Source organism: Macaca thibetana, chromosome 13 (assembly GCF_024542745.1).
Source record: "Macaca thibetana thibetana isolate TM-01 chromosome 13, ASM2454274v1, whole genome shotgun sequence".
Classification (NCBI taxonomy): Eukaryota; Metazoa; Chordata; class Mammalia; order Primates; family Cercopithecidae; genus Macaca; species Macaca thibetana.
This window is the reverse complement of record NC_065590.1, coordinates 76,553,577-76,841,934: the sequence shown is the minus strand read 5'-3', so window position 1 is coordinate 76,841,934 and position 288,358 is coordinate 76,553,577. Positions and strand designations below refer to the sequence as shown.

The 288,358-nt window shown below is 39.5% G+C and overlaps 1 protein-coding gene across 12 annotated transcripts; it reads left to right on the top strand.

Moving 5' to 3' along the window:
• The first annotated feature begins 67,511 nt into the window (after positions 1 to 67,511).
• On the top strand, positions 67,512 to 284,343 carry LCLAT1 (lysocardiolipin acyltransferase 1). Of its 12 annotated transcripts, XM_050754715.1 has the most exons (12): positions 67,512 to 67,659; positions 83,566 to 83,736; positions 90,193 to 90,277; positions 99,455 to 99,513; positions 102,610 to 102,747; positions 109,877 to 110,005; positions 112,172 to 112,252; positions 158,730 to 158,898; positions 166,285 to 166,483; positions 194,630 to 194,776; positions 200,508 to 200,624; positions 280,277 to 284,343. In XM_050754715.1, exons 8-12 carry the CDS (start codon positions 158,734 to 158,736, stop codon positions 280,777 to 280,779), a joined length of 1,131 nt encoding a protein of 376 aa, XP_050610672.1. In that variant the 5' UTR covers positions 67,512 to 67,659; positions 83,566 to 83,736; positions 90,193 to 90,277; positions 99,455 to 99,513; positions 102,610 to 102,747; positions 109,877 to 110,005; positions 112,172 to 112,252; positions 158,730 to 158,733; the 3' UTR covers positions 280,780 to 284,343. The 12 variants fall into 12 exon arrangements, with proteins under 12 accessions (XP_050610672.1, XP_050610674.1, XP_050610671.1 ...); XM_050754717.1 differs by lacking the exon at positions 90,193 to 90,277; XM_050754714.1 differs by lacking the exons at positions 102,610 to 102,747; positions 109,877 to 110,005 and having other exon boundaries at positions 99,271 to 99,513.
• The last annotated feature ends 4,015 nt before the right edge of the window (positions 284,344 to 288,358 follow it).

Here is a 288,358-nt window from a genome sequence, read left to right as displayed (position 1 = left end):
GGCCAACTCGGGAGGATCACTTGAGGCCATGCATTTGAGACCAGCCTGGGTAACAAAGCAGGACCTTATCTCTATGCAAAATTTTAAAATGTTTAAAAATTACCTTGGCACGGTGGTGAGCATCTGTAGTTACAGCTACTTAGGAGGCTGAAATTAGAGGATCACTTGAGGCCAGGAGGTCAAGGCTGCAATGGGCTGTGATCATACCACTGCACTCCAGCCTGAGTGAAAGAGCAAGACCCTGTTTCCAAAAATAAATAAATAATTTTTAAAAGGCATAGGCCTCACATTCTGTTTCCTAGAGAGAGAAAGAGAGAGATCTCACATTTATTTAGCATTTACCTATGGCAGTTACTTTGAGTTAAGTGCTTTATATGAATTATATCATTCAATCCTCCTAACAGCCCAATGAGTTAGATATTATAGTTTCTATTTTAGAGATGAAAAACTAAGGCTATGCTCCATAACCATTAAATGGTGGAGATGAGCTTGAATCCAGGAGATCTGACTCTAGAGCTTGAGCTCCTATTGTTTTAAAATGTAGTTGTTATTATTACCGATGCTCCTCAACTTACAATGGCTTGACTTAACTTTTTTACTTTACAATGGTACAAAAGCGACTCACTTTCAGCAGAAACTGTACTTCAAGTACCCATCCAACCATTCTGGTTTTCCCTTTCAATACAGTATTCAATAAATTACATGAGATATTCACCACTTTATTATAAAATAGGTTCGGTGTTAGATAATTTTGCCCTACTGTAGGCTGATGTAAGTGTTCTGAGCATGTTTCAGGTAGGCTAGGCTAGGCTATGAGGTTCAGTAAGTTATGTGCATTAAACGCTTTTTCTATTTATGATATTTTCAACCTACAATGGGTCTACTGGGACATAACTACATCGTAAGTTGAGAAGCATCTGTATTATTATTATTATTAGGCCAACAGATCAGAAGATGACTGCTATTGAAAAGATATGTTGTTACTCACAGTTCCCAAGTGGAAGGTGCATGCCAGGCCATGTAGAGCCACATGAGGAAGCAGCAGCCTTGGTCAGAAGGCAAAGAAAGTGAGGGGAAAGCATGGACAAGAGCTTTATTGTAGTTTTTTTTGTTTTGTTTTGTTTTGTTTTGTTTTGAGACAATCTTGCTTGCTATTGACCAGGCTGGAGTGCAGTGGTGCGATCTTGGCTCACTGCAACCTCCATCCCCTGGGTTCAAGTGATTCTCCTGACTCAGCCTCCTGAGTAGCTGGGATTACAGGTGCACACCACCATGCTTGGCTAATTTTTTTTTTTAGTAGAGACAGGGTTTCACCATGTTGGTTAGGCTGGTCTCGAACTCCTGACCTTGTGATCTGCCCCCCTCGGCCTCCCAAAGTGCTGGGATTACAGGTGTGAGCCACCGCACTCAGCCCGCTTTATTGTAGTTTTGCATGAAGGAATGGGTGAGACAGGGTAAGCAAGCTAGACAAGTCTAGCATTGGCTAGATAAAATAGTTTCCGTGGGGTCTCAGGGTGGAGGGACTGCCTCTAGTTGCGTGGTTCCTAAGACTGGGGCGATTATCGCAGGGGGATAGTAGCTCAAACTGAGAACTGCATAAAGGAGGCATTGGCAGGTATGGGGTCTGGATTGGTTGGTTTGCATATAAAAGGTGTGCTACATCTAGAAATTAGCTAGCTCTGGAGGAACAGTCTCTCCAGGATCAGCAAGGCTCTACACACCAGAGCATCAGGAATACAGAAAATAAAGAATCAAGAATATAGAAAATAGTTAATACACTTATGCACTAACCAGAACTGCCTGTGCTATAGCTGGGATGGTTATCATCATCACCATCATCAAGAACCATTATAACAATAAAAATTTCCTATTCTTTTTTTTTTTTTTTTTTTTTTTTTGAGACGGAGCCTGGCTCTGTCGCCCAGGCTGGACTGCAGTGGCCAGATCTCAGCTCACTGCAAGCTCCGCCTCCCGGGTTCCCACCATTCTCCTGCCTCAGCCTCCTGAGTAGCTGGGACTACAGGCGCCCATCACCTCGCCCGGCTAGTTTTTTGTATTTTTTAGTAGAGAAGGGGTTTCACCGTGTTAGCCAGGATGGTCTCGATCTCCTGACCTCATGATCCGCCCGTCTCGGCCTCCCAAAGTGCTGGGATTACAGGCTTGAGCCACCACGCCCGGCCAAAAATTTCCTATTCTTATCCAAAAGTAAGGTCCATGGGACAGAGACTATGTAGCACCCAGCACAATTCCTGGCACACAGTAGCCCTCAGGACAGATTTGTTGAATGAATGAATGAATGAGTGACCAAATGGTCCCATGCACCCGCTAAGCCTAGGACTTCATGCACCATGAAGGACACATGTGTATAGGTGCTTAATAAATAGATTATCTTCTTCATCAGGTAAGCAAGAAAAAATGAGGAGAATACCATGGAAATAACCAAGATCTAGAGCTATGTGCTTAAGAAGAGCTCTTCCTAAAGAAACCCAGATAGTGTTCAGATTTCATCTACTGAAGATCTCAAGAATGCCCAAGAAATCTTGACTTTGTCTTTAGAAAGTCTAGCTGACCCCTCTTTGGATGAGAAGTCTGCTCTCAGTCTTCTTTCTCCAGTGGCCAGATGTCTTCCTTATTAAACTTTATGGAGGACACACTCAGAAGATTCTGGCTTTTCCTTAATCCTCACATAACTGCCCTCATCACCAACTTCATCACAAGCATGTTTATTCATTTACATTTATTCATACACTGAAGAGAGCTTATTGTGCACATTAATTCAGAGTCATCTCATTCATAGATTACAAATGTCTTCAAGGACAACACAACTACTTAACACATTTCAACCACTTTTCAAAACTGGGGACTCCAGGATTTGACAGGTGGGAGGCTAAATACAGCTTTTGGGTAGGCATTCCGAGCCCTAAGAAGATTTCATAGTGCAGTGTCATGCAAGCAACACTATGACAGATTGGAGGAGTTTCTCAGTGCTATGGGGAAAACCAGGAAGAGGACTACCTGCCCTCGAGGAGTTTACAAACTCCTTAAAAGCAATTAAAACAAAACCAAACAAAAAACCCAGACATACAGGATTTAATATTGCAACATGAAGTGACAAACACATTTTAAGAGGATCATTGACAAGGAAAACATGAGAACAGCAAAATAATACAGCACACACCAACCCCTTCTTCAGAAGTTCCCATCCTCCCCCATCCCCTCAAGTAGCCTGGCCTCCCATCCCATCTCTGTAGTGCCAGTGGGATGTCCGATCCTACCTCCCGTCTCCTCTCCCTGTCCAGCCCATTAAATAGGCACTAACCAACTCTATAAACTGCTTCTTTGAAGAAAACAAGAACCAATGACTGTAGAAAATTAGAAGGCCTGGGACATGGGAAAGTAAGATGAAGCTTCAGCCAGGAAGGGAGCAGAAGGGCTCACCCCTTCTGCGGAGACTGTCATAGCCACTTCCTTTCCCAGCCCTATTCCAAAAACATCTCTCTACATTTGTTCAGGGATGGCTGTTGCCATGGCTACTGGTGACAGATGCTTTTTGAATCTGGTATGTGAAGAGCTCTTCAATTTGGGATCTGACCTGGAACAGGTGGCTATTTTTAGCCACACACTGCTTACTATATCCTTTAGAAAAGTTAGTTCTTTGCTTGGTATTTAAATGTTGTCTTACTCCACACTCCCCCATTTCTTTAAAGTGGCTTAAAGCATTTATGGGAATTTGTATTCACTGTTATCACAATGTGAAAGATACGACAAAGACCTCAAGATGCAGCTGTAAACACTATATTTCAGGTGTAGAACACTCAGGGGAAGCCAATACAAGCCCTGAGTAGCAGATGTCAGCTTTATGAGATAAAGGATTGTCCCCTCCTGAGCAACTCTGAGGGTTGGTTCCCCATTTGATGTTCAGAAGTGCTGTCACCACGCTGCTCTGGAGTTCTTGTGCTGGTCTTGTCATTTTGGTGCATTCTCCATTGTGCCTGAATTTGTGCCATTATTTATAAAGTGATACTTAGGATTCTGCATTTATCCCATGCATGTGTGAAGGCAATAGTGTGAATGATAAGAGTTTTAGACATCACCCACCTCCGTTAGCTTGACATTAAAGTCTTTGTATGATGCAGCCCCAAGTTACCTTCCTAAACCTACTTATTTTCAAATATCTCAGCCCTGAAGCCTGAAATCCCTAGGGTATTCTCCAAACATGCAGTGTATTTCCACTGGAAATTTTACACATTTTCTGATGCCCATCTCAAACTTCACATGCCCAGTAATTCATCTTTGTGCCATCTCTCCCTACCCCTTAGTTAAAAGCATTCAGGTATTCCCTCCTTCCTCTTGGATCTCATTATATTTCATGTGTAAATGTATTAGAGCTTGAAGTACTGAACACAGCACCTGGTACTGTGTCATTTGGGCATCTCTTAACTTCCTAATGACTCCTGGAAGCTTCATAAAACCAGAGAGGGAAGTTTTTCTCCATATTGCTTCTCTAGTGCCTGATTCAGTGCCTTGCATAGAGAAGAAACTCAAGAAGTATTTGTGGAATTAAATTGCTATATAAAAGTCTTCAGACCAGGATTCTAGTACCACCTCTGTCAGTGATCTTGAACTTTAAGTTTTCCAGATCTCAGTTTCCTTATCTGTAAAAAGAAATTATGATACATATTTTACTTTCCCCACAATTTTATCATAAGAGCTAGACCAGCTTTACCTTATAAATGGCACTTCCTGAGATGAAAGCACATGTTTCCCCAAAAAAATGAGAAAAAAGAGAAGAGTAAGAAAATACTATAGGACTACCAGGGATATTCAAGCTAGATACTAGAGCTATAGGAAACACTAGAGAAATTCAAGCAGGCTATCCAAAAAGAGAAATAAAGAAAAAGCAGGGTTGAGGTGGAAGATGAAGAGGAGGGAAGGAGGAGCTGGAGGGCCTACATACAAGAGCATACGACAGTCACAAACCACACGCAGTCCAGTGGGAAGCAGAGGGCTGTGAAGCAGGAACAGACGCTGATAGCGATGGTAATGTGAGGGTTTGGAGAGGCACAGCTCAGATCCACTTTCTCATGTGCTGGCCAATGCTTCATTGGAACCGGAGTCTCCAAGTCCGTAAGAAGGGAAATCAGATGGAAAAGGACCCCAGTTAAAGCAGAAGAACTGCTCAGAGATGGAATCCAGAAATTTAAATGCCATGGGGGATTTTGATTCGTATATACTCTGAGACATTCTTTGAGAAACCCTGAGCCAGAGAAACTAAGACAAATCAAAGCTAAGGAACATATTTGTTAACTATTGTTGGAATTAAAAACCTCAGAAATAGGTAAGTGGCAATAGAAATAATGTATTGCATACAGCCCAAGAAACAGGAAAGAGACAAAGAAGGCAAAGGTAAGAGGGGGAAAAAAAGACTTGAAGGGAAAAAGATGTTAACAAAGTATTGGTAAAGCAGGACTTAAGCCAGATACACAGGAAACAAGTGCATAAGTATGCAGATGGCTAGAAAGAAAAACTGGACATAGGTTGATTTTCACTTTTCAAAGCTGGGGATGAATAGAGACAGTCACTATTTCTCAAGGAACTGAGTTTACTGTTTGCTTTAAGGATGGCAATCATGCAGGGTAAAGTTTTTATAGAGCATACATAAAACTTTGGACCAAGAGACACCACTGATCCTGAAACCCACTGAAATAATAACCAAGAAAAAAAGAGAAGTCACATGAGACAGAACAGTCAGTGAGATTCAAAAGACTAAGTTATGCAGTAGTGGACAAGTAAAGAGCAAGTCAGATGGGCGGTGGCTGCAGTGGTCAGCACGGGCTCAGGGCAGGCGATCTCAGGACCATGGATAGCTCTGTGCCTGCTCCACGTCTGGGAAAAGGCTGGCCTTCTAACCCAATGCTACCTTGATTGGTTTCACTGCCTGGGTCCTATTTTGGATATTAAAAGGATCTGCCCACCTATTTAAGATAGAAGTCTTTGGGTCTGGGGAATAGTTGTCCTCTATCTGGTGGCCTTTGATAACTGTTCAGAGGTGGTATGAGAGAATGGAAGGAAGGACTACTGGACTTGGAATGCAGAGGTCTGGGATTTGCTCTCAGCCTTGCACTTGCTAGCTGTGTAGCCTTGGTGAAGGGAAACTTAGTAAAGCTGTTTTCTCCTCTGTAAAATGGGGTTAATAAGATTATCCCTGCTTCCTGTAAAGGAAAATATGGGGAAATCAAATAAGAGTATGCATGTGAAAGCACTTTTAAACTGTAAAGCCCTAGCTAAATATGTCAAGTTGTTAAAATTACCTTCCTAACAAGTGAACAAAAGGGTTCCATAGAACTCTGCAGGGTCAGGAGACAGGGCTGATAGTCCAAAGGTATATCAGAGCCCAACAGCTCATAAATGGCAATACAGTACGGAAAGGAATGTGAATTTTCAAAAGCAGTGGGAGGTTGGTGGGAAGATGAACAAAGGTGAAAGAGAAACAGGAAAAAGCAGGAGAATGAATTCGCAAATATTCATGACTTTCCCCCCAAAAGCTGATTATTTTATGTAAATTTACAGATAAAATCTGAAACAAGCTAAAATATCAAATATGTAGAATAAATTTTGGAAGAATTCAAAACAATTTCTTTTTTTTTTTTTTTTTTTTTTGAGACGGAGTCTCGCTCTGTCACCCAGGCTGGAGTGTGGTGGCCGGATCTCAGCTCACTGCAAGCTCCGCCTCCCGGGTTCATGCCATTCTCCTGCCTCAGCCTCCCGAGTAGCTGGGACTACAGGCGCCCCCCACCTCGCCCGGCTAGTTTTTTTTTTTTTATTTTTTAGTAGAGATGGGGTTTCACCGTGTTAGCCAGGATGGTCTCGATCTCGTGACCTCGTGATCCACCCGTCTCGGCCTCCCAAAGTGCTGGGATTACAGGCTTGAGCCACTGCACCCGGCCTCAAAACAATTTCAATAATCAAATGTCTTTCTGCAATATGTAAACAAACTCTGGTCAAACTGGATCTCATTATTTTTCAAGCCTTTGCTTTAATTTATTATTAAAAAGTAACATGTTATCATTATAGAAAAAAATCAGAAGAAATAAACAAGCCAAAAAGATAATTAAAAATATTCTCAAACCTGTGAACCTAAAGGCAATCTTCCAAATGCTCTCCTAACTCTTCCATGCACGTAGAAGGAACTGGGTTCACTTACATATATATATATATATATATATCACTTACATATATATATATATATATATATATATATATATATATATGGAGTTAGTGCAGTGGCTAAACCTGTGTGTTCTGCTGCCAAACTATCTCAGTTCAGTCCCCAGGTTTCCTCTTTATTGACTGTATATCTCCAGGAAAGTTAATCTCTTTAAGCCTTTTTCCTAATCCATGGCATTGGGTTTTACTAATAGTACTTACACCAAAACCTATCGTTAGAATTAAGTAAAATAATGTATTTAAAACACTTTATACAATGCCTGGAATATAATAGGTACATAGTAATAAGGACAACATTGTCAAGTAATAATGTACTTGTAGATTTACATGGTGTCATCATAATACTATGATATTTAATAATAGTAATGTTACTACTGCTTATATTGTTTTATTATTAATAATAAATATAGCTAATCTTTGTAGTTATCCTTAATTATATCTATAAGATAAATTTCCAGAAATAGAATTTCCGCATCAAAGTAAGAATGTAAATATTTTAGAGCAATGTCATATTTTAAAGGAAGAGAGAGAAATTCAGTCATCATGGGGAAGAGGGACAGATGTTAAAAATGAAAAGTAACATATGGATGAAAGGATTTAGGATTCATTGCTATTAAACTATGAGTGAGCAAATCCTAGAAGCCAGCAATACTACCTCTGGGAATATGCTACAGAAATAATTGCATGAATATATATATGTGCAAGAACGTTCATTGTGGTACCATTTATAAGAAAAAAGTGAAAGCAACTTAATTATCTCATTGATAGGAGAACGATTATATCTATACAGGAGAATGATTTTGTAGATATGTAGATAGGAGAACAAATCATCAATGAATGAATCAAGCTATGCTTCCTGTCTGGCACTCCACTTTCTCCCATAACATTGTATCAGGAACCCATTGCAAAGTTAACACATGTAGCTTTACTTTTTCTTTTTAATGGCTATATAATATTCTCCTTTGTGTATATATGTAAAGTTGAATATACATATATCTGTAAATACACATATATCCGTAAAGCTGAGTATACATATATGTATATATACACACATATCCACAAAGTTGAGTATACATATATGAATATATACATACATATTCGTAAAGTTGAATATTATATAGCCATTAAAAAGAAAAAGATAAATGTACATATGTTAATTTTGCAATGATCAGAAAAGGGATGGTTTTTGTTTTGTAACAACCTCTAGTTCGTACATATCCTGTGCCTCTTATTAGCCCATTTCTCTCTCTTCTTTTGGTAAGTTTATGTCACATTATTGGGATTAAAACAAAAAAACCTGTGCAGCACTTTACAATTTCAAATACCTTTCATATGCATTATCTAGATTGGTTCCATTGCTCACACATGTAACTACTGAGCCTTGACCCTCCTGCATCCTTAAAATTTGCCACATAAAATAAAATCATATATTAAAGCAGTAGAGATGCTTGAGAAATTATCTTATCCAGCACTTTGCCTTTAGGGAAAGTATGTTTTTGCTGTAAGTGGAAAAACTGAGGTACACAGAGCTAAGTGACCCAAAGACACATGGTTCATGGGAGTGGGGTGATGACCAAGATTCTCTTTCCCGATCGAAATGGAATTCTCAAAATCTCGGAAACTTGGCAAGATCAAATAGGGAATATGCAAATTCCTACTGAAACAGGAAGAAATTAAAACGATAAATAGGAATCATTAAGGGGAAAAGAGACTCCCTTTTCAAAATGCCGTGAAGAACTAGGACATGTTAAAACTACATTAAAAATATTCAAAAGGAGGCACCAAGCCAAGGACTTTAAATAACAAAAATAGCTCTCCCCTTTTGCAGGAGTGACCAATGCAGAGCACCTTTTCCCCTATACAGGTGAAGAAAATGGAACAGACATAGTAAAAATCAAAGAACAAATGAGGAAAGTCTCCATAAACCTTCACTCATGGAGATGAGTAAAGAAAGAAAAGGTTAATCAAGAAAAACAATAATAACTATTAATAACATAGAAGACAAAAAGAAAGACAGAGTATGGGACATAGCAGAGAGAGATCCAAAGAGAGCCACGCAACAGGCAGCTCTGCAGGTGGTCACAACAGACATCACTGCTCAAGACAGCAGCACCACAAGGCTGATGAAAGGGGCCATTCTCTTGAGTCCTGTAACTTTACTGCTGAGACCTCACAGTGGACCTCCAGACCCCAGTGGACCACTTGATTTCTTACAAATGTAGCAAAGTATGAAAAAAAAAAAAAAGGTTCAATGATCAACTGGTACGGTGAAGTAGTGTTAATTTAAACCAAGGTAGGGATGCTGGGAAGAAAATCAATTGCTCAAGGAGGGAGAGCTTGTGAAATCTTAGGTGGAGGCAGAATCTCTGCAGCTTTCCCATCTTTTGAGTTTTCCCTTCTCTGCTCCAGCTCAGTGAAACTCTCCGTACTTCCTCACCTGGGAGGGTCATTAGCAGCACCCTGCCCCTCCTCAGAGCGTGAGTCTTCCTATTTATGCAGACAAAAACAATAGACCCTTTTCAATTAGAACCGAAAACAAAGATTAGCAATAACTGGGAAAAATAAACCCAACCCCATTCTCAAACACTCAAAATGCAATAATTATCAAAATATGAGTATAATTTTCCTATTTGTGCAGAGAAAGACAGTTGACCCTTTTCAAATAGAACCTAAAATAAAGACAGAGAGAGTTTGCGAAACTCTTCAAGTTTAAACGGGTAGCTAAAGCTTAAATGGGTGTGACTGTCAGAGCCTAGTGAGAAGGCAGTATGCTGGTATTATGTACATTTCAACCCCACCTTGTTAAATTTGCCTGAAGTACATTCAGGAGTTGGTTCAGTCTCAGTGCTGCTCTGCTGATCCATTGTTCTACACTCATGTCTTGGGCTGAGTCTCCAAAGAGTCCCATCAACCATCTTCCAAGGAGTGGCTTGTCTTCAAATGAACTCTTGCACAAGAAACAAACTTCTCAGCCTCTTCTAAACCTCACAGCCCCAGGTTCAAAAGATTGCACTCTATTTCAGTCCCAGAATCACCTAAGTTCTTCACTCCTCAAGTAGCCAACGCCTCTCGCACACCCACCTAAGTGCTTTTGGGAGACCCCACTCTCAAGGGATAGTTGCTAATTTTTAAAATTTTAATATGCCTGCTCTTGTACAACCTAGGATTGCAATCAACCACAAAATAAAAGAAAGCCCAACTATGGCTTAAACTAACAGGAGGTTCACATTTCAGGAGGAGAAGTAGCCAGTCATTGGGGGCCATGGCTCAGTCTTCCCACTGGGGACTCAGCACTTCCTTTCCCTCCCTGGAGGTGTGGCCTGCTAGCTTTCATCTTCTTACTTGTTGTCTCGAGGTTGCAAGGTGGCCACTCTACTTCTAGCTTTCATCCATGTTCAATGCAGAAGAAGGGAAAGGTGAAGAGGTGAAGGACTATCTCCTTACAAGGCTTTGGGCTTTTACTCAGGAAGCTAAGACTCCCCAGGGTACTTGCACCTGCATTTCATTGGTCAGAACTGCATGACAGTCACACCCAGCAGCCAGGAAGCTGGGAGATCTAGAACTGTACTTTCACAGGCCGAGCATGGTGGCTCACGCCTGTAATCCCAGCACTTCGGGAGGCCAAGGTGGCTGGATCACCTGAGGTCAGGAGTTCGAGACCAGCCTGGCTAACATGGTGAAACCCCATCTCTAGTACAAATAAAAAAATTAGCCAGGCATGGTGGTGCCCGCCTGTAATCCCAGCTACACAAGAAGCTGAGGCAGAAGAATCACTTGAACCCGGGAGGCAGAGGTTGCAGTGAGCCGAGATCGTGCCTTTGCACTCCAGCTTGGACAACAAGAGCAAAATTCCATCTCAAAACAAAATAAAACAAAACAAAACTGTCCTTTCACATCTGCATTGGAAAGGCACAACAGGAGAATGGATATTGATGGGTTATTGAATGGCATCTGCCTCAGTTGTTCTTCTGACTCCTAGGCATCCATGGACATTCCTATTCCTGTGTGTATTCTCATGCCGTCATCACCGATGAAGAAAACCAAAGTCTTGTCCTGTCCAAAGTCCAGGATCACTGGCTACTGTGCAAGCTCCCTGTCAGGTCTGCATGTGCTTCTCATGACCATGGTCCATAAGTTGAAAAGACAGCTTCTCTGCCCTAATGCCTCAGATACACAAAGGTGAGAGAGAAACCAGAAAACCACATAAAAACAACTCAACTCAAAAAAAGAAAAAAATGGGAAATGCACATTGGACCATAGACCTATCAAATCCTACTGGTGACAAAAAAAGAGAAGTTTCTGCGCTGGCAGTAAAGTAAAATTCCTAGCCAACCAATCTGGCAGGCAGGCTCTAGATCTGCTTTCTGGGAGGAAATTCCTTGCCCATTATTCTTTGTTGTTATATCCTCACAAAAATTCTCAGTGGCAAAAAAGGTTGATATTCTTATACCTGTTCTAAAGATTAGAAAATTGAGGCCCAGAGAGTAACTTTACCCAAAGTTATACAGCTCAGATCATTCGGTTCAGAGCAGCTCAGATCATTCGGCTGCTCAGCATCTGCCTTTACTATCCTGTGATAAAGTTTCTCTAACAGAACAGGAGTTCTCTTCTAAGAGCCCAGGAGTTCACTTTGAAAAAGAGGCAGAAAGAAGTAAAAAGCTAAAAAGAAGGGAAATGTTTTTAAAGGATCATTTAGAATTAATCCGAGAAAACAAGACATTTGAAGCAACATTTGCTGGCAGAGGTTTTCTTTTATAGAATATAGTCAAGGTCCTTCTAGTGGAGCTATGGCCCCAAAGAGAAGGATGAGCTCGGCCTGAGAGAGAGGCTGTTCCCCAGGAGGATGCCCTTTTTCCTGTTAAAGAAGGAACAGGAAGGGGGCCAGCTTGAGCCATTTAAGCCATCTTAGGGTCGTGATGACTTGCTAATACAGTGGAAAGAAAAGTAGGTACCACTGGAAGCCAAATTCTGATTCTACCATTGCAAAGATATAGGAAGGGAGAGTTTCACTGAGGAAAAAACAGGTTCCAGATGGCACAGGGGCAACCCATGGGCCCATCTCCAGGATTTAACTTTAAAATATTCCTGGACTGGCTGCCTCAGTAGAGGCTCAATGACCCACCTTTGCCTCAGAGGGCTTAAGAAGGAAATCTCAAAAGGGAAATACCGTGAAGCCTTACACAGTAGATGCCGGTAGTCTAGAGAGAAGGATGTTTTTAAATCCTCTTAAGTTTTTCAAGATGAAAAAAGTTCCGAAGATTGCACAACAATGTGGATGTACGTAACACTACTGAACGGTACAATTACAAGGTTAAGATAATACATTTTATAATATGTTTATTGTAATGTTACCAAAAATCTTAAAAGGCTCCTTAGGAAGCGATAGGAAAATAAAAAGGAAGTGGGTCAACCCAGTACTGTCCCAGAGAATGTCTTATCACTAAGAATTGTGTCGGAATGTCACCTTTGAATTTCAGAGGCATTTTTACACACTTTCCATTTGATCCTTACAACCATCTTGGTGGGTGAATACAGGAGATGTTTATTGTCACCATTTTAGGCATGTGCTACTTGAGACTAGAATGAAGGTCTAGTCCAAAGAGGCAAAAGCTGGAATTAAACATAGGTCTAGTGATTCCACAGTCAAGTGGTTTTCCAATAATGCTGTGTTCCTAATTAGTCAGAAAGATGTGAAAGTGCAATGAAGAGATTAGGAACTGACATTGATAGACCCCCACCCCCTACCAGGCAGGAGGTTCTGTGCATCATTATCTCTTTAAGTCTTACCACAAGCCTACTTTCAGTTCTACTAGTACGCTGATTTTACTGAGAATCAGGGAAGTGAAGCTCAAGGAGATTAAATAACTTCCCCAAGGTTTCTCAGCTAATAATTAAAGAGCTGAATTCAAAACAACATAATATTGAGCTGGACATGATAGCTCACACCTGTAATTCTAGCACTTTGGGAGGCCGAGGCAGGTGGATGACTTGAGGTCAGAAGTTTGAGACCATCCTGGCCAACATGGTGAAACTCCGTCTCTACTAAAAATACAAAAGAATTAGCTGGGCGGGCGTGGTGGTGCATGCCTGTAATTCCAGCTACTCGGGAGGCTGAGGTGGGAGAATCGCTTGAACCCAGGAGACAGAGGTCACAGTGAGCTGAGACCATGCCACTGCACTCCAGCCTGGGTGACAGAGCGAGACTCCATCTCAAATAATAATAATAATAATAGGCTGGGCGCGGTGGCTGATGCCTATAATCCCAGCACTTTGGGAGGCTCAAAGACGGATCACCTGAGGTCAGGAGCTCAAGACCAATCTGGCCAACATGGTGAAACCCAGTCTCTACTAAAAATACAAAAATTAGCCAAGTGTGGTGGTGCGTGCCTGTAATCCCAGCTACTGGGGAGGCTGAGGCAGGAGAATCACTCGAACCCGGGAGGTGGAGGTTGCAGTGAGCTGAAGTCATGCCATCGCACTCCAGCCTGGGCAACAGAGACTCTTTCTCCAAAATAATTATAATCACGATAATAATATCGAGGAGCAGAAAAGCAGCTGCAGTGAGTGAGACACAAGGCAGAGGTGATTAGCCAACACTTTATCTAATTGTGCCTCTAATTGTCCTCTGGTCCTGAAAGAACCTGGTGAGAGTTGGCTAAGCTAACGTGGAAGGAGGAGGTAAAGAGTCAAGCCACAGGTGCAAAGATCAAACCTTTTGTCAGAGGTAAGTGGAAAAGGGAACAAAAGATTACAATCCTGGAGATGTAGACAGGAAAGCAAAATTGCAAAAACCTGCAATTACAGTGTCATGAGAACTGGCCAGAGGAGGAAAAGCCTGCTTTAGAAAAGACGTAGAAAAAAGGTGAAAAGATGTGTTGTTGTTGTTGTTGCATGTGTTGCGGGTATAGGGAAGTGATAGACCAGTAATGTTTGTGGAAAATATGTGGGTCGAGTGAGGAAAATTATAAAAACATTGAACATTTAGCTAATTTTAAAACAATTTTAAGTGCGAAGGGATCAAATGAGAGAATGCACGGGAAATGCTTAAATTATAAAGTTGTATACAAAAGTGGAGTGGTACTTATTTTTATATGAGTATATTTATAATAAAACCAGAAAGACAAAGAAAAGCCAGTGCAAGAGGCTGGGTTGAAGCTGTGCTGCGCTTTGCTGCCGCTCTCGTTGCCTGGGAGGCTCCTCCTTATCTTGAATCATAGCTCCACTCCACCTCTGGCACTGAGTGCTTGTGCATAGCCGTTCAGCCGCTGGCCTGTGTTTACCCCAGGTGGTGCTATGTCAGGAATCACTTGAGCAATTGTCCCACTATGTTGTTTTGGCTTTGCAAGATCCCATCACCATCCTGAAAGACCCATTACCTCGTAGGACTCCCCAGATTAGGTGGCAGAAACTAACAGCATATGTTGGTGAAGTGGGTTTTGAGAAGGAAGGGATGCTGTGCTAGGGCTCGGGGAGGAGGGTGGGACACCTGGGCTAAGGAGGAGTCTTCATTACATTTGTGGGAAAAGTACCTGTTTTTTGTTTTTTGTTTTTTGTTTTCCTGAAGGTTTCTAAAATACACCATTCGTACTGTGGCCATATCTCATCACAGACTGTCGTTTTTCAGGACCACTACTCACACTTTCTCCCTTTTGCCATCCAACCCGCTCTTCTTCCATCTTTCTCTTTCCTCCCTTCACTTTTCTTACTTGCTTTTCACTGTCACTCTTTCCTTACTCCTCTTTTACTCTTTGCCCTCCTCCTTTTCTTCTCTTGCTCTTTCCTTCTGGCCGGTTAGCATTTTCTGAGAATAGATCATGTGGAGCTGAGAGATGGGCTAAGATGTGGGATTTTTCAAAACGATCAACTACTCTTAAACCACATGCCGGCTTCTCCTCCCACCTCCTGGTACAGGCTGTGCAATCAGAGGCCAGGGGCTGCAGAAAGAGGTTGTGCAGGAGTCACTAAATAATCACTTCTTCTTCTGTTTGTTGTTGGGTTTTTTTTTTTTTTTTTTTTTTTTTTTTTTTTGAGACAGAGTTTCGCTCTTGTTGCCCAGGCTGGAGTGCAATGGCACAATCTTGGCTCACTGCAACCTCCACCTCCCAGGTTCAAGCGATTCTCCTGCCTCAGCCTCCCAAGTAGCTGGGATTACAGGCGCACGCCACTACGCCCGGCTAATTTTGTATTTTTAGTAGAGATGGGTGGGGGGCAGGGTTTCACCCTGTTGGTCAGGCTAGTCTTGAACTCCCGACCTCAGGTGATCCGCCCGCCTTGGCCTCCCAAAGTGCTGGGATTACAGGCGTGAGCCACCGCACCCAGCCAATGATCACTTCTTAAATGAAAACCATTCGTCTCCCTCCAAGAGAGGCTCCCAGGAGCCCTGAAGGGGGGCGGGGGCTGGGGCGGGAGACAGAGCTGCTGTGAGTGGACATGTTTTCTACTCAATCTCATCTCATGTGCTCAGAGCCACTCCCTTGTGGCCTTGGGATCTGCTCTGCTTTTGGAGAGGCTAATCAGTCTACAGAGCAAAGATTTACAGGAGGAATTCCCAATATTTTTATTTCTAAGGGCCCCTACATTTGCTTTTGAAAGAGTTGGTCTCTAAGCAATTAAATGACTTATTTTTAACGACCCTATTAAGATGACATTGTTGCTCCATGTTCTAATTAATCACAGATGAATGCATTTGCCAATCAGGCTTCTGATGAGCTCGAAGCGCCTAGTGTTCCCACATGAGAAGTTTCAGTTGCAGCCTCGCACAACACCAGTCGATATTTCAGTTGACCCTTGAGGTCTGATAACAGATAAATATGCTGCTTCTCCTGGGCTTCCCAAAATATTTCAACACCATAGAGACCCAAGACACCCAAGCTATCTTCCTGGGGAACACTGATTTGCATTGTTTAATGTAATTGATTTGCAATTGATTCGCATTGAAGTGCAAGTGATGACAATTAAGGTGATTGATGACAGGGATGCTCAGAACACTGACATGTGACATTTAAGGGGACATTTAAGGAAAGATCACCTTAGGAAAAAAGGAGGGAGAAGTGTCTGGGATAGAAAAGTTCTGGACAGGGCAGCAACACAGGTTTTGTGGAGTTTGAACCTTATGCCACCTGTGGGAGAGCCCTCTCTTTTTTTTATTTTTCATTTTTTGAGATAGGGTCTCTGTCACCCAGGCTGGAGTGCAGTAGTGCAATCACAGCTTACTGGAGCCTTGACCTCCCAGACTTAGGTGATCCTCCCACCTCAGCCTCCCAAGTAGTTGGGACTATAGGTACACACCACCACACCCGGCTATTTTCGAATTTTTTGTAGAGACAGAGTTTTGCCATGTTGCCCAATCTGGTCTCAAACTCCTGGGCTCAAGTGATCCACCTGCCTCGGCCTCCCAAAGTGCTGAGATTATAGGAATGAGCCACCATATCAGGCCTAGGGGAACCCTCTCTCACAGAAAGGTTGCAAAATTACAAATGCAAAATTAATACAGGACCTTCACGGGTCCTAAAGCTTTAGGTTCACTAGCTTCCCAGTCTATCTGCTCTGGCCCTGTGGAAGGCTTCCTTCTGGAGCTCAGAACTCTGCTCCAGTGATCCTAAGAGCAACTGAGATTAGCTCCCTGATCTGCCCACCAGGCCCTTTCCCCAGAATAGCAGCAGTGGCCATCTGCCCTGATATCGTGACCTTGAACCTGACCCCCTGACCTTTGGCTCAATGAGTATTAAACTCCTTTAGGATTTCAATGAGTGTTCTGAGGCCATCTATCTATTTTGTGCCAGGCACTGGGGTTATAAAACCAAATAAGCCAGACCTAGCTGGTGAGGACAGAGCGTAATAATAGTGGTGGCAAACATGTAAGCTGATGTTTAAGATAGAGGTTGGTGAGGGGTATTTGGGATATTCACAGCGGCTCTGGAAGCACCCAAGAGGGGGTGACTGACTCTGCCTGAAATGGAAAGAGAGAAAGTAAACACCCAAGGAGTCTAGGAGGATAAATGGCAGTTCTCCAAGCAAATTTTTGTTTTCTTAACACTTGTGCTAACATCCATGCATATTATCATATTGTCTACAAAAATGTGATTACACTGGAAAGCTTAGGAGCGAGACAGATCCATGTTCTCATATTGGCTTGGCTACTAATTAACTGTGCAGCATTGGGACAAGATCTGTAAATTTTTTTGTAAAGCCTTGTCTGAAAATGGGAACAATAATAATATTCGTATGTTTGCTTTGATAATTGAATAAGACAATAAGTGAAAGTACAAATGCCTGATGCATAGTAAGTAGATAATAAATATTAACTATCATAATGTGCATACTGTTCTCAACCACTTATGTATAAATAACTTTGGCTGACTCTATGAAAATATACAGAGCACTACCATTTTAATGACTGCAAAGTATCTTTATATCAACATACCAGTTTACATAACTAGTTCCTTACTGTGGATGTTTAGATGGTTTCCGATTTACAAAGCTCGCTCTAACAGGCTGGGTGCGACGGCTCCTGCCTGTAATCTCAGCGCTTTGGAAGGCGGAGGTGGGAGGACCGCTTGAGGCTGAGGCAGTAGAATCACTTGAGGCCAGGATTGTTTGAGACCAGTCTGGGCAATACAGTGAGACCTCATCTCTACAAAAAATGAAAAATTAACCAGGAATGATGGCACACACCTGTATTCTCAGCCTCTCGGGAGGCTGACATGGGAGGATTGCTTGAGCCCAGGAGGTTGAGGCTGCAGCGTGTCGTGGTTGCATCACTGAGCTCCAGTCTAGGCAACAGATGAGACCCTGTCTCAAAAAAAGTTCTTTGTGCATATACCTTTGTGCAAGTATTTCTATAGTATTACTTTCATGAACTGAAACTGCTGAGTCCAAAAGCTTTTCACAGATACTACTAATTGCCTTCCAAGTAGGGTGCACCATTTTAAATTCCCACCAATGGTAAACGAGACTGTTTTCCCATCCACTTACCAACACTAGGTATTGTCATTCACTTAAATCTTTGCTGTGAGGGTTTTATTGGAACAGAAAAAAACAAAAAACAAAAACAAAAACAAGAGCAAGTCCAAATAAGGAGCTAGGAAGACATAAGAAAATACATAAAAGGGTTCAAGAAGTCAAAAGAAGAAGAGAGGTCAAAGGCAGAGGGTTAACTGGGGGGCAGGCCTGTCTCCGCCTGGCTCTGGTCCATGCAGGATGAGGATGTCCCAGGGTCAAAGCCTGGGAGACTGCCCTTCTGCCCAGGTTACTGGGTCACCAGGACTGAGGCAGTACCAGGATGGTTCTAGAGGCATTCATTCTCCAGGGTCTCATGATCTGGGCTCAAGACACAAGGCCATGTCATCTGCTCCTTTCGGAGAAGGCCCATGACAAAAGCCTTCTCCATGTCTCTGGAGTCTCAGCCGATGGCCATCTCAGACAAACCAGTCATTTCAAACCACATTTTGAAAACACCCAGCTGGCATAGATTTCCATTGCAGGGCTCTCAGAATAGTAGAGAAGTTCAAGCCCGTGAAAGCAGAGAAACTTTTCTAGAACACTCCCATGCTATCCTTTGTCCTCAGAGGCAGTCTAAGGCAGGAGAAAGAGCTTTGGATGAAATGGCCTCGGATTCACACAGACTTGCACTAAAATCTCCAACTCTGCCACTTACTAGCTGGGTGACTTTTAATCACCCCAGTTACCTCGTCTGAAAAATAAGAATCATATTCTCCCCTGTAGGGTGAATCGTCTTAGAAAGATTACATAATGCAATGTGTGTCGAGGGCTGGGCTCACTGATGAACGGAAGCTCCCTCCACCCTAAGCAAGGTGGATAGGTGGTGCTGGTGCCCTGGAAACACTCTGGTGCTAGATTTTACATTGGGCAGTTTAGCATGTGTGAATTGGACTTTTTGTAGAATTCAAAACAAAAACAAAAACAAAATCCATCACTATTGCTCCAGTGTCTACTTTCCAAAAGAACCACCTGTATGGACAGATTGTGGCAATTCTGTGAATAGGATAAAAACCACTGTTTCATACACTTTAAACAAGTGAATTGTGTGGTATATAAAAAAATCTCAATCACATTATTATATAATATACAAATATATAATATAATATATAAATTATATTGTACATATTATTTATATAACAATATAATAAATTGACTTTTTTCTCTTTGAAGTACCCTTTGAACAATTTTTAAATTTTGCATAAGTAAAATAACTTGTGGGGGTACAGTGCGGTTTAGAGACATGGAGATGTTGTGTAGTGGTGATATAATTTATATATAATTTATATTTATAAATGTATTTTATAAATACAATTTATATATAATTATTTATATAATATATAAATAATATGTATAAAAATATATTTTAAAAAGATTATTTGTAGATATCGGTTTTCTGCTCCCAAATTATTTGGCCACACAAAGAACCAATGAGAATAAAATAGAATCACATATTGAAATACCAGTGTTTGTGCTTTTCTTTTTTACAATTCCTCAGTCTTAATTATTGTCTTCAAAACATCTGCGTCATTTGCAGGGGTGGGGGAATTAAGATTGTTCAAACAATAGACACTGGACACTCAGAAGGGTGGGAGGGTGAGAGCGGGGTGAGGGGTGAGAAGTTACGTACAGGTAATTTGGGTGACGGCTATCCTAAAAGCCGAGGTTTCACGACTACGCAACATCTCCACGTCTCAAAACCGCCCTGTACCCCACAAGTTATTTTACTTATACGAAATTTAAAAATTGTTCAAAGTGTACTTCAAAGGGAAAAAAAGTCCATTTTTTTGTTCATTTAACTTCCAAATTCAAAAATTTTAAAAACCAATTTTTTTTTTTTTTAATTTATGCAAAGAGAGTTTTGCTGGAAGAAGAAAAGGCTCTTGACAATCCAAAGGAGACTCCCTGAAGAAAACAAGACAGAGAGTTTATGCTCAAGATTGACTGGGAGGAGCGCGGGGGAAGCACCAGGCCACCCCACTTTAGCCCCCACCCCCAGAGAAACCAGATAATGGTCCCCCAGGTTTAAAACTGTCTGGGAGTAGAATAAGGCAGGATCCCGGAGAAGATCGGTGGACTGAAGGGGTGTTAGGTGGGGGTAGAGGGGCAAGACCTGGAGGATTAATGAAGAAAAATGGAGTCAACAGTGACCCAGTGAGCCTTCTCCATTGACAGGAGGCTGCCTGCTCCCGAAGGCATACCTGCAGGCTGCCATCATCAGCCTGCATGCACAGCCTGCCGAAGGTGCTAAAGAACAGCGTGGTACAACTCACTGTCCTACGAGCGCCTTTTCCCCATGGCTGCGTGCTTGTCACCTGTGGATGTGATAAGTGACATTTGTTCATCCTCCCAAGATTTTGCTGAGCCTATCCTAACTTCTCCAATTGCCCAACCTGATTACTCCTTGTCAATGGCCCTGGACAGGAATAGGTCCTAGGAACAGAGAGGGAATCCTGTAAGTATCAAGCGAGCACATGCTGTGGGCAGAGTCCAGCTCTACCTGGCCTCCGGCAGCAACCTGAGATCTACAGCCATGCATGGGCCCCCACGGAGTGCTCTTTGTAAATACTTTTTGTAGGATTCCTTAGCTACAGCCGATTTCTTTTTCTTTTTCTTTTTTTAAGCTCAACTCCTGCTCCGTTCAATTCTTGCATCAGCCACTGCTCTGCTCCCTGGCACCAAATGTGAAGCATGAAGAACCCATTCAGCTCATTCTGAATCATTTGACGGTTTCCAGACTCCTTAGCCTAGGGGTAGCCAAGAGGAGGAGACCTAGGAATGTGACCCAAATATGATTTGTCACCTCCATCTTTACTTTGTCAGGAAAATTTCCAGCTCAAAGAGTGGAAGAGTTGAAAGGGAGGACAGGGAAGGACAGATTCCTCTTGTCCAAACAGAAGAAAGAAGAACGCCCCAGGAAAAAATGGAGTCACTCTAGTTCTCCAAGAAGCCCCTACTCAGAGAAGTGTCCCTCTCCCACAAAGTCTTCACAAGAGAGTGCTGAGATTAAGATGAGGGGAATAACAACTCAGTGCGGATCCACGGCTGAGCTGAGTTTGGGGATGACATTTGTGTCCGAGTCAAACACAGGCTTACCAAACTGAGCCAAACCTTTAATTTTAGAATATGATGAGGCTTTGTTATGATTACTTCCAGAGGAAGATCAAGAAGAGGAGAAGCAAGACTGCTTTACATGTTCTTTTTTCACCCCACAAAATGTACCTGGTGTTGAAAAGGGACAGAGCTAAAGCAAGTTCCTGAGTGTAGTACACACCCCCAGGAGGAGCGTTGAGAATGCAGAGGGGCATCTACAATCCACACTTGGGCTTTCCTTAAAGGACAGGGCCTGCAATGTGGAGATGAGGTCCCTTTGTGCCCCTTGCTGCTTGGACCATGTCTGAAGTGCTAAGATAAATGTTGACAAAAAAGAGGCCTTCCAATTGGCAGACACCCTCAGCTCATGGCAACTGCCAGCTCTTTCCACTGCCCCAGCCTGAAACTGAGTACCCCAGCTCCAGAGCTAATCTGGAGTGAGGCATCGTGTAGACATCTATCATCTGTGCTTCACCAGGATCCAGTCCCATTTTCCTTGGGGAAATTCCTTCTCCATCATTCTCTGCATTACAAGGTTAGACTTCCACCTCCAAGCTCCAGAAATGTGCACGTGATCCAATTCCAATTCTGGGACTTTATTTTAGAATTTTTAGGAAACAGAGGCTCATTTTCAGTTGAGTTTGAGGCTGAGAATAAGTGAACAAAAGCTGCAGAATCTACCACTAAGAAACACCTCTCTGAAAGAACATCAATTTGGAGTTGGCAGATAGAGAATCACCTGAGTCCAACAGTTCCTGAAGCAGGACCTACCCTCAGTACCAGTACCTTGGGGTTGTATGAACAAATAGATTTCCTTTGTGCATAAGACAGTATGAGTTGGATGTCTGCACTTTCATGCAAAGGAATCGTGATAATACAACAAGGAGTAGGTCAGCAGCTTTGGCTTCACCTTCTATTACACCTTAGGGTTAAACAACAATTCTTCACCTAGACTGCTCCTCCAGCTTCCTCTGAGCCTCCCACATGTCATTCAGACCCAGGACTCTGTATCCCCTAGGCGTGAGACTTAGGCACTTGGGTTACATCTAGTTGTAGGTAGCTTCCTTCTCTTTCTACATTATCCCAGCCTGTATCTCTGTATTATTTCCTCTACTCTGACTCTGCAGCCTACACCCCTAAATTGCTGTGGATTCTCTGATCAAGGCACTCTATCTGCCTGTTTGGACTTTCCAGAGCTGTTCTTTAATTGACCAGGGTCTGAACTTGCTGTGAACTTCGGGCACTGGCTGACATCTTCTGAAGTGCTCTGCACAGCCAGGTTCATTCTTCACCCTGGGAATGAGGATCTTCAGCCAGGCAGACTGAGATCCATCCCTACAGACTCTTCTTGACTCCAGTGTGATTCAGACACATGCTCTAATGGGAGCCCCAGAGGGTACCAACCAGGACAGGAAAGAGTCTGGAAACCAGGGTCTTAAAGCAGATTCAATGGAGTGGTGAGATTATTATTTGGCCTGGAAAAGAGAAAGTTAAAGGAGAAACATGATGCCTTTCAGCAAATATTTGTAGGATCATCATATAGGATTAGGGCCAGTGGGCAAATGTTCCTGGGAGATGAGTTTGGGGTCAATAGAAGAAATTAATTTGAATTGTTTTTATGCACTTGAGACTTTCGCTTGACTATGGCAGGAACATCTTTAACATCCTTGTAATGTCTCAGATACCTCTGACTGTGGAGGTCAACAAATATTCGTGGATGGATTCCTGGGAATGGCATCTGGGAGGAGTCTGGGAGGCTGGAGTGAGTTGGAGTGACTTTTATGGACCATATCAATTGCCCAGAGCTGGAGCAAACTCCTGAACCTCAGGAGCCTGGGAATAAGAATCATTGCCCACTGGCTGAGCTCGTTTCCGGGGAGCTGAAATATTTCCTCACGGGGGAGCAGAGAGGATTGCCCACTGCACTAAATGAGGAGGCAGCCATCTTCACAAGGCTGGTGGGAAGTAGGAGTCCATGTTTAATAATGGTAAATCTATCAAAACCAAACGGACGCAGCTCACATCCTGTGGGCAATAAATATTCACAGGTGAAATTTTATGAGGTTTTAAAGGGAACTTTATGAGCTTTGAGGGAGCCTTAGTATAAACTGAAACCAGCCATGGAAAAACAATATAATGTGAACTGTGGAAAGCAATCTCTGAAAATTCCTGTCACCTTTACCAAACCAAAGAAATTGTTCTGGGGGAGAAGAAAGATATGCTAGACTTTCTGCCTCTGTCTCATGATTTCTGGTGAGGTGGACTGTCTCGCCGGCAACATTTTCAGCTCCGTGAGAGTAAAGGCTATTAAAGCCTGCCTGTTTCCCACACAGCTCCTAGCACAGTGCAGGTGCACACATGTGCACACACAAACACACACGCACAATTTCTAAGAGATGAGGAATAACAGTTGTGAGTACTTCCACAGGAAGGCTTCACTGCTCTGGGGACTTTTGTATCATAGGTAGGAAACTTGAACTCTGAAGGTTAAGAAATGTTCCCAAGGCAGATAATTAATAAAGGACTGACCCTAGATCTGAACCCATCTCTCTCTATCCCTAGAGCCTAGGTCCTTTCAACCACATCTGTAGTTGCCAGACTTTTGGATTTCATCAACCAATATAGTTTCAAAAACACTCAGGAGAGTTGCCAACACTTTATTCAGAGGATACTGTTAAAAATTGAGAAGGTTATATTAATAACACCCCAAAAAGATAGAAAATGATCTAGGAATAAAGAAAGTGAATTGGGCTTTATAAAATACTTCGTTCCTTGACACACATGCATGTGTATGTGTATGTGTATGTGTATGTGTATGTGTATGTGTGTGTGCCTCTAAAAACATTGCTATTGACAGGCACCAGACTGGCTCTTGGAACAATATTCTCTGCCCACACTTTCTCCTCTATCCCCAATAGCACCTAGCACAATAGTACAATATCTTACCCCAAGTAGGTGCTTAAGTCTTGCTATTGAATGGCTACTATTATTTGCTCTTTTCTGTTTGGTCCTCCAAAAGGATTCCAGGGATACAAGTTTACTTGTGTTACAGACCCAGGCAACTTGCTTCATGTTGTTTAACTTTGTATTTATGGCTTCATAAAAGCTGGACTTTGCCACCACCTCCTCCTCATTTTCCCTCTAAAACAGCAAGATTTCTTCTCCTGGCAGACTTGGGAGACTCAGGATCCTCCTGACAATACAGCTTTGTTTCTTTTCACTAAAGCGATTCCATCACTTTTCCTCTGGCCAAGAACCGCATTCCCCAGGCTTCTCTGAGAATGGGGTCAGGGAGGGCCATGCAACCCCAAGAGGCGAGTGGGTACCTTGGCCTGGGGTCCTGTGATTCAAGAGTCCCACCCTCTTGACTCAGCTCTTCCACTGGGTTACCTTGGGAAATTCTCACCTTTTCTTTGGATCTCAGTTTTTTCACATACAAAATGAGAGGGATGGGACCAAAACATTCGAAGGGTGCTCCCAGCCTTGGCAATCTGCACTTCTCTTCCATCTGGCTGACTCCAGCTCCTCCCACATCAGGGCTCCTTTTGTTTGAGAAAAGCTGGAATTTGGGGATGAATTCAATGACAAACTGGCTGTTGAGGAAGATTCTGTAATATGATCGTGCAGCTGTTCGGTGATTCTACATGAGTGTAGGATCGCCTCAGGGTGGAATGTCAAGGCTTACCAGACATTATCTTGGACCAATTCTCCTTTTTCCATGAAACCAAGTCATTATCCTCAAAAGTATTACAAATTGTGCACATCCACCAGATGCTGGGAGGTGCTGACTGGGAAGCAGTGGACCCACGCTGGGGGTCGTCCACTTCAGGTTTCTCTTTGGCTGAGATTACACTGGAGGTTAGCGAGAAGCCAGGCTATGCCCTGGAATAAATGACTTGTCAAGTCCCCAGCCATGGCCCCAGGAGGTGCGCGCACCCCCACTTAGCCTCCCATTTATCTTTACAGCAGTGAAACCAGCCACCCTGGAAGCCTACCTCACTGAGGGAAAGGCTAAGTTGCAGAGCCCAAGTTTTTTTAAAAAATGTTTTTTTGAAAAGACATTCTTGCCCTTTAATTTTAGAATAGTTACTCTCTGGCACTCATCAGAACAGGGCTATTTGGATGTCATCTAGAGACAGAGAAGAAAAGGAGAGAGCTAGCAAACTGGGCTGCCTGCTGGATTGACTTTGGTTGCTTTTTCACATGCAGATCAAAAGCTTCCTGAGCAGTTAACCCTCAGCAAGGGAGTGTCATCCTCTGCAAGGAGGAGGCTCCTACAAACAGAATTTAGCAGAAGTAAGCACTTCATGCAAAGGCCTGGCATCAGCCAGCACTGGAGATTTCTGGTCGCCATATAAATATCCTGAAGATGAGCTTTGGCTCCACTCTGGAAACATCCAGAATAGTCCCCTGAAATCTAGCAGCCATAAAGTTCCCCAGACTCTTAGAGATTGCCTGGTAGCCATTTCTCAATAGAGATAACTGGGGGTGGGGGTAGAGGTAGGGCATTTCCAGTCTGCAAGATCTCTTTCCCTTCAGTGGCATCTTTCTAGGCTTAGCCCTGGCGATCACTCTGAGAGCTAGAGTAAAAACAGAAAATGAAAGTCTTGGAGAAGGGGCAAGACCAAGAAAGCAGAGATGCAGAGTTGTGTGTCCAAACAACAAATATTGGGAAGGACAAAATGAGCATGAGCTGATTCAGGACAGGCCTTCAGGGAGTGGCCACAAAAGAAATTTGGGGAGCAGGCAAGAGCACAGAGATCTTCGGGAGAGCTGCCTTGGGAGAAGGAATACCCAAAACTAGGGACACACCTCTGAAGAAATATCTGCGAGTGGGAGAATGGGAAAGGACACTGCTCAGGTGGTCGACCGGCTGAAGTCAAGTCCAATCTGACCTCTGTTGAAGCCTGGGGAACCCAGAGAGAAGGGTTCCACTTGCTCAGCAGTCAGAGACATCAGGAGGGAAAAAGCCACACCTAAGGGCAACTAGGAGGGGACGAGAGGGAAGGAGAGAGAGCTGACAGGCTGTGCAGCAGAAATTAAAGCAGGTGCTAACCACCAAGATGGAGTCCAGGCCTTCTAAGAAAGAGCATTTTGATTTGTTACAAGGGATTATGGAGAAAGATTCAAGAAATTGAAAGGACAGAGGGAAGCCTTCTCTTTAGGAACCATTTGGCCATCTCACCACAGAGGCTGTTCTCTTCCTCCTATTGCCTGATTCCTCCAATTTTAAGTACAAAATATGACAGCATCACAGATTCAGAGATCAACCCTGTCTCCTGATTTTACCAATGAAGATACCTAAGGTCACAACAAGATCTGGTGGAGCCAATGTCCCTGTCTCCTGAATTCCAATGAAGATACATCAAGGTGACCACAACACAGATCTGGTGGAGCCATATTGGTGTGAGGCCAATAGGGGAGAAGTACTACCCAATGCTAGTCTCCATGGTCAATTTTAGTTAAGGTCTCCTTCAGAGTCCTCGCATCTCCTTCCCAAATTCCTTCCTCTTCTTCATCAATGACCAGCACTTACAGGGTGTGAGTCACTGGGCTGATACATTTCTGTGCCCCCATTTTTGGAATCTGAGTCTCCTATGGTATCTTCCTGAGTTTCTGCCCTTAGAGATTCCCCAATCTCAGCTTCTTATTTACGTGAACCTGTGTCTTCTCCAGTCATAGCATATCTGTGTCCCATAGGTTCATGAGTATGCATCAGCCTCTGCCAGTCATAGTGGGCCTGTCTGCTGCCATCACTCACTGACAGCTTGGAAGCCTGTCCTGGCCACCTTGAGGGGGTAGGCTTTTGTTCTCAGGCCCACATGCTCCCCATCTCCTCTCAGGGTAGGCGTGTGTGTGATTGGGTGCCAAAGGAGTGGGGAGACATGTTGGAGAGCTGGATAACATAGCATGCAAGCAGCCACTAAGACCTGCCCCGGGGTCCCTACACATTTAAAGACACACAGATGGGAGTGATGACCATGCATGGGTGCTGGTTATATTCTGCCCCAGTCCAACAACATAGCATGAAAGAAACTGTGAAACATGCCCTAGATTTCTGGAGTTTTCTTTTAATATCTGGTGTTGCCTGGGATCCCTTTCGGGGTTAAATGGGGCCGGGTCAAAGGGAGAAAGCCGCATTAATGAGTTCAAAGACACACAGATGGGAGTGATGACCATGCATGGGTGCTGGTTATATTCTGCCCCAGTCCAACAATGAAACTCTCTTGAAACTGTGAAACATGGATTCCCTAGATTTCGGATTTATTATGGGTTTACTACTGAAGCCAAAAGTTTCTGTCACTTTGAGAATAGGTTAAAGGCTAAGAGGATCGATAGGGGGCCCAAGAGGATGTTTAAAACAAGTTCCGTTAAACCAAGATCCCATACAAAAGCAAGACAAAAACCAGAAATGAGTCTTAGGGCCGAGAAGCGAGGCTTCGCAGGAGGAGCTGGTTTCTGTCTGAGGGTGATAAGCTGCCAAATCCTTGCTCCAGAGAGGAGAGTCATGGGTTCCCAAGTGGCCTGTGAGTTGGGATAGAGTCAAGGGCAGAGGAAGAGCTTTAAGAAATGATCTGACAGCCGGATGTGGTGGTTCACACCTGTAATTCCAGCACTTTGAGGGTTTGTGGCAGGAGGATCGCTTGAGCCCAGGAGTTTGAAACTAGCCCGGCCAACATGGTGAGACCCTGTCTCTAAAAAACAAAAAGGAAATAAAATAAATAAATAAGTAAATAAATAAATAAATAATCTTTCTCCAGGCCCAGCATGAGGGCTTTGCCTAAATCTCTAGATTCCAGAGACTCCATCCTTTGTTCTTTAAAAAGCTGAGTGACTCTAGTTCTCCCTCCAAGACTCTCTAGATGCTATTTATTTCTGTTCGAACGAAAAAGCACCTATTAAGATCTTCTTCCGAGCCAGGCACGATGACTGGGACCTAGGGGTATGGAAAGGTAAGTAGGTTTGATGCCTGGTTTCACAGAACTTAGAACAAAGTCCAGAGAAGCCCAGCTGCTTCTCTGGAAGGAGAAGCCTCAAAATACGTTGCCCAAAATGCTGAGGCCCACTCCCCCACAAGCCTGATTCCATGTGGCATCAGAGCCACTCACAGATGGAAGCAGGGAGTCATTATCGGGCTGGGACCCTCCCATTTCCCACTCTGCAGTCATTCGTCGAGTAGCTGCCCAGAGCCGAGTGCCGAGCTGAGGCTGGTTCCTGACCTCGAGAGACATTCCTGGTCTGGACGTCTGGTCAGCTCAGCTTTTCCTGGTGAAGTAGGGATGGGGTCGTATCTGTGCCACCTGTGCCTCCTCACGTCCTTAGCATGCCCCCAGGGAGGCACAGGATGCTTCTCTCCGTTTCTCTTTGTCTAAAGCTTTCCTTAATGTCAGGGGATGGGGGTATGGATGGACCCCCAGGGAGGCTTTAAAAATTGAAAGCCAGTCCAGGCCAGGGCCCCCACCGGATGGCAAGAGAGCACAGGAGGAAACAAAAGTGCTTGTGTTAACAGAATGTCATTTCCCAACATGATTCAGGCCCCAGCGCTGAGGCAGGAAAAGGAGAGCAAATGCCTTCCCATTCATCACATCGGACACAGTTATTTTTAGAGCAGCACCAGCTCAGCGCTGGGCTCCAAGGGCCCTGCCGTGGAAGGAAATGAGGCTGGGCTGATAGAGTCAGTGAAGAGTGAAACTCTTGCAGGCATGTGTGTGTGTGTGTGTTTGTGTGTAGGATAAAGAGGAGGGGTGAGCAGGCAGCTTTCCTCCCAAACTGCAGACCCTGAGGCTGGCTCTTTATGTGAGCATGAAGGAAATTGGGTGTGAAGTAATCATCTGAGGAATTGCTGGGGGAGAAGAAAGGGAGACCCTCTTTGCCTGGAACTGAAGTGGGCCTTTGGCTTAGAAAGGGTCCCCTCGCATCCCCACTCTGATCTGACCTGCCTTTTCCCTTGTGCACGGGCACTCCCCAGGCTGAGGGCAAAGCAGACTCGTCCTAGACTCGGTAGGACATTGGTTGTCTGCAGGGGTTCTTGGCTTCACTACCACAGCCTTACAAACATCTGGCCAGCATGAACGCCTCCCTCCACCCAGATGCTGATGGTGAGCTGGCATCTGAGAAAAGGATTCTGCCCTAATCGGCACCTCCATGCCCATTTTCTGGAAGGAGAGTCTTAACAGGACATGGTAAGAGAGTCCTTTTTTTGTAAGGGACAGATGGAAGGCTTCCCTTCTTTTTCACCCATTTCTGGTCTTCTCTCCTCTCTCAACCAACTGAAGGAAAAGGAAGACCTGGAGGTTGAACCCAGCCCTGAGACGAGATTGGGGTCAGGATATCATCCCAGGCTGCTTTTCTTCCTAGGCTGGATTATTCCTTCTCCTTTCATCCCAAATACCCTGCTCTCCTGTTTTCTACCTCTGGAAAGTTCTTGGCTCTATAAAAGATGAATTAACTATCTTGCCTGATCCTTACTAACATAAGCAGTCACAGCCTAGGATGAAGCTAAGGCCCTCTTTCTTTCCAGAAGGCTTTCTAGATGTGCTTTCAGGTCTATGGAAATGCAGTTTATACCACATGGGTCTTTAAGGGCCTCAGATTTGATTTACTTTCCATTAATAGCTGAACTGTCCCTGAGGTTCTGGCCGGTTTTAAACATTCTTACTGGCAAAGAGGGTTTAGATAGATGACTTCCTGCACAGTCATTGGATGGATTCCCATAAGCCAAGGCTAGTGGACAGAGCATCCCAAAGCAGCAAGTCACTGCTACTGCTTCCACCAGGAAAGCAAAAAAAAAAAAAAAAAAAAAAAAAGCTCATGTGAAGGTTTGATAGGGCTGCCAACACATTGGTAAGAAATCTCCCTGATGCCCGTGTTAGCACCCACAAGATGGAGAGCTTATCTGTTTTGCACAACAACCCAGGTGTGTAAAGGGATCAAAGTAATGAAAGGGGAGGCCTCTGGTTCATTTATTTTTACCAATATTTTTTCTTCTGAAGACTTATTACAAAGATGTTCCAGTCATCATTTTTGCAGAAGCAGACAGGTAAGGAGGAAGCAGTATTGTCTGGGAAGCCAGGTGTGCCAACCCAGCTTTGCCACTGATCTACCTCCCAGCTGTGATGTTGAATCAGCCACCCACCTTTCTGGACCACAAAAGGAATGACTTGAACCAAATGAACTTGAAGCTCCTTTCCAAAGTACCATAAAACAACAATTACTAGGGAGGTGGAGGTGTTGCCTGGAGAAGTTAGTCCTCACACTGCTGCTAGAAGCTAACAGAGAGTAGAATAATCCTGGCTGACAGTCACTGATCTCCTAACCAATGCCAGGCACTGTACGCATCTCATCGTCAGCCCTCACAAGATCCCTGAATGGTAGGAATTATCTTCCCACTGTACAAATGAAAAAACTGAGGATCAAAGAGGTTAAACCAACTGCTCAAGGTCAGTAAGTGGCAAAAGCAGGCTTAGGCCTACGTCTTTCTGATGTTCAAGCACATGTGTTGTCTGTCCTACCGTATTACCTCTCAAGGGATCAAGGAAAACAATGTCTGTTTGTCCGCGTGTGTGTGTGTGTGTGTGTGTGTGTGTGTGTGTGTGTTTCTTATTATTGTGTGTGTGTGTGTTTGCATTTCTTGATATTTAGTATCCTTTTTAAAGTCTGTCCCTTCTCTATCCCTTCTCTATACTTCATTTTTCCTTTCCATAACATTACTTATTATTATAAAAGAGCTGCAATTCTACCCACCTTTTGCCGTGCTGGGAAGAGTAAGGAAAAATGTTGATAAAGTACCTAGCCCCATATGCCACCAAATCAGAGTCTTTTGCAAGTCACGACCAGATGATCTCATCTGAAAGCTTCTGTGTGTGCTAGGTGCTTTCAGTTGAATAGGATGAGTCAGATGTCAGCCTACTTCTTTTCCAAGCACCTGAAACCCACCAACTTCCTGCTCTTCTTTCCTTTGAAGCTCTGTGTTTGGTTGTGCTTGGGAGTCCCTGGCAGGGCCAGACTGTTTTTCCAGGTTCAACACAAGGCTTGGGGTACAGTAGGTGGAGGTACCAGTATATGTTCCAGTCTCTCTGCTAAATCATTTGTCCCTTTCTCTTTGGCTCACCCTGTTATTTTCAAAACCCATTACCCACTTTGCATTATGAGTTTCTCAGTCATTTTTTCTTCCTTCCTGTCACTCTCATTGTATCTCTTTGTCCTTCTCCCTCTGATCTCTATGCCCTCCCATTCTTTCTTCTGCTTAATGACTGAGTGGCTGACAACTGGGAGTCACACAGCATTATACACACAGCAGATTGTAGTCACCTTCCCACAGACTATGACAATCGTCGTGATGCCACAAGTACCAGGTGTGGGGGTCCTGGAGGACTGATAAACAAGACATTCCACTTGACACCCAGCATGGTATGGAGCAGAAAAAAAACACATCATCAAGAAATTGACTCACAAATAGCAGTTCCTAGACAGAGACCTTGGCCTGCAGTAAGTGACTATGAGAGTTCGTGTTTCTACTTTTTCCTCCTCACTGGTACCTGAGTTAATCATGAGGCTCTTTGGGCATAAGGACAACAACAGAATCTTAGAGACACAGGATATTGAAAGCATTCCAGAATAATCTGGCACTCTTCTCTTGCTTCCATTCATTACAAGTTCTACTTCAGAGGAACGTTGCAAACAAGGTCCCCAAATGTACCAGTCTCAAAGACTCTAATCGGTTTCCTATAGGCCCAAGAAACTCCAGGTTGGAAAATGAAGTTGGCATGCTTTACTGCACCCTCAGCACAAATGACTTCATATTCTTGGTAGATGGGTGAATAGCGATTGAAAAGGATTGTTGCAGTAAGTAGAGGTGATATCTAGACACATTTATCTGTGGGTTAAAAGGAGCCTGTCTTATTCTCAGTTCCCTTTCTGACTCTCTACCTGACCTTTAACATTGTTTTTCTTTCCCTGTGTCTTGGTTTCCACATTTATAAGCTAGGCTTGCACCAAGAAGAAACCAATACATAATTGGAAAAAGAAAATGCTATGTAAATAATATTAGAGGTTCTCCTGCTGTTTGCTTGACAGCAGTTCACTCGGAAGTTTCAAGATCCTTTTGATCTTAGATGAGAGGGACCAGCTGCTGAGAGAGATGAAGTCTGATTTAATCCAGAGTTAACCTTCCAGAATATCTTTGTCAATAATTTGTGATGCTTCTTTGTAGTCTAAATTCAGGATAAAGGAGGAGAATATGATTTGTGGAATTGGTAATCACTATAAACTGTAATTTCTGATCAAACCATTTTCTTTTGTGTTGTTCATGTTTCCCATATATGCCCTTCTGTGCAGACTCAAGAAACCAGTATCTGGACAGGTACTTAGGAACTCACAAAGGCCTTTTATCCTGACTATTTAAGTAAAAATAAACAATAGCTCAAGATATCAGAAGCTACATAAAATTCAGAATGGAAAGTATGTCCAGCACTTTTGACTCCTGACTCTGAGAGGCTTTAAGATAATGTGGCTCCACAGAGCCAAAATGGAGAAAGGCTCATTTTGTTTGGGCGGGATGGGGGGGGTCACAAAACGTACTTACTGGACTACATACAACTGTCTCCCTGCAATCCTCCCTCACGTCTCCATAGCCAGATTGGAGCAGCCTGTGGAAAAAATTCCTGTCTATTTTCAGAAACAGATAAAAGCATTCAGATTATGCAGTACAAATCTCAGCCTGAAAGCAGCTGGAAAAATCTGTTTCTTGCCACTGTCACTGACCCCCCTGACCCTTGCAAGTAATGACATTCAGGCCTGCTTCTCCCTCCTCCCTTCTCCCTCCTCCTCCCTCCCAGTACCGACTGACCCATCCGCTGCACATCTGGTCCTTGTCTACATTTCAGAGCATTTATCCCTCAGAGAACTAGAGACCGTGGAACAGGAATTAAATTTTCTTGGGATTGAAAAAAAATTATCAAGTGGTTCAAGGAGAAGATAGTGTTAAATCCCACATCTCCTATTTGGATTTGGGAGGAGCATATTTACAACACTGCCTAGTCCTCTGCTCTATACTCAGGGGTCACAGGGCAGGAGGCTCATTCCCAGGCAGGCACACAGGCTTCATTTGCCAAGATCATTTCCTGGGTAGGACAATATTCTACCCCGGGTAGAGCTGCTTGAGACCAGATGTCTCCCTGTCCTGATCTCTCATAAGCACATGAGGTCTGGGAACACTGAAGAGTTCATCACACTGGATCTCTGGTGCAGGATTAGCTCTGGCTTTAGAGAAAAGACTGGACATCTCCACTGTCTAGGACATTCATGTTTGCAATAAATCAGTTACGGTCTGAAGATATAAAATTGTAAACACAATAAAACAGGCTTATGCTTAGTGCATTGGGGAGCAAATGTCAGTCATGCACACTTGGGAGGATAACTCTGTTAGTTTTTCGTCTAGGAGGCATTAGGAGCCTCAGGGCTCAATACTGAAAATATGTCTTTCCTTCCAGAATGCTTTCTGCTTAGCATTCCTCACTGAACAATTCATTAGGTACCAAACTCCTCTTATAGAAGCACTTGTCTCCCCAAGCTCCTCAAGGCAATGGGTTCACCATCCAAATAGAAGCCAAATAAAGCCAGCTGCCAATGGAGACAGTCAGGATGACTTTTCTCAGGAGAATAAGATGTGTCTCTTTCCCTCCTCCCTGGTTTCCTCCTCCATCAAGCAAAAGCCTTTTCAAGACGGAAGAAAAACTTGTCTGTCTGGCAGGTGGATGGAGCCAGTCACTGCAGCAAAGAGGGCTTCTCAGAATGGAGAGACATGCAGGAGCAGAGCCATGGGCTGAAAATGTCCCAGCGTGCAGACAACCCTAAGAAGGATATGGAGGCCTAGCACAGTGGCTCATGCCTGTAATCCCAGCACTTTGGAGGCCAAAGGGGGCGGATTACCTGAGGTCAGGAGCTCGAGACCAGCTGGCCAACATGGCAAAACCCCATCTCTACTAAAAATACAAAAATTAGCCAGGCATGGTGGTGGGTGCTTGTAATCCCAGCTACACGGGAGGCTGAGGCAGGGAGAATCATTTGAACCCAGGAGGCAGAGGTTGCAGTGAACCGAGATCGCACCATTGCACTCTGGCCTGGGCAACAGAGCGAGACACTGTCTCACAAAAAAAAAGGATGTGGACACAGCAAGAGAACTTAAGAAATGTTGCCGAGCCTTACCAAGGCTCAACAACATTTCTGTTTCTCTACTTTTACATCGGAGGCTCATATTCTGTGAGACGAGAGCCAAGGATCAATGTGGATAATGGTTATGATGTTTAATAAAAAGCAATGACTGAGTGCTAGCTAGAAGAAGAGAGAAACCATAGCTTTAATCATACCATCCACTTAATGTGAATATCTTTGAATGCCTTATATACCTCCAGACCTCTGCTCAAGTTGGCCCCACTGCCTAGATGGCTCTTCCCCCACCTTCTCCACCTGTTAAACTCCTACTCATCCTTAGAAGCCCAATTCCAATGTCTCCTTTTCTGTAAGGCCTTCCCGTCTTCCTTCAGTGAGAATATACCACTCCTGCCCTTGCATCCCAGCAGAACCACCTCTCTCCACGGTGGCATTTACTGTCTTCTGGCTTGCGTTCTAGTTAGTGCAATGGGCCTGTGTCTTCCAACAGGGAATGAGCACCTTGAGGATAGAGCCAATGTCTTACTGGTGTTTTCCCACCATTCCCAGCTGAAACCTTAGCATAAAGTGCTTCTCAAATTGTAACATCTCACTTATGGTCACAGCGGAGTCCCAAGTGCCAGCTTAGGTTCAGTGTAGTAAAGTTTAAAGTCTCTCTGCATTCATTTAAAAAAAATTTTTTGAGATAATATTCACATAACATCTGACTATTTTAAAGTGTACAGTTCCGTGGTTTTTAGTATATTCACAAACTTGTGCAGCCATCATTACTATCTATTTCCAGAAGATTTTCATCACATCAAAATGAAAGTTCTTCATCCCTCTTCCCTTCATTAGCTCCTCATCCCTTTCTCCCCGGCCCCCACACCTAAGGAATCACTAACTTACTTTCTGTCTCTACAGATTTGCCTATTCTTGATATTTCGTATAAATGTAATTACACAATATGTGGCCTTTTGCATCTTGCTTCTTCACTTAGTGTAATGTTTTTAAGTATCATTTATGTTGCAGCATGTATCGGTACTTTAATTCTTTTTATGATCAAATAATATCCCATTGTATGGCTAGACTGCATTTTGCATATCCCTTCATCAGTTGATGAACTTTTAGATTGTTTCCACTTGTTGGCTGTTATGAATCATGCTGCTGTGAACACTCGTGTACAGGTTTATGTGCAGACATATGTTTTCAATTCTCCTTTGTATATACTTAGGAGTGGAAGTGTTGGGTTATTGGTAATTCTATGTTTAGCTTTTTGAGGAACTGCCAAACTATTTTCCATAGCAGCTGTGCCATTTTACATTCCACTAGCAGTATATGAGGGTTTTAATTTCTTCACATCGTCACCAATTCTTGTGACTTTCTGTTTATTTTTTATTTTTATTATAGCTATCGTAATGGGTGTAAAGTAGTATCTTATTTTGATTTTTTATTGCATTTTTCACTAATGACTAATGATGTTAAGAATATTTTCATGAGTATTGGCCATTTGTATATTGGCCATTTGTATATCTTCTTGGAGAAATGCCTATTCAAGTCATTTGCCCATATCTAAATTGTGTTGTGTGTCTTATTGTTGTTGAGTTATAAAAGTTATTTATATATTCTAGACTCTTATCAGATTTTAAGTATTTTCTCCCATTCAGTGGGTTGCCTTTTCACCTTTTTGGTAGTGGCCTTTGATTCACAAAAGTCTTTAATTTTGATAAAGTCCAATTTCTCTACTTTCTCTGTTCCTTTTTTTATTTTTTAATTTTTTTGCATGTGCTCTAGTGCCATATCTAAGAAACCGTTGCCTAATACAAGGTCATGAAGATGTATAACTGTTTCCTTCTAACAGCTTTATAGTTTTAGCTCTGCTATTTGAGTCTTCAATTTATTTTGAATTAATTATCATATATGAAGTGAGACTTAGGGTTCAAATTTATTCTACTGTATGTGGATATCCAGTGGTCTCAGCACCATTTGGTGAAGAGACCCATCTTTTTCTATTGAATGATCATGGCACTCTTGTTAAAAATCAATTATTTATTATTTTTTAACTGCTACCTTCTTGTATATAGCACTTGAAATAAACTCATTGGTTCATTCCTCAGATACAGAAAACTTGATAATACCAAGTGTTTTTTTTTTTTAATATAGCAATTACATTAACCTGAGTTCTTCATACACACCTCAGAATTCATCCAGGAAAAGTTAACAACATCTAAGCATTTTTACAAATAGAAATTGCCTGGAGCTGGACGTGGTGGCTCAGACCTATAATCCCTGTGCTTTAGGAGAAGAAGTGGGAGTTTGGCTTGAGGCCAGGAGTTTGAGACCAACCTGGGCAAAAAAGCAAGACTCAGTCTCTACAAATAAATAAATAATAAATAAATAAAAATACAGGCATTTGCCTGTAGTTTCAGCTACTCAGGAGGCTGAGGCAAGAGGATTGCTTGAGCTCAGGAGTTCAAGGTTATAGTGAGCTATGATCGCTCCGCTGCATTCTACTCCAACTGTGCTGTCAGAGAGAGAGGCTTCTCCAGCAGAGCTGGATAATTAAAAGGACTGACAGGATAGCGATGGTGGTGTGCACCCATCATCCTAGCTACTCAAAAGACTGAGGTGGAAGGATCCCTCAAGCTCAGAAATTCCAGGCTACAGTGAGCTATGATGGTACCATTGCACTCCATCTGGGTGACAGAGCAAGCCACTGTCCTCATAAATAAATAAATAAATAGACGGAAAGGAGTCGATCCTGGTCTCAGCCACTAAAATAGCTTTCATTTTTAAAAGCATCAGGGAGCTGAAAGATAGTTTTCCTTAAACTCATTCTGCTTGTTTCCTTTCAGGCTGGTCTTGGCTAATACTGTTTCCTCTGTCTCAAGCATCCTTTATCCCATCTCATCGCACCCCATTCTCTCCAACCCCACTTTGCTCCCCACCTCATGCCATCTCCAAATGTCCAGGTTGGGCCAGAACCTTCTTGATGTTTCCCAGAGTGCGATGCCAGATTTCAGTCTTGGGACTTAGCACATTTCTATAGGGAAGAATTTTGGTTTAATGTCTATTTTCCTGCTGCAGAGCAAGCTCCTTGAAATCAGGGACTGTATCTTGTACATCTTTGTAAGCTGTGGGCATGGAATGGAGTGGGGCACTACAAGGCTGCTGAACAGATGTGTAGGTGCACATAGGGTCAACTTACAGAAAAGAATAGTGACTCAAGAATTGGCCCTAAGAAAGAAACTAGAAAATAGAAAGAAAGAGGAATAAGAGATAACTCTTAATTCCTTCAGGAATTCTTTTTCAACCTTCTCCATACTACTTGCCTATGCTGAGATTGTGTACTTGTAAACAGCTAGCCTGATCTTTCCTCTCACTATTGTGACACAGCTGAGCACGTGACCAGGGCTGGCTGCATGCGCCCTTCTCAAGCAGGCCCTGTGGGGCCAAGAGGGATGCTGCTATAGGATGGAGAAAGGGAAGCTGGGAATCCTGAAGTGATCAGAATAAAGCATTTCCTTTCTTGTTTGCTTCCACGGCCATGGTAACACAAAGAACTCTATCAGGAAGCCAGTGGCAGCCAGATCATTGGAATTTGCCCTGTGGTGGAGCTGGGGATGAGGATGGGAGGATCTGTCTACAAACAACAGGTCAAAATAGAAGTAGCAAGAACTAAAATTAAAATATACCCAGAATTTAAGTTCAGGCCAATATGAAGAGGATTTTTTTCTCTTCTTCTTAATATTTTTTTCCGATCCAAAATGTGTAAGAAACTCAAATAACTCAATACTAAAACAACAAACAAACAACTTGATTAAAAAATGAGCCAAGGGCCAGGTGCTGTGACTCATGCTTGTAATCCTAGCACATTGGGAAGTTGAGGCGGGGCAGGAAGATTGCTTCAGGCCAGGGGTTTGAGGTCAGACTGGGCAACATAGTGAGACCCTATCTTTACAAGAAAAATTTTAAAAAGTAATTATATAAAATTTAAGAGAAAAAAATTTTAATAAAAAAAGAGGAAGACATACAAATGGCAAACAGGTTGCTCAACATCACTCACTAATCATCAGGGAAATGCACATTAGAACCGCAACAAAATGTCACCTACAACTGTTAGCATGGCTATCACCCAAAAAGTGATAGATAAGTGTTGGCGACGATATGGGGAAAAGGGAGCCCTGTACTCTGTTAGTGGGAATGTAGGTTAGTATAGCCATTATGAGAAACCGTATGGAGGTTCCTTAAAAAATTAAAAATAGACTTGCCATATCGTCCAGCAATCCCACTACTGGATATTTATTCAAAGGCAAGAAATTAGTATGTCAGGCCAGGCATGGTGGCTCACGCCTGTAGTCCCAGTACTTTAGGAGGCTGAGGTGGGCGGATCACCTGAGGTCAGGAGTTTGAGACCAGCCTGGCCAACATGGCGAAACCCAGTCTCTACTAAAAAAAATACAAAAATTAGCCCAGCGTGGTGGCGGGTGCCTGTAATCCCAGCTACTTGGGAGGCTGAGACAGGAGAATCTCTTGAACTCAGGAGGCAGAGGTTGCAGTGAGTCAAGATCATGCCACTGTGCTCCAACCTGGGTGACAGAGCAAGACTCCATTTCAAAAAAAAAAAAAGAAAGAAAGAAATTAGTATATCAAAGAGCTCTCTGCACTCCCATATTCACTGCAGCACTATTCACAGTAGCCAAGATATGGAATCAATCTAAGTATCCATCAGCAGAGGAATAAAGAAAATGCATTGTACATTGAAAATGAAATACTAAACCACTTTGAAAAAGAAGAAAATCCTGTCACTTGTGGCAACATGGATGAACCCGGAGGACATTATGTCAAGTGAAATAAGCCAGGCACAGGGCAACAAATATCACATCATCCCACTTTTACATGGAGTATTAAAAAAGTCAAACTTACAGAAATAGAGAGTAAAATGGTGATTATCAGATACTGGGGGTGGGGTGGGGGAAATGGGGGGATGTTGACCAAAGGACACAAAATTTCAGTTAGGAGGAATAAATTCAATAGATCTATTGTATATCATGGTGACTACAGTTAATGACAATATATCGTATCCTTCAAAGTCGCCAAGAGTGTAGATTTTAAGTGTTTTCACCACAAAAAAAAAAAAGCATGTGAAGTAATGCACGTTAAACAGCTTGATTTAGCCATTCTACAATGTATACATATATTAAAGTGTCATGTTGTACATCATAAATATGTACAATTTTTACTTGTTAATTAAAAAAATTATTATTATTTTTTTTGCCAAATCAAGTCAACATAGCACAATTAAGGAATCTTTCTTTTTAATTAAAAAACAATCATAATTGCATAATGTAATACAACTATTTTTATACTTTTGCATACTTTCTTTTGGTTCTGTTAAAATGTATAACTCATTCTACATAATTATAATTATTATACTGTATTTATATAATATTAAATTTTATACTTTATCTTTTATCTTTTTTTTTTAGAGACAGAGTCTCCCTCTGTTGTTCAGGCTGGAATGCAGTGGCACAGTCATAGCCCATTGCAGCTTCAAAGTCCTTGGTTCAAGTGATCCTCTGGCCTCAGCCTCCCAAGTAGCTGGGACCACAGGCTCACACCACCATGCCCAGCTAATTTTTAAAAAATAATTTTGTAGAGATGAGGTCCTACTATGTTGCTCAGGCTGGTCTCAAACTGCTGACCTCAGGCAGCGCTCCTGCCCTGGTCTCCAAAAGTGCTGGGATTACAGGTGTGATCCATGGACCACCATGTCCAGCCTCATTTTAATTATTTTATCATAAACATTTCTGTATTTTAACCTTTTTATTATCATTATTTTAATACCTACATAGTGTTCTTTTTTTTTTTTTTTTTTTTTTTTTTTTTGAGACGGAGTCTCGCTCTGTCGCCCAGGCTGGAGTGCAGTGGCCGGATCTCAGCTCACTGCAAGCCCCGCCTCCCGGGTTCACGCCATTCTCCTGCCTCAGCCTCCCGAGTAGCTGGGAGTACAGGCGCCCGCCACCTCGCCCGGCTAATTTTTTTTGTATTTTAGTAGAGACGGGGTTTCACCGTGTTAGCCAGGATGGTCTCGATCTCCTGAACTCGTGATCCGCCCGTCTCGGCCTCCCAAAGTGCTGGGATTACAGGCTTGAGCCACCGCGCCCGGCCTACATAGTGTTCTTAAGGCTCATAGTCATCATACTTTTCCTTGCTGTGCCCCTTTTGTTCAGCATTTAATTTATCATCAATTTTGACTCTTAAACAAAATTTAAACAATGTCCATCATGAAGCTTTTCAGTTTTTTATTTCTTCCTTAGTATAAACCCTTTGGAGACCGACATTAAGCTCAAAGGGTGTGAATATTTTTATGGGTTTTGATATGCATTATCATTTTATTTTTCAGACAGGTTATAAGAATTCACATTGGCATCGGTAATGTATGGCTCTCCAGTGTCACTCACAACCAGACCATCATTGACCATCACATTTTAACTTCCTTTAATTTAACAATGTAAATTGATGTTTCGACGTTGCTGTAGTCTACACTTATTTAATTATAACAACAAACTTTTTCTGGGGTTTATGGGCAATCTATAGTTTCTTGTTTGTAAATTTGTAAATTATTTGTTCTTTTTTTTATTCATCTATTGAAATCTCGATGTTTTATTTTATATTTTTTAATGAATAATTTTTAAAGTATCAGTACATACCCTTTACCATGATTGATAAAAATATTTCTGCAGTCTCTGTTGGTATTTTATATTAGAGTTACCAGTTTTCACTACTTGAAAGCTCTTAAAATATTTATTTGGGCCTGTCAATCTTCATGATTTCTTCTATTGCTCCAAAATTGAGAACCTATTTCTCTATTGATCTGGCTGTTTCTATGCTGAATTTTTGTAGTTTCGTCACATAATTTGTCTATTTATATATGATTCTTAGCCCATTGCCATTTTCTGTATGATATGATATAAAGAATTGATCTAAACAAAATATTTTCCAAATTTATGACCAGCGATACACATAGTTCTTATTAAATAATCTTTTCTTACTCTCATATTTATCACCTTTTAAATTTATATAGTGAGATTGAGTTCTGGATCCTCTTTGTGGTTGTTTTGATATAATTCCCCTTTTTGTGATAAGAATCACAAAAACATTTTGTTTGAATTATTTCTGTGTGTTCTTCTTGATATCTCTGGTGTTGACTACCTTGACTGGAATGCAGTATGTGTTCAACTGGTTTTTATTGACCTGTGTTAAATTTACAATATATACACATACCTTCTAAGTTTCAATCTTAAGTATTTTTCAATTAAAAAAAAATCCATTACTGGCGGATGGAGTCAAACCTAGCAATCTTTTTCTCTGTGATCTCCAGAGCATCTCAATTGCTCCCCACCTTCATTTGTTGCCACATTCTTTTGGGAAGTCTGAGAAGTTGAGCTAGCAGAATGTGCAAGTAGGGGGGCTTCCAGGTTACTTTCTCATCCTAGTCCTCGCAGCATCCCCACCCCTGCGAAGCAGGCAATCTCTTTGCAAGCAGGATGGGGAAGCTCAGAGAGTGTCACCGACTTGCTCAGAGTCACATAGTTTGGAATTATGGTTCAAACCTGGATCACCTAGCTCTGAGTTTGGTATTCATACGCATCCCTGACTTTTAGATCCTAAAGTTTTTTGTCTTAGTTATCTAGGCAGTACAGCTAGTAAGTTAGTGAATATTTTTAGGCCAAAGGCTGACATAATGAGATTTGTTTGGAAGGGACACTCTGGCAGGTCACCCACAATAAGTAAGAGATACAGCACAACTCCCACCTAGAACTAATTCTCACCACAACACAGACTGCAGGTGGAGATGCAGGGCAGCATTGAGGGAACCCTGACGCCCGATCTGATGCATGGCATACAAGGAGGTGGGGAGGGGACCTGCAGAGCCCTTTCACTGAGTTTTGGCACACAGATTGCTAAAGGAAAGCCTCCGTGGTGGGCTTGAACATGAGCATAGAAGAGCTCTTTTTAAACACAGGCCTTGAGCTGACTACAGGGGTCACAGGCAGAATAGCAAACAGAGACAGGACTATAAATAGCAGCTGCAGCTGGAAAGCAAAAGACAGGCCTGACCTGTGCATAGTATAGAAAGGACCTCAGGCAAGCCATCAGTCTCACCCTATTGCTCCCTCCCCTTGCAGAGGCCCCTCCCCACAACAGGCATCCTCAGCTCCAGCAGAGAAAGACTGTGCATTATCACTGGAAGAGCTGCGAACCTGAACAGATTTCTTCCTCCCCAATCTAAGAAGTTAAGACTTAAAACACAGCGAGTCAACCTCAGACCTGGGGACAAGGCTCCTCCGAGTCCACCCTGCAGGGCTGCGAGCCGATCCTTTATTTCTGCTGGGTTGTCATTGTTCAGTTCTGTCTGCTTAGCCAGATTGGAAATGGTTTGCTGGAAAAAATTATGGTGCTGTCTAACATGATGTAACAAGATGTCATCTTCTAGCTCCAACGCATAAAATGGATTTACAGGAAGGAGAAGAGGAAAAAAAAAAAAAAAAAAAAAAAAAAAAGCAAAGCCCCAGGGAACACTTGACTCAGTAAAAACCACTGGGTTTTGTTTGTGAATGTCTAAAAGCTGCATGTTATTTTACTTAGAAGAACATGAGAACAGACTGGCATTTCAGGGGAAACAAAAGATGCGGGCTACACAGCCCAGAGAAAAGTATGCTGAGAAAACTAAAACTAACATTCATTTCATATTGCACACATATACAAACACACCACAAACCCTATCTACCAATCACACAGACACACAAAACATGTGCAACAAATACCACCCCCCGCCACACACACACACAGGGATACGCACAGGAACACATACCACACCCCTTCTAAGCCTCGCCCAGGCATGACATGCACTCACCACCCACACACATTGTCGCATATCCTCCAGTATCGCCCCAACACCCTTGCCACAAAGACAAATACACTCATTCCTTTTACTCAAGAATCCTTTAATTCCCATATCACTGAGCCATGCGGGCGAGCATATATTCTGGGTCTAAGCTTTTCTAATGAACATTTACAAGACTGTCGTGGGCTTTTCAGAGCTCCCTTTTAGGAAGACACATACTGGAAAAGACATAGTGGAAAGAAGGTCAAAGGTTTTGTGGTTCTTTTTAAATATACAGTGGTTCTACAAAGGCACATTCTAAGCCAATCCTAATACAGTACAGGGAAGTAACATGAGTAAGAAAAGATATGATAGGGGCTGGGAGCGGTAGCTCATGCCTGTAATCCTAGCACTTTGGGAGGCCGAGGTGGGTGGATTGTCAGAGCTCAGGAGTTCGAGACCATCCTGGGTAACATGGCAAAACTCTGTCCCTACTAAAAATACAAAAAGGTAACCAGGCGTGGTGGCACATCCCTGTAGTCCTAGCTACTCCAGAGGCCGAGGCACAAGCATTGCTTGAATCTTGGAGATGGAGGTTGCAGTGAGCCAAGATCACACCACTGCACTCCAGCCCAGGGCACAGAGCAAGACTCCGTCTCAAAAAAAAAAAAAAAAAAAAAAAGAAGATATGATAAGGTTCTGTGGTCATTTGTGTTTATTGGAACTCCATTGCTTGCTTTCTACATTTGAAGCAAGTTCTCATTTTGCCTCAGGGGACTGTCAGTGCCTCAATTACACACATACACAGAAAATAATGGCATAGAAGGAAAGGGAAAGATTGGGCAACCCATAGTCTTTTTAGACCTTCTTCACTCATCAGCATGCCAAAGGCGGTCGGTGTTGGTAGGATGTCATAGATTAGGAAATGACATAAAAATAATTGAATTAGTTTTATGCAGTTTTCACTGTTCTGCTAAAAAACGAAGTCCACACACATGTATGAGCTATAAAATATGAATTTTGTAATTTCATTACATACTCTCATGCTTATATTTAAAACTGGCTTTATACAACATAAACATAAATGATAAAATTTATGGTGATAATTTTTAAATGATCATTTTTCTTAAAAGGATCTTATATAGCAAATTTTAAAATGCCATGACAAGTTGAGAGGGAAACTGCAGAAAACAAAGAAAAAAAACTTTATATTTTAATACCTTTAACAACACCACTCTTCTCCTGCTATTTGAACAAAAGACCCTAAATTTCCATTTTGCATAGAGCCTCACTAATTCTCCAGCAGGCCTGAGTATCTATCCTTTTTTTTTTTTTTTTTTTTTTTTTTTGAGACAGAGTCTCCCTCTGTTGCCCAGGCTGGAGTGCAGTGGCGCTATCGATCTTGGTTCACTGCAAGCTGCGCCTCCCAGGTTCACATCATTCTCCTGCCTCAGCCTCCTGAGTAGCTGGAACTACAGGCTCCTGCCACTACGCCCGGTTAATTTTTTTGTAGTTTTAGTAGAGACAGGGTTTCACCTTGTTAGCCAGGATGGTCTCGATCTCCTGACCTCGTGATCCACCTGCCTCGGCCTCCCAAAGTGCTGGGATTATAGGCGTGAGCCACCGTGCCTGGCCTATCTATCCTTCTTATAAGAATGTCAGCTCCACCTGAATAAGAGTTTATCTGTTTTACCACTGTTGATAAAACGGCTTCTATATTAGTGCTGAGAACATAGTAGGCCTTCAACACACAATTTTTGAGTACATAAATGATTGAATAAATTACTATAAGCCCAAAATGCCACCCCTGTTCATCTGAAGGCAGAATGAGTCAGAATGCCTGGCACAAACAGCATGTTTCATTCTAGAGCCAGTCTATTCATTCAATTCCCCTCCAATGAAGTGTTTATTCATTCATTTATTCAACACACATTTATGGATCGTGTTTTCTGTGCCAGGCAAAGACAAATAAGCCACGGTCCTCAGCTTCAAGCAGATTACTGTCTAAAAATGGGGAACACAGTTATAAAGGGCTAAAGGTAATCAAGTGTTAAAAACAGCTTGAGAGAACTGTATGCAGGGGACAGTTGGAACATGGGCCAGTGATGCCGCGAAGGCTCTGGAAAAATGCTAGGAGAAGGAAACATGGGGTTCCCCACCATGAACCCTGGGCTCCATTATAGCAAGTCTTCTTACTTCCCAGACTGTACTGTAGAAAGCCTAGCCCTCCTCACACTTGGGATTCTCAGTGCCACCTCCACCACTCAGTACATGTTGTCCTTCCAAGAAGGTCCTCTTCATTTCTCTAAATTTCTTTTATCCTCCAAGGACTTTGTGGGTTTAACTGGTCTCTCCCTGTAGCTGCACAACTGCTAAGCAATTTAGCCCTTGAACACACATTATTTTGAATTGTTCCATTATTGCTTCTGTGTATAAATCTTATCTGTTGCCCTCCCCTCTCACATCACACAGACACACCAGACTAGGTTGGAAGAACCCGTGTTCTATCATTACATGCAGTGGGTGCTGGGTACATCATGGGTGAAGTCATCTGAACTATAGTGAGAGGCACATGTGGACCCCACTCTCAAAAACTATAGGCTATAAAGGCCTCCAACTCAGATGCTCACTCTTTCAAGAAAGAATAAGTCTGCCTAGACAAATGTAAGGTCTTTTTCTTCTTCAAGGAGCCAGCCAGACAGGATAGGACCTGGGCTGGGAGGTACAAGGACCTACTACTGCCACCCGGGAAATGTGAAAAGAGTAAATCCAGGCTCCCAGACCCTTGTGTTAAAGCCACTGCACTAAAACAGAATCATCTGATGCAGATGAAAAAGCAATTAATTAGCTAACCAAGAGCTGTTTCCTCTCTGACTAGCCTGGGCAGATGTTCATTCTGGATTCAGCTTTTCCGTGACAATCATAAAGAGTGCCAAGACATTGAGTCAGGCTGGCAGCCGCCTGTGCCTCGGAGTCTTGTATGTCCCCATCCGCTGTGGATAAAATACTGAGCTGCCAATAATGAGAATTTGCTCTGTTCTTTTCCCCACACTGGGTCACAGTGGCCCAGGGCTCGAGGCTTGAAAATGTGTTACTTCACATAGCTCAAAGCTGGCCAGCTGATTGGAGGACCTCAACTGATGAAAGAAGGGATCCACAGGCCCAGCTCAGTGGCTCGCGCCTAAAATCCCAGAACTATGGGAGGGCAAGGCGGGCAGATCATGAGGTCAAGAGATCGAGACCATCCTGGCCAACATGGTGAAACCCCATTTCTACTAAAAATATAAAAATTACCTGGGTGTAGTTGTGTGCGCCTGTAGTTCCAGCTACTCGGGAGGCTGAGGCAGGAGAATCACTTGAACCTGGGAGGTGGAGGTTGCAGTGAGCCGAGATCGTGCCACTGCACTACAGCCTGGCAACAGAGCGAGACTCCGTCTCAAAAAAAAGAAAAAGAAAAAAAAAGAAGGGATCCACACACCACTGCTGTCCAGCCTGGGCGACAGAGTGAGACTCTCTCTCAAAAAGAAAGAAAAGATGAAGTGATGAAGATAAAACCCTCCAAAGCAGGCTCCATAAGGCCAGTGGATTCATGATGCAGCTGTGAGTATCAGTGAGCCCATTTCAAATAAACTGAACAAATATTATTTATTGAACACCTGCTATGTACCTCAACTGAACCTGTAGGGGAACTCATGTTTGAGCTAGGAAAAATAAGACGATAAGGAGAAGTAGAAGATTTAAGCAAGAGCGTAGGCTAATAAGTAAGGTGGCAGGCTCTAGACTTGACTGCCGGGTGCGTCACTCCCCAGATGCTTAGCCTTGAGCAAACTAACCCACAGTTTCCTCATCTGTACGAAGGGGATGATAAATAGTGCTCTCTTTACAATATTGGGAGAAAGATTATATAACATATTACACATAAAGCTGTCAGCCTAGTCGAGCCACAAGTGGAATATCTATTTGTATCATGATGATGGTGATGATGATGATAAAAATGGTGGTGGTGGTGGTGACGAAGATAAAAGGAGAAAGTCATTGATTTTCTGTGGAGTATGAGACAAGTTATCTGTTTGTAAATGTATCCTTTCTCCAAACTGGTCTTTTCTCTTCCACCTTAGAGTGTACATGGGGAGTTATTGTACCTTGTGGTCACCCGATAAATACTCATTGGTGATGGAGATTCTTTATTTATTTTGAGACAGGATCTTGCTCTGTCACCCAGGCTGGAGTGCAGTGGCGGGATCTTGGCTCACTGCAGCATCAACTTCCTAGGCTCAAGAGATCCTCCTACCTCAGCCTCCTGAGTAGCTGGCCCCACAGGCACATGCCACCATGCCAGGCTAATTTTTTTTCTTATTTTTTGTAGAGACAGCCACCACATTGCCCAGGCTGGTCTCAAACTCCCGGACTCAAGTGATCTTGCCATGGCCTCCCAATGTGCTGGGATTATAAACATGATCCACTGCACCCAAATGTGATGGAGATTCTGAATTGATGATCCTGGGATAGGATGCCAATGGGTCAACTAAGAGTAAAATCTGGAAGGCAGGATTAGAAGCACTGGGTTTGGAGCCTAGGTAGGAAAGCCGTGGTTCACCATACACAGGGCTCCAGCAAAGACCTAGATACAGAGAAGGTGAGGGGCAGAGTCTGAAAAACACCAAGTCAGATCTATGCAGGCCTCAAGTCTGTGCGAAATCTCACATGTTCCATGTACAGGGATTAAAAAGGCCAATACCAAATCCTACACTGCGGTTTCTGTGTCTCCTCACTCAGGAACCACAAAGCTTGGGGATCTCAGAAGCTGGGGGTCTCTGTGGTATTTGGCAGAACTATTATTGGGTTCTCTCATTGTGGGGATGATCCCTTGACTTTAGAGACCCCCACATGTGTTCACTGACATAATAATATAGGACAATAGGATTCTTCTCTAAAAAAGGACCAAGATCCCTGAATGCTTCCAATTTTCCAATGTCTCACAAAATTTTCTCATTATTTGCCCAAACGATCCATTCTAACCCCTAGTTTTTCCTCATTCCTCTTTGGTTCTCACACGTTCCCTTCTCTTCCTGTCACACTGGACTTCGCCATTTATTTGCATTGTACCACCTGTGCCTTTGCCAACCCTAGTAACTAAATAAAATAAATCTTTTTTTTATTTCATTGCCTTGTCCTTTATTATTGCTTTGCCTTTGTTATTACTACACCATCAGGAAACTTGGATATGATACATTGGCTGTCAGCATCCAAAAGTAATAAAACGTTTTCCCAAATCTCTTTCCAGCAGTCCATCACCAACAATCTCCTCCTACCTTGAAACGTTTTGTTTTATTGTTCCCCCTTGTACTTTGCCCATAGGCCAGTCCACGTTCTGCTGGTGCCAGTTTTCCTCCTGCCACTCAGACCCGACCTTAGAGGCCACTTTCATCTCAAGCTCTGATACGTGACAGTCTCAAGGTTATTGCTTTACTGAGTTCCTAGCTGCTCTTGGGCAGAGACCCTTCATGAGCTGTAATATTTTGCTTGCAATTTCCCAGGGTATCCACCAGCCCTTATCTCGATGGCTGAGCCCAGGAAATAAGTATTCTGTCTTCTTTATCTAGCTCCAAAGCTGTCTGTCTTACATAGTAAACACTCCTGTGCATGCTATCTGAGTCTTCCATCTCTTCATCACTTGTAGAATTGCTTTTATTTATGTGCTGCGTCCTATCTCATGTTCAGATTCTCTCTGATAGGATTGTTAGGGTTTGTGTATGTGTGTGCTTCTAAGTCTGATGAATCAGGAAAGACCTGGTTATTTACTTCTCAACAGAGAAGACAAGAAATGATGAAGAAATTCCATAGCTCACTCTCACCCTCCTCTCTAAGTTGATTTTCAGAAGCAATGCGTGATGCTTTTGTTCTTTACCCCTGAAATATGCGACAGTTTCAACTTGTCTTTTGGTGTGTAGTCCTTTCAGTCCGAAGACACCTCTTGGGTCTCAAGAGCTAAGTACCAGACAGTATTTGTGGAGTAATTGTATTATATCAGAACCCAAAGTTCCCATTCTATCTTCCTGTTGTCCCCTTAGGGGTGTTCTGACGCAGACTGGAAATTTCCACCTCCCTAAATCAAAATTGAAGTAATATAAAATGTTGACAGCCCCCAAATACCCTCTCTTTTTCCTGAATCTCTGCGTGCTGGGCCTCAGGCTGCACTTCCTGTTTACCAGTAATCTTAAGGAACAATATTGTGCTCTCTAATTCAAATTTACTTTTTAGAGAAACCATGCTCAATGTGAAAAGTTTCTGTTTCTGAGACCCCCTAAAAGTCATTTTCCTCTTAGTTTCAACCTCCCTGTCTTGTTTGGAGGGGTGATCCTGCAGCACAAGGGGTGATTCATGGAGTTAAAGTCAAACTGGAAAGTGATTTTCAGGTTCAGATGTGATAAACCTCAAGGATAGTGTGAACCATAGAAGTTCACACAGACGTCATTAGCGAGGAAAGAGCATTGCTCTACAACTTCTTTTCTTTTTCCCAGAATCAAAAATAATGTTAACTCTGGTGTCTCTGAAGTACAAAAAAAAAAAAAGGAGAAAAAAAAAGAAAAAGAAAAAGAAACCAGCTTCCCACATTTCAGGTCCCATGTCCAGGCCAGGGGCCAACGCTGCAGGCAATGCCAGTCCAAGGACTGAGCTACAGTTCACTTGAAGCTGGTTTTTTTTTTTTCCTCTCAATTCCATGAACTTCTCTCCCACTGGTTATCTCATTTAATAAAAGCTGGAGCTAGCTGGAGGGACAGGTATAGTTGGTGGGATTTTGCTCAAATAAAGCTTAGCTTTGAGGGTTTAGATGAAGGCAATTTATAGAGTCTGGTCTTAAAACTATAAAAGTAATATAAAGTAAGTCTGGCTGCACCATTTACTAGCTATGTGTTCTGAAGCAGTCTGTTAATCTCTCTGATTCTCAGTTTCCTCATCTGTGACATAGAACTAATAATAGTATTAACTGGGTAGAATTTTGTAAGATTTAAACTAAATATTCCACAGTTCTTGGCACATGGCAAATTCTTAGAAAATACTATTTATTGATATAACTATATTATAAAAATATTAGAAAATAACAGAAAAGCAATTCTGTAACTGAGTATTTCCGCATTTCAGCTTCTTTTTTTCTTTTTTTTTCTTTTCTTTTTTCTTTTTTTAAATAGAGACAAGGTCTCTCTATGTTGCCCAGGCTAGTCTTGAACTCCTGGGCTACAGTGATCCTCCCGCCTCAGCCTCCCAAAGTGCTGGGATTACAGGCGTGATCCATGCTCGGGCATATTTCAGGTTTGATTTTCCAGGATCAGAAGACTTAATATTTTTTAATGTGTCAATTCTTCCCAAATTAATATAAAGATTCAATATAATCCCAATTAAAATCATAGCAGGAGTCTTTGTAGAAATTGATGTTGATTTTAATGAAAATGCAAAGGACTTAGAAGAGCCAAAACAACTTTGAAAAACAAAAAAGACAAAGTTAGAGAACTAATATTACCTGATTTGCAGACTTACTATAAAGCTACAGTAATGAAATATGTTTAGCATTGGTGCAATAATAGATGAATAGATCAATGAAACAGAATACAGAATTACAGAGTCCAGAAATAGTCCCACACATATAGGGACCATAGATTTTCAAGAAAGACACAAAGGCAATTTAGTATAGGAAAGACAGTTTGTTCAACAAATAGAGCTGGAACAACTTGATATCCACATGCAAAAACATATAATAACTGAGCCATATCTCACACCACGTATAAAAATGAATTCAAAATGTATTTCAGACCTAAATGTAAAAGCTAAAATTATAAAACTTCAAGAAAAAAACATAGAAGAAAAACTTCATGAAGTTGGATTAGGCAAACATTTTCTTAGGCAACACAAAAAGCACAAATTGATAAATTGTACTTTCTAAATTTTTAAGCTTCTGCTCTTCTAAAAACACTGTTAAGAGAATGAAAAGACAAGCCCCACAGAAGATCTTGGCAAACTACATAGCTGATAAAGGGCTTATATACAGAATGTATGACAAACTCTCCAAACGCAATAGTAAGAAAAAAGCACAGTTTTTTAAATTGGCAAAATATTTGAATAGACACTTCACCAAAGAAGATAGAAGAATAAGGAACTTCTGGATAGCTGAACATGTGGAGGCTCCCAGAGGATGGCCTGCCAAAAGAGGGTATGAAAGCTTCATGCCCCTTCCCCTATACCTCACCCTAGGCACCACCTCGTTTGCCTCCTGATCTGTGATTCCAGAATTCATTGAATTTCCCACCCACTGCTGCCTAAAAACTTCTGTCACCACGTTGTTCCCCGAACCTCTTGGATGCTAAGACTTACCCAGTCCAGGTAAGTCTAGAGCTAGATCTGGCCTTTCAACAGGGAAACATCTTGTCTTGGATACAATCCAATGTCACACTTCTTCAGCTTTCCTTTGTCTTTCTGGATATTGGCTTTTCTTGGAGAGCACAGGCTTGTTGTGTTTTAGAATTTCCCTTGTGGGTTTGTCTGATTTTGTCTTACGATGCGATTTAAATTATGCATTTTAGGCAAGGCTATTTCAACTGTAATGTATTATCTTTTTGAATGCATCACATCAGGCAGCATTTGATATCATTAACACTGATATCATTAAGCAATAATTAATATTTTTGGTTATGTTAATTTTGACCCCTTGGTTGAATAATAATATATATAGTCATAAAATGTAACAATATAATATAAATACAAACATGTAACAATATAATACAAAGGCAGAATAAGCTGGGCACCATGGCTCACACCTGTAATCCCAACACTTGGGAGGCCGAGGTGGGCAAACTGCTTGAGCCCAGGAGTTTGAGACCAGCCTGGGCAACATGGCGAAACCCCATCTCTACAAAAAAATTAAAAAGTAAAAAAAATTAGCTAGGTATGTTGGCACATTCCTGGAGTCCCAACTACTTGGGAGGCTGAGGTAGGAGGATCACTTGAACCCATGAGTCTGAGATTGCAGTGAGCCATGATCACACCACTGCACTCCAGCCCGGGCTACAGAGCGAGACCCTGTCTCTAAAAACAGTTAAAATAAATATAAATAAATAAAGTGTATGATTTGATACATTTGGTCTTAGGTACACCCACAAAACCATCACCACAATCAAAAACATGAACATATCTATCACCTCTAGAAGTATTCTCATCCCTTAGCCACCCCCTTCTCTGACTTCTTTCCTGCCACCATTCCCAGGCAACCCCTGATCTGTTCTTTGTCACTATTGGTTAGCTTGCATTTTCAAGAGTTTTATGTAATGGAATCACATGGTATGTACTCTTTTGGCCTGGCTTATTTCACTCAACATAATGACTTTGAGATTCATCCATGTTGTTGCATATATCAATAGTTCATTCCTTTATATTGTTAAGTAGTAGCCCACTGTATGAATATATTAGGTTGGTGCAAAAGCCATTCAATGGCAAAAACCTAATACTTTTGCACTAACCTAATACTACAGTTTGTATATCCATTCAGCTTTAATGGACATTTAGGCTGTTTCCAGTTTGGGGCTATTACAGATAAAGGTGTTACGAATATTCCTGTACAAGTCTTTGTATCGACATCTGCTGTCTTTTCTAGTGAGTAAATACCTAGGAGTGGAGTAGCTGAATCATACACTATCATATGGTAAGTGCACGTTTACCTTTTTAAGAAACTGCCAAGCTGTTTTCCAAAGTAGTTCTATCATTTTGTATTTCCACTAGCAGTGTGAGAGTTCTAGTTCCTCTATATCTTTGGCAACATTTGGTATGGTCAGGTTTCTAAATTTTAGTTAATCTAATGTGGTTTTAGTTTGCATTTCTCTAGTGCTAGTATCTTTTCATGTGCTTATTCATTATTCTTTTTTTTTTCTAGCACAAAATCTTTTTCTTAATCTTCTCCCTTTCTTAATCTTCTTCCTTTCTTTCGTCCTTTCTTCTTTCTTTCTTTTTTTCTGTCTTTCTTTCTTTTTTCTTTCTGACAGGGTCTCAAAATACCCAGTCAATTTTTTATTTTTTTGTAGAGATGGGGTCATGTTATGTTGCCCAGGCTGGTCTCGAACTCCTGGGCTCAAGTGATCCTCCCACCTCAGCCTCCAAAAGTGCTGGGATTACAGGTGCAAGACACCACTCCTGGCCAAACTGTACACTTTAAATACATGACTTTAAATACATGCAGTTTATTCTATGTCCCTTATACCTCAATAAAGCTGTTTATACACTTTTTAAAATCCTCATCTACATAAAAAGGAGGCAGTTTAAAGTTTAAAATTGAGGGGTCAGGAAATAACAATATAAGCATGATATTAAGGAATATGAAGCTAAGCACCAGAACTGCCACAAAAAAAAAAAAAAAAAAGAAAAAGTTTAGGAGTAGTCGCCTTTGGTAGCCAGAACTGGGGCAAGTCAGTAGGGAATGGGTGGGGAGCAGAGACAAGAGACTAACATTTTTCATTATGGATCTTTTGGTTGTGTTTGATTTTTAAACAATGTGCAGGTACTACTTGCTTTCCATAAATAGAAGAAAAGAACATTTTAAATAAGAATTATCTAATTAGAAGGTAATTGAAAATCACTCTAGGTGGCATTTTGGTTAATGGATGGTAAAGAAGGGCATCAAGAAACAAGGGGTCCCAGTTCAGAGACTTCTGCAATAATTTTGGTGGGAAGTATGAACCTAGAAGGGATCTGAATGTAATCTCTCCTTGCGTGACCTGTGATGCGTGTGACACCCACTCACTCTCTCTCAGTCCGAATCCCAACTCTCTCCCTGCAAGCCCCCACCTCCTCCCCTCAGCAGCCATCAAGCTTCCCATTCGGAGGCACAGCATCTGCAAGAATCTCGAGGTGGCCTGTGGTGTGGGCACGTGGGCACTTGGCCAAGGAGTATTGTAAGATTGGGGGACAAGCCCCCAGGGGAGGGCTGGGGGCTTCTGGGATGCTGTTAGCTAGTTCCATCACTGCCAGAACCCTAGCCTAGGTTTCTTCTTTACACAAACATATATTACAGGCTTACTACCTTACCTGCTTCAGGGAGGGCCAATGCCTGGACTCTCATTTCTGAACCCCGATGACAGAAGCCGGTGCCTTCTGGTCATTTTCACAGAATTGTTGCCAGTTACCCATAGTCTGTTCGTCAAATTCTTCCCTTCCTTTGAATGCCTGCATTCCTTTCTTGCCTGTTGACATTGGCTGTGGCAATGGAATTTTCCAGTTTCATAGAAACCATAGCAGTTTTAAGGGTATGGCTGCTCCGTAAACTTGTTGTTTCTGTTACAGCCTGAGCCCTGGAGCTCTTGATGAAACAAATATTTTATAACATGTAGGGTTTGTCACTGAGCAGACACCACTGGTGAAAGCACCCATTACCAGGCGCCAGTTAGCTAGAAAAGCCCTGCACACCGGATTGATTTGTCCTGTTCTAATTTATCTTGCTCAGTTTGTAAATAACCGTAAGCAACTCATGGCAGTAGAAGTGGACACATGGGGCTCGAGGTAAATAATAGGGCAAGATGACTCTTCCAGGCAGTGGAACATTATTAAGTGAAAAAGCAGGTTATAAATGGCTAAGTACAGGATGACCCAATTTTTCTAAACATGTATGTATACATGTGTGCGTATCTGGTGGATACACAAAAATAAGAACATTAAGCAGTGATTCTCTCAGATTGAGGGATTTGTGAAAGATTTGTACTTTCTTAATATTTGCTTGCCTGGTTTTTCCAAATTTTTTCAAACATGTGTTACTTTGTAATAATAAGAAAAACAAGTTATTTAAAAACATAAATGAAAACAGCAAGATCCTGGGCAAACACCATGTGTTTTGTCTGAATTCCACATTCCCCTTCATGAAGAGCCAAGACTGGTCTGACTAGTGGGGGGCCCAAATTGCTGGGGGCAGGAGAATGGGAACTTCTCACAGGTGGCAGTAGGGGGCATCCACACTGAGGAGTCAGCAGACTCATGCCCCTTACATGAAACCACTCCAAAGTTGTCAGATGGGTGGTCCAGAAAGTTGCCACAACAGAAAAGGCAGAGGCATGTATTAAAGCTGCACTCAGAAATCCAGGGACACTCATTCATGCATCCACTGATCACCTACTCCGAGCCAGAACTGTGCTGAGAAACAGGGAGATGGCAACAAGGCAGCCGGGGAGGGGCCTTAGTGGGACCTGAGGTGCAAGGCTTGTTGGCAGGGGTTGGGATGTTGGTCAGTCACCACGGCTTCATGATCCCTGTCTTGGTTCATTAGGGCTGCTACAATAGAATACCATAAACTAGGCCGGGTGTGGTGGCTCATGCCTGCAATCTCAGCATTTTGGGAGACCAAGGTGGGGGGATCACTTGAGCCCAGGAGTTGGAGACCAGCCTGGGCAACATGGTGAAATCTCCATCTCTAAAAAAGCATAAAAAATAGCCAGGCGTGGTGGCAGCTCCTGTGGTCCCAGCTACTTGGGAGGCTGAGGCTAGAGGATTGTTTGAGCACAGGACAGGGAGGTTGCAGTGAACTGAGATTGTAACACTGTACTGCAGCCTGGGTAACAAAGCAAGATCCCATCTCAAAAAAAAATTTTTAAAGGCCAGGCATGGTGGCTCACGCCTGTACTCCCAGCACTTTGGGAGGCCAAGGCAGGCAGATCACTTGAGGCCAGGAGTTCGAGACCAGCCTGGCCAGCATGGTGAAACCCTGTCTCTAGTGAAAATACAAAAAATTAGCCAGGGCTGGGCGCAGTGGCTCAAGCCTGTAATCCCAGCACTTTGGGAGGCCGAGACGGGCGGATCACGAGGTCAGGAGATCGAGCCCATCCTGGCTAACACGGTGAAACCCCGTCTCTACTAAAAAGTACAAAAAACTAGCCGGGCGAGGTGGTGGGTGCCTGTAGTCCCAGCTACTCGGGAGGCTGAGGCAGGAGAATGGCGTGAACCCAGGAGGCAGAGCTTGCAGTGAGCTGAGATCCGGCCACTGCACTCCAGCCTGGGCGACAGAGCGAGACTCCGTCTCAAAAAAAAAAAACAAAAAAACAAAAAAACAAAAAATTAGCCAGGTGTGGTGGTGCGTGCCTGTAATCCTAGCTACTCAGGAGGCTGAGGCAGGAGAATGGCTTGAACTTGGGAGGCAGAGTTGCAGTGAGCCGAGATCGTGCCATTGCACTCCAGCCTGGGCAACAGAGCAAGACCCCATTTCAAAACAAAACAAAACAAAACAAAAAAATAACTTAATAAAAAAGAAAGAAAAAGAAAAAAGAATATCATAAACTGGGTGGCTTACAAACAGCAAAAATGTATTGCTCATAGTTCTAGTGTCTGAGAAGTCCAAGATCGAGGTGCTGGCAGATTCCGTGTCTGATGACGACCTGCTTCCTGGTTCACAGATGATGCTTTCTGCTGTGTCCTCCTATGATGGAAGGGGAGAGGGAGCTCTTCTTTATAAGGGCATGAATACCCCCCACAATCTCCACCTCCAAATACCATTACATTGGGGATTAGGCTACCACATATGAATTTGGGCGTGGGGGCACAAACATCCTATAGCGATCTCCCAATACAGTAATCACACTGGGTTTAAACTAGGGGAACACGAACCACATGGCTGCAGTGTGGAGTCTGCTTCCCACTCTGACCCTACAGTCAATTTCTGCAGTAATTCGCAGTTCCAAGTTTTATTTTAAAAAAAACAGTTGGCTAGGATGGCTGTTGTGATTTATTTTTAACAATTTCTCAATATGATATACATATATGCAAAGCACTTTGACATGCACTATCTTCACATAAAGCAGATTTTATTATCCCCTTTTCACAAGAGAGCAAATGGAGGCTCAGGGAAAATAATTGCTGGTACAGTATTTACACAGTGATTGGGCCAGGGCTGGGAATATGGTTTTCTGGCCTTTAGTCCAACACTCTTGCCACTATACTATCTCACAGTTATTTGTTCATTCATCCATTGATTCACCCAACATCAGTCCTACTCAGAGCCTGTCAGGGTTATTGCAGGTGTGTCCAGAAACTCAGAGGTGGGCCCCAATAATTACACTCCAGTATCCGGCCTAAATCAATAATTCTCCATCTTGAATGCACTTACAATTGCCTGGAGAGCTTTTAAAAAATACCACTGCCTAGGCCCATCCTAAACCAAATACAATGATGATCTCTGCTATTTTGAAAGCTCCCCAGGTGACGCTAATGCATAGCTAAAGTTTAGAAGCATGGTTCTTGAGAGTAAGCACAAAGTGTGACCATTTCAGTGACTCTCTGAACCAACTTATTCTAGTGGAACTGTTTTGAATGCTGGTCTTGAACCCCTGAGCTCAGAAGTTCGTCTTGTCATCAGATACTCGCTGTGGGGTGGAGACTGAGTGTCACAGACACTGACTTTGTATTATAATAGGATGGTGCAGAATGGTGAGAGTTCTGGGCAGCAACCAGAGGCCCCAAACTGTGCCTGGATATCATACTGGAGAGAATCTGAGCTCTGTGTAAGGGATTTGCTTAGCTTTCCATAGTTGTTTCTATTTTCTGAGTTTTTGTATGTAAATGGGGGTATAGGAGCAGAAAAGAGAACTGAGAAGAATTAGACAGGGCTTAAAGAGGATCTCATCCAAGCTCATGTTACAACTAGCTAGGAAATTGAATCTCAGAGAGGGAAAATAACTTGAAACAATTAGTGAACAATGCTAAACAGGACATGATTCAGTGCCAAATTGTGGCTGCAGGCCACAACTGCCTACTCGCCCAGTGCTTTTGAGGACTAATGGTTCTCCATGGGTCATAGTGCATAAGCACTTGCTTTCTAGGTTGATTGACATTCACATTTTCATCTCCCCGAGGCATTTAACTGGAGCAAATTCATAAGCCAAATTAGATAGAGATGGATAGAAGGAAGAAGTAAAAAGAAGGCAACTCTCATTTGCTAAGCATATACTACATGTACTAGCACCTCATCACAGCTCCACAAGGCAGGAACTATTTATTATTCTCATTTTGCAAATGAGAAAACTGAGGCTCAGGGAAGTCAAACTACTTTGCCTCAAATACAGAGTTGGTATGTGGCAGTGGAACTGGATTGCATCTCGCTGTCTTTGCTATGCTTAGCATTTATGAAACCATGACTATAAATTTTAAATTCACTTCTTACTGGTAGTTTGCCTACAGGTCGATGAACTGGATGGTGTTTGCTAGTGACAAACCGAGGATTGAGACATCTACTATTCTCTCACCTCCTGTTGTTGATTTTTTTTTTTTCCTTGAGTTATTTATGCCTATTTCCCTAAGTCGATTGATGTAACCAACACAAGCTGATGTGATCATGAAACATGCATGACTTTGGTGGAAGAGACGAACACAGAGGTCAAGAAACAGGAAGTGAATCCAAGGTGAACTTGAATCAGAGCCTAGGGCAGCCCCATCCAAGATAGGGAAGCCATGGTATATAGTATCCTGGGAAGAATTCCAGGGTAAACTGGAAATGAGGACTCTTTTTTCAAGCTATTTTCAATTTATCCAGGAATAGAAGACGCTGTTTTCTAAACACATGAACACATTGATGACAAAGGATAAAAACACATAAATGACGTTGTCTTCTTTTGAAGAAATCCTGGAAACAGACGGGTTTCTTAACCAGCCAGGAGTACTGTTCTGTTTCATTTCACCACTATGACCCAAGCATGGCATATCAGTCAAAAGAGCTTTGTGACCTTGGATACAGCAATCATTTTTCATATCATTGTTTCTAACTATGGGGCAGCTTCCACATGCTTGCCTCCCCCTATTTGTTCCTGGAAACTGTCTCTCATCACGAGGCAACAAAATGAACCAGCCTAGATTTCTGCGAATAAAGCATGTATATCTGATCCTGGGTGTTGCTTTGCATTTTATAGCCTGGGACATTTATAGCTGAGAATACCTGAAGGTAAGGCCTATTTACTACTCTGTTGGCTTCATACCGTATTTTTCTTGGATGCCTTTCTCTCTTTTATGAAGAAAGTAATAATTTTCAGATTCTGTAAAACAGAATATGCTCCAGGATACTTAGAAACTGGCTAGTCGGTAGGTCTAAAAGGGAAAAGGGAAGGAAATTACCATATATTGGACATCTAGTATGTACCCCCATTCCTAAGGAGCAAGTATTACCATCTCAATTATACAGAAGAGAGAATAAAGAAGTGAGGCACCATCAGAGGCATGACCTTCGGCATGACATGGACTCACTTGAGTGTGCATTTTGGCTACACCACCATCTAATTCTGCAGACTTAGTCAAGATTTCTGAGCCTCAGCTTTTTTTGTGCTTGTTTTATTTTCTCATTTAGTTTTCTCTTAACAGCTTTATTGAGGTATAATTGACATGCAGCACACTGCACATATTTAAAGATCTGTGTTAGTTTGTTCTCACACTGCTAATAAAGGCATATCTGAAACTGGGTAACTTATTATTATTTTTTTTTAAGAAGGAGTCTCATTCTGTTGCCCAGGCTGGAGTGGAGTGCAGTGATATGATCTCGGTTCACTGCAAGCTCCGCCTCCTGGGTTCACGCCATTCTCCTGCCTCAGCCTCCCGAGTAGCTGGGACTACAGGCGCCCGCCACCTTGCCCAGCTAATTTTTTGTATTTTTAGTAGAGACAGGGTTTCACCGTATTAGGCAGGATGGTCTCAATCTCCTGACCTCGTTATCCACCCGCCTCGGCCTCCCAAAGAGCTGGGATTACAGGTGGGAGCCACTGCGTCCCGGCCGAGACTGGGTAATTTATAAAGGAAAGAGGTTTAATTGGCTCACAGTTCTCCATGGCTGGGGAGACCTCAGGAAATTTACAATCGTGGTGGAAAGGGAAGCAAAGGCATCTTTCTTCACACAGTGCCAGGAAGGAGAAGAATGAGAGCAGAGTGGGTGGCGGCGGGGGGAAGCCCCTTATAAAACCATCAGATCTTGTGAGAACTCACTCACTACCACAAGCATAGCATGAGGGTAACTGCCCCCATGATTAAATTACCTCCCACAGAGTCCCTCCCATGACACATGGGGATAATGGGAACTATTAATACAATTCAAGATGAGATTTGGGTGGGACACAGCCAAACCATATCAAGGTACAATTTAAGTTTTGACATATGCGTGTGTACACCCATGAAACCATCATCCAGTCAAGATAATCCTAACCTTCTCCCCAAAAGTGTTCTACTGCTCCTTTGTAGCCTTTCCCTTCTCCTCCTTCCCACCCTGTTCCCCAGCAACCACAGGGACTGCTTTTGGTCCATATGTAGTAGGCAGTAATAACGGCCCCCCAAAGATGTCCATGTCCTAATCCTCTAAATCTGTGAATATGTTACCTTGCATGGCAAAAGGGACTTTGCGGATGAGATTTTCCTAGATTATTCTAGGCCCAACCTTATAAAGGAAAGAGAGAGGCAGGAGAGTCAGAATTAGTGAAGGCTCAGTGATGATGGAAGCAGAGTTTTCAGTGTGAGATCTGAAGATGCGACACAGCTGACTTTGAAGGTGGAGGAAGGAGCCACAAGGCAAAGAACTCAGGTGGCCTCCAGAAGTTGAGAAAGGCAAGGAAATGGAATCACCCCTAGAATCTTCAGAGGCAATGCAGCCCTGCAGACACCTTGATTTTAGCCCCGTGAATCCCAGTGTGGGAGACTGAAGAATAGCTCTCAAAAATATCCAGGTCCTAATTCCTGGAGCCTAAGAATGTTACCATATATGGCAAAAGGAACTGTGTAATTGTGATTAAATTAAGGATTTTGAGATGAGGAGATAATCCTGGATTATCTGGTGGGCCGTAAATGTAATCACAAATGTCCTTCTAAGAGAGAGGCAGAGAGAGATTTTACTGTGGAAGAGGAGAAGGTGAAGTGATGTTGGAAACGGAGACTGGAGTGATGTGCCTTACAGATGGTGGCAAAGGCCACAGAACAAGTAGTACAGATACTAGAAGCTGAAAAAGGAAAGGAAATGGATTCTCCCTTTGAATCTCCAGAAGGGACCAATGCTGCCAACGCCTTGACATTACTCAATAAAACTGATTTTGGACTTCTGACCTCTAGACCTGGAAGATGATGAATTTCTGTTGTTTTGAGCCCCTAAATTTATGGTAATTTGTTACAGTAGCAACAGGAAAATAATACACTGAGCCTTGGTTTTACATGTGTAGAATGAGGATAATATATTATTTCTGGGGTCATAGTAAAATTAAATCACTTAGTTTATAGCATATGGAGTTATTTTCCTACAGTCCCACTTCTTTCTCCTCAACCCTGAAAGAATGTGGTCTTTGGCATAACTTAAGTTATACTTCCAGAGGTGGTGAATATTAGTAGGGCAAGATTTGTTTGTGCTGTAGAAGCTCTGGTGGGAAGACTCTGGGATATATGAGCCCACTCTAGGGAAGGATCGTATTATACAATGATTGTAGGCTAGGACCAAGATCTCCACAGAGCTGGTCCCTGGGTAGAGAGGGCAAATGGTTAGAAAACCACCAAGAAAAAGAAGGGGTTTGTTTTTAAAAGGTTTTCTTGTTATTCAGGTATGGCACAGCCAAAAGATGGGGATATAACTTCTATTGAAAAGATAATTTGTTACAGTCAAGATGACAGCACATGTCACTCCACGTGGGCCCACAGCGGGGAGCACAAAGGTTGGTCAGAATGCACAAGCAGGCCAACTGCAGTGGCTCACGCCTGTAATCCCACTGCTTCTGGAGGCCAAGGTGAGGAGGATCACTTCGGTCCAGGAGTTTGAGACAAGGCTTAGCAACATAGCGAGATCTCATAATCTAAAAATAAAAATTAAAAAAAAAATACACACAAAGCAGGAGGAAATCATGGGAAAGGCCTTTCTCGTGGTTTCTTTTTTTTTTTTTTTTTTTTTTTTTTTTTTTTTTTTTTTTTTTTGAGACGGAGTCTCGCTCTGTAGCCCAGGCTGGAGTGCAGTGGCCGGATCTCAGCTCACTGCAAGCTCCGCCTCCCGGGTTCACGCCATTCTCCGGCCTCAGCCTCCCGAGTAGCTGGGACTACAGGCGCTGCCACCTCGCCCGGCTATTTTTTGTATTTTCTTAGTAGAGACGGGGTTTCACCGTGTTAGCCAGGATGGTCTCGATCTCCTGACCTCGTGATCCGCCCATCTCGGCCTCCCAAAGTGCTGGGATTACAGGCTTGAGCCACCGCGCCCGGCCCTCGTGGTTTCTATGGTAAGGAATGGGCAAGGCAGGGCACGCAGGCTTAGGATAGGCTAGTTTGATCTCAGCAGGCTCTGGGGTGTAGAAGCTGTCCCAAGTTGTCTGCTGCATTGGTCCTGGGGTGATTAGGGCAGAGGAATATTGGCTTGGAGTGTAAGAACCAGTTAGAGAAGGTGGGGGTTTGTGTGTCCGGATTAGTTGGTTTGCTTATGAAAGGCACAGTCCTGGGAGAGTTATTTGCGATCTCAAGAACTTAGCTAACCCTGGGAGAGGTAGTTCTTTAGTGAGGCCTCAAATGACAAAGCATTGAGAACACAGAAAATAAGAAAATACAGTCAATATAGGTATCGGGATGGCCATCTCACAGTGATTATGTGGTCATCAGAGATGATTCAGTGGGGGTCGAAAATAGATGTTGAAGAGATTGGAAGGGGGTCTTAAGGGTCGTTACTATTTAGAGAAACAATAAATAAAAGGTAACAAACATTTCTTTTTTTTTTTTTTTGAGATGGAGTCTTGCTCTGTTGCCTAGGCTGCAGTGCAGTGGCACGATCTCAGATCACTGCAACCTCTGCCTCCCAGATTCAAGAGAGTCTCCTGCCTCAGCCTCCTGAGTAGCTGGGATTACAGGCATGCACCACCACATCCAGCTAAGTTTGGTATTTTTAGTAGAGACACAGTTTCACCATGTTGGCCAGACTGGTATCGAACTCCTGGTCTCAGGTGATATGCCCGTCTCAGCCTCCTAAAGTGTTGGGATTATAGGTGTGAGCCACTGCGCCTGACCCATTGTTTCTTGCCTTTGAATATGACTGTGACGTCTGGAGTTGTGACAACCATCTTGCGGCCCTGAGGCAATAAACATAAAAATGTAAGGCCAATATGCTAAGGAAGGCAGGGCAGAAGGAGAGAAAGAACCTGAGCTGGTTGGGTGCTGTGGTTCACGCCTGTAATCCCAAATACTCAGGAAGCTGAGGTGAGAGGACTGCCTGGGGCTGCGAGTTCAAGACCAGTCTGGGTAACATGGCAATACCCTGTCTCTAAGAAATTAAGAAAGCTTAGCCAGGAGGATCTCTGGGGCCCAGGCTACAGTGAGCTATGATGAAATCATGCCATTGTACTCTAGCCTGGTGTCAAAAACAAACAAACAAACAACAACAACAACAAAAAACAAAGAAAGAAAAAAAGAAAAAAAAAAAAAGAAATGAAAGAACCTGAGTCCTGGATGTCATCTTTAAGTTAGAGTTAATTCTGAGACCACAAAGGTACAATCAAGGTTAAGGGAAATTAACAGAGGGGAATGAAGCACCCTGAGGCTAGATACAGTAAGTTAGACCATCGCACACTGTGGGCCCTGCCTGAAGGGACAAGGCGGGGAGTGGGTCCCAGAACCCAGTGAGAGCTGGGCTCTAGAGTAGCTGAAGCGTGAAGCCACTGCCACCCTGCAGCCCCACAGGGAGGGAGCCAGGAGAATGCAGCCTTGAGCTCTTTCTCAGCCCACCCTGCAGAGTCCAGCCAGGGCCTCCCATTGGCTAAACCCTGCCAGAGGCAAAAGACCAGGGAGTCAGGAGAGGAAAGCAGGACAAGTCAGCATAAAGATGGGGGTGGGGCCGGGCGCGGTGGCTCATGCCTGTAATCTCACCACTTTGGGAAGCTGGGGGGGGGGTGGAACACCTGAGGTCAGGAGTTCGAGACCAGCCTGACTAACATGGAGACACCCCATCTCTACTAAAACTACAAAATTAGCCAGGTGTGATGGCACATGCCTGTAATCCCAGTTGCTCGGGAGGCTGAGGCAGGAGAATTGCTTGAACCCGGGAGGCGGAGATTGTGAGCCAGGATGGTGCCATTGCACTCCAGCCTGGGCAACAACAGCGAAACTCCATCTCAAAAAAAAAAAAAAAAAAAAAAAAAAGATGGGGGTGGGGAATGGGGAAGGCGAGAGATGGAGCAAAAAGAGAATAATCAGAACTATTAATAATTAGACTCCACAGCTGTTTTGTGTTAATGTAAATTTGTCACTACTTCCAAGCTGTACATTCTAGCACCAAACTCCTCAGCTACCAAAGACATGTCTTACTCTACGTCTCAAGAAATCAAAACATTTCATTTCAAATGCCTTTTGAATTTCAGAATCTCACTGGATGACTGATGATATTAGGTAATGCTAAGTCTCATTCATAGAAGTTTTTGCAAACAGGGAGACTATAGGCTATAATAAATGGGCCACTCTGGGCCTCCAGTTAAGTATCTGTGGCCTCCGCTGGCACTGGGCTGCATGTTCCTTGTATTCATTACCTTGGGAGAGACTTGCTCCGATTTTATTGGCAGCGATGTACCTGACTCTTTTCTGAGGTCTGTTATGGAGCACAGATTTTCCCTTATTACTCTCACATTTTGAAGAAGAGGGAGCAATTACATGGGCATAATAACAAAAGTACAATAAGAACTAGGACTTGAGATTTCCTGTGTGTCATAGCGTGTCCCTGAGCATTACAGAGAGTGCCCTATTAAATGTGACTATTAAGTCAATGGCTCATGAAGTTCAACAATTCATCAGCTGTGATGCTCTGTTATCGGGGTCAGGAAAGAGTCAGAAACTTGTCCCTTTGGGACAGCAGAGCACAGATTAACACCACTTTTTAAGTGCTATATACTACAATGTAATAATAATAGAAATGAAGTGCACAATAAATGTAATGTGGTTGAATCATCCCCAAATCACCCTCTTCACCCTTCACCCTGTTCATGGAAAAACTGTCTTCCATGAAAGCAGTCCCCGGTGCCAAAATGGTCAGGGACTACTTCTCCAGACGCCTTGAAGAAATACATACATTTCAAAGGTGGATAAACCCCACAAGAATTCAGGAGCTTGCTACATTGGTGATATTTTAAAATAATTATTTAAAAAACTGGGGAAATAGTTTTAGACTTAGGAGAGATGTAAAAAGAGTACAGGGATTTTTCCATATATTCTCTACCCAGTTTCCCCTTACGCCAACATCTTGTGTAAGCATAAAACATGTATCAAAACAAAGAATGATCCTGGTATAATAGTATTATGTAAACTACACATCGTTTTGGATGCTGAGGTTGTCCAATGATCTCGGGCATGTCAGGACATTTTTCCCAGAATGAAAAACATATTACTACACCTTGCACCTCTACCAAAAGGAAAGAAGCATGACATGACATTTAGTAGATCTCTTAGAGTTTAGAAATCAGCATATTTTCCCTTGGGAATTCTGTTCCTATCCATTTAGCAGTTGATGTGGAAGGTGGCTAGTGATGAGTAGCTCAGATCAAGAAAGGGCTCAGGGCCAGGTGCGGTGGCTCAAGCCTCTAATCCCAGCACTTTGAGAGGCCGAGGTGGGTGGATAGCTTGAGCTTGGGAGTTTGAGACCAGCCTGGCAACATGGTGAAATCCTGTCTCAACAAAAAACACAAAAATTAGCTGGGCATGGTGGCAGGTGCCTGTAGTTCCAGCTAGTCTGGAGGCTAAGGTGGGAGGATTGCTTGAGCCCGGGAGGCGGGGGTTGCAGTGGGCCACAATCACGCCACTGCACTCCTGCCTAGGTGACAGAGTGAGACCCTGTCTCAAAAAAAAAAAAAAAAAAAAAAAAAAGAAAGAAAAAGAAAAAAGAAAGGGCCCAGCTCTGTCCTCTGTAGTTAGTGCAGCCTTGCCTTTTGGGCTGTATCACCGGACACACCTCATGATGCTAGAACTCTCTGCAATGGAGTTGCAAAAGCTATGAAGAGCCTCTGGCAAGCCCCCAAAGAACCACAGCACAGCCCTTGAAGGTTCTGGAGCATAGCCAGGCCAACTCTTAACAACAACAAAAACGAATTTAGAGATCTTTTATTCCAGTAATCTTATTTTAAAGGTAAAAAGGAGGCCTAAGGTCATAGGCATAATTGGTAGAATTGACTTTTGTTCTGGTGTTTCTCTCTGTAGTCATTCTTCACTTTCTGATGCAATTTTAGCACATCTTAAATACTAAAATGTTCTGGAACAAACTTAGAGAAATTATGAAGCTGATTTAGGAAAATAGCACAGGAATCTTTGATTTACAGGGAATTTGGGGATATAATTTAGCTATGTTGAAGCTATGCAGCCAAAATGTAGACGGTCATTATTATTATACCATAAATTTTGTGAGGTCAGGAACTTTGTAATTTTAAAAATATTCACTCCTCTGTGCTTTGTTGAATAAACGGATGAAACGTATAGACACACATGAACTACTGATGAGTGGCTGTGTGTGATGTGTAGCTATGTTTATTATTTATAAGATTCTTATTGTATTTGTTGAAGGCCAAGTTGAGGAGGGCATTGCTTAAGGGAAATGAAAAGGGGTTTAATCACAGTCCCCACTGTTCAGGGGCTTGCAATCTAGTAGGTTAGGGGACAGACACACCATGGTAGGTGAAGGAGACCTTTGGAGCAGTGTGATGAAGTTGCTATGGGAACTGGGAGGAAACATTTTCTAGGACTGGGGAAACACTGAGCGTGCTGGAAAAACTTTGTGCTCCTGATGAGGGAACCTGGGTTCTAGAGCTGTTTCTATTACTGATTTGTCCTGTGTCTTCGCGCACCCAATTTAGGCTTGTAAATTAAACTCCCAGATTTCCGTTTTCCATTTGCAGCTCTAGGGGTTGAATGAAACATTAGGTTTCCTCGGACAAATGACCTCCGCTAATTTCCTATTTCGTTATTTTCTTATCCTTACACCCCACCGTTCCGTGGGTCCCTCCTCTCCAGGAGGACAGACGAGGAAATAAGCGCGGCCTCTTTAAAGGAGCTCTCAAAGAAAGGCACCCGGGGGTATCCCGGGCTGTGGAGCAGGCGCGGGGCGCCGCGGACCCAGGCTTCCCACGCAGCCGGGGACGCCGTTGCGACACGGCTCTTGCAGCCAATCAGGACGTAGCCTTCCGGGACGCATTACTAGGGCGACGGCCGGACGCCTCCGCGCTTCTGGATGAATTAACGGCGGGTTCCGCTCGGAGGTTGTGACCCTTACGGAGTCCCAGCTTGCCCACGCACCCCACTCGGCGTCGCGTGGCGTGCCCTGCTTGTCACAGGTGGGCGGCTGGAACTGTCAGGTGGGGTTACGGCGCAAGGAAAATGGCGGCGGCCGGGGGATCTTAGAGGTGCAGGAGCGGGAGCTGTAGCCCGGGCTTTTCCTCCTGAGACGTGGGCCTCCCCCGGGCCGCGACCTCGGGTAACGGCCCCTGGCTTGGGAGTTGGGGTCCGGTGCAGGTGGCGGTGGCGTCGCTGGCTCAGGTGGGAGGAGGCGCAGGGAAATGAATCCTGGAGGCTGGCGGAGGCGTCGGGTGCGGAGGGGCCGCGCGAGCAGCGAGGGCTAGGTAGCAGCGGGGCGAAGAGTGTCCCGTCGCTGTTTACGCTAGGAGCGTCAAAACCTTCCTACTGCAACCACAGCGGGTCTGGGAGCTGCGCCCTCCCGGAACGCAACCTGAGCTCAGCCACTGTCGAATCCCATCCACTAAAACGTCTCAAGTGGCCACCACGTGCAGGGCTTCGACGAGAGCTGTGGAGAGCAGGGGCTGGGGCTGCCTTCCCTGTGAGTCCTGCAGGCGCCAAAGGCCTGCCTGTAGGTGCCAGAGTGGCAGTGCCGCGTAAAGAAAGGTAGGCCCTAGCCAGGGCGGATGCCAAACCTGATTTTTAAGGTGTATTTTAGCTTCTAATTGCCCATTTGAAGAAAAGAAGTTGAAAGATAAGGCACTTAGACGTGGTGGTGGAGATGATTTGCTTGCTTGTACTTCTCTGGTTCAGATGACTTCCCTGGAAACATTGCATCTGCCTTTAAAGTTCATTAACTGTGTTTCTTGTGTACCTGGCAGTAGATGAGATTAGGGATTGAGAGTCACTTTAAGCCCAAGAAAAGTATTGAACAAATGTGTTGAAGGCATTACCAAGGTGAAATATTTAATCATATCGTTAACTTTTTTGTTCAAAGAAACATCATGTCGTGAAATATAACTACTTGGGTTAGTTTTCAAAAAACTGATGATGAAAGCCCTTTTTGTGAAACATGTTTTTTGAGATTAGTAAAAATAAATCTTACCACTTTTTTGTTTAGGATTCTGTTGCACATTGGACTTAGATATGCTTGATATGACAGATAAGCATAGTATTAAGTGACTTGTTTTTGGTAGTAGACTTGATTTTGTGGAGTAGTACTTTGTTCTGTAACTGAGAAAAATGTAATAGTGCTTGTAAGTTTCAGTCAATAGCTGCCATCTCTGGAGGGCCAACTATGTGTCAGTTTCTGTGAAAGCTAGGCTTCTACTTTTTAGTTTGAACACGTGGTCCTCTGCATTTGCCCCCATGAGGTCTTTAGGCTGGCTGTTGCTGACAACGAGGAGGAAGCAATGGGGAAAACCCAAAAGATTCTTCCTTCCAAACTGGATCCGTGGAGATTTGGTCAGTTTGGCCTGGGGTTAAGATTATGTGTGGATTCTAGTCCAAACTCTGCCACTTAAAAATGTCTTAGGGTGGCCGGGCCGGTGGCTCACGCCTGTAATCCCAGCACTTTGGGAGGCCGAGGCGGGTGGATCAGGAGGTCAGGAGATCGAGACCATCCTGGCTAACACGGTGAAACCCTGTCTCTACTAAAAATACAAAAAAAAAAAAAAAAAAAAAAATTAACTGGGCGTGGTGGTGGGTGCCTGTAGTCCCAGCTACTCGGGAGGCTGAGGCAGGAGAATGGCATGAACCCGGGAGGCAGAGCTCGCAGTGAGCCGAGACCGTGCCTCTGTACTCCAGCCTGGGCGACAGATGGAGACTCCGTCTCAAAAAAAAAAAAAAAAAGGGTAATCATACAACTTTACTATTGGTGTCTTATCTCTAAAGTTAGTATTTCGTGTTCAAACAATCTCAAACTGTTGGGAGGAAAAGAAAAGACAGTGTGTGTAAAAGGGCTTAAAAAAAGTTAAAAAACACAGTGAAAATATTTGAAATTTATTCCTCTGCATTCATGTACTATGCCAGGCTCTGAATCGGGGACTTACATGTGCCAACTCAGTCGTCTAGCATCACTGCGAGGTGGATACATTTATTATCTTTATTTTGCAGATGAGGAAACTGAAGCACGTTGACGTTTAAGTAATTTGTCCATGTCACACAATTAGCATTGTGTTTCCAGCCTGTGTTCTTACTGTCTTACTACCACTATGCATACTATCTTCCTGCGACATACAGATGTGTTACGTATTAAGGGGAAACATTAATATATGCACAAATTTTTCATTTTTTATGTATATATATATTTTTTCAAAGGCTCCAGCGATGTCCTAGAATGAACACATATTTCAAGCCAGTAGTTTTGTTTGTGATCTTTTAGTTGTGTAAATAATCATGTTTTATTACATTGGCATCCAGTTGTGTGGTAACAATTACATTTACCTTGGTTAAGTGGTATATTCATCTTACTTTTGTTGCCCATTAGTTAAAAATTTGTTTTGAAACAGAGGTATGATTGATTTCTTTTTTTTTTTTTTTTAAGAGGGAGTTTTGCTCTTGTTGCCCAGGCTGGAGTGCAATGGCACCATCTCAGCTCACCATAACCTCTGCCTCCCGGGTTCAAGTGATCCTCCTACCTCAGCCTCTCGAGTAGCTGGGATTGCAGACATGTGCCACTACGCCTGGCTAATTTTGTATTGTTAGTAGAGACGGGGTTTTTCCATGTTGGTCAGGCTGGTCTTGAACTCCCGACCTCAGGTGATCCGCCTGCCTTGGCCTCCCAAAGTGTTGGGATTACAGATGTGAGCCACCGTGCCTGGCCAGTTATGACTAATTTCTATCAGGAAGCACAAATCAGTAATTGAGATTTTTGTTTTTATTACATTTTTTTAAAAGAATAATTTGCTGGGGGACTTTTAAAAGAAAACTGATTTTAGTTAAGCTTGTTGTTTTGATATACTTGTGCTAATTTTTCCAGTCTTTATTTATTGAAAAAATAGGATGAGTAAAAGTGGCTAGGACATTTATTCTTTCATTGAACCTTTATGGAATAGCCCCACCAAGTCTTTAGGATGTAAACATTAACTCCTGACCCTACCCTTGAGGAATTCAGGGAGAAGTCCCAGGTCCAGAAGTTTGTAGACAGTTGAGACAAATAAATAAATGATTAACTAATAAAGTGTGATAAGAACTCAAATATAGTTGTGGGTGCAGAGAGCTGTGAGAGCACATAAAAGGGAACAGTTACTTCTTCTGGGGTGGGTCTGGCCAGAAGAGGAAGGGAGCTAACTGGAGGATAAAGGCATAGGGAGAAGCAGAGCAAAGCCAGGACAAGTGAGAGCTCATGGTGTCCAGGGGTCAGACCAGAGTATTGTAGGTGTTGCTGGGAGGGAAGCCAGGAAAGGTTAGAGCCAGGTTGTGAACTCTTAGCTAAGAGAGTGACTTTATCCTGCAGACAGTGGGAACTGTAGAAGGAGCTCGTTAGATGCATAACCTCAACTTTATGTTTTTGAAAGGTGACTTTGGTGACAGGGTGAAAGACAGACTGTAAAGAGGAGACCAGTTAAGGACAGTTTGCATAGTCCAGACAAGAGATGGTGAGGGAAGGAACCAGGCATTGGCTGTGGCAGAGCAGAGTCCACATTCCACACACATTTTGAAAGCATGTTGTGAGAGTGATTGGATGTGAAGATAACAGGGTTGTGGAAGGGAATACGTGCTTGCCGTAAGAGTAAGGTTTATTTCTTTGGAACTATATGGTTGGAAATTGGAGGTCTTCTTAACTAATTTAGGAAAAAGGATAGAGCAGGAAGTTATTTGTTTAAAAGGTGTAGAAAGAATCATCTTAAGGTATGTTTGGGGGAAAAATGCTAGGATAATGGGTATTAGAATTTTTTTTCTTTTTACATTAGGTTTTGAATATATTTGTACAGAAATCATTGTAATATGGAAGTAATCACTGATGATTTCTCTAGTTTTAAAGCTGATCTCCACTTGAACTTGTGTAACACTAAAGTTGTCCAGCACCTAACAACATAACATGAATGCAGTGCAAATCGACTACAAGGTAGGGGGTGCAACTCTTGCAAAAGAGGCAGGATTTCATGAAGTCAAAGCTAGGGGGAGAACTGCTGAAACCATAAGTGCAAATAAAGAACTAGTGCCTAGAATAGGCAGAGATTCTTAAAAAGGACTCAGAAAGCACTGATCATGAAAATGATTGATAAATTTGTCTTCAGAGTTCATTAAACTTGGGAACTACTCTTCATCTAAAGACACCACTAAGAAAATGAAGAGCAAAATATGGACTGGAAGAAGAAATTTGCAATTTATATATCTGACCAAGGACTCATGCTCTGTGTGTGTGTGTATGTGTAGCATAAAAAAATTAATGAGAAAAATCATTTTAAAAATGTGTAGGCGTCTTGAACAGGCACTTTCTATTAGAGGGTCTCAGAATGGCCAGTATGCATATAAAAAGGTACTTAACATTATTTGTCAGTGGGAAATATAAATTAAAACAATAATGAGATACTGCTATACACCTTCCAGAATAACTAAAATTAAAAAGATGGACAGTTCCAGTGTTGGCAAGAGTGTAGACCAGCTGGATCTCTTACATATTGTTGGTGGGGGTGTCAAATGGTACAGTCACTTTGGAAGACTGTGGCTTTGTCTACTCCTACCCATGATCAAATGCTTACATTTGTTCCTAGGTATACTCAAGAGAAACTAATGCTTGTGCCTACTAAAAAAACATGTTAAAGAATGTTTATAATGCCTTTATTCATAATCAAAAATTGGATATAACTCAGTTGTACATCAGCAGTAGAATGGATGAGTAAATTGTGATATATTTATAAGATGAAACACTGCAGCACCAATTGTACATCAGCAGTAGAATGGATGAGTAAATTGTGATACAGTTATAAGATGAAACACTGCAAAACCAATAAAAGACAATGAATTATGGATATATGTATCAACATGGATGTATCTTACAGACATAAGTCAGACAGAAGATTGTACACTGCATGATTCCATTTAAATGAAGTTCAGAAATAAGTACAGTACTTCTCTGGTGACAGAAGTCAGAATAGTGATTACTCTGGGTTGGTGGTGGTGGTGGTAATGACTGAGAAAGGGCATGAGGGAACCTTCTTGCAACATTTTATACATTGAGATGTGTGGTGGTTACATGGGTATATGTATATGTAAAAATTCAGAATGTATAAAAATATGAAGATTTGTGCTCTTTATGTACATACTTTAATAATAAAAAAGAGGCTCTAGTGAGAGTATGGCAATGCAAGAACACTTTAAATGAGAAAAAACAGCAGGGATAATTATGAAAGAGGTACTTTAAAAGAATTTAAAAGGGGTGTGAGAGGCTCCAGGAGACAAATGAAGAAAAGTATAATTTTTTTTTTGGCTAAAATGACTTTTATATAATTGTTTTGCAAAAGGCAAATGTGAAATTAAGGCTGTCACATCATGCTGTTTTACAATTTGGTCACAAAATTGTGCCCCAAGCACTCCATCTATTCATTAGTTTTTTGTCCTAAGAATTAATGCATAATTGCAAAGTGTAATCTAAATTTTGATCAATATAATACATGATATTTTATGAACATAATAGATTTTTTTGTTTTATTTTTTGGGAAAATTCTAAGCAGATCTCTTTTTCTTCATTACAAAATATGGTCCTTGTTAAAGAGAAATGGCCGTGTGGTCCTCTCCCCATGAGACACTAATTGCTATTGGATAATGAGGACTGCTGTAATTCCTCTGGCTGCAAGGTTTTTAATGCAGTGAGCTAAGAAAAACCTTCAGTGTGTTCCCTGTGGCTGTGAGGTAATGTCCCAAGAAAGTCTTATGAGGTTTATTCACACCTTTACCTTGTCCTCTCCTTGTGGCAGTAGGGCCATAGGGATCCTACTGTAAAAACTCAGGAGGCAAATGGAAGAGACATATGAGGGGTTGCCATCAGTGAAAGCTGACAGTAGAGGATTAACCGCCTTTCACAGGTGGTTACAGAACCGTCTGCAGCCTTTCACAGCTGAGATTCCTGAAGACTTCAGTTGTTCACTTCCTCAGAGAAAGTGGATTACTGTTCTAGGGACAAAGATAAAGGAAAGAGTTATGGTACCCTTAGTTTTTAATCTCAAATAGGAGATCACATCTGTTTTATGTAAGTGTATATAGTTAATTCCCTTGGGGGAACTCATGGAGGAGGGGGATAGCATGTGGTGAGCTGGTATCTAGTGGTGGTGTCACAAAGAAGGGAAATGCTAGATGAAGATAAGAATAAATGATGAAGAAAGAGGAATGAGTGGTGGTGGCAGTTTTTCCAGCTCTTCCAGCTCCATGTGACTGGGAGCATGGACTGAGGGGATTGTTTTTAACTCTTAACAGGGACTCTTGCCCCACTGGAATGTTTAGGTATCTTGGGAAAGGCAGCCTTGGCTGTGGCTCTGACCATTTCTGCTTTCATAATATAAATACTGTCTTAGAATTATTTTTTTCTTTTTGTGTAGCCTTTAAATAAAAATTTACCTGTGTAGAGTTAGGGAGGAAAATGATTGAAAGTTGGGGTAGCTTAAACACCAAAATATTTCTTGACTAAACTTGATCATTTTTGGACACACACCATGGACTTGGTAATGGGGACAGAGTTTTAAATAAGACACGATTTATGTCTTTGAGCTTTACTGTGTAGAGAAGGAGATAAACACAAATCAATGCCTTCAGTACAGAGGTCACTGAGATTTCATCACCTCTAGGTTTTCTATGATGAAAAGTAAACATGGTAGCCATGAAACTGTTATGAAGACCATAGGTAGTAATAGCGACCCTCTCTTTTAATAATGTGTGAGTGCCAGGTGTATACTGAGTTCTGTTCTAAATGCTTTAAGTTTTTAACTCCTTTAACCCTCTCAGCTTCCACTGTGAAGTAAATACAAGTACTGTTATTATCTTCATTTTGCTTATGAGGAAACAGAAGCCCCAAGAAGGTACGGGGCATGGATTTGAACCTATGCAGTCTTGTTTCAGAGTCTGTGCTCTTAATTGCTATGCTATAATGCCTATTTTAATGTACTGTAAATTTAAAATATACTGTACTTGTGTGGCTTTAAGTGTAAGGGATTATTTCAGTGAGTGTGCCTTGTATTACAAGTTATGTCCAAAGTTTCTGAATATCCATGCTGAATGTAACTTACTGTAGCTACTTAGGGTGAGTCTGTCTATAATGTGGGAGATTTAAATGAGACATCCTTTTTGCCTTTTCCCCTTTCATGTGTTATAATGATTGTTTTGATAGTCTTGCATGTTCCATTGTATCATTTCGAAATTCAGTAAAATATATTACCAGGTTTATTGTTTGTGTTATAATCATACACATAATGAAATTTTATGATGTAGTGCTCAACCTGAAGAGTTTACTGGGTTAACATACTTCTTAATGAGAGTGACTGCAGATTTAAAGTTAGGTTTTTTCATTTTTTATTTTTGTAGAGACGGAGTCTTACTCTGTTGCCCAGACTGGATTGCAGTAGCCTGATCACAGCTCACTGTAACCTTGAATGCATGGACTCAAGTGATCCTCCCAGCTCAGCTTCCCAGAGTAGCTGGGACTACAGGCATGTGCCACCGCACCTGGCCAATTTTTCTATTTTTTTTTTTTTTTTAGGGATGAAGTCTCTCTGTGTTGCTTGGGCTGGTCCCGAACTCCTGAGCTCAACTGATTCTCCCTCTTCGGCCTTCCAAAGGGCTGGGATTACAGGCGTGAGCCACTGCACCTGGCCCTAGGTTGTTTATATTTTTAACGTGGTGGTTCATTAAGACCAATTGATTAAATTAAAGCAAGAATTATGTTTGCTTTGTTCACTAAGAATGGGAAGGCGGTGGAGAAGCAGGATGGAAATAATCTAGAGGACTCCAAGGAGTGCCAGAGTGACCTTATTTTGTTGAATTTCTTTATGGTAGTAATGAAACCTATACAATTTAGCTTCTCTTTCCTTCAGAGAAGAAATATACTAGAAGTCAGAGTTAATAAAGATTGAGTCTTCAATTTTGCTAGGCTACTTGATAAACAGTTCTTGTCTATTGAGTAGGCTAATCTTCAGGGAACTGAGTATACATTGGATATAATTGGATCCAGTGGATATAATTTCCAAAGCTGTATTTATTTCTCTTTTTATCTATACTTTATTAAAAAATTAGGAGTGTTATATTATCATTTTGAATGAGGAACTCTGAAATTGTATCTGATTTTCTCTTTTGCATTTGTACTTAAGGCTAGTCAAATATGTATGCCTTTTGCATACATATTTATTTGGAGATGGGGAGGTATTTATACCAGTTTCCTGTGGCTGCCATAACAAATTACTGCAAACACGGTGGCTTAAAACGTCAGGCATTTATTTCTCAACGTTCTGGAGGCCAGAATTCTGAAATCAGTATCAGTCAGCCAAGATCACAGTGTCAGAGGGTCATGCCACTTCTGGAAGATCTGGGGGAGAATCTGCTCCTTGCCTCTTCTAGCTTCTGGTGGCTGATGGCATTCCTTGGTTTATGGTTATATTATTAATCTCTCCTTCTATGGTCACATTATGGCCTTCTCCACTTCTGTCTGCAGTTAGATCTCCCTTTTAGGTTGAGTGTGGTGGCTCACGCCTGTAATCTGGGAGCCCGAAACCATCCTCTGGGAGGATTGCTTGAGCCCAGAAGTTGAAACCAGCCTGGGCAACACAGGGAGGCCCTGACTCTATAAACAAAAATTAAAAAGGTAGCCAGATGTGGTGGCATGCACCTATAGTCCTAGCTACTTGGGAGGCTGCAGCAGGAGGATCACTTGAGCCTACAGTGAGCCGTGATCATGCCACTGAACTCCAGCCTGGGTGACAGAGTGAGACCCTGCCTAAAAAAAAAAAAAAAAAAAAAATTGGAAGTGCTCCCTAAGCTTCTGTTTTCTGGAAGATATTGTGTAGAATTGATCTTATAAACGTTGGTAGAATTCTTTAATGAAATGATCTGGGCCAGATTTCTTTTTCGAAGGCTTCATTCAGTTTCTTTAACAGTTATTAGGGCTATTCAGATAATCCATTTAATTTTGGGTGAGTTGTGGTAGTTTGTGCTTTTGAGGAACTGATCCATTGACACACAAAGCGGGCGTCCTCATTACTGCTGGGCAGTTGTAGGAGTGTGAGCCCCTCTTTAGGACTCTACTAATACCACTGGGAGGGGATGGCCTTCTTACCCCTGGGCTGCGGTGAAACTGACTCTAGGCCTCCTCTGATAGATACCACGCCAGTAGGGATCAGGAGGGATGTCTCATTACTGCCAGGTGAGAGGAGAAACCCAGGCTCTCCAGGTGGTCTCCACAGATACTCCCTGGCAGGGGAAGGTGGTTTTATTACCACCTGGCAGGGAAGGAAGTCTAGAATTCTCCAGTATCTCCCCTGTAGGGATAAGGGGTAGACACACCTGAACAACATTACTGCCTCATAAGGGTGGAAACTTAGGCTCCCCACATGGCTTTTGCTTTTGTGGGTGGGGGTGGGCCAGTTTTTTTCTGTGGTATTGTCTGGAGGGCATGTTGTTGTTCAGTTCTTTGGCTTAGGAGAGCAGGGGTTTGTGTTTTGTTTTTTGTTTGTTTTTGTTTTTAAGCTCGTTGTCTGTGGTATATGTTGAGGCGAAAAGAAAACCCAGGGAACTCACCACCATGTTTTCCATGGGTCCCAAGGTGCCTATCTGGTTTGCCTTATCTGTAGCTTCAGAGTCCAGAGTCTTCCCGTATTTGTTTTACATATAGTGGCTAGGATTTTTAGTTGTACTTAGCTAGAGCAGTAGGAAAAACTACATCTATTTGATCTTGCTGGAAGCGAAAGTTGGACAGGGATTACTTTTTTATGGAGGAAAACTTAGGGTAGAAATTGAGATGCATGAATTGGCTAGTAAGACACTGAAGGAGCTAGTTTTATGTTGTCATATACCAGGCCAGATTTATTTAGGTAAAAACAACACTCTTATTTAACAATATACAAAGTCCCCCCCCCACCTTTTTTTTTTTTTTTTTTTTTTTTTTTTTTTTTAATAGTGAGTAAGTCAAGGCCTCTGCGATTTTGGAGGAAAGAGAAATGCAAAGCCAGCAAGTATTTGTTAAATAAGGATTAGAAACGGCTAGGAGAGAGTGAGTGAGATTGATAGTGTGGTGGAGATAGCTGGGGAGAGGTAGAGGGTGGCATAAGAACGGGAACGAGAATAAGAGTAAGTATAAAAGTAAAGAATAGGACTTCATCAGGGTGAAAGTATTGGAGTGTACTTTGTCACTGAAGATCTTCTGTCTACTTAAAGTGAGACTTAAGGGTGGCAGTTTGAGGTAAAACCAGGCGCCACTGAATACCAAGAGCCTGAGAAACTGCTTGGGTGATTTGGCTAGTAAAGGCCAGTCCGTTATTGGACTGTATAGAGGTAGGAAGGCCAAACCAAGGAATTATGTCTGATAGAAGGGAATAAATGACCGCGGTGGCCTTCTCAGACCCTATGGGAAAGGCCTCTACCCATCCTGTGAAAGTGTCTACCTAGACCAAGAGGTATTTTAGTTTCCTGACTCGAGGCATGTGAGTAAAGTCAGTTTGCCAGTCCTGGGCAGGGGCAAATCCCCGAGCTTGATGTGTAAGGAAGGGAGGGGGCCTGAACAATCCCTGAGGAGTAGTAGAATAGCAGATGGAACAACTGAGAAGTGATTTCCTTGAGGATAGATTTCCACGATGGAAAGGAAATGAGAGGTTCTAAGAGGCGGGCTAGCAGCTTGTAACCTACACGGAAGAGGCTATGAAATGATGACAGAATAGAATGGGCCTTTGAGGCTGGAAGAAGATATTTTCCTTGGTCCAAGAACCATTTGTCTTGTGTGGGAAGAGATTGATAGGTGGAAGTTTCAGTGGGGGAGTGGGTGGGAGTGACCAGATGAGAAGGAGAAAAACTGCTATGAAGGACAGAAGTTGGAACACAAGCTGCAATTTAGCTACCTTATCAGCATAAGCATTGTCCTGAGGGAAGGGATCTGATGCCTTTTGATGGCCCTTGCAGTGAATGACTCCAGCTTCTTTTGGAAGTAAAGCAGCCTTGAGAAGAATTTTTATTAAAGAGGCATTAATGATGGAGGACCCTTGTGTAGTGAGGAAACCTTTCAGCTCATGAAACAGCATGGTGGTGCAGGATATGGGGTCAGTATAAATATTGATGCGTAGTCCCTTTACAAGATTAAGGGCCCGAATTAAGGCAATGAGTTTGGCTTGCTGAGAGGTAGTGGATGGGGCCAGAGCAGTAGCCTCAATGTAGCCTGCCTTTGCTGATGTGTGGCGATTAGGCCTGGTGCAACTGCCATCAATTAACCAAGTGTGATCAGGGTGAGGAACAGGAAAGAAGGAAATATGGGGAAATGGGGTGAATGTCAGGTGTATCAGGGAGATACAGTCATGGGGGTCAGGTGTGGTATCAGGAATAATGTGGGAGGCCGGATTGAAGTCTGGGCCAGGAACAATAGTAATTGTGGGAGACTCAACAAAGAGTGAGTGTACCTGAAAGAGCTGGGGAGGGCAGAAAGTATATGTGTCAGGTGTGAGGAAGAAAAGAGATTTTGGAAGTTATGAGAACCGTAGAGGGTGAGTTGAGCATAATTTGTGATTTTGAGGGCCTCTAAAAGTATTAGGGTGGCTGCACGGAGGCATGATGGCTAGGCTAAAACAGTAAGGTCAAGTTGTTTGGATAAAAATGCTACAGGGCGCAGTCCCAGCTCTTGTGTAAGAATTCCGACCACACAGCCCTGCACTTTGGCTGTGTGTAATGAAAAAGGGTTGGGATGAGTTAGGGAGAGCTAGTGTTGGGGCAGCTTCTAGGGCTGTTTTTAAGGAACGGAAAGGAGTGGTGAAAGGATTTAGGGTCTGTGGGGTCAGCTAGGTTTGCTTTTGTGAGTTTATGTAATGGTTCAGTCAGGATGGTAAAACTAGGTATCCAAAGGCGGAAGTACCTAACCACGCCTAGGAAGGAAAGGAGTTGTTGTTTGTAGAAGGGATTGGGGTTTGGGAGATTAGCCAGACACGATCAGCAGGGAGAGCCCGTGTGTTTTCATGAGAATTATGCCGAGATAGGTAACAGATGAGGAAGAAATTTGGGCTTGACTGAAGTAATGGGGGCTTTCTGTGAAGCCTTGCGGCAGTACAGCCCAGGTAATTTGCTGAGCCTGATGGGTGTCAGGGTCAGTCCGAGTGAAAGCGAAAAGAGGCTGGGATGAAGGGTGCAAAGGAATAGTAAAGAAAGCATGTTTGAAATTCAGAACAGAATAATGGGTTGTGGAAGGAGGTATTGAGGATAGGAGAGTATATGGGTTTGGCACCACGGGGTGGATAGGCCAAACAATTTTGTTGATAAGGCACAGATCCTGAACTAACCTGTAAGACTTGTCCGGTTTTTGGACAGGTAAAATGGGGGAATCGTAAGAGAGTTTATAGGTTTTAAAAGGCCATGCTGTAACAGGTGAGTGATAACAGACTTTAATCGTTTTAAAGCGTGCGGACGGGATACTGGCGTTGAGTGGGGTAAGGGTGATTAGGTTTTAATGAGATGGTAAGTGGTGCATCATTTGTTGCCAAGGAGGGAGTAGAGGTATCCTATACTTGTGGATTAAGGTGGGGAGATACAAGGAGAGGATGCGAAGGAGGCTTTGAACTGGGGGAAAAGGCGGCAATGAGGTGTGGCTATAGCCCAGGAATAGTCAGCGAAGCAGATAATTTAGTTAAAATGTCTCGACCTAATAAGGAAGCTGGGCAGGTGGGGATAACTAAAAAGGATTGCTTAAAAGTATTGTGTAAGTTGGCACCAGAGTTGGGAAGTTTTAAGAGGTTTAGAAGCCTGGCCTTCAATACCCATAACAGTTATGGAGGCAAGGGAAACACGCCCTTGAAAAGAAGGTAATGTGGAGTGGGTAGCCTGCATATTGATTAAGAACAGGACTGACTTATCCTCTACCGTAAGAGTTACCTGATGGTCCAGGGGGCTTTCTGAGGTGATCGGGTAGCGTCAGTCTTCAGCTGCTAAGCCAAGGAGATCTGGGAAAGAATCGGCCAAGGAACGTTGGGTTTGGGCTCCAGGGGCTTTAGGAGCAGCGCTGATGTGAGTCAGACAGTCCGACCTCCAGTGGGGGCCCACATAGATAGGGCACAGCTTAGAAGGAATCCTGGGCTGCTGGCATTCTGAGGCCCAGTGGCCAGGCTTTTGGCATTTGAAGCAAGATCCATGAGGATGTTTTGAAGGAGCCCCTGGGAGCCTTGGCTTGGATGTTCTGAAGTTCTTGTATGCTGGAGACATGGTTGTGGGTTGTCTTACTGCAGAGGCAAGTAGCTGTAACTCAGAAATGCGTTGCTGTCTGGCTGCCTCCTCTCTACTATTGTACACCTTGAAGGCGAGGTTGATTAATTCCTGTTGTGGGGTTTGAGGGCCAGATTCCAATTTTTGGAGCTTTTTCTAATGTCAGGAGCTCACTGGGTGATAAAATGCATATTAAGAATAGGGCGGCCTTCTGGTCCCCCTGGGTCTAGGGTGGTAGAGCATCTAAGGGTTGCTGCTAAGCGAACCATGAACTGGGCTGGGTTTTCGTCTTTACCTTGGGTAGTTTCTTTAAGTTTGTCATAATTAACAGCTTTGTAAGATGCCTTGTTAAGCCCTTCAACTAGGCAGGAAACCATGTAATCTCGCCTAGCTATACGTGGGGAATCTGCTTGTAGTTCCACTGGGGATCTTCTCAGGGAACTGCTCTAATGCGTTCCTGGAGGTCTGGCTCGTGAAGCTGGTGGTTATCAGCGTGAAATTGGGCTAGAGAAAAAACTCTTTCCTGTTTATCTGGGGAGAGGGTAGAAGTTAGGATGACATTTAGGTCACTCCAGGTTAAATCGTAGGACAGAGTTAGATATTGGAATTCCTGTATATATTTAGTGGGGTCGGATGAGAAAGAGCCTAAACACTGGCTGATTTGGGAAAGGTCGGATAAAGAAAAAGGAGCATTAACCTTGACTATGCCTTTAGCTCCAGTCACCTCTTTAAGAGGAAATTGTTGGACAGGTTGGGGAGGGCTAGTCGTGGAACGAAACTGTAAGCCAGACTGGGTGTGAGGAGGGAAGGTGATAGAAGGATTATAGGGTCGGGGAGCAGAGGCTGAGGAAGAATTGGGACCTGGCTTGGCCTGGTGAGGAGCACCCTGGGGAGGCGGGGAGAGGTCAGATGAGTCCATAGAAAAGGATTCAAAGGACTCAGAGTTTGGGGTGGAGACTGAAGGAACAGACAGGAGAGAAAGAAGAAAGATTTGGATGAGTCTCATTGGGAGCAGAGACTAGGGAGGGACCAATGTGTAAAAGAATGCCTGGACGTCAGGCACTTCAGACCATTTGCCCATTTTTCGACAAAAATTATCTAGATCTTGTAGGATAGACAAATTGAAAGTGCCATTCTCTGGCCACTTGGAACTACTGTCAAGTTTGTATTGGGGCCAAGCGGTATTTGCAGAAGAAAATAAGACACTTAGATTTTAGGTTAGGCGAGAGTTGAAGAGGTTTTAAGTTCTTGAGAACACAGGCTAAGGGAGAAGAAGGAGGAATGGAGGGTGGAAGGTTGCCCATAGTGAAGGAGGCAAGTTTAAAGAGAAGTGTAGAGACACGGAGAAGGGGGTGGGGAGCAGCCCTGGGCTGCAACATGGGTGAGCAGCCAAAGCAGGCGTCCCCGCAATTGACTTGCCACCAAGGGAACGTGGGTGAATGACCAAGGCAGGCGTCCCCGTGGAGATCAGACACTAATGGAACGTGGGTGAATAATCAGAGAGGCGTCCCCGCAATGATTAAACACCAAGGGACGACTGCCTTCCCGAATCCATGACCGGCGCTGGAGTTTTGGGTCCACGGATAAAATGTGTTTCCTTTGTCTCTACCAGAAAATGAAAGGAATTGAAATTAAGAGAAGGGAGAGATTGAAGGGTGGCACCGAGATTGAAGGGTGGCACCAAGATTGAAAGGAGAAAGAGGTTGAGGGATATTGAGAGAGATTGGAGAAGACAGTAAAAAGAGGCCACTTACCTGATTTAAAATTGGTGAGATGTTCCTTGGGCTGGTTGGTCTGAGGACCCAAGGTCGTAGGTAGATCTCTTTATGGAGTGAGGATGAGGACAGCAGACTGGTCCCCTGAAGGAGTCCCGCTGACCTGGGTCTTTGGCACCAAATGTCTCACGCGTCCGTGTGAGGAGACCACCAAACAGGCTTTGTGTGAGCAACATGGCTGTTTATTTCACCTGGGTGCAGGCGGGCTAAGTCTGACAAAGGAGTCATCCAAGGGTGGTGGATTATCATTAGTTCTTACAGGTTTTGGGATAGGCGGTGGAGTTGAGAGCAATGTTTTGGGGAGAATTATAAAGAATCTTCTTAAGGGTGGGGGAGATTACAAAGTACATTGATCAGTTAGGGTGGGGCAGAAACAAATCACAATGATGGAATGTCATCAGTTAAGGCTATTTTCACTTCTATGGATCTTCAGTTGCTTCAGGCCATCTGGATGTATACACGCAGGTCACAGGGGATATGATGGCTTAGCTTGGGCTCAGAGGCCTGACAGTTGGGGTGGGATCTAGGCTGTGATTTTGCCCTTGCTGTTCAATTCTGGCTCAGGGAGAAGCGGAAGCTCCAAGGACCTGGCCAGTGTTAACATTTCAGCTGCCCTCTCTCTCTGAATCTTTACAGAGGTGGCATGCATATTGGGCTCTCACCTCAGTCTTTTGGCATTCTCTTCCTAAGCACTATGACCCAGCTTCCTGAGTTGCCCTGTGCGTTAATCCATTCAGTACTCAGATGTTTCAGGTCCCTGGGCCCATAACCTGTTTACTCCATGAACCATCTGATTACCCCAGTGCACTGTTCCCAAACTCTGCTTTCTCTTTTTTCTCCCATTTGTCATGTTCACAGGCTGAAATACAGAGTGGGTACTCTCTTCTGGGAAGCTGGCAACAAATGGATGATGTGATATGTGCATTCCAGGGGAAAGTAAATTGTGATACTTCTGAACCCATGGTCAGTTAACGAGACAGTTTCTAGCTACTGAACGTACTTTAAAAAGCAGGACTCTAAAAGCTTTGGGTAAGTCCTTGTAATGATTTAGATGCTTGAGGTTTTTGTCTTGCTTCATGTATCTGAACACAACGCTTTTTGAATTCTCATAGTTGTTCCTGTTTATGTTGTATTGTTGACATGTTCTATGCTTGTTCTATAACCTTTTCATTGAAAAATAAGTATTTCTGTTGGAGGGAGATAAATGTCCTTTTTTAGAAAATAAAGTAATACATTTCTGTGAAAGAACAAACTCAGCATTTCTGTTTGGCATTTGGTTGTGTGATTCTTTTTGGATCTTTATTTTAAATATTAGGTACCATTTTGTTTAGAGTCAAAAATACTAAATCTTTAGACGTTATCCCTTACACTCTCTGCTGCATGCAGTAACTTGCTTTTGTTTGACATAGCAGCTTAAGTGACACCATTAGCTGGTGGTATCCTCCTTTGTGAGGGTTTGGGGAGTCTGCTGGGGTGGGGGGCGTTCTGTCTATGTGGATAACTCTGACAACTGATTCTGACCATATCCTCTCTCATCTCTAGGCTCATGATCTCCATCTGCCCAGTGTTCATCTGCAATCTCTGGCTGTCACCTCAGTCTCAATTTGATTAAAACTAAATTCATTCTCAATCCCATATTCGGTTTCCTGCCAGGATATGTCTGTCTCTGTCTATTTAATTGTCCAGGCTTGAACTTTTGTAGATAATTTCGACACCCTCCCCCTCAGCCTTTTTCTATTGCTGCTGCTTTTGTAATGCTTTTGATGTTTTTTCTCCTGATCTTTATGCTTTGCATTACTTCAGTAGTCTACTAGTCAGTTTCTGAAATTATAGTCTCTATTTCTTGTGTATGTGATATGATGAAGAATCTATTATATCTGGCCTTTGTCTTTGGTTCCTGACAATGAGCTTCAAAAAATCTTGGAATTTCCTTATAGATGTATCTTTTGTTATTCATAACAAGAGTCTCTTTTGACCACACCTGAGTTTATCCTGATAAGGTGACTGTGGGTGGGCCCTTAGATAGTTCAGGAAAGGAGCTGTCCACATCAGAGAGACCTTGGTTTCTGGGGAGGGGACAGTGACTGGATAGCAAAGCCCAGTCATCTGGCTAGTGATTTAATCACTCATGCCTGGGTCATCAAGCCCCACATAAAAACCCTGGAATAGCAGTGAACGTACTGGTTTGCTAGGAGGATGACACCTGGATTTCTTCAGGAGAGAGCAGGGAAGCTTTGCGTCCCGCTGCCCTCTTTCCTAGACCTTGCCCATGTTCTGTGCACCTCTTCCATTGGGCTGTTCCTGAGTTGTAGCCTTTGTAATGAAACTGTGATTGTTTAAGTATAGTGCTTTCAGTGATTTCTGTGAGAATTGTTGAAACTGAAGGGAAGTTTTGGGAATCTCTCAATTCGTAGCCAAGTTGGACATTAGTGTGGATAGCCTGGGGGGGACATCTGAAGTGAGGGCAGTCTTGTTGGAAACCTTGCTCTTTAACTTGTGGGATCTGATAGTAACTCCAGGTAGTATCAGAATTGAATTGAATTGTAGAACACCTAGTTGGTGTCAGAGAATTGGTCTCAGAGTGCAGTGTGCTTACCCTTTGACAGGCATTGTGGCATGTGTGCTGTGTGCATTATTTCATGTAATGCCCACCATGGTTGGGTAAGACCTAGGATTTTAAAAATTTGTTTCTAGTTCTTGGTGTTTTTGTTGTTGTTGTTTTGTTTGTTTTTTGAAACGGAGTCTCATTATGTTGCCCCCACTTGTCTTGAACTCCTAGGCTCAAGCAGTCCTTCTGCCTCAGCCTCCTGAGTGGCTGAGACTACAGGTGTGTGCCACCAGGTGTGGCCCAGGTCTGGTTTTATCATCTTTGTTTTACTGGTAAGGAAAGGAAAGCCGTAACTTTCCCAGTGTCACAGAGCAAGGAAGTGTTGGCAAAGTCAGTGCTTTCTGACTTTAAAGCCCTTTACTTAACCCTTTATGTTAGGCCAACTATCTTCCTTGCTGTAGACATTATTACCCTCCTCTCATCTGGCTGCGGTGAACCACTTTTTCTAAATTGAACTTTTATCGCATCATTTTTGAACTCAGAACTTTACTCTCCATTACTGTAGGATAAAACCCATGATTTTCAGGCAGCCATTCAAGGCCCACTGGAGTACCATAGGCTCAAATTAATGCTGTCCCAGTCTTTATATACAACAAAAGGAAACAAACACCTATTGTGTTTCTTGGATGGGCCACTCAGTTTTTATCTCCAGCAAGTTGCACTGGAGATGAAACTGTGTCTTCTAGTTACTTGTAAAGTATAATTGGAAAGTTAGAGTATATGAAAAGAATGTCTGTGTAAAAATAACGCATGCTGACCAAGTCAGTAGTATAGGCGATAAGATGCTTCTGGAGTTCAAAAGAGGCACAGCTTCACTAAACAGGTGTATCTTGAGCTTAGCATTGAAGAGATGGTAGGATTTTGAGAATTGTGACTGAGGGTAGGCCGCTTCTGCTCAGGAAGACCATGAGTGAACTGGAAAGACAGTGCTGATGACAGTGAATACTTAAGTTTACCTGGGGGAAACTTCTGACACCAGGGTCTATTCCTTGTCCCCAGACAAGTTGAAAGTTGCAGCATAGTGTTTTAACTGACAGAGCTTGTGCTAATCTTTGTCTTTTGAAGCTAGAGTTGTTTAGAATGAACCAGAATCTATTTCAGGGCTAGCCTATGTGATGAGGTTGGATGATTATGTTAGTTAATACTAATTTTAAGAATTACCTTTCTGTTACCTGAGTTGATCAAAGGAAATTTTAAACTATAAAAGTTCAAAAATATTTTTGGTAGTGGAACATGAGAATAAACATATTCAAGGTAACCAGTCTGAATGAGGGATCATTCTTCAGCATAGATAAGATTTGGTAAATAGATAGTTTTAAAAAGTCTTCTTTGTACATGAACTCACATCATTATACCCAATCTCTTGGTATTTTTTAGGGTTAGAATCTCTCCTGACCATAGTGCTAGCTACTTGGGAGGCTGAGGCAGGAGGATTGCTTTAGTTGCTCAATAGTTCAACACCAGTTTGGGCAACATAGCAAGATCCTCTCTCTTAATAAAGAAAGTTAACTCGAATGCTATATAAGTAATATTTATACATTTTGGAAAATAAAAAAATGTATAAAGAACAGATCAGAATTACATTACTCAGAGATAGTTGATAACTTTATTTTATAGTGCTACTTTTATTTATGCTATTACCTATAAAATTTTGTAGCCTACTTTTCTCACTTTATATTATTAGGATTTTTCTATGTCATAAGATTTTTCGAAAACATGGTTTCTATTAATATATAAACATATTATTGTACATAGATTTCTTTTTGTTTTCTCCTTTAATTAAAAACAGAGTCATTTATTATTTTGTAAGTTGCTTTCTTCATTTCACATGTCATGTCTGCCTTTCTGAATGACTGCTTATGTTAATGTCTAGTCAGCCCTCTGTATCCACAGGTTTTACATTCGTAGATTCAACCAACCATGGATCAAAAATATTTGAAAAAGAATTGTCTCAACTGAACATGTACAGACTTTTTTCTTGTCATTGTTCTCTAAACAATATAACTATTTATATAGAAGTTATATTGTATTAGATATTATGAGTAATTTAGAGAAAAGTATGTTGGAGGATATGAGCAGGCTATATGCAAATATATCATTTTATATGAGGAACTTGTGCATTTGTTGATTTTGATGTCCTCAAGAGGCCCTGGAACAGATCCCCCATGGATGTTGAGACGATTGTGCTTCACTTTTTAAAAACTGGTTGCATAATATTCCAGTTATATGGCTATGCCATAATTTAACCATTTCTCTGTTGATGGACATTTATACTATTTCTAATTTTCACATACAAATAGTGCCTCCATGAGCATTTTTATCTTATATTTTCTTACTTTTATGAGTACTTTTGTAGGATAGAAGTTTAGAATGAAAATATTGGGTAAAAATGTACATGCATTTTATAATTTGCCAGCCATGCTGAATTTGTCTTTTAAAAGGGCTCTATCAGTTGATTCTCTTAGCAATTTATGTTTGAGGCCTTATTTTCCTATACCCTCGCTTTGCTGGATACTTTCATTGTCAAATATGAAAAAGTAATTGGAAACATGGTATCGTGTTACATTAGTCTGATTTCTTTGCCTATTTTTAGTGTTCCTTTTTGTATGTGACTCTTGATTCTTGGCTCATTTTCCTATTGTAATTCTATAATGTTTTCATATTTACATGTAACTCTTAATTCATCTGGAATTTATTTTGATTTTATGGAATGAAACTGCTTGATTCTGGAGGAGATTCAAGGGCTAGTGGGTCTTGAAATTGTGTGTCTGGAAAAATTTAGAGGATAAAAATAAATTTTGCTGCCTTTGGAAAGTAGTTTGTCTCAAATTTATTTAAAAACTTAGTTTATTATTACCCAACTCTATAAAGTATGTTGGAGCAATAAGAAAATCTTACCAACAAAAAGACCCCTTCTTACCAATATAGAAGAGAAAGAACGCTTTGTTTTTATTTGCATGTCAGATACATGCAGATAGGTAGTTTGAGACTACAAAATTTGAGCAGAATTTAACTCAAACAGTAAAACAGACAAAACTTCTCTTGTATTCTTGGAACAAATGGATATACCCTGTGATAGTTTCCTGTGCACCTGATGAAATTCCCGAGTTAATTTCAGTGGTGTTTGTTTGCAACGTCTAGGGTCAGAAGGCCTATGACTTTGGCATTGTGAATCTGGAAACTAAGATAGGATCTAATTCCTGACAAAAAAGCTTGGCCTATTAGGGTTTTTTTGTTTTTGTTCTTTTTAAATTTTTATTTACTTTTTGTTTTGTTTTTTACATAGAGATGGGGTTTTGCCATGCTTCCCAGGCTGGTTTCGAACTCCTGAGCTCAAGCAGTCAGCTCACTTTGGTCTCCCAAAGAGCTGGAATTACAGGCATGAGCCACCACACCTGGCCAGGCCTGTTAGGTTTTTAAAGAGACTGTCTGTGGTAGGCTGAAAATGGTTCTCTAAAATACTCAAGTCCTAATCCTGGAACCTGTGAAATGTTACCTTGTATGTTAGAAAATGGTTTTTGTAATTAAATTGAGGATGTTGATGTCTAGGGCACTTATCCTGGATTATCTGAGTGGTCCCTAAAAGCAATCCTGTGTATCTTTATCAAAGTGAGGCAGAGGGAGATTATATATACACAGAGGAGGTGGAGGCACTGTGACCAGGAGGCAGAGATTTGAGTGTTAGGGCCACAAGTCAAGGCATTCCCACAGCCATCAACAGCTGGAATAAACAAGGAACAGACTCTCCCGTGGGGCCTTTGGAGGGAGTGTGACCTTGCTTTTGTTCTTAATGATACTGCTTTCAGACTTTTTTGGCCTCTACTTTTTTGGTCTTTTTTTTTTTGAGAGGAGTGCTCTGTCGCCCAAGAGAATAACTGGGTTCTGTTTTGCCCCAGCCTCCCGAGTAGCTGGGACTACAGGCGCCCGCCACTGCGCCCGGCTCAGTGATTTAGTAGAGACGGGGTTTCACAGCAGCTCCTGATAGTGATCCGCCCGCCTCGGCCTCCCAAAGTGCTGGGATTACTGAACCACCGCGCCCGGCTAAAGACAAACCAAGGGCTGTCTCCCTTTTACTGAACACCCTAAAGACAAAAGGGCTATTTCCCTTTTATTAAACAAAGATTCATTATATGTACTATGTTAATTATTGTGAATGACTTAATTCTTATCTCCTCTTTGCTGATCACCGTTATTTACTGGTTTTCAGTGTTGAGTAACAGGCTAAACAGTCTACCAAAACGACGTTAAAATGAAAAGTTAACCTCAATAGTAAAGTTCATAGGGAAATATTTTGACTTTTTTTAAGCCTGGAAAATGAGTAATTTAGAATCATTTATATTATTTTCAGATTTGCTTTTGAATCGAGGACAATAGTCTGTTTATTTCTCTTATTAGTGAAGAAAGAACAACAGAAAGAATTTCAAGTCCATTACATTTTGTTAAAACTTTCCCCCTGCTGTACAAATTTTATTTTTTTCAACCAAGTGGTAGATTATATAACTAATGTTACAATTAATTTTTTTCTATTTTTTAATGACATACAACTTCTTATATTTTTGATAAAGTAACTCAAGAGTTGTCTAGATAAGTTGTATTTTTTTCAGTTTATTGACAAACTTATTTTTCTTGCCTGAATAAAAATGATTAATTTCCTAATTCTGCTTTTACCTGTTTTTGCTGACAAACTTATTTTTCTTGCCTGATTACAAATGATTAATTTACTAATTCTGCTTTTACCTATTTGATAATTCTTTATTTTATTAGAATTTTTAGGACTTTGTAAATTTTTTCATAAAGAACCAAGCTCATTTTAAAGTTCTGCTGTCTTTTTATGTTTCTTTTCCCTTTTTTTTTTTTTTTTTTTTTTTTTGAGACAGGGTCTCACTGCCACCTAGGCTGGTCTCGAGCTCCTGGACTCGTGATCCTCCCACCTTGGCTTCCCAAAGTGCTGGGATTATAAGCGTAAGTCAATGTGCCTGACCCTTTCTGTGTGTTGTTATCCAATCAATCATTTTTACTGTCATCCATATTTCTATTTTTGTTTTTTAATCATACCTTTTATTTTAAAATTTTGACTGCTTGATTTTAAAATTTGGATTGCTTAGTTTATGTTCTGTTTATTTAAATATTATTTTAGAAAGTATTTCAGTACAGCTTTGTATGAATCCTGTAACTTATGATATGTAATGTCTTTATATTTTTTCTAAATATTCTCTTGCACTGGTTCTAAACTTTGGTGAATATCAGTCTCAGCTGGCAGGCTTATTAAAAATGCAGATATTCCAACTCTACTTAACACTCTGGGTATAGGGCCTGAGCTTCTGCATTTTTAACAAGCTCCTCACTCCTTGGTAATCTGAATGCACATCAGCATTTGGGAACTACAAGTCTTGTATATTTTTAATTTTTTTCATTAATTCAGCAATTATATAGGAAGGCTTAAGAATTTCTAATCATTAGGGTTGTTTGTTTTGAATTATTAATTCTTAGTTTTATTGTGTCGTAATCAGAAGCTTGCCCTGCAAAATTAATTGAAATTTCCGTTATGGTCATTTGTAAATGACCTCTACTGTGGATAGTTGGAAGAAAAAATAGCCATTTGATATATATCTGTTTTTTTTTTTTAAATTGAGGTGAAATTTACAAGAAATTAAGCATTTTAAAGTGGACAAATCAGTGGCATTTAGTACATTCATGTGTTGTGCCACCACCACTGCTATCTAGTTTCAAAACATTTTTATCACCCCAAAGGAAACTATGTACCATTAAGCAGTTGCTCCCTTCTCCCCAGCCTCTGGCAACCACCAGTCTGCTTTCAGTTTATATGGATTTGCCTATTCTGAATATTTCATATAAATAAAATTATGCAATATGTGACCTTTTGTGTCTTCTTCACTTAGCATAATGTTTTCAAGGTTTATTTAACTCTTTGAGAAACTGCTATTTTATATTCCCACCAGCAATATATAAGGATTGCAAATTTTCCATATCCTTACCAATGCTTGTTATTTTCCATTTTTAAAATTGTGCCCATGCTAGTGGGTATGTAGTGATATCTCATTGTGGTTTTGATTTGCATTTCCCTAATGATGTATGACGTTGAGTAGCTTTTCATATGCTTGTCAACCGTTTGTATGTTTTCTTTGGAGAAATGTCTATTCAAGTCCGTTGCTCGTTTAAAAAAGTTACTTGTCTTTTTGTTGTTGAGTTGTAAGAGTTCTTTATATATACTGGATACCAGACCCTTGACTTGTGAATTTTTCTTCCATTCTGTGGGTTGTCTTTTAATTTTCTTGATGGTGGTCTTTCATGTGCAAAAGTTTTTAATCTGGATGCAGTCCAATTGATTTTTTTTTTTCTTTTGTTGCTCATGTTTCTGATGTCACATGTTAGAATCCCTTGCCAAATCCAAGGTTGTGAAGATTTACCATTGTTTTCTTATAAGAATTTCATAGTTTTATCTTTTGTGTTTAGGTTGTTGATAGATTTTGAGTGAGTTTGAGGACACCTTCATTCTTTTACATGTGGCTAGCCAGTAGTATCATTTGTTACAGATACTATTCTCTCTCTATTGAATGGTCTTTGCACCCATCTTGAAAATCAGTTGGCCATAGATGTATGGTCAAAATTCTGGACTCTCAATTAATTGGTCTACAGGTCTTGGCCTCAGTCTCCCAAGTAGCTGGGACTACAGGCCCGCCACCACACCCGCCTGGGACTACAGGCATGTGCCACTGTGCCCAGCTAATTTTTTGTATTTTTAGTAGAGAGCCAGGATGGTCTCAATCTCCTGACCTCGTGATCCACCTGCCTTGGCCTCCCAAAGTGCTGGGATTACATGCGTGAGCCACCACACCCGGCCCTAATTTTTGTATTTTTTAATAGAGACGGGGTTTCGCTATGTTGGCCAAGCTAGTCTCAAACTTCTGACCTCAAGTGATCCACCCACCTCAGCCTCCCAAAGTGCTGGGATTACAGGCATGAGCCACCATGCCCAGCAAGAATCTGCATGTGATTGGTTGGGTCAGGAATGAAATCACACGAGTGTCAAAATGGTCTTGTGTGCCGAGTCAGTTTCTGGGTGGGGGTTACAGGGCCAGTGGAGCCAATTTCATGTTATGAGTAACCCAGGTGGCATCAGTTGGTCCACCAGAATACTAGGTCTGAAAAATACCTCAAGAATCAGCCTTGGGTTTTACAATAATGAGGTAATCTATTGGGGTAATCGGGGAAGTTACAAGTCTTATGACCACTGGCTAGTGACTCTTGTCTAGTAAATAATTACAAAAAAGACAACCAAAATAGTGTCTTGTTATTATTTAACTATGCCTAAGTCTTAGCAGAATTCAGGCCCCTACCATAATTTGGACCTTGTGTCCTTTTGTTAGTTTTTACAAAGATGGTTTTGGTCTCTAAACAAGGAGGGGATTAGTTTTGGGAAAGGACTATTATACTTCCTTTAAGGTTAAAATATAAACTAAATTCCTCCCATAGTTAGCTTGGCCTATGTGCAGGAATGAGCAAAGACAGTTAGCTAATGAGGTTAGAAGCAAGATGGAGTCAGCTGTGTTAGTGTTTTCTCACTGTTATAATTTTGCAAAGGTAGTTTCAGTACCACACTGTTTCGATTACTGTAGCCTTGTAGTAAGTTTTGAAATTGGGAAGCATGAGTCCTCCAACTTTGTTCTTTTTCAGTATTGTTTTGGCTACTTGGAACCACTTGCAATTCCATTCATATTTGATGATTGGCTTTTCTATTTCTGCAAAAGTTATTGGAATTTTGATAGAGATTGAATTGCAACTGTAGATTGCTTTGAGTAGTATTGCCATAACAGTATTGTCTTTTATTTATTTATTCTTTTTTTTTTTTTTGAGACAGAGTTTTGCTCTGTCGCCCAGGCTGGAGTGCAGTGGTGCGATCTTGGCTCACTGCAACCTCCACCTCCCGGGTTCAAGCAGTTCTCTGTCTCAGCCTCCTGAGTAGCTGGAATTACAGGCACCCACCACCACGCCCGGCTACTTTTTTGTATTTTTAGTAGAGACGGGGTTTCACCATCTTGGCCAGGCTGATCTTGAACTCCTGACCTCGTGATCCACCCACCTTGGCCCCCCAAAGTGCTGGGATTACAGGCGTGAGCCACCATGCCCGGCCTATTTATTTATTTTTAAAGACAGAGTCTCACTGTGTTGCCCAGGCTGGAGTGCAGTGGTGTGATCTCAGCTCACTGCAACCTCTGCCTCCTAGGTTCAAGTGATTCTTCTGCCTCAGCCTCCTGAGTAGCTGGAACTACAGGTGTGTGCCACCACGCCTGACTAGTTTTTGTTTTTTTAATAGAGAGACAGGGTTTCACCATGTTGCCCAGGCTGGTATTGAACTCCTGACCTTAAGTGATCCACCCACGTCAGCGTCCCAAAGTGCTGGGATTACAGGCATGAGCTACCGTGCCTGGCCAGCACTGTCTTTTAATCCCTAAACCTGGTGTATCCTTCCATAGATTAGATTTTCCTTAATTTGTTAATGTTTTGTGGTTTTCAAAGTGTCTTTTACCTCCTTGGTTAAATTTATTCCTAGGTTTATTCCTTTGATGTTATTGTAAATGAAATTATTAATTTTCCTTTTGATTTGTTTATTGCTGGTGTATAGAAACATAGTTGATTTTTGTGTGTTGATCTTGTACCCTTCAACTTTGCTGAATTTGTTTATTAGCTCCAGTAGTATTTTTGTGGGTTCCTGGGGATTTTCTTTTTTCTTTTTTTTTTTTTTTTTTGAGACGGAGTCTCGCTCTGCCGCCCAGGCTGGAGTGCAGTGGCCAGATCTTGGCTCACTGCAAGCTCCGCCTCCCGGGTTCATGCCATTCTCCTGCCTCAGCCTCCCGAGTAGCTGGGACTACAGGCGCCCACCACCTCGCCCGGCAAGTTTTTTGTATTTTTTTAGTAGAGACGGGGTTTCACTGTGTCAGCCAGGATGGTCTCGATCTCCTGACCTTGTGATCCGCCCGTCTCGGCCTCCCAAAGTGCTGGGATTACAGGCTTGAGCCACCGCGCCCGGCAGGTTCCTGGGGATTTTCTATACATAGGATCATGTCATGTGCAAATTCTTCCTTCTGATTTGGATGAATTTTATTTCTTTTTCTTGCCTAATTGTTCTCACTAGAAATTCTAGTTCAATGTTGAATAACAATGGTGAAAGCAATCAACCTTGTCTTATTCCTGATTTTAGAGGGAAAGCTTATAGTCACTTTACCCCTGAGTATGAAGTATGAACATCATTGTCATGAACCATTGCTGTGGGTTTTTCATAGTGCCCTTTTCTTTCTTTTAAATATTTAACATTCTTCTGAGTGGAGTTAACTAGAAAACTTTAAAGAAGCTAATTTAAAGTTTTTACTAGTTTATGGGACATAGTCTCAAAATTGAGAACAGAAGAAACATCCACATAGTTACAATTTTTGTCCTTAGGGCTTACATGGGCAAGAATATACAGAAAGCATTTATGGAAAAGGAGTTAAAAGGAGACAAGACTTTCAGAACTCACTGAATAGAAGGTTCCACTTGTTTATTTGGCTTTGCTCTCTAAACTGTTGGAGTTGACAATTAATCCCCTTCTAAGGCTTTACTTTTTGTCACTGGCTTGTAAAACTGGAAAATTTGCCCAGATTAAGCCTTTTGATGTTTTATTTTGTGTTAATTTCTTTCTTGATTTGAGATAAATGTTTATAAACATCAACTGGTTTTTGTTTCTGAGGCCTACACTGGAGGAAAGGACCGTAATTACTAATGTTGCATCAGAAGTTGCTCAGACAAATGGAAACTTTTTCTTTTCTTATAAAAGTGGAAGTGCCCCTAGTGTTAGAATGTACATTATTCTTGCATTTGGTAAAGTGTTCTATTGTCTTTTTTGTAGGCATTTTAATGACATTCAGATAGGTTTTATGCAAAATATTTATGGTAGGCCGGATCTTAAAAATATTTTTTGCAGGGAGTCAGGAGGTGATTACCTTTCCAAGTAATTTCAGGAATTTTCAGTTTTCCTAAATATTTATAGGAAGAAATCCAGGTTCTATTAGAATATTTTGTCTCCACAAGTCTTGCCAATCCCTCCTACCTGCCCCCCACCATACCTTGTAATGGAACATTTTGTGCCATGCATTAGATGAAACTTTTAAGTCACAGTGATGAGGAAGAAAAAAGATTGGCTGTGGATAGTGTGTTGCAACTATTTTTGCATTAAATCATAATTGCGCCTTTCTATCTTCTCTGGAGTTGAAAATAAAAAGAAATGATTTGTTGAATATAGTTGATATTTGTGTACCATGTATCCATGGCCTCACTAGTCAGGGGAGAGCAGATTTCCATCTTGGAAAATAGTTTGTCTGGAGTGAATGTTTCTGATTAATTCATTATGTGTATATGACAATTATATGTGTATGATAGTTACATATGTTAGACAATTATATGTGTCTAACTATATTACATAACTACCATATGACAGTTACATATGCTATACATGAAGACATATATATGTGTGTGTATACATATATAAAAAGTTCAGAACAAGGTTGTATGCTTCTTATAGTAAAAGGAATCTGAATCTGTTATGTTCTTTTAAGTTAGTGTCGTTGGGATAAAGAGAGCAGTTAGACGGAAGAGAACCTGGTAGGCTTAAAAGCCACCTGATTCTCCTGATTTGGGTCACCCGTATCTGGAACATCCTCTTTAATTTGGTTATCAACATGTTTTTTCATCCCTTTATTTCTTCTCTAATTCCTTATAATCTTGATAATTTATGAACCTAAACAAAGAGTTTTTGTGTTGATTTCTTCAGTGACATAAAAATTAACCTACTTCTGTGGATGGATAAATGAACATGGATGCGTTCTATGGAGCAGAGTCTACCAAAATTATTTTTTTTAATCATCTGAAGCACATTGTGCTGTTGGATTGACCATTTTCCTCAGTTGTTTTAACTGTTTACAGGGAATGAAGATGAGTGGGCAACAGGTTGTGGTTGCTAGAGTTCATGACTTCACCATTATCTGCAGTCTGAATATTGGCTCTGAAGGTTCTGAAACCTGGTTTCCTAGTTTTATGCGGTGCTCATGACTTAATTTATACCAGTGAAATTTATAAGGGATTGATTTTCAAAACCCAAAGGCTTGTTTGTTAATTTACATGGGCAGTGGACCTTTCCAGTCTAATTTGCTGTTTGGATTGTTTTTGTGTTGGTATCTGAGTATCAAACAACATCTTACCAATAATAAGAAAGCTGTGTAGTGTGTTAATGACTTTGCAGCTATGAAAATACATGTGTAAAAGAAAAACTCATAATCAGGGAAGAAGGCAAATGTTATACCTGGTTCAATAGAAAAGTAATATAACCCACAAATTTATATGGAGTAAAGAAATGTTGAAATGGACCCAAATGGAGACAAAACTGGTTTGTTGGGGAGGGAGAGCTGGGGAGAGGCCCAGGAGGTCAACTGAACCTCCTGCCTGACAGGATAGAATTTACATGTCCCTCAGTTAACCTATAGCCTACAGAGTTGTAAAATAGCTCCCATCAAACAGAATCTGATAAAGTGTAGAGCTGTGCTATAAATCATGCCTAGTTTTCCATCATGTTTTTCTCTACATATTACTGTGAATTGTCGTGAATGGGGATTAAAAGATTTTTTTTTTAATTTGAGAGACAGGGACTTGCTATGTTGACCAAGCTGGACTTGAACTCCTGGGCCCAAGTGATCCTCCTGCCCCAGCCTTCTGAGTAGCTGGGAATACAAGCATGTGCCACAGATATTTGAGTACAGTTCTGGATCCTCTTTGAGCATGATGAGTTTTTTTTTTGTTTTTTTTTTTTTTGTTTTTTTTTGAGACGGAGTCTCACGCTGTTGCCCAGGCTGGAGTGCAGTGGCGCGATCTCGGCTCACTGCAAGCTCCGCCTCCTGGGTTCACGCCATTCTCCTGCCTCAGCCTCCTGAGTAGCTAGGACTACAGGCGCCCGCCACTGCGCCCGGCTAATTTTTTGTATTTTTAGTAGAGACGGGGTTTCACTGTGGTCTCGATCTCCTGACCTTGTGATCCGCCCGCCTCGGCCTCCCAAAGTGCTGGGATTACAGGCTTGAGCCACCGCGCCCGGCCGCATGATGAGGTTTTAAAATTGTACCATTACCTGGTTAATGAATGAACAGTTTTAATGATTTGGTTTTAAATAATTTAACTTTTTTTTTTAATAGGACCTCACTCTGTCACCCAGGCTGGAGTGCAGTGGCACAATCTCGGCTCATGGTAGCCTTGACCTCCTGGGTTCACGTGATCCTCCTGGCACATCCTCCTGTATAGTTGGGACCACAGGTGTGTGCCACCAAACATGGCTAATTTGATAAGAATTTTTTGTAGAGATGAGGTCTTATTTTGTTGCCCAGGCTGGTCTGGAACTCCTAGACTCAAGCAGTCCTCCCACCTTGGCCTCTGAAAGTGCTGGGATTACAGGCATGAGCCACCACACCTGGCCTTAGATTTGTTAGTTATACACAAATCCAGGTTCAGATTTACCTTGCTAGCCTTTTTTTTGTGTGTGTGTGACACAGGATCTCACTGTTGCCCAAGCTGGAGTGTAGTGTAGTGGCACAATTATAGCTCGTTGTAGCCTTGAACTCCTGGGCTCAAGCGATTCTCCTGCCTCAGCCTTCCAAGCAGCTGGGATTACAGGCATGTGCCACCACCACTGGCTAATAAAAAGTTTTTTGTAAAGGTAGGGTCTCACTGTGTTGCCCAGGCTGGTCTAGAACTCCTGGGCTCAAGTGATACTTCTGTTTCAGACTCCATAGTTCTGGGATTACAAAATTGAGTCATGGTCCCTTACTAGTCTTATAGAAACTTATAATTTTCTTTTTGGCACTGGGTCTTTTTTTGGATAGCTGGTGGTGACTTGGAGGCTGGCTGCAAGGGGCAGTATTAAATGTAATCTGGTACTGTATGGTTTTTTTTTTTTGGTAAACAAGTAACCATTGAAATTGTATACAATTATTGGGAGGCTATATAATGGGGTTGGAAAGAGTCCCAGCCCTGTGTTAATCTGTATTACTGACCTATACAACAGCATTTGCAGTTACTGTGATTTTCGACCTAATTTGTCAGAATCTTCATTGTAATTCATTCTGAACATTTTAATGCATGTTTAAATAGAATAAGTTTTAAATTGGCATGCCTGTTTTATACAACTCAGCCCAGTATTTTTCTTTTAGCCAGAATAAATGTTGAATGATTCCTTCCTTTTAGTGATGATTTCTGATATAGTTTCTCCTAATATGTGATGCCCTCTAGTGAATTCAGCCTTGCAGAAATATTTTGAGAAGCAGTAGTCAGTGTAATGAAATCTCAAGGAACATTCTAATAATTAGAACTATTCCTTTATGCTTTGTTGAGATGCAAGTTTCTGTCGCTGTAAGTGTTCAAGCAAAGATGTGATAATCCCCTATGAGTCTTATTGTTGAATGGAGTGAAACTTCTCCAGATGACTTCTAAAGTCTTCTTCAGCTTCGTGGTTCTAGCTTCCATATAAACCAGTAGTCCTCAGCCATTAAATATTGAACATTCACTGGGCCTTAAGCACTGTCCTGGAGGGTTGTGAGGGTTCCAAAGGTAGTATAGGTCATAGATGTGATTTCAAATAACTAATCAAGAGGATAAAATAATAGTAGCTAACCTTTATTGAACATTTACTCTGTTCCTAGAGCTGCTGAAGACAGTTACTTTGTCATTTAATCCTCACAATAGTCTTTAAGTAGCCGCCACTTTTAGTCCAATTTATTTTTGTAGATATTGGGGCCACTGAGGTTAAATAATTTGCCCAAGCTCACACAGTAAGTGGTGGAACCAGGACTAGTTTATGTAAAATAATAGTGGATAGGAGGTGAATGGCAGGCCAGCGATCAAAGTTTCATCTGTCTTTACAGCCACTCCACATCACTTGCATTATCGCCTCAATTCCACCTCCGCTCAGATTCGTCACCACTGCATTCGATTCTTACACGAATGCAGACCCTGTAACTGTGCATGCAGGGGATCTAGGTTGCATGCTCCTTAGGAGAATATAATGCCTGATGATCTGTCACTGTCTCATATCCTCCACTCCTCCAGATAGGACCATCTAGTTGCAGGAAAACAAGCTCAGGACGCCCGTCGATTCTACCATTATGGTGAGTTGTATAATTATTTCATTATGTATTACAGTGTAGTAATAACAATAGAAATAAAGTACACAATAAATGCACCGTGCTTGAATCATCCTGAAACCACCCCTGCCCCTGCCCCTGCTCTCCATGGAAAAATTGTCTTCTGTGAAACCAGTCCTTGGTGCCAAAAAGCCTGGGGACTGCTGGTTTACAGGCTGTCAGCTCTCTGAGGGTGTATTTAGTTGTCTGTATTAAGCTAGCTCAAATTACTTTTGGATACCTCTTTACATTGTTACACTTAAGTGTATGATTCTCATATTAACTTCAGTCACAGAAGTGATAGTTAATAATTTGTACATAAGTTTGGCAGTTCATTTTAATTTTTGGCCCGTAAGGTATTTTACTTACTGTAAAGACTTACTTGATAAAATGACACAGTCTTATCTTCTTTTTCCTTTAAAACATCCATTCTTTGAGGTTTAGTGAATCAACTCCTCATTCCTATGCCTAAGAATCCTTTGAGGGCATTTATGACTTGTAGGTGTCTTTTGATTTTCAGAGACATTTACCGTGTTCTTTATTGGATTTTAAGGCTAGGGTAGCTGTTGTTCTTTTAGTTTTTATCACCTAGACTGAATAGAAATCGATTTCTCCATTTGCAGGTAAATTAATTTCATCAAATTAGAGCTAGCCTTTTGATGCCTTGCATTGTACCTGTTTGTGGTGTATTCAGGTCAGTGCTTGTTGTATGGAGAAAATATAGAATACATCTTCAGTCTAATTACTGGAAAGATAATGTAAGCCTTAAAGAGGAAAGGAATATTATATTGTGGTATATAAGGTAGATTGTTCTCATTTCTGGAAACTTTTTTGGTGTCCATTTATGAAATGGTTTATTTGCTCCAAAGTATCTGTATATAGCCTCTAATGGGTACACAACTAAGTCACAGATTGTGACCCCAATGGCCTGAACACCCCTTAGTCTTCATCTCTCCCTGATTTCACTTCTGCGCATACCTAAAGACTTGATGTTATCAACATATCACTTTATCTTTCCATTTAGGCTATCACTGAGTAATGAGAAGGAATGTGAGAAGAAATTAAATTGGAGACTTTCCTAGTGAAAGGAGAGACACTCAGAGGTGCCCAGCCTAGGATTTTAAGAAGTCTAGAAAGATTGAGCAGGGCTCTCGAGAAGAATATTTTAATGCAAGTAGGAGGTTAGGAAAATCCTGCCTGACTCCATGCCCGTTTTGGTAAAAACAGACCAACTTTTTAAGACTTCTTGAAATTTTACTATTTTCCTTCTATTTTTCTAATTTCTCTCTCTCCCCCCAGAAAGTTTCTCTAGCAGTGAAAAATCTCAAAGGGTTATTATTTAAGGGATAGGAATTAAGGAATTCTGTGGTCTGAATTCTGTGGCCCAGGATTTGGGAACATAAAGTCAAAAGTGTTAGTGAGGGGTTAAAAAAAAAAAAAAGGCATAAGCCAGTTACAGAAGCATTTGGAACTGGGCCTCCCACACTTTAGGAGTTAAAACAAGAGATTGGGGTGTTAGGAGATAGTTTTATAAATCATTATTTGAAGTTAAGCATTTATTCATAGTGGTTAAAGACTGTGTTGTTATTAGTGCTATTTTCAGGTACATTTTTGTGAAGTTGGCTTTTGTAGGCTGACCTGAAAACCTAATCACTTTGTATAATGTAATTTTTTGGGAAAATGCATCTGAATTCCAAACAGCTGATTTAAATGCAGAGTTTTAGAATGCTACCTGCTCATAAGTTGGGACTGTTGTCTCTGTTCATATTTTGATAGAATTCCCAATTTGGTTCATTTCTAATCTGGGAAACAAAATTTTATTTGACTGTAGAGGAGGTAAATCTCTATAGAATAGTTACATGTATAAAAATAAGTTACTTCTTAGCTGAGTGTGGTGGTGTATGCCTATAGTCCTAGTACTTGGGAGGCTGAGACGGGAGGATCACTTGAGCCCAGGAGTTTGAGGCTGCGGTGAGCCATGATTGTGCCACTGCACTCTAGCCTGGATGACAGAATGACAGCCTGTCAATAAATAGATAGATAGGTAAGTAGGTAGCTAGATAGATTTGAAAAACCAGACATAGACACACATACACAAATAAAGTAACTTTCATAACCAGAAACTACAGTAATCTTTGGCATAGTATTTGTAACTTAAGACTTGGTTTTATATTGTACAATAATTTAACAAATCTTTAGGTTAAGATTCAGATGGACTTGCAGACTTGTGTTACATTGTAAAAGGGGAATCAAGCCTCCTGGGATATACTTGGTTGCCCAATTGCTGTTTCTTTAAGTATTTTTTCCCTTTTAGGGCCTTTGTTTCTTCATCTACAAAATAAGAATGTTTGTAATGGCATTATTCATATAGCTCAAACTTGAAAAATACACAGATGTCAAACAGAATAAATACATTTTGGGATATTTATACAGTGAAATACCGTACAGCAATGAAAAAGAAGAAACCATTTTGGCACTTACTTATATGGGTGACTCTCACAGACATGTTGAATAAAAGCAGCCAGATGCAGTAGAGTATATACTTTTTTTTGAGACAGGGTCTCATTCACTCATCCAGGCTAGACTACAGTGGTGCGATCATAGCTCTCTGCAGCTTCCAACTCTGGGGTTCAAGTGATCCTCCTGCCTCAGCCTCTCAAGTAGTTGGGACCACAGGCGCACGTTGCCATGCCCATCTATGGAGGATCGCTCAAGCGATCCTCCCATTTTGGTAGAGATGGGATCTCACCATGTTACCCAGGCTGGTCTAGAACTTCTGGGCTCAAGCAATCCTTCTGCCTCAGCCTCCCAAAGTGCTGAGATTATAGGTGTGAGCCACCACACCTGGCTGTGTATATGTTTGTTAATTCCATTTAGATAAAGTTAAAAGACAGGTAAGACTAATGATGGTCATATAATTCAGAATTGTGGTTACCAGTGGAGTAGTTAATTATTGGGAAGGGACATGCATGAAGGAGGCTTCTGGGTTGCAGGCAGTACTCTGTCTCAGTCTGGATATATTGACTTTTAAAAATATTGAGTCATATACTTAGGGTTTGTACATTTTACTGAACCCTACAGTTTTAAGAAGGCTGAAAGTATGTACCAAAATGAAACACAAAAAAGAAGAAAGTAAAAGAAACAAAAGAATGACTGGATTGGGAGCCAGGAAAACTGAGATCAGACTTCAGCTCCACCACTAAACATCTGTGATTTTAGGTAACTCATTGACCTCTTTGCCTTAGTGATTGTATCTGTAAAATGGAAATAATCCCTGCCTTCTGTATTTCAATTAGGGTAAACACTTTCATCCTTTTATACTGCATTTCATTACATCATAGAGATAAACCTTTGAAAGCACATTGGAGGCTATTAAAAATATTCTGGATGTAAAGTGACATTATTTTCCTGTTAATACTTTTATACTTGTTGTATTAGTATTCTGTTTAATAAAAAGGACCCCATATAAAAATAGCAAAATGGCCAAAGACTGGTCAGCTGAACCACATTTGTTACCTTTTTTTCTTTTTTCCAGACAGGGTCTTGCTTTGTTGTCCAGGGTGCAGTGCGGTGGCCCAATCTTGGCTGATGCAACATGCCCCTCCTGGGCTTAAGCTATCCTCCCACCTCAGCCTCCTGAGTAGCTGGGACTATAGGTGTACACCAACATGCTTGGCTAATTTTTGTATTTTTTCTTTGTAGATGTAGGGTTTTGCCATGTTACCCAGGCTGGTCTCCAATTTCTGAGTTCAAGTGATATACCTACCTTGGCTTCCCAAAGTGCTTAGATTACAGGTGTGAGCCACTGCACCCGGCCTATACTAGCTTTTGAATTCCTGGCAAAAATATAAAGTGACAGGATCAATTTATCTGACTTTTTCTCTTTTTTATATTAAGCCCTCCATCAAGTAGAAATTGAGCTCTTTCATGCAGGGTATGATGCTTCATGCTTGCAATCCTAGCTCTCTGGGAGGCCTAGGCGAGGGTATCAGTTGGAGTTCAAGTGAGCTGTGATTCGTCACTGCACGTTTAGCCTGGGCAATAGGGTGAGACCCTGTTTCTGGGGTCGGGAAAATTCGAGCTCTTTCAAAGTGTGCTGGGGTTTTATGCTGAGGATATAGTAGTGCACAATATCAGTATGGTCCTTACAACTACAGAACTATAGAACTAAGATTCTAGAGGGAATGACAGGTGGAAAACAAGGAAACAGACAAATGAATAAATAACCGCTGGCTCTAATGAGAGCCATAAATGAAGCACTCAGGACTGAGACAGAATCACTATTGAGGGGAACTTGCTTTAAGTAGTGGTCAGCCTTAGTGAGAGCTTGTTTAAGGAGTTGACATTAAGCTGACACCTAAAACCTCAAGGAAGAAACAGAGGTAGTGAAACAAAGTCTGAGAAGGTAGCCTGGACAATTTGTACTAAACCCTGAGGTAGGAAGTGGCCTGTTGGAGAACCTGGCAGAAGAGGTTAGCACGGAGGTGGAAGGGGAGTGGTAATTCGATTTTTACTCTAGGCTCAGTGGAAAGCCGTTAAAGGTTTTTAAACTGGGAAATTGTGTAACTGGATTTACATTGTAAGATTACACTCAAGTGTTGGGTAAGTAGATGAACCTGTGGGTCTGGAGCTAAGATAATGTGTTGGAGGTATTTTGGTAATATCAGCATAAAGATAGCGCAAAGGAAAGAGGAAGGAGGAAGAGGATAGAGAGAAGACAACTGATGTCTGAGTGATAGGAAGCTTCAGCATTTAGAGGTCCCGTAGAGGAGGGGGAGCCAACCAATCCAACCAGGAGAGAAGGATCACCAACGTCAGAAGAAAACCTGGAGAGTGGTGTCGCAAAAGCCAAGAGAGGCTAGCATTTCAAGGAGGAAGTGGCCATGTGTGTGGAATGCTGCCAAGAGGGTAGAGTAAAATGAGGACAGAGAAGTAGCTCTTGGATGTGGCTACATGAAAGTGGACTCTTTTGCCAAAGTGGTTTCAGTGGAATGGTAGAGGCCGAAAGCTGACTGAAGAGGGAAGTTGATTGAAGAGGGAATGGGAAGTGAGGAAGCAGAGACTGTGTGTAGTTAATGATTCATTTTTCTGGGCAATCAGTTTAGATTTATACTTTGCTATCCCCAAGTATTTGAGGAGTCTTAAAAACCCATTCAGTAAGCCTAGGGGTTTGCATTATCCATAAATGGCTGTAGGAACTTAGTATTGGCCTTTGACTTCCAGTAATTTTTCTTTGGTTAGCATTTAATTGTTAATTTGAGAGATTCTGAATTTTGTAGGAGGCTTCCATGTATAGTAAAGCTGAGTATTCAATCTGTTAACTTCTAGAGAACTAGTATTATAAATAAATTGAAACTTGGATTATTTACCTTTTCAAGGAAGTAATTACAAGCCTTGAAAGTTATGCAAAAGCTATTTCATCTTGAAACACTTAGAAATTCATTTTGGTTTTTTGTGATTACAGTGTTCAGTAAGACAGACATCTAAATAGGGATTGCATTTGGCAGTTATGTACATGTTCTTGTTCTAAACTAAGCACTGTTTCTGTGGTTTAGATTTTTCCTTTATAAATAGAATTTTAATCAGTGTAGGTTAGATATTTTTCCAGGCATGTTATAATTAGCACTGGCTACAACTTAATCCTAAAATGTGTATAGTAAATCTAATAATATTTTATAAGCACTCCTGCCATTAAATGAAAGCAGGAATTATTTGAATATTTTTAAAAATCTCTAGTGTATATCTTTCCAAAACTGTGTGGAAAGAATGTATGGCTATTAAAAAATATTAATACATAACTTGCTTGGTCTTGTCACTGAGAATGATGTTACTTATATTTTGAAGCCACATAGTCTTATATGCCATGATAGCTCATTCATATATTCTTTTGAATATACTATGTAGTAATGTAGTTACTGAAAGAAAAAGCATTGCTGTAGGATCTACTTTCCAAATGTGATATGTCTGCCAATTTAGGCCCAGTGATTTGGGAGGCTGAGGCAGGAGAATTGCTTGAGGCTAGGAGTTCGATTAAGAGCAGCCTGGTCAACATCGTGAAATCCTGTCTCTATTAAAAACAAAAAACAAACCTAAGGACAAGCAATTTGGATTACAGGAAATTATTTAGTAGTATGGTTAAGAAGCACCCTCTCTGGTGTAAGATACACTTGGGGACCGGTCTCAGCTTTTTAGAATCTTAGATCATCAGAAGCAAGGAAAGTCAGAGAAACTGTCATAGCCAAGAGGAGCCACGGGAGACATGATGGCTAAATGTAATGTGGTATTCTAATGGGACCCTGGTGCAGAATAACATTAGATAAAAGCTAAGGAAATTTAGATAAATTTGGACTTTAGTTAATACAAATATAATATTGCTTCATTAGTTGTGACAAATGTATCTACTAATATAAGACATTAATATTAGGGGAAACTAAGTATAGAGTATATGGAAATTCTGTCCTATCATCACAATTTTAAAACTACTCTAGGCCAGGCACAGTGGCTCACACCTCTAATCCCAGCACTTCAGGAGGCTGAGGTTGGGGGGATCACTTGAGCCCAGGAGTTCGAGACCAGCTTAGGCAACATAGGGAGACCCTGTCTCTATAAAAATAAAATGAAATAAAATTAAAAACTACTCTAAAGTAAATAAGTTTATTAAGAAAAAGAATGTATTTTTATAACCATCTTTAGAAAATACAACCTGTCACACTTTGTAACTCTGATTATATGATTTAACCTTAGTAGACCTACTGTCTTTATCTTTAAAGTGAGGGTATAATGTGTCTACCTCCATAGGGTTGTTCTGAGGATTTAATGAAGCACTGCAAGCAAAAGAGCCTGGCAAAGTGTCTGGCATAGTGAATGCTCAACAAATGCTACTAGTGATGATGAAAACTCATCTTTAATTTTTTTTTTTTTTTTTTTTGAGACGGAGTCTCGCTCTGCCGCCCAGGCTGGAGTGCAGTGGCCGGATCTCAGCTCACTGCAAGCTCCGCCTCCCGGGTTCCCGCCATTCTCCTGCCTCAGCCTCCCGAGTAGCTGGGACTACAGGCGCCCGCCACCGCGCCTGGCTAGTTTTTTGTATTTTTTAGTAGAGACGGGGTTTCACCGTGTTAGCCAGGATGGTCTCGATCTCCTGACCTCGTGATCCGCCCGTCTCGGCCTCCCAATGTGCTGGGATTACAGGCTTGAGCCACCGCGCCCGGCCTTAATTTTGTTTTAATGTCTGCATAAGCAAACCCACTTTCTTACATTTTGGTTGAGCTATAAGAGCTCTGGCATTGCAAACCAGACCCAGTTTAGGGTCTAGACCTACCATATCCATTTCCAGTTGTCTTAACTTGAATTTAAAACTAAAACTCCTAATGGATTTTAAAAGCAATTCTACTTTATTCTCAAGCCTTAAATTTTATGGGCAGCATAGTGAATGGGAACGAGTACTGAATAGGAATTAGGAGACCTGACTTTTAGGCCCCAGTTTGCCACTAAATAGTTTGGTGATTTGGGGAAATTTCTTTTACCTTTTTAGAAACTTCATTTTCTCGTTAGTAAAATGGGAATGTTGAACTGGATGCCGGTTATTTGTGAAATTGAGTTACATTGATAACTAGGTGAGAAATGGGCTTCAGAGCAGTCACCTTAGAGGTTTTGTCTTCCCAGGAGGCCTCCTAGGAAAATTAGTCTATTACTCATGTTTACATCTCATTTTGGACCAAATATAAGTGGCCCTGCTTGCTGATCCATCATATTCTCTGTATTAGGCCCCATGAGACTCTTTAATTGCTTCAAAAACTCAAATTCGCTTTCAAAGTTTGGAGCTTTGTTACCATTCATTGAGGATAATTAATAGAATGTGCTAAAAGTTCTGCAGGGATTTCCCATAAAGGAGTTCTAAAAATACTGTAAGTAGTGACAGCATTGTGGGAGTAAGTATTGTGGCCTTCCCAAATCAGTCATTTTGAAAGCCACAGGGCTCTTTTGGAAATAATTCTGGCATTATTATTATTATTTTTTAATGTATTTACTCATTGTACAATGTGATTCTAGTTTTGAGACTTTTAAACTTTTAGGGTCTTCTCAGTTTCATTATAACTTCCTGGCTTTGCCATTAACCAATATTATTTTATTGTAATTTTAAGATAATAGCGCTAGGAAAGTACTGTGGGCAAGAACTGTGTTGTGCAGAATACAATCTCTAATGCAGATCTAGTTTCTGTTTCTTTGTCCAGAGCTTAGAGGAAAGCTTGGCCACACATTGTATAAATGTTAGCCATCAAATTTTAATATGACTAGAACTATTATGATCAGAGTGTTTAACTGTGTGTACATTTGAGAGTGTAACATTTAGTAACATATTTGACTGACAGTTTAAAAAAAGTGATTTCATTTTAAAATAATTAAGTTGAACTGTTTATTAAATATTTCATTTTTCCATATGTGTTTTAAATTGAATTTCAGTGACCTAAAATTCTGTTTGTAGAAATAACTTTGCACATCTTTTACTATGGTGTGGTATGGTATATGTATGTTAGATTTTTTAAAAACAGTAACTCACTTAAGCAGAAAGTTTATTAAACCCTGACTAATTAAATTATCCAAACATGAACAGACTGCTATATGGTACCACTACTGGTTTTTGTAATATTAACAAGTCACTTAGTGTGATCTTTCACCAGTGAATAATTGCATATTTTCCATGGAAAGCATTGTGATAAGAGATATATACTACTATTAGAAACCATTAACTTTAGAAATTATCAGCAGATGTTTTCCATGCATGGTCGGCTTCATTTGGTTTTGTTCCCCCTTAGCTGAATAGTTCTAACTTGACTGGAAAGATATATGGCTAACATTTACATGATGTGTTTGGAACGTAATGAAGCACTACACTAGACTTTCAGTTAATGGAATTTGTACCATTTTAGTTTTTTGGACAGCTTTTTTCTCTATTTTTAAGGAGGTGTCATGTGCAGTGCCATCTTTTTCAATACTTGCCATTAGTGATATGTAAGGAAGAAAGGTTGAAGAAGTGATTTTTTATAGAACTATTATTTTATTAGAGGTTAGGAAATAACTTTCTTTCTTTAATAAATTCACATTTCCATGGTCATAAATAGTTCCTCTTAAGTGTTCACTTTTTTTAAGATTAAAGTTTAACACTTTCGTTCCAAATAAAATTTATTTTTATCTCACGGTTGAATGATGACATTTGAATTTCCCTAGCAAAAAGAGCACTTTACTTTCTTCATTGCTATATTTAATGTTAACTAAACATTTTCCTATGTAACCTGTAGTAAATAGGAAAATAGAAGATAATGCCATTTTTAGTGAAAAGTAGTTCATTTAGGAATGGAACTTTGGATTAATGCTATAGGAACATCTGGATTAATGCTATAGCAGATTGTTCTTAGCATGCTAATTTACTACTTTCTTAAACTCCCTTTTTGGCTTAGTATTTGTCATATATGTTATATGTTTATAGAATAGTTTGAAATTGGGTTCAGAAGAGTCAGATACCTTTCTACCTTTTCAGCATGTATTTTGAGTATAGTTTATATGTGTGGTTTGGTAAGCCTTTCTGCTCACTCCCAGATAACTCTTGTTTTGTATATTTAAACCCTTACAGCTTTTAGGAATAAATCTTTTCTAATTTCCAAAGCAATACAGGCTTGTTAGAAAATATTAAACCACTAAAAATACATGATAAACTGGAAAGTGACGGTAAATCCTAATTGCCTATGGCATAAAGACTGACTTTGTTATAGTCAGGAAAGAGCATTATCTTAGAAAGAACTTTTGACAGCCTTAACTGACCTGTTAAAAATTTTTTTTAGTATAAAAACTTACAGCATGAAATTTTTATATTGTTATCACATTATATATCTTACAGAAGTTGAATTATAAAATTCAGCATTATTAACAAGATATGAACTTGTATTTATTCTCATTTCATTGTAGAATGGTAGAAAATTTGACATATATTGGGGATTGGTTTTAAGTTTAGCGTTTGAGAACCACTGAACTAACCACCCTTACTCTTCTCTCGCTGCTCCCCAGAATACAGCCAGACTTGTCCTCACTCTTCCAGTGTACTGTTACTTAGCTTTGATTTGCTTGTTTTTGTTCATGTGGTTCCCTCCTTCCCAGTTATGTGCCACCCATCCTCCCTTGTTCATTTCAAATCCTCCAGTGGCAGAGACTACCAAATTCCTACTAGAATTTGTTCTCTTCATCCTGAACCTGGAGCTAGCTAGCTCTTGTTTTCCTTGTGACTGAGTTCTAGCCAATGGAATGTGAGTGGAAAATGATATGTAGTGTTCCTCCACATTCTTTCCTTTTTTGCTAGGTGATGTGAAACCATGGAAGTGCAGAGCCACAATGCAAGCAGCCTAGGTCTCTGAATGACTATGTAAGAGAATTGCCCCACCAATGTGAGCCTTCCTCCTCCACCCTGTGATTATTACATATGCAAGAGGTAAATTACTTTGTTAAGCCATAATGTGTTTGGTGCTATTTGCTACTTCAGTTCCACCTACTATAATAACCTACTTTCTCTAGGAGGTAGTTACTGACCATGCTAGTTCACGTAGATTATTTTTTCTCCTAAAATTCTATGATATTTACTAGGTACTTTTAATTCACATTTTTAAGAACTGAAAACAAAGGCAGAAAGAAAGATGGTATGCATTTAATTTATACATGTCTTGCTCACATAGATGGTAGGCCTTTGGAAGAAAGTGACTTTGCTTTACAATTCTTTTGTATTTCCCATGGTACCCAGCTAAGACACTCAGTAAAGACTTGAAAGAAGGCAAAGTTGAGAACAAATCTTTAAAGCATAGATACTGGAGTCTGCAATGGTGTTAAGTTCAGTGACCTTCATTTATTTTAGTTTTCTCTGATTAGTCATCCTTGATTATAAAGGAGAAAAATGATATAGAAAATCCATAATTTAGTAAATTGAAACAGACATAAAATAATGACATTTGTAATAGGGTAGCCATTTCCTTCTTTCCTCTCTCTCCCTTTTTCCCTTCTGTAAACATTAAACTTTTACAATGTGTCATGTTTTAGGCCCCAGGGAGTATAGCAGTTAATAAAACAAACAAAAATCTGCCTTTCAGAGTTAACAGAAAATAAGTAAAATATTTGAAATGCTAAATACAACCAGTCCTAAGAAAAATAGAGATTTAGGGTGAGTGGGCAGCAATATGAGTGGGGCTTGAAGTGTGTTAAATGAGGATGAGATGTGTTAGGTGGAGTTGAAGTATGTTACATGACGCTGGTATTATAATTTAAGTTGTACAGTCAGCAAAGTCCTGTCTGAGGGAGTGACTCTTGGGCTAAGTGCTGAACCAGGTGAATAGAAACCATGTGGCTACCTGGAGAAAGAGCTGTTAAGGAGAGCAGACCACAAGCACTCCTTAACCCAGGGTGAGAGTGATGCAAGTGTTCTAAAATTGTGATTATTGCACTACTCTGAATATACCAAAAATCGTGGAGTTGTACACTTTAAATGTGTAGATTTTATGGTATGTGAATTATATCTTAATAAAGCTGTTAAAAAGAAAAACCATCAAAGCTTTAGAGGTCTTCAGCATCAACCCAGGGAAAAACTCTGGTTTCCTTACTGCTCTTTTTAGAGTGTTTGGCTTTGTAGTAGTTGTAGTTACCACAGTGAATCACATGAATTTTTTTCCAGTTAGGTCTAGAGACCGTGAATCACAGCAATCATTAGGAATATTAGTAAATTTGTATCAGATTACTTTGGCTGTAAGGTTTTAAAATTTCCAACACTAAAATTTGGTCATGTATGTGCAATCTTCATAGTTTGCTGCTAAAGTAACAGTAGATTATTATCATACATTTATAACTTGGAGAAAAAAGGTAATGTTGGCTTCATGCTCAGTAATGACTGATTTCAGATTGAGATTGTGCTGACTTTGCAGCCACATCCCTCACCAACATGGCAATTGCCTGATGGCACTGACCTTGGAACTGTCCTTACTTTCTCTTTTCTTTTAATGGTTTATATTGAAAACAGCTTGGTTGTCCCTGACTCTTGCTTTTTCAGATTCTGACTCTTAGATACTATCTTTCATTTTTTCCTCTGGAAATAAGTTTTAGCACTCAGTAACTCCCACATTCCAGATTCCAGCCACCTAGGCTGCATTAATTTAGACCCCTTTCCCTAGACGCTGAGAATTGTGGAGCTAGAAAGAGTCTTGGAGTGCAGAGTTGTGTAACAAGTCAGTGCAAAGCTCGTGTTAGGTTCTCAGCAATCCTGAATTCTGTCCTCAGTGTCTATTTCCAATATCATTACTATATTTCCATAAGGAATTAACAAATGATGCTCCCCAAAGGCAGTCACCTTGACCATAAGGAGATTCTTCAGATCCTATTACAATGTTAAAATTATGGACTCGAACTTTGTATCTTAAACCATCAAATCATTTCCTCTCAATCTGTAATCATTTTTTGGCCCAGGATCAGTTTTCCATTGTACTGATATGTTAGCATATGACCTCATCCTGGTTTACAGTTGAGAACATGTGACTTACACTATAGATCTAGCCCTAGATCTGCTACAATGTGACCCTGGCAAGTATCTTAATCTTATTAAAGACATTTTGTATTTCAGATATAGTTCTGATAGCAGCATTCCCCTTTCCACCTTTGTACCACACAAGTGAGTGGGCTTGGAGAATACGGTTCTCAACATGTGAGTACAGTGAAAGCATATTTAATGTTATCTTCTTTACCTTCCTAGACTCAGTGGGGAAGAAAGGGAGGAATTTCCACTCCAAGAAGTACAACTTCTTCACGGTTTCTTACTACATAGGCAAGACAAGGTGGGGAAAGAGCCTATTCTGTCCCATCTGGTCAAGGAAGAAAGGGTAATTCTGCTAAGAGGTCTGTGTAAGGCAGGGATCAGGGCGTGCTCTGTGGCCCCACCCCATCCTGAAGAGAGCCAGTGAGGACTCTAGTTGCTTCTGTACAAGCAACCCACCATTGCACTTAAAACATGCAAAAAACTGGTCACACTCTTAAACTTCACGTGAAGCGTTTGTGTCTAAATCCAAACTGATGTGTCTTAATCTAGCTATACCAGCCTCCTTTTAATAACTAATAATAACCAGCATTTACTCAGTATGTGTACTCTGCACCAGTTGCTGTTGCAAATACTTTATATGTATTAACTCATCTGATTTTCACAACCCCTTGATGTGTAGGTGCTGCTATTATCACCCCTATTTTTTTACAACTGAGGAAGTAACAGTTTGGAAATTTCACTTATTAAGTGGCCAAGCTAGGCTTCAAACCTGGATAGTCTGACCACAGTCTTAGCTAATTTAGGGGCTACCCTGATTTTTTTTTTTTTTTTTTTTTTTTGAGATGGAGTCTCACTCTGTCGCCCAGGCTGGAGTGCAGTGGCGCCGTTTCGGCTCACTGCAAGCTCCACCTCCTGAGTTCAAGTGATTGTCCTGCCTCAGCCTCCCAAGTAGCTGGGACTACAGGTGCGTGCCACCAGGTCCAGCTCATTTTTTGTATTTTTTTTAGTAGAAACGGGGTTTCACCATGTTAGCCAGGATGGTCTCGATCTCCTGACCTCGTGATCTGCCTGCCTCGGCCTCCCAAAGTGCTGGGATTATAGGTGCGAGCCACTGTGCCCGGCCCAGGGCTACCCTGATTTTGAAGAGGAGTTTGATTGTAGGAAGACTTAGGACTCAAAAAAGGAAATTTTCCTGGTAACCCTTACAATACACTAAATTATTTTACTTCTCTGGGTTTCTTCATCTGTAAAGTAGAGTTTTGAGAAACTAGGTACTTTAAATGCTTCCTGTTTGAAAAGTCTAGGATTTTGAATTATAATACCAAATTGTTACTTGTTTTCAACAAATTTAATACAGCATGGAATATTTACTTTTGTAGTCATCAGTATGCAGTATACACAGCTATGTGCAGAAGTATATTAAGCAGCACTGTCCAATATGGCATCTACTAGACTAATACATAGCACTGACTATTTGTGATGTGGCTAGTCAAATTGAGATATGTTGTAAGTGTAAAATACACACCAGATTTCAAAGACTTAGTATGAAAAAATAAATGTACAGTGTCTTGTTAATTTATTTTGGATTGATTACATGTTGAAATGATAACATTTTAGACATACTAGGTTAAATATATTATTTACTTTTAAAAAACATAGCAACTAGAAGAATTAAAATTACGGTTGTGGCTTACATTATATTTCTGTTGGATATTGCTATTGTAGAAAGTCCTAAATGAGAAAGAAGGTATAGTTTATATGGGAAAGAAACTCATCTGGTGAAATAGAAGATAGTATGTATCTGGTAAACCCAAGTACATCTGTAAATATACTGGCCATGGATAAAAGTATATGTTTGATAAAATATATTAATTGAAACAGTAAATATATTAGTGCCATGTGTAATTCAGTAGTATATTTATTGAGCACTTACCATATACCAGCCACTCTTCTAAGCACTTTACATATATTAACTCAATACTTATCCTGAGGTAGGTACTGTTATTACTCATGGAGGCACAGTGAGGTTGTTAACTTGCTTTTAAGGCTACGTTGTTAGTGGAGTGAGTAATGGAGTTAGACAGGGTCTGTATAGTTTGCCTCCAGAGCCTGTGCTGTCAACCATTATGTCGTATTGCCTTATTAAACTAGGTGACCTTATGATTTACTGTATTTCTGACTCTCATTATTTCATATGGTAGTATGTGCATAGATAACCCACTAGAATTTAAAAGCTTAGCAGATGGCCTTAGTACCAGCTTGTATTTGTATTTTGCTTGTAGATTTATTTTTAATTTCCCAAGAGTGAATATTTATTTGTAGCTACCACTTCTAAGGCTGCTTGTTTATGCCTTAATTTTAGCCTATTAATTGCATTTGTGGTAGTACTCCACAACTTTTGTATGTTATATGTAGATGGTGTAACTGTACTTTCTGGGAGAAATGTACATGGCCAAATAATAATTTAAATTAGTGATAAGAAAAGGGAATATAGGAATTTGCTGTTGGATTTACTCTGCTTAGAACCTTTAATTGCAAAAAAGATAAAAAATGTGTGTTTTAAATGGTTTTATTCCTAAAGGGAAACTGTAATGCTATGTCTAGGTTGAGCATACATTAGGCATTTATATATCATATGTATCAATACATATATTTAAGTACCATCTTATTTAACTTGTAACCTAAAATTTTAAAAAATACACATTTTCTGGCTACCCAGTAGGTAAGGATCATACAAGAATAGATGTAACAGGTCTCTGACGTGTAGAAATAAAACATACATGAAAAAAAGTGAGATAAATCTCAGTTTTACACAATAACACTATGTACGTTATGAATAGATAAGTCTTATACTTCTAGGGAAAGAAGGAGACTTTTTTGAACTGATGGTTTGGGTAGGGTTACTGTAGGAAGAGAGAATTGAGCTGGTCTTGTAGGATGGGGTTGAATTTCCTTAAGAGGAGTAAAGCGGGTATATGAGCAGATGCTTAGACATGAGGTATAAATTGAGCTTGGGCAATAGAAAGAATTCAGCTGTGGCTTGAGTATAGCGTTAAGAAGCTGAATAGTTAGAGGAAATTTCAAAAATTAACTTGGGGCCAGGCTGTAGAAGACCTTGAATTTTAACAGTAGGAGTTTGAACTCCTTAAGAAGTTAAGAGTTGGGGGCAGAAAAACAGAAAAGAAAAAAAAAAAAACCCTTTGGGTATAGGATACTTTTTCCTTGAGTTACTGCTTATGTGATGAACATCACTAATAAGTTATGTTCTTGACCTAAAATGCTAGATATTTTTAGTTCTTGGTAATAAGCAATACTGAAGAGCTTGCTTTCTTTGTTACTAGTAAAATCTAGTGCATGAAATTGACTTGTTAGCATAATCTCAGATTTCTTGGTTGGAAGAATTTTTATCACATAGCAAATAACTTGACAGTTGTCTATTTTTAGAGATGACAAATCAGTATTTTGCACTGACTGTGAATTTCATTTATACATTTCCACATACTGTAAATTTATCCCCTTATTTTTGGGGCACATTAAAATTAGCTCTTTTTAAAAAAGCTCTGGCTTATTTTGGCACCACTACCTTATTAGCCCAGACCCGTGGGCTACATTGTTTAACCTACTGAACCCCATGTTTTTTGTTTGTAAAACTGGAAAGGCACCGCCCTCCCAGGGGTGGTGAGATTGTCTAGTGAAGCAAGACAGTTGCAGTGATGTCTGACACACACGTGGAGGTAGATACTCAGTAAATTTTGTCTCCCTCCCTCCTAAGATTGAAATGGTTGTGAGCAGAGACTTAAAATAGACTTTCTTATTATTTAATACAGACTTTCATATAGTGGAGCTCAAGGAAATTTGGAAGGCAGTAACTTTTGTGAAGTCTGTCTTTGTTATAACTTGGATTTTTAAAATGTTGATATATCAATAGAACTTAGTGATGTTTTAAAAAATAAATTGGCAACTGTTTCATGAGAACGTACATAAAAAACTGAACAATCAGAGGACTGAAGTATTTCTACAAAGTCATTTTATTTCATGAGCTAAAAACTGTGGCATTGAAAGCAAATGAAGTCCAGGAGGAATATTCTCATACCAAGTATGTTCTAGATCATGCTGTTAAAGAAGTGCAGTTAAATTTTTTTAACTGACTTTTTTTTCTTTTGACATACATCAGTAAATGTTAATATATGTGTAGTTGTGTAACCCCCAACTCTAGTCGAGATACAGAACAGTTCTGTCGCTCTAGAAAACTCCTTGTGCTATCCCTTTATTGTCACATTCTCTCCCTAACCCCTGGTACCACTGATCTTTTTTCTTCTTCCTTTATGGACTAGAATAATGGGGGCTGTCAAATCAGATGAATATCTTAAATATGATACCAACTAAGATAAAATGTTGAAATATCAAATTAGGTAATGGTCATGGAAGTTCTTAGTACATACAGGCATTAGTTATTTAAAAAGTAGTTTTGACTGGGCAAAGTGGCTCGTGCATATAACCCAGCACTTTGAGAGGCCGAGGTGGTAGGATCTCTTGAGGCCAAGCGTTCAAGACCAGCCTGGTCAACATAGTGAGATCCTCCCATCTCTACAATCAGTCAGTCCAATAACTCAATAACCAACTAAGTAATTAAAAATAAAATAGAAAAAAAAAAATTGGCCAGGTTATGATGGTGTGTGCCTGTTGTCACAGCTGTTCAGGATGATGAGGCAGGAGGATCACTGGAGTCCAGGAGTTTGAGGTTGCAGTGAGCTATGATTGCGCCACTGCACTCCAGCCTGGGCGACAGAGCGAGACCCTGTCTTAAAACCAAAAAACAAAAAGACCAAAACGAAAATAGTTTCATATATAATATTAAGTCAGTGGGTGAAGTTTAGCAGAACTCTTCTACAGAGTCAAGTTTGTGTAAATTTCGACAGCTTTTTTCTTCAGAGGCTTTTAGGCTTATTTTTGAAAGACTTGTTTCACATGGTCCTGATAGCTGGAAATCCCTGTATTGTCTTTTAACCTCATATTGTTCCTAAGTGAAAGTGGACAGTAATATCTGCCTTGAAAGGTTATGATTATTAAGTGTTATGATATCCAAAAATATAAACCTGTAAATATAAGTATACATACATATATGTAAGTGTGTGTATGGGGGGTGCCTAACCTATAGTAGGCATTCTTTTATTTATTTATTTTTTTGAAAAAAAAAAAAACAAAAAAACATCTGCAGTAGCTTTGGAATGTTGGCTTGCTCAAGGTGTGCCATGTCTTCTTAATTTCTGTATTCTCTCCCGTGCTCTTCCCATGGAAAAATTGATCAGTTGATCCTCAAAGCTTCATCTTTCTGTTTTAATCATTTTTGATATTTTTTTTGAAATGTATCACCAATTTCTCTGGGGGTGGAGGGAAGTATATTAAATCTATATGTTTATCTTAATGATTCCAGGTTTGGTTCACAATATAACCATTCCATGAAGTGTGATTTTTTTTTTTTTTTTAATTGATCATTGGGACATATGGGCTGAATCTTTGCCAATCCCAGAACTTCCTTTTGAACTTGGGTTTGTCAGTTCCTATTATAAGATCATTTTGCTTTTGACATTTTAATCTTTTCTTAAAAGTAAAGTACATAGTATTCTGCTATGTAATATTTTAGGCAGTAAGATGTAATTGCTTTCCTACAAATTTAATTATTTAATCAAGTGCAGAAGCAGATTTAGGATTTTTTGTTCTTGCCCACAAATCATTATGTACACTCTCTTTATCAGTGTTCTTTGTCTCATTATTTGTGCTCAAAATATTCATAAAATCAGTAAATTATAGAACTGGAAAGAACCTTCAAGGCCATCTAGTCTGTTAATGTTTAATTCTGTCTAATCCATAGCCCCCCTTTCATATTAAATATTTCTAATACTCTCCTTACTAATACTCTAATACTCTCAGTGTCCTGAAATGAAATTCCTAATGAAAATTTTTACCCCATTAAAAAAAAGAATCAATATAGTAATAATTCTCTAATTGCAATATAAAGGAAAAATGAAAGGAATGTAATTTAAAATGCAATATAAGGTATGATTATGCTAGAAGTTAAAAAAAAAAAAAAAAAAAGGAAAGAAAAATCACCAACAGATTCCAAAATGCTCTTAGATGGGTAGTGCCATTTTGTTGAGAACCACCAATGGAGCCCCAATCTTCTCATTTCATAGGTAAAGAAAGTAAGGGTGGGGGTGAAAGGACAGAGGAGAGGGTGTTGGATGGATTACACAGGTGTGGTTGTTAGTAGAGTGTGAGTCCTGGAGTATAAGTCTAAGCAGTCAGTAGGTATCAAACTTCTTTGCCTCATGGTTTTTCTAAAGATTTACATGAAAACATTTTTTGTTTTTTGATGAGATAGGTGGTTATGTATTATTCTTGACTTCTTTGCTGTGGAGATACACATAATATATTGGGGTCTGTATTAGTCTGTTCTTGCATTGCTGTGAAGAACTATCTGAGACTGGGTAATTTATAAAGAAAAGAGGTTTAATTGGCTCATGGTGCCACAGGCTGTACAGGAAGCGTGGCTGGGGGCGTCTCAGAAAACTTACAATCTTGGCAGAAGGCAAAGGGGAAGCTGGATTGTCTTACATGGCCGGAGCAGGAGGAAGAGAGAGAAAGGGGGAAGTGCTACACATTTTTATAAACAACGAGATATCATGAGAACTTATTATTATGAGAACAGCAAGGGGAAAATCTGTCTCCATGATCCAGTCACCTCCCACCAGGCCCCTCTTCCAACATTGGGGATTGGAATTCGACACGAGATTTGGGTGAGGACACAGACCCAAACCATATTGGGATCCCTCTTTCTGAATTAGTTGGTTGCGGGAATCCTGTAGGGTAAGGCCAGCTCACTGTACCTTTTGCCTCTGATTCTGTCCTTGGCACAGAGTAGCCTCTCAGTTAGTGGAGTTTCTTGGGGTCTTTCTTCCGGGTATTGTATAGGTGGTGGACATGTGGACACGCATATGATAACTAGAGGATGTTCAGTAGGATCAGCGATACCTCCAGTGCTTCCATTATCTGGCTTTATGACTTGGGCACAAACCCATTTTTTTGTTTGTAAAATTCCTACCTTTTCTGTCTTGTAGGTTGCCGCAAAGGTCAAATGAGAGTGTAATGGAAAGTGATTTGTAAACTCTATGTAATGTGTCATATGCAAATGCAATGGATTAATGTTAAGCCTAGCATCCTCCCTCTCTAGAGTTATAAAGATATTATGGTCCTATTTTTTATTATTAAAAATGCTTATCTGAATCTCATTTCAGTTCCTTGAATCTAACAAACACCTACCTGCCCAGGGATGTGGGATACCATACACACTCTGCTTTCTTCAGCCCTATCTCCACCTCGGCAGCCCCCAATAAACCCATAAACAAAAGCTGAAAACCAAAACAAAACTTCTCTACTTTAGCTCTACTACTGTTATTATTTCTGGCCTTCCTGTAAGAGCATACAACTCTTGTTATAGCTTTCATAGCCCTTATTACAATGTCACTATTTACTTATTTCAGAATTAGATTCCTCTGCTAGATCGTAAGTTTCATGAGACTTTTATGATCTACTTTATGTGCTTGTGTATGAAGGTAAAAGTATTCTTTCCAAAATATAGTAAAACTGATACTTAGAGAAGATGCCCTGTATATATCCTCTAGACTCCACATTTTCTGATATAAACCAAAGTGCTTGGAGTAAACACAATACAAGGCAACCCTAATACCAGTTCCTTTTTACTTTAATCCCACTAACTCATTTAATTTCTTGGAGAAATGCCATCCCCAATAACTTCTAGAATGTTGCTTTTGTAATTATTAGTTATGTGGAATTTAAGTAGCTTAACTTTTTATATTTTTTAACCTTTACACTGAATTGCTTTTTTATCAGGATTCTAGGTATAATCAAGGATAAAAATCTTTTAGAGAAAAACTGAGTTTTTATTAAGAATGGTAGACTGTGCGTTAATAACTATTTTTGTAGCATTTTGTTAAATATCTGAAAAACATTTTACTCTTTTGTAAATAATTTTGTTGTAAATAAATTGTAATTTACTCATTTGTAGCAGCCTCTGACAAATTTTTTTCTCATTCACTTTTGGACTTAATGCTTTTGCTTAAGTTTAGTGATTCAATTTCTCATTGTTGATTCTTTGAATAGTTATTTTTAAAACTTTCTTTACATTCATAATCTAGGCCTTATTAATTTAAACTGAGCTTAGCTTTGTTGGTCTTTTTGTTACTTTGTTTCTTCTTCTTCTTTTTTTTTTTTTTTTTTGAGATGGAGTCTCACTCTGTCGCCCGGGCTGGAGTGCAGTGGCGCGATCTCGGCTCACTGCAAGCTCCGCCTCCCGGGTTCACGCCATTCTCCTGCCTCAGCCTCCCGAGTAGCTGGGACTACAGGCGCCCACAACCGCGCCCGGCTAATTTTTTGTATTTTTAGTAGAGACGGGGTTTCACCGTGGTCTCGATCTCCTGACCTTGTGATCCGCCCGCCTCGGCCTCCCAAAGTGCTGGGATTACAGGCGTGAGCCACCGTGCCCGGCTGTTTCTTCTTATTTTTTAATGCATTGTCAGCCATACTCTTCATCACCTCATTTCAGCAATGCCAGTAACTTAGGGTATTCATATTAGTAGATAACTGTCACTCTGATACTATTTTGAACAATATATGGCATTTTTCTCTGCCTGCACCATGGAGTCCTCCTTTCTTTCATAGCCTGGAATTTGTGCTACACAAATGTAAAGTTGTTTATTGGAAACAGTTCAGGATTTGGAGTTAAATGGATGTAGGTTTAAATCCTGTCTCTGCTGCTTGCCAGTTATATGGTCTAGGTGAAGCAGTCTTGTTTGAGGTGTTACCCAGAGTTCTTTGTCTCACGACCAAGAAAATTAAGGAGCATGGACACCGAGGGTGAGGTTGGAGCAAAAGTTTTAATAAGCGAAAGAGAAAAACTCTCTACAACTGAGAGGGGACCTGAAAGAGGGTTGCCAGCTGTGAGGCTGATCCAGGGATTTTATGGACTGGAAAGACGAGGAATATGCTGACTGGTCTGCAGGCTATTTTGGAGAAAGCACCACTTAGAGGTATGTTAGTGTAAAGAATTGGAGGCAGAGGTGGAGGCTCGGCCCAGGACCTTGGCCTGGGACCAGTCAGGGGCTGAAGTGAAAGCTTGGCCTGGGACCAATCAGGGGCTGAAGTGATGATTCACCCTATATAAATGAAGACTTAGCCTGTGGCTAATTACAGAAAGGTAGACATATGTCAGTAGATGAAAAGTAAGAGACTAAGGCATGCCAAGACAGGGAAATGTGTCCAAAGGGTTTTGGGTTCGCAGAGTAAGCATTCCATTGAAGGACATGGGCTCTTTCTTATGTGGGGCCTGCAGTTTGATTTTCAGGCTTTTTTGTTTGAAGGAGTTTTAACAAGCAAGGGCCCACCCCAAATGCCTGCCTAACGGGTTTCTTACTTTATCCTCTCTCACGGTTTCTTACTTTATCCTCTCTCATGGTTTCTCACTTTATCCTCTCTCATGGTTTCTTACTTTATCCTCTCTCGTGGGCATGTTTAAATGTTTCTGAACTCACTTTCTGCATCTGTAAAATGGATATATGGTTCACCGCCTTACAGAGTTGTGAGAATTGGAATATTGCATGTAAAGTTTTTTATACGGTATTTCTCTTTTCTTCCATGTCTTTTAATGATTTCTGAAAAAATACTCATTTTTAATGCAACCAATTTTAATACAGGTAGAGTAGACTGGAGAGACCATACTGAGAGTGGGAAGCCTGCCCTTAGGCTCCTTCTATCTCTAAAGTTATGTGTTTGTGACTAACTTTGAATGAAGATTATATAAGGTGTAAAACAACTACCAGGCAGTCTGGATAAAAATTTTCTTAGCAGTAAGGAAAATAAACTGTCAAAAGTGAATCTGATCTCTGTTACCTCATCTAGAATAGAAAGGGTTTACCTGGGCCACTGATTTCAGATGATGTTCTTTAACACCTCTAAGAAGGAGAGGTCCTGGCAGAGGTGAGGAGTGGGATTGGGCTCTGAAATAGAGACTGTGTTTTGTTGTTGTTGTTGTTTTTGGAGACGGAGTTTTGCTCTTATTGCCCAGGCTGGAGTACAGTGGTGCAGTCTTGGTCCACTGCAACCTCTGCCTACTGGGTTTAGGCTATTCTCCTGCCTCAGTCACCCGAGTAGCTGGAATTACAGGTGCCCGCCGTCACGCCTGGCTAATTTTTTGTGTTTTTAGTAGAGACGGGGTTTCTCCATGTTGGCCAGGCTTGTCTCGAACTCCTGACCTCAGGTGATCCACCCACCTTGGCCTCCCAAAGTGCTGGGATTACAGGAGTGAGCCACCGCTCCCAGCCTGCTGCTGTGTTTTTACTTGTTTTATATGCGACTTCTTGGTGGGATTTTTGGGTGAAGAGTTTCATGGTCCAGAAGTTTGCAAGCCAGTGGACTAAGTTATCTCTAAAGCCTCTTTGAACTCTGAATTTCCATGGTATATGATTGTATAGGCAATGTGGTTTTTAGATTGATCAGATTTTCAAGGATGTCTTCCATAGTATTTTAATGATTATACTGTTCTGAAAATAGTCTCTTTTTGTCCATCAAAGAGTTACATCTGTATATCCTATAAATTATTTTATTTTATTTATTTATTTATTTATTTTTTTGAGAAATTGACAGATTATCGCTCTGTCGCCCAGGCTGGAGTGCAGTGGCCGGATCTCAGCTCACTGCAAGCTCCGCCTCCTGGGTTCATGCCATTCTCCTGCCTCAGCCTCCTGAGTAGCTGGGACTACAGGCGCCCGCCACCACGCCCAGCTAGTTTTTTGTATTTTTTTAGTAGAGATGGGGTTTCACCATGTTAGCCAGGATGGTGTCGATCTCCTGACCTCGTGATCTGCCCGTCTCGGCCTCCCAAAGTGCTGGGATTACAGGCTTAAGCCACTGCGCCCGGCCCCTATAAATAATTTTTAAAAAATCCTATGAGTACCAGTTACCTTTCTTAAGCCTTCATGAGATTTTATTACCAAATAAAGTCTTTTTATTGGCAGTCACATTAACTATATGTTTTTATTTATTAATGGTAAGAATGTGCTACATGAAACACTTTAAGATAAATAGAGTTGTATGGTCATTCTCCGTCTGTTACTTAACTTTGATTTTTGTAAATCTAGAGAATAAAAGGGTCAGCATTTTAATAGCCAAGCAGATGTTTCAGTAATTAACCCTGTTACTATTTGTACAAAATATACTTTTATATAAAGCCATTGTCTTTGAGAATAAGTAAAAAAACCCCACCCATTTTATTAACATTAGTAACATTCACACAGAATTCCTTAGTTGATAGAATTCAATCAGAAATGCTTTGAATAAAAAATTATTTGATTCCATTCATATTATGATATGTTAATCATGAAAACATCTCAAGTATTTAATAAACAAAATCTAATGCCAATAAGTAGAAACAAAATAATACTACCTATAATATATATATAAGAAATAGATCTTTTATTTCTACTTTTTCTTCAGTACTTCATGGTTTTTTGACTTCTCAGGTTAGAGTTATTTTGTAGAATAGTGACTATATATGCTTTATCTGTGGCTCTACCTCATTGCCTAGATAAGCTTGTTTCATGAATGAAAATTACACAGTATAGTTTTATGAGAGTTAAGCACGTCTCTAGAATTTGTTTCTAGCAGAAGACTGTCTTTGGCTGCCGCTGAATTGTTTTTCTAAAGCAATAGTGCCGTAACTCTTTTTAGTTACAAACACTTCTGAAAAATGTTAGGGATCCTCTCTGCAGAAAAATACTTATACATAGTAGACAGATTTAGGGGGCCAAACCCTTGAAGACATTTCATGAATCATTGTGGGTAAACTACCCTTTGCTATGTGAAGAACAGGTTGTAAGAGGGAAACTGATTTAAATATTTTCATCATTTTGCTTGTATCTGTTAAAAGAAAAAATAATATGAATGACAGATGTGAAACCAGCCCACTTGTCCCGTGGAACTGATTTTATAGTTTCTTTTGAATAAACATAGAAATTGACCCTCCCAGGCTTAAAACCCGAGAAAGTTACTGTTGTCTTATCTGAGTTACTTTTTCAGGAAACCAACCATCAGGCCTCCCAGATAGTATAAAGAGAACTGAAACTTACCAAATCACTGTATCTGGACAGTGAGACACCAGCCTCTTCACCCGTCATGATTGACCGACCCAAGCACCTGCTGCCTGTTGACCGTCTCCTCTTCCTTACCACTCCCTAATTCCATTTTTTGTTTTGTTCTCTCTCTCTTTCTCTCTCTCTCTCTCTCTCTCTCTCTGTGTGTGTGTGTGTGTGTGTGTGTGTGTGTGTGTGTGTGTGTAGTTACATTTCTTTCCTGCTTATAAACTCCTGATTCTAGTAGGGCAAGAAGGTGAATTTGAGACTGATCTCCCATCTCCTTTGCTGCACATCCACTTAAAGCCTTTTTCTCTGGCAATACTCATCTCAGTGATTGGCTTTCTGTGCTGCAAGCAGCAGGGACCTAGACCAAACCCTCAGTGCTTTGGTAACAGATGTCTTTGTTTTATTTGGCAAAATGGTGGTGTGTTCATTCAGTTTGCATTAATCTGTAACTTTAAAAAAGTCTTTTATTAAAGATAATGACATAACTATAGATTTTGTAAAGAATATGAGCAGTTTGTGTTTTAAAGATTTGATTGTAGGCTGAGTGCGGTGGTCAACATGGTGAAACCCTGTCTCTATCAAAAAATACAAAAAAAAAAAAAAATTAGCTGGGCATGGTGCCCCACGCTTGTGGTCCCAGCTACTTGGGAGGCTCAGGTGGGAGGATCAGTTGAACCCAGGAGGTGGAGGTTGCAGTGAGCCAAGATCATACCACTGCCTTCCAACCTGAGTGACAGAGTGAGACTCTGTCTCAAGAAAAGAAAAAATAATTGATATAATATGAAACATGAAGGAAAGCATTTTATTCCTTGTCCAGTCAAATGACTTATTGGATGCCCTCCTCTGAAACAGTGGTATTTTATGCCTTCCAGTGAATATCAATAATTTTATATTAGAAAAAAAGATTAATGTCTGAATATCAACTTTTATATATATGAAAAACATTGGACCCATTTAACATTGTATAATTCAAATTTTATACTTTATGTTAGTGGCTAATGCTACCCTCAGTGATACGTATGTTAGTGATGGACTTTTGTCCAGTCCTTTAATATAAGAAATTCCAACTTCTGATTTTTGTCTTCAGAACAGATGTTGCTGGGATATTTTTTGTTAATATGTAAAAATAATACTAGTTGCACACAATTTGGAAAATAAAGTAAGGGAGGGAGGAAAAACTATAGTCTCACTATGCAGGGACAGCCATTGGTAACATTTTGATGTATTTTTGTCTAGTGTTTTTTTCTTCAGTGATTTCACTCTTTAGTTTTTGGTCCCTTTTTGTTCTCTTGCTTTGCTTGTGTTTGTTCTTGTTTCGAATTTGTAAGGCGATGGGTATCCTCACAGTTTCTCTTTTCCTTCGGCATTCATGGCTTCCAGGGCAGAATTGGTTAGTTGTTCATGTCTTGGTAATCTCTCAGCTAAGTAACATATTATTATTTTTTTGTTTTGAAATATAATTCACATATACAATTCACTCATTTAAACTGTATAAGTCAATTGTTTTTAGACTGTTCACAGAGCTGTGCAACCATCACCACTGTCTAATTTTAGAACCCCCCCTTCATAAGCTTTGTACTAATTAGTACACCTCACATTCCCACGGTCCCCCTAACCCCAGCCCTAGGGAACCGCTGATCTACTCTCTGTCTCTGTAGCTTTGTCTGGTCTGGGCATTTCATATGAATGAAATCATTTACTATGTGGCCGTTAATGATTGGCTTTTTTCACTTAGCATAGTGTTTTCAAAGTCCATCTATATTGTAGCATGTGTCAGTACCTCATCTCTCTCTCTTGCTCTTTTTTTTTTAGTATAGTGTCTACTGATAGATATGCCACTTTTGTTTATCTGTTCAACAAGTGAAGGCTATTTGGGTTGTTTCCACCTTTATTATGAATAGTGCTGCTATTGATGCAGGACAAGTGAGCCCCCAAATTGAGGCTTAACCCAGGAGGATTCTTGGCTTTACCCAGGAAAGAATTTAAGGGTGAGCCAGTGACAGCAGTCATTTATTGAGCAGTACAGTTCCTTGCGGAACAGGGCTAACTCATAGGCAGCAGGCCCAGAGTAGGCAACGTATGGTCTCTTGGCAGTTGCACTTATACTTTCTTAAACCTACTTTCAATTACATGCAAATTAAGGGGCAGGTTATTTAGAACTTTCTAGGAAAGGAGCCATAACTTCCAGGCCCTTGCCAAGGAAGGGGTTGGTAACTTCCAGGTCATTGCCATGGCATTTATAAACTGTCGTGGTGCTGGTGGGAGTGTCTTATGCTAATGGACAATGAGGGCAGCTAGGGATTGCTTTCCTTGCCATCGTTGGATGACTGCCTGTTTTTTCACTTCATCCTGTCTGGGCCAGATCCTGTTTTGACCAGTAGGGTTGTGACCAGAAAACAAGTCCTGCGGGTCTCCTATCTCATATTTTTTTTGTGTGGACATATGTTTTCATTTCACTTGGGTTTATATATCTAGGACTGGACTTGCCGGATCATATTGTAACTCTATGTGTAACATTTTGAGGACCATAGTAAGTTGAAAAGCAGTCCCTTAAATAACAGCTAGGTGGAGTATACTAGAGTTACCCTAATCATTCTGAAATGGTTTCACATAGTAGAGTTCCACTTAGTGTGGGTTTATGTGGTTTTAACTTCTATATCTTGTAAGGAAACTTTGTGTAGTAACAGGAAGTTGTTGAAATATAGTGTACTTGCTATTTGTGCAGAAAAAAATGGTGACATTTAAAAAAGTTTGCTGCTAATAATTCAGATTGTTTGAAACAATTTGGAGAAAACAAAACCAAACAGAAATCTGAGACCATGGAAAAACTTCCTTGTGACTAAACCAATCACTGTGCAGTGTGTACCATAAAAAATAATGTCAAGAAGTCCGCTTCTTTATGTCTTTGCATTTTGTCCTAGCTTGACTGAGCACTGTCCTCCCTCAAGACTTAGGCCTTGTTTGTATCTTAATTTCTTTTCTGTGTTTTAGTTGATTTTCCTTAGCCTTCTAAAGGCTCCTTTCTAATGGAAAGAACACTTAGCTGGTCACAGGAGATGTGAGGTCTTAGCCTGACTGTCACAACTGGCCTCTGTGAGTACAAACCAGGACCTTCAACCTTCCGGCTCCTCACTTCCTTCATAGGTGTGCTGAAAGATGTTTAAAGCTCAGTGATTTTAATTGTAGATCTAGGCCTGTAAGATTTTATGAACTCCCTATCACATACCTGCTTATTTTCTCAGAATGTGGCATTTAATATATTCTTTTTTGTCATTTCCTTCCTCCCTTATTGAAATACATTATTCTCTCCCCACCTAGGTGATACCCATATGAGGGTGCAGACTCCATGTTACTATCCTTGTACTTTGCCCAAAGATGGTTAATATTTGATAGTACAAATAATATATGAGTTTTTAATGACTGTGGAATGACTGACTCATTGATGCTTATTTGCTGTTTAAATGAAATGATTAACTTGGTAAATTTAGACAAATTCTTTCTTCTTTTTCTTTTTTTTAAGTATATGCTTTCGACTAAAGTAAACATGAGTATAGTCAGGAATGACCATTCTGTTTTTGGTGACTTTTTAAATATCTATTTTCTGCTAGAACTTTCTTCATGCTTAAGGGACTTGTGTGTGTGTGTTTATATGTGTGTGTGTATATATAAACACATATAACATATTACACATATATATACTACATAAACATATATACTACATATATTACATATAATATGCGTTACATATATATAACATATTACATGTAACATGTATTTATGGGCTCATATTTTGTGTAGATGTATTTAATTTCAGTAAATCTGCTTTCTGACAGTCTGTATGCCTTCATAACTTAGTTCTTTTATTATACATTTTTCTGGTTGTGTCTCATGAAGGGAAAAATAAAACATGAGCTTAAACTTCAAGTGGACAGAGATAAATGCTACTCAGTAAACCAAATGATAGTTTTATTAGGCTCAGGATCCTTGGCGGTACCAATGTAGTTTTAGTTTACTAAGATACTTTTATCATTCCTATCTCAATTTATGTTTTCAGTCTTTCTAATTTGTCTTTGAAAATTTACTTTGGGCTTAATGTATGGCAAGCAATCATCTGCCTAAGCCGGTATGGGTTGTTTCTACCTTAACATTAATCATTTTTGCTTTGATTATGGGATCATGGAAAAATCGCAGTTACTGGCAGGCAGCTTACTTTGGCTATGGCTAAGTTACTTCTTTTTTCTCTCCCCTTCCTTTTCTCTCTCCCTTCTTTCCTTTTTACCCTATAAATAACAAATGGAAATACTCTCTATGAAACATTAGAGAAAGGTTTAATTTCCTTTGACCATCATCCTCAGTCACAGCTGTCCCATCCCATAGAGGCCCGTATGTGTCATAGGCAGGTATTCTTCTAGACAGATCTCTGTGCATTTGTAATTATTTATATAAACCATATGGCATTAAGCTTTTTGGGGGAGCTTAAATGGTATTGCATTTTCTTCCTTCCAAAAATGGTATTGCATTTTCTCTTAGCAATACATCTTGGAGAGCAGATCAATTTAGAAAGTATAGCTTGACTGCATTCTTTCCAGCTGCTGCATATTGTGTCATAGTATTTGGATGTACCATAGTTAGTTTAGCTCTCTCCCCATCAGTGGACATTAATGTTTCTCCTTTTTCTGTTACAGACAATGCTGCAAGGAAACATCTTTGTACATTCAGTTGAATATTTCTCTAGGGTAAATACTAAGAGGGAATTAATGGTTCTCAGAATAGCAGTAGCTACTTATCAGTTTGCCCTCTAAATTGGGTATTCCACTTGATACTCTCTCCAGCTCTGAAGGCAAGGACACGAACAATGATTTTTAGAATATCAGGGGCAAAACGTATACTTTTTTTTTTTTTTTAAACCATCTACAGGAGAGGGGAATCAAGTTTTACTGTTTTTCTTGAAAATAGTGAAGTTGAACATTTCTTTGTATATTTATTGACCATTTGTATTTTCTTCCTATAAATTGCATATGTCTAATTAGATGATTTATAAAATATCCAGGTTAAATTATTTTATACATGTAACATTTTTGGGTGAATATGGTTATAATATACATATAGAGAAGTACATAAATCACAAATTTCAGTTTTAATAAAGTGAATGCACCCTGTGTAACGAGCAACCAATTCAAGACACATTTATTACCAAAATCTTAAAAGGTCCCTAGTGCTTTCAGTTGCTATACCTGCTCCACACCTCCCAAGGATAACCAATACTCGGACTTGTAACATTATCATGTAGCTTATCTGTTTTTGAACTTCAGATAAGTAGAACCATACAACATATACTCGGCTTCTATGTATTATCTTGAATTTTAAGCAAGATAATTATATCAGGGTTTAGAGAACTGTGAATATTTAATTCACACTAAACCTTTCAGTAAACCTCAAGAGGTAAGTAATAAGAGATACATCATGTCATTTTGAGATAATCCGAACCACCTTTATTCTGGTTTAAGAACTCTCAGAATAGACTCCCCCCAGGGAATTATCAGGCTTGTTTATTGAATCCATTAATGGTTCAGAGTCCTTCCTTGCTTCATTTTGGGTACATATAACTGAAGTTTGGCCCCATTCTGCTCTTTAACTGTCCTGCTGTGTTTGTTCAGAATTGATGAACTGGGCTTTTATTTCTCCTAAGTTCTCCCTAACTAAAAAGCTTGTTATCTTGTAACTTCTTTTTGTTCCTAAGAAAGTATTATTCTTTTTTTACTGTTTCTGGAAGAATGAAACTGTGTAGTTTGTTCCTTTCCTGTTGTCTGTTTCTTTTTTCCAAATGGATAAAGGTTTTTTCTTTTGATGATCTGTTTATTAAAGGAGTATACTTTTCTGGCTTTGGAATATTTTTAACATAAATTCTTAAATATTTCTAGTGGTTTCTCAAAACCATACTTTAATAGAGACATTGTTTTAAAATTAATAAGTAAAGATGAGTAAGGTCACTAATGGTGACATTCTATTTTTAATTAATAGTTGCTTCCTAAAAGTAAAGTTTTTTGTAATAAAAGACACGTGATAATGCTATTAAAAATACAAATAAGGCCGGGCGCGGTGGCTCAAGCCTGTAATCCCAGCACTTTGGGAGGCCGAGACGGGCGGATCACAAGGTCAGCAGATCGAGACCATCCTGGCTAACCCGGTGAAACCCCGTCTCTACTAAAAAATACAAAAAACTAGCCGGGCGAGGTGGCGGGCGCCTGTAGTCCCAGCTACTCCGGAGGCTGAGGCAGGAGAATGGCGTGAACCCGGGAGGCGGAGCTTGCAGTGAGCTGAAATCCGGCCACTGCACTCCAGCCTGGGTGACAGAGCGAGACTCCGTCTCAAAAAAAAAAAAACAAAAAAAAAACAAATAAAAGATTGAAAGAGGAGAAAGAGATAGTAATAGCCACAATCTTTCTTCCTGGAATTGAATGTTAAATTTAGCTATGAGCGTTTGAGACTCAAAAGGAAAACAAATACGGTTCTCATTGGGGGAATAAAGAAGCATACCATTTCTTCAGGCAGGACAGTTTATGTTACTAAGTTCTGAAAGAAAATTACATGGATCCTTGTAGATTGCACAGAAAGGCTTGCATAAACTCTTTAACAGCAGTTAGAAGATGCAGTTCATCAGCATGAGGCTGTGCAAATTAGCATCTATCTATAGATTTAAAAGAAATTAGCTCATAAATATTTCACTAATGTTTGTGGAAAAAAACAGTTTGTGTCTAGTTGTGAAGCTTACAAGAAGAGTGGTATATAAATAATGAACATAGTTAAATTCCTTCAGATTGCAGAATAATCTCAGTAATCAGGTTCTGATTATTTTAGCTGTCTTTTAAAATGTTTCTATTTTTATCGCTAATGATAATTTTGTAATAATGACTATTATTGTATATGCATATACTTTATATGCAATAATTGACATTAGTGTTCACTTTAATTTTGTGTATTTGATTTTGTCATTTGAATCAAAATCAATGTGTTGCTTATAGTTGTCTTGGAAAAATTATAAAGTTGTCTGATATATTTGTTTTAACTGACTCCCAAGGATTGCTTTTCTATTGGAGTATTTGATTAGAGATTATAACAAAAAATAATTCTAACAGGGATTAATTGATGTCTTTTAAAATTTTTTATTAAATATTTTTATTTACGTTCAGGCTTACATGTGCAAGTTTGTTATATAGGTAAACTTGTGTCATGGGGGTTTGTTAAACAGATTATTTTGTCACCCAGATATTAAGTCTAGTACCTGTTAGTTATTTTTCCTGATCCACTCCCACCCTCTACCCTTCAACAGGTCCCAGGGTGTTTTGTTCCCCTGTGTGTCAGTGTGTTCTCAGCCTTTAGCTCCCACTTATAAGTGAGACCATGTGGTATTTGGATTTCTAGTCCTGCGTTAGTTTGCTTAGGATAATGGCCTCCAGCTCCATCCATGTTCCTGCAAAGGACATGATTTCATTCTTTTTTTATGGCTACATAGTATTCCCTGGTGTATTTGTACCACATTTTCTTTATCCAGTCTACCATTGATGGGCATTTAGGTTGATTCCATGTGTTTGCTATTGTGAATAGCTGCAGTGAACATACACATGCACGTGTGTTTATGATAGAACAATTTATATTTCTTTGGGTATATATCCAATAAGGGGATTTGTGGGTTTTTTAGGTCTTTGCAGAATTGCCACACTGTTTAACACAATGGTTGAACTAATTTACATTCCCGCCAGTAGCATATAAGCATTCATTTTTCTCTGAAACCTTGCCAGCACGTGTTATTTTTTCTTTTTAGTGATAGCCATTCTGACTGGTGTGAAATGGTATCTAATTGTGGTTTTGATTTGCATTTCTGTAATGATCAGTGATGTTCAACTTTTTCTCATATGCTTGTTGGCCACATGTATGTCTTCTTTTGAAAAGTGCCTGTTCATGTCTTTTGCCACTTTTTAATGGATTTTTTTGCTTGTAAGTTTAAGGTTTTTATAGATGGTGGATATTAGACCTTTGTCAGATGCATAGTTTGAAAAAATTTCCTCCCTTTCCATTAGTTCACTCTGTTGATAATTTCTTTTGCTGTGCAAAAGTTTTTAGTTTTCTGAAATTCCATTTGTCAATTCTTGCTTTTGTTGCAGTTACTTTTGGTATCTTCATCATGAAATCTTTGCAAGTTCCTATGTCCAGAATAGTGTCGCCTTCTGGGTTTTTATAGTTTTGAGTTTTACATTTAAGTCTCTAATCCATCTTGAGATGATTTTTTTGTATAGTGTAAAGAAGGTGTCCAGCTTCAGTCTTCTTCCAGAGTCATTTACTGAATAGTGAGTCCTTTCCCCATTGCTTGTTTTTGTCAGCTTTGTTGAAGATCAGATAGTTGTAGGTGTGATGCCTTATTTCTGGGTTCTCTATTCTGTTCCTTTGGTCTGTGTGTCTGTTTTTGTACCAGTACCGTGCTGTTTTGTTTACTGTAGCCCTGTAATATAGTTTTAAGTTGGGTAGCATGATGATTCCAACTTTGGCAAACCTAAGCAAAAAGCTCTTTGGGCTCTTTTTTGGTTCCATATGATTTTTAAAATAGTTTTTTTCTAGTTCTGTGAAGAATGTCATTGGCTGTTTAATAGGAATAGCATTGAATCTATAAATTACTTTGTGTAGTATGGCCATTTTAATGATATTGATTCTTTCTATCCATCAGCATGAAATGTTTTTCCATATGTTTGTGTCATCTCTGATTTCTTTGAGCAGTGTTTTGTAGTTCTCCTTGTAGAAATCTTTTCACCTTAATGATTAACTGTATTCCCATTTTATTATTTTTGTGGCAATTGTGAATGGGATTGTGTTTGTGATTTGGCTTTCGGCTTGACTATTGTTGATGTATAGGAATATTAGTGATTTTTATACATTGATGTTGTTTCCCGAGACTTTGCTAAAGTTGTTTATCAGCTTAAGGAGTTTTTGGACCAAGACTTTGGGGTTTTCTAGATATAGGTTCATGTCATCTGCAAACAGGGATAATTTGACTTCTCTTCCTATTTGGATGCTCTTTATTTCTTTCTCTTGCCTGATTGTTCAGCCCGGATTTCCAATACTATGTTGAATAGGAGTAGTAAGAGAGAGCATCTTTGTTTTGTGCCAGTTATCAAGGGGAATGCCTTAACTTTTGCCCATTCAGTATGATGTTGGCTGTGGTTTTTGTCATAGACTGTTTTATTATTTTGAGGCATGTTCCTTCAAAGCCCAGTTTATTGAGAGTTTTCAACATGAATGGGCTGTTGAATAGTATAGCTGTCCAGTGGGAATATATTTTCTGTTTCTAAATTCACCATGTGTTGTCTCCATATTTCAGGATTAGGTCAAAGCAGGGAGTACTTTTTTTTTTTTAAGGCAGAGTCTCATTGTGTCCCCCTGGCTGGAGTGCAGTGGCCTGATCACTGCAACCTGCGCCTCCTGGGTTCAGATGATTCTCCTGCCTCAGCCTCCCGAGTAGCTGGGACTACAGATGCGCGCCACCGTGCCTGGCTAATTTTTGTATTTTTAGTAGAGACGGGGTTTCGCATGTTGGTCAGGCTGGTCTCAAACTCCTGGCCTCGAATGATCCACCCGCCTCGGCCTTTCAAAGTGCTGGGATTCCAGGCGTAAGCCACCACGCCCAACAAAGAGTACTTAATGACAGATAAAATTAGTGTTATCAGCTGATGTGGAAGCCAGATGTGGCAGGGAGAGCAGAAATTTTATTAGCACATGGTCAAGAAGCCAAGTACAGATTAGAATTTGTGCCAGGTTCATCTGGGCATTCTATTCTCTACTCAAACAGATGGTTTGTTTAGTAGCAAGGATTTTGGTGATACAGCTTTCAGAGAGTCTTCCTCTTGTGCCATCCTCTCAGAATTTGGACTGAATGCCTTCTCTACCTAATGTATAGTTGTCATCCTGAAATCTCCCTTTCAGGATCATCTTTGTTGACCTCTCATCTGTGATGATCTCTTGTTTGCTGTATTTCAAATCTCTGTTAGTCTTTGTTTACTTCTTTTAGTGGAGCCCATTTCCCAGTAACTTCTTTTTAAAAGATTTTATGGGAAGTCGCTTTTACACCTGGCACGTCTGATAGTGTTTTTCTACTAACTATTCTAACACTTGCTACAGGGACGGATTGGAAATAATTTTCTTTAGAGTCTTGCAGTCATTGTTGTTTTTGTCTTGCTCCTGGTATTGGCTGCTGAGATGTTCAAAGCTGGTTTAATTTTTAGTCCTTTGTATGTGACCTGTTTTTTCCTCTCTAGAAGGTTTGTGGAACGTTCTTTGTCTCCACTGTTCTGTAAGTTACAGTGGTGTTCCTTGGTGAACATCTGTTTTCATCCATTATCTTTGCTTTTAATAGGCTCTGTTAATGTGGAATGTCATTTTCTCCAGTTCTGGGGGATTTTTTTTGAGATTGTTGTTGCTGATTTCCCCCTCTCCAATTTCTCACAACTCTCTTTTTGGCCCTTGTATTACTGGCATATGGGACGTCATGTCTTGGCCTTTTCATATATTCTTTCTACTTTCCATCTCTTCATCTTCTGCTGGGCTTTTTGGGAGATTTTTTCTCAACTTTACTTTCTAACTCTTTGGTTGTATATAATTTTTGCTAATCATTTTTGCTGTTTTAAACTTTCAGTAGCTCTTTTATTCTCTGGATATTTCCTTTCTTCATTTTATTTTCCCACAAGAATATGTTATTGTTTCCTGATTGCAGTATTTATTGTCTTTTGAAAATGTTATAGTTTTCTTTAAAGTTTTCTTTTCCCCTGAATAGTTTATTTCCTTCAAGTATACTTTGTTTTTTCCTGTTTAATTTAGTCTCTAATGTCATGTTAGAGTGTTTGCTCAGAGGTCTCATTATCTGTTCCTAATAAAAACTGGGTGACTTAGAAAGCCAGTAGAGGCTTGCACATAGGTGAGGCTTGTGAACTTTGGGCTTTACTGAGGGTGATTTATGTGAGCTGTTTATTAGGGAATCCCTCAATGTTTCTGTATTTTCGAACTCCTGACCTCAAGTGATCTGACTGCTTCGGCCTCCCAAAGTGCTAGGATTACAGGCATGAGCCGCCACGCCTGGCCTGTTTCTGTATTTCCGTCTTTCCTCATAACCTGGTCAGACTTCCCAGAGAATATACTCCTGTCTTCTGCCTAGGACCGTGCTGTTCAATCCTGTGGCCACTACCCACATGTAGCTATTTAAGTTGAAATAAAATTAAGTTAAAAATTCATTTCCTCAGTGGCACTAGCCACATTTCAGATGCTCAGTAGCTACATGGAGCTAATGGCTGCAGTTTTGGATAGCATAACTAGGGAACGTTTCCATCATTGCAGAATGTTCTATAGGACAACTGGCATAGGACTAAGGATCTTGTTGCCAGCCATCTTGAGAGCTCATCCAGGGAAGATGGTCTGAGGTTTTAGCATTCAGAATTCAGTGTGTATATGGTCACTCAATCCCACTGTTCTTAGAATGGTAACCATGCCCTAAACTGTGCATTTCCTAATTGGGAAACTCAGTTTTACCTTCTCTAGAGAATAGGCATGCAGGTTTATGCTGGGGTAGGAGAGGGACAGTTACCCAGAGGTGCAGAGAGAGAAGGGAATCTAGAAATCCACCTGCCCCTGTTATACCCAGACCGTTTGTTCCCCGAAGAAGACCACCAGAGTCCAGAGTCAAAGCCAAGCGGCAAGGATCTTTACTACAAGTTCGAACTTGGTCCCTCCATTCCACAGCATACAAGAGGGCCCCGAACAATGCGAGTGCTTGCTTTTTATAGCCCGATGTAAACAGGATATGTAAAGTTACAGGGGAACAAGGTAATTCTCTCGGTTACAGCATTACAATTGGTTAGCATTTTTTTTATTGGTTCCCGCTGTGTCCTTATTGGAGATTTCCCAGGTGATGTTTTTCTGAAGTTTGAAAGAAATATGGAGGAATGTGTTTGTACTGGGCTCGTGCTGGGCTCAGGGAGTTGGGAGATATATGGGGGATGTGTTTCATTCCTTTCACCCCTCCCTCATTACCTAATCATCTTTATTTTGGCACACTGCCATACCTCTCCATTTGCTCCAGCAGTACCTGATGCTTCCGCTTCCCAGGCCTTAGGAGGATTCTGTGGGTTTGTTCTCAACTTTTTCCTCTGCTGGCTTACACTTTGTCTTTTCAGGTCTGCCAACATAGTCAACATTTGGCTTTCTGCTTTCCAGCTTTTAAAATATTGTTCTTTTTTTGGTTATTCTTTGTAGGTGTGGGATTTTTAGTGTGTTTTTTGAGAGAGCAAAATTAGATATTTCATCTTAATGTGAAATCTCTTCAGACCTTTTTAGTTTTTAGTTTTTTGGAATTCTTATTTTATTTCATGACACATTTGTTTTTATCAAAATTAACAAATACACGTAAGCAAAAATATAAAAAATTAACCATTGTATGTCATGCGTGTCCGTGTGAAGAGACCACCAAACAGGCTTTGTGTGAGCAATAAAACTTTTTAATCACCTGGGTGCAGGTGGGCTGAGTCCGAAAAGAGAGTCAGTGAAGGGAGATAAGGGTGGGGCCGTTTTATAGGATTTGGGTAGGTAAAGGAAAATTACAGTCAAAGGGGGGTTGTTCTCTGGCAGGCAGGAGTGGGAGTCACAAGGTGCTCAGTGGGGGAACTTTTTGAGCCAGGAAAAGGACTTTCACAAGGTAATGTCATCACTTAAGGCAAGGACCAGCAATTTTCACTTTTGTGGTGGAATGTCATCAGTTAAGGCGGGGCAGGGCATTTTTACTTCTTTTGTGAACCTTCAGTTACTTCAGACCATTGGGGCGGACCTGCAAGTCACAGGGGATGCAATGGCTTGGCTTGGGCCCAGAGGCCTGACATTCCTGCCTTCTTATATTAATAAGAAAAGTAAAACAAAATAGTGTTGAAGTGTGCTGGGGCAGCGAACATTTTTGGGGGGTGGTATGGAGAGAGAATGGACAATGTTTCTCAGGGCTGCTTCAAGCGGGTTTAGGGGTGGCATGGGAACCTAGAGTGGGAGAGATTAAGCTGAAGGGAGATCTTGTGGTAAGGGGCTATATTGTGGGGTTGTTAGAAGGAGCATTTGTTGCATAGAATGATTGGTGATGGCCTGGATGCGGTTTTGTATGAAGTGAAAAACTAAACAGAAGACACAAGGTCTGAATAAAAGGAGGAGAGAAGACAGGTATTAAAGGACTAAGAATTGGGAGGACCTAGGACATCTAATTAGAGAGTGCTTAAGGAGGCTCAGCATAGCCCTGCCAGCAAAGATTATTTATTTACTTTAAGAGGGAATTTTGAGTAGCGGTTTGGGATCGCACCGGGAGATACCAGCTGTGATGGCTTGGAGAAACAGTGTAAACTAGCAGTGTAAACACCAGCAGGGCATTTATGAGTATTTGATAACAGTGAATAGGAGTCTGACTAGACAGAAGATAGTAGGGATGACAAGTTATTTGGGGTGCAGTCTAGTTGGTCTGGTGTCTGGAATGAGACTGGGACTTAATAAAAAGGAGTGTCCACACAGGAGCTCAAATGGGCTGGAATCTGTAGCATTCCGAGGACAGGCCTGAATTTTGAGAAGGGAAAGTGGTAAAAGTATTGTCTAGTCCTTTTTAAGTTGGTGACTGAGCTTGGTGAGGTGTGTTTTTAAAAGACCATTTGTCCGTTCTGCCTTTCCTGAAGATTGAGGATGGTAAAGAATATAAAGGTTTCACTGAATACCAAGAGCCTGAGAAACTGCTTGGGTGATTTGACTATTAAAGGCTGGTCTGATATCAGACTGTATAGTGGTGGGAAGGCCAAACTGAGGAATTATGTCACAGAAGGGAAGAAATGACTGCAGTGGCCTTCTCAGACCCTGTGGGAAAGGCCTCTACCCATCCAGTGAAAGTGTCTACCCAGACTAAGAGATATGTGAGTGAAGTCAATTTGCCAGTCCTGGGCAGGGGCAAACCCTCGAGCTTGATGTGTAGGAAAGGGAGGGGGCTTGAACAATCCCTGAGGGGTACTAGAATGGCAGATGGAACACTGAGAAGTGATCTCCTGGAGGATAGATTTCCATGATGGAAAGGAAATGAGACGTTCTAAGAGATGGGCTAACAGCTTACAACCTACATGGAAGAGGTTATGAAATGACAGAATAGAATGGGCGTGTGAGGCTGGAAAGAGGTATTTTCCTTGGTCTAAAAACTATTTGCCTTGTGTGGGAAGAGATTGATAGGTGGAAGTTTCAGCAGGGGAGTAGGTGGGAGTGGCTGATGTGAAGAGGAAAACTGCCTTGAGGGATAGAAGTTGGAATGCTAGCTGCTTTTTTAGCTAACTTATCAGCATAAGCATTGTCCTGAGTGATGAAATCTGATGCCTTTTGATGGCTGCTTTTTTAGCTACCTTATCAGCATAAGCGTTGTCTTGAACGATGGTTGGGGGAAGAAAATAGATTTTGGAAGTTATAAGAACTGTAGAGAGTTGAGCATAGTTTGTGATTTTTAGGGCCTCTAACAGTATTAAAGCAGTGGCAGCCACTGCGCCCAGGCATGAGGGCTAGGCTAAAACAGTAAGGTCAAGTTCTTTGAACAGAAAGGCTACAGGACGCGGTCCCCCGGCTCTTGTGTAAGAATTCTGTCCGCGTTAACCATGCCTAGGAAGGAAAGGAGTTGTTGTTTTGTAGAAGGGATTGGGGTTTGGGAGATTAGCCGGACACGATCAGCATTATCATGTGTTTTTGATAATTATGTCAAGATAGGTAACAGATGAGGAAGAAATTTGGGCTTCACTGAAGTAATGGGGTTGTCTTTGAGGCCTTGCAGAAGTAGAGCCTAGGTAATTTGCTGAGCCTGATGGGTGTCAGGGTCAGTCCAAGTGAAAGTGAAAAGAGGCTGGGATGAAGGGTGCAAAGGACTAGTAAAGAAAGTATGTTTGAAATTCAGAACAGAATAATGGGTTGTGGAGGGAGGTATTGAGGATAGGAGAGTATATGGGTTTGGTACCACGGGGTGGACAGGCAAGACAATTTGGTTGATAAGGTGCAGATCTTGAACTAACCTACAGGCAAGACAATTTGGTTGATAAGGTGCAGATCTTGAACTAACCTACAGGCAAGACAATTTGGTTGATAAGGTGCAGATCTTGAACTAACCTGTAAGTCTTGTCTAGTTTTAGGACAGGTAAAATGGGGGAATTGTAAGGGGAGTTTACAGGCTTTAAAAGGCCATGCTATAGCAGGCGACTGATAACAGGCTTTAATCCTTTTAAAGCGTGCTGTGGAATGGGATGTTGGCATTGAGTGGGGTGAGGGTGATTAGGTTTTAATGAGATGGTAAGGGGTGCATGAGCAGTCACCAAGGAGGGAGTAGAGGTGTCCTATACTTGTGGGTTAAGGTGGGGGGATACGAGGGGAGGATGTGAAGGAGCCTTTGAACTGGGGGAAAAGGCGGCAATGAGGTGTGACTGTAGCCTAGGAATAGTCAGGGAAGCAGATAATTCAGTTAAAATGTCTTGGCCTAATAAGGGAACTGGACAGGTGGGGATAACTAAAAAGGAGTGCATAAAAGAATGTTGTCCAAGTTGGCACTAGAGTTGGGGAATTTTAAGAGGTTTAGAAGCCTGGCTGTCAGTACCTACAACAGTTATGGAGGCAAGGGAACCAGGCCTTTGAAAAGAAGGTAATGTGGAGTGGGTAGCCTCCGTATTGATTAAGAAGGGAACGGAATTACCCTCCACTGTAAGAGTTACCCAGAGCGTCTGTGATGGTCCAGGAGGCTTCTGAGGAGATGGGGCAGCGTTGATCTTCAGCTGCTAAGCCAAGAAGGTCTGGAAAGGAGTCAGAGAGCCTTGGGCCAGAGCTCCAGGGGCTCGGAGTGGCTGCCAGGTGAGTTGGACAGTCCAATTTCCAGTGGGGTTCCACACAGATGGGACACGGCTTAGGAGAAATCCCGCGCTGTGGGCATTCCTTAGCCCAGTGGCCAGATTTCCAGCACTTGTAGCAAGCTCCTGGGGAAGGAGTTTCTGGAGGAACCCCTGGGAGCTGCGGTTCAGGCATTTGGAGTTGTGGAGATGTGTGCTGGAGATGTGGCTGGGGTTTGTCTCACAGTGGAGGCAAGGAATTGCAACTCAGAAATAAGTTGCTACTTGGCTGCCTCTACTCTATTATTGTACACCTTGAAGGTGAGGTTCATTAAGTCCTGTTGTGGGGTTTGAGGGCCAGAATTTAATTTTTGGAGCTTTATTTAATGTTGGGAGCAGATTGGGTAATAAAATAAAATGCATATTAAGAATAAGACGGCCTTCTGACCTTTCAGGGTCTAGGGCTGAAAAGCATCTCAGGGTTGCTGCTAAACAGGCAATGAACTGGGCTAAGTTTTTTATATTTGATGAAAAAGAGCCTAAACGCTAACTGATTTAGGAGGGGTCGGATAAAGAAAAAGGAGCATTAACCTTGACTGTACCTTTAGCTCTATCTGCTTTTTTAAGAGGAAATTGCTGGACATGTTGGGGAGGGCTAGTCAAGGAATGAAACAGAAAGCAAGACCGGGTGTGAGGAGGGGAGGTGATAAAAGGATTGTAGGGTGGGGGAGCGGAGGCTGAGGAAAAATTGGGACCTAGCTCGGCCTGGCAAGGAGGGAAGAGGTCAGATGGGTCTGTAGAAAAGGAAGACTGGAAAGACTCAGCGACGCTTGGGGTTGGGACTGAGGGGACAGGCGGGAGGGAAAGAAGGAAGATTTGGGACGAGTTGCATTGGGAACAGAGACTAGGGAGGGACCGATGTGTAAAAGAATGCCTGGATGTCAGGCACCTCAGACCATTTGCCCATTTTACTACAAGAATTATTTAGATCTTGTAGGATGGAAAAATCGAAAGTGCCGTTTTCTGGCTATTTGGACCTACTGTCGAGTTTGTATTGGGTTCAAGCGGCATTGTAGAAGAAAATAAGGCATTTAGGTTTTAGGTCAGGTGTGTGTTGAAGAGGTTTTAAGTTCTTGAGAACACAGGCTAAGGGAGAAGGAGGAGGAATGGAGGGTGGAAGGTTGCCCATTGTGAAGGAGGCAAGCCCAGAGAAAAGAAAGAGTAGAGACACAGAGAGGAGGAGTTCGGGGGTTCTTGCCCTCCAGAAAAGCAGGAAAGGGGTCAGGGCGTGGAAATAGGGGATTGGGGTTCAAAAATATGTTGGGGCACAAAATAAGAGGATGGGGCGCAAAAGTAAGAGGTTGGGGCACAAAAATAAGAGGTCAGGGTTCAAAAATAAGAGGTCGGGTTTCTTGCCCCTCCCCCAGAAAAGCAGAGAAGGGGTAGAAACAGGGAGAGAAGGGGTCAGGGTGCTTGCCTCTCCCCCAGAAAAGCAGAGAAGGGGTAGAGACAGGGAGAGAAGGGGTGGGGTGCTTGCTTCTCCCCCAGAAAAAGCAAGAAGGGGTAGAAACAAAGGGAGAGAAGGGGTCAGGGTGCTTGCCTCTCCCCCAGAAAAGCAGAGAAGGGGTAGAGACAGGGAGAGGCAGGGGTGGGGTGTAGCGTGGTCAGACACCTCTGAAACGTGGGTGAGTAATCAGAGAGGCGTCCCTGCAATGATTAAACACCAAGGGAAGGCTGCCGTCCCCAGTCCATGATGGGGGCGCTGGAGTTTTGGGTCCATGGATAAAACGTGTCTCCTTTGTCTCGACCAGAAAAGGAAAGGAATTGAAATTAAGAGAAGGGAGAGATTGAAGGGTGGCGCCAAGATTGAAGGGAGAAAGAGGTTGTGGGATAGTGAGAGAGGTTGGAGAAGAGAGTTAAAAAGGGGCCGCTTACCCGATTTAAAATTGGTGAGATGTTCCCTGGGCTGGTGGGTCTGAGGACCCAAGGTTGTAGGTGGATCTTTCTCACGGAGCAAAGAGCAGGAGGACAGGGGATTGATCTCCCAAGGGAGGTCCCCAGATCCGAGTCACAGCACCAAAATGTCATGTGCGTCCGTGTGAAGAGACCACCAAACAGGCTTTGTGTGAGCAATAAAACTTTTTAATCACTTGGGTGCAGGTGGACTGAGTCCGAAAAGAGAGTCAGCGAAGGGAGATAAGGGTGGGGCTGTTTTATAGGATTTGGGTAGGTAAAGGAAAATTACAGTCAAAGGGGGGTTGGGTCACAAGGTGCTCAGTGGGGGAACTTTTTGAGCCAGGATGAGCCAGGAAAAGGAATTTCACAAGGTAATGTCATCGCTTAAGGCAAGGACCGGCCATTTTCACTTCTTTTGTGTTGGAATGTCATCAGTTAAGGCGGGGCAGGGCATTTTCACTTCTTTTGTGATTCTTCAGTTACTTCAGGCCATCTGGGCAGATGTGCAAGTCACAGGGGATGCAATGGCTTGGCTTGGGCTCAGAAGCCTGACACTGTATAATGTATGTGTAAAAGGTTATCATATTCTAGATAATGCTTTGTAACTCCTCATTTTCCTTATGCTCATATTGTTCTACTGGATGTCTTCTCTTTGCCCTCTGGACACGCTCAATATTCTTTTCTTTTGTCTGCCTCAGGAGACCCAGGGGGTGCCCTTTTCCCTTATTTCCAGTTGGGTGAGGTCAAGGGGAAGGAAGCCCTTACAGGAGATAAAAGGGTGGATGGAGATTAAGGAGAGGATATTTATCTCCAGATAGCCTCTTTGTGGCATAGTCTTGAGCTTACTATGCCCCTCTATTGAAATCAGACCTATTAATACACCTAGAAATACATGTACTGACATGCACAGATATACACAGATGCATACATTTTTTTAAAAATTGACTTGTTAAGGCAAAAATGGGAGCATGCCATCTGTTATATTTTGCACTTGGTTTTATTTACTGCATATCAAGGATACCCTATCATATCAGATGATGTGAGTTTCTGTATTCTCTTGAATGCCTGCTTAGTACTTCAAAATAAATGTTAAAATAAATGTTCCCCCTTCTCTTATCGGTAGGCTTTATTATTGCCCACTGTTTATTGTTACAAATTATACTTACATGAACAATGTTGTACCCATTTCTTTGTGAACTCCTATAAATATTTCTGCATGATAGAGTTCTTGAAGTATAATTATTAATTAAACATGCACATTTTGTCTTGACAAGTACTGCCTTATTACTAACCTAAAGGGTGGTACTTAATTTACAATATTAGTAGCAAGATAGAAAAATACATTTGTATCTATAACCCTGCCAATGTTAAATATTGTGAGTATTTTCAGTTTTTCTAATGAGATAGAAGGAAAATGGTACTTTATATTTTACTGATCACTAATGAACATATTTCACAAAAGATGTGTTAGGGCTTTTCATTGGAAAATTTGTTGAATCTAAACTGAGTTTAGATTAATTATTAATGTGTAGTTATATATAAATATATAGTTTGCTATATTTAGCTATATGTATTTAAATAGATAAATATCAATATATGTAAGTCAGCACATGTTAATTTTTCATTTTCCTATATTTTTGGAAAAAATGGAGAATTTCTAGGGTTCCCTAGTTACTAGAGTAACATGTAAGAAGTGCAACTGTAGTATAATGTAGATGGGTGGTTTTGTGTGTACTTTATTGACCCCTAGTCTCATGAATAAATGAGCTTGCATTTGCTTAAACAATATGCTTAATTTGTTATATGCTTTTATTATTCATTGTTTACTTTTTGGCCTTTAAACTCTCTGCATTTGAACTCTTCTCTGTGAAAGGAAAATATCTTGGGCCCCCCAAATCACTAAACTAAAGGAAGAAGTCAGGCTCGGAACTGCCTAGAGCAAACCTGCTTCCCATTCTATTCATAGTCTCTCCTGTGCAAACTGAGATAAATGCATATCTGATTGCCTCCTTTGGAGGGGCTAATCAGAAACTCAAAAGAATGCAACCATTTGTCTCTTATCTACCTATGACCTGGAAGCCCCCTCCCTGCTTCCAGTTGTCCCACCTTTCCAGATGGAACCAAATGTTCATCTTACCTATGTTGATTGATGTCTCATGTCTCTCTAAAATGTGTAAAATCAAACTGTGGTCTGACCACCTTGGGCACATGCCATCAGGACCTCCTGAGGCTGTGTCACGGGTGCCTGTTCTCAACCTTGGTAAATTAAACTTTCTAAATTAACTGTGATCTGTCTCAAATTTTCGGGGCTCACACTGCATTTTCTGAGAATCTCCTTGGTTATAGGTTTCTTACCTCACTCAATATAAAGTGTCAGGGACTCGTTAATGGAACTAAATCTTTCATTCCTTTACCTGTAAATACTACTGATAAATCAACAGCTTGCTTTTGAGGCTTTTGTTTGGATGAGGTGAGAATGTAAAGTGCCAGTGTTAGGACATACTTGACATTGTCAAGGGATATAACAAGGTCCTTTTGAACCTTCACATTTACAAATCTATTATAGCATATCACTTCCCCAAAGAAGTGCGTATGAAGTAAGTAGAAGAGAATAAAGGCTTTTTGAGATTAGGATACTAGACAGTTGGCCAGAGTCATTAATTACTACCTAAATGGTTTGTTTTTTGACTTCAGCCTTGCAGTGTTCACAATTGAGCTTTGAGTTTCAGCAGATTACTTCCATGTTATGACCTTTGGATTATTCATGAATAGTTGAATCTCTAGGTGTTAGATATGTAAATGCCAAGAGCCCTCTGTAAAGTTCCTGATAAGTATTTGGTGGGCAAAAGATAGCCTATATTTAGAATTCCTGTGTTAGTAGAGGCCCCAGAGAGGTTTTTCCCTAACCTCCTAACTTTATAAGTGAAGTGTCCAGGTTAAGTAATGTGGTTGTGATCCTCTGGCTGTTGAGTGTTGGAGCTGCATCACAGACCTCTGTGATACCAGCGTCTGTCAGTCCTGGGATTTTTGCCAACAAGTCCCATGCACTCTCTGTTTAGATCCAGAGAAGGCTCTTAATAAAATTAATCTGTATACTGATTGAATTCATGTTTATATACATTTCACTTTTGAAACGTTTATATACATTTCACTTTTAACATGTATCCTAAAACATGACTCATATGCCTTAGATATTTTTCCTCCACCCCTAGTGACCTGTCAAATGTGGTTTTCTTGGCTATCCTGGCCTGGGTGTGTGTACTTTCTCCCTCAGGCCTATGTTCTTGCAACCCCCGCTCCCCCCGCCCCCATTGTGTACCCTGTACCTCAGTAATATGAGTTTTAAAAGTTTTCTGATTAAGCCGTGCTGTTTCAAATTTCTGTGACTCTGCAGGTTATTGCCTGGAGTATTCTCTCCCCTCCCACAACCACTTATCCTCCAAGAGTCTAAAGCCTTCTTTAATCCCTGTTAGCAGAGTTCATCTTGTCTACTTTGATCTACCCTTAACACCTGTTGCATATCTCCTATCCCTCTATTACAGCATGTATCACAGTGAATTGCAATAATTTATTTTCGTACTTAGCTTCCCTATTAGACTCTGAGAGTAACACTAGTTGCTAACACTTGACTTGTTACGTGAATAAAATAACTAGGGAGATTCTATGAAAATGTTTCCTTCCTGAGCAAGGGACTATAGGTATCCATAATGGAGTCCGTTAATCTTTGTCAGGGAATGTCCTCCCACATTGTCGTGCTCTAGGAATAACACATGCAACTGAGTAAGAAGTCTAGGTGGGCTGTATTTTGGTTCATGTGTTCTATTTTATCTTTTGTTTGGTGATGCAATGGTTTGAACCATAAGTGGTTAGACACCGTGGGTAAGCATCATAATCATATTATGAGCTAGGAAATTAGTGAGGTTATTAAGATTGTTGTTAATTCGCTGAAAGGAAAGTGGTCATTTGGGAAAACTTGTTAGGTTACACTTGAAGTAGGCATAGTTTTTCAGGATTATCTACAGTTCACTTCTCTATCTCTGTTATACCTATCTCTGTTATTTGTCAATAAAATGTTATATGCCCTTTTAAAACTGCAGTTAGTTTTCAAATGTCTTTTTAAAAAAGGTATCAGTATTATGCAAAGAATGCACAAAATGTGATACTAAATTGCAGTGTTTTTAATTACTTTTCAATTATGTCACCTTTTTTATTTTAAAGGGTTTTAAAAAGATTAAATATTTAATTTGTCAGTTATTTAACCCAACTTTCTTCCATCAGAAGCTGGCAACTCCCATTCCTTGCACCTCCCCAAGTTTTGGTGTCATACACATTACATTAGGTATTGAGGGATGGTAATGATAGTCCTGTCTAGCTGGATTTCCTAGGCCGACTAAGAATTCCTAAGCCTAGCTGGGGAAGGTGACTTCACCCACCTTTAAACACAGGACTTGTAACTCAGCTCACACCTGACCAATCAGGTAGTAAAGAGAGCTCACTAAAATACCCATTAGGCTAAAAGCAGGAGGTAAAGAAATAGTCAATCATCTATCGCCTGGGAGCACAGGTGGAGGGACAGTGATCAGGATATAAACCCAGGCATTTGAACCGGCAGTGGCGACCCCCTTTGGGTCCCCTCCCGTTGTATGGGAGCTCTGGTTTCACTCTGTTAAATCTTGCAACTGCACACCCTTCTGGTCCATGTTTGTTAGGGCTGCAGCTGAACTTTCACTCACCGTCCACCACTGATGAACGCCACCGTCACAGACCCGCTGCTGACTTTCACCCCTCCAGATCCGGCACGGTGTCCACTGCACTTCTGATCCAGCAAGACGCCCATTGCCACTCCCGATGAGGCTAGAGGCTCGCCATTGGTTCTGCGTGCTAAGTGCATGTGTTCGTCCTAATCAAGCTGAACACTAGTTGCTGGGTTCCACAGTTCTCTTCCATGACCCATGGCTTCTAATAGAGCTATAACACTCACCGCATGGCCCAAAGTTCCATTCCTTGGAATCCGTGAGGCCGAGAACCCCAGATCAGAGAGCAAAAGGCTTGCTGCCATCTTGGGAGTGGTCTGCCACCATCTTGGGAGCTCTAAGAACAAAGACCCACCAGTAACATCTGGTGGCCTATACAGGGATTCTCCAAAGCCTTGAGTAATATCGGACCACTTACACTTGCTATTCTGTTCTATCCTTCGTTAGAGTCGGAGGAAAATACTGGGCATCTGTCAGCCATTTAAAAATGATTAGCGTGGCTGCCGGACTTAAGACTCAGGTGTCAGGCTTTCTGGGAAAAGGCTAACAGCCCCCAACCCTTCTGAATTGGGAGCGTTGGTCTGCCTGGAACCAGCTTCTGCTTTTACAATTTTCCTGGGGAAGCCGAGGGCCAGCTAGAGGCAGAAAGCTGTCATCCCGAACTCCTGGCATTGGCCGGTCGAGATTATGGTGCAGCTAGAAGTCTTTACTCCACAGTGGCTGATGCATGCGCCCCTACCTCTCCTTCTGACCCATACCTCCTGGGTCCCAACCACCACTTTCTTGAAAGTGTAGCCCCAAAATTCTCCTTACCTCTGAATCTACTTCCTCCGATCCCTGCCTCCTAGGTACTAATGGTTCAGGCTTTCATTTCCTCTCCCAAGTATTAGAGCAAGTTGTATTTCCAAAGGGATCTGAGGAAGCTCTCCACTGTGTCCTTAGGCATCTAGGCTATGAACCCAGAGAGTCTTGTCCCTGGTGTCCCTACCAGTTCAGGTATACAGCTGTTGACATGGGCAGTTATGTGGGACCCGTTCCCCACCACCCTTGCCAGGGCCCCAGATTTGTAAATGGCTGGGAGGATTGCTCTCCCATTAATTTAAGATGCTCTCCTCCCAATTTCTACCCAGCTTACCGGCCCTTCCCCCCTCCCCATCCCGCAATACAATCTCCAAGCCTCAACTCCTTGGCCAGGGCCTTAGAATGATAACCCAGTACTTTAACAACTGAAACTGGGTCTACCACAACATAACAGATCAGGATGAAAGCGAATTGAGTAAATTAAAGGGAAGAGCATATTCCTATAGTGGCAAATGGGGGCAATGTCATTCTGCTATGTTCCCAAAATCCATCTATCAAAAGAGAAGGGAGAAAGAGAGGGGGAAAAGAGAGAGGCAGAGAGACAAAGGGAGTCAGAGAGAGAGAGAGAGAGAGAGAGACAGAAAGTCAAAAAGAGAGAAAGAGAAGTAGTAAAGAAAAAACAGTGTACCCTATTCCTTTAAAAGCCAGGGTAAATTTAAAACCTGTAATTGATAATTGAAGGTCTTCTCCTTGACCCTATAACACTCTAATACCCACCTTGTTGTCAGTGTAAACAAGGGCATAGCTAAAAGCAATGGGGCCACTGACAACCCGTAGCCTTCCTATCAAAAATCCTTAATCCAGTAACCCACAGATGGCTCAAATGCATTCAATCTGTAGCGGCAACTGCTTTGCTAGCAGAAGAAAGTAGAAGAATAACTTTTAGAGGAAAGCTCATCATGAGCATACCTCACCAGTTCAGAAATATCCTAAGTAAAAAAGGTAGCTTACTAACTCAAAAATATTAAAGTATGGGGCTATTCTGTTAGAAGAAGATGATTTAACATTAACCACTGAAAATTCCCTTAACCCAGCAGATTTCCTAACAGGGGATTTAAATCTTAATTACCATACAAAGTTCCAACCAGACCTAGGAGGAACTCCCTTCAGGATAGGACGATAGATGGTTCCTCCTGGGTGATTGAGGGAAAAAAAACAGAATGTGTATTCAGTAATTGATAGGGAAACTCTTGTAGAAGCAGAGTTAGAAAAATTGTCTAATAATTGGTCTGCTCAAATGTGCGAGCTGTTTGCTCTCAGCCAAGCCTTAAAGTACTTACAGAACCAGGAAGGAACGATCTATACCAATTCTAAGTTAATTTAGACTAAACAAAGTCTTATTAATAGCAAAAGATAATTGAAATTCCAGACTTACAAGGTTTTCAATAAAAGTAAAGTTGCTAAAAGTTAACAGTGTAACATATATTATCCTAACTTCTAATCTTGTGGCCTTAGACGGTCTAGTCCCCAGGCATGAAGGAAGTTTGCTTTGGATAAAAATGGTTATCATAAAAAAAAAAAAAAATCTATCTCAATCCTGACTCAAAAGGTTATCTACACCCTCTAGGAACTATTGTTTATGGGAATGCACCTTGATGGGGCAACTGGTTTGTTATGAAACACTCAGGAACCCATCCTAGCTCTAGAACTCAACCCTGAGCACAAAGGCAATGTTGGGCACGCTGGTAAAGGACCACTGGAATCCAGCAGCCCAGACCCCTTTCTTTGTCGGTCAAGAAAGGTGGGAAAACAGGTGCAGGACTGCTACATCAGTGAGCGTAACTAATCTGATAAGCAGAAGTCCATGGGTGGTTACGCACCCTGGAAAGGAATAAGCATTAGGACCATAGAGGACGCCGTAGGACTAATGCTCATCGGAAAATGACTAGGGCTGCTGGCATCCCTATGTTCTTTTTCCAGATGGGAAACGTTTCCCCCAACGCAAAAACGCCCCTAAGATGTATTCTGGAGAATTGGGACCAATTTGACCCTCAGACCCTAAGAGAGAAATGACTTATATTCTTCTGCAGTACTGCCTGGCCACAATATCCTCTTCAAGTGGGAGAAACCTGGCCTCCTGAGGGAAGTATAAATTATAACACCATCTTACAGCTAGACCTCTTTTGTAGAAAAGAGGGCAAATGGAGTGACGTGCCGTATGTGCAAACTTCCTTTTCATTAAGAGACAACTCACAATTATGTTAAAAGTGTAATTTATGCCGTACAGGAAGCCCTCAGAGTCTACTTCCCTATGCCGGTGTCCCCCTGGCTCCTTTCCCAACTAATAAGGACCTCCCTTCAACCCAAACTGTCTCCAAAGGAGATAGCAAAGGGGTAAACAATGAACCAAGGAGTTCAAGTATTCCCCGATTATGCCCCCTCCAAGCAGTGGGAGGAGGAGAATTCGGCCCAGCCAGCGTGCATGTACCTTCTTCCCTCTCAGACTTGAAGCAAATTAAAATAGACCTAGGTAAATTCTCAGATAATCCTGATGGCTATATTGAGATTTTACAAGGGTTAGGACAATCCTTTGATCCGACATGGAAAGATACAATGTTACTGCTAGATCAGACACTAACCCCAAATGAGACAAGTGCCGCCATAACTGCAGCCCAAGAGTTTGGCGATCTCTGGTATCTCAGTCAGGTCAATGATAGGATGACAACAGAGGAAAGAGAACAATTCCCCACAGGCCAGCAGGCAGTTCCCAGTGTAGACCCTCCTGGGGACACAGAACATGGAGCTTGGTGCCGCAGACATTTGCTAACTTGCGTGCTAGAAGGACTAAGGAACACTAGGAAGAAGCCTATAAATTATTCAGTGATGTCCACTATAACACAGGGAAAGGAAGAAAATCCTACTGCCTTTCTGGAGAGACTAAGGGAGGCATTGAGAAAGCATACCTCTCTGTCACCTGACTCTATTGAAGGCCAACTAATCTTAAAAGATAAGTTTATCATTCAGTCAGCTGCAGACATTAGAAAAAACTTCGTAAGTCCACCTTAGACCCAGAGCAAAACTTGGAAACCCTATTGAACCTGGCAAGCTCGGTTTTTTATAATAGTGATGAGGAAGAGCGGGCGGAACGGGACAAATGGGATAAAAAAAGGCCCTCAGGCAAGTGAACTTTGGAGGCTTTGGAAGAGGAAAAGGCTGGGCAAATCGAATGCCTAACAGGGCTTGCTTCCAGTGTCGTCTGCAAGGACACTTTAAAAAAGATTTTAAAAAAGATTGTCTGAATAGAAATAAGCTGCCCCCTCGTCCATGCCCCTTATGTCAAGGGAATCACTGGAAGGCCCACTGCCCCAGCAGACGAAAGTCCTCTGAGTCAGAAGCCGTTAACCAGATGATCCAGCAGCAGGACTGAGGGTGCCTGGGGCAAGTGCTAGCCTATGCCATCACCCTCACAGAGCCCCAGGTATGCTTGACCATTGAGGGCCAGGAGGTTAATTGTCTCCTGGACACTGATGCAGCCTTCTCATTCTTACTCTCCTGTCCCAGACAGCTGTCCTCCAGACCTGTCACTATTTGAGGGGTCCTAGGACAGGCAGTCATTAGATACTTCTCCCAGCCACTAAGTTGGGACTGGGTAACTTTACTCTTTTCACATGCCTTTCTAATTATGCCTGAAAGCCCCACTCCTTTGTTAGGGAGATACATCCTAGCAAAAGTAGGAGCCATTATACACCTGAACATAGGAGAAGGAACACCTGTTTGTTGTCCCCTGCTTGAGGAAGGAATTAATCCTGAAGTCTGGGCAACAGAAGGACAATATGGACGAGTGAAGAATGCCCGTCCCATTCAAGTTAAACTAAAGGATTCTGCCTCCTTTGCCTACCAAAGGCAGTACCCTCTTAGACCTGAGGCCCAACAAGGACTCCAGAAGATTGTTAAGGACCTAAAAGCCCAAGGTCATGCAGTAGCCCCTGCAATATTCCACTTTTAGGAGTACAGAAACCCAACGGACAGTGGAGGTTAGTGCAAGATCTCAGGATTATCAACGAGGCTGTTGTCCCTCTGTACCAGATGTACCTAACCCTTATACTCTGCTTTCCCAAATACCAGAGGAAGCAGAGTGGTTTACAGTCCTGGACCTTAAGGATGCCTTTTTCTGCATCCCTGTACATTCTGACTCTCAATTCTTGTTTGCCTTTGAAGATCCTTAAAACTCAACGTCTCAACTCACCTGGACTATTTTACCCCAAGGGTTCAGGGATAGCTCCCATCTATTTGGACAGGCATTAGCCCAAGACTTGAGCCACTTCTCATACTTGGACACTCTTGTCCTTTGGTATGTGGATGATTTACTTTTAGCCACCCGTTCAGAAACCCTGTGCCATCAAGCCACCCAAACGCTCTTAAAGTTCCTCGCCACCTGTGGCTACAAGATATCCAAACCAAAGGCTCAGCTCTGCTCACAGCAAGTTTTAAATACTTAGGGCTAAAATTATTCGAAGGCACCTGGGCCCTCAGTGAGGAACACATCCAGCCTATACTGGCTTATGCTGATCCCCAAACCCTACTAACTGTTGGATGTGCCTCCCCCTGCACTTCAGGCCATACATTTCAATCCCTGTATCTTTAACCTCCTTGTTAAGTTTGTCTCTTCTGGAGTCGATGCTGTAAAACTACAAATGGTTCTTTAAATGGAGCCCCAGATGCAGTCCATGACTAAGATCTACCGCGGATCCCTGGACTGGCCTGCTAGCCCATGCTTTGATGTTGATGACATCAAAGGCACCCCTCCTGAGGAAATCTCAACTGCATGCCCCCTTCTATGCCCCAGTTCAGCAGGAAGCAGTTAGAGTGGTTGTCAGCCAACTTCCCCAACAGCACTTGGGTTTTCCTGTTGAGATGGGGGAACTGAGAGACAGGACTAGCTGGATTTCCTAGGCTGACTAAGAATCCCTGAGCCTAGCTGGGGAAAGTGACTGCATCCACCTTTAAACACGGGGCTTGTAACTCAGCTCACACCTGACCAATCAGGTAGTAAAGAGAGCTCACTAAAATACCCATTAGGCTAAAAGCAGGAGGTAAAAAAAAATAGTCATCTATCGCCTGAGAGCACAGGGGGAGGGACAGTGATCAGGATGTAAACCTAGGCATTCGAACTGGCAGTGGCAACCCCCTTTGGGTCCCCTCCCATTGTGTGGGAGCTTTGTTTTCACTCTATTAAATCTTGCAACTGCACACTCTTCTGGTCCATGTTTGTTAGGGCTCGAGCTGAACTTTCGCTCGCCGTCCACCACTGCTGAATGCTGCTGTTGCAGACCAGCCATTGACTTTCACCCCTATGGATCTGGCACGGTGTCCTCTGTGCTTCTGATCCAGCAAGGCGCCCATTGCCACTCCCGATCAGGCTAGAGGCTCGCCATTGTTTCTGCGTGGTTAAGTGCGTGTGTTTGTCCTAATTGAGCTGAACACTAGTTGCTGGGTTCCATGGTTCTCCTCCATGACCCACGGCTTCTAATGGAGCTATAACACTCACCGCATGGCCCAAGGTTCCATTCCTTGGAATCCGTGAAGCCAAGAACCCCCCAGGTCAGAGAGCAGAAGGCTTGCTGCCATCTTGGGAGCAGCCCACCACCATCTTGGGAGCTCTAAGAACAAAGACCTGCCAGTAACAGTAGAAAGACATAAGGCTTTCTCACGAAGTTTCTATGAATTCTAAAATTCAGAATAATTTTTGTATGAGGTATTAAACATTTAGTTTATAATTGTAAATCTTTATTTTATAGCCTATTTAAAAACAGGTATATATTTAACTACAGATGTAATATATTCTTGAAAAGGAAACATAGTGTAACATTTTAGCCTGAGTGTGGACTCTGACACCAAGTTACCTGGCTTCAAGTTCCAGTTTTGTTATTTACTAGCTGTGTAGCTTTAGTAAGTTACTTAACCCCTTGCTGCCTCAATAGCTTTATATGTAAAATTAAGGTAATGAAAATACCTACATTATGAGATTGCTGTGACTGGTGAACAGGTCGACATGTAAAATACATGAAACAGTGCCTGGAATATTTTAAAAGCTAGTTACATTTTAGGTGTTACTGTAATTGAAATAATCCAGAAAATTGGAATTCCCCATATTATAAGAGAACAGTAAATATTGTCAGATTTTATATCACATAGCATAATTTTTTAAAAATTTATTTAAAAATCTACAAACAGTAAAGTTCCCTTTTTAAAAAATATACTTTCTATGGATTTTCACAAATGTGTATAGTCTTGTGACTGTCACAGGTGTGTGAACTGGAACAAATCCATCTTAAATAGGAGCTGGGTAAAATGAGGCTGAAACTTACTGGGCTGCATTTTCAGATGGTTAAGGCATTCTAAGTCACAGGATGAGATAGGAGGTCACCACAAAATACAGGTCATAAAGACCTTGCTGATAAAACAGGTTGCAGTTAAGGAGCTGGCCAAAACCCACCAAAACCAAGATGGCAACAAGAGTGACCTTTGATGGTCCTCACTGCTACACTCCCACCAGCACCATGACAGTTTACAAATGCCAGGGCAATGTCAAGAAGTTACCCTATAAGGTCTAAAAGGGGGAGGCATGAATAATCCCTACCTTGTTTAGCATATCATCAAGAAATAACCATAAAAATGGGCAACCAGCAGCCCTCAGGGCTGCATTGTCTGTGGAGTAGCCATTCTTTCATTCCTTTACTTTCGTAATAAACTTGGTTTCAGTTTGCATCGTGGACTCGCCCTGAATTCATTCTTGTGTGAGATGCAAGAACCCTTTCTTGGGGTCTGGATCAGGACAGCTTTCCTGTAACATAACCTAAACAGGAAATAGAACAGTTTCCAATTTCCTCAACCCCCTAAACTTCTTCTTTTTTTATTTTTTATTTATTTTTTTTGAGAGAGAGTCTCACTCTGTTGCCAGGCTGGAGTGCAGTGGCGCCGTCTCAGCTCACTGCAACCTCCGACTCCGGGTTCAAGCGATTCTCCTACCTCACCCTCCCAAATAGCTAGGAGTACAGGCACGCGCCACCATGCCCAGCTAATTTTTGTATTTTTCGTAGAGACGGGGTTTCATCATGTTGACCGGGATGGTCTCGATCTCCTGACCTCGTGATCTGCTCCCCTCGGCTTCCCAAAGTGCTGGGATTACAGGCACGAGCCACCTCGTGCCTGACCAACCCCTAAATTTATATTGTGTTGTTTCTTTGTAATCAAACCATCTCCCTACTTCTAATCTTTGCCAACCACTGATCTGTTTCCCTATCCTTTGGTTTTGCCTTATCTGGAATGTCATATAAATGAAATAATCCAGTAAAAGATTTTAAAACCATATCTTTTGTTCAGCATAATGCATTTGAGATTAACTCAACATGTTACATGGATCAATAGTTTGTCTTTATTCTGAGTAGTATGTCATTGTGTGGATGTACTATGGTTTTGTTTATCCATTCTCCCTGACTGACAATTGGGTGGTTTCCAGTTTTTGGTAATTATGAATAATGCTGCTGTAAATAATTATGTATAGGTTTTTATGTGAACATACATTTTCATTTGTCTTAGATATTGAGTAGAATTTCTGGATTTTATTGTAAGTGTCTATTTAGCATTTTAAGAAACTGCCAAACTTTTCCAAAGTGGCCATCCCATTTTGCATTCCCACCAGCAGTGTTTGCAAGTTCTGGTTGCTGCATATCCTTGTCAGCTCCTGGTATTGTCAGTAGTTTTATTGTTTAAAAAAAATTTTTTTTAGCTATTCCAAATAAGTATATAGCTAGCATAATTTGGAACCAAGTTTGTCCATCAAACTCTTGAGACTTGGAAGAAGATACAGAATAGGGCTAGATTAAATGCAGAGCCACATAGGAGCTCATAAGGAAGAGATGGAGGGACCATTAGATTTGTGAGAGCTTTGCAATTTCTGTCATATTCACTGTTATAATCTCCAGATGACTAACATAGTGTCTGGCACACAGTAATTGGGATATCTTTGTATGTTTATTGAATCATTGAAAATCAACAAATGATTGAAAGAGAAGGAATAGAAGTAGGATGGAAATAATTTTAGATTAGATTTGGTCTGAGTAATCCCAGTATATTCATGTGACACACACCTTTCTACCCGTTTAAGTCTATGTTTAGAGACATATTTCAGGGCTAATTTCTGGCTCCTTCACAGGAGAAAGAGAGCATGATATAGCAGAAGCAGCAGTAAGCAGAAAAGATTTGATGCTACTAATTTGTTGTGTGGATTTAGGAAAGTCTTCTTAACTTTCCTGAGCCTCAGCTTCATCACTGCATAATGAAAATATTTTATTATATGATAGCTAAGTTACTTTATATATTTTTTTCTGTTAATCACATCAAATCAGAAATTGGTGAGGAAGAAGCATGCCAGAGCCTTGATGGGGGAAGCATTATATATGGATACAATGTGAAGTGTAGCTCTGCAGGGAGTTGAGGGGTGAGGGTGTAAACACAGAGCTAGCTAATCACTAATTGGCAGAAAAAAACAACAACAGTAGATAAAGGTAGTTACAGGGATTTCAAATAGAGCAGCAGCATTGCAGGACTGGGGGGCGGGGCGGGTGTATAAAAGGAAGTAGGCATTGAGAATACCAAATTTAGATGTTTGTAGGGTATTTTTTTTTTCTTTTTTCTGGGGAGAAGCTAGCTATAGTGTCATCAATGCAAAGAGGAAGACCTGAGCCTCAGAGAAAGGAAAGTTGAGGATAGGTGGTAACAGACCACTCCAGGCCCCATGTGTGAGCTCTGGGAATTGTTCAGCCTGCTGCTTTCCAGTAGTCTTTTTCCATTATTACTCCATTACCCCACCTCTTAAAAGTTTAGATCTAGAGTTTAGCAAAAAGCCAGCTCTTAGTTGATGTTTATTCAGTTTGTACTTTGAAGGATTTTGTACACGGTACTGTCAAGTATCAGTAGAAATTTAAAAATAGTAGTCAGTCAGGCGCAGTGGCTTACGCCTGTAATCCCAGCATTTTGGGAGGCTGAGGCGACCAGATCATGAGGTCAAGAGATCCAGACCACCCTGGCCAACAGGGTGAAACCCTGTCCCTACTAAAAATACAAAAATTAGATGAGCATGGTGGCGCGCGCCTGTAATCCCGGCTGCTCCAGAGGCTGAGGCAGGAGAACCTCCTGAACCCGGGAGGCAGAGCTTGCAGTGAGCCGAGATCGCGCCACTGCACTGCAGCTTGGCGACAGAGTGAAACGCCACCTTAAAACAAACAAACAAACAAATAAAAACTTAGTATACTGTCAGTCTTGATTGTGTGTTTTAAGGGATTTGACCTGTTTTGTTGTTTGTCTGATATTTTTAAAAAGCACCATGACATTTGAAAATGTATTCTGTTTCCTGTTGTGATTCTTTTAAAATATTCAGAGGTCTTGATCTCTGAGATACCTTTTTGCTACATAGATTTTAAGGCCATTTTTTTCATCATTTCAATGTTTCTAATAATTTTATTCTGAGGCAAAACACAGTTTTTCTCTAACATAGTTTAAGTTGTAAAATCAAATGTTTATTCATATTAGACTATGTTTCCAACAAGCATTCCAACATCAGTATGATGTTCTGGTTATCAGGACCCCCTACAGTAATCTTTGGAAATAGCCAGTGAAGAGTCTAAGTTCTACTTAACCCTTCAACTCATAAAAAGCCAATTAAAGACCAAGTACCCAAGATGTTATTTTCAGATTCTAATATAAAGAATTAATATTTCTGGATTTTAAAAAATTTCAATGTACTCTGCTAACTTGCCATTGTTTTTAGGTGTATAGTAGTCCCCTCCTTACCCACAGTTTTGCTTTCCGCAGTTTGAGTTACCCAAAGTCAACTGTGGTTTGAATGTTTTATGGAAAATTCCAGAAATAAACAACTGATGGGTTTTAAATTTGTGTACCATTCTGAGTAGCGGGATGAAATCTGATGTCATGCTTCTCTGTCGCATTCAGGATGTGAATTATCCCTTTGTCCAGTGCGTTGATGCAATATATGCTATCCTGCCTGCCTGTTAGTCCCTTAATAGCTGTTTCTGTGATCAGATTGACTGTCGGGGTATAGCAGTGCTTGTGTTCAGGGAGCCTTTATTTTACTTAATAATACTTTATTAATAATAGTTATTATTAATCTCTCACCACGCCTAATTGGTAAGTTAAACTTCATCATGGTATGTATGTAATGTATATGAAGGGTTTAGTACAATGTGTGATTCAGGCATCCACTAGGGGTCTTGGAATGGATCCAAAGTGGGGACTGTTGTACTCAACTTGGGAAACTTGTCTGTAGTTTTCAGTCAATTGCTTCTAGTTCTGGATAGGAAAACACTCTGGAATATTTTATGAGTTTGTGTTAGATAACACCTTAGAAAGGAAAATACATGGTTTTATGATTTTAAAAAAAGGCTTCTTAAACTAGATAACTCTTTTTGGAGGTCAGATATTTGCTCTGTTGAGAGTATCACTTTCTTTTTTTTGAAACAGTCTCACTGTGTTGTCCCAGCTGGAGTGCAGTGGTGCGATCTCAGCTCACTGTAACATCTACCTCAGCCTCCCATGTAGCTGGGATTACAGGCACAGTACCACACCTGGCTAATTTTTGTATTTTTAGTGGAGATGTATTTTAGTGTTTCACCATGTTGGCCAGGCTGGTCTCGGACTCCTGGCCTCAAGTGATCCACCGCCCGCCCCCCCCCCTCCCCCCCCAGCCTTCTAAAGTGCTGGGATTACAGGCGTGAGTCACCACACCCGACCAGAGAATATAAATTTCTAATGTACTGGCAACTTGTTAGACCAGTAGAGCATGTAGGAGGGTCACCTCTTTGAAATTCAGGCACTTATATTGTTTATTAGAGCCTTTCTGTAGCCCTAAAATTAGTGATCATTTTATGCTCCATCATCCTGAAATTGAATTCAAGCTGTTAAATGTATAGTAACAAAATATATCCTTTTTTTTTAAAATATCTTTCAGAATCATGGCGTCATGGAAAGGGATTTACTTTATACTGACTCTGTTTTGGGGAAGCTTTTTTGGAAGCATTTTCATGCTGGGTCCCTTTTTACCTTTGATGTTTGTAAACCCGTCTTGGTATCGCTGGATCAACAACCGCCTTGTGGCAACATGGCTCACCCTACCTGTGGTAAGTTACACACCAGAGGAGACTGTCTGCTTGTACTAGAGTGCCCCCTACCCCTGATAGATACCTAAATCCATGGATGTTCAAGTCTCTACAATATTTGCACATATCCTATGCACATCCTTCTGTATGCTTTAAATATTCTCTAGATTGCTTATAATACCGAATACAACATAAATGTTATGTAAGTAGTTGTTATTGTTAGGGAATTGTATTGCTTAGGGAATAATAACAAGAAAAAAAAAGTCTGTGCATTCTCAGTATAGGTTCAACCATCCTTTTTTCCCATGAATATATTTGACCCATGATTGGTTGAATTCACAAATGCAGACCCCAAGGATGTAGAGGGCTGAATGTGTTTTGCTGTGTTCCATTGGGCTTCTTAGATCTATAGGTTGGTTGGTTTTTGGTTTTTTTTTTAACTGGGAAATTTTAGACCATTATTTTTTTCACATTTTTTTCTGCCTTATTCTCTCTCTTCTCATTTTGGGAACTATAATTACATGTATGTTAGATTGATTATCTTGTCACATATGTCACAAAGGCTCTCTTCCTTTTCTTCCCTTGTATTTTTTCCCCTGTATTTTTCATATTGAATGATTTCTATTTATCTGTTTTCAAGCTGAATGACCCTTTCTTCTATTATCTTTAATCTGCTGTTTGTTCATCTAGTGAATTTTTATTTAAAATACTGTAAGTTCTGGAATTTATTTTGGGTTCTTTATTGGTTCTGTTACTTTCTTGAGATTTCTCGTCTATTTATTAATTATAGCCATATTTTCCTTTAAGTCAGCTGGATGATGTCTAGTACCTTTTACTCTGTTAGGGCTGGTCTTTTAGGCAAAATTTCTTCTTGCTTTTTTTAATATAAGTATGCTTTGTTTTGTGATTGGATTGCAAGAATAGTTGGCAGGATCTCTTAATGTTCATCCAGCAACTTGTTATTGTCTACCGTGTACCTAGCATTTTGCTAGGATGCAGTGATGAACAGGACAGATATGATCTCTGTCCTTGTGAAGATGATAGTCCTCTACCTAAAATGTCTTATCCTAATTGTCAATTTACAGAGCTTGACTAATTTCTTTTCTGGCTTTCATTTGACTAAAAATCTTTTTCTTTTAGAGGACAGAAGTTGACTTTCCCAGACCATTAATTTTTAGAGTTACATTTTAAAATTAGCTTTAATGATATGAAGCCCAGTGTTTCATTGCAACCCTAAACATACCATTTACCATAAAATACTCATTTTATGTTGTTGCTTAACCACTATCACTCTCTATTTACAAAGTGAGTATTTCTCTATATACATATATTAAGTAAAATAAGAATACTGTTCAGTTTACATAATATTAATCATCACAAGTAGATACTTCTAAAACGTCATCTACAAACTGTATGCTAAGTAATGTTACTGTCATCGTAAAATCAGACATTTCCTATTGAAACATTTGACTGTTTTCGTGTCATTTATATAACTATTTTTAGTGTTTGTTTCATCATCTGTAAAATAAATTGGAGTAAATGATCTTTGAGATTTATTCTAGATTCAGAATTGTATATCTGATTGTAAAGCAAACATTCAGAGGTTAAATGATTTTTTGTAATAGTCATGTATTGTTACTATACTTCATTTTCTAAATGTCATCTGTTTTCTGTAGTATATAATCTTTTAATTATGAACCACACATTTTTGTTGAATCTTTCTGCCAAAACCTTGAGAGTTCTGAGAATTGGTAAACATTAATATAATTGTAATGCTTTTACAGTGTCCAGTCACTAATTTTTGGAGAGCGAGCATTTTCACAGACATTGCAGACAGGTATTTGGTTTCACTATTGGCCTTCCCACTTTCTAGTCATTTGAACTTGGCTAAGCTCCTTAGCCTCTCTGTAAGCTTTTGTTTCTTCATCTCTATAAAAAGGGATCTTAATACTACCTACCTATATCAGAAAGTCGTAATGATTAAACGAGATAATAAATATATAGCCTTTTTAGTATAATGCTTGCCATTTGGTAGATACACAGTAAATATTTGGTATTATATTAATTTTAGTTTTAGTTTTAGTTTTGCTTTTATATTTTAGGCTAAACTGGTGTTTTAAAGAAAATTCAAAATATAGTGGCTCAAATACGGTAGAACTGTACTGACTTACAGGGCCAGGCTGGCAAGGTACCTACGGTCTCTGAGGTCATCAAAGGGTCCTGATGTCATCAAGGGTTCAGATGTCTTCTATCCTGTTAATCCATCTAGCTTGGCCTCCAGCCTGGTATAATGTCCTCTTGTATTTGGTCAAGACTGGGTCACTGCCACTTCTTTGCCCCACTCTGGAGGAAGTCTAGAGCAAATGCTTTCTTTCTATATCAGTGACTCACGTGTCTAGTACATAGCAAGTTGCACGTATCACTTTTGCTTACTCTACTGGTAAGAGCAGCTAAAAACTGTAGTAGAATCTGGGAAATGTCTTTTTTTTTCTGGGCAGCCATGTACACAGTTAAAACTCTTACTCTGGAAGAAATGCTGGTATTCATAGGACAAGTTACTAAAAAAATTCTGCAGTAGCTGTTTCTACTGTTATTAATATTAGTAGCATTACTATTACTGCAGAATTACATTATACACCCACAGTATTTGTACAGTTTCAATTACATGCACTAAGATAGGTAAGGGAATAGTGGGCAGAGAAGAGAATGAATTGTTTCTGCTTCATATGAGATGAAATGGGAAGTATGAGTGGTTCTCTACTGAGTATGATTCTTATGTTTAAAGATAGATATTTTTAAACAACATACAAACCAATCACTTTGTCTGATGGTCAGGTAGGGTAATAGCAATATAGTACAATTTTGGGAGAAGATTGGCCGAGCTGGACTTACTGATAGTGTAATCTTTTGAGATGCACCATCCTAGGAGATTTTCAAAGATAATTTCACCTATTCCTAACTTTTGTCTTATTAGCTGTTTGGACAGTTTAACACATAGGTAAGATTTAACTACCACAGTACTAGTAAAAAATTAGTATACATTTGGAAAACTGCTGTCACTCAGCTGTTTAGTTTACTAGTTACAGCATATCAGGCAGAGAACGTTTTTTTAGTTAAGAAATGTATAGACGTTGAATTCCTTATAGCTAGGTTACAGAAAAATTGATATCCTAGTTTTGAGATAATGAATGTCTCTGTTGAAAGAAATGGAGAGGAACTCTCAAGGGTGTCTTTAATCGCCTTTTATCTCATACTTGTACAGAGAGCTAAAGGAGTTTTTAAGCAATAATAAAATATATTATTTTTAAATTCAAAGTGAATTTAATCTGAAACTTATTCTTATCCCTTATTGATGTACTTTATTTTAAGCAATCCCAAACAGTTAAAAATAATTTTCCACCAAAAATAAATTAGGATAAATGCACTTAAACTAATTATTGCTTCACAAAAATAGTCACAAAATGATCTTCTCTTTCGTTAAGTTTCTCTTGTGGATTAAAATGATTTCGTTGGCAAGATTTTTCTTGTCTTACTATTTTTAAGGAGCACATTTTCTGTGCTAAAAGAGGCATAGCAGTGAAGTGTTTTAGAATCTTAGAATTAGATGAGACTTAGAGGTCACTTTGTCTAACCTAACTCTGTGGGCAAGAATCCCTTCAAGAACAATCTGCAGGGTGACCATTCAGTCTTTGTTTGAATGTTTCCATAATTTGGAGTGCATGTCTTTGTTCCTTTCATTTTTGGACAGTTCTGTTCAACATAATCAATACTGTAAGGGTCAAACTCAGCATGTGCTCAGAGCAGTTTTTGCTTCTCAAAATCTTAACTCTGACCAAACAGTCTGATTACTACCTGGGATTATGAAAATTACTTGGAGTTCTGTCCTTTCACCATAAATCATGCCTTAAGAATTTAGAGGTCATTTTCTAACTGTCTACCTAGGGCACAGGTTTCTTCCACAGCCTTCTGATCTTTTGATACCATTCCAATCCTAGCATAAAACAGATGTTCAATAAACATAGATTGCTGAACGTGATTTTTGTCTGTACTGTTGCTCTTAACAAAGTGGGTGCTCAGTGTCTTGAAGAATGAGTTGGGATTGCAAAGCCTCAAGTAGCTAGAGATTTGGGTAACCAGACCTAAGCTGAACCTGAAAAGCAAAAGCAGATGTGGAGATGAGTTGTTATTACCTCAGACTAAATAAAGATCCATCAGAATGATAAATGAGAGTGAGAGCAGCAGGCATGATGGCAAAACTTTCTCTGTCATCTTGAGAGGAACCACTCTCATCTTTGTGTTTTTATACACGATGGAACACTTGGACATAGTAAGTAGTGGTATATAAAAGATCCTTGGAAAATGCTTCCATATTTCTATTAAATAATACACAGAGAAATCTTTGACCAATTAGGTAAAAATTATCAGAATTGTTACTCTTCAATATAAGAAACAATGCATTATAAAATTTTGTAAGATTTATTACTGTTGACACTATTATCTCTCTCGTATACTAGAAATAAAATAAATATGAGAATAGTGTCTTTTTTCCCAGTCTTTTAGTCTGGATTATTTGAATTCTGGAGTTCTTTATAGATATTACAACTTTATTTCTGTGTAGTATATTTGTTTTTCTGCCTTTGCAGGAGCTGTAAATAGGTTGACTGGATATGTCTCATCTGGTATTACAACTGATTAATGTGGACTTGAGATCTTGGCTGCCCAGAAGGTTATTTATAACCTTCAGGCATATTCTGATAGAATGCTGGATGTCAAAGGAGAGAATGTCATGTTATATGAGATGTTCCTGGACACCCGATCTTGGTGGTGGTGGTGGAGGTGATTTTTTTTTTTTTTTTTTTTTTTTTTTTGAGACAACATTCTCTTGCCCAGCTGGAATGCAGTGGTGCGGTCAGATCTCACTGTAACCTGAAATTCCTGGACTTGAGCAATCCTTCTGCCTCTGCCTCCTGAGTAGCTAAGGCTCTAGGCATGTGCCACAATGCCTAGCTTTTAAAATGTTTTTGTAGAGCTGGAGTCCTGCTATGTTGCCTAGGCTAGTTTTGAACTCTTGGCCTCAAGCGATCTTCCTGCCTGAGCCTCCCAAAGTGCTGGGATTACATGTGTGAGCCACCACACCCATCCCAGTCTTGGATTTTTAAATTTTGTTATTTTTCATAATGAAAAGCAAAGGATTGTTTGGAATCCATAGGTATCATATGTTAGAGATTGCATATATAGGGTTATATATGAGGTTTGGGATTTATAGGCTTAAGATTTTTAACTCTTGGCCAGGTGCGGTGGCTCACACCTGTAATGCCAGCACTTTGGGAGGCCGAGGTGGACGAGTCATGAGGTCAGGAGTTCAAGACCAGTCTGGCCAACATGGTGAAATCCCGTCATTATTAAAAATACAAAATATTAGCTGGGCGTGGTGGGCGGGTGCCTGTAATCTCAGCTACTCGGGAGGCTGAGACAGGAGAATCGCTTGGACCCAGGAGGCGGAGGTTGCAGTGAGCCAAGATCACGCCACTACACTCCAGCCTGGGTGACAGAGCGAGACTCCATCTCAAAAGAAAAAAAAAATGACATTTTTTGCTGTGGGTCCAAGCCCGGAGGACTCTGCCATGATCCTTTTTACCAGGAGGTCTTACATGTAGGTATTTCACTTTCAAGGGACTTTTTAGAGTAGGGGTTATAATTAGTTGAGCAGTTATGGACCCTTTTGAAAATTTGATGAAAACTGCAAGCATTTTACTTAACAAAGTATGTGTACACATTGACATATCTTTATATACAGCTTAAGAGGAATACATTTTTATTGACCTCTTGGAGGCCATCCTTCTAGGACATAATAGGTACTGGATTAAATACCCATGCTGAAAGTGAACCTCAGCTGTGGGAAAGTAACTTAATGAGGACCTATGGGATATCTGTAGCTACTTAGTCCAAATGATTTTGTATCAAGATGTTAACACCTTGACTCTGTAGCAATTTGGACATAAAACTTTTCTAACTTCTTTTTACTTTCTAGTATATTTCTTTAGCTAATATTATTTTGAACCAGTGTTTTATTGATCCTATTATGTGTTTCAAAGTCTTACTGTTTCATATTTCATTTTTTTAAAAATGCTTTTTTGTTAAGTATAGCAAACATACCAAAAAGTTATTAAAACACAAATGTACAATTTAATGAAAAATTTTGAGGGTAACTATCAACTAGGTCAAGAAATACAACATTGTCAGCTCTCCAGCAAGCTACCTAGACTTCCTATCAAAACACCCTCCTTTTGGTAGAAGTTCGTCTGACTTTTAAGATAGTTATTTTCTTCTTGTTCTTTATAATTTTAGCATCTATATAATCATCTTTAAAATATCTTAATCTTTTAGAAAGTCTTGTATATTGACATTTATTGTATATATTTTTGTTTGTTTTGCTGTCTCTCAAAATTATGCTTCTGTGTATCTTTCATGTTTCTATAGGTACTTGTAGTTCATCTACTTTAATTGTTGTATAATTTTTCCATTATATGAGTACACCACAGTTTGTCTATTGGCTGTACCTTGTTTAAGATTATCATGATATTCGCAAAGAGAACTTTTGATTCTGTACTGTATATTTGCCTTTAGATAAATTTCTCTATTAATAAGTCAAATATTAACTAGTAAATTTGTTACATGTAAATAATTTGAGAATTCAAATAGGAGTTTGAAATCAATAATCAGGTTTTATTATAAGCTGTTATTTTACTTTCAAGAACTCGTAAGTCTGTAATACATTGTTTTTCTAAATATTTCATATGTATTGTATACCTGGCCCATCAGAAAAGTGAATTAAGCAAATTCAGCAAATATTTGAACATTACTGTGTTCCAGGTATTAAGGCTTGTAGTATTTTAGTAGATGTATAGTTAATTTATTCTTTATATAGTGTCAAAATAAGTAAGATCTATGTTTTTGTTTTTAAAACATCATAGTACAGGAGGCTATAAAGTGAACAGTTTAACTTTCTGGGATATTTTTTCCCCTGTACCCAGTGCTAATTCTTTGACTATTCTTTCTAGAAAAAAGGTAATAATGTTACATATATATATATCCTTAAAATATTACACAGTAGAATCTTGATATACTATAACCTTTTATACTTTCTTTTTACTTAATAAGGTATCTTGATTTCAAGGATAATTAGCATTTTTTAAATTAGGAAATCACAGAAACTTAAAATAGAAATAGTGCTTGATATTCTCATTCTTCTAGATAACGTCACCACCCAATTTTTTATTATAGAAGCAAGGATCATGGGAAATACTAACTTTTATATATTGGAAATCTTAAGATTTATTTATAGGGCATGATAAAACTTACCTATGGAAAATCATATTTTTCTCTATATCTGTATTATTTTCTTAGGCATTATTGGAGACCATGTTTGGTGTAAAAGTGATTATAACTGGCGATGCATTTGTTCCTGGAGAAAGAAGTGTCATTATAATGAACCATCGGACAAGAATGGACTGGATGTTCCTGTGGAATTGTCTGATGAGATATAGCTACCTCAGATTGGAGAAAATTTGCCTCAAAGCCAGTCTCAAAAGTGTTCCTGGATTTGGTAGGTTACTCATACATTATTTTAAGTGGCTCATTCATTTTGCTGTAAAACTGACATAAGCATTAAAGCAATTCCATTTTTTTCCTCATTGGGCTAAAAACAATCTCAGGTTCTTTTGTCTTTAGTGGATCTGTTATGGCAGATGACTTTATTTTAATCTCTTTTTAAAAAAATCTTACACTGAAAGAGAAAATAAACTATTCTCAACGAAATGGATATATAGTATCTGAGGACCACCACATTGAAGGATATGAATTAATAGTTTAGTAACTTTTTATTGCAGGTAGTACTTGTGATTTCGGCCAGAAACTGGTCTGTGCTGATAAACTACTTGACATTGACGGATTGATTGATATTCGTGTAGTAAATATTAATTGAATACCTAGGTTCCAAGCATTCATTATACTAGGTGCTAGTACTTTCTGAACTTCCCCAATCTATAACTTTAAAATTTTTAAAAAGTCTTTTTACTTTGCTTGTGTAATATTAAAGTTCCTGGAAATGTTTATTTTAAATGGCTAGGAATACAACATGTGCCTTGTGTGTTGCAGAAGTAGGGATATTTCAGCATTGCATGTTAAAAATAAATGGCCTCCTTTCTCAACTTACTACTTAATGTGAAATAAGGGAGGGGACAGATTATAAATATATTCAAATCAGTTATTCCCATGGGTATATGAAGTACCCACTGTATCCTCCTGACAGCCTCATTAATTACATTTATACTTCTGTGGTTTACCTAGGTAACACTTCTTACTTATTTAAATTATGTACTCTCTTAAACCATGCCTCTATTAGTGTACTGACATGGTTTATGATTTGTGAGGGCAAAGGGCAGGCCCTCACAGGATAGACTAGTAAGGTGTTTGTAGTTGATTTACTGTTTTTTGTTTTTTTGTTTTTTGTTTTTGAGATGGAGTCTCGCTCTGTCACCCAGGCTGGAGTGCAGTGGCGCTATCTCGGTTCACTGCAAGCTCCGGCTCACTGCAAGCTCCACCTCCCAGGTTCATGCCATTCTCCTGCCTCAGCCTCCTGAGTAGCTGGGACTACAGGTACCCGCCACAACGCCCGACTAATTTTTTTGTATTTTTAGTAGAGATGGGGTTTCACTGTGTTAACCAGGATGGTCTCAATCTCCTGACCTCGTGATCTGCCCACCTCAGCCTCCCAGCGTGCTGGGATTACAGGCTTGAGCCACCGCACTTGGTCAACTGTTTGTGTTTTAATTGCCTTTGTACTTATAGCTTTATCTTTCTCTTTGCCGCTTTTCCAATATAGTGATCTCAGGGCAGTCAGATTTCTTACATGGCAGCTGGCTTTCCCTAGAGAACAGTCTCACTTGAGAACCAGCAAGAAGCTACAAGGTATTTTATGACCTAGCCTTAGAATTCAAACAACATCACTCCTACCATATGTTATATTGGTGGAAGCAGTTACTATCCTCAAAGATTCTAGAGGACGGAGCATAGACCCCATAGATTGAAGATGTGTCAAAGATGTCAGTATTTAAAAACTGCCACATCCCTAAGAGGACTGATAAATATAAAAGAGAAGGCACATATTACCAGTAGCAAGATTGATTCTACATGAGATATACTAACAGGATATTAAGAATAACATTATGCCAATGACTTTAAAAGTGTATATGAGATTTAAAAAATACAGAAAAATGCAACTGACAAAATCTGACATCAACAGAAAATGAAAAAGCCACAGTTATGTGTCTAATAGAGATTGAATCCATAATTAAAAGTCTTCTTACAGAGGTTTTTGAAGGACAATGGCAACGGTGTATTTTTCTTCACCCTAATTGTGAAAAATTTATGAAATCAAGCAGGAGAGGAAAGAAAACCATGTATCAACTATCTCTTTTAGTATGAGAAGACAAATAATGCCATAAGCTTTCAATTGATTTATGAAGAGAAGTAAATTCCAAAACATTTCCTTCTGCCCTCCCATCTTTACAAATTTAAGAGTGCTAAGAGTGGAGAGAAGAAGATTAAGAGTAGAATGGCATGCACCTGGGGCTTGCCGGCAATTCTGTCCCTTCTAGTGGTAGAGCATTGTGTGCATGCGTGTGTTCACCCCCCAGGGTCAAAAAAAACTTGCCTTCCCAGCATTCTTGCTTCCAGTAAAGCCACACCAGAGCATCCACAAACAGCTGCAGCCTAGGCCAGTGAGGCACTCAGTAGACACCACTGATGTTGATGAAAGCTGAAGAAATCATATGGAGTCTATATTACTGTTGTTGCACGGAACCAAAGTCAAAGTGTCCTGTCCAACTGAGACTATACAGCATATCTACAGGAAAAGGTTTTTCCATATAAAAGCTATATCATAAAATTGGAAAAAGTGGCTGTTCCATTGTATGCACAGATACCAGTGTAGGGACACAGGAAATGTGAAAAAGCAAGGAAACTTGATACCTTCAAAGGAACGCAAAAATGCTCCAGTTAATATACCCCAAAGTAAAGGAAACCTATCAAATGCTTGAAAAGGAATTCAAAATAAAGATCTTAAGGAAACTCAGCAAAATACAAGAGAACACAGATAAAGGATTCAGCACAATCAGGAAACAATTCATGATCTGAATGAGAAATTCAGGAAAATGGTAGGTATCATAAAAAGAATCAGAAATCTCAAAACTGAAAAATTCAGTAAATGAAATAAAAATAAAATCAAGAGCTTTAACAATAAACTAGATCAAGAAGAAGAAAGAATTTCTGAACCTGAAAACACGTGTTTTCAAGTAACCCAGTCAGATCAAAATAAAGAATGAAGAAAGCTTACAGAACATGTGGAACACCATTAAGTGATCAATTTTTGCATCATGGGAGTTGGAGAAGAAGAGGTGAAAAAAGGCATTGAAACCTACTTAATGAAATAATAGCTGAAAACTGTCCAAGTCTTGGGAGTGATATGGACATCCAGATACAGGAAGCCCAATGATCTTCAAATAGGTTGAACCTGAAAAGGGCTTCTCCAAGGCATTTTATGGTCAAGCTCTCAAAAGTCAAGAGAGAATTCTATAAACAGCTAGAGAAAGGTGTCAAATCACATAAAAGGGAATCCCCATCAGACTAATGGCAGATTTCTTAGCAGAAAATTTACAGACCAGGAGAGAATGGGATGATATATTCAACGTGCTGAAAGGAAAAACTGCCAGCCAAGGATACTATAACTGGCAATGCTATTCTTTAGAAATAAAGGAGAAATAGTCTTTCCCAGACAAGTGAAAATGAGGGAATTCATCATGACTAGACTGACTCTAAAAGAAATGATTAATTACTTCTGCATCTGGAGTAAAAAAATGATATCTAATTATTATGAAAACATGCAGATAAAACACACTGATAGAACAGATATGTAGATGAAAAAGAGAAGGGACTCAAACATTAACACTACAGAAAAATCACCAAATTGCATAGATAAAAACAATGAGACAGGAAGAAAGGTACAAAGGATATACAAAATAACCGGAAATCAATTTAAAAGTAGTGGGGATAAGTGCTCACATATTAATAACCTTGAATGTAAAGCATTTAAATTCCCCAATTAAAAAATATAGACTGGCTGAATGAATTTTTAAAAAAAGACAAAGCAGGACCCAACTATATGCTGCCTACAAGAAACTGACTTCACCCGTGAAGATACACATAGACTGAAAATGAAGGAATTGAGAACGAAATTCTATGCACATGGAAACCAAACATGAGCAGGAGTAGGTATAGAGTATCAGATGAAATAGACTTCAAGTTAAAAAAAGAAAAAAACCCCACAACATAAAAAGTGACAAAGAAGGCAATTATTAATATATAGTGATAAAGGGATCAATTCAGCAAGAGGATGTAACAATAAAATACACACACGCGCACGCTAAACACCAGAGCCCCCAGATATATAAAGCAAATATATCTATATTTAGACCCCAATATAGTAATAGTTGGGGACTTCAACACCTCACTCTCAGCAACAGATAGATGATCCAGACAGAAAATCAATCAAGACATATACTGGATTTAAACTGCACTATAGACCAAGTGGACCTAACAGATATTTAAATAATATTTCATTTAACAGCCACAGAATATACATTATTTTCATCAGTTCATGGAACATTCTGCAGGACAGATCATGTGTTAGGCCACAAAACAAGTCTCAGCAAATTTTAAAAAATTGAAATTATGTTAAGTATCCTGTCAGACCACAATGAAATAAAGTTAGACATTAATAACAAGAGGATATTTGGAAACTGTACCAATGCTTGGAAATTAAACATGCTTCTGAATGACCAATGGGTCAGTGAAGAAATTAAGAAGGAAATAAAAAAAATTTGAAGCAAATGAAAATAGAAACATAACATACCAAAACCTATAGGATACAACAAAAGCAGTAGTAAGAGTGCAGCTTATAGCAGTGAATGCCTACATCAAAAAAGTAAAAAGATTTCAAATAAATCACCTGATGCACCTCTATGAACTAGGAAAGCAAGAACAAACCAAACTGAAAATTAGCAAAAGGAAAGATTAGAGCAGAACTAAACAAAATAGAGACTGAAACATATGAAGGGTCAATGAAACGGAATGTTGATTTTTTTGGAAAGATAAATAAAACTGATAAACCATTAGACTAAGTAACAGAGAGAAGATGAAAAAAAAAAATTAGGCCAGGTGCAGTAGCTCATGCGTTTAGCACTTTGGGAGGCCAAGGTGGGTGGATCACCTGAGGTCAGGAGTTGGAGACCAGCCTGGCCAATATGATGAAACCCTATCTCCACTAAAATACAAAAATTAGGCGGGCGTTGTGGCAGGCACCTTTAATCCCAGCTCCTTGGGAGGCTGAGGTAGGAGGATCGCTTGAACCCAGGAGGTGGAGGTTGCAGTGAGCTGAGACTGCACCACTGCACTGCAGTGTGGGTGGCAGAGCCAGACTCCATCTCAAAAAAAATAAAAAAATAAAAAAATTTGAAATTTAATAAATTATAAATGTAATATGAGATATTACAACTGATACTACAGATATAAAAAAGATCATTAGAGAATATTATGAGTTACTATATGCCAGCCAATTGGAAAACATAGCAGAAATTGATAAATTCCTGAACGTATAAGCTATCAAGATTGAAATAGGGAAACATAGAAAACCCGAACAGATCAATAACAAGTAATGAGATTAAATCAATTATTAAAAACATCTCCCAGCAAAGTAAAGCTCAGGATCAGATGGCTTTACTACTGAATTCTACCAACCTCCCCTGAACTTTTTTTTTTTTTTTTTTTTTGAGATGGAGTTTGGCTCTGTTGCCCAGGCTGAAGTGCAGTGGTGCGATCTTGGCTCACTCAAACCTCCACCTACCTGGTTCAAGCGATTCTTCTGCCGCAGCATCCTGAGTAGCTGGGACTACAGACACGCGCCACCATGCCCAGCTAATTTTTGTGTTTTTAGTAGAGATGGGGTTTCACCGTTTTGGCCAGGATCTCTTGATGTTGTGATCTCCTGCCTCGGCCTCCCAAAGTGTTGGGATTACAGGTGTGAGCCACTGCGCACCCGGCCCTTTTTTTTTTTTTTTTTTTTTTTTTTTTTTGACAGAGTCTCACTCTCACACATGCTAGAGTACAGTAGCATGATCATAACTTACTGCAGTCTTGAACTTCTGGGCTCAAGTGGTCCTTCCACCTCACCCTCCTCCTGAGTAGCTAAAACTGTTAATACAAGCTTGCACAATGATGCCTGGCTAATTTTTTAAAAAATAGAACTTTAGAGCCAAGCATGTTTAGTCAGGATCTAGACACCACTAAATGTTCTCTTTTAATGTTATATATACTGTTTTAACAGGCTTGGCTGGTCTACCTTCAATTTATTTAAGAACATGTATTATAAAACTATGTAAACAAAAACCTTATATCACTGTGTATGGATCATGCTAAAGTAAACCGCTAATCATTTTAAGAAATCTTCTCTTGGATAAATGGTTTGTACTTCTTAATCATGGTCCATCTTAAATTAGATATCAAAAAAAATTTGAATAATTCAATCTGGGTATAATTTCAGGAGAAGGAAAAGGTAAAAGAATCTCTAATAATTTGTTATTATGTGCTGTGTGCGGAATACTGTGTAAGGGATTTTATATACATTATCTTATTTAAAGGTCACAACTGCATATCATAACATAATCCTCTTAAAGAAAATGGAGTTTAAGAATGTTAAATAATTTGCCTTGTTCCACATAGATACTATGGAGTGGCAATAAATTATGAAACCGGGTCTATTTAGTTCTAGAGTCAAGGCATAAAAATATTTAATTTTAAATAAAATGTTTAATTACTTAAATTTTTATGTATTATAACTAACAGGTACATTGTACAAAATCAAAAGCTACAAAGAGTTGTATACAGAAAATAAAGTTTTGTCTCATCCTGGCTCTGTAGTCATTCGGTTTCCCCAAAACAGTTGTTAATAGTTGTTTTCAGAGCTATTCCATGCATGAACAAGCAGATTGTTTTCTTCCACTTAATTTTGTTAAATAGAAATGGGTGCAACAAAATACATATACTGTTCTTCATATTATTTTAAAAGTATTTAGCAATATATGTTGGAGATTATTCCATGTCAGTGTATCTATTGCTGCATTATTTTAAAATGATATCATAGTATTTAAGGATACATGATATTTTTAACCCATCCACTGTTTAAATTTTTCCAATCTTCAGCACTTACTAATAATGTTGCAGTGATTTTCTTTGTCTATGCAGTATTTCACATAAAACTAAATTTATCAGCAAGAGTTGAAACCTGGATCAGAATATGAGAGATATTGTCCATATCCATCCATAGGGATTAAATCAATTTATATTTTAAACAATGATATATATGCTGTTTCATTACACTCTCAAAAACATGGTGCTATGAAATACCTGGGTCTTTGTCAAACATAGTTAGATAAAGAAGATATTTCAATGTAGGTTTATATTTATTTTTCTTTCTTTTCCTTTCTATTTTTTTTAATTTTTTTTTTTTTGAGACGAAGTCTGCCTCTTGTCCCCCAGGCTAGAGTGCAGTGGCGCAACCTCGCCTCCTGGGTTCAAGCAATTCTCCTGCCTCAGGCCCCCAAGTAGCTGGGATTACAGGCGCCTGCCACCACGCCCAGCTAATTTTTGTATTTTAAGTAGAGACGGGGTTTCACCATGTTGGCCAGGCCGTTCTTGAACTCCTGACCTCGTGGTTCGCCCGCCTTAGCCTCCCAAAGTGCTGGGATTATAGGCGTGAGCCACCACCCCCGGCCATATTTATTTTTCTTAAAGGTGATGAAGCTGGACATTTTTCTGATCAGCATGGGAGTTTTTACCTGCTCCGTTTCCGACCTGGGCGGGTTCACCCCTCCTTAGGCAACCTCGTGGTCCCCGGCTGCAAGGAGGTCACCATATTGATGCCGAACTTAGTGCAGACACCTGATAGGCATAGGGCACTACAACCCAGAACTCCTGGACTCAAGCAGTCCTCCAGCCTCAGCCTCCCGAGTAGCTGGGACTGCAGGCACGCGCCACTGCGCCCAGCAGAGGCTAGACATTTTTCTATTGGAATGTTAGTCTTTATCCTTTTGGGTTATACGAATTCTCAGTAGAAATATTAACATTTTGTCTGGGGTGAGTTGCTAATATTTCCTCTGTCTTTTGTCCTTTTTCTTTGTTTAGGTTATTTTTTTTTCTAGTGGAAATACTGTTTTTGTGCAAACTGATTAATCTTTTATGTCATCTGGATTTTATAGCAAACTTAGCTTTTCCATCATGCTTTTATGGTTTCACTTGTCATGGTTATTCTGGTCTAAGCTAGGAGAGCTGGGCATGGTAATTCCAGCTTTTTGGTTGGCTGAGGAGTTGAGCCCAGGAGTTTAAGGCTACATTGAGCTATGATTGTACCACTGCACTCTAGCCTGGGTGGCAGAATAAGACCCTGTCTCTTAAAAAAAAAAAAAAAAAAAAAAAAAAAAAAGTAAAAAAGTTATTAAACAAAAAAATCTAGAGGAAAGGGACTTCTTGTTTATCGCCCCAAATAGCTACTCAGCCCAGTACTCTTTTCTGAATAAGTAATCTTTTCTTGATTAGTTTGAAAATGTCACATTTTATCAGGTTTTATTTTATTATGCATAAGTACCATGCTGTTTTATTTACCATACCCTTCTATTACTTTTAATATATTACTTATATTCAATAAAATTAACCAGTTTTAAATTGCATATCGTCATGTAACTCACAACAGATGTGTTAGTTGTATCCTTGTGCCCTTTTGCACCCAAACCCCTAGATAATATGGTAAATGTGTCTTTAACTTTCTAATTTACTTCCATACAATTTTTCCCATTTTACATTTTTACCAGTAATGTAAGAGAGAGTTCCAGGTGTCCCATATCCTTGTCAGCATTAGGTATTATCAGTCTTTGACTTCAGCTATTTTTGTGCCTTTGTTGTGGCAACAATTTTTCTTTTAAGACTAGGGATTTTGATCCTCTTCTCATGTGCTCATTGGCCATTCATACATGCTCATACAGCATGTTTTGTGATGGTTCTAGTCGTATATTTTCTCCTTTATGGGTTGTTTCTTCTTTATTGCTCTGTAAGAGTTCTTTGAAAATTCTGGATATAGGCTCTTTATAGATATGATTTTTGCAATTTTTTACCCCAGACTGTGGTTTGCCTTTTTACTTTTTTTAAACCTGTCTTTCAAAGAGCAAACTTTATCTTCATGAGGTCTTTTTAATCCATTTCTTCTTACTGTTCTTTCATTGTCTAACCTTGTGTCACAAATATTTTCTCCTCCCAAGAAGTTTAATGGTCTTACTTCTTAACTTTATGTATGACCCATTTTGATGCAATTTTTATTGTGAGGCAGGGTCAAGGTTTATTTTTTTCCTATACAGCTTTCCAGTTTTCCATCAGCTTTTATTGAAAAGTCTGCCCACTATCCACTGAACTAACTTAACTCCTTTTTTTGAAAATTAGTTGTCCGGTAAGTGTTATTTCATCAGTATCATACTGTCATGATGCTGTAATTTTATAGCAAGAATTGAAATCAACAGTTATTTTAAATTTTTTTCAACTATTTGAGTATTTTTCCTCTCTATTAAAATTTTAAAATAAGCTTGGTAATTTCTTCAAAAAATCCTCAAGATTTTTATTGTGATTTAATTCAATCTAATTTCCCTTTGCAGTACTTGTAGTTTTTCATATAAAGGTCTTTCACAACTTGCATTTGGTTTGTTTCTGCATATGTTTGATTCATGCTATTTTGGAGTTGTTTTAAATTTGTACTTTCCAGTTGTTTGCTGCCAGTTTATAGAAATGCAGTTGAGTTTTGTATCTTGCAACTTTTCTGAATTCAACTATTCTGCCTGCTTTGTGGGTTCCTTAGGGTTTCTATATTCATAATCACATTGCTTGTATGTAAATATTATTTTAATTTTAATATTCAACTTCTATACCTTTTTTTTTTTTTTTTGCCTTACTGCAGTGGCTATTCTTTTAGTAAAATGTTAAGTAGAAGTGTTGAGAGCAGACATCCTTGCCATGTTCCTGATCTTAGGTAGAAAGCCTTGAGCCTTTCACTGTAGAGTATAATGCTAACTGTAGATTTTTCACAGATGCTCTTAATTAGGTTGAGGAGTTCCCTTCTATTCCTGATTTGCTGTGACTTTTATCATAAAATGGTGTTGAATTTGGTTTTAATGCTTTTTCTGTATCTATTAAAATGATGAGTTTTCTCCCTTGTTCTATTAATATGTTAAATTGCATTGATTAATCTCTGATGGTAAACTAACCTTACATTTCTAGGATTATCTCCACTTTTTTATATATTGTTGGATTCAATATGCTAATAGCTTTAAAGAGTTTTTATATCTGTGTTAATTAGGGATTTTGTTCTTTTTTCTTGTGAGATACCTATCTGTTTGTGACCTCATAAAATCAGATGGTCAGTGTTCTCTCCTTGCATGTTTTCTGTTAAGAGTTTGTATAGGACTGATGTTATTTCCTTTTTAAATGATTAAAGGAGTTCACCAGTGAAGCCATCTAAGCATGGAATTTTCTTTAGTGGGTGTCTTTTTAATTACAAACTAAATTTTTTGAGTTGTTATAGAATTCTTTACTTCTGTTTCTTGTAATTTTTCTTTTCAAGAAATTGTGTTATCTAAGTTGTCAAACTGAAGTGTCAAACTAAGGCATCAAGTTGTTAATAATATTTTGTTAATTTTTTAATGCTTAAAGAGTCTGTAGTTAATCCCTTCCTTTATTTCTCACTTTTCTTGTTCAATCTGGCTGGAGTTTTGTCAGTTTTTTTGATTTGCCCCTCTCCCCTAAAATAATCAGCTTTTGGTTTCATTGATTTCTTCCCCTCCCCTCATCAATCTGTGTTTTTAGTTTTACTGATTTCTATTCTTATCTTTATTATTTCCTAACTTTTATGTTCTCTGGGCTTAATTTGCTTTTTAAAAAGTTTTTTAGTTTCTTGACATTGAAGCTTAAGCCTTTGATCTGATACCATGTTCCTTTTTTAACACAGGTGTTTAGGACTATACATTTTCTTTCAGCACTGCTGTAGTTGTGTGTTGTATCCACATATTTTTCTGTGGACTGCCTTTAGCCCGAGGCTGAAAGCTTTGGAGAAGGGAACATACTCTTAGAGCTTTCCATCTTCCTTCTTGCAAGTGAACATGAACTCCCACCAGTCTGTCTGCTTCTACTCCCTCTCTAGTACCTTCTGATGATTACCTTTATTTTATGTCCAAATTTTGTCATTGTTTTCTACAGAGACGATTTGACCGATAGAGTCTTAACTCCATCATGCTAGAAAATGGAAACTGCTTAAGGACTTTTTTCCTTTTTAACTGTTAAGAAAAAGATTCCTGAAGCATAGGATTTTAGACTTGACATAAAATTTAGAGATTACTTAGTTTCTCTCTGTGCAATACAGGAATCATCTCTGACTCATTCTTTCTTCAATTAGTTACCAAATCCTAGTTTTTCTCAAAATATAAAAATATTCTCTTGCCAATTATGCTGTTAGTAGCTTCCAGGTTACAGCTGAGCTTCTGATAGCTTGGTCCTTTGGATTATCCTTCCCTTCCTTCAGTCCCACCCTTAAATACCCAGTAGGGCTAGAGTCTTCTCAACTTCCTCTCTGTGTGTTACTTGTATCAGCTTTGAATACCTGATGTATGTCCTGTGCCTAAGGGATTATTCTCTTGTTTATCCCGAGGCGCACTTTGGATATTGGTTTATAAAGGTGGATACACTCTCCTACCCCTTACCTTACAGAAATTCATATTAGACTTATGGTCCATAATCTCTTTCCTTGACCACTGAGTGTTTATTTCTCCTACTCTGTACTGGTATAGTCATTTTTATCATTCCAAACCTGTCCTTCTGCAAGACAAGAGGAAAACTCGTCTTGAGCCCCTATTTAAGTATTTCAGTCTTAACTTTTCCATTTGTTTATTTTCTTTTCCTTCCTGAGTTATAAGCTATTTATAGAGTACCTTACCCATTGTAGGCTCTTAACTATTTGTAAGCTTGATAGGATTTCATGAGAATGCAAGCTACTAATGGGAACAGATTTTGGATTGGAGAAAAAAAGATTTTAGAACCTTGAAAGCAAACAAATACAGAGTAATTTAATCAAGGCATAAATGTAAACAGCAAACAAAACAGCATGTTTGCCAATGAGAGTTTAAAAGGGAATTAAAGTTGGAGTTTGTAGGAGGAAATGATAGGGAAAAGAATGGATGCATTGTAGTGGTCAACTATATACTGTTTGAGACTATACCAGTTTTAACTTGTTGACAATTTGGTGTAATTTTAGGGAGTGTATTTAAGATTGCTGTTCACATTTTTTTTTTCAAATAAATGTTTGCTTACCAGATGTTTAGAATATAATTATCTGGTCTATTTAATTCTTGTGCAAATGACTAAAGGAAAACACTGTATCTGTAATGCCAGGTTGGGAAATGGATGAGAGTTTAGAATAGAAAGTTCTTTTCTTAAAGTATAAAAGCAACAGACCTATGTAACAGGGTAGGAAATAAATCATTATGAGTATTTAGATTTTAGGTCAAGTTATAAAGAGTTTGTTAAATTAACTAAACTGTTTAGAATTTATTAAGATACACAGAATGGATTTTAAGAAAAAATGTTTCATAGAGTTCAACTCTCTACCATCTCTCTGATGGTACTGCATATGTAGATTTTTACTTTTAGCCAATTTTATGACCACTTAATAACTAGTGAAATGAAATATTAAACTTAAAACTGTCATAAAAAGTCCATTTGCCTAGTGATTTTGTGCCAGGAAATGCATGTGCCAATTGTACGAACCCAACTCATGGCTTCTTGGTTTCTCTGGATCATTAATCACTCTAGAGTGAGAAAAGAGTTTGAGCCTTTTAGAAAGCATGAAAAGGAGAGTAATATTAAAGAGATAGTGATTTAAAACCTGGCCAAGTCATGGATTAAGCTAGAAATTTTCCTGATATGACATCATGATTTCATATTAAATTGTTATGTAATTCTGGAATTCTAAAGCATTACATTCTGCAATGTAGTGTAGTGGTGAAAACTAGGAAAGTCACACATTGTAATATATCTGGATTATTCAGAGTGAGATCAGAGAGAAGCCAGCAGGAACAGCGTGGCCTCTGATGAATGCTTTCATCCATTCTCAGTTCTTCAGGACATACGAAGACTGTTACTGCATATGTAGAAGTTCCTGTAGTGGTCTGCTTTCACAGGATAATGGAAACTGGTTAGGAAGCTGTTCAGAAGTTCAGTCTGCCAGAATATAAACTGCCAAAATATTAAATAATTTTTTAGTCAAATCTGATGAAATGATTAGAATTTTATTTTACATGCTGTTGGTATTTTTACATATGAATTTTTCTTTTTAAAGATCCTGAATAAAAACAACTCAGTTACAATGTGTTGTTTACCTTTTTAGTACACTATAGGAACATGATTGTAATGCATGCTGCTGTTAACATGAAAGTGGTTCAATGTAGTGATATGGGAATTGGAAAGACTCATGTGGTCAGATTTCCAGTTTGATCTGTAGTTTATTGATGTATTTATAAACATTATAAATTTGTGTAAATAAATGTGCCATTGCCAACACAGTTCTAAGAATTACTAAATTTATTGAAGTCACCTTAATTTTATATACTATCATATGTTAACCATAAATAATAGATGTCTATTTGACATATTTAAAATTTGTAATGCCTAACTTTACCTCCTGTGAGAAAGAAACTTTACCCCCTTTCTTACCAGCTTCCTCCTACTTAAAACAGACATTCACTAAAATTAGAACAAAGTCATGAATATTTTCGACTCTATCCAGTTTGGTGGCTTCTTTTTTTAATTCAACACAATTTCATGCTGCTCTCCTGCTCATAACAAGAAGAATAAGATGAATGGATTCATCTTATTGATGAATCTGTTAAGATGAATCGATTCATCTTATTGGTGATTTTGTGCCAGGAAACGTACATGCTAGTTGTCCCTTCCCAAACTGTAGAAGACGCCCCATGGGACTCAGTAACACTCCACTCCTGCCAGTTCCTTTAGTGCAATCATAGGCATCAGTTTTGCTACCTACATTAGGCAAAGGTGCCTTATTACCCAAAAGTAACAACAGCTCGAGCCTTCCTGGAATGAATCTCTGCAGCTAGTGTGTTTGAAGCTCCACCTGTGACTCTTTCTTCAAACAGGGCTTCTAGTCAAGGATTCCTGGCTACTTATTAACTATACTATAGCTATTACTGTCACAGCAAACTTTCTGATGTCCTGGCCTTCTTTATTGCATTTATTAGATTATGATATCCTATTAACTGATCATATAAAACTTCACAACAGCCTTCTTCCCCTGTGTTATTCCACATATTAACAACTAAAGGCCAGAAGTAGGACTTTACTAATCTTAACAGTGAACCACGGTGATGCACACATCCTATGACAGAGAATGAAAATACTTGATACTGGCTTTCTCAGCCTCCTGTCAGCAGGGATGGTTGTTTGAGCCAGTCTAACCAAAGGGTCTTATGGGAGAGTCTTGGAGTCTCTGCGAAAGATATTCCTCCTTAATAAGATGAAAGAAGTCAGTGAGGGGCCAATGCCACTCCCTTTCGGCTTGTGGTCAGTATTGTGTTAGCACCTGAGGCTTGCAGCTTTTGCAAACATTCCCTCAAAGAGGGGGAGGTCCTCAGACATCACGAGGATGGCATAGTAGAATGGGAGATCCCGGCTCCTGAACTTAGCGTTGGGGCCAGACTTTATTTTATGTGAGAAGCGTAAACCCAAATTGTTTATATGACTTTTAGATTAGTATTCTGTTATTTATAGCCAAAAGCATCCTGATGTAACTTGTTTTCCCCTATTTCACCAAGCCATGAGAAATGTATCCATTGTTTGATTTCCTCATTCAGTAAATTTTATTAATGCTAGTCACGAATGAAAATTTTTATGAAAACCATCAAGTAAAGTAGAATATATTAAACATATTTTAGTTCTGTTGCCTGGAAGACACACATACATCTCTGCTTATTTTTAGATGTATAACAAATTATTTCATTTTAGCAATTCTACTGGCATTTGAAACATAAGTTTTGGTAATTGTTGATTTTGTAGTTTTGGTTGCCAGCATTGCTTGGCCGAGATGAGTTTTAATGCATGGCCTGGTAAGTAGTGGAGATATACTTTTGTTGACGAAAAGAGTCAAACTCTGTAAAATATTTGAAGAGATTTATTCTGAGCCAAATGTGACTGACTATGGCCCGTAACACAGCCCTCAAGAGGTCCTGAGAACATGTGCCCAAAGTGGTCGGGGTACAGCTTGGGTTTATATATTTTAGGGAGCCATGGAACATCAATCAAATACATTTAAGAAATACATTGGTTTGGTTCAGAAAGGCAGGACAACTTAAAGCAGGGGCTTTCAGGCTATAGGTAAATTTAAACATTTACTGGTTTACAATTGGCTAAGTTTATGTGAGGACCTGGGATTAATGGAAAGGATTGTTTAGGTTAAGGTAAAGGATTGCTGAGACCAAGTTTTTTTGTGCAGAGGAATCTCTCAGATAGCAAACTTCAGAGAGAGAGAGCAGGTTGTAAAATGTTTCTTATCAGATTCAAAAGGGTGTCTGGCGCTTAGTTGATTATCTCCCAGATCTGGAAAGAAAGGAAGGAAAACAAAGGGTGATGGGGATTCTCTATAGAATGTGGATTTTTCCCACAAAAGACTTTTCAAGGCAATTTCAAGGTATGGCAAGGTAATATATTTTGGGGTAAAACATTTTGATTTTTTTCCCTTGTTATGCCTGAGTAAGACTGGAAAGTAAGTCACAATATACAGGGTTAAACAAAGCTCATGTGATGAGAATTTATGGTTTGTAGGGCGTGATTCCCTAGATCCCTTAGAAAGGAATTTGGGCAAGATAAAAAATTAGAGCTTAGTCCTTACTTTCTTCCATTGGGAAGAAAAGAAAGGTTCAATTCATTTAAATCATCTGCCAGGCAGTTTACCAGGATTACCCTTCTTTCTAGAATGACATTGAGAACTAAGTAATTTTTTAGGATGGCACTGAAATCTAAGTAACTTAACTGAAGCTTTTGTTTTGAATATGTTAGCTGACTTCTGAATAGAGCTCAAGCCCTGAGCTGTGTGAAGTTGACAGTTTCTTTGGCCAGGAGAAATGGCTCGGAGCTTTAAGGTTATCTAATCAATCACTTACTGACATTAATGCAATTGGTTACCTAAATTGGATATCCTGTTGATGTGTACTATTTCTAATACCTCAGCAGATTTACATTGCGTTAGGCTGCTAGATATCCCAGATGTGAGCTAGGAAGCGAATTTCACCTCTGCTACTTTTAGTACCCTCAGGTCTGCTGAAAATTGAGGAATTCCTTTGCTTAAATTAATAATTACATTCTAAAATTATCTGAAAGACATGCTTTTATAACGGTAACTTCAGTAGAAAGAAATACAGAATTGGAGAGAGATTTAGGGTTTTGAATCTACTTTGTATTTGGTGGAAAAACACAAATGAAATAAATCATATAATAATCAGTTTTAAACCAACTTTGAAACGGCAGTTTGCAATAATAATAGAAAAGATATGCAAGATGAACCCAACTGTATCTCAAAGTTGGTAACTTTAATAGATAATTTGACTCCAGTGCCTTCTTTGTTGTTCTTTGTCTTGTGGCTGAGTATCTGTAAATTGTGCAGGTATTTTAAAAGAGAAAGGCAACATTGTAAGACCTGGGGGGAAAATGAATTAGCTGTTGTATTTATTATATATGTCATTGAAAATATATGGCTTTTCCCCATTTATTTCTTATAACAAATCTTACAGAAAATATTTTCCTTATGCTTGAAGTCAGATGTTTCTGAGTGTTACACTGCTGTGTAATGAATACCAGGCAGGGACATATTATGTAGCCAAGAATTAAAAATGTTCTTCCACAATGAAAATAATGTCAAAACTATATCTTTAGAAATGCTGTTACTGATAATCTTCAATTATGACAACCAAGTAATATGGTATAGTAAGCAAATTCCAAATAAGATTATTTAGGTCTTGATTTTGAATGGAAAATGGCCATTATTTGTGAATTTTTTTAGTCAAACAGAAGTTTGCATCAACAAATAGATGTTCTAAAGTAAACTTTTTATATGGAATCATTTTAGATTTATTGAAAATTTGTAAGAACAGTACAGAGAATTTTCCTATCTTTTTCACCCAGCTTCTCTGATGTTATATGGTATATCTGTCAAAACAAGAGGTTAATTTTGATACAATACTGTTAACAATGGACTTTATTCAGACTTCACCAGTTTTTCCACTAATGTCCTTTTGTGGTTCTAGGATCCAATTGAGAATACTATCTTGCTTCTAGTCATTGTATCTCCGTAGTCTTTCTTCATTTTGTGATAGTATTTTCTTGCTTTTCATGGTGCCTTTGAAAAGTACTGGTTGGACATTTTGTAGAATGTTCCTCAGTTTGGGTTTTTCTGATGTTTTCTCATGATTAGACTAGAGCTGTAGGCTTGGGGGTAGAATACTGCAGAGGTGAAGTACCCTTCTCGTATCAGAGAGATTCATGATATCAGCCTGACTTATCACTGGTGATGTTAATCTTAATCACTTAGTTAGGTGGTATCTGTCAGGTTTTTCTACTGCAAAGATGCTGTTTTCCCCTTTACATTTACATACTCTATCCACTAAGCACAGCCCACACTCAAAGGCTGGCTGTTGGAGGAAAGGAATGAAGCTCCACCTCCTGGAGCGTAGAGTATTTATATATATTATTCGTACCTCTGTGGAAAAAATTTGCCCCTACTCCCCATTTATTTGATTAGTAATTTAATTATATCAGTATGGACTCATTCATATTTATTTTATTTTTTAGATTATAATCCGGTACTATCATTATTTTGCCACTGAAAGTAATGGCTAGCTTTGGCCATTGGGAGTTTTCTTTTCTTGAGACAAGGTCTTGCTCTGTCATCCAGGCTGGTGTGTGGTGGTGCGTTCACAGCTCACTGCATCCTTGACCTGCTGGGCTCAAGCAATGCTTCTGCCTCAGCCTCCTTAATAGCTGGGACTATAGGTACATGCCACCTTGCCTGGCTAATTTAAAATAAATTTTAAAAAACAACTTTTTATTTTTTTTTTTTGTAGAGAAGTGGGGGGTCTCGCTATGTTGCCCAGGTTGGTCTTGAACTCCTGGGCTCAAGCCATCCTCCTGCCTTGGCTTCCCAAAGCACTGAGATTATAGGCATGAGCCACTGCGCCCAGCCTGGGAGTTCCTGAAGGTTGGCTCTTGTGTCCTTTTGACATACTGCCATCTTTTTTCTTTTAACCACTTATTTTTTGGCACTTTAAATTCTCCAGGTTCATCTTGTATTCTTCCTTGCCCCATCCCTAGACTCAGCATTTCTCTAAGGAGCCCTAGATCCCTTTTTTTGAAGAATGATGTGAGAAACTAAAATCTAGGCACTTACTATGCTCTTTATTAGTTTCCTATTGCTGCTTATACTACAAATATAGAGTGGTTTAAAGGACACAAATTTATTATATAACAGTTTTAGAGGTTTGATGTGGGTTCTGCTGGGCTGAAATCAAGGCATTGGCAGGACTGGTTTCTTTCTGTAGGATTGGTATGGGATCTGTTTCCTAGCCTTTTCTAGCTTCTAATGGATGCCTACATTCCTTGGCTTGTGGCTGCTGCTTCTGTCTTCAAAGCCAGCATTGGCTGGTTGAGTCCTTCTCACATCAGTACTAAGTCATCTTGTGCCTCCCTCTTCCACTTAAAAAAAATTATTTTTGATTTTCATAGGTACATAGTAAGTATATATATATTTATGGGGTTTCTCTCCCACCTTTAATGACACTTATGATTACACTGAGCCCACCAGAGTAATCTAGGCTAATCTCACTACGTTAAATTCATCTGATTAGCACTCTTAATTCTCCTTTGCCGTATAACACGGTGCATTCACAGTTCCAGGAATTAAGATGTGGACATCTTTTGGGGGATGATTATTCTGCCTACCATATGTTAATCGCTACTGGGATGTCTTTGATTATAGGTCCTCTCAGTGTGCACAGCTAGCAATGTACTTAGGAATCAGTTTTGCAACAGGAAGAAATATCTCAGACAATAACTCATTAAGAAAATTGGTCAAATTTCCAATCTCATATAATATGAAAGATTAGTTTGGTCTCTCTCATGTTAACATGAACCCCAAAATTGTAATCACAACCAAGAAGCCTCAGTGTCAAGCAAGAATTTTTACTGTCTGCATGTATATATGATTATGTTTGTGGAGTCTAGTGAAATTTGTAGTACAAGTGGTTTCTCCATTTTTCTCCACTTTTTGGTGTTTCAAGTTTGAAATTATATTTAGAATTAAGTTTGTTAGAATATTATGTAATTATTACTTGCTCATATTTTATACTTTGATTTCTATCTTGTATTTTCAGCACAGTCACATTTGAAACCTAACGATACAGGCATACTACAACAGGATTATTGCTGCAAAAAGGTCATAAAATTACCTCTCATCAGAGTTTTTAAAAGCCTTCGTGGAAATTAATCATCTTAGAAGAGGGATGTGGAGAGCATTACTCAGTTTGTAATGTGAGTTCAGAAAAGATAGATCTTCCCTAACTTTGTCTATCCAGCATTTAGCACCCTAATAAAAGTTGAAATTCTGAAAAGTATAACTACTTGTTACTTAATTCCCTGATTTATTTGTATAACTACTATTATTATGGACAGATCCACACTCAGTAAATACAGTATTTTCTTATGATCTTTGTGATAAAAGTTTGTATAAAATTTGCATCTGTTCCTATTGTTCATTCTCATTTAATAGAGGACTATGGGTAGCATTTCCTTGGTTGCATCCACATCCTTTATTCAGGATTGAAAATAATGTTGAAGGAGCAGTTGTCTATCTTTCTTCTGCCTTGCTTTTTGTTTCTGGTGTCGTATTCATAGTGCCATAGTAGATGCCATATTGAGTTACTATGAGTACAACAGTGATAAATTTTACCCTATTGTTGAGATTCAGTTATTAGAGCATTGGTGAGTAGTGCTGATGTTTTCGTTACTCCCTAAATTATATTCATCTACACTGAAATGAAAAAAAAAAGTTGTAAAAAGCCTTACTTTTTATTAAGAATGCATAATGCCAAAATACACAGTCAAGTAAATAGTTATTTTTTTCCCTCCCTAGGCAACTCTAAAACTTGGTAAAAGGGAATGTAAGTCAAAACTGTGTTCTAAAATGATGAGCTAGGTTTGGACAATAGAGTATGCCCAGGGATTACTTACAACTGCTTTGAGAAGGCAATGCTGATAACATAAATGAGGTTTTAGAAAGAAGATAGCGGTAGTGGAGCTATGCCAGGATATACAGATTCTATCTTTATAAACCTGCCAGACTCCCAGCCCTCGTCTGAGAAATTCAGGTTAAAGACAGAATATCCCGCAGTGGAAAAGTATGAAAAAGACAAATTATATATACTAATTTTAACGATACAGGTTGCACTATCATAAGCTCATAGAAATATGAAATAAATGTCATTAAAATGTGATTTTTGAGGATCTCAACATTAAGAAAAATCTGAGAAACACTTTAAACGTGGATAAAATTTGCACTGATGACAATGAAATGGGAAAAAAACAAAACCCTTGCCAGGTATTCCTGTGATTTTTTTTATGGGGAAAAAAAGAGAAAAACATTTAAGCTAAAGGAAGTAAAAAATATTTAGAAATATTGGCTTGGAGTTTCTAGAAGATAGAACAAAATATTAGAAAAGTTTTATAGCAAAACCTCATGGATATTGCTACCACTTCCATCCCACATGGGGAGCAAGAGGTTTTCTCACTTGGAATGTAGAAATACATTCGATCTGTCAGTATTGTTCAGTCTAGAACATCCTTTACAAGTATGAGACTCTGCAGAATTAGTAAACATTCAAGGAAAATGTTAAACAGTATCTAGTACTAAAAACTGGAAAATCTAATCTCTGATGAATAAATAATTATCTGAGGAGAATTTAAACTATGTGTAATTAATACCTGTGGAAAGTTGAAGTATCTATGCAGAGAGGCTGTTTAGTACAGTGATTTAAAAACATCAAGTTTAGTGTCAGACTGCCTGTGTTTAAAATCTGGTTTTACCACTTACCATGTCTTTAGCCCTCAATGTCTCTCAGTTTCCTCATTCATAAAATAGGGATAATAATTTTACTTATTTCATAAGGTTGTCTTGAGAATTAATTGAATTAGCGAAAAATGCTCAGAACAATATTAGACATGTAGTAAGCACACAGTAAACCTTTTTATTATAATTACACAATTTGTTCCTAAAAATAGCTGCTATGAAAAAGACCTTGCAAATCTTGAAGATTAAGAATATGATTTTTGAAATAAACTAAATTAGTAGAACAGGTATAGCTAGCTGACAAATTAGTTAGATGATCAAGCCAAGGGATTATCCTTAAAGTTGTCAAATGGCAAAGAAATGAAAAGTGTGAGAGGAGAGATCCAGAAGTTTTAACATCTAACAGAATTTCCAGAATTTCCAGGTGAAAATATGAGAGGATGAAGATAAAAAAATGTATCTTCTTAAATGGAAGGAATGTTTTCTATATTAAAGAAAGACTCAAATATTAGAAGAGTTTACCAACTGCAGGGCAGAATTAATGAAAAAAGTTCCATACCTAGAATAACTCTAATAAATTTCTATAAAAGGAATTCATTAAATTTCTTTTAATGAAGAGAAAATTATAAAAGCTTCCAGAAGAAAGAAATAAATTACCCAATTAGGAAAACTTAGCTATCTGTACAAATTTGTATAGCTAGATTTCTTACTAGCCATATTCAATGATAGAAAACTACAGAAAATTGCTTTGATATTCTGAGGAGAAAATGATTTGGAACTGCAAAATTCTGTTTTTAGCCAAACTAGCCTCTAAAATTGAGAATAAAACAAATACATTTCAGGAATGCAAAGACTCAGACATTTTTTAAAATAAATTATTTTGAGGAGAACTAATAGAAAGACATAGGCAACAAGAAGAAATGATGAGCAAAGAAGCCAGCAAACTTATGGTCAAATCTAAATAATAATGTTTCTGTCAAGTTTAAGGAATGTGTTAGTTATAATAATACTTACAGTAATTATTATATAATTGCTGTTGCAGTAAAATAGTATTTTTTGCAGCTGTTGGGTGATTTCTACAAATCTTATAAGAAAGGCAAGAGGAAAGCATATCCTTTTTAATATTATTACTATTTTAAGAAATTTAAATTTAAACTAAACTCTAATTAGTGATAGAATTGAGGGCATGCTTTTTTGTTCGGGGGTTATTATTTATTAACCCAATGTTGATAGACTTAGATGTTTAAATGCATTTGTCAAAAATAGAAGGGTGAAAATATTTTAAGGGCAAATTCTAAAAGAAGAAAACGGGGTATACAATTTCCAAACCACTACTATAGGGGTCAAAAAGGGACTATTTTGTAAGGGACTAGGTAATATTTTAGGTTGTGGTCCATACTATCTCTCTTGTACCTATTTCCTCTGTCATTGTAATACTGAAGCAGCCACAGGCAGTATACATAAACAGATGGGTATGGCTGAATGCCAATAAAACCTTATTTATAAATAAACACTGAAATTTTAATTTCATGTAATTTTTTCACATCACAAAACATTCTTCTTGTGGGCCATATATACAAAGTCAGGCAGCAGAGTAGATTTGGTCCATGGGCTATAGCTTGCTCCTTTCCACATTAGAGAACAAAGGGAGGGAACAAAGGAAATTAATTTCAATTAAGACAGAAAATGGGAGAAAAATGGACCAGGGTAGGGGGAGCAAAAAACTGCAAGGGAGTATAACAAACAGGAAACATAAAATGAGATATCAGGAAAAGAAATAATTATCCCAATAAATGTGAACAGCATAAACTTTTATCATAAAGAGAAGAAATTCTCAGGATGTAGCCTGAATGATAACAGGGTACTAGACAATCAGGGTGTATCTCTACCATAGAGCAGTGCTATTGAAGTATGATTTGTATAACAATACCAGTCAGCAAACTGTTAAATTCCACAGTAAAATAAGAATAGAAACAGAGTAAGTTAGAGTAAGTATTTAGAAACTCTTTTTTTTTTTGAGACAGAGTTTTGCTCTTGTTGGCCAGGCTGGAGTGCGGTGGCCCGATCTTGGCTCACTGCAACTTCCACCTCCTGGGTTCAAGCGATCTCCTGCCTCAGCCTCCTGAATAGCTGGGATTACAGGCATGCCCTACCATGCCCGGCTAATTTTGTATTTTTAGTAGAGACGAGGTTTCTCCATGTTGGTCAGGCTGGTCTCGAACTCCCAACCTCACGTGATCCGCCTGCCTCGGCCTCACAAAGTGCTGGGATTACAGGCGTGAGCCACCGTGCTCGGCCTAGAAACGCTTATAATAATGTGACATTGTTACCACATCCATGTGTGAGATTATTTTTCTACTAACTCATTGAATTTCACAAAACTCAGTTCATACAAGTTTGGAAAATTAAAAAGAGAAAACTGGTTTGAGAATTGCTACTAGAGAATACAATGCAGTTATTTATCAAATGAAGTAGTTACCTATGTGTAGACATGGTCAATGAAATAAACACATTGTAGGAAAGTGTAGAAGGTGTGATCCTGTGTATGTGTGTTTACAACCAGTCTTAACTGGAACTAACATGTTTTTTAAAAGCACCAATCATATATGTAACAAATTCTCAAGGAGTGGAAAAATTCACATCAATTTTTTTTTTTTTTTTTTTTTTGAGATGAAGTTTCACTTTTGTCACCCAGGCTGGAGTGCCATGGCACAATCTCGCCTCACTGTAACCTCTGCCTCCCAGGTTCAAGCAATTCTCCTGCCTCAGCCTCCCGAGAAACTGGGATTACAGGTGTGCACTATCACGTCTGGCTAATTTTTATATTTTTAGTAGAAACAGGGTTTTACCATGTTGGCCAGGCTGGTCTCGAACTCCTGACCTCAGGTGATCCACCCGCCTTGGCCTCCCAAAGTGCTGGGATTACAGGCGTGAGCCACTGTGCCCTGCCCACATCAAATTTTTAATCATGATTACAAATAAGAGATTATGACTGGTAGAGTACAATTGAGGGAAGTAGTGATAAAGGAGTATTTTTATGTTTTAGTCTACTTATATTTGTATTATTTGACTTTTTTTTTTTTTTTTTACAGTACATGTATTTCTTTTATAATGCTTTTAAAATGTTTTATTTAAATTAATAATCTCTTGGCCTTTTAAATAATTGCCACTGGTCAATTGAATGTCCATTCAGAAAACAAAGAGTTTTAACCTCTGCTTCACATAATCCACAAAAATTCATTTGAAATGGATCATGCATAAACTCGTGAAAGTTAAAACAGTAAAGCTAATAGAAGAACACATGAATAATGTCCTAATGAGTTTGGGATAGGCAAAGATTCCTTAAGCAGGACACAGAAAACACCAAGTACGTGGAGAAGATTACATGTTTATATTCTGTATATGTGTATGTGTGTGTCTGTGTTTATAGCTGATGGACTTCGTATCCCAAAAACTAAGAAAAAGACAGACAAATCAATTAAAAAAAAAAAAAAAGGTTTGGAAGAGGTACTTTACAATGAAGAAATCTGAATTACTCATTTGAATATGAAAAGGTGCTCAATTGGCCAGGCGTGGTGGCTCACGCCTGTAATCCCAGCACTTAGGGAGGCCGAGGTGGCTGGATCACCTGAGGCCAGGAGTTGGATCACCTGAGGTCAGGAGTTTGAGACTAGCCTGGCCAACATGGCAAAAACCCCGTCTCTACTAAAAATACAAAAATTAGCCGGGCATGGTGGCGGGTGCCTGTAGTCCCAGCTACTCGGGAGGCTGGGGCGGGAGAATTGCTTGAACCCAGGAGACGGAGGTTGCAGTTAGCCAAGATCACACCACTGCACTCCAGCCTGGGCGACAGAGCGAGACTCCGTCTCCAAAAAAAAAAACAAAAAACAAAAAAACAAAAAACAAACAAAAACCGGTGTTCAGCATTATTATACAGGAAATGTGAATCAGAACTACTACACGTGAGTTCTAATGGCTAAAATGAGAAGAACTCCTAAGATTAAGTGTTGGGGAAAATATAGATAGAGCAGTTGGAACATTTCCGGTGGGAGTGTCAATTGGTATAATCACTTTGAAGAACTGGTGCTATCTACTGAAGCTGAACAGACACAAACCCTATGAGGCAGCAGTTTCACTGCTGGTTATCTACTCAACATAATTGGGTGCTCATGTTCAACAAAAGACAGGTACAAGATTATCTGTATTAGCTTTATTCCTAATAGACAAGGAATCTTCATAAAAAGCATAAACTGTATATTGGTCTACAGTGGCATATTTATATAATTGACACCAGCAATTATATCAATACTGGCATTGCAAGGAAGAAAATGCTGCCACACAACAACATAGATGAATCTCATCGACAAAATTATTGAGCATAAGAAGCAAAATACATAAGAGTATATACTGTGTGATTCTACTTATATGATTTATGGTGTTAGAAGTTGGAGTAGTGGTTTTCTTTTGGGAGGGGAAGGTTTGACTGGGAATGGGACACATGGGAGCATCTGAGGATTTTAGAAATGTTCAGTATCTTAACTGGGTGACAGCCAGGCATATATGTATATGTGACAATTTATTAAGCTCTATACCTATATATACTTACTGTTTGAACACTTCACTGTAAGTTATACCTCTATAAAAATGTTTAAAAAACACCAACTCAGTCATTACCCACTCATCTGAAATTCTGTCATTATTATGTACCAAATCCTTAACATATTCAAGGACTTTTATCTAAGTCTTGCATTCTTTTCCATTCACCTATTTTTGCAGGTATACTTTTGATTTAATCATTGTTGCTTCATAATACACTTGTTTAATGGTTCATGTCTTTCCTGCTTATTATTCTATTGCAAAGTTATCTTGAATATTCTCACCTTTTTATTATTATAGATAATCTGTAGCTTTATTTAGTTTTTGGCTTTGTCAAATAGCCAAATTCTCACACACCCTCATGCTATTGAAATTTTCACTGGAGATCATTGGCATCACTGGTTGAGTTCAAAAACATTGTGTACTCTCTCCATCTCTTTCTAGTTAAGTAATTGTTTTCATGTGACTCTTGCAAGGTAATTAGGTTTATTTCTGCACATTTTGGTTTTGCTGTTGTGAATAGGAACTCTTTTGTTACATTTTACAATCCCTGATGCTATATTCTTGATATTATTGTAACTTGTTAATTATAACAATAGTGCCTACCTGTTGAACACTCTGTGCTAAATAATCTTATTTGTTTCTCACATCAATCCCCCTCAGGTAAATAGTGTTGCATTGTGCTCATTTTATATTTGGGTCTGAAGGGTGAACAGCTGGCTTGTGGTGGTTTAACTCCAGAGCTGTACTGCTTACACACACTGCTCTGTGGGCCTAAGTGTCCTCAATGAAGGACAGATGTGTGGGAGCAGGCAGTGTGGGGTCATGTCCAATATTGGTGGATGAGACTGACATTATAGTGACTAGTAACTGAATGCTTATCAGCAAGACCTATACACTGAAGTGAACTTTTTAATACATGCTTATTTATATATGTAAAATACAGTATTCTAGTTTGGACTTACCCAAACCAAATAAAGCGTGGTGTGTGTATGTGTGTGTGTGTGTGTGTGTGTGTGTGTATTTTTTATTTTGACGTGGAGTCTTGCTCCATTGCCCAACTACGTTGTTGTGTGGCTGGAGTGCAATGGTGCGATCTCAGCTCACTGCAACCTCTGCCTCCCAGGTTCAAGCAGTTCTCCCCACTCAGCCTCCCGAGTAGCTGGAATTCCAGGCAGCCGCCACCATGCCTGGCTAATTTTTGTATTTTTGTAGAGATGGGGTTTCACCATGTTGGCCAGGCTGGTCTCTCAGGTAATCCATCGCCTCGGCCTCTCAAAGTGCTGGGATTACAGGCATGAGCCACCATGCCCGGCTATGTGTGTATTTAATCACTGTTAAATACATTATTTTTATGTATTCTCAGGGTACTGCTGTATTTACCAAATGATGATAGCTGTTGTCTTAGTTGCGTTCTTCGCTTGCAAGGAACCACCAGCTGAAATAATGAGAGTTTATTATTCCTCTATTCCTGCATAGCAGGAAGAGAGGTGGATTCTCAGGGATATCCAAGAGGTGGATCTGTAGACTGGCCAGGACTTGCGGAGATTAAAACTGTCTTTTGTTATGAATCATAGTCAGCTTTAGGGGGCTTGGCTCATCTGGAGCTTTTGCCCTTCACTCTTGCATGCTTTTATTTATTCTTTTTGAGATGGAGTTTCACTCTTGTTGCCCAGGCTAGAGTGCAATGGTGCAATCTTAGCTCACTGCAATCTCTGCCTCCTGGGTTCAAGTGATTCTCCTGCCTCAGCCTCCTGAGTAGCTGGGATTACAGGCACCTGCCACCACGCCTGGCTAATTTTTTGTATTTTTAGTAGAGATAGGGTTTCACCATGTTGGCCAGGCTGGTCTTGAACTCCTGACCTTAGGTGATCTGCCTGCCTCGGCCTCCCAAAGTGCTGGGATTACAGGCATGAGCCACTGCACGTGGCCTCTTGTATGCTGTTTTTATCCTGCCTCAGCCCCTCTGCTCTTTGGTCTGTCCATTTGACTGTATGCTACCAACTTGTCTGTTTTCTCTGTGGTCCTCGGTGAAATTTCTGAGGGGGAACATTTAGTTGGCCTAGGTATTTACTGTGTTTGCCCAAGCTCTTCATGCTTTGTGGGCTATTGGACAGACTATTGGATTGGCTGCCTCAGTTAGGTATCTACCATAGTAATTCTGGTCATTGTGGCCAGGGGGAGATGGCTGGTCATCTAAACATGGCACATCTAGGACTCCCTCTTCAAAGAGCAAGAGTGATTTGCCCTAGAGAAAAGGAATGTAGTCACAGTGTACACTCTGATTAGTGTGTTTAGTACCATTACACAATTTCCCTTTTCTTTTCAATGCAATAGAAAGTGGCTAACATTGAAAATAGCAGTTGGATTTAGAGACGAGTAGTATCAGAAGGGAAATATTAAAGAGAATGCTTATACACTTGACAATAGTCTTTTGCTTACTGCTCTGTAAGCTGTCAGCACATATTCTTTTATCTCCTGTAGGTATCTTGGTTAAAATATCTGTTTAGCTAGGATTGTTAAAATTTTGGATAAGTTAGTGATAAATACTAAGGAAAAATTCTTTCCTTAATATTTTAATAGCTAGTTTTCGCTTGAAAAGATAATTTTGAGAATTTTGCAAACCTCATGATTACCAAATCTCTTTTAGGATCTTCTCATATATATATGTTAGTTATTTAAGCCAAGATCAGTGCTGAATTAATGGTATATCATGAAGCATTTATGATAATAATTTATAGTAAAACCAGAAAACTGAAATATTGTATTCAATAATATGTGGATATTGGCAATAAAATTATAGGTAAATACTTGTTAAATTGATTCTAGGTTGGGCCATGCAGGCTGCTGCCTATATCTTCATTCATAGGAAATGGAAGGATGACAAGAGCCATTTTGAAGACATGATTGATTACTTTTGTGATATTCACGAACCACTTCAACTCCTCATATTCCCAGAAGGGACTGATCTCACAGGTAAGGTAGCCTGGGTTTGGCACAGTTAGAAATCATGTAGTCTAAACTTCTCATTTCTCAGAAGAAGTAACTGAACACCAATAAGAATAAGGGCTCTTCCAGGTGTGGTGGTCCATGCCTGGAATCCTAGCTACTCAGGAGGCTGAGACTGGAAGATGGATTGAGTCCAGGAGTTTGAGACCAGCCTGAACTACATAGTGAGACTTCATCTCAAAACAAAACAAATCAAAACAAAAAAATTAATGGCTCATCCCTAAGGTCACTCAGTTAATCAATAGCATGTTAGGACTCAGAACTCTTGGTTTCTAGCCCATTTAATTTATAGTAGGCAACTCCAAGAGGTCATATTATTCATACTTGCCATCTTTGAACTTTATATTTTAAGCCTCAGAATATATTTTAAAATATCAGGCTTTTATCCTTATGTAAGCGTAGTTTTAAAATCATGTTTTAGATAATGTTTATCCTCCCCTACCTGTTGTTTATATTCTCTTATCCTCTTCTAAGGTATTTATCCATTAAACCCTTCCTACTCCTCAGCTTCTTCCTCATAAGAAAAAGATCTGAGAGTAACTAATTTCAGTTATTGTTGATTTACATTAACAGGTTACCTGTCTCCTGATATTTAAGCCCTATCCTTGCTACAAGCAGGAATAGCTTTGCCCTTCTTCAAGAAAACTCAGCCATCATTGAGTTGTAGCGAGGACACAGGAAGACATGTTTATAACTTTTCTGCCTTCCTAAATATTAAACTTTTTTTTTCTTCTTCTTTGAGCCTGTCACCTCGGCTAGAGTGCAGTGGCATGATCATGGTTCACTGCAGCCTTGAACTCCTGGGCTCAAGCCTATAGTATTTGGGCCTACACCAGATACTACCACCACACCTGGCTACCAGATTTTAAACCGTATAGGCTAGGAATTGCCAATGGATTTCAAGAAAGTCTTACAAAAACTATAAACAAAATACTCAACAGTCTGTCATCCTTACTAAATCAATAGTTTTCACACTTTTTAAACCATGGATTATTTTTGCAGATGAAGCCGTCTATCAAGGATGTTAGATGATAGATAAAAGCAGAACTGCTCTGGTTGATTCTGGGAGGAGTGGCGGTGGGGGCATAGCTTAGACAGAAAGTACTTCTGTAGAATCTTTGGACTCAAAAGACCAAAATTTGCTTTTAATAGTCCCGATAACTTCAAGAAAAATACAGCAGAATTTGAGAAGGATTCAGTGGATCTTACAGCTCTGCTGTATAAGGGAAGACAGGCTGAAGCAGGAGAGAACTGAAATCTAAAATCTCAAGTAGTATGGAGAGGTAGAACATGAACTGAACTTTCAAATTTTTGGTAATAGACTAAGAAGGGCAACCCTTAGAATTTAAGAGAGGAGAACAGGTAAATGAACATACTGTTCACACTGTGGACATAATAATTTATGGAACTCATTACAAAAGAGAGTTCAAGATGAAAAATAGACATTACATACATATTTAAGCAAGTGAATAGGTGACTGAGCCATAATTGTTAAGGGAAATTAAGGTATTTTAGGATTTACTGTAGGTAGCAATTAAGAGATCTTTGACACATCTATTGCAGATGGAACTGAGCTAAATGAACGGTAGCACTTTTTATATACTAGTCAGATCTCTAAAATATATGCCAACTGTGTAGTATATATTTGAATTTTTACAGTTGAGATTCTAAAAGTGGTTGTATAACAGAGGATAATACTGAGGATAATAATGGCTGCTTGTGGAAGCTTGAAAATATATTCTTGTAAGTTGTAAGTTGATTTCCAGAACTAAATTATCGTTAGGAAATTATAAGGGATAGGTGGCCATATTTAAATTTTATAATATTTAGAATGTATAATACCTAAATTTCGATATTGAAATATCAGCTTTATTTGAGTATAGAAAGCAATTTACTGAAATGATAGATTTATATTTGTGAATGCGAAAATATACACCAAAGAATGTCAACTCTGAAAGTTATTTGGTAAACAAAAACTAATGAAAGAAAGGTCATATGTTACTGCTACATTAGTGTTAATATGTTCATACATTAGACCTTCAGAGTCATAAAATGTATATGTAAACCTTTTTTCATTCGATATTTGTTCTCAGGTTTCCTTTTATAGGTGATGAACTCTACATCTAGTTGCATAATTTTGGAGTCCAGAGTGCTCACCATTACATGATGTAGTTGCATATATATTTTAAATGCAAATGATATTTACCTTTAAAGCTAGACTTTGCCAAGGAGAAAAAACAGACTGATCCTGAAGCTTTTAAATATTTTTTTAACAGTATAATACAGATAATTGTATTGAGCTGGTAAAAAAAAAAAAATCATTTTTAAAAATAGGCTAACAAAATATCTCCAGTTTGGAAAAAGTATCTGTTAATTAAAAGGTGTTTAGTTACTACCATACTAACCTTAAACTGGATTTTTCAGCCCAGTCGGACTGTTTTATAATTTAAGTTCTGAATCTAGCTGGCATGTACATTTAAATTAGTGCATTTAAATCTAACTTTACATATATTCTATCTTCATATTTTATTGTTGGTTATAACTTTTTAATGGAAGCAATATATGTTAATTAGGGAAAATTTGGAAACATAGAAGTGTGCACAAAACTTGCTATAATCCCACTGCCCATAAGTGAACACTATTTTAATGTTGGTCCATTTCTTTTGAATCATTTGGTCACATGCAGACATATGTGCACCCATCCGTATTTATTCTTTATTCTTGGGTTAGGGAGTTCTATATTGTATTGGCATATTAGTTAGGGTTCTCTAGAGAAGGAGAACCAGTAGGATGTGTATATATAGAAAGAGGTTGAGATTTGTTTTAAGGAATTGGCTCTTATAGTTGTGGAAGCTTGGTAAGTCCATGATCTATAGGGTAGGGCGGCAGAGTGGAGATCCCAGGAAGCAGTTGAAATTCAAGGCCAAAGGCAGTCTAGAGGCAGAATTCTTTCTTCCTTGTTGAGGAGAGGAGGGCACCTCTGTCTTTTTCTGTTAAGACCTTCATTCACCTGATTTGATGGGGCCCACTCCCATTGTGGAGGGTCATCTGCTGTACTCAGTCTACTAATTTAAATATTAGTCTCTTCTAAAAAACACCTTCCCAGAAACATCTAGAATAATATTTGACGAGATACCTGAGTATCATGGCCTATTCAAGTTGACATATAAAATTAGTCATCACAATTAGTATATGATGATTTTGGGTTCCATTTCCCTGATTTGGAAAGATTCTAACAATTATATTATTGCATATAACTTAACACCTACTATATACATACAACTTATTCTTTTTAATTCGTATATGAGTGCCTGGATCTTTATCCCTACTATCATGAACTTTACGTTCTATGAGGAAAGACAGGTGATAAACTAATAAGTTAATAAAAATATGTCAGTCCTAAGTGCTATGCAGAAAAATAAGGCAGGATAAGGAGATAGAGAGTCATAGAGGGAGTGTAGGGTGCTGTTTTATTCAGGATGGTTAGGGAAAGCCTCTCTATTAAGTTTCTATTTAGGTAGGGACTAAATGAACAAAGCAGAAAACCATGCAGCTGTAAGGGCGAAAGGCATTCTGGGTGAAGGGAGGAGCAGCAACTGCACGGATCCTGAGGTGGGAACGTGCCCAGCTGGTTTGAGAACAGCTGCTAGTAGTCCCATGGGTGGAAGGAGTGCAGGAGTAGGATAGTTATAGGGAGAAACGTGACAAGACAGGCTGTGGTCAGAAAGTGGGATGCTAGTGCACTTACTAGCAATAACGGAGTCTGGGGATGGGTAGATGAACTAGGGGGTAGATGGAAAAGTCTGCATCTCTAATCTCTCTGTATTTCTGATCATTTTTACCTTCCCACATTGTGACTATTTGTTTTAGAGCTGTTTATACTTGTACTCACATTCTACAACAGTTCAGTTTTGCTTTCAGAATCCCCAGAGTTTTATAAACTGAAAGACCAAACTAAAGGGTAGTTACTACTCATCTTTGTGGTGTCTCTGGGATTCCGAATCCCGTTTAAGGTCCTGTCAGCTGTCTATAATATAAGTATTGTTTTGTAGCCCCATGCCCAGGATATCTTCAAATGAATATGAGAGGAACTTACTACTCTTCATGTGTAGGGGCTTTACTTTTGACTTGCCTGGCTCAATTCCTCTATCATGAAATGATGTAACACCTTCTATAGGAGTGTTCTTTGAATATTTCAGTGTTGTGGAAGGCATCTATGGTTTTTGGAGACTTTGAAGATTCAGTGATCTCAAATTCACTCCTAGTAAAGTTGTGTCAATATAGGTATTTTTCTTGTAACTGGGAATAATAGTTTATAAATTTCGGAATGTAGCTGAGGATTGCGGGTTCTAACATCTGCTGTCATCAGAAAGTATTTCATGATCTCTCCCAGCAGTTGAGGCCAAATTTCTGAACACTTTACTTTTTCCAAATGTATTTGCTGAATAATGGGTTTGGTTCTTCTTGGAACTTGTAAAGTTACCTCATGGAATGGAAAAAGAAGGTTTTGCCAACAACTGGAACATGTACTTGACTCCGTAACTATATTCAGCCAAACCATGTTCAGATGTTTGTACATGATGTGCTAATCATGTGCCCATTCCGTTATGGAGTGGTTTGGGTTAGTAATATTAGCATACTCTGTGCCTGAGCAAGGCAGATATTTCAGTTTACATGGAAGGCTTAAATTATTGGGTTTTAAAGAATGTTGATCTGATATATTTGATTGCTAGTTATTTCTTCTGGATGTCTAGGTCATTATATTTTGTTAGTGTCTTTGTTTTATTAGCATTTTATATTTTAATATTTCAATTTTCTTATACAGGGATCGTTTTACAAAAATTTTAGTTTATTAGCATTTTTATTTTCATAGAATGTTGACTTTTATGAAATCTTTTAAAGAAATTAAAATATTTGAATATGAATTTCAGAAAATGTATAAAAATCTATTTATGCCTTTCTTATAATTTTTTTTAATTCTGGTAAGTATAACCGAGCATCTCAGCTTTGAAATGCATTTTAACATTTTTTTTCTTTAGTCTTAGAATATAGCCTCGAAATGTACTTTGAAACTCTGTTTTCCTTCTTTTTACACTAGACACTTCCTTGCACCATGTATGCTTATCTACTATATGCTTGCTTAGAAATTCCAGAGGCTAATTTTGAAACAAACCAGGCATGGAGGCCCTGTGGAATCCTTCCACTTAGGGGGAGTTGTGAACGATTAGTCCACTACCACCAGGCTGAAGTAAAATAATGCCAAGTGGACCTCTGGATGGCCAGTTACCCAAGATAGCCATCAGAACAAGACACACAGACCCTGTGCCATCCACACATTTCCCATAGCAAGTTTCCTTTTGAAAACACTATGATAAATTTTAAAACTTAAGATGGGACTTTAGAACACTAGTTCCCTATCTTCTCAGTTTGCTGACTCTCTGTTTAAAACCTTCTTTCCCTCCCACTAAACTTGGCCTTTTGAGCAGCAAATAGCCAAACCTGGGTCTGGTTACATAAGTAGGTCTGGGATCTTGATAACGGATCATCTGCAATGTTTGTATCTTCTCATTTGACTCAGTATTCAGTCATTATAGAATAACTAACTGCTATTTTTATCAAAAAAAATTCTGTACTTCTTTCCTTACCTCATTTATTTCCCTTTAGTTTATGATTTATAATGGTCCATTGTTTTGTTTAGAAAACAGCAAGGCTCGAAGTAACGCATTTGCTGAAAAGAATGGACTTCAGAAATATGAATATGTTTTACATCCAAGAACTACAGGCTTTACTTTCGTGGTAGACCGTCTAAGAGAAGGTAAGCACCCATTTCAACATGTACTTTTTAATGAAAGTGGCAAAAATTGCTAAGCTTTATATATAGCCCTTTAGAGTTTATAAAATATGTTTTAATACTTTATCTCAAGAAATGAGATACTGTGTTTTTATTCCAAGTTGACCTATGTACTAAAATGTTTTGCCGTGTATTCTTGAGAGATATAAAAGAGATCTCTGTAAAAACTTCTTTCCCCTTTTTTGGAACAGACATAACTCTATGTTACATACTTTTATATATATACACACACATATAGCATATGTGTATATGTGCATGTGTGTGTGTATGTGTGCGTGTATATATGTATAGAGTTAGGCTATAATTCCATTTTAGGATATTTCTCCAAGTGGCAAAAGTGTCTTTTTCTTTTTTTTTTTTTTGAGATGGAGTCTCACTCTGTCGCCCAGACTGGAGTGCAGTGGTGCTATCTTGGCTCACTGCAAGCTCCGCCTCCCAGGTTCATGCCATTCCCCTGCCTCAGCCTCCCGAGTAGCTGGGACTACAGGTGCCCGCCACCACGCCCAGCTAATTTTTGGTATTTTTGGTAGAGACAGGGTTTCACCATGTTAACCAGGATGGCGTCAATCTCCTGACCTTGTGATCCACCAGCCTTGGCCTCCCAAAGTGCTGGGATTACAGGCATGAGCCACTGCACCCGGCCAAAAGTGTCTTAAGAGTATCTTATCACTTAATCCATTCCTCTAGTACTCATGAAAAGAAAAAAAAAAGAAAAAAATCTTATCACTTAAACTAACCATATGTTCAGCTCTTAGGGTTTGAGAATATATCATTCTCTTACTATTTTAAGCTATAGAGAAATATAACAATCTGAAAAATAATTTTACTTTAATTATTTCACTCAGTCCACCAAGTAACTGGTTGGTAGGAAGGGAAGTGCCACTGCCTCTACTATTTTATAGTAGAACTGGCATCCACCTTGTGGTAAGTACATTTTCACAGGTTACTTGAGTCAGGGATAGAACCTTCTTCTTCCTTATTTGTGGCTCATATCACACTTCTTTCAAACTACGTCTATTCGGGGGCATATATGAGCAGAAAGTGATTCCGTTGATGATGTCGCACCCATTTAAATGCTTAAGTTTTGATGTAAATGAAAACCAATTGTACTTTTTAATTATAGTTCTGCATATTTGCAAGTTTATATATTTATACACATTTGTACATACAAATAACACACATATGAAGTAACTATTTGGAAACATACTGAAGTGTTAATTTTATAACAATTCAAAGCCCACAGTCAGCTAACAGAAGAACTGTTTTTGCACATTTCTGCTCTTCACTCTGATTTCCAGTAAGCATATTCTGTAATGGTGATCTCTGTGACAAATTACCACCTTCATCTGGTAACTGATACATTTTCATAAAACTGCTGTGCATAACATGAAAAGTCTTGAACCATTATGTAAGAAAAGGTACGAAGTTCTTCTTTCCCTCAGTGGCATCACTATTGTTCTTTTAGGATTTAATATGCTTTAAGATAAAAAGTATAACCTGCCAAGATGAAGCATATTTATAACCACGTACCCATGATTTAAAGAAAGGTTCACAATCAATTCGAAATTACATGCTATGGTAAACCAAAAATGTTATCCATATTAGTTTGGTTTGCTTTTGAAATTCTGTGATTACAACTAATATGACATGGACTTGTGGGCTTGACATTCCTGTTGGATGTGCTTAGTGAGTGCCCATCTACCCATAGAAGTTCATGGAGAATATGGTTCTTCATGCCTGTGGAGTGGGGTGGAGAGGCACGAAGACATTCAAGTAGTGATGCTTTTTTTTTTTTTTTTTAATTTGATACCATTTACTGTGGCATGTAACTTAGACTCACCCTTCTCATTCAACAATGTTTTTCCATTTTACAGTATTTAATGATTTCTTTAAAGGTATTTCTGACATCATAGAACAATCTATAGAGCTCTGTTTTGAAATCTGGAAAATATTTTAGTAGCAAACTGATTTATAACTTTGGTGAATGTGTATTAGTCCTCACTCCAAGCACTAGTCAGCAACCACAATATGTAATTTTTCCTGCCAGTTGTGGCAGCTGGTCTCCCCAGCATCCCTCCCATATCAGTAAAAAGAAACAGATGATTCCATTTGTTTCAGTTAGAAAACAACAGTTAGATGATTTTATTTGTTAGAAACATAGAATGGGACTTGTATACTATAATAATAAAAATAAAAAATATGATGAGGATAACTATAATAGTATAGCAGCTAACATTAACTGAGCATTTACTAGGTACCTAGCATTATGCTGTATGTTTTATATGCCCATGATCAATTCATCTTCACAACAACTGTACGTGGTAGTTACCATTATAAATATTTATCTCATTGTGCAACACTGAAGCAGAAATTGAGGTAAAGAACCTCATCAAAATTGTTGGAATACACTTTGTCTAACTGAATAGCTCATGTTCTTTCTACTGTAACTAGTTGCTGCTTGTATTTATAGTATGATTTTAGTTAACAAAATCTCCAGATCATTAGGCACCTTTCTAACACTAGTGAGCTGGAATATTTTCTTTAAGAAAGAGTTTAATAGGAAAAGAATTTAAAAAGAAGCTATATGGCCAGAACACGGAGAGATGGTAGTCACCAGGCGGCTGGTTGTGATGCTGCCTGAGATAATGGGGGGGGGAGCAGAGCAGGCAGAGGCCAAGGAGGCATCAGGTGGGGAGCTGAGGGCAACTCTCATTTCTTGGGGTTCAAGTGAATAAATAGAGAAGTTTCATTAGTGATCGGAGGTGAGGAGGATCTTGGAGGTCATCTAGTCCAGAGTTCCCTTTTAGAATGGGAATCTAAGACTCAGAAAGGGGCCCAGCCTGGCTTTCTGATCTTTAGGCTCATATATTAAGACTTGAGATCATATAGATTTGTTCGAGTTTTAGGTTTGAAATACTTGTTTTTGAATTCAAAGAAAGCAGTTTATATTTCAATCCATACTTAGCTCATATGCTTAAATTCTAAATATAAAGGAATGAAGGATGTAATCTTTACACTATTACTCCAGGGGAATACAGGGTTAACCACAAAATAAAAATTAAATTCCCACTAGGTAATTTGGATCAGCACCCCGAACCAAATTCTTCAGTTTGTATTCAGAGAGAGAGAATTGCTGACTTAACATGCAGATTACATAATTAGTGTCTAACAGTCCTGTTTGTGGGACTCTTGATGTTTGTCTACAATAGTTCTCATGTGCTCTGAGAAAGTTGATGGCTACCTAGGAAATAAAAGCAGTATACCAATCATAGACAGCGTAGTCTTCAGTAGCATTGTTAAACTATTTTAATTTCTTAGATTTTTGGTTAGTGCTTAGAGCTAACAATCCAGTCTGTCTGTGGCCTACAGTGGAGGACTAAAGGTGACCAACAGAAACCCCTCTCTGTGGCTCACATTGCATTTATAATAGTCAGCAAGCCTCTCCCAGGGTGGCATTTCAATTACCCTTTCGAAACAGCCAGCATGTTTTAGGAGGCAAGGAAGAAAGACAAATTATTGAAATATTGGGTGCATTATATATCATGCACTCTGACCTTTTCATACAGCCTTTTATTGCTGGAAACTATGAAATTGGATAAGACCTTTCCGTTATGTTAAATAAGATGTGGTTGTACAGTAGACTTTTGACATTTGCTAGAATATTTTCTGAGACAATTTCCATTTCCTCAGTTTTAGAAATATTTTTGTAGTTTAGTAGCTTTTGAGACCATTTTACAAGGAACATGATAGAGTGCAACAAAACCTAAATGAAGTTTGTACACTGATCAGTGGATAAGCACCCAGATCACCTAAGTGGCCTGGTGACCTGCACGTCATGAAGCAGAAATTCTTCAAATTTGCCCCAGGAGAAGTATACATGACCGCATGTCAGAGACCTTTGATGTCTCTTCATGTTGAATTTTCAAATGCCATGGTATTGCTTTAGACCATAAAGGGAATTCATATTCTTTTCTTTGTTCCTTTTAGTCACTGCCCACCTCGCCCCCACTTTCCCTCCAGCGAAAAATCTGAGCTGCTCATTTAGGACAGATCTTGTTGTGTTTAGTGAAAAAAGTCATGATAGCCTTAATGAAAAAGGATAGAAGCCTATCTGTGTACTTAAAAACAACCATCTAACACTCACCAAGTTCTGTGCCAGGTATTGAGTTGTGCACGTTTCTTTACCTTGCCCATGCAGTAGAATCAACCATAGAGCTTTTTAAAAATACAGATACTGAGGTCCAAGCTCAGACCTATTGAATCAATCTGGTGATGGGGACCTAGACTCATCGCTACTTCTTTCACCACTCATACGTATCCCCTAATTCTCCTACCTAAGCTAGGTGGTAGTTTGCCCTGTGCTGCACCTGTGGAGCCTGGCTCTGTTTAGCAACTTTCGCAGGGTCATACTGCTGCTGAGCAGAGGAACTTTAAACTCAAGTCTTTTTGGTTCCAGTGCTCATGTTCTTTCCACTGTATAATAAGCTTACAGTTTTTCAAATGCAAAAAAAAAAAAAAAAAAAAAAAAATTATTCTTTGTAGATTTTTGTTTTTTTCTATTTCCAAGATTTCTGCCTGATATCCTTGGCTCTACTGTGAGTTCTGTTTAAATGAAAAAATATATATAAAGGGTTTTCTTTTTGTAAGCCTCTTTTATTTTTCTGATTTCTGCCTTTACCAGTTCCTCCTCCATTTCTCTAATCTTTAAAAAAACAAAACAAAACATGACATTCAAACTCTCTGTCCTTTCAAATTGTGGTTCCATTCTCTGGCAGAACCTGGGTTGAAAGAGGGAAAACAAAATTTTGGTTCAATCGTTTTCTTTCTTTTTGCCATCAAATTGCAGAAATAGCTTGATGACTTGATTTTCTCAACACTGGTTCATTTTTTATTAAAAATAGATAATAGTTTTTTAAATTGTAAAAACAGAACGTACTTACTGTTAAAAAATTGGAAAATTAATAAAGAAGAAACTAAAGGCATTGACCCTGTTGCACAAGCCAGAAACCTGGGAGTCATTCTTGGCTCACCCCGCTCTGCTTTTCACATGCTGTGAAATCCCAAACAAGGCCTTTTGGTTCTACCCCTTAAGGATCTCTCAAATTAATTCTTTTCATTCGCAATGCCATACTGGTCTGGGCCTTCATTGTATGTTCTCTGAATTATCATACAGCTGCTCAGCTGGTCTTTCTAGCTCTGGTCTTGCCTTAACCAGTCCTTTCTCCACTTTGTAGCCAGAGTCAAGCCTTTTTCTAAATGAGGGTGGCAGCACACTGAGGTAGGTGTCCAGGCATTGGAGTCAGGTCTCACAGAATTCCAAGGTTAAATCTACTCTAACATGATTTACCCAGGCCTTCTATGACCTACCTCTCTGGCCGTATCTCCTGTCTCCCTAGTTGTACCATTTGTTCTAGCCTTATTGAACCACACTTCTTTCCCAGAGTGCACAGTATGCTGAGGCTTCCCCACGGTATCCTCTTCCTCAACCTGTAGATGTCACCTTAGATAACAGGTCATCCAGGAAACCTTCCTGATTTTGTTTGGTTTGGTTGGGTACCTTGCTTTATATTCCCTGTATGAATGCTTTTCCTACTAGCTTTATGTACATTTTTCTTACTATAGTATCACTTGCGTAGTTGTTTATCTCATTGACTGTTTTTTTCTCAAGCCTTTAGCACAGGGCCTGGCATATAATAGATACCCTTCAAATTTTTTGAGCCGATCAACTAATTGGTCAATGTAATTTTATACCCTATGTTCCAATAAAGATTTAAAATGGCTAACATAAATATGTATCGTATAATAATAGCAGTGCCCCAGCCTGGTCAAGATGGCGAAACCCCATCTCTACTTAAAATACAAAAATTAGCCAAGCATTGTGGCACGTACCTCTTAATCCCAGATCTTCAGGAGGCTGAGGCATGGGAATTGCTTGAACTTGGGAGGCGGAGGTTGCAGCGAACTGAGATTGCACCACTATACTCCAGCCTGGGTGACAGAGCCAAGACTCTGTCTCAAAAAAAATAAAATAAAATAAAATAAAAATAATAATAATAGCAGCAGCACCAAAAGTAAGAGAAGAAATCAAGGTAAGGGAAAATAGGGGTAAATTTTTTAAAAACTAGATGTGAGGTTACTATACAAAACATGTTATAAGTTTCTACATTCCTGTATAATACGAGTCCAAACATTGGCCCTGAGCTTTCTGTGCCTTTTATACAAGGAAACCGAAGTATCATTGACCATGTGTATAAGGTCAAAGCAAGCCAGATGATTAAAAGAAGCATTTTTGAAAAACTTGGAATATCTCCCATGGCTTTTCACAAAGAGCACATTGTACATTTCATGACCAAGATCCTGAACAGCATCTTTATGGGAAATACAATGAAATTTTTAGGACTACTCCACATAGACTCATCATGGTTGTCCATGTTGGCTAATGGAATAAACACATTCCATTACATGAGAAAGAGCAGTCTCATAAAAGCTCAAAACACTGAGACTCTATATGGATTTAGAGTGTCTCAACTCTAAAGGTATAGATAGACTGCATGTCCTTCAAACGATTCTCCCTAAAAAGTATTTCACTCACTGAGGATTGGATGACAATTAGTTCACGCTGAGTTTGATTTTTCTTTGTAAGGCATCTGTTCTACAGATACTTTGTGTCATGAAGTGCTGCAGAGTCAAGGGCGATAGTAGTAAGTGGATCTAGGAGTTGGACTGAGGGAAATTACAGAGCTTACTGAGATTTCACACATGAATTGAAGGCCTCCCTCCAAACTGAGATCTGCCAGCATGTCCTTAGAAAACAGTGAGGAGTATGTGTTTTTCGTATCCTCTGCAATGCTTGCACATAGTAAGTGGACCATTGCTGAAAGCTCAGGTCCTGGTCTGTGTGGCTCTTTTGGTCTTGTTTATTGCTGTGACTTCATGCCCTCTCTTCACTCCAGTCATGTGGGACACACTTTACTCATGCTGTTTCTTCTCCCAAACTGTTCCTGTTCATCTGGCTAGCTCCCATGGGTTCCTCCAGACAGCTTAAGTGTCTTTTCCACTTCAAACAATTTTCTGACCTCTCCAGGTTATTGGAGTTCCCTCTTTTTACTCTCATCATAATCTATACATTTCTGTTAATAACCAGTAGGTTTTTAGTGGCTTTTTTTTTTTTTTTTTTTTTTTAGTCCATCTCTCTCATTGGACTTGAGCTTCTTTAGAATAGAGATACTGTGCCGTATTTGTTTTTATATCTGAGGTCCTAATACCATGCCAGGAATATTATAGGTACTCAATAAATTTATAGTTTGGTACAAATTCTTAAAGATGACCTAATTTTAGCATCTCTCTCATACACACATATGCACATCTGATTAGCAGCTCTTCCTACCCCCTTCAGTCTAGTGATCAGACACTTACAGATTTTAATTTATATGGAGTCCTTTCATTGCAACACAGATGAGATTTATGGCAGTGCCAGAGGGCCACCTGAGGCAGATGCACAGCAAATAATAACTATCTTAAGACACTCTCTTCTTTTTTTAACTACTGGAGGATAAAAGGGTACTTTTTTTTCTGGATTATGTATACTATTAGAAGAGAATTACAGAAAAACGTCATTTGTAACTTAAATGAATAAGGTCTTGGCATGTGATCATGTAAAATTCAATATGGAAATGTGGTTCTTAATTAAATGTTTCCTATATTTGTATCTCAATGAGTTTCAGATTCTAATATGGTGTTAAACAGATAGTTATTGCAACCTTGTGTTTCTCTGTACCACTTGACTTCAATAGGAGAAAAATTCTGCCCTGGGTTTATTATATACTATTTCTCTACCACCAGCCAGCTATAAAAATGCCTACTATTGTGAAAGGTAGGTCTGGGTTATAATTATTGCGTGTCTTATAGCACCATTAATAAAAAATTTTCAAAATATATGTTCTTTATTAGATTATCATTTTCATAGATGAGTGAAAATTATATACAGTTGTATTTTACTTATTCATAAGGCATGTCTGTGCCTAAATATTGGTGCCCTGTATAATGTTTAATATATTTTTTAAGAATGACACACTGAAAAATGCTGATAACAGTGACCTTTACAAAATGTGTTTATTTCAAAATTCAGAATTTTGGAAGCAGCTTTTGTGAGTAAAATTTGTGGAATTGCCTTTGAGTGATGACTTTCTGTAGACTGTACACTGACTAAAAAGAATATTGTTACATACATTGAAATAATTTTGTTGGTTTCCCATTGGAGGGCAAAAGTGAGAGATAGAAAACAACTGCAGAAGGTGTGAGTAGCTGTGTCATCACAATGCTGTTTACTCACTGTGTGGCAGATGGGCACTACATGTTTATGTACTTAGAATCTCGTTTCCAGTAAAATAGAGAAGAGAGTTTCAGTGAATATGCAAAATGTATGTAACAATACACTTTAGCTTCCTGTTCATATGAAAAGCAAAATTCTCAGCCAAGGTGAGATTTTGACCTGAGTCTGAACCCCGTGGACCTTTGAATCCAGAAATTCATCTTAACAGGAGCTTATGCCTGCCCTTTGGTTTTATACAGTATGCAGTTTCATTGTGAATATATATGCTTCTTTTTTTGGGTTTGTCCAAAAAAGGTTTACCTTGTTTCTTCTTTGTTGTTGACATATGTCCATTTCATTATTTTTAAAGTCTGTGCCTTTTCTTTAGCTTTATCGATTTTTTCTTCCTTATTCAAAATATTCTATCTGCATTTTTCCAATTATTAGAACCTTTTTTTTTGCATTTTTTCATAATTGATATTTGTGTTGAGTATTGCAAAGCAATATTAAAACAGTACTCACTTGCTGGAGTGTATATGTGTGTACACATGCAAAACCAAATTCATATACCTCACTTGTAAAAAATATGAAACTAAATACAGAAATTGTTTACCTATTAATGTTGAAAGTTATTTGCACAGCTCTCTAAATGAAAGTAGTTTTTTCCACTTTATTTTGCATAGATTATATTTTTATGTTATATAAAATTATATTAATATATCATGTAACAATATATTATTATATATATTTTGCCACATAGGCTCCCTATACATATCTGACTGCTAAAAAGCATGCAAACTCACCTTGTCGTAGAATCTGGGCTGAGCAAAACTAGTCCAGGTTCATTTATCATACGTTGGCTACTCTGCACTGCATAAAGTGCAAGACATTGAAAGAATGTCAGTAACTTCTAAATCAGCAGCCTTCCCCTAGTGAAGTTACGTAGGAGGGTAAAGCTTAAGTGTTCTCAGTGACTTTCACTCCCTCCACACAAGAGTATTGCATTTGGCCACATGGGGTAAATTCCAAGGATGATCCTACTTGGTAAGATTACTGACGTTGAGAATCTATCAGAAGTGCATATGTACACAAAATGCATATTTTTAAGTATTGTATTTTGTGATAATTAATAACTTAATCCACATAATTTCATTGTGGTTCACTCATCTCTTTTTCATAGGAAATGGTACTTGAAAGGGAAATTAAAATGAAACCACTAATTTACATTTGTTTCTCAATTTTTGTTTTATGAAGTACCTTTTCCAGTGATAGTCTCATTTGGTTATAATACACTAACAGACAGTAATCTACAATGTGTTGCATCTTTTCATTTTAATATTTTTCCTTGGGAAAAAGATTACTGTCTTTACTGTCTTGACAGCAAGCTTCATATTTGTGCTATTCTTCTTCTTGTCTTTGACCATGGCAATTACCTCTGTTGTTCATGCTACCTGCCTGATTTTGATGACCGAAATATTTTTCACTAAGAAATATCTGAGTATTGTTAAGTAAACATCTGTCTGTGATTCCTTATTATTTACCATATATAACATTTTTAAATAGTCTACGTACACTAAATGGGTATTTGTAAACTTTTAAACACTTAGCCTTTGAAAGTGTGAGGCTGCCACACAATTTCTTAGACCTTAAATGTGAGAAATTTATGTTGATAGTTGTTTGTCTTATCTCTATGTTCACAGCCACTTTCTTTGAAGTGACAGATTTCCTCTCCAAAAACTTAGAATGCTTTGGGTTAATGTTGCATTGTGTAAATGTAGGCTGAAAGTAATTTGGGGTTCCATGTGGAAATTCTGATAACTTGTAAGACTGCAGTACCAAAGTTTTAAAATCCTATTGTATAGTCATAGTTTATTTATGACTTATATCTTCCTTGTTTCATCGTAGAATTTTAAATGGCCTTTAGCAGAAGCTAAATAAGTGAAATGTGGCCCAGCGTGCCAAAGTCAGGTAATAAAGTATGTATGTGCATAGGACTTGAAGGGAAAGCGCGTATTATCCAAGCTAAGGAAAGCTGCTCCTCCTAGTCAAACATTGAGCCTTAGCACCGATCTCCTTAGAAGTCAAGGCAAAACGGGCTTTCCTGTAGTTTTCTCATTGCATTAAGTTCTTGGTGACTTACAGTGGTAATGAGCTAACTTACAGTAGAAGAAGTGTTAGTCAATGCCTTTTCTAGGCACAGTTATCACTCATTGGCAGCAGATCTACGTTCAGTTAACTAGCACCTCTCAAAGCTAAAAAACAAACACTCCTATTTTTGTGGACTGATCTTAGATGTCATTATTATAGAAGATCTACCAACTTGACCATATGTTTCAGGAGAGGAACTTCATACTGTTCCTTATGTGAGTACATGGAAATTACTCATAATCTATAATCCATGGTGCCTAAAAAGAATTGAACACTTTTTTTCTAGCTCATAAGATTTACTTGTTTTCATTCAGAATGGTGTCTTAATGACCACAACAGGTTCATAATGTTAAATCCAAAAGAAATTACCAAATAGTTTGCCAATTAATTTTAGTTATGGAAATTACTAATAACCTTTTGGATCAGTAAAAAGCATCTTTACCATGTTGGTTCCATTATTCATTCATACTTATTTTTTACTTCTTAAATTCATTAGAAAGGGTCTCTGTTGCCATGGCGCCTGGCCTGTTCCTTTTGTAATTCAAGGAGACAGTAGCCACTCTTATATGCCTAGATTAGTTTTAACGAAGGCTTATATTTTAAAACTTTAGGGATGGACATTAGTAAGAACTGAAATTAAGAAAGACTTGACAGGAAATATTGTGAATTTTGTTTAGACTTGACAGATGAATAGAGTTTAGGCAAAGGAGAAACATACTACAAAAAGCTTCCTCTGTACATACTATCTTTAAAGTTGTATACACAAAAGGTGTTTATATTTAAGTATTTTTAAGAAAATGTCTTTGTTGTAAATGCATATGACCTGATTCTTAGGTAAGTCCTATGTGTTGTAGTTAATATCATGTGATCAAGGCATACTAGTGACAGTATCAGAATAAAAATGTATAATGAACACATCTTTATGCATAAATTTGGGAGGTTAGTATGTGATCCAGTGTCACAGAAGCAGCATACAAGTGCAGAGTAGAAAAGAGTTGTGGCTGGCAGATTAGGAGAATTTAGGGAATAGGACTTTGAGTTTGATCTGGAGGAATGGCAGGATTTGAATTGGTAAAGAAATTGGGAGAGTATAGTCAGGGTTATATACTCAGCAGTGGAGACCAGCCTTTTTATGTGGCAAGAACTAAGTTAGAGAAGTAGTCTTAATTGTCATGAAGTCTCACTTCTAACAAACTACATAGGAAAGAGTAGGAACTGTGAAAGTTCTAGTATTTATGACTTTATAAATACTCCAAACCTGGTGACTACATTGTTCTCTTCTTAGTATTCTAAGACAGTTTATTATCTTCCTAAGCAGTTTACTACTTGTTCTAAGATAAAATAAGACCTTTAGAATAAGGCTTTAGCATCATGATAGTTATCTCAAAATAGTTTCTTATTTTGAGACTTCTGCATGAATTATGTTCAGTTAAAAGAGACTCAGTAAAAGTAATTATACCTCATGTTTTTTACATTTCCTTTGATCCATGAGTGAGGTATTTACAGACTATATGATGGCATATAGTAGGAAAAAGACTATGATTCATCCCAATTACAAAGATGTTTCCTAGGAAAGAAACTCTGGAGAAATGTCTTATGTCTTTACTAATGGTTTTGAGACTTAAACAAGTAAATCTTGTCTTTAATGTTTATGGCTGTAAATGGTCATAATTTTATACTTGCAAATATCAATTTGATCTGAATCAAACTTTTCCAGCGTAGTTGGCCTATTTGCAAGGTTGGATATCCATGGGCTGTAATGGATATATGCTCTATAAGATATCAGCGGTTTATCTGGATTTTAGGTACTAGTAACATCTTTGAACATAAAATCTGAGAAGTGTCCTTTGGGTGCAGCAACTATAATGTATTTGGTGACCTTAGAGAGAGGATAGTTTCACAAGAATGGAGGCAACAGGAGCCAGATGTAAGTGAAGAGTGATGTAAGTGGAGATAGCTAGTTTAGATGACTGCTACAGGGAGTTTCCTGATGAAGGGGAGAGGGCTGGGGCATAGACAACAGAAAGGGGAAGCTGCATCAAGGATGAATAAGAGAGTTTAGCATTTTTAAATGCTGAGAAGATTATGTAGAAGAACAGCTGAATGTGAAAGGATTAACAATGGAGCAGGTTTCTGAGAAATCAGGAGAGGATAGGAACAGAAATCAGGTTAAGAGGGACCCTCATTTTGTAAGGCAGGAGGCAAGGTTCAGCATGAATATATATTTTTGTTTGACTTTATAAATACTGCAAGCCTGGTGAGTAAATTGTTCCCTTCTTAGTATTCTAAGAGAGTTTATTACCTTCCTAAGCAGTTTACTACTTGTTCTAAGATAAAATAAGACCTGTTGGCTTTAGCATCATCATAGTTATCCCAAAATAGTACCTTATGGTTGGGAGTAGGTGGTGAGAAGGTGAGGGATGCTTTGCAGGAAGGTCCTGTGCTCTCTGTCAGATCAGAGGTTAGGTAAACTGATGATGGTGGGGTACAAGGGGACGGAGGTGATTAATAAGAGTTTGGAATAGTTGTTGTGGTAAATGAGAAAAGGAAGCTGACTAAAACCAAGTAAGAGCATTGCTAAGCTCTCAAACCTTGGGCTACAGAGCCAATCTGGGCTCTTGCCTCTACTTAAGTTCCATCCAAAGTGGTGACTTCACATGCCTCACAGTGGCTCACTCCTTCCCACCACCTGCAGTACTCCCATCTCTTCTGCTTTTGATCAGATACCCTCGTTCCTTTATGCCTATCCAGGAAGATCATTTCTTGATCTCTTCAGCTGGAAGTCCTATCAGTCCCCCTCCAGTCTCCTACAACAGTTGAACCCATCTTAAGACTTACACAGTTTCTGGGTGATTAGGAAAATAGTATGTTGAAGAGACATCTGCACTCCCATGTTTATTGCAGCCCTATTCGTAATAGCCAGGGTATACAATCCACTGAAGTGTTCATAATCAGATGAATGCATAAAGACAATGTGATGTGTAAATATATACAATGGCATTCTATTCAGCCATAAAAAAGAATGAAATCTCATCATTCCCAGCAACATGGATGAGCCTGGAGCACACAATGTTGAGTAAAATAAATCAGGCACAGAAAGATAAATTCTGCATGGTCTCATATATGGAAGCTTTAAAAGTTGATCTCATAGGAGTAGAGAGTAGAATAGTGGTTACTAAAGGCTGGAAAAGTGAAGGGAAGTAGCTGAAGGTTGGTTAATGGATACAACAGCACAGCTAGATAAGAAGAATAAATTCTAGGGTTCTATAACACTGTGGGGTGACTATAATTAACAGTAATTGATTGTATACTTGCAAATAGCCAAAAGAGCAGATTTTCAGTGTTCTCAACACAGGAAGTAAGTGTTTGAGGTAATGGATATGCCAGTTACTGATCTCATCGTTACACATTGCATACATCTCTTAAAATAGCACACTACCTCGTAAATAGGTACAATTATTTGTCATTTAAAAATACTAAAAAGCAAGAATAATCATGTAATTAGAAAATATGTTTTTTCCTCTTTACTAGAGTGTAAGCTCCTTTGGGTCAAGGAGCTTCCAAAACTACAGTAAAAGCATTGAATCAGTCAGTCTCTGTTTCTCCTTTCCCCCTCTCCTTACCCCTGCCCCTGCCCCACCCCCCACCCAGGGCAATGGTGCTAAATTGTTCAATAAGTATTGAATGAATATATTAATGAATATAACAGATATACTGCAATCAAATTGTATATGAGATCAGTTAACTTCTATAGGAATATGTTTGTCAGAATTCTTTACGAGGCTAATAACCCACAGGCACCACCTTGAAGAATATTATTTTATGAGGATATCTAACTCCTCTACAATGGCAGTGAAATATATTGTATTTGTAGGTGATTGTGGCTCAGGATATTTTGTATTTGGCTTATTTGCACTCTCCTAGCCGTAAAGAGCTTATGCCAAGCACAATCTCTGTTGTCCAACTTTGCTTATTATGTAGCTTTTACAGCAACTTTTCTAATAGTTTGGATGTAAATGCCATAATGTATCATAAGTCCAGATTCCTTTAAAAAATTTCATCCTCGTAGCCTTCCTTTAAAATTTTATTTTAGTTTATTTCTCACTCACTGACTCACTGTGCTATGTTGAAGGAACTTTGTATACCAAGTGCAACCTCATATTCTATTGGACCTACAAGGTTTGGCTAGGAGAGGAAAACTCAGGATGAAAACATCAAAGAGGCAGCAATTACAAAAAATGGGAATGTTGGATGTTACAGAGTATGATGGAATATGCCTGAGAATTCTCACCTTTTATGCAGCCTTGAGTTCCATTGGCTAATAGCTTGTAACATTTACATAAATTGAAGCAGATTGCTGTTCTTTTATAAAGGTCATCCTCTTTTATGACTTCACAACTTTTAATAATTCAGATATTTGTATTTTGCTGACCATTTTTTCTGCACTATAAACCAGTTCATTTTATTTTATACTCTTAATTAGCTCTTTATCTAAAGTGTTTTTATTTAAAGTGTTGGCACACAAGTTTAAGATAAGCTAAATTAGCCAACAGATATAACTAGCTATTGGGTATTAATCAAAAGGATGATAGTATGGCTTATTGTTAAAATAAAACTCAGTATTTAGATCTTAATTTACAATTTGACAAGCTAAACCAGAAGTTTCTCAGATGCATCTAATGCCTCTTCTGCTGTCTTGGGAATAGAGATAGATAGCAATTATAACTCAAATTTCATTTCTGTAAACTTCAAGATCATGGGTTTCATTGTTTCACTAAAGTGCTATCCAAAAATAGTGTTCTACATCACCACAATAGCAGTGTTGTCCTCTGGCTGCCATTGTCCTTACCCAAGGCCTAAAAAACACATACTTGATTTTTTTTTTTTTTCTGTTTCAGTGTTTTAGTCCATCCACTTGTAAACAGATTTCCCGCCACAACCCCCAATGCAGTTTCTGTCTGGCAAGATAATGCTGAAACATTATACTCCCACCTTGGGGAAGGGTGGTTGGAAAAGATAAAACCCTTAACTTCCAGGTCCATCTGCTGAAATTGTCCAAATTTGGCCAGTGTATTATATAAAGTGATAGCACATGGAGAGAAAAGAAGAAAATGAATCTTGACGAGTGAGCTGCCATCATTTTTGTGGCAGTCTCTACCAATACTGTTAAATTTCTACCCACTGGATTTTTCAGGCTCCTAATTATTGGTATGTATATTATAGGTGGTGTTTGTATAGCCACTCAGAATTTTAGATTTGCTTTGGTTTGGTTTTTTTCCTGTTGAATTAGATGGGGATGTTTGAAATAAACAAGAAGATAAGGGAAGGGCTCTTTTCTTTCCTTTTACTTTAAGTTCCGGGATACATGTGCGGAATGTGCAGGTTTGTTACATAGGGATACGTATGCCAAGGTGGTTTGCTGTCCCTGTTTACCCTTCCTCTAAGTTACCTCCCCTAGCCCCCCACCTCTCAGCAGGCCCTCCTGTGTGTTGTTCCCCTCCCTGTGTCCATGTGTTCTCATTGTTCAACTCCCACTTATGAGTGAGAACATGCAGTGTTTGTTTTTATTTCTATTTGGGACCGTCTCCTCCATCAAACTTTCTCGAATCCTGTCAGCCAAACTGGTCTTTTCTTTTTCTGAATCCCTAGAGCAGTTTAACTGTACTTCTATTAAGATTCCTCAGGGTGTGTTGTAGTTGCATGCATGAACCTCTCTTCTCTACCCTGTTAGCCTGTTGACTACCCTGTTCTTGCTTCCTTTTTTTACCCGCACTGAATGCATCTAGCCAAAAATAGCTTTGTTGTTGTTGCAGTTGTTCTTGTTATTAACTGTTCTGGCTGGCTGAATCACATCTAGAATGGCTTTAATACTAAGGAAGGCTTCTTGTTGACTTTAATGAATTCATTCAAGATATAATGTATATGGTAGGTACAGATGTCACAGTCTTGAAGAGGGTTAAAGAATATCACTACTTTGTGTGGTGTAGAGCTTGATGGTATATGGCCACACACTGACAATATCCTGGAAGGTTCTCAGGATTTCTTGCTGTAATTCTTTCTAGTTTATTTTCTGTGTATAATTAGACAGTGCTTTCTAAGTAGCAGAATTTGGTTGTAGATACTGATGCAGCTTAGAAAAAAAATGTTCTATGATGGCAGTTAGTCCAACTTTTATCTTCTTCAGGGCCATCAGGCCTCTGTAATAATTAGAATCCTTAAAAACTGGCTATATTCTAGACTCTAATATATTATAAAAGTTTTATGCTCTTCAGTGATGTCTCAAGCACATCATAAAGCATCAGTGATCTTTCCAACAATGTTCCTTGGTGCCGGTGATTTGGGTGACTGGAAAAGTTTGCCAGTGGAAGAACCACTTGCTGCCCTGATAAGGAACCAATATTACTGTATTTCAAAAAAAAAAAGAAAACCCTCTAGGCTTACCTAAAGGACATGAGTAGAGGTAAGGTTTTATATATCAGAGTGATGCTGTAGCCAAGTTACAGTCTCTGTAAATATGGGGTAAATGAGAAATAATCTTGATCATTGGGATGATGGGCTCGTTTTTCAAACTGCCTCTGTGTTGACCATGCTATCTGCCTTATTGCTTTCATTCAAACATAGCTGTCTCCTGACTCCATACCTCTTCCTTGTTTCCCTCTCAAGTAAGAGCTGTTCATTCTCTCGTATCTCACTACCATATAGTGTTCTTAATTTACTTCTGATTTATCCATCGTGGAGTTAAAAAACAAAAAATACCGTGAGTCAAAGAACATTTTTTGAGCCTTTTGTCATCTAAATATAGCAACCTTTACCTCTCTCAGATACCAGTCAACCCTTCACTACATCCTCTGCCTCAGCCTTCGTTTCACTGGAGAGGGGAGACTTAGCACCTGGCTCAGTCTCCATTCCCTCCCTAGTCTAGCCATCCTCTTAGGTAAGTTTACCGTCTGTGTGATAACTCATGCCAGTTCCATGATCTCTTCATTATTCACACTACTTCATACTTTGGATCTTGTCTTCAGGAATTGCTCCACCTGTTAAACGTTAAATTGCAACATCTCACTCTCTAGGCTATTTTTAGTCTCATTAAGATCTCTCTTCCCTTAATGCCCTTATGCTTTTTCCCTATCCATAATCATCCTTCGGTGTTCATGCTTTTCTCTCTTCTCAGTTATACTCTGTGGTCCATTGCTTAAACCAAACTCTGGCTAGTATCTTGAACACCTTAGCCCTGTTGCCCTGGGTGGCACACAGTCAGCAGAAGTGCATTCCTGGGTCTTGCCTGCTGCTTGCCTTCTCTTTACCTGCACTGGCTTTTAGCTCTGCTGAGAAAATCCCCTAAACCATGCAGATTAGTGCCAAAATAAACTCTTGGTTGCTGTATTAGTTTTCTAGGACTGCTCTAACAAATTATCATAAACTAGGTTGTTTAAAACAGTAGGAATGGCCAGGCACAGTGGCTCACGCCTGTAATCCCAGCACTTTGGAAGGCTGAGGCAGGTGGATCACGAGGTCAGGAGATCGAGACCATCCTGGCTAACACGGTGAAACCCCATCGCCACTTAAAAAATACAAAAAAATTAGCCGGACATGGTGGTGGGTGCCTGTAGTCCCAGTTACTCGGGAGGCTGAGACAGGGGAATGGCATCAACCCGGGAGGCAGAGCTTGCAGTGAGCCAAGATCACGCCACTGCACTCCAGCCTGGGCAACAGAGCAAGACTCCATCTCAAAAAAAAAAAAAAAAAAAAAGTAGGAATTTATTCTCTCACAGTCTGTAAGCTAGAAACCTGAAATCAAGGTATTGGCAGAGCCATGCTCCTTCTGAAGGCTTTGGGGAGGAGTCCTTCCTTGCCTCTTCTTGGTTGCTATCAGTCTTTGGCATTCCTTGATTTATGGCAGCATGCCTCCATCTTTATATGGCCTTCTGCCTTGTGACTCCCCACTTTTAAGGATGCCACTCATGATACCCACCATAATCCACAATAACCTCATTGTGACTTAACTAATTATTTAGAAATAGGTTCTTTGCAGATATAAAGTCACATTCTGGGGTTCCAGTAGACATTAAATTGGGGGACACTCTTCAACACAGTACGGTTGCTGACTTCAATGCTGGCTGACCATTTTTCGTTTCCCTAGTCAACCATTTCATTCTCTGCAGTAGCAATTTCATGCCTCCCCTGTCCATCCTCAACACTCTTGTCCCCGCTTCTCTTATCTTTAAGCTCTAACTTACCAATCATTCCTTATCGCCAGCATTTAATGTTGTTCAAATGTCTTTAGTCTTTAAAAAGGAAAAAAAAAAAAAGACTTTAAAAAAAAAAAAAACTATGCAACTACATGGACACTTTTTATAGCCCCTTCACCATTCACCCCTACTCCAAGCTTCTACACTACATCTGTCTTTGCTTCAGATATAAGCTTCTTGGAAGAGCTGTTGATGAACTGTCATCGCACACTTCTTCCCTAATAACTTCAAAACTTTTTGTGATCAGTCTTCTACCTCTTAGATTCCACTAAACCTGAACACTCTCTCAAGTGACCACATTGTGGTAAATTCCAGACCTTGTCTTTTCTTACTTTGTCACTAACACTTGATCGTAATGGACACCCCCTTCCTCTAGAAACATTCTCTGCCTTGAGGCCAGCTTAGGGAGAACTAGTGAAGAGGATAGAACTAGAAGACTTATGAGATCTCTTTTAATTCTAATATTTGATCATTTTCTGAGATTTCAAGAATCTTCTGTTCTCTTTTTTTAATAGAATGTCTAGGCAATTTGTGGTTATTTAAACATGGTAGTGCTTTTTTTATGATGTTGAGACTATGGGGTGCAGCATCTTTCTCATGCGGTTACTGTAATTTCAAAGGGATTATTTTTGGTAACTATTTGTTATTGTTAAATTTCTCAGAAATAGAAAAGCACTCTAGGGAAACTTTAAATAGACAAGAGCTCTACTGAATTTAAAACCCTAAGATCTGAAGATACAGACTTTGATGCATTAAATTAGTCTTTTGAAGTTCTGAAGTCTGAGAAGTCCTCTTGTAACATTATAAGGTTTTTATATTTATAAAAATAGGCTTATTATCTAATTTGATTTTTCAAAGACAACAGGATGAATTTGTAATATAAGAGAAAGAAGAAACTAAACATTGTAAAAGTTAAGCAAACTTGAATCGCTTATAATTTCCTCTTTCCTAACAATATCTTTAGTATGAATAACTCATTGGTTTATGGTAACTTTTTTTTTAAGAGCTCTCCCCTTAGAAAAATAGTTGAACTCTATTGGAAGTAGAACAATTTGATTTTTATCCAAGATCAATGATTAAAAGATAATTGACCAGTCTTTAAGTGTTGTAGTAATTCCAAATGTCCCTAAGTCTTCCTAGCCTAAAGATACAGATGAGATTATAATAATACCAAAAAGTTCTGTCTGGAAGCCTTCTTCAGCCTAGCTGCCAAACTTCAGCATCTCTCCCCAAATGTCCAACAATAATTTCCAAGTATTTCTGTCTCCTGAGCTCTGGCCCTCTGGTAGAAGTCTTCCTTGCAAAATCCATGTGAGGAAGCCACCTTGATCAGGTCACCTCATAGCGGGCTGTATAGGCCAGAAACATTGCTTCACACCTAGGGCATGGCTCTGTGCGCTGATGACGTTTTCAACCCTCCAAGGGCCAAGTGGTTCTGGCCTCTCTCTGTCCTGAAGGAGATCCCTCCTGGGAAGCACTTCTTCATCTCCTTCAGCTTTTAATTCAAATCTTCTCTCTTTCTCTAGGACTCAGACCATATCCTTGGGGATAAACACCTTGCTCTCCTCTCCTGTCCTTTTTACGAGTTTCTGCTCATGTGACTGTGCCCCCAAACATCCTCTTCAGAGACCTCTTCCCCACTGCCATATCATTCATGCATATACATGGGGATGAGGAGAGTGGATGAAAATTTATACTGCAGATATCGTTAGAGCAGTTAGGAGCCAGAACTCCTAACCAGACTCTGAGTCCTCAAACTCTCCTCTTCTCTTTGTGCCTTAGTTTTGTTTTTTGCTATTTTTTGTTGTTGTTGTTTTGTTTTGTTTGTTTTTTTGAGACGGAATTTCACTATTGTTGCCCAGGCTGGAGTACAATGGCACAATCTCAGCTCAGTGCAACCTCCGTCTTTCGGGTTCAAACAATTCTCCTGCCTCAGCCTCCTGAGTAGCTGGGATTACAGGCACGTGCCACCACACCCAGCTAATTTTGTATTTTTAGTAGAGACAAGGTTTCTCCATGTTGGTCAGGTTGATCTCAAACTCCCGACCTCAGGTGATCCACCCGTCTCTGCCTCCCAGAGTGTTGGGATTACAGGCGTGAGCCACAGCACCCAGCCACTTTATCCCCTAGTGTTGTTCAGCTGTAATGAATTAATAAAAGACCCAATTAAATCCAGTCAAATAAAATTGCAGAAATCTTCACAGGTTATTTAAAAAAACTTAACATTATGAATTGCTATAAACTTGATAGACAAGATTTTGGTAAACAGTACATTTTGTAAATTCTGTAAATTGGTTATTTGGCATTGACCCATTAGCAAATTGGCCTGCTTTCCAGTTGATCAGATACTAAATTCCAGTTAGGTTCACTTGGGACTTCCTACAGCCATAGTTCTTTCATGACAGTAAACTTCACAAAATAGTTTTAAAAATATTAAATAATGTCTTCCAATTGAAATATTGTTCCATGTTTAGTTTTATTGAGAACAAAATGTGTCCTCTCTGGTAGGGGAGGTGTATGCAACACAATTACAATAGTTCCTCAAGGATGTTGTGTTAGAGTACTGTCCAGCATAGCTGGATGCTGACTTTATTTTCAGTTGGATGAATTGAGAAAAAGGTGGATAACTGGAGTATGTTTATCCTAAATCAGGAGAGTGTCATGTTGAGGAAAAAAAAAAAGCAGAGAAACAGGACAGTATATTGCTGTCATCCAGAGGGACACTTGCCTACTGAAAATGTAAATTAGACATACAACAGAATAAGAATGTCTTTCTCCTCTTCATCTCATTCCTAAGTTGTGAAAGTGTTGATGAGATGTCTTTAAGCACTAGCGTTGTTGGAGTGAATTGAATGTACTTAGTACGTGGGGTATCTTCTTGAAAAGCAAATGAAAAACACAAATGTGTATATACACAGATAGCTTTTATTTATAATGGTGTCTATTTTATCTTTGATATTCAAAGCATATTAAAGTATCCAATTATGAGTGGTGAACTTTTACCTACTAATCTTTTAGTTCGTTTTCTTTGGGTCTGCTGCTTCTACTCATGTCTTTGACCAATGTTTAGTAATAGGCCAGGATTCTTTTTCCATTCATCCAGTGTCTGAAAGGATCTGTTGTAGTAAATCAAAGCATCCAAGAGGTGATTTAGACTAAGTTTTTCTCCCTTCTGTATGGCATTTAAAATTCTATTTTATGGAATTTTGTTTTGAGAGGTGATAATCATGTCTCCTTACTCAAGGACATCTGTCTGCCTTCAGTGTTGCCTTTCTGGTACATTTCATTTCATTTACATAATCATTCTACTCAGACTTTATCTAGAGAAGTTTTTAGAATCTGTTATGTCCATAAGAAATCTGGATCCTTCTGCTTAGGAAAGGCCTTCATTTAAATAAACGCCTAGTGATTTGAGAACATTTGTGAGTGAAGATGTGTCTTGAAATCTCACTTAAAAATAATTTTTGCCAGCTATTTTAAGTTCCATTATTGACTTTAAAATACTCTAACTAAGGCTTTTGATAGATTTTTTTTTTAAAATAGGAAACAGTAGTCGATTAGTATTCCCTAGCTGAAGCAACTTTATTAGATGGCAGGGAAATCACGTGATTTCTAAAAAGAAGTGAAGAATGAATTAGAAGGAATAAAAGATTTTATTTACCCTACCAAGAGGCAGTAAACCTATTTATTACCCATTCTTATGTGAAGATGGACCTAATATATTATTATATTCTGAGAGTGATGAGACATGGCTTTTACAGGGAGGATGAAAATGAAGAAGCAAATTACATATTTACTTTGGAATGGAAACTTGACATTAAAACAGATCATCTTATGTTTCACTGTTTGAAACTCAGTAAGAGTTTCAGAAACTAATTATCTAGCAGCAGGTAGTGGCGTGGAAATATATTAAATATACATAGAAAACTCTGATACTTGAGCATGGAAAAGGGCCAGGTTACTTTTATTTTTACACAAATAAAACAAAGTTCAAAGGTGCTAAATATCATTAAAATAAATACTAAGTACTAATAACCAGCAAAGAAATGCCTAGCCAAGACATTTCATTTCACAATGAAATACACTGCATGATTTGTAACATCAAAGCTGCTCTGCTGTCCTAAATGTTCCCTCTTCTCAGTCCTTCAACTTCGAGGTAAAATTGGAGCACTGATACATGTATTGTGACTTTTGCAGTTTAGGGCATTAGAAAAACAGTTTGTACAACTGAAAGTGGAACTAAATATTATAGCTATTGAGGAAAATAATGTTACTTTCCAAACTAGAGTATAGTGATCACATCTGTAAAATGAAAATACCTGCCTCAGGATTATTGTCAGGAACAAAGGACTTCTGTGTAAAGAGCTTAGCTCAGTACCGAGACCACGCTAGTGTTCCACACATCACCAAAATTATTACTAATGAACTGTTTAAGGATAATTTCCAGCTGCTGAGCTTTGAGCAGTGGCCTTAAGTACAATATTTATGTTGCATCCTTTAAGGTCAACAAATGAAAGAGTACTTTTAGAACTGGTTTTTTGTTGATTTTTTTTTTCTTTAAACAAAGTAGTATGTTTAATTTTTAAATTAAGTTATTGTCTACAACTGTTAGAAACAACTGTTCTCTATATTCATGTTATGTGTGTTACATTACTGATAGAATAATCATTCCTACAAAGTTTTATTGACCACTTGCTATGACCAGGCTCTGAAAAAACAAAATTAAGAAAACATAGACATGTCTTCCCTAATAGACGAGAGCCCACAGTCTATTAAGGGAGACAGACATGTGAACAGTTAATAACACCCTGCACACTATTTCAGCTTTCTTTACTTATCCCTTTGCCTCCAATACCCTATCTAGTCCAGAGCTGAATACCTATACACCTTGAAAATTGGCTTGGTTATTGCCCTTCGTAGAAACTTTCTTGCCTTGCCCCTTCTACCATAGTTAGTCATTCCTTCCATTGAATGTTCCTATATCTTCTACGTTTTTACATTGTTGTCCTCATCACATAGTATAATAATTTGTTTATTTACATGTTACCTCCCCTACCAGACTGTTAATGTCATGAGAGGTATTGTTCATCTTTGTGATCCCAGCCCTAGTGCAGGACTTAGTACTTACAAAGCGCTCCATAAATGTGAATGAATGGATACTGTCAACCTTTTTGCCCTCTTCAATCTCTTTCCCATATTCCAACATGCATCTTTGAAAGACACTGACAGAACATCAAAGAAATGAACCAAAACTCGAGCATGGAAAGGAAAATTGAAAAATCAGTTCACTTGATAGGAAAGCATTATTTTTCTTTCCTAACTTATATTCATAGACCAACCTGGGCATCATAGGGAGACCCTGTCTCTACAAATAATAAAATATTAGCCAGGCATGGTGGCACATGTTGGTAATCCCAGCTACACAGGAGGTTGAGGTGAGAGGATGGCTTGAGCTTGCTGGGAGGTCGAGGCTGCAGTGAGCCGTGATTGCACCATCATACTCCAGCCTGGGTGACAGAGCAAGACCCTGTCTAAAGAAAAAAAAAGAGATATATTAATGTATAGTAAAGTCCTAGTAATGTCAGTTTCTCAATTGAAAATGACTTATGTTGTTTATAAAACTGAACTGAGATATCATATCATTATTTCAAAGACAGGGTTGCTAAGCAGAATAACAATTTGATCAAAACTACTGAAGATTGTTTAATCCATTACAAACATTTTAGTAGCATCTATTTAAATGTGGTTATACATTGATTACAAATAATCATCTGCTTATTAAAGTAGGTCCAATAGGACCTGTTATTTACCAATCTGCTACTGACACTTTTTTAAAATTTTTATTGATATGTAACAGTTGTGTGTATTTTGGGGGGCATATGTGATATTTTGATAACTGTATACAATGTGTAACAATCAAGTCAGAATAATTGGACTATTACTTCAAGCATTTATCTTTTTGCATTGGAAACATTATCTTAATAATTCTTCCTCTCTAGCTATTTTAAATGTATGCAATAAATTATTAACTATAATTTCCCTACCAAACTAGAACTTACTCCTTCTAACTATTTTTGTATATCTTAACCAACTTCTCTACATCCCTCCCGACCTTCCCCTTCCCTTGCCAGCCTCTGGTAACCATAATTCTGCTCTTTGCCTCCATGAGATCCACTTTTTTAGCACCAACATACAAGTAAGAATGTGAGATATTTGTCTATCTGTGCTTGGCTTATTTTAATACGATTACTTCCAGTTCCATCCATGTTGCTGCAAACGACAGAATTCCCTTCTTTTTATGGCTGAATAATATTTCACTATGTATATGGAATACATTTTCTTTATCCATTCGTCTGTTGATAGACAGGTTGAGTCCAGCTGTTGTGAATAGTGCTGCAATAAACATGAGAGTGCAGTCATCTCTTTGACATACTGATTTCCTTTCTTTGGGATATATACCCAGAGGTGGGATCGCTGGATCATCTGGTAGGCTCTATTTTTTTTTATTTTTGAGGAACTTCCATACTGTTGTCCATGGTGGCTGTACCATTTTGCATTCCCACCAACAGTGTACAGGGTTCCAGTTTCTTTGCATCCTTGTCAACACTTGCTATCTTTTTTTTTTTTTTAATAATAGCCACACTGTTTTCTATAATGGCAAACAGTATGGAACTACTTTATATTCCCACCAAGAATGTATGAACATTTTCCTTTCTCCACGTTCTCACCAGCATGCTATTTTTTGCCTTTTTGATAACAGCCCTTCTAACTGAGGTGAAATGCCGGGGTTTTTGTTTTTGTTTTTTTGGGTTTCTTTTTTGAAATGGAGTTTCACTCTTGTCACCCAGGCTGGAGTGCAGTGGCGCAATCTCGGCTTTCTGCATCTTCTGCCTCCTGGATTCAAGCGATTCTCCTGCTTCAGCCTCCCGAGTAGCTGGGATTACAGACCCCCACCACCACGCCCAGCTAATTTTTGTATTTTTAGTAGAGACAGAGTTTCACCATGTTGGCCAGGCTGGTCTCGAACTCCTGACCTCAGGGGATCCAAGCGCCTTGGCCTGCCAAAGTGCCAGGATTACAGGCGTGAACCACCACCTATCTCATTGTGGTTTTGATTTGCATTTTCCTGATCATCATTAGTGATATTGATCATTTTTTCATATACCTGTTGGGTATTTTATGTCATCTTTTGAGAAACATCTATTTCAGGTGTTTTGTCCATTTTAAAATCAGATTATGTGCTTTTTTGCTATTGAGTTGTTTGTGTTCTTTATGTATTCTGGTTCTTGATCCCTTGTCAAATGGATAGTTTACAAATAGTTTCTCCTATTCTGTAGGTTATCTCTTCACTTTGTTGATTTGTTTCCCTTTGCTGTGCAGAAGCTTTTTAGCTTGATGTAATTCCATTTGTCTGCTTTTGTTTCCTGGGCTTTTGAGGTCTTACCCCAAAAAACTATAGCATTTCACTGAGTGTTTCCTTGAAGTAATTTCGTAGTTTCAGGTCTTACATTTAAGTTTTTAATCCATTTTGAATTGATTTTTGTATATGCTGAAAGATGGGTATCTAGTTTCATTCTGCATATGAATATTCAGTTTTTTCAGCATTATTATTAAAGAGACTGTCTTTTCCCCAGTGCATATTCTTGGCACCTTTGTGGAAAATAAGTTGGCTCTTAAGTGTGTGGACTGATTTCTGGGTTCTCTATTCTGTGCCATTGGATCTATGCATCTGTTTTTCTACCAGTACCATGTTGTTTGGGTTACTCTAGCTTTGCAGCATAATTTGAAATCAAGTAGTGTGGTGCCTCCAGCTTTGTTCTTTTTGCTTAGGATTACTTTAGCTATTCAGGGTCTTTTGTGATTCCATACAAATTTTAGTGTTGTGTTTTCTATTTCTGTGAGGAATGTTATTGATATTTTGATAGGGATTGTATTAACCTGCAAATTGCTTTGGGTAATACTACTAGCACTTTTCTTTAATAAACTATACTTGAAGTAAAGATTCTTATAAAAGTATGAACTGGAAAATAGTTTCTCTTCTTTCTAATTAATCCATTTAAAGAGCTTTAAATGCCCTATTCTTGGTATTGAATGGCCATAGATTAAATGTTTAGTTAGTAGTCCCTACTACTTGGGAGGCCAAGGCAGGAGGATTGCTTGAGCCCCGGAGGTGGAGGCTGCAGTGAGCTGTGGTCATGCCACTGCACTCCACCTTGGGCAACAGAGCGAGATCCTGTCTCAAATAAAAAAAAAAAGACATTAAAATTCTAATTCTAAAATTTTGTCATTCCACTGACTCCCCAATTCATTTTATTCCACCTATACAATAAAAAAAATTACATAAGAAATGTAATATAGGTTTTATGTTTTAATAAAGCTTTCATAGTTTCACACTTGTTTTTAGGGCCTGGAAACTCAGATATGTGCTAGGAGCCTTTTTCATTATAAGCTTTATTGTGCTATTTGACCTTTTAATCTATGTTATTTTTAGTCTATATGTTATTCTAAATTTAAAAAATCAAGTTTCATAAACTTGTTCCTGCCAGAATACATGTTTTTCTCCGTATTCAGTCCTCCTGATTCGTATAATTTTTTCCAATACTTTCATGGGAAAATTTTCAAACATATAGCAAAGTTCAAAGAGGCTTACAGCAAACACCCATACACATACCACCTAGAGTCTCCTCCAAGCATTTATTTTACTTCCTTTATCAAGTTATCTGTTTCTTTTAGAGAACTGATTAGATGAATGTGATCCTTGATTAGAGTTCTTTTATGAATTCCTTCTTTTTTGGCTTGTTTTCTTAATTTGCATCAAATCTTATTGCTGTTTCATTTAGCTCTGTGACTAAGATTCCTTCGTGTGTGTGCATGTGTATGTGTGTATACACACATTTTCACAACCAGAATTTCCAGGTGTTTACACCAAAGTAGCCAATTACCACTATTAGATTAACTATTATGTGGGAGAGTCTCTTGTATCTCAGCACAATGTATAAAATTGTAATCTTTTTTTCTTTTCTCCTCTTAGGAGTTCCATGTTAATTTAAATGAAACAATGTATAATTAATACTTCTCTAGGAAAAAACAACCAAGCAGATTTTATTGGATATTTTTAAAGATGTCTACAAAGTTTATGCTATATTTGAATCTTGCTGTATAACCCTCAAATATTTTACTCAAATATAAAATAAGCATTATTTTAATATATACCTGTATTTTCCCAATAAATCATATGCCTAAAGCCTATCCCATTCAGTTATGCTAGTCTCCAGAAATGATTGCCTGGTGACTTTATTGGTTTTGTCTTTACCTCTTTTCCTTCTCATTTATGTTTTTTAAACATTAATTTTAATCATAGCCTTTTTGTGAATAAGAGATTATGTATCCTTTATTCGTTGAAACTTGAATTAGTTTTCCCTGTGTTGTCTGGTACACACCCGTTTCTTATCACTGAAACTCTCCGGTCTCTTGCCTCTTTTGTTTCTGGGGACTGCTCTGTAATATGTTATTACTGGTTTGCAGCAGCCCTCCTGACCACTATCCTTTGTGGGGTTTTTCTTCCCCATTCCATGTCTTTCTCTTAAGGCTGCCCTCTTTTTGATTTTTATGGTGGACCCACATGTTTTCTTCTCTTAGGCTTTAGTAATTCATTCAAATCACTAACATCTTGAGTATAATTATGTCCCAAGCATTATTGAGCTATCAAGACGCCTCCACCTTATTCCTATTCTGCTCAACTTGGATTCTTAGTGCCTCCTGAACACTTTATGCCCATTCCCAACCAGAACCTGTGCCCTGGTTTGCAATGCCTTTCTCACCCATTCCTCGCTATTTCATTCTTACCCAGTATCCTTCAGCACCTGGCTGCTTTGAGCTTTTGCTGAATTTAATAGGTGCATTACAAATACGAGGTTTCTTTATATCAAAGTAATTTTATTTTAAGTTCCAGGGTATATGTGCAGGGTGTGCAGGTTTGTTACATAGAAAAATGTGTGCCTTGGTGGTTTGCTGCACCTATCAACCCATCACCTAAGTATGAAGCCCAGCATGCATTAGCTGTTTTTCCTGATGCTTTCCCCACTCCCACCCATGACAGGCCCCAGTGTGTGTTGTGTGTTGTTCCCCTGTGTCCATACGTTCTTGTTGTTCAGCTCCCACTCATAAGTGAGAAAATGTAGTGTTTTCTGTTCCTGTGTTGGTTTGCTGAGGATAATGGCTTCCAGGTCTATCCATGTCCCTGCAAAGGACATGATCTCACTCCTGTTTATAACAGCATAGTATTCCATGGTGTATATGTACCACATTTTCTTTATTCTGTCTTTGATGGGAATTTAGGTTGATTCCATGTCTTTGCTATTGTGACTAGTGCTGCAGTAAATATATGTGTGCATGTATCTTTATAATAGAATGATTTATGTTCCATTGGGTATATACCTAGTAATGGGATTGCTGAGTCATGGCATTTCTGGTTCTAGGTCTTTGAAGAATCGCCACGCTGTCTTCCACAATGGTTGAACTAATTTACATTCCCACCAACAATGTAAAAGCATTCCTGTCTCTCCACAGCCTTGCCAGCATCTGTTGTTTCATGACTTTTAAATAATTACTATTTGGACTGGTATGAGATGGTATCTCATTGTGGTTTTGATTTGTATATCTCTGATGATCAGTGATGTTGAGCTTTTTTTCATAAGTTTATTAGCCATATAAATTTGAGAAGTGTCTGTTCATGTGCCTTGCCCACTTTTTTAATGGGGTTATTTTTTTTTTCTTGTAAATTTGTTTAGGTTTCTTGTTGACTCTGAATATTAGACCTTTGACGGATGGATAGACTGCAAAATTTTCTCCCATTCTGTAGAATGTGTTTGCTCTGATGATAGTTTCTTTTGCTGTGCAGAAGCCCTTTAGTTTAATCAGATCCCATTTGTCAATTTTTGCTTTTGTTGCAATTGCTTTTGTTGTTTTCATCATGAAATCTTTGCCCATGCTTATGTCCTGAATGGTATTGCCTAGATTTTTTTTTCTAAGGTTTTTATAGTTTTGGGTTTTTCATTTAAGTCTTTAATCCATCTTGAGTTAATTTTTGTATAAGGTTTAAGGAAGGGGGGTCCAGTTCCAGTTTTTTGCATATGGCTAGCCAGTTCTCCCAGCACCGTTTATTAAATAGGGAATCCTTTCCCCATTTCTTGTTTTTGTCAAGTTTGTCAAAGATCAGATGGCTGTAGTTGTGCAGACTTATTTCTGAGTTTTCTATTCTGTTCCATTGGTATATGTGTCTGTTTTTATAACAGTACCATGCTATTTTGGTTACTGTAGCCCTCTAGTGTAGTTTGAAGTCGGGTAATGTGATGCCTCCAGCTTTGATCTTTTTGCTTAAAATTGTCTTGACTATATGGGCTCTTTGTTGGTTCCATATGAATTTTAATAGAGTTTTTTCTAATTCTATGAAGCATGTCAATGGCAGTTTAATGGGAAAAGCACTGAATCTGTAAATTGCTTCGGGCAATATTGATTCTTCCAATCCATGAGCATGGAATGCTTTTCCATTTGTTTGTGTCCTCTCTGATTTCCTTGAGCAGTGATTTGTAGTTCTCCTTGAAGTGGTCCTTTACTTCCCTCACTAGCTGTATTCCTAGGTATTTTATTCTCTTTGTATCAGTTGTGAATGGGAATTCATTCATGATTTGGCTCTCTGCTTGTCTGTTGTTGGTGTATAGGAATGCTTGTGACTTTTGCACATTGATTTTGTGTCCTGAGACTTTGCCGAAGTTGCTTATCAGCTTAAGAAGCTTTTGGGCTGAAGAGATGGGGTTTTCTAGATACAGGGTCCTGTCATCTGCAAACAAAGACAATTTGACTTCCTCTCTTCCAATGTAGATACCCTTTGTTTCTTTCTCTTGCTTGATTGCCTTGGCCAGAACTTCCATTACTAGGTTGAATAGGAGTGGTGAGAGAGGGCATCTTTGTTTGTGCTGGTTTTTCAAGGGGAATGCTTCCAGCTTTTGCCCATTCAGTGTGGTACTGGCTGTGAGTTTGTCATAAACAGCTGCTATTAATATTTTGAGGTATATTCCTTCAGTATCTAGTTTATTGAGAGTTTTGAATATGAAGGAATGTTGAATTTTATCAAAGGTCTTTTGTGCATCTATTGAGATAACTATTTGTCCTTAGTTCTGTTTATGTGATGAATTACATTTGTTGATTTTCATATGTTGAACGAGCCTAGCGTCCCAGGGATGAAGCCAACTTGATCATGGTGGATAAGTTTTTTGATAGGCTGCTGGTTTCAGTTTGCCAGTATTTTATTGAGGATTTCTGCATCGATGTTCATCAGGGATATTGGCCTGAAGTTTTCTTTTTTTAATATATCTATGCCAGGTTTGGGTATCAGGATAATACTAGCCTCATAAAATGAGTTAGGGAGGGGTCCCTCCTTTTCAATTGTTTGGAATAGTTTCAGAAGAAATGGTACCAGCTCCTCTTTGTATCTGTGGTAGAATTCGGCTGTAAATCTGTCTGGTCCTGGATTTTTTTGGTTGGTAGGTTACTACTGCCTCAGTTTCAGAACTCATTATTGGTCTATTCAGGGATTCAGCATCTTCCTGGTTCAGTCTTGGGAGCGTGTATGTGTCCAGGAATTTATCCATTTCTTCTAGAGTTTTTTTGTTTTTATTTGCAGAGATGTTTATAGTATTCTCTGATGGTTGTTTGTATTTCATTGGGGTCAATGGTGATATCACCTTACCATTTTGTATTGCATCTATTCGATTCTTCTCCTTTTTCTTCTTTATTAGTCTAGCCAGCAGTCTATTTTATTAACTTTTTCAAAAAACCAGCTCTTGGATTCATTGATTTTTTTTTTTTTTTGAAGTGTTTTTCGTATCTCTATGTCCTTCACTTCTGCTCTGATCTTGGCTATTTCTTGTCTTCTGTTAGCTTTGGAGTTTGTTTGCTCGATGTTAGGATGTCGATTTGAGATCTTTCTAGCTTAATGTGGGCATTTAGTGCTATAAATTTCCCTCTTAATACTGCTTTAGCTGTGTTCCAGAGATTCTAGTACATTGCCTCTTTGCTCTTATTGTTCTCAAATAACTTCTTGATTTCTGCCTTAATTTCATTATTTATCCAGGAGTCATTCAGGAGCACATTGTTCAATTTCCATTATGGTTTTGAGTGAGTTTTTTTTTTTTTTTTTTTTTTTTTTTTTGTTTTTTTTTGAGAGAGAGTCTCACTCTGAGGCCCAGGCTAGAGTGCCAGTGGCATGATCTCGGCTCACTATAACCTCCGCCTCCCGGTTCAAGCGATTCTCCTGCCTCAGCCTCTCAAGTAGCTGGGATTACAGATGTGCACTAGCATGCCAGGATAATTTTTGTGTTTTTAGTAGAGATGGAGTTTCACCATGTTGGCCAGGCTGGTCTCAAACTCCTGACCTCAAGTGATCTGCCCACCTCAGCCTCCTAAAGTGCTGGGATTACAGATTTGAGCCACTGCACTCGGCCTTTGAGTGAGTTTCTTAATCTGAGTTCTAATTTGATTGTGCTGTGCTCTGAGAGACGATTATTATTTCAGTTCTTTTGCATTTGCTGAGGAGTGTTTTACTTCCAATTATGTGGTCTATTTTAGAGCAAGTGCCATGTGGCCCTGAGAAGAATGTGTATTCTGTTGTTTTGTGGTGGAGAGTTCTGTAGGTATCTATCAGGTCCACTTGATCCAGAGCTGAGTTAAGGTCCTAAATATCTTTGTTAATTTTCTGTCTTGATCTGTCAGAGGTATTAAAGTCTCCCACTATTATTGTGTGAGAGTCTAAGTCTCTTCGTAGGTCTCTAAGACCTTGTTTTATGAAACTGCATGCTCCCGTATTGGGTACATATATATTTAGGATAGTTAGCTCTTCTTGTTGAATTGAACCCTTTATCATTATATAATGCCCTTCTTTGTCTTTTTTGATCTTTGTTGGTTTAAAGTCTATTTCATCAGCAACTAGTATTACAAGCCCTGCTTTTTTCTGCTTTCCATTTGCTTGGTAAATTTTCCTCCATCCCTTTATTTTGAGCCTATGTATGTCTGCATGTGAGATGGGTCTAGTCTTTTTATCTAGCTTGCCATTTTGTGTCTTTTAATTGGGGCATTTAACCCATTTACATTTAAGGTAATATGTTTGAATTCGACCCTGTCATCATAATGCTGGCTGGTTATTTTACAGACTTGTTAATGTAGTTGTTTCATACTGTCATTGGTCTGTGTACTTCAGTGTGTTTTTCTAGTGGTTGGTGATGGTTTTTCCTTTCCATATTTAGTGCTTCCTTTCTTGCAAGGCAGGCCGGGTTGTGACAAATTCCTTCAGCATCTGCTTGTCTGTAAAGGATTTTATTTCTCCTCTGCTTATGAAGCTTAATTTGGTCGGATATGAAATTCTGGGGTGGAAATTCTTTTCTTTAAGAATGTTGAATACTAGTCCGCAGTCTCTTCTGGCTTGTAGGGTTTCCGCTGAGAAGCTGATGGCCTCCCCCTTGTAGGTGACCTGGCCTTTCTCTCTGGCTGCCCTTATCATTTTTTCCTTCATTTTGACCTTAGAGAATCTGATAATTATGTGTCTTGGTCTATGATGTACTTCTCATGGAGTATCTTACTGGGGTTCTCTGGATTTCCTGAGATTTGAATGTTGGCCTGTGTTGCTAGGTCGGGGAAGTTCTCCTGGATGATACCTTGAAGTATATTTTCCAACTTGGTTCCATTCTCCCTGTCTCTTTCAGGTACCTTAGTCAGTCGTAGGTTTGGTCTTTTTATATAATCCCATAGTTCTTGGAGGTTTTGTTCATTTCTTTTCATTTTTTTCCCTCTAACCTTAAATGCCTGTCTTATTTCAGCAACATAGTCTTCAAGCTCTGAGATCCTTTCCTCCGTTTGGTCTGTTCAGCTGTTGATACTTGTGGTTGCGTTGTGAAGTTTGCGTGTTGTGCTTTTCAGCTCCATCAGATAATTTATGTTCTTTTCTAAACTGGTTATTCTGGTTAACAGCTCCTGTAATATTTTATCGTGGTTCTTAGCTTCTTTGCATTGGGTTAGAACATACTCCTTTAACTCAGTGAAGTTCATTATTACCCATATAACAAGGTGATATTTATAACAAGGGTTTCAAATAATCTATACAGTTTTGCAAAAGAGCTCCTGAATTTTGGGATTCTAAATTTGAATACTATATGTTACTCCTTTTCTACATGCCAGTAGCTGTTGTAATATTTCTAGGCCATTTTTCAACACTAAGTTGCTTTGTAAGTGAACATAATTATTAAAGTGGTAAAACAACGAAGCAGAACACTAACTTCACTTCAGTGTATTATTTATTTTGGTTAAGGACCAATAAGGACAAGATTGTGGGTTTATTCCCATGTGGGCCAGTTAATACACCAACAAATACTTACAGTATTCACATGAATATGACTAATTTAGTACAGTCTCATGGTCAGCAGTGCAAGCTTCAGATCCCAAGATTAATAGTTTCAGAAAACAATATGTTTTAATGAAAGCATTTTTTTTGGCAGGTTTACTTCCTTTAATGCAGTGCCAGAGATATACCAACAAAGTGACATAAATGTTGTATATAAGTTCTCCTTAAATAGTATAATTTAATTGGCATGTCATTCATATATATATATATATATATAAATGATTGTTAAACTATAAAAACTTCAAAACAGTTCAATCAAGAAACAGTATAAAATTGAGAACAAATCACATTTGGGGCCAACTCCAACAGTGGGCTGCCTAGATATGATGAGGGGAAGAGGCATCTGACAAGCTTTCCTTTTGTTAGGTAGGAGACTTGGTTGTTTTTCACCCAGCTTCTTTCTCAATAGGATTTCAGGTGGCAGGCAATAGTTAGATGTAATCAACTAAACAAATAAATGAAAGAACTGTAGGGCTTTCATGGGCAAACAAAGGGTGATAAGTGTGTTTGAGAAAGATGCTGCTTGTAGCTGTGTTAACAGTGTAGCAGATAGATGGCTGAACTTTTAAAACCAGACATTTTGTTACTGTGTATCTTACTAGATCTTTCCAGCAAATTGGAAGATGCACACTAGGAGGAGTTAAATAGTTCATTCCTTCTGCACCAGAATACCAGGTCCAAAGTATTTTAACTCTAAGAGTTAAAGAGAACTTTGAGAAATTTTCAGGAAGCCATCCTTTGGTAAAATGGCTACAATGTGAGTTTTGTTTCAGAGGTCACCACCTTACCCTTTCAGTAATTCCTATCATTGACTGAGATCCTGCTGTTGTTTGGCCGTCTTAGACTTCTGCCTAGACACACCTGCACTGGGAATTGTTTTGTACTCTGTTCCATCCAAAATAATCACCTCTCTGTCTCATTTCTTTAAAGTTTTTCACACACAGATTAATCAGTTCCTTCCTAATGACTTTTTTTCTTCCTCTCTCTATGTTATGCACATTTAATATCAGCTTTTATTTTAATGGTGTGAAATAAAGGAGTGTTTCTAATGGTGGAAAGTTTTTAAGCATCGTGACCATCTACTTTGATAGCAGGTTGATCCTGGAGTGCTGCTCTTCACACTAGCTCAGTATTAGCTAAGCCCTGGCTTCCCATCCTTGTCTTTTGATTGAATACATATACATTTAGACAAAGATAAGATGTCTAGAAGTGGAGATTATACAACTTCCTTCCATGAACAGTGGAACAGTTTACAGCATGGATTTGAGAATTGGAAAGAATTGAGTTAGAATCATAATTTCATGTCTTATTAGCTGTGTGACCTAGGGTGGTATATTTAACATCCTCTTGGTAAATGAGGATAATAAAACTTTACCTAACATTCTTATTGTGCTGCTTCAGTGAAATAATATATGTAAGAAATTTAAAATATATATGGCACAGTACCTGGCACAAAGTAAACACTCAGAGAATTGTTTTCTGAATGTTGCAGGCTTTGCCACAGAGAATAAATTAGCAAGAAATTATTCAATGAATAATTTTAGAATTTTAAAAAGACCATGAGTGTCTAGAGTGTCTAGAGATACAGTACAATGAAAGAAAAAGACCTAACACAGATCATAATCATCATTAAATTTCAGAAGACCAGCAACAAAGCAAGGATCCTAAAAGCTTCCAAAGAGAAGATCAAAACTTAGAATGACATCACATTGTCCAAGGCAACACTGGTAGAAAAAGTGGAGGAGACTTTCAATTTTTGCTGTTTTTTTTGTTTGTTTTTATTTTTGTCTTATTTATTTATTTATTTATTTTGAAGGAAAATGGTTTCCGAGTGAGAATTCCGAGCATGCTCAAATTCTCAATCAAATTAGAGGACAGAATAGGCATTTTCAAACATTCAAGATCTCATAAAATTTATCTCCTTTGCACCTTTCTTGGGGAACTGTTGAAGGATATATTGCAACAAAAGAATAAACCAAAAAGAGTGCTCAAGGATTTAGGAAACAAGGAAAACAACATATGAAGACAATCTCCAGGATCATTATGTTGAAGGAGGATCCAAGGATGACAGCTGTGCAACATGCATGTAAGATTATAGTCCTGATCAGAGTAGGGACATGAAGGGTTCCAGGAGGAATGGCCCCAAAAAGATGAAAGTGATAGATCATCTGGCGTATTTGAATGTATGGGAAGGAGATTTGTACTTCTAGCAGAGAGTTTGGGTCTAAGTTAGTGACAGGTCTCTAGAAAATTAAGAGAAAAATAAGGTAATTATTAACCAGGGAAAAATGATTCATGGAATAAGAAATGTAATTGCTACTACATAATTATACTGTGAATATTTACCTAGCTGTATAATATAAACACTAAATATTGAACTTACCAAGAATTATGATATAACTATATTTGGACCATGGAAGAACATAGTTCTTCTCTCTTTGCTGGGGACAGCAGAAACACATGTCCCCAAGTGCCCTTTTGATTAAGGCACAACTAACTCTGGCCAGAGAGCAGATGTAATGAGTGTCATTTTGGGGCTTTAACAGTGTGACCCTTCAGCCCCCTCTTCCCATGCCTCAGCAACTTGCAAGGGACAGGGATAAATAGGAATGTATCCAGTAGTCTAGAAATCTCTTCTATGTTCTTTAGGACTGTGACTTCTTAGCTTAGGGAAAAGACAACTAAGAGAAGATTTGACAGCTGTCTGGCTGTCTTTTAATCACCATTGGTAAGCGTTTTCTGTAGAGGGCCAGGTAGTAAATATTTTAGGCTGTGCAGGCCATACAGTCACTTTCCAAGCTACTTAATTCTGTTGTACTGCAAATGAATGAATATGTGTTCCAATAAAACTTTATTTATGGACATTGAAATTTAAATTTCATAGAACTTTCAGGTATATAAAATAAAGTTATACTTTTGCTTTTTGCCCCAGCCATTTAAAAACTGTAAAAACCATTCATAGCTCTCAGGTTGTACAAACACAGGTGGAATTGGTCCATGGGCTGTACTTTGCTAACCCGTGCTTTAATATTTGAAGGATTGTTATCCACAAAAGTTAAAAGCATCACACTGTTTGTTTCTAGAGGACAAACTAAGGAGTGGGAATCCCAGAGGGATAAACTTCAGCCTCAAATTTCCTTGGGTAATAAGAGCATTTCTACAAATTAGAGCTGCCTGCCAGGAAAAAGGCTGCCTCAAGGCGTCTCTGTCCTTGTCGCCCTCACACACAGGTGGGAGGTTGCACTAGATGACCTCTGTGCTCCCTTTTAATGGTTACATTACATGGACCTGTAATACAGTTAACATGGGTCATTCTGATAAAACCATTGTATTGTTTTCCAAAGTACAGTAACTTCCCACCAGTTTTAGGACAGTGCTTTAGAAAAAAGACCAAAATGTTTGTGTGTATTGCCTTAACTATTTTAAATTAAGCATTTATAGTGCGGAGATTTACAGAGACTACTTGCTAACCTAAACATGTTTGTACACAGCAGTATTTTCTAATTTAAATTCAATCATAATATCCAAACAGCCCTTGCTTAGACCAGCTAAAGGTATAAACTTCATTTTTATCTCATTAGGCCACCTGGAAGCTACAATCAGTGAGTAGTCTTGACGTCAGTAGTCTGTCTGCTTCATTAAAATGTTAATTTCATGGCTTTAATTCCCTTTATAAAATGCACCAATGCAGGACACTGTATGCAGATTTATTCTAAGGCAGACCAATTTGCATACTGTGCTTTTAGTTTATTCAGACTTTCTCTTTGTATTGCTGTTAAGAACTGCTTTAGTGTTTAAGAAAGTGTTCAAACGTTTAGATATGTAAGGCAATTTCAACCTAAAATGAATTTTAAAAGAATTCTAAGAAAGCTTAATTTCTTCATCAGTGATACGATTCCCACTAAGAGTGAAATATACATTTTTCCCCCTACAACTCTGAAACTGCACCTTTAAAGAAAGAAAGGTGTAATAGCAGTTTTAGCGAATGATCAGAGTGAATCTAGCGCCTAATAGCGAAATGGATGAGCAAATCTTTTATGTCAGTGGTCCCCAGCCTTTTTGGCACCAGGGACTGGTTTTGCAGAGGACCATTTTTCCACAGATCGGGGAAGGAGTGGGGGGGATGGTTTCAGAATGAAACTGTTCCACCTCGGATCATCAGGCATTAGATTCTCATAAGGAGCACACCACCTAGATCCCTCGCTTGCGCAGTTCACAGGAGGGTTCTTGCTACTATGAGAATCTAATGCTCCCCTCTCCACACTCCGATGGTCAGGCAGGAGGTAGAGCGCAGGCGGTCATGCTCGCTTGCCTGCTGCTTGGCCTGGTTCCTGATGCAACTGCCCAATGGGTTCACCTTGCCCGCTGCTTAGAGCTGATTTATCAAGACTGGGGAATTGTAATGGAGAAAGAGTAATTTACTCAGAGTCGGCTGTGCAGGAAACTGGAGTTTTGTTATTACTCAAATCAATCTCCCTGAGCATTTAGGGATCAGAATTTTTAAAGACAATTTGGTGGATAGGGGCTTCAGAAGTGGGGAGTGCTGATTAGTCAGGTCGGAGATAGAATCATAGGGGGTCGAAATGAGTTTTTCTTGCTGTCTTTGTTCCTGGGTGGGATAGCAGAACTAGTTAAGCCAGATTACTGGTCCAGGTGGTGTCAGCAGATCCATCGAGTGCAGGGTCTGCAGAATCTCTCAAGCACTGATCTTAGGGTTTATAATAGGGATGTCATCCCCAGGAGCAGTTTGGGGAAGTTCAGACTCTTAGAGCCAGAGGCTGCATGACCCCTCAACTGTAATTTCTAATCTTGTAGCTAATTTGTTAGTCCTGCAAAGGCAGACTGGTCCCCAGGCAAGAAGGGGTCTTTTCGGGAAAGGGCTGTTCTCAGTTTTGTTTCAGAGTCAAACCATGAAATGAATTCCTTCCCAAAGTTAGTTCAGCCGATGCCCGGGAATGAACAAGGACAGCTTTAGGTTTGATTTCTTTCACCATCATAATTTCCTTAGTTATAATTTTGCAAAGGCAGTTTCACTAACAAGCCACAGACTGATACCAGTCCCGGGAGTGGGGACCCCTGTTTTATATCATGTTGTTCCCAGACCAAACTGAGGGTTGGGCTGCTGTTTCTCCTGGCGCAATAACGAGATGCAGATGAACTGGTGGAGGGAGAGAGTTTTTATTTTCTGTAACTGGTTACATGGAGAAGGCCTGGAAATTACCACCAGACCAACTCAAAATTACAAAGTTTTCCAGAGCTTATATACCTTCTAAGCTATGTGTCTATGTGTAAGGGTGCATTCATCTAAAGACATAAGTGATCAACTTCTTCTAATCTATAACTGAGGTCTGAGTCTTGAAGACCTTCCTCTGGAGCCTCAGTAAATTTAATCTAAATGGGTCCAGGTGCTGGGGTGATTACCCCTATCTTGTCTTCTGCTAAATCACAGAGATTTGGGGAGTTTCTTCAGATCCCCAATAAAACTTGTTTAATCATGCGTTAAGTTTCAGGAAAGTCCTGGGCAAAACTCTTGGTGGGCTTTTGTTACATTCCAGCCTTTGTATAAGGGCACTGGCCTTATATAAGTTATTTAACTTAACCACTCAGTGAGACTTGGCCTACCACAGTGTGAGGGCCTCTAAGTTACTTATTTTTTGAGACAGAGTCCTTGTCGCCCAGGCTGGAGGGCAGTGGTTCAGCCATAGCTCACAATAACCTTGAACGCTGGGGCTCAAGCAACCCTCCCACCCTGGCCTCCCCAACAGCTGGGACTACAGCCATGTACCCCCATGGCCAGGCTGGTCTCAAACTCCTGGCCTCAAGTAATCTTCCTGCCTAAAGTGCTGGTATTACATGCCTGAGCCATTGTGCCCAGCCTTAAATTATCTTTTATGTTTTGAAAGCGCAGTGTAAATACCAAGCTTACATTTTAACTTCTCCAAATCTTGAATTCTGACTGACTTCTCACAAGGGAAGGTTATGCTAGACCAAGAGGCTGCTGCTGCCCTGACGGAAACTAAGGATGTTCCAGTCAGTGCCCCCAAACCAGTTACCAGAATGAGTGTACTGCAGAAAATCCAGATTCAAATGTTCTGTATGCCTAGACCTCTGTGAGTATCTATCTTATACTTTCCCTTTCACATATTTTTCAGTATCTTTCCATCATGCTGATTTTCCTCATAACTGTTTTCTTTTAGGTCTCCTTTGCAGACTTCCTTTCCTTCACTGGTCTCCGGGGTGAAAATCATTCCCTAAAGTTCAGTCATCTGCCTTCAGCTCTTTTTTTTATTTTGAGACGGAGCTTCGCTCTTGTCACCCAGGCTGAAGTGCAATGGTGCAATCTCAGCTTACTGCAACCTCCGCCTCCTGGGTTCAAGTGATTCTCCTGCCTCAGCCTCCCAAGTAGCTGGGATTTTAGGCACCCGCCACCACACCCAGCTAATTTTTGTATTTTTAGTAGAGATGGGGTTTCACTGTGTTGGCCAGGCTGGTCTCAAACTCCTGACCTCAAGTGATTCACTCACCTCGGCCTCCCAAAGTGCTGGGATTACAGGGGTAAGCCACCATGCCCAGCCCAGCTCTTCTAATAGTCACTCCCTTAGAGTGTATCTTCCTGATTGTGACTGTCACTGTCATCTGTTTGCACATGATTCCCAGATTTATGCTTCTCAGTAACCTGTATCCAAAGGTCTGACCTGTGTCTCCAGTAAGTGGGTTGGATAATATTTTTTAGATATTTGCTCTGTCACCCGAAATACAGTCTAATACCAAACTCCTTGCTTTCTCCCTGGCTTCCCAGTGCCACCATTCTTATATACTCTCAAGCTAGAAGCATTCCAGGAGGTAGTTCACAAAGATTTAATGCAGAAATAAAATAGTTCATCTGTTATCACCTCAGGACTTCATGGAAAATAGAATTAAACAATAAAAATAAAAAATATAAACTTTAGTTCTCTACATAAGCTCTAGTAAGGTCAAGACACTTTTATAAGTAATGGTACCAGCCATTTAGTCCATCTCTAAGGAACTGAAGGTCCTGGGAGGTTATCCATGTCAGTGTAGTTCATTTTACATTATTACCTGAAAATATGTGGGCACCCTTTGAATATTTTTTATGATTTTAAGAAACAGATGTCAGGAGCCATATCTACCATATCATCTATAAGGCAGATGCCTAATGATTTCCCATCAAAACTTTAGCAAAATTGTCCTAATTTGATGACAGAAGTGAGCAGGAGTGTTGTTATGGTAGTGGAAGACTCCCTGGTGAAGCTTTCTCAGGTGTTTTTCTGCTAAAGCTTTGACTCACTGTCACAAAACATTCCCATAATAAGCAGATATTATTGTTGTTTGGGCCTCCAGAAAGTGAACAAGCAAAAATGGTTGCAGCGACCATTGCTCTTGACCAGTCTGCTTGTGGTTTGAGCGGACCACTTTCGCCTCTTGGTGGCCATTGCTTTGATTGTGCTTCATCTTCAGGATCACACTGGGAAAACCATGTTTCATCTCCTGTTACAGTTCCTTGAAGAAATGCTTCAGGATCTCAATTGCACTTTTAAAAAATTTCTACTGAGAGTAGACAAAAGTCTGTAGCTGATCTGGGCATAGTGCTTTTGACACCCATCAAGTAAAGTTTGCTCAATTTTAATTTTTCAGCCAGGACTGTATAAGCTAAACCAATTGAGATGTTTATGGTGTTGGCTATTGTTTCTGCTGTTAATCATTGGTCCTCTTCAGTTAGGGCACAAATAAGATGCATTTTTTTCTTTGAAAATTGTTGTAGATTGTTTGCCATAGTGGGTTTTATCTTCAACATTGACTCATCCCTTAAAACAAACTATCTGATTCCAGATGATTGCTTCAGCCAAGGAGTTCAAGACCAGCCTAGGCAACATGGTGAGACCTCGTCTCTACAAAAAAAAAATTTAAAAATCAGGTGTGGTGGTATGTGCCTGTGGTGTCAGCTACTTGGGAGGCTGAGTCAGGAGGACAGCTCAAGCCCAGGAGACTGAGGCTGCAGTGAGCCAGAATGCCCCACTGCACTTCAGCCTGGACCAGAGCAAGACCTTGTCACAAAAAAACACCAAATTATCCATTTGTAAACAGCTGATTTCTTTGGGATATTGTCTCCATAATCTTTTTATAAATCATCAATAATTTCACCATTCTTCCATCCAAGCTTCACCATCAATTTGATGATGTTCTTGCTGCACTTCTAGCAGGATTCATGTTGCTCTGACAGGGGTTCTTTTCAAACTTGATGTCTTATCCTTCTTAGTGCCTCAAACTAGATCCTTTCAGACATGTTATAACAACTTGGTATGAGTTTATTTTGGTGTCAAAAACTTTGAAATCCATGTGTAGTTTTTTCGTAACAGGCATTTTGCATGAACTTTTTGAAGACCCATTGTAGAACTGCCTTAGTTAATTTTTTAAGTAAGAATTTAGCATGTAACGTTCCATTCTGTGTTTCCTGACTGAGTGGATCATGCAGCTCTTTTCTTAGATACATTACTGAAGATCAGATACAACTGTAGTGGGTTCTTGGTATCTGTGGGAGATTGCTTTCAGGACCCCCCGGACCCCCAAGGTTAGCAAAATCCATGGATGCTCAAGTTCCTTATGTAAAATAGTGTATTATTTGCATGTAACCTATTGACAATCCTCCTGTATACTTTAAATCTTTACATTATTTATAACACCTATTATAAAGTAAATGCTATAAAATAGTACATATTATTTAGGGGGGAAAAGTCTGTGTATGTTCAGTACAAATGCAACCATACATTTTTTTTTCCCAAATGTTTTTTATCCACAGATGTAGAACCCACAGATGGAGGCCTGACTATATTTCAGATGAAAGGGAATTTTAATTTTTTAACTTTTTGACTGATCTGATACCATTACCACCAGTTGTCTTGGGTGACTAGGGACATATGAGTCATTAGTACCACATAAGTTTAAAGTTACTATTTTAAGACAGTTTGATATCTCCTGTGGATACTTCAATGAAAATAATAGTTAACAAGGTTGAGACATTTTCAGTAAGCTAAGTAGAACAGCTCTGCAGTCATTCAGCAGATATTTATCAAATGTCTGTAATAAGTCAACATTGAACTAAATACCATATGGCATACTCAGACATTACTCTCAACAAACCTATATAATTTAATAAAATTTCTATTAATAATTGAGTTGGTGAGTTTTTTTTTAATTATGAGATTAACATTCTACCATGAAGACACATGCATGTGAATGTTTATTGCAGCACCATTCACAGTAGCAAAGATGTAGGACCAACCTAAATGCCCATGAATGACAGATTGTATAAAGAAAATGTGGCGACTGGGTGCAGTGGCTCACACCTGTAATCCTGGGACTTGGGGAGACCTAGGCAGGTGGGTCACTTGAGGGTCAGGACTTCGAGACCAACCTGGCCAACATGGTGAAACCCTATCTCTACTAAAAATACAAAAATTTGCCAAGTGTGGTGGCGCATACCTGTAGTCCCAGCTACTCAGAAGGCTGAGGCAAGAGAATCGCTTGAACCCGGGAGGCAGAGGTTGCCGTGAGCCAAGGTCACGCCACTGCAGTCCAGCCTGGGCGACAGAGTGACACTCTGTCTCCCCGACTCCACAAAAAAAAGAAAGAAAATGTGGTACATATACACCGTGGAATACCATGCAGCTGTAAAAAAGAATAAGATTCTGTCTCTTGCAGGAACATGGATGGAGCTGGAGGCCATTATTCTTAGCAAACTAATGCAGGAACAGAAAACCAAATACTGCATGTTCTCACTTATAAGTGAGAGCTAAATGATGAGAACTCATGGACACAAAGAAGGGAACAACAGATACTGGGGTCTTTCAGAGGATGGGAGAAAGAAGATCAGAAAAAATAACTATTAGGTACTACACTTAGTACCTGGGTGATGAAATAATCTGTACAACCAACCCCTGTGACATGAGTTTACCTATGTAACAATCTGTATATGTACCTGTGAACCTAAGATAAAAGTTAAAAAAAAATGATAAAAATAAGACACACTAACTTTAAAATAACTCACATATACAAAGGAACAAAATAAATGAAAGCTGCCCTCTCCTAACCCATCAAATTATTCTTCCAAAAGATAGTTATTAATAATTCCTTGTAATTCCTTCTAGAAAATAAAATTATATGCATTAAAAAATTATGAGATTAAAAGTTTCCTCCTTCCATATCATTGAATGATGAATTCCTAAAGTCTACAACTATATTTGGCAGTATCAAGTATTTGTTCTCATTTGAGTATATTCATCAGAGTCTAGACCTGATTCTATGACTTCTTTTAAACCCTAAACACTGATAGGATCTAGAATGACATCTTCTCAGGGAACCCCCTGAGCATAGACACATTAACATGAAACCGACTTTGACCTTAGAGTTTAGGGCAGGATCTGCACCCTACCCCTACCCCACTGCCACTGTTAAGTGAGCTCTAACCAGCTGCATCTGCTACAGTATATGAAACAGCCTTAGAATTACTGAGCTGCTTCTCTAGACTGAAAGGCACACCAGAATGTAAGCTTAGCTTTCATTTTAAATGTGCAATCAAATGTTTCTGAGTGAGTCTTGTTGAGTGTACTTTTGTTACCAAGTTGTCTTTCCTAACCTTCTCAGTGTGAGCAATATTTTCACATATATACCCATGGATAAGAATGTTGGAGGCTGCATCTAAAGAAAGATGTGAAGAGAATCAAGTCAGAGAAATCTGAAGTTGTACCAGGACTCTAGCTGAGCCAGCTATAACAGAAATTCTGTAGAGAGAAAAGGAGATGTCACCCCAAGAGCCACTGATGGGTTCTCATGAGAATGTTGGCTAAGTGGCAGCACCGTAAAGATAAAACTGTAGGAAAAGATTAATGATCACAGGAGAATATTAGTTTGTGTGGTCATCCTACTCATTTATAAACATTTAATTTTCTCTGTCAGACTGGATATAAAAGTTTTGGGTTCTTTTTTTTTAATGAAGAAGAGATTTATTCATATTAAGTAGCAAAGTTACTCCAAGCAATGTAAATTCATTGGAATAAAAGATAACATAGCTCACCCTGAGAATGCAATCAACCATATAATTTCTCACTTTATTGCAGGTAAATGAAGGAACCACTTAAAAATTCACATGTGGGCCATAATTCTTTTAAACAGAATTAGATATTCATAATCATACCTGAAAGAGTAATGGAAAGCTTTTCCATTCAGAACGATATGCAGGAAAACATACCCTAGCCTAGTGCTTTTCTGTTGGACACATTCTCAGAACAATGTGTTTCTTCTCCTGTGGGTAAATGTTAATTGGTGTTTTGTTTCAGAAGTAGAAAGAATTTCAGTTAGATTTGCAGTGTGATAAAACTAAGATGTGTACCGTTTGCCTAAAACACTTTTGCTGCTGAACCTAATGTTTTGAGAGACTTTTGAAAAGATAATGTTAAGACCAGCTGCATCCTTCCAGATTGTAACTTTTAAAAACTGTGCTTATGGAGAACACCAAAGCACAATTTGGAGGACTTTGCTCCAGTCCTTTGATGTAATGGAAAGGGCCAACTGAAGCTGGGAGGCAGGAAGCCTGGTTTTTAAATGTAGTCCTTCTACTCAGCAAACTCTAAACATCTTTGGAAAATCACTTAATCCCTCTAACCTTCAGTTTATGAAACTGAAGTGAGAAATTCTGAATTATCTCCCAATATTGGACCTAGGTTAGAACCATTACCTTGTCCCTTACAGGCTTTATAAATTACTCAACCTGAGTTTCAAATATCAAGGCCCACTTCATGGGGTTGAATATTGAATAAAATCTTACGAGAAAGTACTTAGCATGCTATTTGGCAGTCAGTTTGTTTCTTTTTTCTTAGTCATCAAAATATAAAGGAATTATTCCTCCAACCGGTATTTGTGTGCATAGTATGTTCAAAGCAACATGGAGAATATGAAAACAAGACATGCAGGCTGCCCATGAGGAGTATATAATCTAATCCAAGAAATTGTTGTGGTTTGACAGTAACACTTAACATAAACTAAAAAAATGGTTAAGTGCTATAAGAGAGGTCCACATAAAGAGCTGTGAGATTTACAGAAAGACGACCACATATACCTTGTGATATGGTTTGGCCGTGTCCCCAACCAAATCACATCTTGAATTGTAGCTCCCATAATCCCCACATGTTGTGGGAGGGACCCAATGGGAGGTGATTTAATCATGAGGGCGGTTACCGTCATGCTGTTCTCATGCTAGTGAGTTCTCACGAGATCTAATGGTTTTATAAGGGGCTTCCTCCCTTTTGCTCAGCACTTCTTCTCCTTGTTGCCTCCATGTAAAGGGGAACATGTTTGTTTCTCCTTCAGTCATGATTTTAAGTTTCCTGAGGCCTCCCCAGCCCTGAAGGACTGTAAGTCAATTAAACCTCTTTCCTTTATAAATTGCCCAGTCTCAGGTATTTGCTTATAGCACTGTGAGAACAGACTAATACACCTTATCAAATTCTGGAGTTCAGATGCCTTTGTAGTAAAATAATAGATTCATATGTGACAATTAAGGGAAACTGAGAGGTCACAACAGAGGCATTCCTATATTTAAAATATTTGGCTTCCATTGTATCACTTGATCTACAACCAAAAACTAAAATGATGCACTTAACCAAAGAGATATAAATAATATTGTCCTAGGAACTTGTAGTACTCCAGTTTATAATGGGTTTCACTGGCTCAGACAAACCATCCCCTCCTCCTTTTCCCATGATGTGTATTAAACATGTAGTGTTCCATGGCAGTGGGAGGTTGACCTTTAAATCCTTGCTTTGAAAATTGTGTGTTAGCTCTTCCTTTCTAAATATGCCATTATTTGAGGGGATAATGTAGCTAAAGATTTTGTGTGTGTGTGTGGCTATTTTAAAGGGCCTGATTTGTATTTCAAGTGTCTATTAATTATTTAAGAATACTCTTAATTACTTAATGAAGACCTCAGGTTCAGAAGAATAGTCATCCTCTTTACAGGGCATTATCATTATTGGTCTTGAGCATGGTTTCTCTTACTATTTTTTACTTGATCTCTTTTATCCCTATATACTACTCCCATTTCTTCTTCCATAGGCAGTCATTCTGATATATGTAACGTGTATCTCTTTTGGGTCTTTGTGTTTCTGTGAAATGTTTTTGTTTTGTTTTATATTCCTATGTCACCTTTTCATTTAGCATTTTGTTTTAAAGATACATTTGTGTTATTTTGAGCCTGTCTAGTGCTTGGCTTCCGACGACCAGCTTCTCATGCTGTGTCCCTTCCACATGTCGCTTATTCAGGTTCCTAAAAGCATACACCCATGTAGCCTCCAACTGTCTCCGTTAAAAAAGCATCACAGGAAGTATCCTTATAGATGCCTTCTTGTGTACCTGTGTAAGAATTCCTTTGGGATATACAGTCGTGCAACACATAATGATGTTTTAGTTAGTGGCGAAACATATATATGATGGCAGGATCATAAGATCATAATGGAGCTAGAAAATTTCTATCACCTAGTGACAGCATCATATGTTTGTGATGATGCTGATGTAAATCACTATGCTGCCAGTTGTATAAAACGGTAGCACATAAAATTATATACCGTAAGTAATGATAATAAATGACTATGTTACTGATTTACATAGTTACTGTACTATACTTCTTATTGTTATTTGAGTGTATTCCTTCTGCTTACAGTAAAAGCAGTGAAACAGCCCCAGGCAGGTCCTTCAGGAGATATTCCAGAAGAAGGCATTGCTCTCATAGGACATGACAGCTCTATGCTTGTTTTTACCTCTGAAGACCTTGCAGTGGGACAAGATGTGGAGGTGAAGACAGTGATATTGATGATCCTGACCCTGTGTAGGCCTAGGTGTGTGTGTGTGTGTGTGTGTGTGTGTGTGTGTGTCTCAGTTTTTAACAAAAAGTTTTGTAAAAAGTTTTTATAATTAAAGGTTATGGAATCAAGATAGAAAGAAAATATTTTTGTACAGCTGTACAATAGGTTTGTGTTTTAAGCTAAGTGTTATAAAAGAGTCAAGTTTTAAACATTTAGAAGTTTACTCACACCTGTAATCCCAGCACTTTGGGAGGCTAAGGCGGGTGGATCACCTGAGGTCGGGAGTTCGAGACTAGCCTGGCCAACATGGTGAAACCCCATCTCTACTAAAAATACAACAATTAACTGGGCATGGTGGCGGGCGCCTGTATTCCCATCTACTTGGGAGGCTGAGGCAGGAGAATCACTTGAACCCGGAAGGCAGACGTTGCAGTGAGCCAAGATCGCACCATTGCACTCCAGCCTAGGTGACAGAGTGAGACTTCATCGCAAAAAGAAAAAAAAAAAAATTTCAGAAGTTTAGAGTAAAAAAGTTACAGTAAGCTAAGGTTGACTTATTATTGATGAAAGTTTTTAAAATAAATTTAGTGTAGCGTAAGTGTACAGTGTTTATAAAGTCTACAGTAGTGTACAGTGATGTCCTAGGCCTTCACGTTCACTCACCCTCACTCACTCACCCAGAGCAATTTCCAGTCCTGCAGACTCCATTCATGGTAAGTGCCCTATAGAGGTATACTATTTTTCATCTTCTATACTGTATTTTTACCGTACCTTTTCTATGTTTAGACACACAAATACTTAGCATTATGTTACAATTGCCTACAATATTCAGTCCAGTAACATGCTGTACAGGTTTGTAGCCTAGGAACAATAGGCCATACCATTATAGCCTAGGTGTGTCATAGGCTGTATGCTGTCTGGGTTTGTGTGAGTATGTGCTATGATGTTCCCATGACAACAATTGCCTAATGACACATCTCTCAGAACATATCCCTGTCAAGTGACACACAGTTGTATGTCCAAGAGTAGAACTGCCAAGTCATAGGGTTTGGTAACCTGAATTTGACCAGCCCCAAATTATACTACATAATAGATACTCCTCTCTGAACACCCACTGGCAATGCACAAGGGTGCCTGTTTCCTCTCATTCCTATGAACACTTGGTATCATCCAGTTTTCTAATCCTTGCCAGTCAAATAGGTATATTTTAATTTGGTTTTGTCAGATTACAAACAACTTTCACATGCCTGTTATTTTCTGGGTTTCCTCATCTATCCATTCCTGTTTATATCTTGTCTATATTGCTATTGGGATTACCATAGTGACTTGTTAATTCGCACTGGTTCTTATGTTCTAGATATAATCACTTGTTCAATTTTAGACATTGCAGGTATGTTCTATTTTATTACATATTCATTGAACAGAAATTCTTAGTGTAATCAAAAAGTTTTTGTCTTACAACCTATGCTGTTGAAGTCTTGTTTTTAAAAACCTTCCTTGTTACTTCGTCTCCATTTTCTTTTGTTAATTGTGTAATTATTTTTTATATTTCAGCTTTATCCATCTGGAGTCCTTTACATGTGTTGTTCGATGTGAGGATCTGGTTTCATTTTTCTCCAACACTGTGTACTTAATCTGTTGTTCTCCATTGATTTGTGATGTTACCTTTATCATATATTAAATCCCCATATATTCATGAGAATGACTTTGAACTCCATTCTGATACTTGTTTTTCCATAACCACTTGATTCTTTTAGAATGTATTTTCCATAGTGAAGACCCAGTTTCTTCTAAATCTCAAGGACTTAGTTTATGCATGTATTATACCAGGATAGCCTTTTTGTGTGCTGAGCTGTTTAGGCATTTCAGCCCACAGTAATCCTGTCCTCCTTTGAACTCATAGTGTTCATTCTCTCCTACACTCACCTCACTTCTCTTAAAATTTTATATTAGCTTGTATTCATTTCCTGTGTTATTACTTAACTTTTCACATGTTTATATCTTGTACTTCAACTAGATTATAAACTTCTGAAAGGCAAGGATTGCTTCCATGTCTTTAAATCTCCCATGGTAGCTGTAGCTAGCACAGGACTTATAATCATTATCATAACCATGATGTAGTGAGCAATTACTTAACTCTTTATCGGTACTTTTGATGTGATGAATGCATGTCTTAACATAATTTTAAGCACATAAGGGCAATAACCAATTTTTTGAAGAATATAGGACAAATATGCAGTTTCTACATGTACAAATTGAACACAGCATACCCCCTGCATTTTTTAATAACTAGAACTTTGTCACATCTTACTTCCTCTATTTCTTAAAAAGTTTTAGTTTACTGATTTTTTCTTTCCTTCTTTAGTAATTGCATTTTTTTAGGTTTCCTTAATAAACCCTGTGAAAAGCAATGTGCTAAATAAATTATATGCAGGGCAAAGCAATACATTATAATTAGGATTTCATTATCATTTAATTAGGCATTCCATTATTGAATTGATGCCTCTGGCTTCTCCTGGTCTCTGTCTAATCCTGAAACAAATTCTTTTTGTGGACAAATATTAGCCTATAATAATTAGAGTATTCCTCTAAGCTAACGCTTTTCATTAAATTTCCTTCTGATTAAGATAGCTCCATAAGTACAGACTGATTTAATTTAATATGATTTATCCACTTGTGCATCAAGGTCTGGTGGAAATTGTTTTTAACACCAGAGAGGATTGTGAATATTCAGATCATCTTTATATTCACAGATCTCTCAGGTATTTAAGACCTTGTTGTTTGAATAGTTATATAAGCCTAGGTCTGATGTCACTCTGCTAAATTCAAGAGTATCTCAAGTGCTGTAACAGGCTGTCATTAAAAACAATACGGATTCTGTTTTATATTAAAATATTGGAGCTTAGAGTTAGTACATTCTTGTGTTACTTGGGTTTGGGAATCAATTTTCATTCCAATTGGTTGGTCCAACACATTTAATGTCTTTTCTGTTTTACCAGAAGTTCACTGTTATTAAAAACAAGTAAATCATAGATATATATTCTGAATTAAGGGCCTACACAGACATGAATACCACTTTTTAAAAAATTTATTGGACTTAACTGTTATTATTTCCTCACCTGTTACCATCCTTATGCTTTTCTTCTATTTTTTTTAATGCTGTCCATGTAATAGATACCAAATACTGAGCTTAATTTTTTTTTTTTCACTTCTTCCTTGATCATCTTTTCCCCCAATATTCCTCCCTTAATTTGTTAAATTCTGGCTTCACTACCTGCTCTTCTACTTTTAGCTTTTTTTTTTTTTTGTCCTATCAGTAGTCGACAGACTCATTAGCCTTTTTCTTCTGACCTTTTTGCCCTTTTTTTTTCTTTTTGGTCCTTTTATAGTCTTTCCTCCTTCATTATATGTGCATGAGAATGTTTGCATTGCTGTATGTGAACATCATAAAGCTACATGAATTAATTCTGTGAAACCAAAGCATATATTCTAATTTGCTGCATATAACTAGGCTTATATAACTATTCAGACAACAAGGTCTTAAATACCTGAGAGATCTGTGAATATAAAGATGATCTTAATATTCACAATCCTCCGGTGTTAAAAACAAATTCCACCAGACCTTGATACACAAGTGGATAAATCATATTAAATTAAATCAGTCTGTACTTATGGAGCTATTCTTATTTCCTGAAAATAAACTATATAATTTGTCCTAATTATAATTTAGCTCCAGTTTTAGGAAATCCCAGAGAACAGCGAGTATGTGTGTATACACTCACACTTTCAGTTGAGGGTGAAAGGGAGTGCCATGAAAGCAAAAGGAGAGACATTCTAGCATGTGGAACTTTCTGAGGTCCCATTTCTAGCCACATCCTCTTTATTTTCAGGTTTCTGAGAGTTGTTAACTCTTCTTTCTCTCCCCTTGACTCTGCTCTGCCCCATGTGTGCTGTTCTCAGAAGACAGTGGTGTGTATGGTAGGAACCTGAGTCAGTAGGGTGAAGACTTATAGAAAGAAGGCATCTTGGAGTCAGGACTGGAAGCTGAGGGATAACAGGCCAAGTCAGGCTGAGATTCTTAACTTGTCTGGGCTCTGGGCATAGCAGCAAAGAAGAGCTTACTTCATCTGGGTCAGCTGAGGGAAGTGGTTCATGAATCGCTTAGCAGACCACTTGAACTAATAGGAGGAGGATGACGCAGAACTCAAGTGAAGTACTGTGGTCATTTGCAGAAGAGATTCTCCTGGGAGGAGGTCAGAGTAGAAATGAGAGTATCATGTCCATAAGGCAGCAATTACTGTTTTCAGAGCCGTGTCTGCACTGATAGAAATGCCAGCTCTGTGAAATATTTTTTCAAGCTGGTGGGACTCCCATGTGTTCTATGGATAGAAAGAAAAAAAAAATAGCACAGTAGAAAATGAAGACTTTCTGTGAGGAGGTTGGTGGTTCTAAAGACATAGTCTTGAGAATTGATTAGGAAACAAATACTTCTACAGTAATACCTCGATTAATGAAGAGACTTTATTCGGGAATGTTTAATGAAGTTTCTGTTATTATCATAGAGAAAATGAAGCAAGCACAGGGGATTGCATTCCAGAATGTCAGGAACATTTTAAACTAAATGTTTTTAGTTTAAAAACAACACTATATGTTTTAACATTGTCAAATATGCCATAAACTAAAGAGTATTTGTCTCAGGGTTTGAAGGGAGAGGGAAAGAGGAGCATATCAAACTCACATAAGCTCTTTAAACCTATAAAAGGCACTTATCATCATTGAAGAGGTCTCTAGCTTCCTGTCCTTGTGGCGCCCTGTGCCTATTTGGATGTTGGTCAGTTAGTGCCCTTGACCTACTGTTAACACCACACACATGTGACCTTGACTTCCCACCATATCCTCTGAAACATTATTATCTCAGCTTACCTGACAACTCATGAAGAACCCCAGTGCTTTAACAATAATATAGTGATTGCACAGATAGTGAGTGGCAGAACTGCAGAGTTTCTATCTAAGGCTTAGCAAAGAATGTCTCATGCTCCAGAGCAGAAGCATAAATTCCTGTCTGCCTTCTCTGCCATGGTCTGGGGGATCATTAATCACAATTACTTTCCAGTGACAGTCTCTCATAATGTACCTTTCTACTGCAGGCTGTTAGGGAAGGCTCTATTCTTAGGCTCTCTGCCAAGAAGTACCCCAGAGAGAGAAGCTCAGCTCAGTTTCCCCTTTTCTGCTTACTCAATTTATATATTTCCTGAGCTCACTGAAGCAGCACAGGAATACCCCAATGAATAAAATAAACAAAAATTCAGACAATAAATAAGTAAAGTTTATAGTGTGTCAGATGATGGGGCTTACAGAGAAAATAAATCTAGGAAGAGGGAAGACTGAAGTAGGGTAGTCAGGGCCCCCCTGAAAAGAGGAATTTGGGGGAAGAGGATCCCTTATAGAAGGAACAGTAACGTGCCTGAGATGAGAGTGTGCCTAGTGTGTTCAAAGAACAAGAAACGCAGTGTGGCTAGACCAGATCAAGTCACGTGAACAGTAGCACAGAATGAGGGCAGAAAGGTAAATGTTGGCCAGATAGGCCACCAAGAGAGTTTGGTGTTCTCTCCGAGATGGGCAGCCACTGAGGAGAAAGGGTGAAGGGGGAGGGGTTATAAGATTGTGATTAAGATTATTAAAGGATTACTCTGGCTGTAATGTTAAGAAAAATCTGTGGGTCGGGGAGGTGGGCAAACAGAGAAACCAATTAGAAAAGTATTTATAATACTCCAGGAAAGAGAAGTGGAAAGTGAGGTAAAATTAGTGAGGTTGTAAAAAAAATGGCTGGATTCTGGATATATTTTAAGGTGGAAGCAATAGAATTTTTTGATGGGTGGAGTATAAGAAAATGAGAGGGAACTAGTGTGACTGCAAGGTTCTTGGCCTGAATTGAAGGAAAGGCAGTTTTGCCTTTTAACTGCAACAAAGACTGTGGGAAGTACAGGTTTTGGGGGAAAGGTCAAAAAGCAGTTCCATTTAGGCCATGTTAAGTTTGAGCTACTTATTAGACATCCATAGGGAGTTATGAAATTAGTAAATATGTGAGTCTAGAAAGGAGAGAGGCAGGAGATACACATTTGGTAGGCATGACCACATATGATAAAGTTGCAAGACTGAAAGAGATCACCTAGGGAATGAGTGTGGATGAAGAAGAGTAAGATCCCAGCCTAGTTAATAGTAGGCAGTACAGTATTGGGGATCAGAGAACCAAGCCATCCGTAAAGGAGACTTCAGAGTGGCCTGTGAAGTTGGGGAAAAGCCAAGAGAGTAAGGTGGCCAGGAAGCCAAGAGGGAGGGAGGCATTGGGTTTGGTACATAAAGGTCACCCAGGACACTTCTGGTGGAGTGATGAGGGCAGAAGCTAATGGCATGGGTTCAAGAGAGAAATGGAAGAGGATTGAAGACAGTGAGTATGGACAGCTCAGGAAGTTTGGCTGTGTAAGTGAGCACAGAGATGAGTGGTCACTAGAAGGAGAGGTGAGCCAAGAGGGAATGATGGGAGAAGTTATCGTATGTTGATGGTCAAGACAGAATGACTGATTAAAGGGTAACTGCTGGGGCTCTGTTCCTGAGTAGGCAAGAGTGGGTGAGATAGAGGACGTAGGGGGAGGGATTGGCCCTAAATACGTGCATGGACAGATCGTCCTTATAAAGAAAAGAAGGCAAAGTGTACGAACTCACACAGCAGTAGGAGAGTAGATAGGGTGGTACAAGTTTGTGCAAGTTTCTTTTTATTGATTTTTCTCAGTGAAATAGGATGAGAATGAAGGATGGTGAGGAAGTTATTGGAAGTTTTTGAGAAAAGCAGAGTCATGAAGTCCTCAAATCCAAGCAATTGAGACACAGAATGGACTAAGGAAATATGTATGTTGAACAGTACTAAGGGGCTGCTTTTGGCCAGTGATCAGGAATTTACCAAAGCCTCCCAGTAGCCTTCATTCCCTGCCGAAAAACTTACATACTTCCACCAAAACATGTGCTTAATAGGCTCAAATAAGTTTCTGGGAGAAAAGGGATACCACACATCAAAAAGCCTTTGGCCATAAGACTTATATAAATGTGTAAAGCGAAAGGAAATAAAACCTTAGGAACTGGGCTTTCAAATCTAGTTTGGCTTATGCACTTTCTGAGTCTGTGGTAAGGAATTTATCTGGGAAAGGTGCATTATATACTGCAAAAAATACATCAAGAGTACTAAATCAGATTACTTGCCAGTTACATCTTAAGACTGATTGAATGATCAAGACTTATGACATCTATTCACGTTGGAGTATAATCAGTGAATTGATCAGCTTGTGTAAGGGATTGAAATGAGACCCTTCCCTACCTTGGAAATGAGTAGAAGGCACTTAGACAGAGGGAGAGTTGTAGTCTCCACTGAGTTACCCTTCACAGTTTACCCAGGCCAGTTTCTTTTTTTTTTTTTTTTTTTTTTTTTTTTTTTTTTTTTGAGACGGAGTCTTGCTCTGTCACCCAGGCTGGAGTGCAGTGGCCGGATCTCAGCTCACTGCAAGCTCCGCCTCCCGGGTTCACGCCATTCTCCTGCCTCAGCCTCCCAAGTAGCTGGGACTACAGGCGCCCACCACCTCGCCCGGCTAGTTTTTTGTATTTTTTAGTAGAGACGGGGTTTCACCGTGTTAGCCAGGATGGTCTCGATCTCCTGACCTCGTGATCCGCCCGTCTCGGCCTCCCAAAGTGCTGGGATTACAGGCTTGAGCCACCGCGCCCGGCCTACCCAGGCCAGTTTCATCTGTAAGAACTGTGGGTGAGTAATTAGAAGCTACTCAAAGGTGATTTTGATACAAGCTGTCACACCATGTGCACAGCTGACAGGGAATGTTGCTGTTGAATTGCAACGGTAAGTGAAGGTTTTGTTGTTGTTGTATTTTGGTTGCTGGTTGAGGGAGTACTTAGCAGGAGAAAGTTGAAATGGATATTTAAACCAGTTTCCAAATGTGTTGAGTTTCTGTATCATAGCATTGATTAAAAGCAAAAATACATCCTTCAAATCTGAACCAAACAGATTAGATGCCACACTGTCATTGTAATATTTGCTCTGAGTTTTACAGGAGGAATTGAAGGGTGCAAGAATGTGTGTATGTGTTTGTTTTGTTTGATACACCTAAGCCCTGCTACTACTGTGGTAATCTAATAAATTAGAGCTCTATGCTTCTAAAATACTGATTGCAAAACACATTGTCTCTCACTTCTAATATTTTTCTTCTTTTCTCTGTGAATTCTAATTGAACTATTTGTAACTGCTTCAGAAGTATGTTGATGCAACCTTTTCCCTTTCTAGACAGTATCAAGAAAACATGGTAGTTATTATTTGTGACCCTGAAGGAAATTAACGTCCTAGAAATTTTTAAATGTCAGCTTACACTTAAAGTGATCCCTTAATTAGGGAATTATATCTTGCATGAACCAGGAAAGGAAAAATGATGCAAAATAATAATGAAAACCTTGTGGGATATGTTAATGCTTATTTGAATGAATAGGAAAACATCTTGTTTCAAATAAATTCTAATACCAAAAAAATTGAAATCATACATGTGAATACATTTGTTTCAAACTCTAATGTTTTCTAACATTTTGGTTTGACAAGAATCCATGTAGCCTTTTAGAAAGCTCTGTTTAGACTATAGCACATATTACAGATTTGTGATATTATATCACTTAATTTTTCTTAGGGCAAATATTTGAGATGCCTTAATAAAACAGCTTTTAGAAGTAGAATTTACTTGCTGTAAAATGTACTCATTTTAAGTGTACAGTTAGATGTCTTTTGTTAAATGCATAGAGCCACATATCTACCCACAGTCAAAATATGAAACATGTCCATCACCCCCAAAGGTTCTCTATGTACCTCTGCAGTCAGGCCCCTTCCCTGACCTTGGTCCCTGGAACCCACTGATCTGCTTTCTGTCACCATAGTTTTGCGTTTTCTAGATTTTCATATTAATGGAATTATACAGTATGTGGTCATCTGTGTCTGGTTTCTTTAAGTTAGAATAATGCTGTTAAGTTTCATGCATATTGCTGCATGAATCTGTAGTTTATTCCCTTTTATTGCTGATTGGTATTGCATTGTGTGGAATATTCCACAATTTCTTTAACCATTCACGGACTGATAGACAACTGGATTATTTCCAATTTTAGGATATTATGTATAAAATTGCTACAAACATTTGTGTATTAATACAAAAATTTGTATGGGCATATATTTTCTTGGGCACATACCTATGCTGTCATTCTCTGGTTTTCCAGAGTGTGTAGACTGGTTTACATTTCCATTAGTAGTATTTGAGGGTTCCATTTGTTCACCATCCTCACCAAAACCTGATACTGTTAGCCTTTTTAACTTAGCCATTCTAGTAAATGTATATTAGAATCTTATTGTGGTTTTATTTATGTTTCCCTAATAGTAACTAAAGTGTTAATTTAAGCATATTTTCCTGGGCTTGTCTTTCATATACCTTCATTGGTGATAGGTTAATTCCAATTTTTTATCCAATTTAAAACATGGGGTTACTTTATTATGGACTTGTAAGAATGTTTTATATATCTTAGATAAAAGTTATTTATAATATATTTGGTTTGCAAACATTTTCTTACAATCTGTGGCTTGCCTTTTTATTTCCTTAATACTGTTTTATGAAGAGTAGAAGTGTTTAATTTTGACAAAGTACAATTTTTCAATTTTACTTTATTATTTGTGCTCTTCAGTGTCCTGTGTAAGAAACTGTTGCCTAGTCAGTTCACAAAGATTTTCTGTGTTCATCTGTTTCTAGACCCCGTTCTATTTCACTGATCTGTATGTCTAACTTTCCTACAGTATCGTCTTGATTACTGAACCTTTATAGTAAGTCCTGAAATGAGCAGCTAATGCCCAGTCTCCACCTTTTTCTTTTTCAAAATTGTTTTCTTATTCTAGTTCCTTTGCACATCTATATAAAATTTAGAATCAGTTTGTTAATTTATACATAGAAACAGACCAGAAGTTTTTATTAGGATTCCTTTGAATCTATAGAGCAATGTAGAGAAATTTCATCTTAATAATATTGAATTTTCCAGTCTATGAACATGGTATATCTCTCCATTTATGTGTCTTTCTCTCAGTCATGTTTTATAGTTTGCATTCTTGCACGTATTTTATAAAATTTACTACCAAGTGTTTCATAAATTTGATATTGTAAATGGTGTTTTTAAAATTTCAGTGTTCCAAAGAAGGAAACAACAGACACTGGGGTCTACTTGACAGAGGAGGGTGGGAGGAGGGAGAAGAGCAAAAGAGGTAACTATTGGGTACTGGACTCAATACCTGGGTGATGAAATAATATGTACAACAAACCCTCATGACGTGTGTTTACCTATGTAACAAACCTTCACATGTACACCCAAACCTAAAAGTTAAAAAAATAAAATTTCAGTGTTCAGTTCTTCATTGCTAGTATCCAGAAATAGATTTAATAATGAATTTGTATCCTGTAACCTTGCTAAATCTATTTACCTGTTCTAGTAGTTTTGTAGACCCCTAAGGATTCTCTACATCATAGTTTGTGAATAAAAAGTTTTACTTTGATCTGTATGCCCTTTTTTGTTTTTGCCTTATTGCAGTGATTAGGATCTCTAGTGCCAGTTGTCTGGTAACAAGTGCTATCATGTAGATGGTAACAAGTCAGGTAACAAGTGCTATAGTAGAGCTATATGGCTTCTTAATGTTATTTTAGATATGTGGAATTTAGAAGACCAAGAATAGTCCACGTAATGACTTGGGTAATTTTTCAAACACATCTTCCTACATAATCCCTGGTTGAGCATCTCTGCCCTAGTGAGCTGCTAGGAGTAGGAAAAAGGTTGAGAACCACTAGTTTTGATTATACATTAACCTTGTATCTTTATATACTACTTATAGACACTAGAACTAGATAAAAATTTTGCTGGTAATTATAGCCCTAGCTGAGTGAATACTGGTGTTGAAAAGATGGTAATATGAAACTTACTTCCCACATGGCTCTAACACCAAGACCATAGCATTCTCTTTTGGATTCAGGATTCAGGCTCCAGACCACCAGATCTGCTCTCCAGCTCACCCTGGCATTAGTCAGTAAACCTCTATAAGGTGTCTGCATTCCTTGCCACTTTCACTTTCTGTCTTATCCCACCGATGAAGGTTTTTACAGATATGAAACTTTACAAGATATTCTAGTGCTAATAAAAAAGATACTTTACTCGTGCACCTATTTTTAAAAGAATTTCTGGTTGTTTTCCTTGTGAATAAAGGTTTGGGATTAACTGAGAAACTGGGCTGAATTAGAGGTCAGGAAGGACACTATTCAACCCAGCCCAGGTACGTAACTTTGTCATTAATAAGCTGAGCATGCCAAATGCAGCAAGAATTCATTTTGAGTACTAAACTTAGAAGCCACCAGGATCTTCAGGCAAAATTGCAGTATCGGCAGAGCTTATCTTTGCCTTCTTCCCTTTAAGTTTTTCCCTCCAATCCTTAGTCATTTCGTGTCCCAGAGTTATCCAAAATCATATCTAGCAAGATTTATCTACCAGGTTCCAAAGTGGGAATAAACTATTTCCAATGCCCTAAACAAATCTCCTACTATATGAGCACAAGTTATGGTAGTTAACTGTTATTACTTAGTAATTCACTCTATCATGTAAGTTAAAATTGTTGTTGCCTTAAGTAAATTTTAAAATAATTTTAATAGGCAACATTCATTGATCACTTACTTAGGATAATCTCAATTAATCCTCCCCAAGGTTGTGTATGTTTCTCAGGGCCATACATCAGCAAGGAGTGGAATTAAGCCAAAAAAAAACCTAGTATTTTGTGTGATTCCAGAACCCAGCTCTTGAATACAACTTCCCATGGTCCTCTCTGCTGAAAACCATCCCCATAACCCAATATGTATTTCCCCGTGTGGCCTTTCCAACCCCTGTATCTGATCATAACCTCTTGGAGTGCTTGTTAAAATACTGATTGCCTCATCCCAGCCATACAAACTAAGGGAGAGTCTTTGGGAATGAAGCCCAGGACTCATTTTCAATTCCCCAAGTATTCTTAGGCAACTAGAGTTTGAGAACTACTATCATAGCCTCTGTTCCTCAACTAAGGAACAGATCTCTGTAGTTTGTAGTAACTGCTGTAAAATGGCAGCTCCGTAGGGACCTATTTTCCATAGGAACCTGCAGTTCACCTGTTCAGACAGATTCAGAAAATTAAAAGTCTCCATTTTATATATAGCTATTTCTATATAGTTGGGTTATCATGCTTCCTTCTTCTCAAAATATACCACTTTATAATTCAAAACTACAATAAAACTTTAGAAGAAATTTTCTTCCCCAAAATCAAGACTACAAAAAAAAAATCCTTGTCATTAGATATTTCTTAATGAATACTGTATTCTAGACTGCCATAAAACATTACCACAAACTTTGTGGCTTAAAACAATAAAAAATTCATTTTCTTATAGTTCTGGAGACTAGAAATTCAAAATTAAGATGCTGACAGGTCCACAAACCCATCCCATGGCTGTAGGGGAGAATCCTTCCTTGCCTTTTCTAGCTTCTAGCAACTCCTGGGATACCTTAGCTTGTCACTGCGTAACTCCAACCTTTGCCTCTGTCTTCACTATATTTCTATATGTAAAGACACTTTTTGGGATTTAGATGACACCTGCATCCACAATGATCTCATCTCAATCCTTACCTTAAATCTGCTATGATCCTATTTCCAAATAAGATTACAGTCTTAAGTTCCAGTGGCCAGGTATTTTGGTAGGACACTGTTCAACCCACTAAAAGTTCTTATTTACCCCTCATGTATTGTTATTCTCCCTCTTAAATTTTAGGATCAGTAACTACTCATCCAGATGTTGACTCTCATGTTCTAACTGAATTTAAACAAAAAGTTACTACTACAATGAATGTTTTGATGTTGCTGTGGAGTGAATGTTTGTGTTCCCCCAAAATTCATATATTGAAGCCTCAATCTCCCATGTGACATATTTATTAGAAGGTGGGGCCTTTGGGGGAAATTAGCTTGTAAGAATGAAGACCCTCATGAAAGAGATGAGTGACCTTATAAGAAAGGAGAGGGGGGAAAAATGGCAGGTAGGAGGCAGAACTGACTCGCAGCTCTGACTCGGATGGACAGAGCAGCCTGTAGAGACTCACATCGTGGGCTTTCGATCCAAGAAATACTGCAGAAACATAAAAGCTGAGAGAATCCACAGACCCCTTGAAGGAAGCAGCTTGCCACTGCAGGCTCCGTGAGACAACCAAAAATCTGTGAGCGACCAAAGTGTGAGAAGGGGAACCTGAAGGTCCAGATCATGTGAGATGGATTTGACCTTACCTGGAGCTGAGATGAATTTAAGAGAGCCAAGCAAAATACAGGGGTAGAGGAAGCAGTGGGGAGAGCCCTGTGGGCACTCTCATTCCCAGGGAAGCCATTTCTGACTTTGTCTCCCAGGGGTCCTTGGGGAGGACTGCCAGTGGAATTGGGGAAAGACCACAGGGAAAAGGAATCTTCCAGCTGAACTTTGTAACAACTTTGATGGAATGTGAAGTTTCCTGGACAGAATCTGGTGAAGGTGGCAAACAGGGAGTGCAGATATGATCACAGAAGATGCGGCAGACTGGGAGGTACAAAACCTGAAAGGCCTGCTTGCTTTCTCAGTGAGGGGGGTTGTAGCCTGGGGCAGGTTCTCAGCCCTGCTCACCGGCTGCCTGGAAATAAACTTGGAGGGGACACCGGAAGAGTAAGACCAGCCTTTCAGGCTGCATGGGAGCTGGGTGTGGCCTGTCACTGTTCCCCGGCGACCTGTGTGACACTACAGAGGCAGCCGCAATCCTCCTGAGAACCTAAGTCCATTGGCCTGAGAACCACACCTCCATCCCCCACAGCAGCCACAGCAAGCCCTGCCCAAGTAGAGCCTGAGCTCAGACCAGCCTAACCCTGGCCTCACCTGATGGTCTTTCTCTGAGACCTGTCCTAATAGCTGAAGACAAAGGACATAAATTTCTTGAGAGCTCTATTGTCCCTCCTACCACCTGAGAAACCCAAATACTTATCCAGACGGCCCTAGGGCAAACTTGTATCCTCCCTATATTACCACAGCTGATGCTTTCTGGAAAGCGCCACCTCCTGGCTGGAAGTGAACCAACACAAAAAACAGCACACTAAACAAAACTACAACCAAGGACCCTCAGAGTGCACTCCCCAATCAGGTGCTGGTATCCACGACTGAGACACCTGAAAATGGATTACATCACACGACTCTGCGAACATTCCCCATTAACCAGCCAGAAGCCTGGTAGCTCCGCTGGGTGGCTAGACCCAGGAAAGAAATAACAGTCACTGCAGTTCAGCTCTCCGGAAGCCTCATCTCCAGGGGAAGGGGGAGAGTACCACATCAAGGGAGCACCCCATGGGACCAAAGAATCAGAACAGCAGCTCCTGAGCCCCCAGTCTTTCCTCTGGCATAGTCTATCCAAATGAGAAGGAGCCAGAAAAACTATTCTGATAATATGATTAAAAAAGGTTCTTTAAGAGCCCCAGAATATCACTTTAGCTCACCAGTGATGGATCCAAACCAAGGCAAAATCTCTGAATTGCCAGTAAAAGAATTCAGAAGGTCGAGTGTTAAGCTATTCAAGGAGGCACCAGAGAAAGGTGAATACCAATTCAAAGAAATTTTTTAAATGTGACAAGATATGGACAGAAAGCTATCCAGAGAAATAGATAGCATAGATAAAAAAACTTCTGGAAATGGACACACTTAGAGAAATGCATAGTACACTGGAAAGTCTCAGCAATAGAATCAAACAGGTAGAAGAAAGAACTTCAGAGCTGAGACAAGGCTTAAAATAACAAAGACAAAGGAAAAAGAATGGGAAAAAAGAAAAAAAAGCCTCCCAGAAGTTTGGGATTATGTTAAACAACAAAACGTAAGAAAAATTGGTGTTCCCAAGGAAAAAGAGAAATGTAAAAGTTTGGAAAACATTTGAGGGAAGAATCAGGGAAAACTTCCCTGGCCTTGCTAGAAATCTAGACATCCAAATACAAAAAGCTCAAAGAACACTCAGGAAATTCATTGCAAAAAGATCATCACCTAGGCACATAGTTGTCAGGTTATCTAAAGTCAAGATGAAGGAAAGAATCTTAAGAACTGTAAGGCAAACACATCAGGAAACCAACCTGTAAAAGAAAAACCTATCAGATTAACAGCAGATTTCTCACCAGAAACCCAGCAAGCTAAAAGGGATTAGGGTCCCATCTTTAGCCTTCTTAAAACAATTACCAGCCAAGAATTTTGTATCCGGCGAAACTAAGAAGCTTCATAACCGAAGGAAAGATACAGTCTTTTTCAGACAAATGCTGAGAGAATTCACCACTACCAAGCCAACACTACAAGAACTGCTAAAAGGAGCTCTAAATCTTGGAAAAAATCCTCAAAATACACCAAAATAGAACCTCCTTAAAGCATAATCTCACAGGACCTATAAGACAATAACACAATGAGGAAAACAAAAAAGATATTCAGGCAACAACTAGCACAATGAATAGAATAGTGCTTCACATCTCAATACTAACATTGAATGTAAATGGCCTAAATGCTCCACTTAAAAGATACAGAATGGCAGAATGGAAAACAATTCACCAACCAAGTATCCGCTGTCTTCAAGAGACTCACCTAACATGTAAGGACTCACATAAACTTAAGGTAAAGGGGTGGAAAAGATATTCCATGCAAATGGACACCAAAAGTGAGCAGGAGTAGCTATTCCTATATCAGACAAAACAAACTTTAAAGCAACAGCCAGTTAAAAAGGACAATGAGGGACATTATATAATGATAAAAGGACTGGTCCAACAGGAAACTATCGCAATCCTAAATATATATGCATCTAACACTGGAGCTCCTAATTGTAAAACAATTACTACTAGACCTAAGAATGAGACAGATGGCAACACAATAATAGTGGGGGACTTCTATACTCCACTGACCGCACTAGACAGGTCATCAAGACAAAGTCAACAAAGAACAATGGACTTAAATTATACCCTAGAACAAATGGACTTAACAGACATTTACAGAACATTCTACCCAACAACTGCAGAATATACATTCTACTCATCAGCACCTGGAACATTCTCCAAGATAGACTGTATCATAGGCCACAAAACAAGTCCCAATACATTTGAGAAAATCGAAATTATATCAAGTACTCTCACAGACCACAGCAGAATAAAACTGAAATCAACTCCAAAAGGAACCCTCAAAACCATGCAAATACACGGACCATTAAATAACCTGCTCCGGAATGATCATCGGGTCAACAATGAAATGAAGATGGAAATTAGAAAATTATTTGAACTGAAATATAATAGTGATGCAATCTATCAAAACCTCTGGGATATAGCAAAAGCAGTGCTAAGAGGAAAGTTCATATCATTAAATGCCTGTATCAAAAAGTCTGAAGGAGCACAATCTAAGGTCACACCTCAAAGAACTAGAGAAACAAGAACGAAACCCAAACCCAGCAGAACAAAAGAAATAACCAAGATCAGAGCAGAACTAAATGAAATTGAAACAAACAAAATACAAAAGATAAATGAAACAAAAAGCTGGCTATTTGCAAAGTTAAATTAGATTGATAAACCATTAGTGAGATTAACCAAAAAATGAAGAGAGAAGATCCAAATAAGCTCAGTTAGAAACGAAATGAGAGCTATTACAACCAGGGCCATGGAAAAGACAAAACTGCCATCTGTAACTTAACCAGAGACATTCACCTTCTACTCTCTAGTTGTCTTACTGCTGAAGACAGCAGCTTGCCCCCTACCTCACTGATAATATCCCATCTTCAGCCAAATTTGCTTTTCCTCTCAATGGAGAAAAGAAATTGTAGTAAACTCTGTTATAAGCAAAATCACACAGAAAGATGGTAGGGAGATTAACAACATTAGACTTTATATTGGGGCGTATTTTTACAGGGTTAATCTGTATTGTTATCGTGTATTTTCTAGATTTACAAGAATGTAATTTAAACAGTCTGCTATGGTTTTGATGGGTACAAAACCAGGTCAGTCTGACTCTGTAGCTCCTGCTCTTAGTATGCCATTTTTAGAAAGTAGAGTAGCATAGTGGAAAGGCTTTAGAGTCACACAGAACTGACCACTAACTGTGATCTTCCACAAGTGACTTCTCTGTGGCTCAGTTTCTGCAACTATAAAAGAAATAATCTCTCAAGGGCTCCTACGATACTTAAAAGTGACTGTGTGCACTGATAAACTCTGTAAGGGCAAGCATTTTTTTTTTCTGTTCAACCATGTGCCCCAGATGACTACAGCTGTGACTGGCACAGTGAGTGCTCTGTAGATAATTGGTTGCATGAATAATGCCTGGCACATCAGAGGCACTCAATAAATAGTAATAGCCATGTGCATCATTAATCATCTTCAATCCTAACATCAGAGCATAGAAACTATAATAGTATGCTGTCTCTGGTCTCATTTATTTCAAAGACCAGCAAATTAGTAGATTATGCACATGTTCATGCTTCTTTTAGGCTTTTATTGTTTCATTTGCAGGGGTTTTGGCAACTTGTAAACAAATTTGTTGGGCCCAACAGTAATATAAAATATACTTTGTTACTGCTCTTGTTTTCACATTGAATTTTGAATGCCCTCTCTCAAAAATGATATTGAAAACAAGGTATATGAATTTAAAGGATTATGAGTACATGAATTTACACATGTATATGTTGTATAAAAGTCTTTGTGATTTTTATCATATGTGTAGATTCATGTTTTCATAATCCTTTAAACTCTTCTGTATTATGATTTTAGTTTCCTTTTCTATTTGTAATCTTAAATATTTATGCTTTTTCCCCTCAGTCAGATCCATAGGGTTTAAGTATCTTCTTCATCTTATCAAATAACTAACTTCTGCATTTATTGTTTAGTTTTATTTTATTAAGTACTGCTTTTTATCTTTAGTAATTTTTTTCTCCCTCTAATTTTCAATATGAGTAGTTCCTCTTTTTCAGTTTTCCCCTTTTAGTAATGAAGCATGTAAGGTCATAAATTTTTCTTTTTATTACTGTCTTCATTGTATCCTATAGATTCTCTTTTTCATTCCTTTTTAGATAATTCGTAATTTTCCTTTTATCTTTTATCCATGGTTTATCTAAACTTTTTATTAAAAGAGGAATATTATTTTATTATTTTTATGGAATCTTGATGTCAGAATGTGCATCATAAAGTCTCAGTTTTTGCAAAATGTGTTTAAATTGTCTTGCCACTAGGTAAGTAATCAGATTTTTATAAATGCTCATGGTTACTAACACCTTTAAAATATTTTTGAGTATCAAATGGGTCTGTGAGAAACACACTCACCCATCCAAACCCAAAGAATGGACTTGGAGGCACAAAGAACAGCAAAAGTGAGACTTTTTAATAGCGTCTTGCAAGATCGAGTGTCTGGTGGGCAGGCACACCCAGGGCAGCTACAGCAGATAATTTATCTCCTAGCACACAATTCCCTCCACCAGTTCCCCACTGGTCAAGTACTATGGGGTTACAATCTTCTCTGATGTCACCAAAGTTTCATTATCCGCCTTCATTTATCCGCCAAGGTTATACCCTGGTCCCCTTCTCCACTTAAGTTTCGATTTCCCAATAACGAAACTTTCTTCCCTTTTATAGGCTGACCCCTCCTCTACATTCTGTTTGCTTATTGTGACCTAGGTACATGAGCCATGCAGTTTGTTATGTTCGCAGGCTGGCTGCCAGTACTTAGACTTACCATGCCTTAAAAATGGACCATTTAAAATATTTTCTCACAGGTCTGTATAAATCTATTAAGCCAAATTTATCAATAGCTATTCAGTTCCTTTATTTAACTAGTTTTTATCTACTGGAGTTGTTCAGTTATGGTAGAAATAGTGAAGCCTACGCTATAATTTTATTATTTTTCAATTTCTCTTTGCACTTCTTTCCTTTTAACTACTAAGACTTTGATTCATATAGGTCTTTGACTAATATTTTCTTTAAAACAAAATTCTACTGTTAGATGCTGAAAAGATATTTGATAAAGTCAAGCCATTCCTAATAAACACTAGGAAAATAAAATAGAAGTTAACTACTTTAATATGAGTTTTACCAAAACTCAGCAGTAAGCATCTTATATGCTAAAGATCTCATTTTAAAACCCACATTTTAAATTCAAAACTTTAAGTAAATGTTAATGAAAGTAATAAAACTACCAAAAGACTGTAAAATTGACCATAAAACCATTTTTGCTGCAATCTATAAGGTCAAAAAGTCTACTACAAGTTTAATTACAATAAAAAAAATTGTAAGTTGGCTGCAGATAAACATACAACAATAGATTTGTCCCTATTCTAGCAGTGATTACCTTAAAACAGAAATAGAAACACATGTTGTATTCACAATTATGTTCTATTCACAATTATGTGACAAAAATTATGAAATTGTTTAGGAATAAATTTTTGTAAAAAGGTCACAGAAGCTATGTGAAGAAAACTGAAATTTATTAGAAGACATAAAATAAGATTTGAGCATTTGCTCAAATGGAAAGAGAAGCCATTTTCTTGGATGAGAAGACGATAGAAAATTGCCAATTCTTCCAAAATTGTTATGCAAATATATGCAAATACAATTGCAGGACAGGTTTTTTGGGAAGGGTATAAGGTCTTTGTTTTGAAATTGAATTAAATGCTCTTCAAGTTTGTATTGCAAAACAGTTTCCCAGGAGAAGCCAAGTATAGTTTACCAAGTTGGTATTTCAATACAAGGAGAAAAGAGTTGTTTTGCTTGAAAAACTGGTATCTATTTGAAAGAAAGTAAAGCTGGATTATAAAGCTAAAAGAAAAAAACGTATTTCATCTTTCAGAGAAATAAAGGATACATGTATAATTTAGGGACTGACAGACAAGACTAGGAATCCAGAAGCTATAACAGAAATTTTCTTGACTAGACACACACACGTGTTGGAAAAGATGCTATGAAGTCGATAGATAATGGACTTATAAAAATACTTGCCACACAGTGTACAGAGGACTAATAATCTGTGATAAAGAAGGGACTTCGCAAATTGACTAGATGGTGACAAACAACTTATAGAAAATGGATAAAGAAAATGAAGCTGCATTTACAGAGGAGCAAATCCAACAAAGTAAACCCAAGAGTGGCTATATGGCAAAATAAGTATGTAGAAAACATTTACTATATATATGGTAGAGGGTAAAGAACTCTTGCCAAGCCCTAAGAAGATGACAAATACATTATATTACTACTGTGTTTTTCCAATAAGCTTATTTTTTCTCATCAAAGACATAAAAATACAAAATGAGGCCGAGCGTGGTGGCTCACCCCTGTAATCCCAGCACTTTGGGAGGTTGAGGCAGGTGGATCACCTGAAGTCTGGAGTTCGAGACCAGCCTGGCCAACGTGGTGAAACCCCGTCTCTACTAGAAATACAAAAAGCCGGGCGTGGTGGCGCGTGCCTGTAATCCCAGCCACTCGAGAGGCTGAGGCAGGAGAATCACTTGAACCCGGGAAGTGGAGGTTGCAGTGAGCTGAGATTGCGCCATTGCACTCCAGCCTGGGCAACAAGAGTAAAACTCCATCTCAAAAAAGAAAAAGAAAAAAAATATACAAAATGATATACTTGGGCAAATTTCTTAAAATTACAATACCAGGCATTAGTAAAAGTGTGAAAAGGAAAGCACTATTATACATTCTTGGTGTGCATTTAAATTGATGTTTCTGGTCAGTTTCCAATATGTAGCTAAAGCTTATTAAGGTGTTCATATCCTTTTTAGTTAAGGTGTTCATATTCTTGTTATGAAGGTATCTATTTAAACGTGACTTTTGTGGAAACAACTTAGAAATATGAAAACAACTTTATATGTGATATCTATATAATCAAATATTGTGCATCTATAACATGTTTTAGAAAGTCTTTAATGGCATCAATGGAAAGATGCACGAAAAATTAATTATACAACAGTATTATAGTATGGTTCCATTTCTAGATTTTTTTTTTCCAAGGCATATGTTATGTATGTATTTGTCTGCTGGAGAGGCCATAACACAATAACACAGACTGAGACTGAGTGACTTAAACAAAAGGAATTTATTTCCTCACTGTTTTGGAGGCCAGAAGACCAAGATCATGTGTTGGCAGGGTCAGTTTTTCCTAAAGACTCTCCTTCATGGCTTGCAGATGGCCACTTTCTCACTGTGTCCTCACATGATATTCTTTAGACATGAACACTCCTGGTGTCCCCTCCTCTTCTTATGAGGACATCAGTCGTACTGGATCAGGGCCTCACTTTTTTTGCCTCATTTAATCTTAATTACCTCTTTAAAGGCTTATCTCCAAGTATAGTCACATTAGGGGTTAGGGCATCAACATAAATTTTGAGGATACAATTGTTTATAACAATATCCATTTCCTATGTGTATAAGTATCACCTGTACTTTGGGGAGGAATAAACAAATGGAAGGATATATACCTTAAAGGAAATCAGTTGGTATGATTCCAGTTTTTTTCTTCTGTAGACTTGACTTGCATTTTCTTCACTTATCTACAGTAACTTCTGTTACCTTTTGTAATAAGGGAAATGTTTTTTTCGAATTCAGAGAAATAAAGTATCACATGAAAAAAGTAAGTGATAATGCTAATATAAAATAACTTTTATATCTAAATATGAAGCACAGAGAAAACAGCCTTCTACTTTTTTCAAATGATCTTGAAGGCCCACATGTAGGACTGTCTGTAGTTGTTATGAACCCCAACTCTTCACTTAAGAAAAGTCCATTTCTCGGCATTGGCTTTTTAGGATGAAAGGCACTGAGTCACCTAAAAGGGACTTGACCTCATATGAACCAAAATGTACTTTGAAATAAAGTATGAATCTTTAAGGTGATACTGGAGAAATGCTTCCTTAGGGTCCACATATATATCAGTCAGAGATTTGCATGCTGTTAGGGTAACAGTAGAAGGTAAATAGAACACTCAAAATAAATGGAAAGCCTGTTCAAAAATGGAAAATGCCAGAGTTTCTCCTGTAAGTTGTAATTGATGATTAACTCCCACCAGTTGATAATGCATCAGTTAGAGTACTTTAACTGCTTATAGCCAAAAACCTGATTCAAACCAGGTTGAAAGGTAAGGAAATGCATTGACACAGCCACAATGTTAGCAATAGGGTACGTTTAAAGGTTAGATTTTGGCACCCAGCCATCTGAGCAAGGTCCTGGTACCTTCTGTCTCCATTCTGACCTCTATGATGTCAGCTGTATGTGGTTTTCTTGTGGCTTTCTGTATGTGATTTTCTTAGGACTTTCTCTTGGGAGCAAGGCAACTTTCTCTAGAAGTCCTAGACGTACACCTCTCATATATCATTGTCCCGAATTGAGTGGTGAACTTATTCCTGAACCATTCCCCAGTAAGGGATATAGGGTTGCCATGATTAGCTCAGGTCAGTATCCTAAAGGCTCTGCTTCTGTGCTATGGGAGATGAGTAGACTGAATGTTAGAGAATAAACGACAGCATGCCCTACACCACACTTGGCATCTCTCACGAAGGAAATATTCAGGATGCTGAAGGGCCAGTGTGATTATAATATGATGTCCTTGAAGTATCAAGATGTTGCCAGATCCAGTAGAGGTCAATGTTTATCACACTTGCTAGGAAGCTCAATATAGTAGCAAAGTTACTTTTCCTTTTATTTTTAATGCATTATATGAAAAATATTCCTTGCAAATTTCAGATGTTTTCACTGAAGAAGCTTGAAATTAACATGTACTCAGCCTTAACTTTCCATGGTTTTAAATTGTAGAAATTATCGGTAAAATATAGACATAGTAGATAAGTACTGTTAATAGGTAGGCACTTGCAGCTATTCATTTTTATATGTGAGAGTTCCAAGAGCTGTGATTTAAATTTCACATTGCTTCTTTTTTAACTTCAGCCTCAGCAAGTGCATACTGTTATTCAGATTTTCAGTGATCTATTAATGTATTAAAGTCAAATTTTGGAACATGTTGACATATTTCTATTCTATCTAGAAAATTACACTTGTTTTGAAGATCCAGAGAACCAGTATTCATTGGGAGAGATAAACAGCACTGAAAAGATTCACCATTTATACAAAACACAAAAAGTGCAACAGATTTAGGATAGAAATGTGAAAATAGCTGTCTCTAAAACTATCTGTAAAGAATCAAATTGAAGTTGAATAAGCAAGACTGTTCACAGGTATACCATTTTTAGTTTTAACTTTCCAGCTGAAGGTTAACTTTGAAGCTCAAGATGGTTCTTATTTAGAAAAAGATTGAGTACTATCCTTGACTTAATAAAAAACAACAACAGCAAAAAGATGGAACAGGTGGCCAGTGATCCTAGAGCACAGATTATCAACTTCTAATTCTGAATGCCATGGGACAATTTAATGTCTACGCTTCGCTTAAAATGTCTAAGGAGTGAGTTAGTAGGAATGGAGAGGAATATATGCCAGACATAATAGGGCTCAGAGCCAGAGTCAGTCCTCTAAACAGCTTTGCTTCTGTGCTGCGGGAGAGGAGTGGACTGCATGATGAGAATAAACCACATCACGCCGTATAACAGACTCATCTCTCTCAAAGGACAAGGAAATCTAGAGAAAGAAGGAAGGTAAAGGATAGCAACCTAAATCTAAATTCACATCAAGTGGGAACAGTGATTATCCCACCTAGAGGAAGAATAATGATGATACAACAAGAACCTGTGAAGAGTATGTGCCAGTCACTTCTCTAAGCACTGTAAAGTCCACATCCCATTTGCTCTTCACAAAACCCTATGAGGGTAGGGACTGCTGTGTCCATTTACAGCCAAGGCTTATAGTGAGCATGCCAAAGTCATAGAGCTGGTCAAAGGCAGGACTGAGAGCTGCCTGACTGCACCTTTTGTTCCCTAAGTATTCAACTTACGTAGAAGGAGAAATGAATAATGTTCCTAGTAGGAAACAATAGTATTTTAATACTCAAAGAAAATGGTACTGTTTGAGCCTTAATACCAGTTGGTTTTAAGTGTTTCATGCATACCCTTTTATTTTGAAGCTGAAAGGTATATTATTTATTGGTATTTTTAGTCTAAATATATCTGAATTAGTCCATTCAAGACTGTTCTTCAAAATCTACTGACTAGTGCCAATCTGTCATGCTTTATTATTAGCTATGTACTGTTACATGTCTGTGTCAAAGTGGCACAGTGAATGATTGCTGAGTTACTAAATCCAAATTTTATCTTCTTGGAGTAATTTTTCTTTTTAATTTGAAAAACAATGTACAAAATCAGCAGCCTCAGCATTTCCTTTTAACACAGATGCATCTTAGATGACAAGCTACTTAACTCAAAACTAATCCATGCAGTTAGATTTGTGAATTTAGATCTGGAAAATAGAAAATAGATTTTTATTTTAATTTTTTTAAAGCAGGTGTTAAAATGTAATCTTAAATAAGTTACATTTTGGCCAGGCACAGTGGCTCACACCTGTAATCTCAGCACTTTGGGAGGCCGAGGCAGGCGGATCACGAGGTCAAGAGATCAAGACCATCCTGGCCAACATGGTAAAACCCCATCTCTACTAAAAACACAAAAATTAGCTGGGTGTGGTGGTGTCCACCTGTAGTCCCAACTACCCGGGAGGCTGAGGCAGAAGAATTGCTTGAACCCGGGAGACGGAGGTTGCAGTGAGCCAAGATCGCGCCACTGTACTCCAGCCTGGGGGACAGAGCGAGACTCCATCTCAAAAATAAATAAATAAATAAAATAAGTTACATGTTTATATAGTCTGCATATATTTGATTATGGAATGGAGAAAGAAAAATTTTAGTTGTTATGAGATCACTGGGTTAAAAAAATTGTGTTAATCTGTCATTGGACTGTATAATTGGATCCGATACATAGGCATGAACAAACCTGGATTTCTTCACTGTGGTATGCATGTAGAGACTACAAAAGCCTCTTTCCATTCTTTTGTTTTAAACATACAGATGTGTAAGGATTTGGGCTCCCTCCCATTCTCAGTGAGCTGGGACTCTTGTAATAGTCATGGGCTCAGCTTGATGTGCTTAGAGACACTTCATGCTGGATATTACATTCGTAAAATTCAGTCATAGCCTTTAAGCTTCTGTTACTTAAACATGAATAAAGTACTCAAGATTTCCTCACTCTGAGACTAAAAATTAAGATTTGAAATATTAAGCAAGTGCTTCATTCTTCCAGGGAATAAACAACTATGGGCCCCAGTGAGTGTGGTTGTTCTAACACAGTGCTGGCTTTATAAAATATTAAAATATGAGACTTTCCAATAGTCACAGTGTCTGAAACAGAACAAACCCATTTTCTAAATCCCATATAGGCAGATGACAGAATAGACAGCATCTAGATTTATAATTTAAACCATCTGGCCATGCGCGGTGGCTCATGCCTGTAGTCCCAACAGTTTTGGAGGCCGAGGTGGGCCGATCACCTAAGGTCAGGAGTTTGAGACCAGCCTGGCCAACATGGTGAAACCCTATCTCTACTAAAAATACAAAAATTAGCTGGGCGTGGTGGTGTGTGCCTGTAGTCTCAGCTACTCAGGAGGCTGAGGCAGGAGAATCACTCGAACCCAGGAGTGGAGGTTGCAGTGAGCCGGCGACAAGAGAGAAACTCCGTCTCAAAATAAAAATAAATAATAATTTAAAGCATCTAAAAAGCAATGAGATCTTTTAAAAATGGCTTTTACTGGTGGCAGCCACCTTAATTTGCCTATTTAAAAGTCTGTTTTCATACCAAAAGATTTAAAGGCAGTATAAATCCTTTGTAACTTCAGGAACATTTTTTTCTTACATATTACAGTATTTTAGCCCAATTATAAATGGTAAATGAAAGAGGCACATCTCAACTTTTGACTATCCATTTCATTGTCACTTTCATATGAACCAAGCCCCAAGGCCATGCTAACCTCTTTTACCTGTTCCCTATACGGGGAAGCTCAGTTGTCTGTTGGTACTGGCTCCCTGTGCCAGAGGCCATGGTGCCAGAAGGTCTTGATAGGATATGAGAAATCAGTTCTTATTCTACAGAATTTGGCTCTTCTAGTCAAGAAGAACAGAGTTACATGTGGCTTTGTGGCTTTTGTGTTTGGAGACATTTACTTAATATAAAGCTTTAAAATTATCAAGACAGGCCAGACATGGTGGCTCACATCTGTAATCCTAGGACTTTGGGAGAATGAAGTGGGAGGATCACTTGAGTTCAAGACCACTCTGAGTGACATAGCAAGACCCCTGTCGCTATATACATACACAAATATATATATATATATATATATATATATATATATATATAAAGTATCAAGATAGTCGGCTCTCTCTCCATGTATAAAAGCGATTCTCCATTTCTTCCTCTCTTGCTTTTGGAGTTAACACATTTTCGAGTCTCTATGATGCTTAAGGAAAGCCTAGGCTGCAGCACTGCTCAGGGAAATGAGTGTCAAGGTATAAACTCTCTTCCTTCTCTCCACACCTAGTTCCCTTAATCACTTTGTCTTTTTTAGTTTCTAACATTACAGCGTTACTCTTTACTTGCTTATAATATAGATGGCATTTTAATTAAATTATATCATTCCAAAGTTCTAGATTTTAAACAAGCAATTTTTAAAAACTTTTGGAATGTTACCTTTTTGTAAAGTGAACCCTTTCCCCCTTCACAAGATTGTTATAATTCTTTCAGAACCAAGACTTCGTAGAACCCAAGTTGAAAAAAAAAACATACCATGGAACAAGTCATAGAAGGTGCTACTAGGCCGGGCGCGGTGGCTCAAGCCTGTAATCCCAGCACTTTGGGAGGCCGAGGCGGGTGGATCACGAGGTCAGGAGATCGAGACCATCCTGGCTAACACGGTGAAACCCCGTCTCTACTAAAAATACAAAAAACTAGCTGGGCGTGGTGGCGGGCGCCTGTAGTCCCAGCTACTCGGAGGCTGAGGCAGGAGAATGGCGTGAACCCGGGAGGCGGAGCTTGCAGTGAGCCGAGATCGCGCCACTGCACTCCAGCCTGGGCGACACAGCGAGACTCTGTCTCAAAAAAAAAAAAAAAAAAAAAAAAGAAGGTGCTACTATCCAAGAACTATACTATATGGCAAATACTGTCCAAAGAGCTCACTGTACATTAGCTCACCAAATTGTCAACACAACTCAATGGAGAGAGCATTATAATTATCTTCTATATTTTTAGATGAGAAGATAGCAGACCATACAAATATTGGTCAACTACGCATTTCTAGAGCCTTTTTAGTGGAGCCTTTTTAGTGCTAGTTACTAAGTCTAAAAAAGAAAAGACATGGTCCTTGCCCTTAATGTACTTGAGCATCTAGTAAGGGCACAGGATGGCAACCAGCTACCCAAATGAGGTTATCAGTGCATGTGCTTTAAGCATTCACAAGAGGCAAGGCCACTTTGGGCCTTGGTACTTGAACAAGCTCCTTCTTAGAACCCTTGGCATTTGAACTAGACATTGAAGGGATTTGAGATGAAATACTTCAGGAAAAAAGGCTGAATATTTGAGGCAGAGAGAGTATTTTTGGCAATTTTGTGAAATATTCGTTAGAATATTTGTGTTGAGTAGAAAAGTTAAATTAGGAGGTCTCTAACTGGCATTCTCAGGGCCCAGGCGAATAGTGCTGTTAACAGTGGTATGGAAACAGTATTGAATTGTCATTTCCCCCCACATACTATGTTGGTATCAGTGGACTCCAGGAGCTAAAGTTAGAGGAAAAGAGTACAGCCTAGTAAACAGCCTTTATTGAGAATTTGCTATTTAAGCCTCACAACAACCTTCTTAGGTAATTTATAGATACAGGAACTAAGTAAGCCACAGAGAGATAGAGTAACTCAGCAAGAGGCAGAGCCAGGATCCCAGGCAGTCTGTGTCCACAGCCCTCCACACTCGGTGCTGCCATGAAGCTAAAATCTTTCATCAAGGAAAATTTCTCAGTGGTGCCATCAAACTTGCCATCTCAAAACTTGCCATTTCTATCCTGAACATTATAATGCCACAGACACATGTGGTCCACACACACACACACCTTTACTGTAGATCGTCAAGAAGAAGGAAGAAAGAAAGGGGCATTCTTCTCACCATTTTAATACCTATTTGTAAAAACACATGACTGTGTTTGATCCATAAGCATTAGGAACCACCTGTATGAGAAAGGCTGGGCCACGTGAATGAGCTGTTCCTAAGATTTTAAGATTAACTGTGACAGTCGTGTAGAATGACTGAGTAGAAAGGTAGATGGAGCTACATGGGGAAAGGAGATTGGTCAAGGCTGTTGTGAAAGGTGATATTGGTGAAGATCTATAATCCTGATTGAGGAGAGAAGTATTTGGGCAGAAGGTAGAAGCAGAAGTATTGATTCCAGAGGAGTTTTGAAAGTAAATGGAATGTGAACATAGTTCTGAATCTGGCTAATTGGCATGACAAGTTACAGGAGGCAAAGACATCTTATTTACCTCCATGTGAGAGAAAAGGGTGGGTGGCATTGAGGTAAGGCAACTAAAACAAGGATTATGGTCGCAGTTGGCGGGCAGAAATGAATGGCCTCTGAGGTCTGCAGATAGAGAGTGCTCTAAAATATTAAACTAGCTTGTACTGTCTAGTCAAGGAAAAGCTTCATCTCTCATGAAGTAATACAGACGAAAGATTGCTTGGTTTTTTTGATGCAAGTGAGTTAACAGGTGAGACATATTAACATCTTATGGAATGTATCATAGTCTATCAGTGATGGAATAGCGTCTTTTTTGGATGCTTGATTGGACAGCCCACCTTTCAGCGTGTAAATTGCGACTGTAGCATACAAGGCAAGTGGTCAGCCAGCCCTTTCTCAAATGGTAAATAAATCACCTCTTGATAGCTAAGTCACAAAGCTTTTCCCATGGGCTTCTGACTACTGGCCCAGTTCTTTTTTTTTTTTTTTTTTTTGAGATGGAGTTTCATTCTTGTTGCCCAGGCTGGAATGCAGTGGCATGATCTCAGCTCACTGCAACCTCTGCCTCCCAGGTTTAAGCAATTCTCCTGCCTCAGCCTCCCAAGTAGCTGGGATTACAGGCATGCACCATCATGCCCAGCTAATTTTTGTATGTTTAGTAGAGATGGGGTTTCACCATGTTGGTTAGGCTGGTCTCGAACTCCTGACCTCAGGTGATCCACCCGCCTCGGCCTCCCAAAGTGCTGGGATTATAGGTGTGAGTCACCGTACCCAACCCCCAGTTCTCTTCTTTGGAGCCAAGCAGGTCTGGCCTAGTCTGTCTTCAAATACAGCTCCACTGAAGCTTTCTTCAATGAGCCTTTCATTTGCACTTCCTCTACCCCCTACGAACAATATACAGCACTCCTGAAGGGCTCTCCTTTCAACTTTGAATCTAAGCCTGTTGATGTAGGCATTTTCATTTATAAAGTAGCTCTCATTAAGTGCTGATTGTTTTATAATTCAGTTATGAAACCAAATTGAAGCCTGGTTCTTACCCTAAAGTAAATCACAGAGTAATGGAGACTGAGAAACATTTGCAGAAAACTTGAAGAATCATTTTTTAAAAAGCGAATATAACCTAACCCGTTCAGTGGAAAGGGTAAATGTGGGGGAATTGCTTCATATCTTTATTACTGCTGTTGAGGTAAAATGTAAAGCGTCAAATGTACATGTCTTAAATGTACAATCTGATTATTCTGACATAGGTAAGCATCATGTAATCCACACCTGAATCTAGAGTGTGTCACCCAGAAAATTTCCTTAGGCTCCCTTCTCATTGTTTCCCACTGACTGTTCTGATTTCTGTCAGCACAGATTATTTTGTCTGCTTCATATGGTTCTGTAAGTAATCAAAGTCCTCATCAAAAGTTTCTCACCGAAGGTAACATGGTTCAGAAGAAAGTAACATTTAGAGACTCCACACCAACAAGCCGTGTGCCCTTGGGCAAAATACCAAACTTCTCGGCCTCATATAAAGAATTGGATTAAGTGATCCTCAAGGTCCCTTACAGGTCCAACACTCCACCTACATTTCTAATCTCTATGGCCCCACCATCTACTCGGTACCCCGAGCCAGAAACAAACCTAGATTCACTCCTCCTTGCTCCCCCTCCCCATTCTCCCACATCCAGTTGACCACTGTATAGTATCACATCAGTTCTTCCTTGTAACTTTTTTGGACATGTCTTTTTTGGCCCCTACCTCCTCTCCATTTCTTGCCTGCTGTACTGTAACAGCCATCAAACTACTCTATCTCTTTTGCCTCTGGTCCTCTCTAAACCATTCTGGGGTCACTGTCCCCAGAGAGTAATCTTTGCTAAAATGAAACATATGGGTCCCTTCTGTCTGAAATCCTTAAGTAGTTCTCCACCATTTAAAATGCTTCTCTGCTACCTACAGAATTGAGTTTAAATTCTGAAGAATGATAACATGAGGGCCTGGAACACATGGCTGCTGCCTACGTTTAGTGTTCCCATCCCCACTGTGCTTTTCTGCCGAAACATTTGCTCTGCCACTACCCCACCTCATTCCTCTCCTTTACTAACCCCTTATGTGTTCCCATAAGGTCTATTTAGGCCTTTATGCATGCCTGCTTCCCCAGTTATGTTGAGAACATCTTGAGTGAGGTTTAGGACCATGTCTTACTTCACTGTCTATCTCCAGCGTCTAGCAATCTGGCCTGTGACTGCTGAAAACACGTAAGTGAAAACACTTAACCCCCTAAGTTAAATTCAGGATGACAGGATACAGGATCAGCATCTTACTTGGAGTTCAGGTTTATTTATCTATTTATTTTTAAAGACTGAGTCTCACTGTATTGCCCAGGCTGAACCCCTGGGCAATATAGTGATTCTCCCACCTCAGCCTCCCGAGTACCTGGGCTACAGGTGTGTGCCCCTGTGGCTCAAGCTGATGTTTTTAAAAACAAAAAAGTATATGGAACTTTTCACGTTTCTCACCACCTAAGCCTGATTTTAAGTTTTTCTTTTCAGTAGCTATCATGGTAACATTGGGTTAAAGGTGAGAAAGTCTACTTTTATTTGGAGAGATGGGTATAATAACAGGAGGTATCAAAACTGAATTCTGTTGGTATTTAAGGAGCTAGCCCTGTAATGTTTAATTCCCATCTCAAATTTGAGTTAATGTGCTTAATAGTTTTAGAATGGCAGATTACTGTTTCTGCAAATGAAGATATTTTCTTTCTAAAGATTGTTGTGGTAATTAGGAAGCAGGAAATAAAACTAAAGATGACTGGTAAATATTGACCCAGGTGTCCAGGAACACCAGTATCTCTAACCTTTGTTTGTTCATTGTGGTTCACACTGTCCCGATTTTTCAGTTTCTGGTGCTGCCCTGCAGTGTGAATCAGCATTATCACCCAAATTGAGCACTGCTTAATCTATGTTTTTATCTTTTCAAAACCTAGGTAAGAACCTTGATGCTATACATGATATCACTGTGGCATATCCTCACAACATTCCTCAATCAGAGAAGCACCTCCTCCGAGGAGACTTTCCCAGGGAAATCCACTTTCACGTCCACCGGTATCCAATAGACACCCTCCCCACATCCAAGGAGGACCTTCAACTGTGGTGCCACAAACGGTGGGAAGAGAAAGAAGAGAGGCTGCGTTCCTTCTATCAAGGGGAGAAGAATTTTTATTTTACCGGACAGAGTGTCATTCCACCTTGCAAGTCTGAACTCAGGGTCTTTGTGGTCAAATTGCTCTCTATACTGTATTGGACCCTGTTCAGCCCTGCAATGTGCCTACTCATATATTTGTACGGTCTTGTTCGGTGGTATTTTATAATCACCATTGTAATCTTTGTGCTGCAAGAAAGAATATTTGGTGGACTGGAGATCATAGAACTTGCATGTTACCGACTTTTACACAAACAGCCACATTTAAATTCAAAGAAAAATGAGTAAGATTATAAGGTTTACCTTGTAAAAACCTAGGGCATATTTTGGAAATGTTCTAAACCTTTGTAAGCTCAGATGCATTTTTGCATGACTATGTCGAATATTTCTTACTGCCATCATTATTTGTTAAAGATATTTTGCACTTAGTTTTGTGGGGAAAATAATTGCTACAATTTTTTTTTTTAATCTCTGAATGTAATTTCGATACTGTGTACATAGCAGGGAGTGATCGGGGTGAAATAACTTGGGCCAGAATATTATTAAACAACCATCAGGCTTTTAGCAGACAAGGAACACACACATTTTTCTTAAAGGCCCAATCCTAACAGACTCCCCATACCAGAGGCAGATCTGGAACTCGTCAACAATGGCCCAGATCACATGCTGTTACTGGACTGCCCAGGTCACCTCACTGAGGTGAGCGCTGTTCCTCCAGGTACTAAGGCCGGTGGTGCCCAGGCTCCCTCCCTTGGCACACTTCTTCCTGCGCCAAACTCATCTCATCCTTAAGATCAGAAAACGGAACCCCCTTGTCGTGAAACTGATCAAGCATTTTGACAGGAAGCCCTTCATTATTCATAACATCGTGTGCTGACCAAGATGTCAGAAAACCACCTGTGCCCTTTTCTCTCATGGAAGCTAAAACCTGGACTCAGGGAGCAACCACAGGCTCTCCACTTTGAAACTTTAGTTTGAATTTTAAAAGATAGGAAGTAATACAGTTTAAGTTCCTTTCTCACACTCAGTATTGCATGCTTAGTGCTGGTTTCCTTACAACATTTTGGCAGGTGTAGCTTTTTTTGTTAAAAATGGTATACATGAAGTCACATACTTTTTTAAAGGAACACTCAGAACATTCTGTTATTCCAGTCAGAAACCGTCTTTTGAAATATTTCTTTACAACCTACCAAAAAAGGAAGGTTGTTTTTTCTACATTTGTGTGGGTATGTAACATCTACCATTAAAACAACAAATGGCTTGCAGACAGGGCGGTAATGGTTTATCCTAAATTATTCAACCCCTTGTAGCCTTGACAAATTTTACCTTAAAACCAAAATGAAAACACAAAAATTAATCCTTTATAATGATAGCAAGTGACCTTTCTTTTTAGTTTTAGCCTTCCTTTTTCAATAGTAATATTTAAACCCCCTTTTGACCAGTTGTTTGCCCAAATATTCTTGTCATTTGGAGTCAGTGGAAAATTCAGCACACCAAGCACCAGTCTCCTTCTGAGGCAAAAGAATAGTGTTGTTGTCATTTTCACTCTGTTGGAGCTGCCCCCTTTTTTTTTTTTTTTTGGTCATATAAGGGATGCTGGTCAGAGCTGCAGAAAATATGAGGCAATTAAAAGTCTTTAGCTGTTAGCAAACCTGTCAGTTTTACTTCTGCACTGAACCAGCCTCAGAAACTACTTACTGCTTTATGTACTCTTTGGGCATGAATGCCTTCTCTTTAATTACATCTCATTTTTGCTTGACAGTGACCTACCCAATAATTGCATCATGCATTGCCATGAAAAGTAAACACATTGTGAACTGAACTTACCAAGCAGATTCTGTGAGAAAGCACTGGTCGAGGCTGAACACTGTTGGACACATCATTTTTATTGGAAGAGTATTAACTGGTGCCTCTTCTGAAACACACCAACCCATATTCTGCAGCTCCCCCAAAGCTGTTTCTGATCCTGCTGGGAGCAGCTAGTTATTATGCACATCTGCTCCAGACCCAGCTCTTTAACTTCATGGTTTTATGGCTTGTTTTCTTTCTTTTTTTTTTTTTTTTTTAAAGCACCTTTTTTGGTTGTTTCCCCTTAATAAAAGAGGTTTCTAATTCGTGTTTCTCTAAGATTTCCTTTGGTTGTATTTAGGAACACAAGTAGTTTTATAATCAGGATTGCATTTGTGCTGGGTAAGAGGAGAGCTGTGCTTTCTACCCCAAAGTTGGTAATGGAGCCCGTCTGCCCTTCCTACAAACTCAAGAGGCTCATTGTTCAAGGTGTAACAACATTTCATTGCATGCCCTCTAATGCTTTGAAACCTTTAGAAGGGAAAATCTCGTTTTTTACAATTTTGTTCCTTTTCATCATAGAAAACATGTTTAAGATAAAATACAAACTTGACCTACCCCAAATTCATAAAGTACATTTAATGCTGTATAGCACTAAAACTTAGGGATATAGACACTGTACTTGCTTTTTAAGAATTAGAGATAGTAACTCCAAAAATAATTGTCCTTTTTTCTTTTTTCTTTTTTTTTTGCAATAAGGCTCTTGAAAATTGTCATTATTTGTGTTTTCCTATACATTCATCTGTGTGAAAGTCTTTTTCTTCTTTGATTTAAAAAAATTAAAGAACTATACAGTTAATGGTTTAGAACTTAGAACTACTTAGAATTAATACTAAAGTGTCAGGAAGAAATTAATTTAGCTTCAATAATTGTGACTGGCCTCAGGAATTCTCCCTTCCACACCTGCCCACCTCACCACACCAGAGCCAGAGCAGCTGCTTGTCTGCAGCAGGACAAGTTCCTACGTACGCACTTCCAGTTCTTTCATGGTAAGCTCAATGGACTTTGAATTGTTTACAGTGCTATATGTCCAATTGTTAAATGTACCATTCTGAACGGTGTTAAAGCAAGTGTGGTTTATTTATGACATGAACCATGCTACTTAAAATATGAACTCACAAGGAAGGGCACTCATTAGGTAACAAGTTCTTATACCAAACTTCCTCGATGAAATAAGCCAAAATAATCCTAAAATTCATTAGAAGAACTTGATAAAAGATGCAAATAAATGTTAAAAAAGAGCCCGTAAATTTAGGACTCCTATAAAATCCTTGTTAATACTATTAAATCTCAGATTCAAGGGAAATAACAGCTTCCGCTTGAGTCACTTTGAAATTACTTAATTCAACTGCACCATGTTAGAAATCATATATTGGCAGCCAAGACTCTGAACTCTGCAGAAACATTTGTTTCACCCAGACTTCAAACTCTAGCCCTGACTATGATGCCCTGTGTGCATTTACAATAAAGACTCCAACGGAGGGAGCCTGTTGGTGTTAAATTGTTTACATTTCTTTATACAAATAATGTGCTTTCAGTGCCTTAGTTACAGCTCCCTTTCTTTTTCTTGTTCCAAGGATTCTGTAGTCTGTAGTCTGTTTCTTAGGTAAAGTCCCTCTTTGCTATGAAAGGGAAATGGTCTCTAAACACTGGTCACTGTAGCAGGTAAACACTACTCTGAGGTGGAGAAGTGAGCTTCATGCTGAGGTAGTGGTTGCCTTAGAGCTGTTATTTATGCTGTAGAAAACGAAAATGGTTTTGCTACCTGATAAGCTTCAGATTAGTTATAGCCCTAAAGTTATCCTGTACCTACATTAAATTGTCATTTCAGAAGAGAATCTTGGTTTTGGTAATTCATTTTTTTTTTTAAAGATCATTATGTGCAAAACACCAAGTTTTTAAAATAACTCACAGAAAGGCCTTAGTTTTCAATGTCTGATGGTGTATTTGAGTTGTGTTATCTGTAATATACATCCCAGAATAAAGGAGTGAATTAAATAGTTTGCATGCGTGTTACGTTCTGTTTTTGCAGGAACGACAAGTAACTGCAGGTGAAGGTGCTACTTCCCCTCGCCCCCCGCCCCCCGCCCCCCCGCCCCCGGCAATGCCTTGCATTGCAGTGTCTAGTGTTAAGGAAAAAGCTGGCCAGTTAGGTCTCTTTTTTTTCCACAGATGTCAAGAAAAGTGGCCTAATCAAGAAAAGAATGTACTACCCCCACAACTGAAAAAGTCCAGGCACCACAATTGAATTCAGGACTCAACGAATGTCATCAGAACTTGCTTTTCCTCCATCTCTTAGCACAGCCTTGCTATTGAGAACAATTTGGTTGTTCCACAAATGTGGGATCTTACATAAATATCAGCATCACCAACTCTTAGCTAAGATAAATGGGACTCTGTGCCCCGGTCCCTGACCTCACGTCGGGGAGTATATAACTATCTTGGACCCAAAGCTGACAAATGTATAAAAATGTGTTTAGCAAACAAACACATGAGAATCATGGAGTCTCTTGTAATGGGGCCTTCTGCAATGCCCCACTCTGTCTTCTCAAGTGAGCACCTTGTGTGATAGATTCATGTGGAGGGGAGTCCACAGCGTTATTCCCTGGGAAAGGGAAATGCAGGACCAGAAGAGCACAGGCCCGGCCCCAAGAGCACCAGTGCTTGTGGGACTCCTGTCCTCCGTTTAAGCAAAAGGAAGAGGAGGGCTTTGTTTCTCACCACCTACTTACCTTCAGCATTATTTTTTTCACTGATAAATTATAGAAAAGGCTTAAGCAACCCTCTCTGGAGGGTGGATTTCTAGTGAGGGCTTCAAATTCCGGCTAGTACATCCTGGAATGGACATAAGATACTAATCCACACATATACAGTGCACTCTTCATACTCAAATATTTTTAAACTAAATTACTAAAGAGACAACTTTTTTGTCCTTGGGTTGATCTGCAGGATCCATGTGGGGTGGCATGATGCCTGCAGCCACTTCAGCCCTGCATCCTCTCAGGTTCAAGTCCAGTGGGAAAGAACAAGAGAGACTGCTGCCCCTGTGGCTCAACAACAACCCCGTATTGGGTTTCAGTGCCCATTCCTGAACCAGTCAATTGCCCAGATACATGATGTGTGTTAACAGCGCTGGGTTACTTGCAGAGCCTGTTGAGTAACCTGGACTGCATGGATGGGGGAGGGATGAATTTTAAGACAAAAATTAAACTTGTTATCAAGAACAGGATGAACTGACTCTGGATGGCCAAATGACCACAAATGTCCACCACAACTATCAAACTTCCCAACCTCCCAGTGGAGGGAGGCTGGAGCAAATGAATGTGATTTCCTGTGCAGTGAGAGACATCAAGAGGCTGGGCAGCCTTGTCCATCCACACCAGGGGATATCTGGGAACCTAAGGGTTCTCCATAGCTGTGTCTGGACAATCTCATCAACAATTGGTCCATCTGAATTATTCAGTCATTGCCTCCACACAGATCAGTATTGAGAGCATTTCCTTATGGGAAGTTTCTTGAAGTGTAAATACTACAACTCTAACGGCTCTCCCTGTTGGCAGAGGCAGTTCCCTCCTTCCTTGACACTCAAGCTGTCACTACCAGCCACGTCTTCCTCTTCAGGGCCGTCCTTACTTCTGTTCTGCACACCACAACTATTGCATCAGACCTGGGCAGGTCTGGCAACATCCCATCAGTTTCCTGCTCCCACATTCTCCCCACGCCAGTCTTGGTGCACTAGACTTGTTCCTTGATCATCCTGCGACACCAGTTGTATCATGGAGCTTCCCTTCTTGTAACTCAGTGCTCCCTTCCAACTGCTGGACAGTCCAGACTCCTCTGCCTCCCCTGGGTCCTCTAGCCCAGCCTTAACCTTGTTCCCAGGCATTTTCTCCTGTGTGAACCTTTTCATACCAGCGCAACTGGTTGCCCAAACCTCATGTCCTCTCTCCCTTTCCCAACTTTGCACATATTTCTCATTTGTGAAAGGTGCTTGCTTAACCAGCCCCAGTCTAATTGAATCCCACTTTTTCTCTGAAGCTTATCCTGATCAATCTAGCTTGAAATGTCCTCCTCCTACCATGGGTGATATTTCTCTGCAGCTCTCGCTTGACTGTATTCCAAGCTGTCTTATGTTACAGTTATGTTTCAGTCTTATCACCTCCATTGGATTATAAGCCTCTGGAAAGCCTAGATAAGGGTATCTAATATTTCTCTTACCCCAAACAGTGTTCAGCTCAGCCATTCTTTTTGCACAATACATTCTTAATGGTGATTGCCTGAAGTTATTCATAAAGCATCCGGTTCTAAATGAAAGCTGGGTGGAGAAGTTTACAAATTTAAAATTTAAAAATAATAATAATTGAAGGCCAGGTGCGGTGGCTCACGCCTGTAATCCCAGCACTTTGGGAGGATGAGGCAAGCGGATCACCTGAGATCAGGAGTTCAAGACCAGCCTGGCCAATATGGTGAAACCTTGTCTCTACTAAAAATACAGAAATTAGCTGGGCATGGCGGCGGGCACCTGTAATCCCAGCTACTCAGGAGGCTGAGGCAGGAGAATTGCTTGAATCCAGGAGACAGAGGTTTCAGTGAGCTGAGATCACGCCACTGAACTCCAGCCTGGGCAACACAGCGAGACTCTGTCTCAAAAATAATAAAAAAAAAAAAAATAATAATAATAATAATAATAATAGAAGTGCAAGCCCATCTACTTCTGGAAAATAGATTTTTTGATAAGAATAAAATTACTTTGAAATGATTCACCAAAATATTAGTATCTGAACTCTTAGAAAAGTGGGCTCAACATGTGTACCCTCAAGAAGCCTAGGTCAGGTGATTTCACCATGCCCTCTTCTATACTTGAGCAGAAGAGAACTCGCCAAGGTCTAACATAATTGTTACACATTTACCCTTGTCCCACAGTGCTGCTTCTAGTCCAACAGTACACTGGCCAAAACAAAGATAATTGTAAGGTGCATAAACAAAAGTCCACAGCCCTCTCCATAAGAATACTGGAAACCTAATGTCTGTGGTGGGGAACTGATTGAATAGTCCATGGTACAATTACACTGGTTACCACCTTATCTGTTCCCATGTTCATAGCAGCATTATTCACAAGCACCAAAACGAGGAAGCAACACAAATATCCACTGGTGGATGAATGGATAAACACAATGTGTTGTGTAGATAGACACATACACACAGACGCTGGAATATTACTCAACCCTTAAAAAGAGGGAACTATTATTTGTGACGGGGATGAATCTGGAGGATATTATACTAAGTGAAATAAGTCAATCACCAAAAATATAAGACAATACCTACTTTGGGGTATATTTGTTAAGAGTGAAAATGGAAGCTCATCTTCCTAATAGTCTGGTAAGTGCTACATAAGCTTAAGGGTTTTGTTACTTACGGTAAGTAGTTTCGAGTCTACTTCTGAAGCAATTGGTGTAGGGCTCCACCTAGACAATGCAGGCAGCAGGTCAGCCAGTCCTGGGCAGTCGGTCGTGCCGGCTGAGTGGCTGGTGTGTGGGAAGACCATCCCACCATAGCTGTCTGCCTGGGGGAGCTTCTGGGGACTCAGGAACCTTCTGGGGGAGTGTAGGAGGGGGATTGCCACCCCTCATCCAGTCCTGGGTCTTCCAGCTAAAGTGTCAGTCCCTTAGCAGAGCCAGGAAGAGTTCCAGATAAACATTCACCAAATCCAGTCAGCTCTTCTCCCACCATAGCATCTCCCCAAAGGCCTCCCTCTGCAAGCTCTCCCCAAAAGACCCCTTGACATGACCTCTCAAGCATCCCCGCTTGTGGGGAGTGAGCAGGGAACAGACAGGGCTCTCTCCAGCCTGGCGCCAGACTCTGTCTCCTCCCTCCCAGGCCAGGACTCTTAAGCCAGGCGCATTAGAATCACCTGCAGAACCTTAATACCTGCATCCAGGCCCCACCCTCAGGACGCTGACTTCATTGGTCAGGTGTGCAGCCTGAACCTCCAGAGCCGTAAAAGCTCCCAGGTGATTCT

Excerpts from the sequence above, each read along its gene's own strand:
- LCLAT1 (XM_050754711.1), top strand. The coding sequence starts at position 158,734 with ATGGCGTCATGGAAAGGGATTTACTTTATACTGACTCTGTTTTGGGGA. Across the intron at positions 158,899-166,284 it reads CATGGCTCACCCTACCTGTG|GCATTATTGGAGACCATGTT; the intron begins GTAAGTTACACA and ends TTATTTTCTTAG. Across the intron at positions 194,777-200,507 it reads AGAAGGGACTGATCTCACAG|AAAACAGCAAGGCTCGAAGT; the intron begins GTAAGGTAGCCT and ends TGTTTTGTTTAG.